Raw genomic sequence first — 288,358 nt, 5'->3', positions numbered from 1 at the left:
CTGAGTTGGGTGAGTGTGTGGATAGTAATGAGCAGTGGAGGTCCCTTTACCTGAGTGGGAAGGGGTTAAGTGTAAAAGGGAAGGAAGGAGTGAATTTAAGGCTTTTGGTTAATCTGATCTCCCGCCAGAACTCTAGTACAGAGGGAGACTCATGAAGTGCTGATTGCTTGTGGAGAAAAAGTCTACGGTACCAGATGTCTGGGTTTCCCCAGACATGTCCTCTTTTTGAGAGCTCTGTTGGAAGTCCAGGCAGCTCTTTCATTTTGCTATTTTTGTCCGGGGAAACCGGACATCTGGAAACTTTACAGCAGTTCTAAGCGTACGATGCAAGGCCCACGCATCTTTCCGGACTCCCCGCACCCCCCACCCCCAACGAGATCCAGTGCTTACCGTTTTCATTCCCAGCAGCACTTCTCTAACTCTTCAAGCCACAGGCAGCATAAGTGAAGTAAACAGGCTGCCTTCGGCGACCCGGAAGCTGTTCCTCTACTACTGTTTCCTTTCCCCGCATAGGCGGAAAGCAGCAGCAGAGAGAAAGCTTCTGGGTAGCTGGAGGCAGTGTGTTTACTTCACTCACGCTGCCTGTGACCCAAAGAGTTAGAGCAGTGCCGCTGGGAAGAATGATGAGCAAGCACCAGATCCCACAGGGATTGGAAGTAGCATGGGGAAGGTACATGATGTTGGATCACGGGAATGGGAAGGAAAGATGCCAGTCTTCCAGAGAAAGAAAGGGAAAGAGCAGCTAGAGATGCCAGACCATGGAAGTGGGAGAAGGGAAGGAAAGAGATGGTAAGACTACTGGATGGGGAAGGGGTGGGGGTGAAGAAGAGAGAAATGCCAGACCAAGGAAGGAAGAAGGAGGGAGAGATTCCAGACTAAGGCAAGGGGAGGGGAAGGAAAAGACAGAGAAATGCCAGACTCAAAAGAGGGAGGAGGGAAAGGAAGGAGGGGAGAGAGACTGGGAAGAAGATGATAAAGATCCCAGACCATAGGAAGGTGAAAGGGGGAAGACAGATGTCAGACCATAGGAGAGGGAGGAGATGGTACACAGGAATGGAGGGGAAGGGGAAAGAGAGGGACGACATGGTGCATAGGGTTGTGAGGAGAGAATACCTCAGAAATGGTGTTTGGACACCCCAGATCTACAGTGCTAAGAGGACTAAGTGAATATATAAATTACTTTTGTACAGGTTATGCAAGCTGTTTCTCATTCCTCCGTTTGGCCCAACTGCTGTTACTTTGCCCTTTCTTTGGACCAATTTATTTTGTAAGCTGACTTTTGTTATTATTAAACATACATATATTTTATAGCAATTGGGTTGTCGGTATGAGGTCATTTATATACACTGGAAGATTGAAGCCTCTTCCAGTTGGGAGGGATGGGGTAAGGAAGAGAGATAGAAGATATGCTGTTTATGGATAGATGGGAATAGGGGAAAAGAAAGATGGATTAGATGACATATGTGGATGGTGGGGACGGGCAGAGAGCGGGAGGAGATAGTGCCCATGGATAGATGGGAAGGGAAGACGTGGAAAAATAGATAGATTTGAGGAGGAAGCAGAATAATGGAATACAGTTGAATGTTAAAAGTTAATGCCTAATAGTCTAATACAGGAAATAAACATATACTGCCTAAATGTATATACAGATTTGAATGCTAAACCAGCCATATAAAAAATAGGAGTCAAGATACGAGAAGTGAGTCTACGGGAGACAAAGAATCTTGCGCTTACTCTCATGCTTCTTCTTTTGAAGCATTGCTTTTGTATATCATATTTCTTATATTTTCTGAAAATCCAATAAAAATTGTCGAACTAAAAAAAAAAAGTTAATGCCAAAGATGGATGTAGATGTCAAAATTATCTCAAAATTTTTGCTGCGCTGAGATGCATCTAGGACCAAAAATGAAGGAAAGAAAAACAGCAAATGGATAAGAAGGCCCTGGAAGCAGAGTTAAGAGCTTATACAGAAGGAAATGCAGCCAGAGACTGGGAAAAGATGAGTAGAAAAATAAAATCACCAGACAACAAAGGTAGGAAAAGTGATTTTATTTTCATTTTAGTGATTGAAATGTGTCGGTTTTCAGAATTTATATCTGCTGTCTATATTTTGCACTGTTCAGGAAGAAACGTATTTCTTTCTATTTCACAGAACCCGGCATTTTAGGGTTTCATTTGTGTATATTAGGACTTTTAGCTTGTGGTTCTGCATTTGCATAGGGTTCATTTGTGTTCCGTATGTGTGACCAATGAATGTCGTGAAATGTCGTGAATTGAAGAGCTTTCCTTTGAGTGGGATCACAGCACTTTGTTTAATATTTTATGTATCCTCAAAAGACCTGGCATTCCTTTATGAATGTTGTTCATTATCTGGTTTGTTACTCACAAGGACTCTTGATGCAGGCATTTTAGCCGGAACATGGCCCATGTCGAGTCTATAAGGCTCTAATAAGAAACCCTAACTGGATCGTAGCCAATAAAATCCAAAAAGTAATTAGGGTACAAAGAAATTGGCTAACTCACCTGATCCTTGGGGTGAAAAAGTCTAAGGAGATGGGGCGAATCTACAGATTAGTAAATAAATAATGGACATCAGTATGAGCCCTTCGTACATAAACGAACGTAAACCTCTGGCTCGGGCAGTATCTCAAGAGGTGACCAGCACCAGACCGCAGTCTAATTGAGAATAGCCTCATACATCATATAGTCCATATGTGTCTGAAAATGCAAACTGCATTACACCACCTCCCAAAACTAAATAGACTTTTTTACACCAAGGAAAAGGGGTTTAGATGGGCAACACATACATACTGTCCCTGAATACACACCTAGTGAGAGAACATATACACACAACAATAAATATGATAAATACTATAAATATACGTATAAAAGAATATATGAGAGATGTAACAGTGTCTGAGTGTAAAGTGCGAATGAGAAAGATAAATACGTAAATGCTCAATAAATAATTAATAAATAATGATACAAAATGCAAGGTGCTTCATAAAGTGCAAAGTGTGTGACTAGAATCAGACATAAAGTGCAAATGCAACCTATAGCACCATAATAAAAAATACCTGGTCAATAGATGTCACAAAAATATATATAAAGTGCAAAAAATATGGCAAAAATAGAACATAAAGTGCAAATACAGTCTATAGCACCAAATAAACACTTATACATACGAAGAGGAATCTAAATATAAAGTACAAATACAGATCCCACCGTTTAGAATGCAAGTGCAGTTTCTCGCTAACTATAAGTTATAAGCACCACAAACACACACACAGACGCACCAAGCAGAAGTAATAAATGATGGATACTTAACTGGCAAAATGCTAAACATTCACACATGTGCCACACAAATACACACCGGCTCAGATAGAGCCCAATCAAACAAATGTATCACTACTTAAGAAATCACTCATGAATATCACCACTCGACAGAGCTCCGTTTCGCCACTTCGTCAGGAGCGGAGACAGGTTTAAATAAGTATATCTATGTAAAGTAGATGAAGAGCCCGACATAAACTATTTCGTTTGTCGGTGGAAAAAATCATGCGGTTCCCAAGCGTGTTACAATCAAAAACGCTGGGACCAGGATCAGGTGAGTTAGCCAATTTCTTTGTACCCTGAGTCTATAAGGCGCCAGATGATTTTATGTATGTTTATTTAAACAAGTTTACAAGTTTATTTAAATTTTGTTATCCCGTCTTTTCATAGTTTCAAAGTGGCTAACATTCATAATACATTTGAGTAGGGTAAAGACAATTAAGACAAAATAACAAAATGACATCAAATATTAAAATAACATCAAAGTTTTAAAAAGCAACAACAAAAAAACTGAACTTTAAAACAGACGAATATACTGGCACAAAAAGGAAAGGGAAGAACTACAATATTTTTGAAAGGAAAAAACAAAAGGTAGGGTGGACGCTGCAGTTTTTTCTTGAGCAGAAAGGCTGGTCAGAAGAAAATTCTACTATTTGGTTAAAAGAGAACATCCTTAAAAGGGCGGTTGCACTGCAAAAGCATCTTCAAAAAGCGTGAGTTTTTAGGCTGGATTTAAATTTGTCTAATGAATTAATTTCTCGAATATAAGCTGGCGCTGAGTTCCATAGTATGGGAGCAGTGACAGAGAAAATCCATATGCTATTGGTTGCTATTAAAGTGTGATTTGTTTGAAGACCAGGCTCTCTCTGCTCTTTTCTATTGGATTTATTTCCAAGACTCCATCATGTTTGGCTGCCTATATGTGGTTGGCATTGTAGAGACTTGCCAACCCATGTTTAAGCATGGGCACATAAAAAGTAGCAGATGTGGCTGTAGCCACCTTGTTGGGCAGACTGGATGGACGGTGAAGATCTGCTGTCATTTACTGTGTTATTATATATGGGGGTGGTTTGAAAAGTTTGGTAAAAAGCAAGTTAAACAACATAGTCTCCATTGAGGGCTATACACTTAGTCCAGCGAGTTTTCAGTTTTTTCGTATTGTAGGAAAAACAGCTTTCGAAATAAATCGGAAACTCACTGGACTAAGGGCTCCTTTTACTAAGCTGGGCTAGTGGTTTTAGCGCGCGCTGAATTGCCACACACACTAGACACTAACACACCATTGTGCTGGCGTTAGTTCCTGGTGCGTAGCGTGGGGGGGCAGCATGCGCTAATCTGCAGTGCACGCTAAAAACGCTACCGCAGCTTAGTAAAAGAGGGAGTAAGTGTATAGCCCTCAATGGAGACTATGGGGTGGGGTCCTTTTACAAAGGCGCAGTAGCAGTTTAACACGTGGAATACCGCGCATTAAACCGCCTGCCGCGCTAGTACCTAACGCCTCCATTGATGAGGCGTTAGGATTTTAGGCTGCCATGGGGGTTAGCGTGTGATGAAATGTCCGACGCAGTAACCCCCGTAGCGCGCCTTGATAAAAGGAGCCCTATGTTGTTTAACTTGGATTTACCAAACTTTTCAAACCACCCTCATGGCATTCATGTTAATTAGGTTTCAGGTTTATTTAAAATTTCTTATACCGCCTAATCAAACCTTCTAGGCGGTGTACAAAAATGTAATGGAAACCAGTGGAAAAATAGATTCTAATGAATTTTCCAAGGCTATTGTTTCTAAATATTAGTATCTTTCAGGACATCTAAATAAATCCCAAAGAAAATGGACTTTTGCCTGGTGGAAAAAAAGCTGTAAGACTTAGGGCTGGTGAAGTAAATGCTCTGACGCACATAGGGGTTCTATGAGCGTTGGAGCATTTATCTCACTGGCTTATAAAAGACAGCGTTAATAACACACATATTTCAAATCTGCACTGCAGGACAAAAAAAGTAAGATAAACTTTTCTTATTGCAGGCCGGTATAAGGATACATTATAAACTAAGAACATAAGAACATAAGCAGTGCCTCCGCTGGGTCAGACCATAGGTCCATCCTGCCCGGCAGTCCGCTCCCGCGGCGGCCCAAACAGGTCAAGACCTGTCTGAATCACCAGAAGGGGCTCCCTTGCCACCTTGGTTTCTCATTGAAGTCCTATCTTCCCATCGTAGTCCTAACCCTCCGGTCTTGCACATGCACGACCTGTTGGGTTTCTATACTTATTACCTGGTTAGCTTTCTATACCAGTGTTACATCCCAGCACCTCTCTCAGTATCCCACGATCCCTTTATCCCTCAGGAATCCGTCCAATCCCTGTTTGAATCCCTGTACCGTACTCTGCCTGATCACTTCCTCCAGTAGCGCATTCCAAGTGTCCACGACCCTTTGGGTGAAAAAAAACTTCCTTGCATTTGTTTTGAACCTATCTCCCTTCAGTTTCTCCGAATGCCCCCTCGTACTTGTTGTCCCCTTCAGTCTGAAGAATCTGTCCCTATCCACTCTCTCTATGCCCCTCATGATCTTGAAGGTCTCTATCATATCTCCCCTGAGCCTCCTTTTTTCCAGAGAGAAGAGCCCCAGCCTATCCAACCTCTCGGCGTATGGGCAGTGTTCCAGCCCTTTTACCAGTTTCGTTGCTCTCCTTTGAACTCTCTCAAGTACCGCCATGTCCTTCTTGAGGTGTGGTGACCAATACTGAACGCAGTATTCCAGATGTGGACGCACCATCGCTCGATACAATGGCATGATGACTTCCCGCGTCCTGGTTGTTATGCCCCTCTTTATGATGCCCAGCATCCTGTTGGCTTTTTTCGAGGCTGCTGCGCACTGTGCAGATGGCTTCAGTGATGCATCCACCAGCACACCCAAGTCTCTCTCAAGTCTGCTGTCTCCCAACAATGCCCCCCCCCCCAATTTGTAGTTGAACAACGGGTTCTTTTTCCCTATATGCATGACCTTGCATTTTTCCACGTTAAAGCGCATTTGCCATTTGTTTGCCCAGTCTTCCAGCTTGTCCAGGTCCCTTTGCAGGTCCTCACACTCCTCCCTGGACCTAACTCTACCGCACAGTTTGGTATCGTCTGCAAATTTTATAACCTCGCACTTTGCCTCCTTTTCCAGGTCATTGATAAATATGTTGAAGAGTAACGGCCCCAGCACCGATCCCTGTGGCACACCGCTCGTGACTCCCCGCCAGTCAGAATATTGGCCCTTCACTCCGACCCTCTGCAGTCTACCCGACAACCAGTGCTTGATCCATCTGTGTACATCCCCTCCCACCCCGTGGTTCCACAGCTTCCTAAGCAGCCTTTCATGTGGCACCTTGTCGAAAGCCTTTTGAAAATCGAGGTAAATGATGTCTATGGGTTCCCCATTGTCCACCCGACTGCTTATTCCCTCAAAGAAGTACAGAAGGTTCGTTAGGCACGACCTTCCCTTACAGAATCCGTGCTGGCTTGTTCTCAGTAGGCCATTCCTCTCGATGTGCTCGCAAATGCCGTCCTTGATCATAGCTTCCACCATCTTCCCTATAATTGAAGTCAGGCTCACCGGCCTGTAGTTCCCGGGGTCACCCCTCGATCCCTTCTTGAAGATAGGTGTGACATTCGCCAATTTCCAGTCCTCTGGTACCTCACCAGTTTTCAAGGATAGGTTGCAAACATGCTGGGTTGTGCCCGCTATTTCTTGTCTTAGTTCCTTCAGAACCCTTGGGTGGATCCCGTCCGGGCCCAGTGATTTACCGCATTTTAACCTGTCTATCTGTTTGAGGACATCCTCCTTACTTACCTCTATGTGCTCCAATTTTTAGGCCTGTTCCCCACTCATGAGCTCCTCTGAGTCCGGTATATTAGATGTGTCTTCGCTCGTGAAAACCGATGAGAAGAACGTGTTCAACCTCTCAGCTACCTCTTTATCCTCCTTAATCACTCCCTTCCTATCCCCATCATCCAACGGCCCCACCTCCTCTCTCGCTGGTCGCTTCCCCCTTACGTAACTGAAGAATGCCTTGAAGTTTTTCGCCTCCCTGGCCAGCCCCTCTTCGTATTCCCCTTTCGCTTTTCTAACCTCTTGGTGGCATTCCTTTTGGCATTTCCTGTGCGCCTGGTGATTTTCCTCCGTTGGGTCCTTTTTCCATCTCCGGAAGGATACTTTTTTGTCATTTATTGCCCTCTTTACTTCAGTTGACATCCAAACTGGGTCCTTTGATCGCTTGTTCTTGCAGCCTTTCCTGAAACTGGGGACGTGCATTCTTTGTGCTTCCTGCAGGGTGTCCCTGAATAGGGTCCAGGCGCTTCCCACAGTCTCCATCCTAAAGATGTTTCTGAGCTTCCTCCCCACCATTTCCCTCATAGCAACATAGTTCCCTTTCTTGAAGTTGAGCGCAGTTGTTGAGGTCCTCCTTACTATGGGTGTCCCCCTTTCTAATGTGAATCTGATCGCGTTGTGATCACTGTTGCCTAGTGGTCCTCCCACTTCTACCCCTCTTGCAGGCCCCCCTAATCCGTTTAGGATGAGGTCAAGAGTAGCACCCCCTCGCGTCGGTTCTTTGACTAGTTGCTCCATGAAGCAGTCCCTCACAGCTTCTACAAATCCTGTTTCCCTAGTGCAGTTGGAGTGACCCGTACTCCAGTCTATTCCCGGGTAGTTGAAGTCCCCCATCACTGTTACACTTCCAGTCCTGCATTCCTGTCTCAATTCCGCTTCCAAGTTGTGTCCGACTCCTTCTGGCGTACCAGGTGTACAGGGCGTACCAGTACAGCCCCAGTTTTATGCCTGCACCCTTGTTTCCCGGCAATTTGACCCATAGCGATTCCAGCCCCTCTGCCTTCGTTGCCATATCCATCCCGACCGAGTGGATAGAGTCCTTTATATATAGTGCTATGCCTCCCCCCTTCTTGTGGGTCCTGTCCCTCCTGTAGAGCTTGTACCCCGGCAGCGCCACATCCCATTGATTTTCCTCTGTCCACCAGGTTTCTGCAATTCCAATTATATCTAGGTCCTCTCCCTTGGCCACGACTTCTAGTTCACCCATCTTGGCCATGAGGCTTCTTGCATTTGCGTATAAGCACCGCAGGTCCCGTAGGTCCCGTCGTTTTTCCTCCACCTCTGCATTTACCTGGGCCGCCTGCCCTTGGATTTCGGGCAGTTCTCCATGCCCCTTAGTCTTCTCCCAGCAAGCTCCCTTTACCTGATGTTTCCATCGCTGTCTGATCATAAGATCCTCCGGTCCCTCTGCTTCCTCCCTGCAGTCAGCCCGTTCAGCATCTGTTCTGGATACTGTTGTCCGAAGCGTCAACATCAGATCAGCTGTCGGCTTTCCCCCTCTCCTCAGTTTAAAGCCCTCTCGATCTCCTTCCTCACATTGGCTGCCAGTAGTCTAGTTCCCGCTGTGCTCAGGTGCAGGCCGTCCCGCCGGTAAAGCTTGCTCTTTCCCCAGAAGGACGTCCAGTTCCTCACAAAGTGGAAGCCCTCCTCCTGGCACCATCTCCTCAACCATGCATTCACAGCCTGGAGGTCTGCCTGCCTCTTTGCATCTGCTCTCGGTACAGGCAGGATCTCCGAGAATGCTATCCTCCGTGTGCTCCGCTTCAGCTTTCGTCCCAGGACCCTGAACTGGTCAGTCAGTGTGGCCATGCTGAAGTTCCTCCGGCTCACATCATTCGTTCCGACGTGGATTATTACCGCAGTCTCCTCTGTCTCTGCTCCGTCCAGGATCCTCTCGATCCTATCAGTGATGTCTCGTGTCTTGGCCCCTGGGAGACAAGTCACTAGCCGGTCCTCCCTTCCTCCAGCTACGTGACTGTCTACCTCTCTCAAGATCGAGTCTCCCACCACAATAGCAGACTTCCCTTTCCTCAGCAACCTCCTCTGCCTCAGGTCCGTGTCCTTGGTGTAGTGCGGTGTCTCTCCCTCGGGGTCCCGGTGAGTCGCGGTCTCCTCCTCTTGCGTGGTTCCTCCGCTAGGTCCTTCCCCGGTGTCGCCTTGTGGATCCTGGGTCTCATCTGCCGACATCCATCTGTGCAGCTGCTGGTCCCGTTCCTCCACCTTCCTGTAGGCCTCCTCGATGAATCTCTCGAGGTCTCTCACCTGGTCCACAATGGGGCCTGCTCCGTCTGTGTTCTGGGTTGACCAGCTCGTCTCCTCTGTGGTGCGCAGTCCCTCCAGTTCCTGGACCCTGACCCTCAATCTGCCGACCTCCATCCTCAGGCTTTCCAGTTCCTGACACCGACTGCATATGTACTCCCGCCTTCCCAAGGGGAGGTAGTCGTACATATTGCACTCTGTGCAGTATACCGGAAAGTACCTCTGGGATCCTGGGTCCTCCATCGCTCTCGTAAAGTGCTGGTGTGCTCCTGCTGATTGGAGCCTGTTATTTTGTTAGCTTCAGAATCCAACTGTCGTCACTGCAGGCGCTTCACAAAGGCGCGCCGAACGGCTGAGCGCCGTTGGCGCTGTGCTCTTTTAAATGTTCCCTTTCGGTCAGGGAGGGGGGCGGAGCAGGGCTCCCACGCTGCCTCTCTTCGGGAACAATCTGGATACGCTGTCTCCCGCTGGTGGCCTGAAAGGGGGCCCGGCTGGCTGCTGTGCTCTTTTAGATGTTCCCTTTCCTCACATATCTCACATATCCCTTTCCTCACATATCTATAGCGAGCATTAGCAGTAAATTTGAGAGGCTGAGAGATTATACTCCACATGCCCCGGCTTTGGAGTGAGGCTCATTCCTGTTATGGTATGTGCAAAAGTAATCCATTTGGAGAAACGGACCCCAATTTCAAATTATGGACGAGATGGTTCATAATTTTATAGAAATAAAAGTTATTCATCTCAGGGATGGCTGTGAAGAGCTGATGTGGAAAATATTTATACAGAAAGGCACAACAAGGAAAACTGGATATAGTGGTAAAAAAGAACTCTGCCCAGTATTGAGTAAGATACAAATAGCAAATCTAATGCCACCTTTTTTCAATTACCATGGTATCAATAAATGGTCTTTTTTATGCAGGTTATTGCCTTGTTAATTTTATTTATGTTTTGGGTTGGGTTGTTTTTTTTTTTTTTTGCTTCAAGTTCAACTTAACTTGTCTTTTTCACACCTGGAGCTCAGTATATATATATGTCAATTGCCAGTTCTTCCATCGTGTGGGATTTATCTTGCATTTCTTCATTTGGCTACCTGGTTTTATAGGGGTATCTCTGCATCACCTTTTGGAGGCCTGAGGCCTTGCTAGGCTATAAACCATCTTTTCTGAACAAATACATAATGGATTATGCCTGCTGCTTGTACACAAGCTGTCTGCTCATAGCCAAAGGTCAGCCACCTGTGCTTCAGACTAGCTCCTGAGAAACTGTGTAGGAGCGTGCTTTACAGGCATTACAATAAAGTCTGTCTTGTTTTCTTATCATCTTGGCAGGACATTCTGTACCAGCCCTGATAAAGGGGGTCCATCTAGAGGCCCATTCACCTTCCTTATGTGTAACCGGCCATGACCTGCTGGACGAGTCCTGATTGGCCCATGCTGTCACCTGGGTATGAATGGAGAGCCTCTGTAGCAAGCTGAACTTAGCTTGGGTTTGGTTTTGGGAGAAAAAAAGGAAAGGAGGTTTCCTGGTTGGCATGCACATCTCTGTGAAGAGAAGGACTAAATATCTGTGAAGCTTATAGACTGGATCTTTATGTGGTAAGACCTGCAGCAGGAAGAATTTCTGCAGCTGTGGCAGTGTAAGGACTTGAACCATATACCCTGAAGAGGAATTGTTTCTTCACCATCAGACGCTCATCAGCTGAAGAAAGGTAAGAATGTAATACTTCGTAGAGGTCTAAGGGATAGTTAGTCATCCCTAAGGGTTAGTTATCCTGGGACACTTGGTAATTAGCTTAATATAATTGCTGCTTTGTGATATCTTCTCAGGAAATCCCTTTAGTATAACAACATCTATATTTCTACATATATTTTTGTGTAATCAGTATATTTTTGTAACTGCTTGCCATATTTCTAAGATTTTTATTATCTAATAAATAATATATAATCCCACATTCTTGTACAATCCCATTTTATTCTGGGACCAATGTATTATTTCCGTCCACCCGCCAGGACTTTGTAGGAAGCCTCAAACTTCAGAGGCTTTAACCCCTCCCCCTCATACCTCATCCCGCCGCAGAGGATGTGTTTTCCCTGGAATTTGTGGATATGCTTTATCAGGCATACTTAGTTAAAAAGTCTCTGACTGTTTCCCTTTTGCCAGCCTCTGTACCAGTCACAGGGATCACTGCTCCGGTGGACCAGGATCTGTCCTCTTGCCCTCCTTTGGCAGTGCAGGTAGGTAAGCTGACTGTGCCCGCAGTTGCCTCTGCTTTCGCCGGGAGGTGCGGCCAAGCTTATTTTCACTAAAGGCAAGTTCGACCACATCTCCCCACTCCTGTCCAAACTTCACTGGCTCCCAGTTCACTCCAGAGTCCTCTTTAAATGTGCCTATTTAGCTTTCAAGATCCTACATGGCATCCTCCCTCCCGTTATCCCACTCTTCTGGAACTCCTCTAACCCTAATTCCACTAGATCCTCCCAAAAACTGAAACTATCATTCCCCTCTGCAAAAGGTATTTCCCGCGTAGGAAAACTAGGAACATCCCTCCCCTTTAGAACCACAGAACTCTGGAACAACCTCACATCCCCGCTCAGAATTTCAAGCTCCCTCCAATTCTTCCGCAAACACCTGAAAACTTGGCTCTTTTCAAAAATCTAACACCTCCTGCTCTTTGGTACCCTGTCCCTCTTTATCTTCCTAGCTCCTTTCCTATAACCCTTCATTGTAGCTCCTTTTCTACCTAACCCTGTAAACCGTGCCGAGCTCTACGCTTGTGGAGATGGTGCGGTATACAAACCTAAGGTTTAGTTTAGTTTAGTTTAGGTGCTGTGGCAGTTGCAGATGTGAATTTGGCAGATCTCCAGGATCTGGACCTGTGCGGAGCCCCTGATTTTGGGGAAGATCCCCCGGGTTGCAGATTTTTTCCCCAGCGTGCACACCATGTTGATTTGATCTCTGAACTTCTGCAGGAATTGCAGCTGCAGGCAGACTGTCACTGAAGAATGTTCCCTCATGAGTGACCAAAGGTCACAAAATGCCTCTCTTCCTGTTCATCCTGACCTTGTTCGAATTCTTACGGATCTCTGGGAGGCTCCTGAGGGTTCCTCGAAATGAGCTTGTGTCATGGCACGGCTTTCTCCCATGGTGGTTGCCTTTAACAGCACTTTACTTCCCTGAAGGTGGATTCTTTGGTGGCACAGGTCCCCAAGCGCACTTCCCTCCCCAATGATGGGGGAGTAGTCCTGAAGGATGCTCAGGACTGACATATGGATTTTGTCCTTAAGCATCTGATTCGGCCACTGATGGTGTTAAGGTGGCATCAGCCTCCTATTTTGTGGCTCAAGAGTGCCATTCCAAGCTGCACCATAATCCTGGCACTCTGGTGCTTAACGAATCAGATTTTCTCATCTCTGCAGTGGTTTATATGGCTGATTTCTTGTACAACATCTTGGCTCCCATTCTGTTTTGAGCCAGTTGCCCTTTAAGGGATAGCTCCTGTTCAGCCAGGGTCTGGATGACTTTATGGCCAGTGTGCAGAATTGCGACCCAAGGTGTTGCCTGGGTATAGATCCCTCCCTTTCAGGGGTTTTGGGCATTCTACTTTTCCTCCCTTAAGGCATTCTCATCTGTTCTCGGGCTCTTCCACGGGACAACGGTCCTCCTCGTCTGCCAGACTGCACTTTGGCGGGTCTCACCATCAACAGTCCACGGCAAGTCAGCCAGCGGTTTCCAAAAAGAAACAGTTCTGAAGCTAGGCCACTGTCTCCTCCCCCGCGCATCGGGGGATGGTTATCGGCTTTTCTGGCGGAATGGCAGGCCATTACCTCCGACCGCTGGATCCTGGAGGCTTTCAGGGATAACTGTTTAATGGAATTTCTCTTTCCTCAGACTGAGTGTTTTTTGGATTCCCCTGCTGGCCACCCCAAGAGGATGATTCGGATGCAGGTCACAGTTCACAGACTATTAGATATTGTGGCCATAGAATCCATTCCAGAGCAAGAAACGGACTCTGTGAGATACTCAACATACTTCATCGTTCCACAAAAAGGATCCGGTTCTTGGAGACCGATTCTGATCCTCAAGGCAGTCAATGCGGTGCTAAAAGTGGAGACTATGTGCTCAGTGGTAGCTTCAGTGGTGCTGGGGGAGTTCCTAGCCTCCCTGGATTTGACAGTGGTGTATCCTCATATTCCCATTTTTTCCAGACCACCAGAAAGTTCTGCGGTTTCATGCCTTGGGGCAACATTTCCAGTTTGTGGCAGTACCCAGGACTTTCTCCAAAGCGATGTTGGCGATGTTGGACCATTTTTGCACCCTGGGTGTCTTGGTCCTCCCATATCTGGATGACTGGTTAACCAGAGCTCCCTCACTATCCGAGGGGCATCAAAGCTGTCCAACAGGTGAAGCAGTTATTTCAGCGCCTGGTTTGGGTGATCAACTTCAGGATGTGTCACCTCTCGCCAGCCCAGGATTTGGAGTACCTAAGAGTTCGAGTTCACACGGGCCAGAGCACTGTGTTTCTTCATGTGTTCCATCAGGAGAAGTTATGATCAGATCAGTTCTCAAGGACCTTCTAACCACTCTGGTCTCATGGCATGGCAGTACCTCCATGTTCTGAGGACCATGGTGACAACAATGCTCTTATTTTGCTCTGGATTCCACAGCAGGACCCATTACATGCACCCCTGACCTGGATGACTGTGGCACGAAACAGTCTTGTACGTGGATTGTGACCTCTCTCGCTTTCCAGGGGCCTTCCCCTCCAGATCTCGGATTGGGTGATTCTGTCCACAGATGCAAATCTGAAAGGCTAGGGAACAGTGTGCATGACCATCCCTGTTCATGGCCAGTGGGTACCCTCAGAGCACAAGTGGTCGATCAAGTGCCTGGAACTTCGAGCGCTTCGGCTGGCTCTTCTTCGAGGGTCGTCTCTGTTATCGAGCCGTCCATGTATTCTCGGACAATGCCTGTTGGTGGCTTACTTCCATCAACAGGAGGGCATGAGGAGTCCCTCTCTGAGCATGGGGGCTCAGCTGCTCTTCTAGTGGGCAGAGAGAGACCTTATGGACAATGTTCAAGCAGACTTTCTCAGTCATCTTACGCTGTACCCTGGAGAGTAGATACTCTTTCAAAGGGTATTCGATTGCATAGTCGATCAGTGGGGGTGCCCCCGCGTTCATCCTCATTGCGACTGCAGTCTACAAGAAAGCCAATCGGTTCTTCAGTTATCGTCACAAGGTGGGCAGCAAAGGCCTGGATGCTCTGGTTCAGCCCTGGCCACGCTAAGGCCTCCGCTATGTCTTTCCTCTGTGGCCCATGATAGGGCATCTGTTGAGGCAGATAGCGGTTCACAAGGATCCAGTAGTTTTGGTGGCTCCCGATTGGTCAAGGCAGCTGTGGTATGCTAATTTGGTTCTGCTCCAGCAGGATTGGGGACTCCAGCTACCTTGTCATTCCCACCTTCTCTCACAGGGTCGGATTGTGATGCAGGATCCAGACTGCTCTGGTCTCGTGGCATGGCTCTTGAGTGCGTGGTCTTCACTAGCTGGGGCTATCCCTCATCCATAATTGCTACATTGTTTCACAACACAAGGAAGTCCACAATGAAGGTCTGTGCGAAGGCTTGGAGGTGTTTCCTGGCCTGGTGCACCCTGTGTTTGTTGGACCAGTTTCTCCCCTCTCGGGTCCTGGAATTTTTTTTCCAGGATGGCCGAAAGAAGGGTGTCAATTGCCAATTTTTCGTGTGTGGGCCCTCCTTTTTGAAGAGCTCCTTGGCAGCAAGAATTCATGAGAACAATTCAGGAAGCAGCTTAGAGCCGAGCAGCAGTGCCAAAGCGCGATCCTGCTCAGTACTTCACAGCTGCTAAAGCCGGAACTCATGGCAGCGACCAACCAGGTTAGCAGCAGGGCAGGAGTGTGGAAAGCTCACTCCTGCCCACTACACCTCTGGACCACCAGGGATTCCAGCCGGTGCAGAGCCTGGCGGCCCAGCGGAGGCCTGCAATAAGTCTTGGAGGGGGGGTACTGACCGCTGGCCCGAATATAAACTAGGACCCCCCATTTTGGGGCCAATTTTTTGGCCCCAAAATCCTGGTTTATATTCGAGTATATACAGTATATGCTTATATTTTTTACATGCTATCATCTTAATTATATGTGTATTATGAATTGTGTTTTTATTTATATTGTATGGATTTGTTTTAATTTCATATACAGTAAAACCTTGGTTTGCGAGCATATTTCATTCCAGAAGCATGCTTGTAATCCAAAGCACTCGTATATCAAAGCGAATTTCCCCATAAGAAATAATGGAAACTCAGACGATTCGTTCCACAACCCAAAAACTTTAATACAAAATACTATATGTACTTGTATTGAAAGACCTCGCTCATTTAGAACAGTCACTACACTCCTGCAGTGGCAGAGAGAGAAGAACCATCAATTCAATTCTGATGGGTGTATATTGTATGTACTTGTATTGCAAGACATTGCTTGTATATCAAGTTAAAATTTAATCAAATGTTTTGCTTGTCTTGCAAAACACTTGCAAACCAACTTACTTGCAATCCAAGGTTTTACTGTATATCTTTTTATAGTTCTTGACCTTTGAACCCCTGAGGAGCTGAAATAAGGACCGTGTTGGGTCAAATCAATTTGTATAAATAAAAGGTCATATCAATTTAAACAAATAAAGGCTCCTTTCAAGGAATTGTTACGACTTTGAGCTTTTTTTCAATTCCCCAGCCGGAATGTTTTTGTAACTCCACTGTTTTGTTTTTTTCTCTGCTCGGTCTTACAAAGTTTTGATTCCTTTTTTTATCAATTTAAAGAGCAACACTGTATGTCTGTTGACCAGATCCCACCATGGTAATGACCAGGAACATTGACTGACTTTAGTGAAGCAAGAATGCATTTTCCAATTGGACATGCAGCTTGAGGGGCTTAATTCAGAAGTGCAATTGCTTATGATCATTTAATTTAAAAGTTCTGCACGGATTTCTCTTGCCCAGGTGCATTATCTTACACTTTTCAATGCTAAAAAGTATAAGGTAATGCACCTGGGCAAGAGAAATCCGTGCAGAACTTATACACTAAATGGTGAAACCTTGGCTAGGACCACGGCGGAACGTGATTTAGGGGTGATCATTCGTGATGACATGAAAGCTGCTAATCAAGTGGAGAAAGCTTCCTCCAAGGCAAGGCAAATGATGGGTTGTATCCGTAGGGGTTTTGTCAGCAGGAGACCCGAAGTCATAATGCCGCTGTACAGGTCCATGGTAAGACCTCATTTGGAGTATTGTGTTCAATTCTGGAGACCACACTACCGGAAAGATGTGCTGCGAATTGAGTCGGTTCAGCGAATGGTCACCAGGATGGTCTTAGGGCTCAGGGATCTCATGTAAATTGCAACTGTATTCACTTGAGGAACGAAGAGAGAGGGGAGACATGATTGAGACGTTTAAGTATATCACGGGCCGTATCGAGGTGGAAGATGATATCTTCTTTCTTAGAGGACCCTCGATCACCAGAGGGCATCCACTGAAAATCATGGGAGGGAAGTTTCACGGTGATTCCAGGAAGTACTTCTTCACCGAAAGGGTGGTCGATCATTGGAACGACCTACCTCTGCAGGTGATTGAGGCCAACAGCGTGTCAGATTTTAAAAGAAAATGGGATACTCACGTGGGATCTCTAGGGGTGTAAAGTCAGGGGGGTGGGTCATTAGAGTGGGCAGACTTGATGGCCTGTGGCCCTTTTCTGCCATCATTTTCTATGTTTCTATGTTTCTAATTTAGGTTTGTTAATAAGCCCAGAAGTTTGCCTGGACTTTCAAGATGTTTGACGGAGAAGTTGGAGATGACCAGCATTCCCAGTATGATTATTATCAACGTGAAAACTTGAATTATCTTGTAACATTTCCAATAAAATAATTGAGAATTTTACTTGCATTATTCAGATATCTGTTGAATATGAGAATGGCAGAAAATCCAGTATCCATCGTTCACTTTGAAACACTGATGCCTAGGAATTTTCTTGATTCACAGAAAAAACCCACTACAGATCATCAGTGATTGCACAATACAGTCTGTCTGGCTAATCTTGTTTTTAGAAAGCCCAAACATTCATTTATTATGGGCAATATCCCAATTATTAAAGGGCTGTCCTGATGACTGATGGGTTTTGGCCAGATCTAGAAATATCCATATTTTAATGCTTTTTTTTCTTTCCTTGAGCTGACGTGATTTAAATGTTGGTCCTCCTGTCCTGGCTGGATGTGTAAATCAAATTCATGATGGTGTGGCGGAGCTTTAAGCCTGCTTTTATGAGCCAGATCCCAAGAGATGTATAAATGCAACATACAGATTACAAACCTCCAATGTGAAGTACAGTTAGGGAAATTATTAGGTTGTGTTCCTGGGCAATGAAATTGCAGACTCTGAGAGGCTAAAGTATTTTGAAAGTAATAGCATTGAAACCGTTTTGCTAGCATAACATCTCACTGTGCAGTCTGCGCCATCTTAAAGTCTATGGGGCAATTGTATAGCCTGGAACATCAAGTTGAGTGCTTTGATGCAGCATGCTGGGTGCCAATTCTATAATGGCATCTTGCCATTAAGATTTCATTATAGAACACTAGCATAAGTCAGCATCAACGTGCCAAAATTTTAGTGCACCCACTTATGCCAGGTCTACAGTTGTTAGTAAGTTAGCATACCTAAGTGTGTCATGCAGTGGACGCAACTTGTCATATCCTATAAGGTGCACATATAAGTAGCAGACACACATATGTTCCACTCTTGCGTTTCCCCCTTGCAGTTGTGTACTATAGCTCTTATGTGGTCACTATGGTCCTGAATCTATAAACAGTGGCTAAAATAAATGTGCCGAGAAGCTCATGTGTCAATCATAAACTAGGCACCAGTTATAGAATCATACCTAGCGGTCTTAGGTGGTAGGTGTTGAAACCTTAGGTGCACTCTATTTATATCAGAGTTTCTTGGCTTAAATGTATGTGCCTAAGATAGGTGCCTAAGTCAAAACACACCCAAGATCTGCATACAATCTGCCCCTAACCATGTCTACTTTTTGGTAGGCGCCTTGGAATAGACGCATACCTCGAAGTGGTAGGTGCCTACCATCTACTTTATCTCAGTTTAATTGCAATTTTCAGTTAACAGCACAATTAGAAGGGCTAAGTGCGTCAGTCTTGGTGCCTAACTTTAGGCATCCTTTATAGAATTAGGGTCTAATAGAATAGCACTTAAGATACTTGCATGCATAAATGCCAATTAAGATATGTCTAACTGCATACACCCACGTATAGAATAGCTTTCTGTAATTCTTCGAGAAAGAATCCTCTTTGTCCATGCTAGTTCTCATGACAAAACATTGCTTAGATGAACTATCTCTGTCCGTGTCCTGACTTAGGGATCCCTTTACCACACTGCAGTAAAAAGTGGCCTTAGCAAGCCATTACACAGATCTTTCCTATGCACTAAGGCCATTTTTACTGCTGCCAGAAAATATAGTAACTTAGTAGATGATGGCAGAAAAAGACCCGAATGGTCCATCCAGTCTGCCCAACCTGATTCAATTTAAATTAGTATCTCCCCTGTCCCTCCTTTCCTCTAGGGCAGGGGGTCTTCAAAGTCCCTCCTTGAGGGCCGCAATCCAGTTGGGTTTTCAGGATTTCCCCAATGAATATGCATGAGATCTATGTGCATGCACTGCTTTCAATGCATATTCACTGGGGAAATCCTGAAAACCTGACTGGATTGCAGCACTCAAGGAGGGACTTTGAAAACCCCCTGCTCTAAGGTATACATATTCAAGGCTTCCAGTCTCTCCTCATATGTCTTTTGGCACAAAATATGGTTTATTTTCCATTTTCTGAATTCAAGTCCATGCACTAATGTTGCCACAAGTGTATGACAATTACCAAAAATGAATGTGTGAGCCCTTATCATCACTTATTTTGTAGGCATCTAAATCGGCTGGCACCTTAAAGAAATGGTGCTGGCCACGTATCAGTCACACTTAGGTGCCATTTTCAGAATTGCAGCTACCGTTGCCTTAGTTTTTATAAAGGCCTGCATTACCAGTGCCTAAGGCTCTCTTTTACTAAGGTGCGCTAATCGAATTAGCGCGCGCTGAATGCTAATGCGTGCATGTTAGTCTATGGACTGTTTAGCGTGCGCTAATCGGTTAGAGCACCTTAGTAAAAGAGGGGGTAAGTGTTTTTGAGAATCGGGCCTAGCAGTGCCTAAGGTCCATTTCTAAGGTCATCTCCGCCCCTAATCACGCCTACTTTGATCTTAGGCGCCACTAGCCATCATGCTGTAGGCATGATTCAGATGCCTAGCCCAGTCTAGCGATGCCTATTTTTTTTAATAACGGGTTTTTAATTGGTTTTAAACAGTGGGGTCAATTACTGTGCCAATTAAATCCAATTAAAGCAATTAAATTAGGCACCTAACTTATGGCACCATTTATAGAATACGGGCCCTAAGGGTTCACATTCTAATTAAGCGCTAATCACTTTGTGTGAGACAATGTAGTTGTTCTCAGTGCATCGCAAACTGTGTGCCCCGGCAGATTCCAGGTGTGCCACGAGATGCCGGCGAGCAGAAGAGGTGCCGGCACTGGCTGACTGCTTACAGAACGTGCCTCTCACAGCGAGAGGCACGTCCTGCGGTCAGTCAGCTGGCACCTGCACCTCTTCTCCTCGCTGGCTCCTCTGCTTCTTCTCCTCACCTCTCCTTCTGCAGCACCCCCCTCCCCACCGGCAGTAATAGGAGGCTCAGGGCCGCAGCTGGAGGACATCCGCGCATGCATGACCATCGACATGATGATGTCACTCATCGGCATGATGTCATCACATCGACATCCGCACGTTTCCGGGTGCCCTCCAGCTTAAAAAGTTTGCGATACTCTGTTTTAACTGATTCACATCATCATGTCCACATTCTACACCAGACACACTCCCTCCAAGAAAAATTTCAAAACATTATTTAGTTCATGGTTTGCACATGCACAATTTGAATTTACCACAGGATGCCTCAGTATGACCCATGATAAAGCTCTTTTAAGCTGTAGATCAGGGGTGTCCAACCTGCGGCCCCATGAAGTATTTTGTGTGGCCCCGGTCGAGGGCGATGCAGTGTTTTCCTCTGCTGCCCCTGGGTGTTTACCGTTTTGCTGGCTCCCTCCTCTGTCTTGCTGCAGTGTTTGCGCGGCCCCGGCAAGCCAAAAGGTTGGACACCCCTGCTGTAGATTAAGCATGTGCTAGTACTTACCACCTCTTAGTAAAAGGATCCCTTACTGGGATATGACTGGATGTCATGCTTCTCTGTGAAACGGGCATGAAGTTATCGCACACTACCAGCGGATGAATCTTATGGGTAGTTGAAAGCTTATAGCTCAGTCCTCAAACTGAGTGTCTCTTTCAAATACCCTTTGTACTAGAAGTATGTTTATTAAAATCTTTATATACCGCATATATAGCCAAAAAGGATCAAAGCGGTTTACAATAGCTGCTAATAGCTTACAGAGGCATACTAATAAATGCTTCTCCCGGTTGTATTATGAGTGATTCTTTTCTGCAACATTTTACAATCAGCGTATATTATTTATTGCAAGCTTTGGCACACTAAGAGCTCAAGGTATGTCCTAAGAATACACTGCCCTGGGATCAATGCATTCCTGACAAGTAATAGGTTCCTTCATAAGCATATTTATGAGGCTGACTTCTGCAGAAGAGAAGAATGATTGCTTGTACTGCGCCAGAATGATTCATCTCTGTAGCAGCATAAAGCAAATAGTAACATTCACATGCCAGTTATACACGTAAATGTTTAAAACACTAGCAGATGTATGCACATATACATGTATATGCTTGATATGCATCTAAACACTATTCTATAATGATGCACATATTTCTGACAGTGCAAAGATTGCAGGTAGGCATAGACATGGGTGAAGTATGGGCAGGATGCAAAGTTCCATGTTTAATATAGAATGCACTGAGTTATATGCATATCTCTGATAGTTAGGTGCATATATTTACACCAGTCTATGGCTGGTGTAAGTGTTCATGCCTACATAAATTTATTCAGGTACTTAAGCATTTTTTCCTGTCTGTCCTAGTGGGCTCACAATGTAATGTAATGTAATTTATTTCTTATATACCGCTACATCCACAATCTATCTAAAAGGTGACTTGCCCAGGGTCACAAGGAGCAGTGTGGGTTTGAACCACTGCACCACTCTAGAAATCATAATGTAGTAAAAGTGAGCCAAGTACAGGACAATCAAACCATTGTGACATCACTGATGAGGTTGGCTCTTAGGCATTGGTGGAATGAGGCATTATGATGTCACAATACCAGCTCTGGTTATCAGAGGCTGAAACTTTTCACACTATTTATTCAATTTTCTATACCGTTCTCCCCAGGGAGCTCAGAACAGTTTTACATGGATTTATTCAGGTACTCAAGCATTTTTCCCTGTCTGTTCCGGTGGGCTCACAATCTATCTAATGTACTTGGGCAATGGGGGATTAAGTGACTTGCCCAGGGTCACAAGGAGCAGTGTAGGTTTGAATTCACAACCTCAGCGTGCTAAGGCTGTAGCTTTAACCACTGCCCCACACTATCTCATAAAGTGAGTTTTTAAAATATATCCTTGAAGTGTTGTAGAATCAATATTAGTATTAATTTTTAATGTTTAATATCCAGTCTGAAGAAGCAGGTTAGGCTTTAAGCCTTTTGGTGGCCCTCAGAAATTTCTCGTATTCGCACTGCAGCCCTTTACATGAAAAAGATTGGAGCCCACTGCAAAGAAAAGCATAATTTGCTTTGCAAATTACCCTGTCCATACACAGGCCCTTTAGTGTAGAGTATATCATCCCTGCCCCAGGCTGATATATGAATTTAGGGAAAAGGACATTTGGGGGGGGGTTGTCTATCCCTGTGATGGATATTCTATATAGGAGCGTAGTCTTCAGCATAACCAGGTAGATGTGCTTTTGGATTACCAATAGTAGCAAATTCCATACATAAGATACCTGAGTAACACACACAAGAGATTGTTTACAGTTACTATATAAATTGTGCAAGATTGAAATTAACACATTTACAGGATTGGAGGAGCATTTCAGACAACTGGAGCACTTTGGGGGGCTGCATGTGACCCCGAGGCCACGTATTGAAGACCACTGATCTATAACTTTTAGCATTTAGCACATGCTAATTTCTGTAATGTCTGTGTTAGTACATGCTAATCAGAACATGGCAGATGGAGAATGGAAAATGCTTCCCTGCCCATTCCCCACCCATAGTATGCCCCTCTCAAAAAAGTTGGTCTCTAGGGACTGGTGGAATCTTTGGGTACAGCAATGATAACCTTTACTTATATCTTCGCCACTTCTTTTGGATAATTTGTAAATTCACATTCTCTTTTCTTTCTCTTTCCTTCTATTATATGAATTGTAATAACTACAGGCAGTCCCCAAGTTACAGATGCCTGACTTAAGTACGACTTGTACTTAAGAACATGGTTGCAGCTTCATTTGATTTCACTGAGCAGTATTTCCAGTGGCATAGACTCCTACGCCTCTCCTGTAGCAAATTCAGGAATGATGCATGGCCACATTAAAAACAGTGTGTGGTTGTGCATGCTGTACTGTAGAAGGATCAATATACTAGCTCAGTAGATAACAAAAGTAGAGCAGTTCTGATGTAGCATATACGGGATAGCAGATTGACCTTTAGAGTGGTCTAACTCATCGGGTCTGTCAATTCCTCATTCATCCCTTGTTGTCTTATTTCATTGTATGCTTCATATTAAATACTTTAAATAACTTAGCTTTTAAATAGTATTGTTTCATAATTCAGGTGTATTTCTCCAGCATTTCAATAATGCTCCCCTTTGCCAATGCGTTTTGCTACTCTTTGTCAAGGCTGGGGGCACTTAATGAAATTCCATCACTGACTACTATGCCGCCGAGATGCATAGTAGTCAGTGATTGTGATTTATATCAAAAAACATCCCGTTAAATATAATCTTCAAACATTCATAAATGAATACTCATAAGGAAATACTTTGATACTCGATCCTCAGAGGGTTAATCTCCCGTTGGTTCTAGTGGGCAGAGCCCACCGAACCCGATCTTCATAGGATCTCATTGGGTCAAAATATAACGTTTGCATAGTAGTCAGTGATGGCATTTCGTTAAGTGCCCCCAGCCTTGACAAAGAGTAGCGAAACGCGTTGGCAAAGGGGGGCATTATTGAAATGCTGGAGAAATACACCTGAATTATGAAACAATACTATTTAAAAGCTAAGTTATTTAAAGTTATTTAATATGAAGCATACAATGAAATAAGACAACAAGCGATGATTGAGGAATTGAAAGACCCGATGAGTTAGACCACTCAAAAGGTCAAGCTGATATCCCATATATGCTACATCAGAACTGCTCTACTTTTGTTATCCACTGAGCTAGTATATTGATCTTTTTGGACTTTTAAAAAAAAATTATTTTGTGTACTGTAGAAGGAACACTGGGAGAGACAGTTGGCCTTTTTGTCAGCTAGGAGCAGAGGTTAGCAGCAAGAATCTTAAAATCTGCAAGTTCTGAGTTATAACTTATCCAGAATACGACAGCTAAACTGATATAGGGTAAACCTAAATATAATCATGTCACACCTTTACTGAGACCCCTTCACTGGCTTCAGGATCCAATTTAAATGTGCAACTATAATTTTCAAAATGCTATATGGTATTTTTTTCTCCTTTGGTTCCTGTCTCATTTAATTCACAAGAAATCTCTAATTCTAGGAGCTCTCAGAAATATAAACTTGGCTTTCCCACTGTTAAAGGAATAAAAACTATGGCCAATTTTTGTCGATCATTTTCTTTTTTATTCGTAAAAGTTTGGAATGATCTTCCTTCTATAATTAGAGTTCTCTCTCATCTACCCACTTTTTGTAAAGTACTGAAGACACATTTATTTCAGAAATTTACTAATGTTCCTTCTTTCTCAAATAATCAATCATAAAAGATAAAATTCTGGCCTAAAAGATGGTTTCTGTTCTAATCTCCTGTATAATTTTATTAATATTTTGTTAACCGAGTCGAGCCCTCCTGTTGGGATGAGTAGGTATAAAAAAATCAAAGATTACATTACATTACATTTAAGAACAGCTTTAAAAACATAACTCTGACTGCCTATATTTAAAAGTCTAACAGTAGGCAGTGTATCAAATGTTTGCTAAACTTGAAACTTGAAGTGAAATTGGTAATCAATAAAGTTGGATCAGTATAGGGAACAGTACTTCTCAACCCACCTAGCTAGTCAGTTTTCAGGACTACCAAAATGAATGTGGATGAGATACATGTCCATGTAGCAGAAAGCTATTATTATGCAAATCTCTCTCATGCATATTCAGTATGCAGATCCTGAAAATCTAATTGCAAGATGTGCATCCTGTAGAGGGTTGAGAGGCACTGGTATCAGGGAAGCCTTGTCCCATCTGTTAGCTTTCTTATTATTGTATTACCAATGTTTTGCAGCTAGCTAAAAACTACCTGGGCAATCTGTAGCATTTCTTTTTTTAAACACTGACCAATGCAGGCTGAATTAGACCTAGGTATTCCATTCCCAGCCATATCCGGCTACCAGCATTGAATAGCTAGGAATTCAGTGTGCCCTAGGAGTTATCTGGGTATTGCTGAAATTCAGTGCCAGTATCCAGGTAATTAGTTAAGACTGCTTTTTGCATGATCCTACTTGCCTAGTTATCTGGGCACTGGCATATCAGTGATGCCCGACTCCCATACTGCCCTGATACAGCTTGTAACTGAATAACACCATAGAAGTCAGACATACTGAGTCAATGGCCTGAGCTAGTTAAGTGCTGAGTATCATCTCCTTAAATCAGTGTGTCTCAACCCAGTGCTCAGTCGGCTTCTCTGGTATCCATAATGAATATGCGAGATTTCAGTGTGATAGTATGTGATGATCTTAAGGTGGCCAAACAGGTTGAAAAGGTGATGGCGAAAGCTGTAAGGATGCTAGGGTGCATAGGGAGAGGAATGGCCAGTAGGAAAAAGGAGGTAGAACTAGTCTTTAAGCCCGTTATATTAACGGGTGCTAGAGTAGATGTGTCTGTCTGTCTTTCTTTCTTTCTCTCTCCTTGGCCGCTGTCTGTCTGTCTCTCTGGCCCCCTGCCTGTCTGTCATTCTGTTTGTATCTCTCCCTGGCCCCCTGTCTGTCTGTCTTTCTTTCTTTCTTTCTCTCTCTCTCTGGCCGCTGTCTATCTGTCTTTCTTTCTGTCTGTCTCTCTGGCCCCCTGTCTGTCTGTCATTCTGATGTGGCCCTTTGAACCTGGGCATGGCAGCCTATTAAAAATGGACAGATATGTGGCGGAATGGGCAAACATGAAAAATAAAATAGCCATTATATTTTCCTCCCATTGCTCTGGATTTACTAGTCCTGGTTTGATTTATAAGATAAGGACCCCCAAGGGCAGAAGAGAAGGGTTTATGAATGGCTATATAAAATTACAATTGGATAAGCCAGAACACAAACCAGATAAGACAAATATGGGATAATATATTGATCTAAATATGTGTTTTGTGCTGAGGTCACTGGAAACAGGAATAGGCCTTCTCTCAGGTCACTAGAATTAATATATAAGCTCTGTTGAAGACCAGAGAAGATAAACCCAGGCTGTAGCTTAGTTTTATTAAGTTCCATTGTTTTAATGTGTGCCCAGTCTGGTCTCCAAAGACCTGTGGAAGATAAGGTTTGGCTTTTGACCTGGTTGCTATAGAGATGGACTTTTCTTCTTACTAGAGAGATTACATTCCAGGGGAGGGGGTTCCCTCTCCTTTTTTGCAGGGTAAAGTTAGAAATTCTAATCGGATATATAAAATGCATACACTTCCCCCTCCCCATTCGCGGTTTCGACACTCGTGGTTTCACATATTCGCAATTTTTTTTTTTTTTTTTTTGGGGGGGGGGGGTAAAAAAACAACCCATAGTTTAGCACATTCGCATCTCTCTCCAGCCTTCCTCCCGGCATCTTGAGAGACTACGGGAACTTCAGAGCCCTGGGTGAGAGGCTGAGGCATGTGGGAGCTCAGGTGGTCTTCTCCTCGATCCTCCCAGTTAGAGGCAAAGGAAGAACCAGGGACGAGCATATCCAGAGGACCAACGAGTGGCTACGTGGCTGGTGCAGGGAGATGAACTTTGGATTCCTAGACCACGGAGAGGCACTTCAGGGATCAGATGGACTCCATCTAACCAGCAGAGGTAAGAACGTCTTCGGACACCGATTGGCCCGTCTGCTTCACAGGGCTTTAAACTAGGTAAGTTGGGGGAGGGTACCGGTACAGTAAGCAACTATCCAGAGGAGGAGAGTCGCTACTCCACTTCATTGTCCAAGGTATGTACTCACCTTGCAAACAATTCTTTAGGTGCCATGTCAGTTCAGATGAAAAACTCCCCTCGGGAGCCTAGCAGTCGCAGGGTATGGAGGGCTATGTATATTAATGCACACAGTCTGGGCAATAAAATTCTGGAATTAGAGACCGAAATAACGACTGCTGACCTAGATGTATTAGCAATTTCTGAGACTTGGTTCACGGACTCTCATGGGTGGGATATGGCTATACCGGGTTACAACTTGCTTTGCCAAGACAGAGAGGGCAAGGTAGGGGGAGGGGTGGCACTATACACCAGAGAGGGCATCAAAACTATGAGAATAACAGATGTCAAGTACACCGGGGAATCCCTCTGGGTTAACCTGGCCAGAGGCAACAAAAAATGCCTGTACCTTGGTGTAATATACAGACCTCCAAGACAGCAGGAAGACAAGGACACTGAATTAATCAATGTCATTGAGAATATCACCTTATGGGGGGATACAGTACTGCTAGGGGATTTCAATATGCCAGATGCAGATTGGAACGCACTTTCAGCATCTACCAGCGGCAGCAGAAGGCTGCTCTCCTCCATAAGGGGAGCACGACTCAAGCAATTGGTGCTGGAGCCTACTAGGGCCCAAGTGATAATGGATCTGGTGCTCACCAACGGAGAAAGCGTCTCGGAGGTCTCGGTAGGCGATAAGCTAGCCACCAGCGATCACAATATGATATGGTTCAACCTCAAAAAGGGTTTCTCTAGATCAAGCACGATAACAAAAGTACTCAACTTTCGAGGCACGGACTTTAAACGCATGGGAGATTTTGTCCATCAAGCACTGCAACACCAAGCGATGACCGATGATGTGGAGGCTATGTGGTCAACCTTGAAATCTACACTATACGCAGCAACAAACCACTACAAAAGATCAGTAAGTAAATAGAGAAGAAACAACAGACCTCAGAGATATCAGAACTAGTCAAAGACAAGACGCATGCATTCATATCCTACAAACGCTCGGGGGAAAAAGAGGCTAGAACAAAATATACGGCCAAGTCAGCAGCTGTCAAACTGGCAGTCAAAGAGGCCAAGCTTCGAATAGAAGAAAACTTAGCAAAGAAAATCAAAAAGGGGGACAAATCTTCCTTCAGGATATTAGTGACAGATAAAGAAACACGGATGGGATAGTACGCCTCAGAAAATCTGATGGGAGTTATACAGAATCAGACATAGATAAAGCCGAACTACTAAATGAGTACTTCTGCTCTGTCTTCACCTGCAAGGGGCCAGGGTCCGGCCCACAGTTGCAGGAGAAGCACAACTCGGGAGACCTGTTTCTGAACCACAAGTTTACACCCAGTGACGTCTACAGCGAGCTATCAAAACTCAAGGTGAACAAAGCTATGGGACCGGACAATCTGCACCCCAGGGTGCTCAGAGAGCTGTGTGACGTCCTAGCGGAACCATTAGCCGTACTCTTCAACCTCTCCCTGAGTACGGGAAAAGTCCCTTTGGACTGGAAAACAACTAACATCGTTCCTCTGCACAAAAAAGGTTGCAGGGCAGAGGCTGCGAATTACAGACCGGTGAGTCTCACTTCGATTGTGAGTAAGCTCATGGAAACGCTAATCAAAAGTGAATTAGACACTATCTTGAACGAGGAGAATCTACGCAACCCCCACCAACATGGTTTCACCAAGGGTAGGTCATGCCAATCCAATCTTATCAGCTTCTTTGACTGGGTAACTAGAAAGTTGGACCAGGGAGTGTCCCTGGACGTCGTGTACTTGGACTTCAGTAAAGCTTTTGACAGCGTCCCCCACCGTAGATTATTGAACAAAATGAAATCGATGGGATTAGGTGCAACACTAACTCAATGTGTCAATGACTGGCTAAGTGGTAGACTTCAGAGAGTGTTGGTTAACGGTGCCCTCTCCAAAACGTCGAGGGTGACCAGTGGAGTGCCGCAGGGTTCGGTCCTGGGACCGATCCTTTTCAATATATTCATAGGAGACCTGACCCAGGGGCTTCAAGGTAAGATAGCATTGTTTGCCGACGACGCCAAACTATGTAACACTGTAAGTAAAAATGATTTGTCTGACAGCATGAAGCAAGACCTGCTTCTACTGGAACATTGGTCCACGACCTGGCAGCTGGGCTTCAACGCGAAAAAATGCAACATCATGCACCTTGGCAACAATAATCCGTGCAGAACATACACACTGAACGGCGAGACCTTGGCTAGGACGGCAGCAGAGCGGGACTTAGGGGTGATCATTAGTAGAGACATGAAAACAGCCATCCAAGTGGAAAAGGCTACATCCAAGGCTAGACAAATGCTGGGTTGTATCCATAGAAGCTTTGTTAGCAGGAAGCCGGAGGTCATAATGCCATTGTACAGAACCATGGTGAGACCTCATCTGGAGTACTGTGTGCAATTCTGGAGGTCACACTACCGTAAGGAGGTACTGAGAGTTGAGTTGGTTCAGCGCATGGCCACTAGGATGATCTTGGGGCTTAAGGATTTCTCATACGAGGACAGGCTGCACAGATTGCGGCTATACTCTCTCGAAGAGCGTAGGGAGAGGGGAGACATGATTGAGACATTTAAGCACATCACTGGTCGCATAGAGGTGGAAGACAACATTTTCTCTTTCAAGGGTCCATCGGCCACAAGAGGACATCCGCTAAGAATCAGGGGCGGGAAATTTCATGGGGATACCAGGAAGTACTTCTTCACAGAAAGAGTGGTAGACCATTGGAACAAACTCCCAGAGCAAGTGATCGCGGCCAGCAGCATACAAGATTTTAAGAATAAATGGGATGCCCACGTCGGATCTTTACAAGGGCAGTGTAGAGGTGATGCCACCTGTGAGCGACCCCTTAGGGGGTTGTTTGGGGAGGATTAATGGAGTGGGAAGACTTGATGGGCTATGGCCCTTTTCTGCCGTCATCTTTCTATGTTTCTATGAACTCATGGCAGTCATTTCCTATTGGCGATCTGCACAGGGCAGGAGCATAGGAAGATCGCTCCTGCCCCGAAAGCCTGCTAGACCACCAGGTAAGGCTGGGATACCGGGGGAAGGCAGAAGGGAGGCGGGGGTGGGTCAGAGCCAGACGAGAAGTTATTCACGTTTTTTCTCAATTCGCGGTCCAGCTCTGCCCCTATCCCCCGTGAATACCGAGGGAGAAGTGTATATGAAGAATTAAATTTTAGTAAACTATTAATGTAGGAACTTTCATATTCAAGGGTTTAGATTGAAATATAATTACCTCTAAAAATTGTACTGAAGAATTCATATAGGAAAATGTAGGTTTTGTGGGAGTGGATTGGCCACTCCCCTTCTCTTTCATTGAGACACAGGATTTTCAGTGCATGCTCTCAAGTGACTCAGTAACATGGGAGCAGCAGTTTGACTGCTAAGGAGAAATGATTTAAAGCTGTGTGTATGCATATTTTTTCTTCTAAGTATATTATAATACCTGTTCTTGGTTTCTTCTGTATCTTTCTTTATTAGATAAGCTAGTATTAAAATGTAACATTTAAGAATTCTTGTGTGAGGGGGACAGACACTACCCCAATATGCATGCAAGCGCCGTATATGGTATCAAGTATTCTTGACCAATTATATGCAGGCAGTAAAATGTGGTCATGTATTAGGTATATTTAAGTGAACCTAGCAGAACAGAATTTTGAGGGCGTTAAGTCAGGGAAGTTTCATTTACACTCTCTGACATGTAATGTCCCTCCATTGTACAAATAATTGCCTTATGAAACAGGATGTCTGTTAAATTTTAATAAACAATATTTTATCGGAAATATTTGTACAATTATTATCATTTCAGTGCACCTATGAGCAGTGTAGAACCAAAATTCTGCTCTGTCCCCTAGCCCCTTGTCTGTCTGTCTTTCTTTCTTTCTTTCTTTCTTTCTTTCTTTCTCTCTCTCTCCTTGGCCGCTGTCTGTCTGGGGTTTTTTTTTCCTTTGTCTCTCTCTCTTTTGCTCCTGGCCACCTGTCTGTCTGTCATTCTTTCTGTCTGTGTCTCTCTCTGGCCCCCTGTCTGTCTGTCTTTCTTTCTTTTTCTGTCTCTCCTTGGCCGCTATCTTCCTGTCTGGTTTTTTTCTTTGACTCTCTCTCTTTTGTCGCTGTCTGTCTGTCTCTCTGGCCCCCTGTCTGTTTGTCATTCTTTCTGTCTGTCTCTCTCCCTGGCCCCCTGCCTACCTGTCTCTCTCTCTCTCTCTCTCTCTCTCTCTCTCTCTCTCTCTCTCTCTCTCTGTTGCGCCATGCCTGCCTGTCTCTCCATGGCTTCTTTCTGTTTCCCCCTAGAGCAAACCAAGATTGCTGTCTGCCCTCCAGCACACCCCTCTCCCCCAAAGCAGCCCCTTTAACTCTCCCCCTCAACTTTCCTGTGCAGCAGTAGCAGCATTTTTCAGCTTCCTTTACACTGGACGTCTCACAGCTCCTGCAGGAGACAAACCACCGCGTGCACCTTGCACCACAAACAGCCACACGCGCTGCAAATGGGACACGGCCACAGAGGCACAAATCTCAGTGGTAGGGATCATGCCATTTCATGCGCATGCGCAGGTAAGGGTTTTATTATAGAGGATATTGTGTACAATTCTGGAGGCCGCACCTTCAAAAAGATATAAACATGATGGAGTTGGCACAGAGGAAAGCAACTAAAATGATTGATATTCTACATCATAAGGCATACGGGGACAGACTTACAGATCTCAATATGTATACTTTGAAGGAAAGGCAGGAGAGGAGAGATATGATTGAGACATTTAAATACCTATGTGGCAAAAGGCACATGAAGCAAATCTCTTTCATTTGAAAGGAAGTTCCAAAATGAGAGGGCATAGGATGACATTAAGAGGTGACAGGCTCAGGAGTAATCTAAGGAAATACTTTTTACTGAAAGCATGGTAGATGCATTGAATAATCTTCCTGTAAAGGTGTGGAGTCAAAGACTGTGTCTGAATTCAAGAAAGCATGGGACAGGTAAGTGGGATCTCTTAGGGAGATAAGATAGTGGCAGCTGCGGATGGGCAGACTGGATGGGCCATTTGGCCTTTGCCCTCATGTTTCTATGACATAGATGTGTATACATAACGTGACCATTTATTTTTTTCATCAAAACGAGACATCTATTAATATTCAGTCCTGCCCCCAATCCCGCCCTAGCCCCACCCCCAATTTCTTCCATTCATTTTTCATGTACACACAATATCTTATTATTTCATAATGGTAACCATAAAATTTAAAAAAACACAAAGCACCCTATAAGCAGAGAAAATATTAATTATCATTTATATTTGGGGGGTTTTCAATGATATCACCTCAGTAACTATAGAAAAATAGACAAATATAGTGCAAAATATAGACAGCAGATATAAATTCTCAAAACTGAAACATTTTTATCACTAAATTGAAAATAAAATCATTTTTCCTACCTTTGCTGTCTGGTGATTTCATGAGTCTCTGGTTGCGTTTACTTCTGACTGTGCATCCTATCTTTCATTTCTTTCTGCACTCAGGCCCAACAATTGTCCCTTTCTATTCCCTCCCTCCTTCCTTCTTATGTCCTTAGTGTCCCCAGCGCCTCCTTCCTATGTCCTTAGTGCCCCTTTCTATGTCCTTAGTGCCCCCAGTGCCTCCTTCCTATGTCCTTAATGTCCCCAGCGCTCCCTTCCTATGTCCTTAGTGCCCCCAGTGCCTCCTTCTTATGTCCTTAGTGTCCCCAGTGCCCCCTTCCTATGTCCTTAGTGCCCCCAGATCCAGTGTCGGTTCTCCTTTGTACCTTTGTTCCAGGTCTCTCTCTCTCTCTCTCCCTCCTCTGTTATGATCTTGCCTCTCTCTGCTCTTCCTCAGGGGCTCTCCCCCTCTGTCTGCACCTCCCAAAGTCCTGCTTCTGCCTCCTGTCTTTACCCTTTGGTCCAAGCCTTTATCTCTCTAGTTTTTCTTCTACTTACAACCCCCCCCCCTTCTCTGCCGTTTTCTCTCCTTCCTTCATCCCTCCTTCCTATGTCTCCTCACTGTCTTCCAGCCTTTGTCCCACTCCCTCCTAAAAAGCCTGCCGGCCTACCTCCCCCAAAGCCAGCCTGCCTGTCTCCACCAAAGTCAGCAAGCCTGCCTGCCTACCTCCCCCAAAGCCTGCCTACCTACCTCCCTCCTCCAGAGCCAGCCAGCCTGCCAGCCTGCCTGCCTACCTCTTTCCCCCCCTACCGCGGAAAACAAAAGCCTCCCTCCAGGTCCGATTTAAACTTCCCCGGTCCACCGCTACTGCTCCTCTGCTTACCTCCCTGACACTAATCGTGCCCAGAAGCCTTCTTCCCGACGTCAATTCTGACGTCGGAGAGGACGTTCTGGGCCAGCCAGGCAGCGTTCCTGAAAACGGGACATTTTGGCGTCCCGAAGCTGTGTGTAGGGATAACGGGACAGGGAATCCGAAAACAGGACTGTCCCGTTCAAAACGGGATGCGGAGGTACAAACGACACTGCCAGAAGTACCACGGAGAACATTCCCGACGACTTTGGAGCCCTGGGAAAGAAGCTGAAGCAGATAGGAGCGCAGGTGGTTTTCTCATCGATCCTCCCAGTAAGAAACAAAGGCAGAGCTAGAGAAGAGCATATCCGACGGACTAACGAATGGCTCCGCATGTGGTGCACAGAGATGAACTTTGGATTCCTAGACCACGGTGAGACACTCCAGGGACTGCAGGGACCCGACGGACTACACCTAACCAGGAGAGGTAAGAACGTATTCGGACATCGCCTGGCCCGCCTACTCCGCAGGGCTTTAAACTAGGTAAGTTGGGGGAGGGCACTTATTTATATCCCAGAGCAGTAAGTAACCACCCTGAGGAGGCGAGTCACACCCACACTTCTAAGTCTAAGGTAAGTACCCATGCTATCCACGATAATTTAAAGGGAATTATCAATAAAAATTTAGGAGTCACTCTAACCCAAAAGGGAATCTCTTCACAGATATGGAGGGCTATGTACGTCAATGCACACAGCTTGGGCAATAAAATTCTAGAATTAGAGACTGAGATAATAAACGCTGACCTAGACGTGGTAGCAATATCAGAAACCTGGTTCACGGACTCACATGGGTGGGATATGGTTATACCAGGCTACAACCTACTACGTCGCGACAGAGAGGGCAAGTTAGGGGGAGGGGTAGCACTATACACTAAGGATAACATCAAAACTACCAGAATTACGGATATTAGATACACTGGGGAATCCCTCTGGGTGAATCTGGCCAGAGGAAATGAAAAATGCCTATATCTTGGTGTGATATACAGACCTCCGAAACAACAAGAAGACAAAGACTTAGAACTGATAGAGGACATAGAGAACATCACTCTACGGGGAGACACAGTGTTGTTAGGGGACTTCAACATGCCCGATGCAGATTGGAACACACTCTCCGCGACTACGAGTGGCAGTAAAAGAATTCTGAACTCCATAAAGGGTGCACGACTCAAGCAAATGGTGTTGGAGCCCACCAGGGACCAAACGATACTGGACCTGGTACTCACCAACGGAGATAGCGTCTCAGATGTCTCAGTTGGAGACACACTGGCCTCCAGCGACCATAATATGGTATGGCTTAACCTTAAGAAAGGTTTCTCAAGGTCAAACACAGCAACGAGGGTTCTCAACTTTAGAGGCACAGACTTCGACCGCATGGGAATTTTTGTCGATCAGGAGATGCAAAAACAAGCACAACCTAACAATGTAGAGGATATGTGGTTGACTCTGAAGTCCACCCTACACGAAGCAACAAACCGCTACATAAGAACAGTAAGTAAGCGCAGGAGGAACAAAAGACCCCAATGGTTCAGCGCAGAAATTTCGGACCTCGTTAAAAAGAAAAAAGAAGCATTTATCACCTACAAACATTTAGGAAAACAAGAGGCGGAAAAAGACTATCTGGACAGGTCAAAAGCTGTCAAAATAGCAGTCAGGGAGGCCAAACTCAAAATGGAAGAAGATCTAGCACGGAACATTAAGAAAGGGGATAAATCCTTCTTCAGCTATATTAGTCACAGGAAAAGAAACAAAGATGGGATAGAACGCCTGAAGAAATCGGACGGTAACCTTGTAGAATCAGATTCTGCCAAGGCAGAATTACTAAACGAATACTTCTGCTCAGTCTTCACCTGTGAAGCGCCGGGAGCTGGTCCACAGCTTCAGATGGGAGACAGCCAGAATGACCCGTTTCTGGACTTCGAGTTTACGCCCAGTAGCGTCTACTACGAACTATCAAGACTCAAGGTGAACAAAGCCATGGGACCGGACAACCTACATCCCAGAGTGCTCAGGGAATTGAGAGAAGTCCTGGCAGAACCACTATCTGTTCTTTTCAATCTTTCCCTACGCACAGGAAGAGTCCCCTTGGACTGGAAAACCGCCAACGTTATCCCACTCCACAAAAAGGGCTGCAGAACAGAGACGGCAAACTACAGACCGGTGAGTCTCACATCTATAGTGTGCAAGCTCATGGAAACACTGATTAAACAAAATATTGATACAATCCTAGACGAGGAAAACCTACGTGATCCCCACCAGCACGGATTCACCCAGGGCAGATCCTGCCAATCTAACCTAATCAGCTTTTTCGACTGGGTTACTAGACAATTGGATGCCGGAGAGTCATTGGATGTGGTATATCTAGACTTCAGTAAAGCTTTTGATAGCGTCCCACACAGAAGGTTATTGAACAAGCTGAAGTCGATAGGATTAGGGGACACTCTAACTACATGGGTTGAGGATTGGCTGAGTGGTAGACTTCAGAGGGTGGTGGTAAACGGTACCCCGTCCAAAATGTCAGGCGTGATCAGTGGAGTGCCGCAGGGGTCGGTCTTGGGCCCGATTCTATTCAACCTATTCATAAGAGATATGACCCAAGGACTTAGAGGAAGGGTATCACTGTTCGCCGACGACGCCAAACTTTGCAACATAGTAGGTAAAAACACCATGCCTGATAATATGACACAGGATCTACTGCTGCTGGAACGGTGGTCAGCAACATGGCAGCTAGGCTTCAATGCTAAAAAGTGTAAGGTAATGCACCTGGGAAAGAAAAACCCGCACAGAACTTACATACTAAATGGTGAGACCTTGGCCAGGACCACGACGGAACGAGATCTAGGGGTGATCATTAGTGATAACATGAAGGTTGCAAATCAAGTGGAGAAAGCTACCTCCAAGGCAAGGCAAATGATGGGTTGTATTCGTAGAGGTTTTGTCAGCAGGAGACCTGAAGTTATGATGCCGCTGTACAGGACCATGGTGAGGCCTCACTTGGAGTACTGCGTTCAATTCTGGAGACCTCACTACCGGAAGGATGTGCAGAGAATCGAGTCGGTTCAGCGAATGGCCACAAAGATGGTCTGGGGGCTCAAAGATCTCACGTATGAAGAAAGACTGAATAAACTGAGGCTGTACTCACTTGAGGAACGAAGAGAGAGGGGTGATATGATTGAAACGTTTAAGTACATCACGGGCCGTATCGAGTCGGAAGAAGATATCTTCTACCTCATGGGACCCTCGAACACCAGGGGGCATCCACTAAAAATCAGGGGAGGGAAGTTCCATAGCGACTCCAGAAAATACTTCTTCACTGAAAGAGTGGTGGATCATTGGAACAAACTCCCACTGCAGGTGATTGAGGCCAACAGCGTGTCGGACTTTAAGAGAAGGTGGGATATTCACAGGGGATCCCTAGGGGAGTGAAATCAGAGGGCGGGTATTTGGAGTGGGCAGACTTGGTGGGCTATAGCCCTTTTCTGCCGTCTTTTTCTATGTTTCTATGTTTCATTATGCAAATCTCTCACATGCATATTCATTGTGGATATTCTGAAAGCCTAACTGGTTAGACCAGGGCAGGATTAATTTTTCAGTGGGCCCTAAGCACACAAGTACATTGGGCTCTCTTGCTCTCCCCTGACCTTGCCCCACCCCTTGCCCTTCCCTTCCCTACGCCTCCATTTATTTATTTACCAGCATGCTTGCTAATTTACTTCTTATTCCATTTGATTTCTTAATTTTCCTCTTTATTTTAAAATGTTAGGATTTTTTTTTTTCTTCATACAAAATTTAGATCTGGAAGTGTCTTCCTAATCCTATCTTGGCCTACCTCTGAACAGTCCCAGGCAGACTGATTCTTAACAAAGTTGGATCCAGAGAACTTCAGAGCCAACGTTACTGTGAAGAAAAGACATCCCTACCTTCCGAGGCAAGGCAGCAAAGTAGAAGATCTGGCCAATGCAGAGAATAACAGAGGAAAGGATTCAAGGACATGGCTGTCTAGTTAAAAGCCAGATCCTCTAGATTTCATGACTTTTACTTATTCCCCTCAACTTCCCTCCATCTTAATATCCCCCTTGAGATAATTCTTGCCCCTCCAAAAGCTTAGTATATCCCCTCCATATCATGTTGCCCCACCCCAGGCTTAGTACCCCCTCAGATCACTCTCTAGCCAGCACCTCCCCAACTCAAATCTTTTCTCCTTCCAAGATTAAAAGTCACAGAACCCCATACCCAGACTCAACTATTCTCCAGCTCACTTTTGTTTGTTCCACGTTAGTCCCTTTGTCCATTTCATATCTGATACCTCTTAGCTCCTACAGCAAGCAACTCTTTGCTTGGGTCATCATTCTCCTGTGGCTCAGCCACATTTGTAGGCCCAAGAAGTAATGACTTCTGTTACTCCTCCTCTCTCCTGAGACCAGACATGGGCCTAACCTGCAGAATGCATCCCTCCATTCTGACGTGGCACCAGCATTGTACAGCAGAAGACTCAGAAATACAGAGTCCTCCTCTTCCTTTCAAGGGCAACCGCCAGCCAGGCTTCTTTGCTATGTTGCAAGTCTCGAGAAAACAACGGATGCCGACAACATTCAATCCCAACACATCTCTGCAAGTGTGGAACTTCGGCATAGCTGCACATGATGGCGTCATCAGATCAGCACACCTATCCTTCAATCCTGCCCTGGCTGGGACTGAGGACTGGTTTGAGTCACACTGCTTTAGATAATATTCCCAAGTACACAAGGTTACAGCAATCAATTTTGGATAATATAACCATCTGCACTATCATAGAAACATAGAATATGACAGCAGAAAAGGGCCACAGCCCATCAAGTCTGCCCACTCTAATGACCCTCCCCCCTAAGTTCTTCCTTGAAGTGATCCCACATGCTTATCCCATTTTTTTCTTAAAATCTAGCACGCTGCTGGCCTCAATTACCTGCAGTGGAAGATCATTCCAATGATCAACCAGCATTGAGGGGGGTCATTGGGGCTGCTTTTAACTTCTAACCCCCACTCGCTTGTATATTACCCATGCCTGAGAAATTCCTTAACCCACTAGTCCTGTTTGTCTGTTTAATTAGATTATAAGCTCTACTGAGCAGGGACAGTCTCTTGAATGTTTTAATGTACAGCGCTGCATAAGTCTAGCAGCACTATAGAAATGATTACCGCAATAGTAGTAGGTAAGAGACATAGATAAAATGGGCATTGGTTTTAGTATGGGAATTCATATGATCATGTATTCCAAATAGTAGAAAACCAGAGAGGAAGACAACTGGTAGACTGGTTCGGACACTTCCCATCCCCCCCTCTCCTCTTCTCCCATTTCTTTTTCTCCATCTGTCACCCCTTTTTTTATGTATTTGGTTTCATATCCCATCCTCCTATGTCGGAGAACTCAGAACGGGTTACAAGTTTACATACATAACAAAGCATGGTAAAATGTAACATGACAAACATGGCACGGTGTGACGCAGCAAGACAAGCATTGCACAGCAAAACATAGGATAGCAGCCTTAGCATGGCAAACATAGTCATATATCTTATAAAAGCTAAGCATAGCCTGGTTTTTGGGATGCATAGGTGATAGATAATTTCCAGCAGGACTTGTCCCGCGCCCATTGTCTATTTTACTGTGCTGCTACATTAAGAAAAGCCTCATGCATTTAAGGGGGCTAGCGAGTCTGCTCAACCAAACTCCATATTAGAAATGCCAGTCCTGGTTTTCCAGCTGCCTTTCCATTGCATTTTGATGGACCATAAGCTCCGGCCTGACTAATAGCTGATGATGCCATGGAGGAACGGTAGCAACACCCACGTCACACACAGAACAAAAGTTAAGTGGTATTGAGAAAATACTGCTAACAGGTAAAAGTCCTTTGCTGTATGTGAAAAGGTTGTTTGTGAAACTATCTATTATGGTTTGACTCACAAGCTGCATTAGCCGTTTGACATCTTAGACCAGTGTTCTTCAACCACCGGTCCATGGACCAGTGCCGGTCCACAGAAATTTCCTGCCGGTCCACAGGGCCAGCATTTGCATCAGGCCCAAAACAGTGTTCTTCAACCGCCGGTCCACAGTGCAATCGATGCGGCTTTATCTTCGAGCCAGCTCCCTCTTCCTAACTGATTCAGTGCATAAAGCCACGGGCAGTGGCTCCTAAGGGCATCCTGCGACTGAAACGGAAGCCTTCTCTCTGACGTTGCAATGTCAGAGGGAAGGCTTCCAGATGAGGCACAGGACGTGCAAGGTGCAATTAGTACTATTATGGGGGCGGGGTCTGGGGTGGAGATTGGGTAGAGATGGGCGGGTCTGGCCCATGACTTAGCCCAGTGTTCTTCAACCGCCGGTCCACAGACCGATGCCGATCCACAGAATAATTATTTTATTTCTGCCGGTCCATAGGTGTATAAAGGTTGAAAAACACTGTCTTAGACCCTCCTCATTGTAGGCAAGCCATGAACGTTAGTCAGTAGTTCCTATTCTTGAACACTAGACTGGTTTCTATACTGTATAAAAATCCCCCCCCCCCCCCAAGCTTCAGACATTATATTTTACTCCAATAAGACATGTATTGGAATAAATGTTCAGAATTTGTCACATCATATGCAGTCCCACCAGCTGCTGCACGGTTGTCAGTACTGTGTTATGCCATTTCTACAACCATATGTGATGCCTGAGCTTGGGACGTGTCCTTAGATGCACTTTTCCAAAATGTGTGATTGTTAAAAAAAAAAAAAAAAATCCTGGGGTTAGAAACAGCAAGAGAGTTTTGATCTCTCTCTCTCATCATAGCCACCCTATCATGGAGATAACAAATAATAAGCTGACAAAACTGCGTTGTTTACTCAGATTTTCAATGGGTAGTACAATTTGAAACTTCCTGAGATGCAGACTCATGTAGGACAGACGTGAGATTGCATTTCTGTCAGCTGGACTACACAGAACTTGCTGGACTACATGAAGTTTCTACTGAGATGATAGTAAGAAGTATCGTTCCTATGACTTTGCTTGGGTAAATAAGGTAACTCATGCAATTTTTGAATTTGTCAGTGAATAGAATGTACATTGTATCCATGGACCTGCATGCATATTTTCAAAGGGAACAGTACTTCAAAGGGCGGTTACAGTTCAAACCTCCCTTGTACTCCTCCTATTTCTATGTGATTTTAACAGAAAGTTTCCCAGGCCCTCAGCGGTGCCACCATAAGTTCAATAAACTTTCATAACCAATGGATTTATGCCCCTAATCGTCATCGGGTACCTGGTTTTGCAATATTTTGTGTATGTTTTTCAATTTTTCAATAAGTTAAATAATTAAATAATTTAAATGCTTTAAATAGCAAAAGTGCTTAAATGGTAAATGCTGTGCACTTAGCTTGAGTGGTTAGCCTAGAGGGACAGAGTCGCCAACATGTTTCACCCTGTTAAGGTTTCTTCAGGGCAATATCCCTCATAACTATACACTCAACATGACGCGGCCACCCGTACTGTGATCAAAAGTACGGGTGGCCGCGTCGTGTTGAGTGTATAGTTATGAGGGATATTGCCCTGAGGAAACCTTAACAGGGTGAAACATGTTGGCGACTCTGTCCCTCTAGGCCAGGGGTCTGCAACCTTTAAGACATAAAGAGCCACTTGGACCCGTTTTCGAAAAGAAAAAAAAACTTGGAGCCGCAAAACCATTATAAAACAAATCTAACACCGCATATATTGTTTCTTATCTTAATGCTATATACAGGATCATGCAGTTAGCTGCTCTCAATGCTCATAGGCTCCCTGCACTAAAAAACGATATTGCGGTTTAGTAAAAGGGAGCCATAGTGCAAAATATAGACAGCAGATATAAATTCTCAAAACAGACACATTTTGATCACTAAATTGAAAATAAAATCATTTTTCCTACCTTTGCTGTTTGGTGATTTCATGAGTCTCTGGTTGCACTTTCTTCTTCTGACTGTGCATCCAATCTTTCTTCCTTTCTTTCAGCCTACTGTATGTTTCGTCTCCTCCAGACCTCATTCTCTCCCCCAACTTTTTCTTTCTGTCTCTCTGTTCCCCCTTCTTTCTGTCTCTGTCTGCCTCCTTTCTTTCTTTCTCCGTGCCCTCCCCCAAGCCACTCGGTTTGCTGCCACCGCCATCGGGGAATAGCCCCCAAGCCACCGCCGTCCCAAGCTTTCCCTGCAGAAGCGTCGCGCTGACCAGCATTCCGCTTCCTGACGTCAATTCTGACGTAGGAGAGGAAGTTCCGGGCCAACAAGGCATTTCTCCTCATTCCATCCAGCCTGAGCCCCATCTCTCCTTGATCCAGCATTTCCCTTCTGTGTTTGTCAGAATTACCATTCCACCTATTTTCCAGCATCACCCTTCTTTGTGTCCATCGCACTATATCTTCCTTTCTTTCAGCCTCCTGTATGTTTCCTCTCCTCCAGACCTCATTCTCTCCCCCAACTTTTTCTTTCTGTCTCCCTGTTCCCCCTGGCCCATGGGACTCCCACGGGGACGCCCCCTGGCCCACAGGACTCCCACGGGGATGAAAACAGCCTACCTAAATTCTGGCGATGCAGGCATGCAGCTTACAAGTCCGGCATTGCGGCGGGAAATAGCCATGCTGAGCAGTGAGCTCAGCACGTACACAGATGAAAGCCTTGCTTGCTGATTGGTCCGGCGGCACGGCGGGGCGGGGCCGCCGGACCAATCAGCAAGCAAGGCTTTCATCTGTGTACGTGTTGAGCTCACTGCTCAGCATGGCTATTTCCCGCCGCGACGCCGGACTTGTAAGCTACATGCCTGCGTGACACACTACCGGAGCCGCGGCAAAGGTGGAAAAGAGCCGCATGCGGCTCTGGAGCCGCGGGTTGCCGACCCCCGCTCTAGGCTAACCACCCAAGCTAAGTGCACAGCATTTACCATTTAAGCACTTTTGCTATTTAAAGCATTTAAATTATTTAATTATTTAACTCATTGAAAAATTGAAAAACATACACAAAATATTGCAAAACCAGGTACCCGATGACGATTAGGGGCATAAATCCATTGGTTATGAAAGTTTATTGAACCTATGGTGGCACCGCTGAGGGCCTGGGAAACTTTCTGTTAAAATCACATAGAAATAGGAGGAGTACAAGGGAGGTTTGAACTGTAACCACCCTTTGAAGTACTGTATACGATTCACCCTTCTATAAAGACTTTATTATTTTGAAGCCTTCTACTCATATTTTCAAATGGAAAGCATATATGGGACCTCCCTTTAAAAATCTGATGAGCAAAAGGACAGCAGGTCAAATATACCTAGACACATTTACATCCACTAGGGTTGTCCAGAAAAACTTAAAGCTGGGAAAACTGTATGAATTGAAGTTTTTCCCATGAATCTTATTGTACTTGATTAAAATATATATATATATATATATATATATATTTAAAATGTTTTAAAGCCCATCCTGGGGTCACTTAAAGCCACTTATTATATTAAGGTCCATTGTTCTTATAACTTGCTTTTATTTTTGCTTAATGGAGCAAATTTGTTGGTATTATAGTTTTTATGTTTTCACACTCAGCAATGATAAATTGATAAAAAGACATTTTATGCAAAATATTTAGCAGTATTTTATTAAATGAACCTTCAATATCTGTACTTTATTGTTGAAAATAATAGAAACTTGACATACTTCGCTAATAGCTAAACACGTACACTTTGGTGTGGTCATCTACCAATGGCGTTCCAAACACTCAAGTATTCAATGTCTTCCTGAGATAGTCAGGATAACGTCTGCAATGTAGGAAGGAATTCTTGGCATTACGGCCAAGAGTCCTAGCCTTGGGAGCAAATTTTATGTTGAAATTTCCTGTAAAATGTTTTGTTTCACATCAGAATAAGAATTACTTATTTTTTGAGCCTAAACAATTGATAGGATTTATAGAATCTAAAGAGCATGTAGTGCCTGTAACTGGAAATGAGTAACCTGCCATGAATGCAGAAAAATGCCGCTTTCTAAGATGGATAAGATTTGTCTTATTTCTGATTTTTATTTTTTCTTAAGTCTCTCTCCAAAAGTTGTGGACTAAATAATTTGAATTATTATTGAGTAACCCAAACACTGTGTTAAGTGGATTTGGGGTTATAGATTTTTCTTATAATATTCTTTGTAATCTGTGTACAAGTATGTTTATTGCTTGTTTGTATTAATTAAATTGAATAAATACATAAAATAAAATAAAATAAAAAAAATAGTGTCAACTCCTTGCAACAAGACCCCACACTGCACTGGGTTTGTGGTAATGCTAGTGGCAAAGTTATTGGCTGTGTCGTTAACTACCTTCATGTTCACGCCCCCCCTCCCCCAAAAAATGAATAAAAGAGTACATATGTGTCTGTAGAACAGCAGCATCTGTTATGGGACAAGTTAGTAGAGCATCACACAGGTGTCTTAAGTAGCCTAGTGGATGGGCTAATGAGCCATAGAGAGGAGGACATAGGTCCATGAGACACTCTAACCACTACATTTATGGTGGAAAGTGTGAGGCCACCAAACCCTACCAAAATCCTGCTATATTGCCATATAAGTGCCACCTGCAGCCATAAGGGCTATTGGCGTGGTAGACAGGTGGGTATAATAGATTTTGGGGGAGTTTTAGAGAGATCACCATAAATTATAAGGGGATTATGGTGAGATGTATATCTGGCACCCTTTAAGTGAAGTTCACAGCAGTGCTCTCTAAGGTCCCCACTGCTCTATTGGGATGTTTATGTGGCCAGTTCATTACAATGCTGGCCCCTCCCACATCCAAATAAAGTAACATAGTAAATGATGGCAGATAATGACCTGAATGGTCCATCCAGGCAGCCCATTAGTTATTCTCATTAAAAATACATGATTAAATTAACTTGTCTCTTCTTTGATATTTCTCGACCATAGACTAAATTCCACCTAGTATTGTCCTAGGTTCCAACTGCTGAAGTTGCCATCTAAGCTCACTCCAGCCTATCCAACCATCCCGTTGTTTGCGAGATATCAACTGTAAAGTCTGGCCAGTAAAGTCCTCATGTTCCAAGTTAGTGGAGTTCCCATTGATGCCCTACCCAACCCATTCTACACCAAATCAACATATATGGGGCACAAACTGTACAAGTCTGTTCAATACCAGCCTTAGTTCTTTAATTTATATCATTTGTTTTCTAATTAGAGATCCTCTGTGTTTATCCCACGCTTTTTTAAATTCCAGATTTGGATGTTTTCAACTTAAATGTTCCTGTGGCCTCACACTTTCCACTATAAATGTAGTGGTTATAGGGCCTGAATCCTCATCTCTTTGGCTCATTAGCCCACCCACCAGGCTACTCAAGACATCAGTGTGATGCTCTACTAACCTTTCCCATACCAGATGTTGCTGTTCTAGAGACAGATTTGTACTGTTTTAATCATATTTTGGGGTGTGGGAGGGAGTTAGTGACCACTGGGAGAGTGTGTGTGTGGGGTCATTACTTAATCCCTCCATTGGTCATCTGGTCATTTTTGGTATCTTTTTGATACTTAGACACGTCTAAAATAGGTCTAGCTCAGAATATCAAAGTTTTGTCTAGGTCGGACGTCCTGCAAAAGGTTCAATTATCACCACAAAACATCCAAATCTAAGCTCACAGCCCGCCCAAAACACGCCTCTAACATGTCCCTTTCTGAGTTTGATGTTTTGAAGGGTGAACATCCCACAAAACATCTAAGTTCTTTGTTTTGATTATCAGCACTTGGATGTTCTGCAGAGAAAAACGTCCAAGTGCCGATTTTTGGACATTTTTGTGTTTTGAAAATACCCCTAATAGAAACCTTCTTGCCTTTTTGCACCCCCTCTCTATTTGTGCAAGATTTGTAATATTGTAATATTTCACTGCTTCATTCATTGTTATGTACACACTTTGCATGAATATCTTTAAGATAATAAAGAAAAAGTTTTTTTAAAAAAAATATCAGTTCAGGCCAAAGCTACAGCCATCTAAGTTGTCTTGTTTTTAAAGCTGAAAGGCTCTTAGCTAGACCAGAGTAGGCGGCAATAAACTGTCAGACAGGGTACATAGAGTTGTCCTTATCAGCTGCTACATGATGGCGTTACATATGCTGCACACTAGAACAGCTTGCAAACTTTGGCAGAAGTTAAGAGCAGAAAGCCTCCAGCAGAATCCTAATACTAAAAGTAGGTTTTCAGGATGCTGAATGTGCACTCAGTAATGGGCATTGTGGACTAACAGGCAGCATTTGTTGGCAGATTTAAAAGGCAGGACATGAGAGTGAATTCATTCTCCCCTATCTACACATAGCAGGAGGAACTCAGCATTAATTGCAATTCGTGCTTCATCTAATTCACAATACCACACGTAATTCTGGGGCTTATGCACGAAGTAAATACTTTTACAGCAGGGCATACATGTGAAATATTCACAAAAGTGCATTTTTATGTCCCTAAACACATAAGAATTCTATAATAGCACATGACTTACACTTCACCAAGGGTATTCAGTCAAGATAAACCAACTCAAAGGGTGAAAAGACCTTAGCCACCCCTTTAGTGCCCTTAAGTGCATATAGATTTTACCACGATCCTAAGCGGCACCACTTGGAGCTCAAAAAAATCTCATTGATCCAAGCTTTACGTGTCAACTCGTCATCGGATCAATATTTTATATTATATATTTTTTCATACTTTCATTTTTTCATAGGTTTTTCTTAACTTTTATATCTGTAGATATAGTGGTCACAGAGCTTGGCGGTACATTATACTGAGGGGGTTATCCTTGATAAAGCTTGTATAGCGAAACATGTCGGTGTTATAATCCCCTGCCAGAGACCACATGATTAAGCTAAGTGATATGCTTAAAACTACTAAGTTAAGTGTTAACATTGAAGTTTTATTAATGTGAAATACACAAAAGTTAAGAAAAACAAAAAGTATGAAAAAATATATAATATAAAATATTGATCCGATGACGAGTTGACACGTAAAGCTTGGAGCAATGAGATTTTTTTGAGCTCCAAGTGGTGCCGCTGAGGATCGTGGTAAAATCTATTCGCACTTAAGGGCACTAAAGGGGTGGCTAGGGTCTTTTCACCCTTTGAGTTGGTTTACCTAAACACATAAGAGCACAAACTACCCGTTGCCTCACTTCTAGCTACAGGTTATTCATAAAATTAATGTTCTCAAATTTTTCACAAGACTATGTTCTCAAAGAACTGAATAAATAAATACCATTATAACATTTATAAGTGCTCAGTCACCAACCAAACAGTTTGGTGACTGAGCACTTATAAATGTTATAATGGTGTTTATTTATTCAGTTCTTTGAGAACATAGACTTGTGAAAAATTTCAGAACATTGATATTTAACACAAGCAATTTATATATTAGCTCCTAATTTTGAGGTATTCATAAAATTAACCAAAAATTATTTTTAAAAAATGATTTTTTAATGTGTTGGATTGTTACTACAGCACAATTGAACATGAGGTCAGAGAATGAATTTGAGAAAAAGAGATGCAAAAATATGAATATAAGAAAAACTAGCGGGCTGATATTCAAAGTGATTTAGCCGGCCGCTGACCGGTTAAATCACTCGGTCAGGGCTATCTGCTAATATTCAGTGGATCAAGTGCCACTGAATATCGCACTTTGTGCCTAAATCAAAGCTGGTTATGTTGGGGGTGGGTCAGGGGCGGAGTCTGCACTTGGTCGCTGTTATTCAGCCCTTATGTGGCCAGGTTTAATGCGCAAATGGGAACCTAGAAAAGTCTGTCCTATATGTATGCGATAACTCATGGCTGCTATGTGTTTGCCAGCTTAAAAAGAACCAGATATTCAAAGCCAGAGCCCGCACAGGTCTCAACTATGAATAACGTTGTTGGAGGTGAGCAAAATGCTCACCATCTGACAGTTGAATATTGACCTCTAGGTTTATATTAAGAAAAAAGATTCTAGTTATTGGGATAGATTAAAGCAGTTTTTAAAGGAAAGCCATGTAGTTTCCTATGGGAAAAATGTATTAGCTCTCTGAAAGTAGCTTTTGCATGGAAAAAAGGGACAAATAAAAATATTTAAGAAGTTGTGGAGTAGTATAGAAAATAAAGTGCTACAGCTAGCTTTCTTTTTTTCATAAGTGTTAAATTGTTTGTGTCAAAAGAGATGTTGCTTGGCTAGATTTCTGTCAATTTAAGTGGAGGCGTAGCCCTAGTGGTTAGAGTAGCAGACTGAAGACCAAGGAAGAAAGGGTTGAAATCCCACCATTCCTCCTTGTGAGCTCGGGCAAGTTATTGAACCCTTCATTGCCTCAGGTATAAACTCAGATCGTAAGTCTTCTGGGGACAGGGAAATATTTACTGTACTTCAGCATAATTTGAGCTACTTCTGAAAAGGTGCAAGCTAAAACCAAAATAAATATGTGATGATTCTAGGAGGCAGAAAAACATCTGTTTTTGGTAACTATAAATGATATATTTGCGATTTGGCAAAACTTCACTATTATCTATTGTTCAGTATCCAGAAACTACTGTAATATAAATTTGGGTGAATCAGACTCAGATTAAAAAGGTTAAGACAATACACATTTGGGTCAGTATTTAAACCCTACAGCAGAGTTTCCCAAACTGTGGGTCGTGGCCCAAATAGGATCACAAGCCCACATTGGGTGGGTTGGGGGGGGTCACTATTTAGGATGGGCTGTCCGTTAGTGCATCATTATTCTGCACTTTTGGGGAATCACACAGTTTTGCTTTACTGCTATCATTACTCAAAACGATTGGCAAGCACAGCCCTATAACCAGGGTTTTTAAAACACTGACCACAGGTTTAAATCATTCATGTATATTCAGCACTGTTACAGTGAATGGTGTTGGATATATGTATAGGTGCTGAGCTGTAAGGTTATCAGCAATATTCAGCAGCTATCCATTGAGCTAAGTGATATGCTTTGGAATGGCACCTTTCCTGTGCTAAGCTAATCACCTTAGCTATACAAAGGACAATGCTATAAATGGCACACAGATCTGTGTGCAAAATTGCACACCGCTCTGAGACGTGTGCACAACTAAATTAGCTAAGGCGCCAGTTAAACACCAATAATTAGGTACTAACAATCTTGCTAGGCGCTACTCTATACAAATCTTATAGCATGAAACTCAAAAGGGGTGTGGTTATAGGAGGGGCATGGGCGGGTCAGGGCATTCACTAAAGATGCATGCGATATTATTGAATGCCGGATCCCTGCGCTGAACTTACATGTCAGGATTTCTACCTGGCTTCAGTTGGTATAAAACCACGTGCCCAAAGTTGAGTGGTTCCCAGTACTACATGCTATTCTGCAAAGGGCACCCACCCCTTTTCGAATGCTGTCAGGGGGTTCATTATTAAACAACAAAAAGGTTTCGTGCAGCTGCAGCTCCTTCCCTAGGAGGCTGCTCTTTTCGCATTTCTACCCTGCTCTCCTAAGTGGTGAGCGTTGCGTCTCTAGTAATCAGCATCTTTATCTTCTGTACATGCCACCTTCGCGGATATTTTCTTTCTGTACTCAAGTGGTTGATTCTTCTGTTCTCCTCCATGGACAGTTTGCTCTGTTATAGCCTATTTTGTGAGATGGCTTTTGTTTTCCTGTTATGCTGTTGATTGCACTAACAATACACATTATTACAAAAAAAAAAAAAAAAGAATACCATTCAGCACCAATTTTTTTTTTTTTATGATGAATTTTGAATAACATTTATTGAATCTAGTGGTTAAATTATTACCGATATCCTGCTAGCTGATATTCCGTATGCGTTAACCAGCCAGGAACAGCCACCAACTGGTTAACTTGTTTCTCGGTGACTAACTGGTCATTTTCAGCAGATTTAGTTTGTTATTGCCACTGAAAATGCCCGGTTAGTGCTGAAAAAAAGCCGGTGATGTTGGGGACATTATGGGAACATGACTGCTTAAGACCTGACATTCAGAACTTAAGCAGCTGGGCTTAGCGGTTAAATAAGGACACATAAAAAATAGGCCTATCTTTGCCCACTAGGCCATAGCCGGTTAGCTCTGAATATCGCCTTAACCAGCCTTGAGCTAGCTGTCGCCAACAGACCCCCCTATGTTTGAGGTATGAACACTGATACCAGCTGTAAAGCTGGTATACACACTCAGGCCTAGATTGCAGTAGTATACTAAAGGTGCCGGTGGAAGTGGTCCACCACAGGTGCAGAGATTTGGGGGTGCTGGAGGGGGATTGCTCCAGCCAGAGGTATGCTACTGTATGATTGCCCTAGATCTTGCATAGATTATAAGATTTTATACTGTATGTGCTTAAATATGTGCTCCACTCAAACTCTGCTCAAGTAAATGTCCAACTGCAAAGTGCATGCCATCATACCTAGGTGCATACTTGTAGAATACTGCTTAACTAGGAACTGCTCACTTATGTTTATAAATAAATTGAATGCTGGCATTTATGTGCATTCTGATGCCTAGAGCTAGGTGGCAAGCAAAATGGATCAGATCATATATCAAGATGGAGTAAGATGTGTATTCGGTCCAAGTTATCTCATACACTAAAAATGCATGACGTGGGCCATGTTTTTCCCCAGCAAAGGGTCTGAGTCAGGGAAAAAGTTCCCTCAGTCACACAAAAAAACATCAGGGAAACGTAAGAAACCAGCAGTACTTCAAAGGAACATGCAGATGTTTTCTTTTACATTTCCCTGATGTTTTTTATGTGACTGAGGGAACATCTTTGCCCCTGCAACAGCAAAACGTGGTCCACATCAGGATATTTTTACTGTATGAATTCTCTTGTACTGAATAAACAACTGCCTCCATCCTGCCTTGTGATCTGTTCCTTTTTGCTCACTGCTTGCTGGCTGCAGACCACCTTTCCTCTGATGTATTACACCAGCTAAACTAGGTAGTTCCATATAGCATTACCCCTATGTAGATAATGCCAGAGCTCTCAGTAAGAATTATTACTGGCAGGTTCCATATATAGAGTAATTTTATTTAGAGCCCCCAACAGAAATTAGCAGTATTTAAGTCCCCCAAATGGGAGGAAACCACAACTATATGTTATGCGGGTGTACTTAGGTGACTTAGACACTATTCTATATCTGGATGAGTAAATATTCTATTATGTAACTGCAAAGGGGGTAAACACGTGGGAGGGACATGGGTATTCCAACTATTCTTGCACACACTTTAGAGAATAGTCGCAATTATGCACCCAACTGCCTCCTTTAGGTACCTCCATTTATACCAGTCATAGACATGGCATCACATGAAAAATGGTGCATTTTTCTACTTAGGGCTCCTTTTACTAAGGTGCGCTAGGGCTTTAACACGTGGAATAGCATGTGCTACATTGCCACGCCCGCTAGACCTTAACGCCAGCATTGAGATGGCGTTAGTTCTAGAAGCGTAGCGTGTGGTAATTTCCTGCGTGCGCTAAAAATGCTAGCGCATCTTAGTAAAAGGAGCCCTAAGTTCCAATATTGTGGAAAAATTTACCAGTAGAGTTAAGGAAGGAAGAATCATTTCAAAATTTAAGAGACATCTAAAAGCACATTTTTTTTTTTCAAATTGCTCTCCCGAATTGAATAATGGAATGGGGACTGCAATCTGCCTTAATTTGTACTGATTCGTGCTGATTTGGATTTATTTATTTCATATAACAGTTTTAGTGGATATGTTTTAGAAGTGTTAATTTCTTTGATGCTCTCAAGCTCTGCCAGTGACGGATCTGTGAAGTGAGCTGTGCCGGGAGTTGTATTAAGACCTGCATTAAATATGACTGTTTGCTATCAGGCCGCTACAGAGACTTTTCTATCTCTTAAATTTGTTTTATTTTATTTTTTATCTTCTTTCATTATTTCTATTTCTTTGATTTTTGATCTTGGAAATGTATTATATGTTGTTATTACATATTTTTAGTTTATCAGGTACTTTAGCTAGATTGTGAGCCTTCGGGACAGATAGGGGTAGTTTTTCTCAAGTACCTAATTTCATTTTAATTTGATACTTTGTAAACCACTTAGGTCAGTAAAATTCAGGAGTGGTATATCAAATCTTAAATAAACATAAACATATATACTACAATACCTTGCAGATCATTGCAGTTAACAAAATAAAAGAGGACTGCGTAATTCACAACAAAATACAAATCATCAGTTTTCCAAAAATTTAACACATAAATAGATAAGCTTTCAATAATTTCCTACAATGCAAATAAGAATTTGAATTATCTAATAATCGGCAAAAGTCAGCTGCTTAAAATGAAAGTAACAGGTGGAAATATCGTTTATATGAGCAGCCTTTTACAGAAGGAATTGCAAATAAAGTTTCATATGCAATGAATATCTAGATCTTTTATTTATTTATTTATTTTGATTTCTATCCCGTCCTCCTGGGAGCTCAGAACGGGTTACAAGTGAACATTCACAGTAGGTTACATTAGACCAGTGGTTCCCAACCCTGTCCTGGAGGAACACCAGGCCAATTGGGTTTTCAGGCTAGCCCTAATGAATATGCATGAAGCAAATTTGCATGCCTATCACTTCCATCATATGCAAATCTCTCTCATGCATATTCATTAGGGCTAGCCTGAAAACCCGATTGGCCTGGTGTTCCTCCAGGACAGGGTTGGGAATCACTGCATTAGACATTACGTTGTGACAATACAGTAATTTGAGGACAAGCCTGGGGTAGGGACATTTATAGAAAATTCCTGGGGAGGTATTACAGTAAATTGGAACTGGGTAGTCACCAGCTAGTGGTCGTTGGCAGTAGAAAGTTCAGCAAGGTATTGGTCAGTAAGGTAATTAGGTGTCAAACCATGCGAGACCTTATAATACAGATATCCAAGCTTAAAAAATACTCTGGCTTCAATAGGAAGCCAGGGTAACTTGCAATAATAAAGGTGTCACATGGTCTGACCTTTTTAAGATTAAAAATTAAACAAATTGCATTTTGTTTTGTGCGTAACTGCAAACTTGTGCTAGCATTCTACAACATGTTTGGGACGCAACTCTGTCATTACAGAATACCAACTTACACCCAGCTTTTTTTGCACCTAAGTGCCTCTGAAAATTCACAGATAAGTCAACCACTAAATATTTAAGTATACCGCCTTTCTGTAGTTATATAGCCATACTCAAAGCAGTTTACATACAGGTACTTCAAGCATTTTCCCTACCTGTCCGAGTGGACTCACAATCTGTCTAACGTACCTGGGGCAGTGGAGGATTAAGTGACTTGCTCAGGGTCAGAGGAAGAAGTGTGGGGTTTGAACCCACAACCTCAGGGTGCTGAGGCTGTTACTCTAACCACAACGCCACACTCTCCTCTTATGTATCTTTGACTATCCAGTCCATTCATTGTGAGAGTCCTCACCATTTCGGTGTCTATCGAAGACAGACTTGGTAAAGTTCTTAAATTGTCTGTATCAGAAATGTAAATAATGGTTTTATCCAGTCAAAATAATAGTGCCACTACCATCTAGTGGCTAAAGCAGAGCAATATATTATGGAAGTATAAAGCAACTAGGAAGACAGTATTCAAACTGACTAAGCAAGGAATTAGCTGGTCAGATCAAGGCCTTTCACTAGGCAGCTAAATTTAGGTAGTCAAATCCTGAGTGGACCTGGAAGCAGCTTGAGAGAAAAGGGAAAAGTTAGGAAGCTATTGCAGACTTGCAGCACAAGGGCCTAATTTGATGGGCAAAATCCAGACACTGCAAGATCAGGCCTAGACCTCACCAGCTAACTGCAGTCTAGCTAAAAAAAAGCTATCTTTTGTTCCTTTCCCCCTTCCCTACTATATATTTCGGTTTTACAAAAAAAAATTGTATTTGGAATCCATGTATATGCGTATCCATCCAGTCTGCCCAACAAGATAAACTCCTAGGGGCCGATATTCAGAGCAATTTAAGCTGGCAGAAAGCTCTCCTGTCCGCTTAAATTGTTTGCTGCTGCCTAAGTGAGGATATTCCCTCAGACCACCAAAGTAAAATGTGGGGAGGTCAGAGGTGGTGTTGGGAAGGAGCCCCAGGTTATGCAGGTGCCAGCACCCACATAGCGAAGCAACCAGATTTAGGACAGCTCAAAACCTATCTTAAATCTGACTGCTTTGTTATGCAGATGTCGACTCTGAATATCAGGCCTGCACCTGCATAACATATATTTCTTTAAAAAACAAAACCTCCAACCCCCCAAACATGCCACCCTGCCCATGACAACCCCCTACCCCCCAACTCACCACTCTAATAGTACTGGCCATAACATCTGAAGCTATCATACAGGCTGGTATGTACTGTTTCATTTACATCTATAGGGGGGTATCAGTGACCACTGGGAGAGTATGGAGGGATCATATCTTAATCCTTCTAATGGCCATCTGGTCAGGTTTGGCACTTATTCATCACTGAAACAGGTCTAGACTCAAGCGTCCAAATTTTGCCCTGGACATTTTTGTTCCATTATTGCAGAAAAATGTCCAGCTCATAAGACCGCCCTACTCCCGCCCAAACCATGCTTCTAACGTGTCTCCTTGAGACTTAGACACACATCAGACATTCATTGGTAATACCGAGGGTTACCAGATTTTACATGCGTAAAATCCGGACTTGTGGCCCCGCCCCTCAGTCTGCCCAGTTCCTCCCAAACCGCCCTGTTCTGCCCCAGCACCACCCCCAAATCTTTTTTCGAGCTGGGAGCCACGTTGGGAGGGCCTCTGAGCACGCATGGGTGTGAAAAAATGACATTACACGCATGTACACATGTGTGATCTCACCGTGTTGCATCCGCGCATGCGCAGACACTCTCCAGACATGGCCCTGAGCTCAAAGCTTTTCAAAACCCCAAGTGCCAGGTTTTGAAAGCCGTTCGGACACCTGGACAGTCCTCTAAAAAGAGGACATGTCCGGGTAAATCTGAGCATATGGTAACCCTAGTAATACCACGAGTGTGAATCAGGAAATGTGATTCAGGTCCAACCAGCCAGTGGACAGGTAATCCGAAGATCCAAACTTCTATACTGCTGAATAGTTTGTCAATACAGTGAAGGCGGTTAACAACACAGCTGAGTGCAATGGTGGTTTTTTTTTGTTTGTTTTTTTAAAACATTTTTATTGAAAGTGGAAAGGGTACAAAAATCGCAAGTTGCACAAAACATGACAAGGAGAAATACAAGATATGGCTTTACAACAAAAGCTAGCAAGAGCAAATGCAGTGGAAGCAATCAAAATCAACAAGTCCCCTCTCGGAAAAGAATTCCCCAGAGGAGCAGCCAGCGGAGGTGATGTTAAACTGATAACTGACTTTGCCACTGGCATCACCTCAGACCCAGTGCAGCGTGAGGCATGGTTGCAAGGAGATGAACAGTATTGCAGGCTTTACTCTTATCTCAAGAAAACACCGATTGCTTGAGTGTTTGGAATGTCATTGGTAGATATTTAGCTATTGGTGAAGTAAGTTAAATTTCTGTTATTTTCCAAAATAAAGTGCAGATACTGAAGGTTCATTTCATAAAATACTGCTAGATTTATTTGCATAAAATGTCTTTTTATCAATGTATCATTGCTGAATGTGAAAACATAAAAGTTATAGCTATAATACCAAAACATTTGCTCCATTAACCAAAAATAATAGCAAATTATTTTCTGATCAAACACAAAATAATGGGAAAAACTTCAATTTATACAGTTCTTCCAACTTTAGGTTTTTCTGGTCAACCCTAATGTGCCATCTGAGCAGAGCCAGATTAAGGCATAGGCAAAGTAGGCATGTGCCTCGGGCCTAAAAGTTTAGGGAGGGCCCTGGCAGATGTGCTCAGGATTCAGACAGCTAGGATTGCCAACTGTCTTAATTTTTTTCCACGATTCTAAAAAGTTATATAGTACCTATCTCAAAGCCAGGAGGATGGCTAAGTGTATGGATATTTTCAGGTTTAGCTCAATATAGCTCTCCAGGCTCCCCTTTTCCACTGCAGAGGCTGTGGTAGGCTCCAGCTAATGGGAAAGCTGCTCTAGTCACAAGAAGGATGAAATGAGCTGTGGGGGTCTTTGAAGAGAATCAGTGGAACTGGTGAGTGTTATGGGGGTGGTGATCATTGAAAAAGTTCAGGACTAAAGAATGAGGGAAAATGTGATGGATTTGCTGTCATTTGAGGGAAAGAACTGGCAGGAAATGCCAGAATTTACATGATGGTGGGCATACCTTGTAGGGGGTGGGAGCACTCTCTGAAGGAGCATATGTAGGGTTACCTCTTTTTAGAGGACTGTCCAGGTGCCTGGATGGACTTTACAAAACCTGGCAGTTTGTCCAGATTTTGGAAAACTCAGACAAGCTCCAGCCGCATCTGGAGGGCCTCTGAGCATGCATGGATGACATCACACACACCCGTGCCTGCTCCAGGCCCTCCAGACGTGGCCGGAGCTCGTTGGGGAAGAAGAGGCGAGATTTTGTGGGAACGGGGCTTGGGGTGGAACTGGTGGGACTAGGTAGGGCTGGGGCAGAACAGGACGGGGGCCATTTGTCCAGGGTTTTGCGGCCCAAAATATGGTAACCCTAAGTATAAATAAGTATTGGGGAGTCGGTAGATGACTGCTACTCGAAGAGGTAGAGGAGTGAATAGATGGATGGAATGTACTTCAAAGGAGGGGGAGTGTTGAGGTTGTGGTGGAAGGGGTTGAAATCTGCAACAGGGTGAGAGCAACAGACCAACTGTGCGAGGCATGTGGGAGAAAAGGTAGCCTCCATGACACAGGGCAGCAGCTGAAACAGAGTCATCAGGGCAGATCCAGGTCTCTGTTAGTGGAACCAGGTGGAGCGATCAAGAGATGAAGAGGTCGTGGATGTAGGCAAGCTTGTTGGGAACTGAGTAGGCATTCCAGAGAGCACAAGAGAAGGGCAGGGAGGAGAGGAATAGAAATAAGGTTGGTAATATTGCGGTTTGTCCGTAGGAGAAAGGTGGATCATTACAGTGGGGTGGGAGTTGGTTGGGAGGACCAGGATTGGGGTTGATATTCCCAGCAGAAAGCAAGAGGAGGAGATAGGTGGTACGGGTGAGGGTAGGAGAGGTGAAAGGGCACCTGCTGCTGTGACGTGAGTGAGGTGCAAGCGGGGAGAGTAGATGATCAAATGAGAGGGAGAAAATGTTGGATCTTTAGAGTGGAGGAGAGGTGAAATAATGATGTGTAAGGGGGCTCTTGGTAGTGGGGGATGGGGGGCTACAAATATATGTTTTCCTAGGGTCCAGTATAGTGTTAATCCGTCCTTGCAGCTGAGATCTATGTTCAAAGCAGGCTGAAGTTTCAAGAGCTGTTTTTAAGTTTTTTACCACAACTGCTCCTACACATTCCAAGTTTTACCTTATCTCTCTCAGCTCAGAGTCTTTGTTTCCCAAGGTCAAAAAACTAGTTAATATTTGGTAATGCAATGCTTTCTTTTTTTTCTTCGAACAGAAAACTTAAAAATCTGTCACTGATTGCAGTTCAATAATAGAGCTTTCCTTGGAAAAAGTAATATACGTATATATAACTATTCTGAGATAATTAACATCTGAATTCTGGCTAAAAATAAATGTTTCCGTACTACAGTTTTTTGTTAAGCCGACTGGTAGAAACACTGTTTTATAATCTGAAAGTATGCAGTCTTATCTTGTTAAAGCTAGTGCACTATTTTGATAGTTTGCAGGCTGTGTAAAAAATAAATACATTTTTTTAGTATTAAACACCAGTTTCCAAGGCTTCTGGTGATCAGCCACCACAGTACAACAGTACATGAGTGAATCATGCTGTACAATGTTAGAACGATACTAGGAATGTTACAAAATTTATGAACCCACTACCCTTTGTTCTCTTTGCTTGAATCATATATTTTATTGTGTCAAAAGATCCTATTGCCCTAACTCCAGTTTTAATTTGATGGAATAGAGAATTGCTTTGGATTTGAAAGCGATGTCCCAAGCTATTTGCTAGAGGTTCCATCTATGCCAAATATTCTTTGGCCAAACTGTTTCCAGTTTTTCATGTCCTACAGAAATGATAACACATCAGTCTCAATCATCCCTAAACCAGTTTTGCCAAGTTTCAATTCCTACTACTTCCTGTTTTAAGTTTGCCTACTTCAGAGATTTCCCTCTTCCATGGGTGTTGGAAAGTAATCTGAATGGGTTAGAGACTATTTCTTTATTTATTAACTGGTCTTTAAGCCCGTTACATTAATGGGTGCTTAGAATAGATGTGCCTGTCTGTCTTTCTTTCTGTCTCTGCTCCTTAGCTGCTGTCTGTCTGTCTTTCTTTCTTTCTGTCTCTCTCTCTCTCCTTGGCTGCTTTCTGTCTGTCTTTCTTTCTGTCTCTCTCTCTCCTTGGCTGCTTTCTGTCTGTCCTTTTTTCTTTGTGTCTCTCTCTTTGGCCGCTGGCTGTCTGTCTCTCTGGCCCTCTGTCTGTCATTCTGTCTGTCTCTCCCTGGCCCCTTGTCTGTCTGTCTTTCTTGCTCCTTGGCCGCTGACTGTCTGTCTGGCCCCCTGTCTGTTTGTCATTCTTTCTGTCTGTCTCTCTCCCTGGCCCCCTGCCTATCTCTCTCTGGCCCCCCGAGCAAACCAAGATTGCTGCCTGCCCCCCAACAAACCTCTGCCCCCCAAAGCTGCCCCTTTTCCCTCTCCCTCTCCACTTTTTTCTGTCTGTCTCTTTGTCTCTCTCCCTGGCCCCCTATCTATCTCTCTCTGGCCCACAAGCAAACCAAGATTGCTGCCTGCCCCCAAAGCAGCCCCTTTTCCCTCTCCCCCTCCACTTACCTGTGCAGCAGTAGCAGCCGGACGCCTCGCAGCACCTTGAAGGACACCTTCCTGCCGTTGCTCTCACCGTCGCCGTGCACCACAAATGGAACATGGCACAGAATCAGAAATCACAGCGGCAGGGATCACGCCATGTCAACTGTGCATGCGCAGGTAAGGGTTTTATTATAGAGGATTCATTCAGTTTTTCCATACTGTTCTCCCAGGGGAGCTCAGAATGATTTACATGAATTTATTCAGGACTAGTTCTAAATATCCCAGGAATCTGGCACAAAATTTGCATCTTTCACCATGGATCTTTGACCATAGTTACATATCCTCTATATCCCATAGCAATTGATTAAGCCAGGAAGTTAGCAGGAAGTATGTATCTGGAATACAATCGGCCTGATATTCAGACTGTAGGAGCAGCCTGGGTACCTCCCACGGTTGGTGATGATCCCAGATATTCAATGTCAGGGCAGTATCTGGCACTGAATTTCTAGGATAAAGTTAGCCGCTGTGGACTTAGCCAGCCAAGCCAATATTCATCGGCTGGCCAGTTAGGGCCTAGCCAACAGACAGACCTGCTTTTTAGGTGGGTCTAGTTTAGGATTACCATATTTGTTAAGCTAAAAAAGAGGACACATGGGAGGGACTTTATACAACCTGGGCCAATCAGAGCCTCAGGCCCCTCCCCGGATGCACCGGGAAGGGTCCTAAGGCTCTTATTGGCCTGAACGCCCCATAGGATGGACCTTAGATGTCCGGACCATAAGAGCCTTAGGACTCTTCCCAGTGCATCTGGGGAAGGTCTGAGGCTCTGATTGGCCCAAGTTGTATAAAGCCCCTCCCATGGTAGGGGCCTTAAACAATTTGGGCCATCCCAAGATGCACTGGGGAGGAGAAGGCCTATGTTAGACGATGCAGCAGCTGGGAAGAGGGTGTCCACGTCGCTCCCGGTCATTTATTTTAAGGTAAGGGGGAAGGGAGTTACTTGAAAGCGGGGGAGAGTTGATATTTCTCCCGCTGTGGGGGGGCAGTCGGGTTGGGTCACAGCGGGCTGGTCATGCCGGGTATTTTAGGGCAGCAGGCGAGAGTGGGCATCTCTCCTGCTATAAGAGGGTGTCGCGGCCGTTCTGGGGGTGTTGTGTTTGCCACCGCTGCAGGGTAGGGGTGTTGTGATGCAGCGGAGAGAATGGGCATCTCTCCTGCTGCATCTCAACACCGGGGTTTTCTAGCAGTCTCTGACACTAACCAGCACCCCTGGACCAGTCACTTATTTTTGTTGCCAAAAGCCAACGTCGCTTTCTGAAAATGACTCGGCATTTTTTAAGAATCCACTGGAGGGCTCATTTCAGTGTTGAATAGCCCATTTGCATGTCAGTGTCAGAGACAGCTAGAAACCTCACTAAAGACAGAGATATTCCCTTTTGATAATCCGCCGCTAAACTGCGTTCAGTACAGAAAACAGTATGCCAGAAAACATTTTAGCAATGATTTTAAAGTTTTGAGAATCTGGGCCTAAGTTTGGAGAAATCCCCCGGTAATTCTATAAAAGCCTAAAGTTAGGCACTAAAATGCAGCACACAGTGTTCCCTCTAAACTGAGCAAAAGACTTCCAACTGCATTGCTGCCAGTGGGGGGTGATGCTTCAATATTGCGTTTTCAGTCACTAGGAGCAGGCACGTTCCTTGGAGTCCTGTAGAACTAGCCTGTCCTTCACTATTGAAAATATGATAATTAAATAGCATCCCCCCACTGGCAAGAACGTATGTGGAGGACTCCTGCTCAGTTTAGAGGGAACAGTGCCGTTGTTTATTTTAACCGATTAGCGCTGGGCATGCCTACTTTCATCCCCAAACATGCCCCCAGCGCTAAAAAAATATAAATATTTTTTAAGCATGTGGGAAATGCACACATTCCAAAACTACTTTAGAATGCCTGGGCACACCTTGCAACTACTGCACCCTCTCAATCCAGAAAACACAGAAGAAATAATAACTATCACTGACAAACTAGAAAAAATAAAAACCTGGTTAAATAATAACAAATTGGCTTTAAATACCCAAAAAACAAAAACCATGCTTTTCAATTGGAAAGGAGACATATTTCAAAAAACACCATTCATACTTGATAACATCCCATTAGAATCAGTATCTAAGTTGAAAATCCTCGGCGTAATAATCGATGTTGATCTATCTTTTCATGACCATATCAGCGCAATAGTTAAATCCTGTTTTTACAGATTACGTCTCTTACGTTCAATTTCTACTTTTTTGGAAGCAAAATCACTCAATATTTTAATTCACTCTCTTATTATTTCCAAACTGGACTATTGCAATGCTCTCTTTATTAACATAACTCAAAAAGAAAATAGACGTCTCCAAATCATCCAAAACACAGCAGTAAAATTAATATTCAATGCAAAGAAATTTGATCATGTTACCCCCTTACTAATTAAATCACACTGGCTTCCTATAACCCACCGAATTACCTTTAAAATATTATTTTTGGTTTTCAAAACATTAAGCTTCAATGAACCCCAATTTATTGCAAAAATGATTGTCCCACACAAATCTGCTCGTTCCTTAAGATCCTCTTCATTAAATTTGCTATCAGTCCCTTCATTAAGAATCATAGGCACAAGACGCAATGATATATTCTCTGTAAAAGCGCCCACACTGTGGAACTCCCTTCCAAATTTTATCAAAAACGAAAAAGACCTTGTTGCGTTTAAGAAAATTTTAAAAACATATTTATTCCAGGACGCATTTGACCTATAAAACATAGTCTTTTTTAGGTTTCCATACCCTTCTTTTTCATCTTAACCCATCTTTACCCAATGTGCTTTTACCCTTGGATGTTAAACTTTAACAGATAACAAAATTGTAACTTCTTCCCTTGCTTCCCACCCCTTCATGTTCGTCAATCTTTGTCAGTTTCTTAAGTGATTTTTTGTCAACTAAATGTATGTCTGTCTCTTAATTGATTTTTATTAACTAAATGTATTGCCACACTCTGATGGTTTTTAATTGTACATCGCTTAGGTATTGTGATAAGCGATTCATCAAATAAAGGTAAACTTGAAACTTGAAACTTGTTTGTAACCTGCAGTAAGCACACATTAGTGCTTATCGCAACTTGGGCCATAAAGTCCATCTTGGAATTTCAGTGGGGACCACAAAAATATTTTCCATCCTGTTATAGCAGCAATCAGAAAGCAGATTCACAATCAAGACTACAATATATAGACTCCTGCATCAGCTTTCCTTTGCTGTTCTCTAGACCCTGTGTGCAGACTGAAAAAAAGAGAAAAGAATGAAAAGCGGGTTTATTTTTCTTAAACTAATCCCTATTGCAAATAAAAAAAGGGTGAACCTCCAATTTCTTTCCTAAATGAGCATTTTAATTTAAGACATCAGTGGAAGAGAAATAAATGCAGGATGTTGAAGTTGGCTACCAAGGTTGTAGAAAAAACTCTAAACAAAGTGAGGAAGAAAGTAGCCCTATTAAAATGTATGTTAATGCATTACACTCAGTCTGCAATAAATTGGAATAAATGTGTCTGCTGAACTAATTGTTTTTCTTTTCTTGCCTCCACTATGCTCTGGCTGATTTGTGAGACTGCAAAACAGTTTCCCGAGTAAGATTTTCTAGCTTTTCCGATTAAGACATGGCTTCTGCTTCTAGAAAACAACAGGACAGATGATCTGCAAAATCCAAAGTGGTAGTTAAAACAGCTGGTCAGCCAAAGTATAGTAACCAAGGATGATTTATTGTAGTACAGACATAAAAAAATATTGCTTCCGTGCACTTAAGCTGGCAACACTGTACAAACAATTCGGTAAGGCTCCATAACCTTGGTATATCAGTGTCTCACAGCTGTGTTCGTGTAGATGTGTGGCAATGTCGTGCTGAGTGGCATTCATTATTGTTGTTGTATGCTTTTGTGTGCTGTCGCGAGAATGTCAGAGCTTGAATTAGAGCAACAAACATTAAATTTCTTGTTAAGGTTGACAAGAGTGGAAGTGAAATCAGGGACATGCTAGTCCAAGTTTATGGGGATAATACCAAGAAGAAAATGGCAGTGTACAAATGGATTAACGTTTTTCTGAGGGGAGAGAAAAGTCAGGGTGGCCAGTAACGAGCAGAACTGATGAAAACATTGCAAAAATCCATCACTTCCTTTGCAGGTCCCCTTAACCCATTTAGGATTAGATCCAGAGTGGCATATCCTCTCGTCGGTTCTCTAACAAGCTGCTCCATGAAGCAATCTTGTGTAGCCTCCAGGAATTCTGTCTCCCTAGCGCATTTTGAGCTTCCAAGACTCCAGTCTATCCCGGGATAGTTAAAGTCTCCCATAATAGCTGTGTTACCGCTATTGCATTCTCGCTTTATTTCGGCTTCCATTTCTTCATCGATATCTCTGGTTTGCCCGGGTGGACAATAGTAGAGGCCCATCTTTATTTCAGGCCCTTTCCTTCCCGGTATTTTAACCCATAGCGATTCCAGATTGTTGATCGTCTCTGCTGTATCCACTCTTGTCGATTGTATGCTTTCTTTTATGTATAGGGCTATTCCACCTCCTTTCTGTCCTGACCTGTCCTGGCGATAGAGCTTGTACCCTGGCAGTGCTGAATCCTATTTGTTTTCTTCATTCCATCATGTTTCAGAGACTCCAATGATATCTATGTCCTTTGCATTGGCCATGGCTTCTAATTCCCACATTTTGTTTCTTAGACTCCTTGCATTGGTATATATGCAATTTAGATCCTGGTATTTTCTTGTCTTCATTTCCTTTCCCTGTGCTTTGATCTTTAGTTTCTTCTCCTGTGCTATAACCCTTCTAACCTCCTCTTCTGGGTTAGTCAACTCCTGTAATTTGCCTGTTGTTTCTTCCCAGCCTTTTTCCCCCTTAGTATTTTCAAGGGATACCTTCTTCCGAATCATCGACGCTTTGTGGACTGTTGTCTTTCCCCTTCTTCTTAGTTTAAAGCCTGTTTTATTCCTCTCCTGACGCTGTTTGCTAGAAGTCTAGTTCCCGCTGCACTCAGGAGCAGTCCATCTCTCCTGTAGAGCTTGCTCTTGCCCCAGAACGTTGTCCAGTTCCTCATGAAGTGAAACCCTCTTCCTCACACCATCTCCTCATCCATGCATTTATTGATTGTAGTTCCTCCTGCCTTTTCACATCTGCCCTCGGTACCGGTAGGATCTCTGAGAGCGCTATCCTCTGAGTCCTCATCTTCAACTTCCTTCCCAGAATCTTGAACTGTTCTATCAGCATGCTTCTTCTGTAGTCTCTCCTGCTGACATCATTTGTCCCGATGTGGATCATTACTGTAGTCTCTTCCGTCTCCGCTCCTTCCAGGATCTTTCCAATTTTGTCCACAATATCCTTGGTTTTTGCTCCTGGGAGGCAGGTAACTAGTCGATCCTCTCTCCCTCCTTCTATGTGGCTGTCCACATGCCTCAGGATTGAGTCTCCCACTAGGATTGCTGATTTTCCCTTCTTCAATTTTCGCTTCGGTCTCAGGTCAATGTCCTTGGAGTGTTTTGCTGCTTCTTCTTCTATGTCCTCGGTGTGCTTTGCTGTTTCTTCTTCTGGGCATCGACTAGCCATTTTCTCCCCCTCGTGCGGTGTTCCTCTGTGGGCGTCTTCTTTGAGGTCATCTGTTTCTTGTTCTTCCTTCCATGTTATTGTTGGTGTATCTTCACCTTTCATCTGAAGTTCGTTCTCTTCCACCCTCCTCCTGTAGGCATCCTCAATGAATTTCTCGAGTTCCCTTACTTCCTCCTCAATGTGTCTCTCATTCATGAAGTCTTCAGCTGTCCTGATTGGGTCCTCCGTAGTGTAAAGTCCTTATAGCTCCTGTATCTTGCTCTCTAGTCACTTTACTTCCTTCTTCAAGCTTTTCAGCTCCTGACACCGAGTCCATACATATGACTGTCTCCCCGAGGGGAGGAAGTCATACATATGACAGTCTGTGCAGAACACTGGAAAGCTCATCTTCTGGTTTCCCTCTGCATCCATTGTCGTTCACATTTTTCCGGAGTACTCTCTTTTAGTTCACTGGTTCTTTTATACATGTGTGAGTGTGTGTGTTCTTCTGTGTCTGCTGCTTGCTGATTCTTTACTCCTTTTGTTGTGTTTTGCCTTGTATTCACTCCTTATGTGTCATGTCTGTCTAGTGTTGAGTATTGTTGTGTGTTCTGTGATGGCTGACGCTCCTACTTTAAGATTAACGGTTAACAGCTTACGTGTGACCTGCAGATGTTACGTGTGTAAGTGCCCTCTGTGACTGCTTTGTTTTGCTTATATGTTCTAATAGATTTTCTTCTGTGTTAGTTATTGGTTTTCTTACCTTGTCGCCCTTCCTTGATGTACTGACTCTGCCCTTGAGGCCCTTTGCAAAGACGCTCTCGCTAAGGCGAGCGCCTTTGCTGCTCGCCTTTGCCGCGCGGCAAATGGCTGCGCGTCGTTGGCCCCTCCCCTTTTAAGGGGGGAGCTTCGGTGACTGACGTCAGGGGTGGGCGGAGCTAACTCTCGCCGATCCCCTTAGTCTCCTACTTCTCTTCCCTTCTCAGCTTCGGTTTGCCTCCCTTCCTTCTGTTTTGTCTTTCTAAATCCTCTGCTTTCTCCTGCTTGCCTGTGATAGCGGTTTTAGCGCGAGCTTAGCATGCACTGAATTGCCGCGTGCACTAGGCCTTAATGCCAGCATTGAGCTAGCATTAGTTCTAGCCACATAGCGCGGGTTTAGCATGTGCTAAAATCCTAAATGCGCTAAAAACGCTATCGGAGCTTAGTAAAGGGAGCCCTATGTGTTAATAAGAATATACTGTGTGTGTATATATGAAAAATGAATAAGAAAAATTGTGTTATAATTAGTACTATTATGGGGTCTGGGGCGGAGATGGGTGGGGTCTGACCCACGACTTAGCCCAGTGTTCTTCAACCGCTGGTCTGCAGACTGGTTCCGGTCCACAAAATAATTCTTTAATTTCTGACGGTCCATAGGTGTAAAAAGGTTGAAGAAAACTGGCATAGCAGACCAAGTAAATATTGATAGAGAAACAGGAAAAATTTAACTGAAAATCTTGGCACGAGAAAGGTGTGTGCAAAAATAGTCTCAAAGGAGCTCACCAATGAACAAAAGCAAAGGAGAGTCAAAGTTTTCCAAGACCTTTTGGAGAGGCAAGATGATTATTTTGGCTGTGTTATCACTGGTGATGAAACATTGGTGTACCAATACCCTGAAACAAAGCATCAAAGTGCACAATGTAAGTCAGCCAATTCTCCACGACCAAAAAAGTTCCGCCAGTCCAAATCAATAGTCAAAGCAATGTTGCTAACCCCTTTTGCTATCAGAGGGATTGTTCATTATGAATTTATACCAACTGACGGTAGCACACTCCTATCGCTATCCTTTTCCCCTTTGCACATGGAATTTCTACCCATAAGGATTCCAAGGTGTGTTTCTGCTCCTGTAGAATTTTCAGTCTTCGATTCAAGGCCCTCCTTAACATATAACGCTATGCCTCCACCAATTAGATCCACCCTATCATGATGATATAGTTTGTACCCCAGTATGACAGTGTCCCATTGATTATCTTCTTTCCACCAGGTCTCATAGCTAACTATTTTGTGTATCTTTTCATTTAGTGCAATATAGTCTAACTCTCCCATCTTATTTTTTTTAGGCTTCTGGCATTTGCATAAAAATATTTCAAACAATGCTTATCATATCTATTTACAATTTGATCAGCAATTGGCATGGATAATGTGCAATCTTTAAAATCAGTTGCTCTGTATTTAAGGAAATGTGGTCCACCGTGGTCTGTATTGTAATCTCACTATTGGGATGTTCTGTCTTCCCTTTTATGATGATATATTTTAAAGATGATATATTTATATTGTTCCGAACCATGTTCTTTTGAGCGACTGTCAGCCTTTTCTCAGTTTCTAGTTTAAAAGCTCTCTATCTCCTTTTTAAATGTTGATACCAGCAGCCTAGTTAAGGTGGAGCCCACCTTTGTATAATAGGTCCCCTCCCCCTTCCCCAGTATGTCACTCAGTTCCTAACAAATCTAAAACCCTCTTCCCTGCACCATCGCCTCATCTGCAGATTGAGACTCCAGAGCTCTACCTGTCTCTTGGGTCCTGTGCATGGAACAGTGAACATGTCTGAAAATGCTATCCTGGAAATTCTGGATTTTAACTTCCTACCTAAGAACTTAAATTTGGCTTCAAGAGCCTCCCTACCACATTTCCCTATGTTACCGATACCCACATGTGCCAATACAGGAGACTCCTCCCCAGCACTGTCTAAAATCTTATCTGGGAGACGCGTGAGATCCATCACCTTCGCACCAGGCATGTAAGTGACCAAGCGATCCACTCGTCCACCAGCCACCCAGCTATCTACAAGCCTAATGATCGAATCTCCCAGTATAACAGCCGTCCTAACCTGGAGGTACATGCTCAGCATGAGAGGACATTGCACCCCCAGGTGGGCATGTCTTGGTTACAGGATTGCTTCCTACTGCACCACGGTGATGTTCTCCTTTAAGAAGGCCTCCCTTTTCCGAGGCAGCATAGAGGCTGCCAGACTGAAGGTGAGACTTTTCTACAACTCCTCTGTAGGTCTCCTCTATGTACCTCTCTGTCTCCCTCAGCTGCTCCGCTACTCTAGATCAGACCTGTTCCCCGAGTGCTAGGAGCTCTTTGCACTGTGCACACAGATAAGACACCTCATCAACTGGGTAATAAATATACACTCTCAGTCTGAACCAATACATATTGACCAATACATATTTCATATACATCTTTGAAATTAAATGGGTTAGACTACCCAATCAACCCTACTATCAAAATTGTTGGAGTCATTCTGGACTGATGCCTGACCTTCGAAGATCATACTAGCGCTCAGGTTAAAAAATGCTTTTGTACCCTCTGGAAACTTCGCACCATTAAACACTACTTCGACTTCCTCTCCTTTCGACTGCTGGTCCAATCACTAATCTTAAGCAACTTAGACTATTGCAACATTATATACCTGGGATCCTTTAAGAAAACCATCAACTGCTTGAGAATCGTACAGAATGCTGCCGTTCGCCTCATTTACGATCTCAAAAAATCAGATCATGTAAGCCCTTATTACAAAAAACTGCACTGGCTGCCGATGGAGGCAAGAATCATCTTCAAATTTGCTTGCCTAGAGCTGCTTCAAAACCTTAACAGGCTCTTCCCCAATCTAACTGTCAGAACACTTTGAATTTTCAGGCCCCATTCGCACAAGTAATGCCTACCTGTTTGCCTTCCCATCCCTAAAGGGCTGTATTTACAAGAGATTCCTTGATAGATCTCTGGCATTCCAAGCAGGCAAATGGAATAAATGCCTATCCACTCTCGTTTCTAATTCACCCTCCTACCAAACTTTCAGGAAATCAATCAAAACCTATCTCTTTGATAAATTTCTCTGACTCCCTCCCAACCTTGTTATCCCTGCCTTGTTCTCTGATATACCTCTGGATATTCCTGACCACTCCCGACTTGCTAAGTTAATCTGAATGTCTAAGTTAAACTGAACGCAAAGTTAAACTGAATGTCTTGTATGTAACATCGCTGTCTTATATGTACAGTCTCTTCCTCTGTTAACCGCTCTGAACTGTCATGGTACTGCAGTATACAAAAATAAAGTTATTATTATTAATTGTTCAAAATAATATTTCTGACATTCTTTTGGTACTTGTAGAGTTAATTCATTTAATATTTCATATAACTCATTCATTCATGTTTTGGATGCTAGGTGGCTGTGACGATCTTCGCTGCCTAATTGAGAGTGTAGGCAGAGTCCCGCATTGTCACTCTGATTGCTTCTGATCAGTCTAGTCATTCACTGCATACCCAAAAGTGTAGGCCGAGTACCCTGGTCCCTCTTGGACTCTGCAGTTACTCCAGTTACTCTGGTCAATTTGCTTTCAATGGAAGTAAAGCCTGGACATCTCAATCCTTCCTCCTTTTTCTGGAATCTTATGGTAACCATAATCATGGGGAATATATGCACTACTCCTTACCTCCAGTGCATAATGGATAATATATCATGCTGGGTGCATAGAAATAAGTTGGTACTGAATTTGAAAAAACTGACGTGATGTTCATAGGGAATGATGAAGTGCTCTTAGGCATGGGAGAGTTGAAAGTGCAAGATGTGATGTTCCCTATTTTTCCTCATGTCAGAATGTTAGGGGTACAACTAGATGCACAACTTACGAAGTAGATGCATATTATGCATGTTATTAAAGGAGCTTTTTTCAATTAAGATTTTCTAGAATGAGAACTATGTTGTCCGTTACTGATTTCCGGACTGTGGTTCAAGGTATTGTTGTGACAAAAAACTTTTCTAATTCACTGATGGGCACTGTGAAAGTTAAAATTAAAGCGCTGCAGGTCATTCAGAATGTCGCAGCAAGAATGATTATGGGAACGGCCTGGAATGAGCACATCAGTCCAGTACTGAAACGATTGCATTGGTTGCCGATTGAAATGAGGATTTATAAGGTCTTGACGACTGTGTACCAGGTGATCTACGGGGTAGCTCCCTGGTATTTAACTCAAATATTGAAAGATTACACACCTTAGATCCTTGAGATCTCAGTCTGCAATGTGACTATAACTTGAAGTACTTGGAGGGACACACTATACGAAGAAATCTCAGTTTGTGGAATGCTCTGCCAGGATACGAGATTATGTAGGGACAAAATGTCTTTTAAAAAGCAACTAAAAACTTTTTCCCCCTTCTTTACTAACATGTAGCATGGGCTTTAGCGCCGGCAACATCAATAGTAACTGCTCCGTTGGAGCGAAACGGATGGGGCCTCCGTCGGGTTATTAAGATAAGTGCCTGACATTATAAAGCTGCATTTAACATTATTGGATAGTATCAGCATTTATAAGCTGGTTTTTTTGATGCTCATTTGTTATTATATGAGAGATTTTGATAATTATTATCTCAAACTTATTATTACACATATAGAATTATGAAAAATTTATTCACATAAAAACTATAAAATATTATCTAAATAATTTATACACAGGGGTTTTTGATCAGTGATGAAAACCAACCCCAATTGGTTATGATCTGTTAGATTATAGTCCAGGGGTTTTTTGAGGTCTTTTCTCCTCTGTTTTAAACATACATTATACGTAACATTCAGTGTTCCATATCATTTGTTAATCTTAGGATTTATTTTTTTGGACACTTGATTACGTTTCCACTTTTTTCTTCTGTTTTACTTATCAGACTTCTCTCATTTCATTCTGCCTGAGCTACAAGCTATGTGCAGTAACCACATCCTGTGTAAGCTGAAAAACACGACTTTGCCCTCCTGGACAGGTAATGATGAAACTGCAAGTTGCTCCCTATAGGTCAGGACTATAAGGTTACCCCCTGAACCAATAGTAAATGTGGGCTTAGGACCAATGTATATCAAAAATTTGTAGTAAAAGTAGCAAATGAAAAGTTTGTAGTTAGCATCCACTTGGCTTAGACAGGAAATGTTTAAGAGTCACTGAACATCCTGTTTCTCAGCACTTCTGAAGCTGCCAGATTGGTGTTTGGAGGTCTATTCTGCATATGCCGAATAAAGCCTGTTTCTTTCTTCACAGCTCTGAGTTTTTGTGGCTGGCCAAAAGTGACCTTTCACCCCCAGCTCAATGCTGGTGTTAAAGCCCTAGCGCACCTTCGTAAAAGGAGCCCAAAGTTGAAGAGCCCTGATAAATTTAAGAAAAAAAAAAGTCATGCAATTCCTCCAGAGTTAGAAAAGCGCGCAGGTGCTGCGGATTTTTCTGCCTTAACAGTTTTCACCTGCTGAGAGGTAAACCAGTCCAAACCGCAGCGAGCCGGTCCAATGAACTTAAGGGGCGGAAAAAGCCGCAACGAAAGTGTTTCGCGAGCCGCCCTTAATAGTTTGAAAACTGCGGGGGGGAGGAAAAAAAAAAAAGCCGCAACAAAAGTGTTTCGTGACCCGCCGTTAAATAGCTGAGAGACTGCGGTCAGCGGAAGATGCCGTCGCCCTACTTGACGCGTCGCACACGGTAGCCCGCTGTGGTCGTTGCTGGGAGAGCAGCGAGGACCATGGGTTCGAACTGACGCGACCCAATCAGGAGCGTCCCTCGCCTCACTTCCGTGCCTAGTCGCGAGCTGCCCAGCAGCAAAGTTTCCTAAAGGCCGCGAGGGAGGTGGGGGCAGGGAGTCCGTGCCCGAGGCCCATAGGGCGGCCGTGTTTGGCGGAGTGGCGGTCGGGCGTTGCTCCAGTGGGCCAAATCATAACATCTCAATCTCCATAGACCGGCGTCTAAAACACGTGGCCTCCCCCTACCCTCAGGCTAAGGACAGGGCTTTTTTTTTTTCCTGTTGTAAGTACGGCTTCTTGTAACTGGTGACCAGAAAATCAATGAGAGAGAGAGATAACATAAAAAGTTCCTGCGTAGCTTTTCGTTAACGAGGAAAGCGCTTTGCCCGGTGATGCGCATTTTGAGCTCGGAAAGGATGTTGTCGCCTTTTATTGTAATCCAGTAAAAGGCCAGCCCAAAATGTTCGCGTTTCGTGGAGTCTTTTAAGCACTGCTGTGTGGGATGAGATGGGGAGAACAGGATGTCTTTTTCTTGTTCACATGTAGCTTCTTTAGAATTTGTAGAGGATTGATTCCTCTCCCCCCCCCCTCTAATTGGGATTTCTAGGCACTGCACTGGCTAGTAGTTTTCTGCTTGGGCTTTAGTAAAAACTAGCGTTAAAACGTTTTTAGACTTTTATCTGACCATAGGCATACTCTTCTTGTTTTGTACTTTGCCTAGCCAAATGGGGCCCTGTTTTGAAAGCATCTTTTTCATGGACGAACCAGGGCCAGCTCAAGGGACTGTGGCGCCCTAAGTCAACTCTTGTATCGGTGCCCCCCCCCCCTAATCTGGTATCTCTCTCCTCCTTCCCTCCCACCCCTGTGATCCATCATCTCTTCCTCGCCTTCTGGTCCAGGTAGGTGAGACACTGGCTCAGGACACGGATGATAAAGGTTGCCAAAATCCCAGTCCAAAATCTATTACTCTATATGTCTGAAGGTAGACCAGTTTGGGATTTTGGTGCCCTTCATCACCAGCACCCTGGGCCAAGATTTCGCCAGGTTGGTAGATTGAGCTGGCCCTGGATCCAACCTTTTTTAACGTTTTATATACCTGTGGGGATTTGGTTTTGGTACTGCTCAGCCTCATGGAGGTCATAGCTACTTAAAATGTTTGTAAAGATTATTATAACAGTTATTTAGGTATGATTTTCATTGACCTTGTAAAATTTTAATTTTCATGGCAATATTTTGTACTGTAATTAAACTGCCATTTTTGAGAGCTGTTATTTAACAATGTTCATTAGGAAGTCTAAAGTGGTCTTAATCTCTTTCAGGTTGCCACTTAGTCACCTTCAGTTATGTAATTAGAATTTATTGTAAGAGATTACTCTCACTGTGAAATTTGTTTTTTGTAAAGTAGGTACATATTTATTAAAGTAGTTTTAGTATAAAAATAAAGATTTATATTTTTTAATCAACCTGAATTTATTTTCTGTAGAAATATTACCCATATAGAGATGTGGGCGATTAAGCCATTGATGAATTGTTGTCCAATACACCCCTGTACACATAAGCTCTGATCTATAAACAAATCTGTAAATTAGGTAGTGGTAGACACCCTGCCACCTAACTTAATTGTTGTAATTGAATTTTATTGTCACATTAATTGACCACACAGTTTGAAAAACAATTAAAACTCGTTAAAAAAAAAGTAGGCATCGTAATGGTGTTTATGATCAAAGTAGGTGTGGTTAAGGATGGAGATGACCTTAGGCATCATTAGATGTGATTCTTGAAAGAACTTAGGCCTACATTGCATGCAATTGCTTAAGTTTTGTGGTTGGCACCTAAGCATGATTGACACAAGATCAGTACCATTTTTGTAGGCGGCTACTGATTTAGCCACCGTTTATTGAATCTGGCCCACACTGCCCAGTGTTCAAAGTGATTTAAATGGACCACAGAGGCTTTTGGACATCTAAATTGCTTATGTGACTAACTGTGAATATTGCTGTTAAATATTTGCAGTTCTTTAGCTGAAGCTGTCTAACTGGGGCAGAGTTGGCACTTAGGCAATTAAGTGCCATTCTTGTGCAACCCCACTCTATTCATGAATCCTTGGGTAGTCAATCCTTCTCGAGAGATCTCTTGTAGGAAGTTTCATTTGCATATTTTTGCTCCTCTTACCTCGGAACTGCTCTCCAATTCCTTAGTTGTCTTCCTTACAAGTGAGACAGTAAGAGCTTGTCTGATCTGCTCGTGTTTATTTTCTATAAATTCAGTTTTTTCTGCTTTTCATACTGCAGAGGATCCCTTTTGGGGACAGCTGTGCCTGCGGGAGACTGCAGATTTTGAAGCAGAGTCTGCTTCCAAGGGGTTGGCTGCTTTGCAGTGCACCTCTTGGACAATCTGCATTTACAGATTTGGAGCTCAGGGACTGTTCCCTTGGGAGCATAGCTTGCTCCAGGTTCGTCCACTAGTGGGTTTGAGCACATGCTGTGTGACTCTGTGGCGGTAAATCCAGGATCGGGGCCGACTGCGTTCCTGCCCCCCCATTTGCTCTGGAGAAGGTTGAGGTCTCCAGCCGGGACATCAGGCCAGAGAGAGGCAGTCCACTTTCCAGATCTGTTGAGGCAGAGGGTCTCTCTGTAAGCAGTTTCAGCTTCCATTTTGCAGCACACAGCATGGTACAGTGAAGTAACCTAGGCTGACAGCCTGAAAGAAAGATTTTAAGGGGGGGCTTCAAAATTGAGTTGGGGGGGGGGGTCTGAGTTAGTCCTGGGTCCCTCCAAACTGAAAAATCCTAAAATCGCTATTTTTTGTTGTAGTTTTCTCAGGCTGTTATAGTTCAGAAATTTGAGCTCACAAGCAGCTCCAGTGTGTCTCTGGTAAAGTGCAGCCGTGATTTTGGCAGTAAAAGTGTTAACCAGGGACCGCAGGGGCCCCTCCCTGAATTTATTAATATGTTCCAGGCCTATCTGATTAATCAAGGCTCCATAAACCCATCTGGTATTGCCACCCTGATAGTGCCGGGGGTTTCAGCCCCCCCCCCCCCCGCCAAAGAGTGCTGGTTACATTACTGACTTCTATTCCGCCTGTACCTTGCAGTTCTAAGCGGATTACATCGAAAGATAACTGGACATTTCCAGGAAGAGGATTACAATTAATGGCGCTGGTAATTAATTCAATTTTGAGGTGAGGTTACAAAGGGGGAAAATGAGGGAAGCGTCAGGAGGAGCTGGAAATATACGAGAAGGTTGCAGAGTGGATGCTGGTTACATTGTTGAGTCTTAGAGGGATATTACAGGTAGGGAGAGGGAGAGGGGGGAATAGCATGGGGGAAAGGAAGGGGGGGTTAGGACGTCTGGATGAATTTTTTGAATAGTAGGGTTTTGGGGACAGTCTGCCTGCAGACGACTCAGATGATTCAGATTCCATTTTTATGCCCTTACTTTCCCTCACAGGAACTTCTATTGTGGGTGACCGTGATCTGGGAGATGCTCCAGATCTTGGGGAGGACCCCACTGTGCGGAGACTGTTCAAGCCATTAGCACTAATAGTGTTTATTTCAAAATCCCTTCAGCAGTTGAAGCACAGTTCTCTCTTATGAGTATCTCTAAGCCGCAGTCCTGTTTTCCAGAGCATCTAGATATTACGAGGATGCTTACCAATCACTGGGAAATGCCAGAAGGGACTCTGAGGGTGACGAAGATTATGACTAAGCTCTATCCGATGGCTGCTAAGCTGAATCAGCTTTTTGTTTCCCCAAAGGTGGATTCTTTGTTGGCACAGGTTACCAGGCTACTGGGCTAGAAGGATCATTGGTTTGACCCAGTAAGGCTGCTGTTACGTTCTTTAGCCTCCAGTCCTGTGGATTGACCTTTAGTTTATCCCAGGACAAGCAGGCAGGTATTCTCACGTATGGGTGACGTCATCCGACGGAGCCCCGATGTGGATGCCTCATAAGCAGACTTGCTTGAAGAAACTAGAAGTTTCGAGTCGCCCGCACCGCGCATGCGCGAGTGCCTTCCTGCCCAGTGCAAAGGGCGCGTCTCCTCAGTTCTTAGTTTTCCGCGGAGCCGAGAAGTCCGTCTTTGACTCTCTGCGTTCAACTTAGTTCACTTTTGCCTTCTTTCTTCACGAATCGCTGTTTTCTTTTATTTGTTTTAGAAAAAAAAAAAAAATTTTCGTTTTCCTTCCGAGCGGGACAGGCCGCTCGGCCGCAGTCCACGAGCTTTGACCTTGCAGCGGCTGTTTTTAGGCCTATGTCCCGACCTGCTACAGGCTTTAAGAAGTGTAGCAAGTGTCAGCGCGCGATCTCTTTCACGGACCCTCATAGACGCTGCCTCAAGTGTCTGAGGCCTAAACATCATCCCACGTCGTGCCTGCCTTGCCAAACACTTCAGCCTCGGCTTTTAAGCGTCATTGCATTCAAATAGACAAACTCTTCGAGATGGAGTCTTCAACTGATCCCTCGACTTCGAAGGCGTCTCCGGCTTCGACTTCCATCGAGCCTCCTTCCGCGTCTCCGGCTTCTACCTCGAGCCTCATCAAGCCTTACTCGTTTGCAGTGGCTCTTGCTTCGACGTCACTTGCTGTATCTTCCCCTGTTTCCTCAGGTCAGATAGCTCAGCAGTCAGTTCCGCCGGTGGTGATTAAAGTGGCTAAGACTCCTAAGTCGAAGCACACTCACACTACCTCGAAGGAACCTCCGGCCAAGGCAGGTGGACCGGTTTCAGACGCGGATCCCACCTTGCCGGCTTCTTTCCAGACCATTTTAGAGAAGCAGTTTCTTCAGTACCTTACCATTATGGGTCCTAAACTGCTTCCTATTATCCTGCCTAGGCATCTAGCAACCCCCTGTGACGTCGAGCCATCTCCGATGCCCCGGTTGGAGTCGCACTCTTTGCAGGGAGGAGAGTCTCTGCGAGTGTTTGGTCTGCCACCTAAGCACGAAAGGCAAGGAGTAGATTCTTTGCGAGTGCATCAACAGGATTCCTCATACTCTCAGCAAGGAGCAGAGTCTTTGCGAGTGCATCGAGGTTCCTCCTCCAAGCCTCTGGAGCTTCGATCTACAGCCTCTAGTCCTATTCATACATTGGCATCGGCTGCTTCTGTCTCCAAGGCAAAATCTCCTTTGCGAGTGCATCAACAGGATTCCTCATACTCTCAGCAAGGAGCAGAGTCTTTGCGAGTGCATCGAGGTTCCTCCTCCAAGTCTCTGGAGCTTCGATCTACAGCCTCTAGTCCTATTCATACATTGGCATCGGCTGCTTCTGTCTCCGAGGCAAAATCTCCTCGATCATCGAAGTCTGGTTCTAGACACAGTTCTCACCATCGTTCGAGACCTTCATCGAGGCATTCTTCACGACATCGTTCCTCGCAGGATATTACATCTTTCTCGAAACCTCGTTCTACTCCGACCTCGACCAGACCACCAACTCCTCGTTCCAGATCTCCAATGCCGGACCTCAAGGATATCCCGGCTTCGATTGCGTCGACCAAGTCACCTGGTTCCTATGGGACTTTTTTCCATACCGAAGCTTCTTCTTCGACACATGCTGCCTTGACGTCCTCAAGTCCTTCTCGAGACAGGGTATTACCAAACCAGTTGTCTTTTTCATCTTTCTTGCGACAGATGGCTGTAGACTTGGATGTTAATTTGGATACTGGCTCCAAAAAGTCATGCATCTCCCTCAGCCTCCGGCAGAAAGTCTCAAACTTCCACTTCACAAGCTTTTGGACCAGACTTTTACTCGATGCCTGGAGACTCCATTTTCTATACCAGCAGTACCTGGAAAATTGGACTCGAGGTATAAAACGGTGCATCATAAGGGATTTGACAGCTCACAGTTATCTCATCAATCCCTTCTAGTTGAATCTTCCTTGAAAAGATCCCATCCTTCCAAGGTCTATGCTACAGTCCCCCCTGGCAGGGAGGGGAAAACTATGGACAAATTTGGACGTCGCATCTGCCAGAATGCTATGATGTCCTCTTAAAGTCCTCAATTATAATTTTTATTTCATTACTTATTTTGAATTTCTTCTTTCTCTACTACTGAAATTCATGACTTACATGGATAATCATATGCATTTTGAATTTCAAGAAGTCATTGCTTCTTTTTCTCAGTTGCGTCTCCATCTCCAGCAATCATCTTACGATGCCTTTGAGTTATGTGCCCGAGTGGTTGCTTGCTCTGTGGCTAGGCATCTGTCTTGCCTGGCTTCGTACCATTGACATGGACCCTAATCTTCAAGACTGCCTGGCTAACATCCCTTGTCAAGGCAATGACCTCTTTGACGAGTCCATTGAGGCAGCCACTAAAAAATTATCTGACCATGAAAAGTCATTTGCTTCCATTGTCAGACCTAAACCAATGGCCAAACTGTCCATCATCTGTTAAAGATACTAGGACCACCTGGGAACCTCTTATCTTTCTTTGGTCTGTTACATATCCCACCCTACTGAGGACTGCTTTGATAGGTCCCACTCATCTCTGGATTCATCTGCTTCTGATGACAAGGAAGGAAAAGTTATGTTCTTACCTGATAATTTTCGTTCCTTTAGTAAAAGCAGATGAATCCAGAGTCCCACCCTCTTTACTAATTTCAATTTTGCCTTTGTTCCTTAGGGATTGTCCATGTGGCCGGCCTCAGTGTGGAGTCTACAGTTGTGAGGAGGGAGTTCTCTGCCGTTCAATCTGTTCTATTCATCCTACTGCTTTGTTAAGAGAAATACTGAAGTATCAGTGAGCAGACCATCATATATGGCAGAGCTCAGCTTTGTATTCTCTATCTCTGCCTGCGAGTAGGTGAACTTAAACTACTGCTTGCTCTCTGGATTCATCTGCTGTGACTAAAGGAATGAACATTTTATCAGATAAGAGCATACTTTTTCAGTTCCCTTGATTCAGTCTTTTTTTGTGTGTAAAGTAAACAGATTGAGTCATGTAAAGTAAACTGAGTCATGTAGTCATATACTGTAAAGGCATTTAGTCTACCTGTTTTCCGGCTCTACTACATTTTTACAAACCTTGTTAATTTACCATGCACTTGTGAAGTTCAACATAACTGCAGGTATGTTACATAAACATAATTGTTTGACATGAAATATATTTTGAGTCATTAATTTGGTACACCTACCTTTTTAAGATGCTTCCTGTTAAGAATATCCCATTTCCACCTTGGTCCTACATCTATCTGGGGACATTTCTGCTGAGATTCTAGTTCTCCTAATAAGTGTTATCTAAATCCATCAACAGAATACCCCAACTTTCTGGGGAAAAAACCCCCAAAACAAAACTGGATGAGTGACAGCATTGGGGATGGATGTAGCCAGACTCTGGTTGTGTGTTCTTTCATCTCACCTGCTTTCTGATCTTTTTGTTGTTCTGCACTATATAGACTTCTGTCTGGTGTGAAAGAGCCTACACTTGCATAGTCTCAGCCCCCACACAAGTCTGCCGCTGTAGCAGAAGGAATCGTAGGGTTTGAGGGTAACAGTGATAAAGGGGTTTGAATAAAGGGTCAAGTAGAGAAGCTAGAGAGAGAATGGAAAAGGAAGCATGGGGTCAAGTAGAGGCAACAGAGGAATGGCATTCTCTTTGTGTCATGCTGTAAGTGTAGACTGATCCAGCATTTCGTTTTTTACTTGAGTATAATTGATAGCTTAAAATCAAAAGCTTATGAATAATAAATGTGATCAAATAAGATGTCTATAACAGGTCACATCTGAAATGCCAGGTATGTTGATGGCAAATTTCAAAGATTAATTTGTTAGTCTGACAGTGATAGGAATTTACTGGATCAATATAATGTCATTTCAGGTGTAAGTGGGCTGTGCTGTACCAGACAGGAATAATTTGATCAAGAACAAGAAAATGGGGTATATTATCTTGTGACTCTTAACTTCCTAAATGTAAAGAAGTCTGTCTTCACTGTTGTTGAGTTTGTGCATACTATTGTACAGTGAGTGTATGCACAATATTTGATGTGATTTAGAGGTTTGGACACATGGGGTAAGAGGTAGCAGAGTTTCTGAAATGTTGTGTGTGTTGGGAGGGGTTCCTCTATCAAGTAACTTTTCTTGAGATGCATGGAAAAATTGACTTTAGAGACACAAAGGTGAATGTGACTAGAAATATTTTATACAATTGAAATTTTGTAATCCATTTTAGTTTTATGTGTACACTAGGAGCATATTTGCTATTGTTTTCATGCTAAAATACATTTTTTTTTTATTTAGGACCTGAAAGATGGAGATCTCTAGAGGCACTGCTAAAAAGATATTACGAGCAAGAAAGACTATGAATCAAAGTTGTCGGCAACAAGTAGAAACGCTGAATAAAATAAAGGAGAGATGGGAAAAAGAAAAGACTTTGAAAGAAACATATGATGATGCTGAGTCTGTTCAGTTTAAGAAATCTGTTGATATAATTTGCAAGAACAATTATTCTGCACAAGAAAATTCAGTGTCTGAATTGAGCAACATGTCACTCCCTTCTAAAGAGAAGGAAGTCTGCTCTAATAATCTTAATGTATTAAAAGTAGTAGCTATTGATTCTGGAGACAATGGCTGCTGTTTAAATAAAGAGAGAATTTGCTTTGATCACCAGTGTAAAGCACAGGATCCTTTGAAAGAAAAGTCAACACAGATAAAGGAAAATTCTGCTAGCTCAATATCCTTCAAAGATCCTTTACCACAGAATATTGTGGTTAATACATCTGTAAATAAAACAGAACTATTTGTGTCTGAACACCCTCCACAGCAAAATACATTTCTACCTGTGTTTGCAAACAAAAACTCTGAACTTGCTGCTGCTCACAACTGTGAAGATGAAGCAATAGACAGAATGATTCCTGTTTTAGAAAAAGTGACTCCAAGGTTAGATCCAAATACAGAAAATGAAGATCTAACCATTCCTATTTTGGAAAAGTTTACCATGGTAGAAAACAGCAGACCTGCACAATTAACTAGTGATGCAGTGACAGACAAATATGATATAAAGCACATGGACACTTCAGTTAATTCAGTCACAAGAACCCTTCATAGTGAAGAAGTTTCTCCTCAAGACTTATCAACTGAATGTAATATTGGTATGTATACTATTTGTAACTTTCAATAGGTCTGAAAAACTAGTTGTCTTGAGTTATCCACCCTATTAAAAATACAAAGGGACTGACTGAAACTGATTTTCAGCTAGTGGGACTTAAGCATTTATTTAATGCTACTGTGCATTGTAATTTACAAACATGAGAATCAAATCTGTTAACAGGTGATACTTAATAAGAATGAATGTCATGTGTGCTTTTGTTAAATAGGTTTGTTTGGTTTTTTTAACCACAAACTGGGGCAGAGAACTCTGAATTTTAGTGATATTACCAGTTATATCAGAGATCTCAAAGTCCCTCCTTGAGGGCCGCAATCCAGTTGGGTTTTCAGGATTTTCCCAATGAATATGCATTGAAAGTAGTGCATGCACATAGATCTCATGCATATTCATTGGGGAAATCCTGAAAACCCGACTGGATTGCGGCCCTCAAGGAGGGACTTTGAGACCCCTGAGTTATATGAAATGGTGAACCCCTGGAATTTGCCAGTACTCTATTCTTCCAGCACTTAGTTGCATTTTGGATGTGCAGCAGGGTAATTCTTGGCCTAGCTAGTTTTTGGTGGTGTTTTTTCCCAATAGTCTTTTAGGGGTGGATCTGCAGACCTTCTTCCTAATTGAGACTAAGGGAAGCCTGGTGCCAGGACTCCGACTCCTGGATTGGTGAATTGTTGGCCTTGAGGGCATGGAGGCCCTGTGGAGACTTCTTCTAGGGTTAGTAAATACAGGCTCCTGTAACTCTGACCTCCCACCAAATTGTGATTTACAATAATAAATACTAAACTGGTTCTGTTTCCAGCATGGCTACCTTATGGGTTGTTTTCTTGCTATATCATACTTAAGTTATCTGCATCTTGTTTTCTCATCGCTTTACTCTGTTTTCTACTCTTAAGGGAGTGGAGTTTGGGCAATTTCCAATGCTGCATTTCTTTTTTGTCCTAACCATATGAGTCCAGAATGCATGGGTGATGGGACATGCCCATCTTATTGCTTAATGTCTTGCCATCTAAAGCAATTGCCAAATGCCTTAATGGTAGTTTGCTCTGTGCAGGCTACAGACAGTCCATGTGAGGGGGTGCTGAAAAGTTCCCAGCCTACCATTGCCACTCACTGTAGCTGAAAAGAATGTTGTATTTTTTATTTTGGAAAATGCCAATTTGCGGAATCGTAATGTTATGTTTTGACATTGTTTCAGATCATTGATTGAACCATGTAAACGAAAAGTGTGGAATTTTCAAGTGTGGAACTCCAAGCCAACGTGAAGTTCCTTTTCCTGCAGAAGAAAACTCCAAAGGAAGTCCATGAATGTATGATGCCCATCATACTCCACCGTGAAGAAGTAGTGTGCAAACTTTCAGCTTGGAGATTTCAAGATTGAAGATGCAACAAGGTCTAGGAGGCTTCAAATGGTGTTGACCATGTCAATGATCCGATTTTGGCAGATCAGCGAATTATCGGCTGAAACAATTGCTGAGACACTACAGATATCTAGGGAATATGGGCGTATAATCCATCAGCAGCTGGGTATGCAGAAGCTGTCGGCCAAGTGTGTGCCCAAATGTTTGAAAGCTAATGAGAAACAATGTTGAGTGGACACGTCTAAGTTGATTTTGCAGCATTTTCAATGAGCTGGTGCCAACTTCTTAGAACGACTAGTTACTGTTGATGAAACATGGTTACACCACTATGATTCTAAGACAAAACAGTCCATGCAATGGCAGCACTCGGTTTCTCCAAGGCTAAGGAAATTCCAAGGCCAAAACGTCAGCAGGAAAAGTCATGGCCACAGTGAAGGTGTTATAATGACTATCTTCCAAACAGTTAATACAGAATATTACTGTACCTTGCTGTGCCAATTTAAAGGAGGCATTGAAAGGGAAGATGCGGAAAGGAGTTCTCTTTTTGCAAGACAATGCACTTGCTCACGGGGCTGGCAAAATTATGAATGTTTTGACGCAGTTGGGGTTTCAGTGCTTAGACTCGCCAGATTTTGCTCCATCTGATTATTTTCTGTTTCCAAATCCTTAAGAGTTTGAAAGGGTGACAGTTTTCAAGTAATTCAGAGGTGATTACAGCAGTGTTAGTGACCAGACATCAGAGTATATTTTGGAAGGGTTACAGAAATGTCAGACATGATGTACCAAGTATGTTGAGCTTGGGGGTGAATATGTAGAATTACTTGTAAGTTTCATGGCTCCACGTCATTCCCTTCTTGGTTAGGCTGAGAACATTTCAACACCCCTTCATACAACATAAGAAACGCCTTCACCGGATCAGACCTTGGTCCATCTAGTCCGGCGACCTGCACACGCGGAGGCCCAGTTAGGTGCTCCCTATTGGAGACTCGGATTTCCCGTATCCCTCGATATGATTTGCACGGAGGTGTGCATCCAACATGCGCTTAAAACCCAAAACAGTAGTCTCTGTCACAACCTCCTCCGGAAGAGCATTCCAAGCGTCCACCACTCTCTGTGCGAAACAGAACTTCCTGACATTTGTCCTGAACCTGCTGCCACTCAGTTTCAGGCTATGACCTCTTGTCCGTGTCACATCTGAAAAAGTCAGTAGTTCTGCTTCCTGGCCTATTTTGTCAAATCCTTTTAATATTTTAAAAGTTTCAATCATATCCCCTCGCAGTCTTCTCTTTTTGAGAGTGAACAGTCCCAGTTTTCCGAGGCGTTCTTTGTAGCTCAAATTCTCCATACCTTTGACTAGTTTCGTGGCTCGCCTCTGCACCCTCTCCAGTAGGGTTATATCTTTCTTGAGGTATGGAGACCAAAATCCTGTTTGCTTTCTTAGCTGCCGCCGCGCATTGAGCCGATGGCTTTAGGGTCTTGTCTATCAGTACCCCCAAGTCCCTTTCTTGTTCGCATTTTCCTAATGTCACACCCAATATCCTATATTCATGTTCCTTGTTTTTCTTACCCAAATGCATCACCTTGCATTTGTCTATGTTAAAGTTCATCTGCCATTTTTTCGCCCACTTCTCCAGCTGGTTCAGATCCCTCTGAAGATCCTCGCAGTCCCTTTGAGAGCCAACCGCCCGACATAGTTTTGTATCATCTGCAAACTTGATTATATTGCTTGTTGTTTGCTCTTCCATGTCATTTATAAAAACATTGAACAAGATGGGCCCAAGAACTGAACCCTGAGGCACGCCGCTAGTCACTTTCTCCCAGTCCGAGAATTTCCCATTTATGCTCCCCCTCTGCATTCTATTGTCAAGCCAATTGCCGATCCATATGTGTACGTCACCTCCTATTCCATGACTTAGTAGTTTCCTCATAAGCCTTGTGTGCGGGACCTTGTCAAACGCTTTCTGAAAGTCCAAGTAAATTATGTCCACTGGATCTCCATTGTCAATTTGTTTATTCACCTTCTCAAAGAACTGAAGTAAATTTGTCAAACATGATTTCCCTTTCCTGAAGCCGTGTTGACTAGCTCTTATTAGGTTGTGATTTTCCAGGTGTTTCACAATGGTATCTTTAATTAGTGCTTCAACCATCTTCCCAGGAACTGATGTGAGACTCACAGGTCTGTAGTTACCTGGTTCTCCTCTTGATCCTTTTTTGAAAATTGGGATGACATTTGCTATCTTCCAGTCATCTGGTATTTGCCCGGTTCTAATTGACATGTTGGCTAAGGTTTGTAATAGTTCTCCAATTTCTACCTTAAGCTCCTTTAATTCTCTTGGGTGAATTCCATCCGGTCCAGGGGATTTGTCACTTTTTAGTTTGTCAATCTGAAAGTATATCATATCCAACTCCACATTTACTGTTGCGAGACTTTCCTCTATGTCCCCGTTGAATATCCTCCCTGTTTCTGGCATTGTTGTAGTGTCCTCAATTGTGAAGACAGAGGCAAAGAACAAATTTAACCTATCAGCAATCTGTTTATCTTCTTTAATGCACCCTTTTCTTTCTTGGTCATCGAGAGAGCCCACTGCCTCTCTTGCTGGTTTTTTTCCTTTTATATATCTAAAAAAGGGCTTGAAATTTTTGGCTTCCTGCGCTATCTTTTCCTCATAGACTTTTTTGGCGTCTCTTACTGCTTTGTGACACTTTTTCTGGTCAATTTTGTGACAGTTCCAGGCCTCTGTTGTGTTTTCCCGTTTCCATTTTTTAAACGAGTTCCTCTTTTCCCTAACTGCATCCTTCACCTCTATAGATAACCAAGCTGGTTCTCCTTTGATCTTTTTTCGCCTTGCTTTGGATATCTGTGGTATATAAAGATTTTGTGCTTCCGTGATGGTGTTTTTCAGTAGGGACCATACTTGATCAACCGTTTGAATTTCTGCTTTCCCCTTCTTGAGCCGTTTACTAACCATGGTTCTCATGCTGTCATAATTACCTTTTTTGAAGTTAAAGGTTGTTGCTTGAGTCTTGATTGGTTTCCCCTTTCCGATGCCAATGGTAAAATTGATCGTATTGTGATCACTTGTCCCCAGCGAAGCCCTAACTTCTACATCGGCTGTCCTTCCAGTTATGCCATTTATGACCAAGTCCAGGATTGCGGTTCCTCTTGTTGGTTCTCCCACCATTTGTTCAAGGAAGCAATCTCCAATCATTTCCAGGAATTTTATCTCCCTGCCGCAGTTTGACGTTCCCAGTTTATCCCTGGAAAGTTGAAGTCCCCCATGATCGTTACATTTCCTGATTTACATCCACGGCTAATTTCTTCCATCATTTCTTTGTCTGTTTCCTCAATCTGTCCCGGTGGTCGATAATAGAGACCAATTTTTATGTCTGCCTCTTTTTGTCTAGGAATCTTTATCCAGAGGGACTCTAATTTTTCTTTTCCTTCTGTCCCCCCATCTTTAATAGACTCTATTTCTTCATGGACATACAGTGCAATACCTCCCCCTTTTTGCCCAATTCTATCTCTTCTGTATAGTTTGTATCCTTGCAAAGCCGTGTCCATTCATTTTCTACATTCCACCATGTTTCCGTTATTCCTATGATATCCAGTTTTTTTCTTTTTGCTAGTTCTTCCAGTTCTCCCATTTTGTTTCCTAAGCTTCTGGCATTCATGTACATACATTTAAGTTCTCTTTGTGCTAATTTCCTGGATTTGGTAGTCCTCATCATTTTTTGTATCCATTTGATCTTGTTCATTTCCTCTTGTAGTTTCATCGTGTTCTTCCCATATATCTGTGCGGTTGCTTGTAGTTTCCTCCTCAGGATTTCCTGATGTCCGGGCCATCGACTGGTTGTCGACTGTCAGCTCTCCCCTGCTCTTTAGTTTAAAGCCTTCTCAATGGTCTTCTTCATGTTTTCAGCCAAGACTCTTGCTCCCTGTTTGGTGAGGTGTAGGCTGTCCTTTCTATAGTACCTGCTTCTTCCCCAGAATGTTCAGTTTCGCACAAAGTCAAAACCCTCTTCTTCGCACCATCGCCTCATCCAGGCGTTGACTGCTCTCAGTTCATCCTGTCTCATTATATCTGCTCTTGATACCGGGAGGATCTCCGAGAAAGCCACTTTCACCTCCCTGACCTTCAATTTTCTACCGAGTGCGTGTAGTTGGTCCTTCATTTCCTCCCTGTTGTATTTCCGTCCGCTGACATCGTTGATTCCCACGTGGATAAGCACAACAGTGTCCTCACCTCCTGCGCCGTCTATGATCCTGGTGATCCTGCTGGCCACGTCCTTTATTCTTGCTCCAGGCAGGCAGGTGACCAGTCTATCCTCTCTTCCTCCTGCAGTGTGGCTGTCCACATTTCTTATGATTGAATCTCCCAACTATGATCCCTATCTTCTTTAATTGGAGGCTCCTCGGGGGTCTTAAGTCTGTATCCATGGCATAAGTCCTGTCTTCCTTCTTCTGTGGTGCAACCCCAGATGGACAATCATCTCCGCTGAGTGTGTGGACATCTTCATCCTCCGTTTCTACCTTCCTGTCAATTGGATTGGTGCCTCTTTCCATATTGATTATTCCATCCTCCTGGGTTGATCAGGTGCTGATCTCAAGCCTTGGGATCTCCACAAGCTGTTGGTGGGCATCTTCGATAAATCTCTCCAATTCCTCAATCACTTCACTGGTGCTGATTTCCACAAGCAACCTCTCCTGCGTGCTCTTTTCCTCTTTAATGATGAGAAGTTCTTCTAATTCATTAGATGCAATTGGAATCTCGGGTAATGTTTACAACTGGTTCCAAGGCTTCCTCAAAACACGAACATACAGAGTCAAGTCAAAAGAGCATCTATCCGACCCATGGTCAAACCCATGCGGAGTACCACAAGGATCACCATTATCTCCTATATTATTCAACCTCTTCATAGCATCCCTCGGCAACACCCTAGATGCCCTAAACACAATATCATTTAGCTATGCGGATGATATAACAATCCTCATCCCCTTCAACATACAAGACCCCCTATCCACAAACCACCTGAATATAATAATGGAAACGGTAGAAAAATGGATGTCAAGTCATAAACTGAAACTGAACTCGGAAAAAACTAAATTCCTACTATTAGAGAAGGAAAAAAAAACCATCATGCACAGAACTGGAATTAAACACAATCAAGTACCCAATGCAAAGCACACTCAAGATCCTAGGAATTCAACTAGACAGAAATTGCACAATGCAGTCCCAAATCCACAAAATCATCCAAAGAGCATTTTTCACAATGCGTAACCTAAGAAAAATAAGAAAATTCTTCATCAAAGATCAATACAAGATAGTAGTACAATCCCTAGTACTAAGCATAGTAGACTACTGCAACAGCCTATACCTATCATGCCCAAACTACATGATAAAACAATTACAAACTGTTCAGAACACGGCCCTCAGACTCATCTACTCCCTCAGCAAATTTGACCACATCACCAACGCTTACCTTGAATCACACTGGCTATCAATAAAAGCAAGATCCCAGTTCAAATTCTACTGTCTACTATACAAAGTAACACACAGAACAGCACCCAGCTACCTAAACAAAAGTCTACACCGTAATCTCTCACACAGAATAAGGAGAACTCAAAAACTATTCGCTTACCCTCCTCTCAAAGGTATAAGACGCAAGAAAATATATGACAGCCTTTTAGCTACACAGGCAGCAAAAATTGACACAACCATCTCCAATCTACTGATCAATTCAATAGACATAAAGGAATTCCGAAAAGAAATCAAAACTCATCTCTTCAAAAAATACTTTCCTTCATCTTAACCTCTACATAGCACTAGAAAATACACACACGAACACCACCACCATAACTATACCTAAACATTGTACAACTCACTTCAACAACCTACTATCTATCTACTATATGCTCTAAATGCTTCCTGGAAACGTCCAGACTAATCAATTGTAACTTGATACTTTCCTGATTCTATATACTGTATTATTCCAGAAATCATACAGTCTCTTAATTTGTAATCCGCTTAGAACCGCAAGGCACAAGCGGAATAGAAATCTGTAATGTAATGTAATGTAATTCTTTCACAGTTCCCTCCAGCAACCGGACTTGCTGTTTCAGGCTTTCCAGCTCCTTGCACCGACTGCAAATGTATGACGTAGTCCATAAGGGGAGGTAGTCATACATATTGCAGCAGGTGCAGAAGACTGGAAAGCTCATCGTCAGGCTTCCGTGGGTGCTCATAACCTGTTCCTCTTCCGAGCTGCCTGTGTTTTATGTGTGAACCCTCTGTATCGGTAAGTTGTATGAGTCCTCCTACCTGTTAGTTGTCCTCCTTTTGAACCAATGTCTGGGTGCGTATGAACAGATTTCAACTTACGTTTTGGGATTATCAATTTGTCGGCCTTGCTTCCTGGCTCTTTCTTAAGGCGTCTTCGCAAAGGCGCTCTCGCTAAGGCGAGCGCCTTTGCCGCTCGCCTTCACCGTGCGCCGAACGGCTGCATGCCATTGGCCCCCCCCTTTTAAGGGGGGAGCCGAGTTGCGCTGTTGGTGACGCGCTGGGGGTGGGCGGAGCTACCTCTCGCCTACCCCACGCTGCCTGCGATCTCTGATTAGCCTTCCCTGCTTGTAAGTAGTTAAAATATCTCCTCTAATCTCACAGTGCTCGCAGCTTTGGTGACTACTGCCTCCTTCACCGGCTGGTCTTTTCTCCATGGCTCTTCATTTTAAGAGGGGAGCCGAGTCGCGCTGTTGGTGGCGCGCTGGGGGGTGGGCTGAGCTACCTCTCGCCTACCCCACGCTGCCTGCGATCTCTGATTAGCCTTCCCTGCTTGTAAGTAGTTAAAATATCTCCTCTAATCTCACAGTGCTCGCAGCTCCGGTGACTACTGCCTCCTTCACCGGCTTCTTTGTAACTTCTCTTCCAACCTAAAGCATTGCTCCTCCCTCCTAACCAGTGTTTACAAGGATCACCTTTAATTGCTTGAAGAGTTTTTGTCTACTCCTTCTTACTCTCGGCCATGCAACCAAATTATCAGCAATTATTTCTGCGTGAGTCTTCTCTTTAGTTGCTTTTCCAGTAACAAAATGCTACAGATCTGCCTCCTTACAAACTGTAAAGTTCCTCATTCACCATTTCTGGATACATTTTGCCATTCTCTTCTGCCTTTAACATGACTTTGGTATCATCACAGTGACCATCAAAGACAAGGCAACTATGCCATTCTGCTGCATTTCTACCTCAAAATGTACATCCAATTTTTTTCATGATTCTCACACGAGTCCTCTTCATAAGAACATAAGAATTGTCATACTGGGACAGACCAATGATGCATGAAGCCCAGTATCCTGTTTTCAACAGTGGCCAACCCAGGACCCAAATACCTAGGTAAATCCCAACTAGTAAAACAGGTTTATTCTGCTTGTCCTAGGAATAATCAGTGGATTTCCCCCAAGTCATCTCAATAATGGCTTATAGACTTCTCTTTTAGGAATTTATCCAAGCTTTTTTTTAAAACTGCGCTTAAATAACTGATTCCAGCAATGAATTCCAGAGTTTAATTACACTTTGTGTGATGAAAAATTTTCTCTGGTTTGTTTTAAATCTACTACTTTGTTTCCTCGAGCATAAGAATAGCCTTATTAGGTCAGACTAATTGTCCATCAAGCCCAGTAACCTTTTCTCATTGTGGCCAATACAGGTCACTAGTACCTGGCCAAAATCCAAGGAGTAGCAACATTCTATGCTACTGATCCAGGGCAAGCAGTGACTTCCCCCATGTCTTTCTTAATAACAGACTATGGACTTTTCCTCCAGGAAATTGTCCAAACCTTTCTTAAAACCAGCTAAGCTATCAGCTCTTACCACAACCTCTGGCAATGCGTTCCAGAGCTTAACTATTCTCTGAGTGAAAAAAATTTCATCCTATTGGTTTTAAAAGTATTTCCCTGTAACTTCGAGTGTCCCCTAGTCTTTAATTTTTGACGGAGTGAAAAATTGATTCATTTGTACCCGTTCTACTCAACTCAAGATTTTGTAGAATTCAATCATATCTCCCCTCAGCTGTCTCTTTTCCAAGCTGAAGAACCTTATCCTTTTTAGTCCTTCCTCATATGAGAGGAGTTCCGTTCCCTATATCATCTTGATTGCTCTTCTTTGAACTTTTTCTAGCGCCTCTATATCCTTCTTGAGATAAGGAGACCAGAATTGAATGCAATACTCCAGATGAGGCCACATCATGGAGCGATACAGAGCAGTATAACATTCTTAGTCTTGTTAACCATCCCTTTTTAAAAAATGATTCCTAGCATCCTGTTTGCATTTTTTGGCCGCCGCCACACATTGGGCGGAAGGTTGCATTGTATTATCCAGTCGGTCCAGCGGAAGGCTACTAAAATGGTATGTGGCCTTCATCATAAGGCATACGGGGACAGACTTAAAGACTCAATCTGTATACTTTGGAGGAAAGGCAGGAGAGGGGAGATATGATAGAGACATTTAAATACCTATGCAATGTAAATGCACTTGATTTGAGTCTTTCATTTGAAAGGAAACTCTGCAATGAAAGGGCATAGGATGAAGTTAAGAGGTGATAGGCTTCAGAGTAATCTAAGGAAATACAGTAGAGCCTTGGTTTACGAGCATAATTCGTTCCAGAAGCGTGCTTGTAATCCAAAGCACTTGTATATCAAAGCAAATTTCCCCATAGAAATAATGGGAACTCGGGACGATTCGTTCCACAACCCAAAAACTTTAATACAAAATACTATGCGTACTTGTATTGCAAGACCTCGCTCATTTAGAACAGTCACTACACTCCTGCAGCGTCAGAGAGTGAAGAACCATTGGCTCAGTTGTGATGATGCGATGCGTGTATACTGTATGTACTCATATTGCAAGACTTGGCTTGTTTAGAACAGTCACTACACTCTTGAGGTGTCGGAGAGAGAAAATCATCGGCTCAGTTGTAATGTGTGTATACTGTATGTACTTGTATTGCAAGACATTGCTTGTATATCAAAATTTAGTAAAATGTTTTGTTTGTCTTGCAAAACACTTGCAAACCAAGTTACTTGCAATCCAAGGTTTTACTGTACTTTTTTTTTTTTTTTACAGAAAAGGTGGTAGATGCATGGAACAGTCTCCCAGAAGAGGTGGTGGGCTTGGGATAGGCACGTGGGATCTCTGAGAGAGAAAGAGATAATGGCTATTGCGGATGGACAGACTAGATGGGCTATTTGGCCTTTATCTACCATCATGTTTCTACGTTTCAAATACAACCTATATCTAATAAGATACCTTTGGTAGTTCAGTTACAGATAGTTCTCTGCCTAATCCACCAAGTGATGTAAATGAGTTAAAACTTGGCAAGCTTGTTTTTCTTTTGGACATTTTCAGTAATCTCAATATGATGATGCTATATTTGAAAACCTATGAATGAAAATGAAACTAATTTATAAGTGTCAATATGGGTAAATAATTTGATAATTGAGGCACTAAAGGCATTAATAGCTTTTATGTGTTTGCACTGCATGTTATCAGAACACTTAAATATATTTTGGTAATTTGTGTAGTTTTGCATAATTTCCTAGAAATTCCAGGCAGGTAGATAAATATATTACACAAAATTTTAAGCTAATTGTTGGGTTTATTCCATATGAAATTGTACCATTTGTTTTCACTAGCTTTTATGACATCTCCAAAACTGACCCACACTAGTATGAAGAGAGGTGTAGCCTTAATCTTCCAGAAGATACAAGCGGCAACACTGGGCTTTTACTGGGAATTTTTGAAAGAATCATCTGTAAATGGGACTCTGTGTTGGTGCTTTCTTAAAGGGGTAACACATTTGTGTGTCTGTTACATCCTGACAGATCTACCTTTTTGAGTTTTGAAGAATCTTACCTTGAAGCTAGTGTTTTTTTACTAGTGATTTGCTAATCTAGAAGAATTTCAGAATTAAAGGCCTTGTCCTGTTGATCTCCTTTCTTGCATTTCATAGAAGTGAGTGTTTTTTTGTTTTTGCAACCATTCCCTATTTCCTTCCTGGGTAGTGCCCATTTTTCTTATGAATTAGGTGGTCACATTGGTCTCCTTTTTGCAATGAAGAGGGCAGAGCTAAAGACGTCAGGTGTTCAGATGTTCAAAGGGTTTCATGGCATTATGTAGAAGTTACTAATGACTTCATAAATTTGATTGTGTATTATTTGGTGTAACCAAGAAAGAGGAAGTCACAAAAGCGACTATTTCTTGACAGCTGAAGAAAACAATCACTTTGGCCTATTTTTGCAAAGGCTGAGTAGTTTTCTATGGTCTCGGTAATCATTTAACCGTGGGAATGGGGCTTCTTGGGCTAAGTTGCTGTCTTCCAGGAGACATTTTTAGTTTCATTACGTGGTAGTCTTTGCATTTCTTTGCTGTATTTTACAGTGGCTTTTGAGGTTTTAGTGACAGGATTTCTTTCCTACATCCCATACACTCTGAACTAGTTTGGTTGGACTCAAGGAAAGAAAATTAGCAAGTAAGGCCAAATTTTTCCATCTCTCTACTGGTTCTGTAATCACTAATGATTTTCACTCTACTGGTAGTAAAAGTGTTTTCTCATTTTTCTTATGTCATCCTCCCTTTAACATCATATCATAAATCCTTTGTTCTTTGAAATTTTTTAAAGTAAATTCTCATTTTTGTAACTTATGGGAATCTTCTAAAGCGTTTATTTGAATGTTTAACCATATTCCCTGGTTTTCTTTCTATCTACAGGTGCATTTAGGGAGGGCAATTTATAAAGCCATTTATTTGAATAAGTTGGTTGTCTGAAAATTGTCCTTCCTTGTTGCATCTATAAGTTTATGCATGGTTCCATATTATGCAACTTTTATCAGGTTGAAAGGAGGCATTGTAAAGTGTCTATTTTGGATGGGATTTGAAAATGTGTAATTATTTGAAAATATGAGTGTTTTGAACAGAAATTTTATTCAGAAGAGCAGGCATAAAATTGTTGTAACTGGCAGTTTTCAAACAAAGTACATGGATGGTTTAAAATTTGAAAATTGCATACATGGTCACTTTGTACCTAGTTCAGAAGTTGCCTCCTGAAAGGATTCTGACACTGATCCATAGAAAAGCCTGGCAAACAAGTTGAATGGCATGGGGGAATTTCCATATTGCTTGCCAGGCTTCTCTGTGGGTTAGTGTAACAAGTCCAGGTAAGCAACCTCTTTGTGATGCATTAGTTTTGTCACTTGTGTTCAAAATGCATCCTCCTTTTATGAGGCTATGCAATCCTGTTCTGTAATCTATTTGTTTCAAGGTTCTGCGCTATCCTATTGCTATAATAATATTTCTATAGCTTTGTCCACTACTGAAATCAAACTAACAAGTTTGTATCTGCCTGCCTCCTACCTTCTTTTTTTTTTTTTTTTTTTTTTGTTGCAGGGCTATATTTGCTTTTCTTCAATCCTTTGAAACCTCTGCCATTTTCAAGGCCAAGTTGAATAGTTGTACATATCACTGTATAAATGATGGGAATGTTTTTTTTTGTGTGTTTTTTTTAAAAGTGCTGCTAGTAATAGCATAGAGTCTTGGTCTTCAGTCTCAGTTCTCAAGGGTTGTCAACAGGTCAGGTTTTCAGCATACCCTAATGAATATGCATGTACAGTCAAACCTCGGTTTGCGAGTAATGTGGTTTGAGTGTTTGCAAGATGAGCAAAACACTCCCGCAAACCTTAACTCACAAAATGAGCGGCTTCTGATAATCGAGCATGTACACGCACGTCATGTGTAAGCACGCACAACATCAATGAGTGCTCTGCTGCGCTCGACTTGCGTGTTTATACGTAATGCATGCGTACATGATTGTTTATTGGAACAGCGCTCGTCTCAAATTGCCCACTCTTCAAACACCTGAACCGGCTGGCTTACTTCAGGAGCTGAGAGCTTGGCAGTGGGACCTGAGCCTGAGCTGGCGGACGGCAGAGGCATTGCCCTGAAGTGGAAGGGCATCATCGGAAAGGTAGCTGTGTGGGGACCCTGATGGTTGCCAGTGCCTAGCCACCTGAAGAAAGTCACCCTGCTGAAGGGGCTGCGTCACTCGGGCATCATCCAGGCAGGTACCCAACCTTGGGCCACCCCTCGCCACTTCCTCCCAGTTCCTTATCGCAAAGCCTTTTTGTTGTGGAACAAATTGTCCGGGTTTCCTTTATTGTCTATGGGGAAATTTGCTTTGATATATGAGTGCTTTGGATTACGAACATGCTTCTGGAACGAATTAGGCTCGTAAACCAAGGTACCACTGTATTGGATTTGCTTACAGTAAAGGTAGGGGCATGAAAATCTCTTACAGGATCATTAGGGATATCCTAAACTGTAATTGTGGTATACAAAAATAAAGTTGTAATTATTATTAAAAGATAATGGAATTAAATAAAATAATGATATTAACAAAAGTCCCAGAATTATGATGGGCTGTTATGCAGTTACCAGCTGGAGGAAGAATAAAAGGAAAAAAGTGTTAGTTGCAGTTTTGAGAAAAACAAATTTTTTGTACTAGACTGAATTGTTGATGGGAAGAATTTCATAATCAAGTTTCAAGTTTATTAGGATTTTATATACCGCCTATCAAGGTTATCTAAGCGGTTTTTTACAATCAGGTATTCAAGCATTTTCCCTATAATAGATGGTAAGGGTAGTGTATCAAAAAGGAAAGGAAAGCTCAGATGTTTCCCTAAAAATAAACCAACTGTGGTAAACAATGGATTATTTTACTTAAGTTCATAAGGGCAGGGAGAATCAAAGTTTTGTAATGCTATTGGAAGTATTAAGCTACAGTAATAGCCAAGGTAAGATGATATGCTTGATAATATAATTAAAAGCTTATGTTAGCATGCTTGTAATTTGAAGAGGAAGTATTGTAGGTGTTAAGAACAAAAGAATTGCCATACTGGGACGTACCAAACCTGGTCCCAAGTAGTAAAGCAGATTTTATGCTGCTTTTCCTAGGAATAAACAGTGGATTTCCCAAAGCCATCTTAATAATGGCCTGTGGATTTTTCTTTTAGGAAATTATCCAAACCTTTTTAAACCTTGCTAAGCTAACTGATTTCACCACATTCTCCAGCAACGAATTTTTGGAAAGAGTAAACAAGCGATTCACATCTACTCTTTCCACTTCACTCTGTATTTTATAGACCTTTATCATATCACTTCTGAGCTGTCTCTTCTCCAAGCTGAAGAGCCCTAATCTCGTTAGCCTCTATACATAGGGAAGACATCGCATCCCTTTTATCATTTTCATTGCCTTTCTCTGTACTTTTCTAATTCCGCTACTATAACTCTGTTATCTGGCACTCATGGGGATTGGTAGATGCTGGAAAACTAGTTTCTGGTTACTGGAGAGTTACTATAAAACAGTTTTTGTCTCCTTTCCCACCTCATCCCCCCACCCCCACTTGTAGGTCCAGCATATGTTTCTCCCTTCCCATTCTCCTTTCTGGTCTGAATCACCTTCTCTCCCTTCCGTCCTCACCCTGCTGGACCTTCCTTCCCCCTCCCCCAACACACATTTCTGTTATACCTCCCTCTGCACTGATCTGTCCTCTTGGATCCCCTCACTTACCTGAAGCAGTCCTGACTCGCCAACCCCCTCTCCCTCACTCCCTTACCCAAAGCACCAGTGGCAGGCGGTCAACAGAGACAGCTCTGTAAACAGGCTGCTCGTGGCCAGCCCCGGTAGGGCCTTTCCTCTGCTGCGTAGGAAGTGATGGGTCAGGACTGCTGCCTCAGAATCTGTAAGGGGGAGGGGTTGTTTCAGCAGGACCGCTGCCACAGCTACTTTAGGGTCTTATAGGGAGGACACTTTTTTTTTTTTTTTTTGTCAGTTGGGTGAGCGTGCCAGTTGCTTGAGTCCCAGATAATCAGATTCTACAGTGGAACCTCGGTTTGCGAGTAACCTGGTTTGCGAGTGTTTTGCAAGACGAGCAAAACACTCAGCAAACTTTTGTCTCGCAAACCGAGCACTGCCCCAATAAACGAGCACTCAGCAATGGTGGCCCAGGGGTGAGTACCTGCCTGCGGGTGCTGCAGCGCTTTCAAAGTGGTGGCTTCCTTCCCTTGGGGTCCCCGTGCGGCTGCCCTCCTGCTTCGGCTGATGCCTCTGCCGGCCGCCATCCTGTGCGAGCATGCGCACGACCTCACCTCTCCTCTCCTCTGTCAGCCGCTGCCCCGACAACACACTCGCCACTTACAAGCACGCAGGACGTTCTACGTGCTTGTACGTGGTGAGCATGTTGTCGGGGCAGCGGCTGACAGAGGAGAGGTGATCTCGTGCGCATGCTTGCACAGGATGCCGGCCGGCTTGGATCGGGAGCCGGGAGGCACTGACGGATGGCAGAGGCATTGGCCGAAGCAGGAGGGTAGCCGCATGGGGACCCCGAGGGAAGGAAGCCACCACTTTGAAAGTGCTGCAGCATCCGCAGGCAGGTACTCACCCCTGGGCCACCATTGCAAACTTTGGTTGTGGAACAAATCTTCTGAGTTTGCATTAAGGCCTATGGGGAACTTTGTTTTGATAAACGAGCGTTCTGGATTACGAGCATGCTCCTAGAACGGGTTATGCTCGTAAACCAAGGTACCACTGTATATCTTTTTTGAGATACATGATAGAATTGCACCCAGTAATTGAGCTGCGGCCATACCATAGAGTGATACAAGGGCATTCTAACATTTTCATCTTTGTTTTCTGTTCCTTTCCTGATAATTCCTAACATTCTATTTGCTTTCTTAGCCGCCACCATATATTGAGCTAAGAGTTTCAACATATCCTTAACAATAACTAGATCCTTTTCCTGGTCAGTGACTCCTAATGTGGACCCCTGCATTATGTAGCTATAATTCGGGTTCTTCTTTTCCATGTGCATCACATGTCATCAGCAAATTTAGTTATCTCACTAGTTATTCCCATCTCTAGATTATTGATAAATATGTTAAAAAGCAGTTGTCCCACACAGCCCCTAGAAAACCCCACTATTTATCAAAAATATATACAGGTATGAAAGAGAAAAAAATTATTCATAATTTCATAATCCCTCATTCACTTTTCCCTTTCTTTCCTGATTTGGATAGAGAGACGGAGTAGCAGGAAAAAAGACAATGCAGGCTGCCCCAGAAGTCTTTGGAGGGCGCTATTAGTTCCCAGGCTTTGCATTGAACATTGGCATAGAGGAATCTTTGGCATCACAGTATTTCTCATCTTTGCAGCATATTTATTTTAACAGCAGGCATGACTGCATGATTCTAGCAAGAGGGTTTATTTGTAGAGGATTTGATTATACATGCTTAGGTCACTCATTTTGATACAGTAAAGTATGCTAAAATTATTACTGATGTTAGATTTTGGAGATAGCTAACCTTATAGCCAATTTGTTAAAATTATTCCTTTACTAAGCATGCAGAAAATACCAGCTGTTTGTAGTAGTTCTAAGGTACAGAATTTTTTTTTTTCCTTTTTCTAAGGTGCTCTTCAACGAAAGAGGATACATTCGGGAAATGACGAAAATACTAAGAGAAAGCATCAGAAAATGGGGGATGAAAAGCAAGTCAATTCTCATGAGGAATCGGAAGCAACAAAAATGTGTTTGGAGAAGGTAAATTTTCTGTGGTGCACTTATGTTTTGACTTTACTAAAACATAGGGAGCAAACTGTATGAAAATTATACACCCTTTATGTAAATAAAGATACAGATGGGATGAGCAATATGTGTACATCAGGGATCTCAAAGTCCCTCCTTGAGGGCTGAAATCCAGTTGGGTTTTCAGGATTTTCCCAATGAATATGCATTGAAAGCAGTACATGCACATAGATCTCATACATATTCATTGGGGAAATCCTGAAAACCCGCCTGGATTGCGGCCCTCAAGGAAGGATTTTGAGACCCCTGGTGTATATCTACCCATTGGAAAAGTAGGTGTGGTCAGCTCAGGGGAACCAACCATTTTCAAAACTATGCACTTTGTTTTGCAGGGGGGAAGAATTGATGGGAAAAGTAGCTGCAAATCTCTGTGGGTACTATATTTTTTTTTTCTCTAGGAAATTTTCAAAAGGAAAATATGTACATACTCTACTTTGGAAAGCTGGTACAGTCTTGCAGGTAAAGTACTTGTGGTCTTTTGCAAGTGCTGCAAAGTTTTGAAAATTGCCTCTTAGTTCTTTTTGCATTAAATTAAGACGTGCATGCACCTTTTTTGAAAGTATGTTCTGTGGTTAGTGGGTTTAGTACTGAATATGGGCAAAGCATATAAAAAGGATGATATGTACATATTAAAATACAAAGTACTCTTGAAATGAGTTGTCACTTGGTAGGGAAAGCTGAAAAACTCCAAATATCTAGATAGTGATACTTGGGTAACTTTCATAAGAGTACTTGCTTTCAAAAAAAAGGCATTTAGGTGCTACTTTATAAAGACAACATATAGGTGCCTGTATGTCTTTAAAATACTAGCATAATTGACTGAAATTGTAGCTATTTTGCAGGTGCAGACACCTATACCTGCTGTTGAGCAAGCTTAAAAGTCATGTCTAAATAATTCAAGTAAGCATGTAGATATAAACATATGCAAATCTTGTGCTTATTTGTAAACTCTGCCTTGTGCACACCTGTTAGGCAAAGTACAATACCACCAGATCATCCCCCTATCCATTTTTCATTCCTCCTCCCTTCTGCACATTGAAGGGCAGCTGTCGGTGTTCTGGAGGGCATGGGACCAAATTTCCTCAGACCAATGGATTGTAGATCTTATTTGGGAAGGTCATAAGATTGAGTTCTATCACCTTCCGCCAGATATGTTTGAGGATTCTCCAGTCGGCTGAACAAGGAAACCAGGGTCCAAGTGACAGTGAAAAGGCTGCTAAATATTCACACCATAGATCCAGTTCCTGATGAAGAATCAGACTCTGGCGGATACTCCATATACTTCATAGTGCTCTAAAAAAGGCACTGGTGGAGACCGATTTCTGGACATCAAGTCTATAAATGCGGCTCTCAAAATACTGTGCTTCTGCATGGAGGGTATGGTCAGTAATTGTGGCTGTGGCACCAGAGGAATTTCTAGCCTCCCTAGATCTGATGGAGATGTACCTTCATATTCCCATTTTCCTGGCCCACAGGAAATACTTGAGATTTCATGTCCTGCAAAGGCATTTCCAATTTACAGCCCTAATCTTCAGGTTGACAACAGTTCCACTCACCTTTACCAAGGTAATGGTGGTGGTTGCAGCCCACCTTCGCAGGATGGGAGTTACAGGTACCCCATACCTGGATGAATGACAGTCAGAGGGTGAGCTAGCTGTGCAGCAAGTGGTAAATCTCCTACAAGATTTGGACTGGATAGTCAACTTCAAGAAGAATCATCTAGAACTGACCCAAAGCTTGGAGTATTTGGTAGTCTTCGACATGGCGAAGGGCCATATCTTTCTTCCCAAGCCATGAAAACAGAAGCTCAGCATATCTACTAGTGATACAAGATCCCACTACCTGGCATTACCTTCAGGTTCTGGGCTCGATTGGCATCCACCCTAGAAGTGGTTCCTTGGGCAAGGGCATACAAACATCCCCTACAGGATTCTCTTCTCTCCCAATGGTTTCTGCAGCATCACTTCTTCCACAGGTGACTTCCCCCAGACAGTGGAAGCGAGGAATAGCTTTCACCGGTTGCTCCAGGTAGACTCCTTGTCAAGGGGTGTTCCTTTCTGTATCACTGCAAAGATGATCCTCACATCATATGCTGGGAGACCCATTACAGCGGGCATCCACTGAAGGGCTGATGGGCTCTCCATCAGAGAAAATGGTCCATAAATTGTTTGGAACTGTGGGCCATTCAGCTAGCATTAAAGGCACTGGAAAAAAGATCTAGAAGACAATGCCACCACAGTAGTGTATGTGAACAGACAAGGGGGCCCCAAGAGTGTTACATAACGTCTGGAGGCTCAGATCTTCAGGTAATCAGAGATTCATCATCAGGCGCTCTCCGCAGTCCACATAGCAGGAGTGAAAAACGTGCAAACTGACTTTCTCGGTCAGTACACTCTTAGACCTGGGAGAATGGCCCCTGTCCCAAGGGTGTTCAACCTCTGTGCGACACTGGGGAAGTCTGGCGATGGACTTAATGGCTTCAGCCAAAAATAAGAAGGCAAATCACTTCTACAGCTGAAAAAACCAGGAAGTGTAGGGTTGGACGCATTGGTTCAGCCCTGGCCAGAAGAGAAGCTGCTTTATGTTTCTACTGTGGCCCATATGGTGAGCCAGGCCATTCGCAACTCGCCCAGGATTTGTGATCCTAGTAGCCTCAGATTGGCTTCGTCGGCCATGGTATGCGGATCTAGTAAGGCTCCTTAAAAATTGCCATACTGAGATAGACCAAAGGTCAATCAAGCCCAGTATCCTGTTTCCAACAGCGGCCACCCCAGGTCACAGGTACCTGGCAAGATCCCAAGGAATAAAACAGGTTTTATGTTGCTTATCCTAGGAATAAGCTGTGGATTTTCCCTAGCCATCTCAATAATGTCCTATTATGGATTAAGAACTGGTTGAAAGACAGAAAACAGAATATGTTTCAATGGTCAGTATTCTCAATGAAGAAGAGTCAATAGTGGGGTTCCCCAGGTGTCTGTGTTGGGACAGCTGCCTTTTTTAGCGTATTTATCAATGATCTAGATATGGGAATGAGTGAGAGAATTATATTTGCTGATGACACAGCGTTGTTAAATTGCAAGAAGATTGTGAAAAATTGCAAAAGGACCTTGTAAGACTGGGCATCAAAATGGTGGATGATGTTTAATGTGAGCAAGTGCAAAGTGATGCATGTGGAAAAAAGGAACCCGAATTATGACTACGTGATACAGGGTTCCATGTTAGGAGTCACTGCCCAGGAAAAGGATCTAGGTGTCATCGTTGAGGATGCATGGAAACTCTCAGTTTAATGTGCGGCGGCGACTAAGAAAGAAAATGTTACCAGGAAACAAAGATGAAAACTTGTTATACCCTTGTATTGCTCTATGTTACAGATACACCACGAATACAGTATACAATTCTGGTCACTGTACAAACTGAAGGGGACAGCAGGGCCCTCTGATGAAGGAGAAATCAAAGCCTGGAGTGAATTCCTTCTGCATGGCTCACAAGTATGGGAAGAATACCATATGGTTAAAGTAAGGGGTGGAATTGTCCTAAACAGATTGATGGCCACAAATTATTGAAAAAATGTCCTTTTACTCATCCAATGGTTCAAATGACTTAATTTGAGTTTGGATTTGTTTTCCCTGTTTTATTCCAAGAATACCATGTGGTCCAGAATGACACACCTATCTACTAGAAAAGATATTAGCAAAGTAAGAACCTAATCTCTTTACCATGCATTGAAGCTAGTCTTCTTAACTAGTTCTTGTTACATTAGAGAAACTAGTACAATGGCCTAAGCAATTGGATGGGGAGACCTGTGAGTTCACACTAAACAATTCAAGGTGAATCAAACAGCTTTTAGACACACAAGTAATAAGGAAACTGAGAAAAATATGATCCTTTGTAGGGATATTGCAGAAACACAGCATTAAGAACCTTACTGATTATGTCCAGTACCTGAAAAAAAAACAAAACCTGTTTTAATGTGTGCTTTTTGTCCTCTGTCATTTATATTTCCTTCCTGAGAAGGAGATATAAAAACTGGAACATTTTATTTTTAGGAGTTGGCTAAATTTTTAGAAACCAGAAAAATATTTTACTCTTTCTTGTGCACCTTCTCTCCCCATATGTTTTTTTGCTTATTTGGTGTTTCAGGCAGGGCTGTGGAGTCGGAGACAATTTTGGATACTGGAGTCAGTCATGGGTACCAGAAACTGAGGACTCGAAGGATTTATCTACCAACTCCACAGCCCTGGTTTCAGGAGGGGGGGCGGCTGTTTTGCTCACTTCTTTCTCACTTCTTCTCTCTAGTCTTTTGCCAGCTTCATCTCCTTTGTGACTGGAGGCTGCTCTGGAAACCAGGTGCCACATTTTAGATGCTGTGGTGCCAATTGTTGCCTCCTAACCTGATTTGAGGGAGGGAGCAGCTTACTTAACTCTTTCATCTGCTACCAACAGCAGATATTTTTTTAGTATGACAGCCAATTCTATTGTATAAAGGCAATTTTCCACTGGATTGGAGCAAAATTTCATCCCAGCACTGAAGGCTAGAGTGTTAAGTATACCAACTACTGAATATTTATAAACCTTTTATTGACTTAATAAAAAGGATAGGATATTACTATCAGATACAGATGCTTCTCAGCCAGATTGATATCCTCTACATTTTCAATATAGGTTCTGTTCATGTATTCTAGTATGAATTGCAGAAAAGAAAGAAGGGAGCCAAGAAGGCAGGATTAGAGAATTGACACGTGGACAGATTTTTTTCCCCATCCCTGCGGGAACTCATTGTCCCATCCCATCGAAATTCTTTTTTCTTCACTGCCCCATTTCTGCAAGATCTGTCCTCATCTTCACAAGCCTTAAAACATTTTAAGATCATAAGTGTTTGAGGCTTGTGCAGTTAAGGCAGAGCTAAATTTGCTGGGATGGGACGGGGAAATTGAGTTCCTGCAGGGATGTTGTGAATCCACTGAGAATCCAACACAAAGAAGAAAGTGAAGGCTTTAGCCAACATAAGGGGGCCTTTTTACTAAAGGGTGTTAAGCCCTAATGCACATTTAGCATGTGAAAAAGCTTATTGCAAAATACATTAAAAAACATTTTACAGTAACTTACTGGTTTGTGCATCGTGAGCGTTAAACACATTATAATTGTATAGTGTGTCATAGGTGTGGAAGTGTTATCCATCTAGCAGAACTTACTATGGGGCAACTCGGTGCATCCTTCAGTAAGCCCTTTTAAGCTGCAGTAAGCACATGCTAGTTCTTCCCACAGCTTAGTAAAAGGAGCCCTTATATATTTCACATGATAAATTAAAAAATATCTGATTAATTTCCTTTGGTTAACAACATTTTGCATTTAATAACCTTTTAAAAGTTATTTCTGTAAGCTAGTATATATGGAATATGCTCTTAATCTTCAAGACTTTCTCTTTTTTGGCAAGATGAATTGGTATTTGCATTTTAAAAAATAATTATTTTTCTTATAACTTTAGGTGAGATGTTTGATAGAACAGCAAATTTGTATTTTCTTCAGACGTGCTTTTGACCAAAGACTGGAAGAGCTTATTGAACGAGTCAAACAAATACAATGCAGGAAAAAACATGAAGAAATAGCTGCTAAGTGCTTAGTAAGTTAATTTAAAAATTGCATATTAAAGAAAGAACTCTACTCTAGAAAATCTGGTTTGCAGTTTGATTCAATGTTTGTCTCCCATGAAAACTGTTTACCAAAGTACATATAGTACCCAGGTTACAAACATCTGACTTAAGTTGGGAATCATAGCTACGAATTTGGGTTTGGCTTCTCCATTCCTCCCCTCTCCATGGCCCTCCCAAAGAGGTGATAGGTGGTCGGCAGGAGCAGCGATGTAAACAGGACACCCAAAGTTGGCCCTATTGAGGCCTTTCCTCTGCCACGTCGGCCTAAAGGAAGTCACATCATAGAAGACAGATGTAGCGGAGGAAAGGCCTCGGTGGGGGCCTACCTCAAGTGTCCTGTTTACATCGCTGCTCCTGTTGGCTAGCCGTTGCCTCTTTGGGAAGGCCTCGGAGAGGAGAGGAATGGAGAGTGGCCTCTCCAAATACTCCAGATTATACTACTTTCATTGAGAGAGACTTGGGAGGGGAAAAAAGTATTTAACAGCATCCTTTTCTCTCTTTCCAAGTTTCTTCTCTGTTCAGCACCAGCATTCTACACACTCCATTTTGTCCTTACCCCGGCAAGCTTCCCCTTCTATACCCAGCAGTATCCTACTTCTCATCCCAAGGAGGCTGATCCATTTCACAGAATCTCCCTTCTGTCATCCTTACTGAGAATGGCTGTGGCACTTATTTTGAATCTCTCCTTTGGAAAAGGAGCAGTGGATGAGGTGTTATATAAATGAATGTGGAGCCTGTGGTCCTGCTTGGGCCTCACTGATGTGGAGAATGTGGGAAAAATACTGAGATAAGACTTTGGGAGGGAAATAAAGTTTTCCACAACTCTTTGCTAGTCCAAAGAGATTTGAACTCTCCCTATCCCTTCAAATCTGATATCCCTATCCACTGCTCTTTCAAACTAACTAGGCCAAATTGTGTCCTTGACTTTTCTTCCTTCTATGTACTGTATATATATTCATACAGATTCTCATATGTTCCGAGTTACTTTCAAATCTGACGTAAAAACAGCTTTAAAAACATAACTTGTTCTTAACCTGGAGATTGCCTGTAATAAAAACTATAGCAATTTTTCTTGAAATTGAAATTACATATTTAAGATACATCTTATACAGAAAGGCACATCAGAATTAAGAAAATACAGCAGTATGTATAGAACCCAAAATTGACTTTAACTCAAGCCCACAAATAAAAAGGTAGAACAAAAGAATAGAACCAAGCATAAGGACAGTGTTTTAAAGTAAAGATAAATGGTGACCTCTGAATGTAACTTTAGGGTTCTATCACAGTTATGAGCCCTGCTTCGCAGTGGAGGTTCCACTGAAAGTAGTCCCAATTTCCGCTTTCTAATAATGAAAAGAACTGGTTGATTAGGCTCAAACACACAATTTAGCAGGTTTTTTTTAAATGCCCCCTCCAAGTGTATTTCCAATTATCTTATAGGCCATACAAAATTCAGTGGTGGGTGGCTGGTTGCCCACCCCTTCTTTAAATGTTCAATTTTACTCCAAAGAGTTAACAATATCCTTAAATATAGTTTGAATTTATTACCTCACATGCTACAGTTTTTTCTTCTGTGAGTCTCTTTTTTTTTTCTCCATCTTTTGCATATTTCCTTAAATCTGTTAATCTCCTTGTGCAGAAATTTTCATATTTAAAACCTGGATCTGAAGATTCAGAGCTTGAAGTTCCTCCTATATAATCTCAAGGAAAGTTCTTGTACAACCCCACTCTATTCCTAAACTTTCAGGTGGTCGGAATCCCATCTCGTGAGATTTCTTGTAGGAAGCTTCATTTGCATAGTTTTTTTTCTCTTCCTCTTACCTATGGACTGCCCTCCAACTTCAGTCATAATGCCGTTGTACAGGGCCATGGTGAGACCTCATCTGGAGTACTGTGTGCAATTCTGGAGGCCACATTACAGTAAAGATGTGTGCAGAATTGAATCGGTTCAGCGGACGGCCACCAGGATGATCTCGGGGCTCAAGGGTCTCTCGTACGAAGAGAGACTGAACAAATTGCAGCTCTACACTCTCAAGGAACGTAGAGAGAGGGGAGACATGATCGAAACATTTAAGTACCTCACGGGACGTGTTGAAGTGGAAGATGATATTTTCTTTCTCAAGGGACCCTCGGCCACAAGAGGGCACCCGCTCAAACTCAGGGGCGGAAAATTTCATGGCGACACCAGAAAGTATTTCTTCACAGAGAGAGTGGTTGATCATTGGAACAAGCTTCCAGCGCAGGTGATCGAGGCAGACAACGTGCCAGACTTTAAGAATAAATGGGATACCCATGTGGGATCCCTACGAGGGTCAAGATAAGGAAATTGGGTCATTAGGGCATAGACAGGGGGTGGGTAAGCAGAGTGGGCAGACTTGATGGGCTGTAGCCCTTTTCTGTCATCATCTTCTATGTTTCTATAAGTTAGACAGAAGAAACTCGTCGAACCACAGCAGCGCAATGCTCCCTTAAGAATAGCACTAAGTCACAATCTTCCTGTTTTCTGGATATCATGAAGATGCTCACGGATCACTGGGTGGGGAGTGCTAGAAGAACCTCTACAAGTGGCAAAGGCTATGAAACAGGGAAAAACGGCCAATACTCCAGTAGGGTAGGTGGGTCCATTTCCATCCTTTGTAGAGCTACTTCTAATTGCACATATTATTCAAGGTGTGGTCATACCATGGAGCGACACAAAGACATAATAACATTCTCATTTTTAGAAACCTAGAAATATGATGGCACATAAAGGCCAAATAGCCTATCCAGTCTGCCCATTCGCGGTAACCATTATCGGTCAAATTCGAAAATGTAGAGACATTTAGGGAAATATTAAAAACACAACTATTTGTAGATGCATTTCTTTGAGCAATTGATCTTATGTAAAGATTGAATCTGTCTGTTTTTTGTTCCTATCCTGTTCTGATTTTTTTATATTTTATGTATGTAACTTTTTGTAAACCGTTTTAGAAAAAATGGTATAGCAATTTTAAAAATAAATAAATTCTCTTCCTCTCTCTCAATTCCTTTCCTGGTAATTGCAGGAAAATGTATTAGCAGAATAACCCTAATAACACTGCCCCCACCCTCCACCCCCCAAAAAAACAAAAAAAATCAGAAACAGCTATAGGGTTATGGGATGCAGGATACTCTTATACTCTTTCCCCTGTCACATATATACTCTGTTCTTTAAACCAGTAAGAGCAAAAGAGGGACACCAGAGTTATATGAATGATACTTTTCATATCCAGAGAGCTGTATAAACAAGAGGTATTCAAAGCAGCTGTCTTGCAATAATTTTTGCAAAAGAAAGCAGGATGATGCATATTATTACTGTGTGCTTTTATTTTTAGTTTTCGTGTTTTATGTGCTTAGACAGATCCCTTGATTGTCTGAGACCTTAAAATACAACATTTCACAAAAGTGGAGGCTAGCCAAGTTTAATCTTTTATTTTTTTTTTTTTAGAAATAAGGAATCTGGTCATTTTGGGCAAGTTTTCCACTTTTTTTGTGAAAAACGTTTTGCACCGCCCCTCCCCCCTGTAAAGTCTTATGGCTCATTTTTACCCAGTTTGTAAGAACCACCTTTCTTATTCTGTATGTAGTTAACCTGTTATGTATGTTGCCAAGTTAGCTGTTTAATAATAAAATGTCATGTAAGTTTGAAAATCTCTGCTGATAAGAGCTCAAATTCATTTGAACTTAGGAGTACATGGTTTGAAGTTGAGAAACATTGCAAATTTGTCAGACTATACTGAAGTAATTTTTTTCTTCTTTTAGCATAAATTACATAAAATTGAGAATCGTGTTAATGTATTAGCAACTCGGAAGGAAGATTTACAGTCCCAAAAATTGTTGCTTTCCAGAAGCGATTCTTGCAAGGTATTGTATAACAATGTAGTGGTTCTTTTTACTTAGCTAAAGTATAGAATAATGGACACTAATCTTATTGACATTCATTGATTCTCCCTCTTCTATTATTGTTTATCAATGTTCTTAAGATTACGTTTTGTTAACCAGTTCGAGTCCCTCTGGGAATGACCCGGTATATAAGACTAAAGATTAGATTAGATAACTCAATTAGTAAAATATACTTTGAGATGGAAAACTGAAATGATAATATTTATAGTATCTTTATTTCAAAAATGTATGGTGCCCAAAAGATTTCTGACATTTTAGCTGCCTTTTTTTTCCCCAACTAATTTACGCTTTTTAATGGTCTCCAGAGTACATTTTTGGGCCCTTTTTACCAAGCTGGTTTTAGCAAATGGTAGATTTTAGCACCGACATCTACTACACATTAACAATAAGCCAATTCAGGAAAACCTCACACAAGCTGCTTAATGTGGATGGGGGCAAGAGCTGATCAAAAGAATGGCTAGCAGTGACAGCGCATGGAGATGTACCACATACTAGCTTCACAGCTGCTGATAGCACAGCTGCGCTTAACGCCAGCTCAAGGGGTGGCAGTAAGTGCAGCTGTTCTACGGGTAATGCAGCCAGGGCCCTAGCATAAAGCGGCACCACAGATACTCTTTACTCTTCTAATCTACCCTCCTAATCTTTCTCTGACACAAAGCCCTCCCCACAGTTTTCAAAGCCAAACCACTCCCTGACGATCTCAGATTTACCAGGGGCCATTCTTAAGGGGAAGTCGCCCTCTGTTCCCACATCTGGCTCCAGGTTACAAAATGACACATGATCTCTGGCAGTACTACTGTTAGAAGTAGGGTTCCATATAAGTTTCAAGGCGGCTTAACGTTCAAAATACATTAAGTAAGGGTAAATAACAAATTAACTGTGGGCCTCATCTGGGGCAGCCTCCTTGGAGCGGCTGGGGCACGGGCAGTGTGTCTGGGAGGGAATGCATGGATGGGAGAACATCTCAGGGGAGGAGACATAGGCATCCTGGGACTGTCGGCCAAGTCTCTTCCCTGAAGAAGCCCTTTCTGGAAACGTCAATCGCTCCTCCTAAACTTACTTGCTCCACTTCATCACTTCATCATGCTTCTATTCCTTTCTCTCCTCTCTTCTACCTTCCAAAGTATTTAGATCAATGCTGTCTTGTTAAAATGTTTATTTTATTTTTATTTTTCCTCTAACTCTACTTTTCACTTCTCTATTACCCTCCAGGTACTTTAGTTAGATTGTGAGCCTTCGGGACAGTAAGGGAATTTTTCAAGTACCTTTCTTATTTCTAATCTTAATGTATATTTTCTGTAAACCGCTTAGAACCTAACGGATGTAGCGGTATATAAGAAATAAATTACATTACATTACATAACATCAAAAATTAAAAACAAAAACGAAACAACAGTAGTCAGATTGATGGGGCTGGGATTCATATTTGGGGATCAGAAAAGTGATGGATTCTGATCAGAGGGGGCTAGAGATGGGGTGGGGGGGTGCATCACCACAGCAGTTGTTTCATTGATTGAATACAAGAAGTAGAAGTTAGTGTTGCACTTGTCTGCCACTGCATTTAGTGCAGTACCATGCGGTAAAGGCCATAGTCTATAAATGGGCGTCAATTTTTTTATTTATTTTTTTTTTTTTTAAAGGTGCCTAAGCTAAATTTTTAAAAACACTGTTTAAACAACTTTTTAAACTGATTTTCAAGGCGCTCACTGGCGCCTTAAACAGTGCTGGAATCACACCTCCTTAGGTACTTTACAGCACCTAATGCCACTGTAGGCGAGGCTAATGCTGAAAGTGGCATTAGGCACCGTAAAGCACCCAAGGAAGTGCGATTCACATCAAAAGTACCAGAAATGTAGGCCTTGAAAACCCTGGTTACATTGCCAGCGGCGGCTTTGCTGGAAGCGTGATTCTCTAAATAGCGCTCAGTGTTCTCCCCAGGGCCTTTCAGCCGGGCGCTCCGCCCAGCTAATTTAGATGAGCGCCCGGCTGTAATCTCGATGGCAATCCTGCTGCTGCTGCTGCCTTCTGCTCAACATTTTTAAAAAAAAAACCTTCTCACTGGTTTGGAGATTTACCGGGCTGACTCGGCACAGCTTGAATCGCAGGAGCCTGACTTTTTATTTTATTTTATTTTTTTTTTAGTTTTTAACGCCAGCAAGCGACTTGAACCCATGCTCCGGGGCTCTAACATGTGAATGCCGCTTCTCTCCGAAACCGGAAGTCACGTCCCGAGAAGGGAAGTCGGCATGCACACGCCCCGGAGCATGGGTTCGCTATAGGAGACAGGTCAGCTTACAACTTGCTCTTGATTGCTTCGGGCTTTCCTCACTGCCGGGTCCTGCCCAGTGTTCCCTCTAAGGTGAGCGCATGAGCGATCGCTCACTATTTTCAGTGGCGTCGCTCATGCTTCTTCTGGTGTCGCTCACTCGAGCGGAGGTGAGAGGAAGCGGCGGCGGTCTGCCCTGCTCGCCTAAGATGCAGCAGCGGCGACTCCTTTCATGATCCCAGCAATCAGTGGCGTATTAAGTGGGGGGCGGTCCGCCCCTTGGTCTCATTGGTGTAACGCCGGCCCTGCAGCTCCGGACTTCCCCACACCTGCCCCCCTTCGGATCGCTATTATTTTAAATGTTATAGCCGCGGAGCTGTATCCATCAGTGGAGACGTCTAACCTCGGCCTGCCCCGGAACTCTTACTGCAACAGTGACTTCCTGTTCCTGCCTAGACGGGCGGCTGCTGCAGTAAGAGTTCCGGGGCAGGCCGAGGTTAGATGTCTCCACTGATGGATACAGCTCCGCGGCTATAACATTTAAAATAATAGCAATCCGAAGGGGGGGGGGGGAGAAGGTGCAGGGAAGTCCGGAGCTGCAGGGCCGACGTTAGAGGGAGTAAGAGTTGATGGTGCCGCAGGGTCCCGCGGGGGGGGGGGGGGAGGGAGGGAGGAAGGAAGAAGAGGAACCGAAGCATGGCAATTGTGGGGAAGTCCAGAGCTGCAGGGAAGAGTGTTGCGGTACCCAGCTGGAGGGAGAAGGAAGATGAGGGAGGGAATGAAAGGAGATGCCAGGGCTTGGAGGGTAGGAGGAAGGTATGCCAGACTAAGGGAAAAGGAAGGGGGAGATGTGAGAGCATCGAGGGGGAGCGAAAGATGGAAGGAAAGGAGAGAGATGCCAGAGAATCAGGGAAGGGGAGATACCAGACTATGGGGTGCAAAGGAAAGAAAGGAGAAGAGAGAGATGCCAGAGCATAGGGGATGCGGTGGTGACAGAAAAAAATGGAGAGGTGGCAGAGCTGACTGGCTTTCGGGGTGGGCAAAATCTGGAAGGCAGTGGGGGGACATAAGAAGGAGGCACTGGGGGCACAAAGGACATGGGAAGGAGGCACTGGGGGCACTATGGACACGGGAAGGAGGCACTAAGGACATGGGAAGGAAGGAGGGAGGGAATAGAAAGGGACAATTGTTGGGCCTGAGTGCAGAAAAAAAGAAAGGATACACAGTCAATTAATAGATGTCCCCTTTTGATGAAAAAAATAAATGGTCACGTTACCACTGACTTACTTTCTCTTCAGCAGAGTCAGCATCCGCGCTAAGGTGCAGGAAGGTCCCGCGATGACTCGTCTGCTGGCTCTGCTCTGGAAGAAGTAAGTTACGTCGGAGGGGGTGGACCCGGCAGACTCAGTCATTGCGGGACTTTGCCGCAACTCCCTGCGTCCACCCCCTCCAACGTAACTTACTTCTTCCAGAGCAGAGCCAGCATACGAGTCATCACGGGCCCTTCCAGCATGCGGCTGCTGAGTCCGCTCTAGAGCAAGTACATCAGAGTGGGGTGGATTGGCAGCAGGCAGCTACAATCATCGCGGGACCTTGCTGCATGAAGGGAGAGAAAGGAGCAGGACTGCTGGAATGGAAGAATGGTGGAGGGAAAGAAAGGGGGCAGGGTGGTATGGAAGGGTGGTGCTGATGGAATTGATCTACAGAGAAAGGGGAGAGACATAAGGGGGAAGGATATTGGAGGGAAAGAAAGGGGGAAGATGCTGATTGAAGAGGGGTGGATGGAGGGAGAAAGGGCAGACATTGGATGGTAGTGGGGAGCCTATGCTGGATGGAAGTGCAGATGGGAGAGATAAGGGAGCAAATGCCAGAAGGAAATGGGAGGAGAGAAAGAGGGGAGCAGATGCTGGATGATAAGTGGACAGAGAGAGGAGAAGGTACTAGATGGAAGGGTTGGAGAAAGAGGGTACATGATGGAAGGAGGGGATAAATAAAAGGAGGACACATGATGGGGAGAAAAGGATTGAGTTAGGGAAACACTGGAGGGGTGAGGGAAAGAGGTGGCAAGCTTTAGGTAGACAGTAAAAAAGGACATTGATGAGAGGGTAGTAAGAACATAATCTAGTCTAGACAGATGCAGAAAATAAATTGAAAAGGGAAATGAGGGAAAAAATGGAAAGTGATTGCAGAGGAGAGGTGTGGGAGAGGGAAGGCGAGGAGAGATTTGCCAGACCAATGGGGGTGAAAGGAGAGATGGAAGGGGGAGGCATACAGTTTCTGGAAGGGGCATAGAAGGAGAGAAGATGCCATATAGGGGAAGAGAGACGGCAGACAGTGGATGGAAGGAAGAGAGTTACAAGAAGATGAGGAAAGCAGAAACCACAGAAGACAAAGGTAGGAAAAAATTTCTATTTATTTATTGCTTTAGGAGACATGTGTCACTGTTTCTGTGAAGCATTGTATGCAGAGTCCAGCTTCTTGCTGGTTCAATTTATGTATTTTTATTTTAATCCCCCCTTTTACAAAACTGTGAAGCGTTTTTTAGCACCAGCCATGGTAGTAGCAGCTCTGATGCTCAGAATTTTATGAGCATCAGAGCTGTTACCTCCGTAGCTAAAATCCACACTACAGTTTTGTAAAAGAGGGAGGGGTTAGTTTGTGATTACATATTCCATACTAGGCGAAGGTGTGTTCTGTGTGTTCGAAAGACATAGTTTTCTGTTAGGATTGACGGTGTAGGATTGATCTGTGCTGGTCTGGCTTGTTTAGTTTTACAATGGGTGTTTTGATGTACTGTTCACTGCAATATGTAAGATGCTGCCTTTTCCTAGGTACTCATGTGTGACGTGTGGCTTGTTACTAAAAATCATGTTTTTCGTACAGATGGGGGGGGGTGCCAAAAAATGATGGGCCCCGGGTGTTACATATGCTAGGTACACCACTGCATTATGTAAAGATACCAGAAAGCTGGCGAAGCAAAAACTTTTAAGTAAATTGTTATTCTTCTAAGTTTTGAGTATTTAACCCTCCCACAATCTCATGGGCTCTCGTTTCAAGTTTATTGAGATTTTGATTTAAACGCAATATCAAATATTTTCAATGTGTATAACAAAATAAAAAATTTTGGGAAATAAATAAAACCATTTGAACAATAAACATACAAACATATCCATAGATGATTAAAAATACATAAGGAGTACAAGGATAAACTATATTTGTTTAAAAATGCGTCCTCCGTGCCTGCTCATAAATTTGTGGAATATGTAACTTGTCGCTCATGCATATTTTTTTTTGCACACACCTCATCAATCCTTAGAGGGAACATTGGTCCTGCCTACTTTCTGTTTCCGTGAAGGCAGGACCCGGCAATGAGGAAGGCCCGAAGCAAGCGAGAGCAGCGAGTTGTAAGCTTCCCTCCGTTGCTGACTTATGGAAGTTAGGTCAGCGATAGAAGGAAGCTTACAACTTGCCTTAGTCTAGCCCTGCACAACATGCGGCCCAAAACGGATCTCGCTGCCGATATGGCTCTCACTCCGCTCTCCTTTGAAGATCAGCTCAGGAGGCAAGATTTAGCCCGAGATCAGATGAACATTAAAGGGCATCTGAGCAGATTGAGGAGAACATGTCCTGTTTTTCCATGCCTAAAAATACTACCTTGTCTAATGTAATCTCTGATCAGATCCTTAAGAGCGATGCAACTATGTATGCTGGACAGTCTCCTCCAGTAAACAGAGCTTTAAAGCCTGCAGCCATACAGAACCAGATGGTCAAAGGGCTCCAAAGTGTAGTATTGCCAAGGGATCTGTCTCACAAGTTTCTGCTGCTGGCAGATGTAAACACAGCACAAGAAATAGAGACTTGTGGCATTCTGTGTGGAAAGCTGATGCATAATGAATTTACTATTACCCATGTAATAGTGCCAAAGCAGTCTGCTGGATCAGACTACAGTACAGTGATATGGAGAATGTGGAAGAATTATTCAGTGTTCAAGATCAATATGATCTCCTCACAGAAGAAAGACGGAGAGAAAGAGAGAAGCCTGGACCAAAGGGGAAAGACAGGAGGCAGATACTGGAGAGGGGGGAGAGAAGGGAAGGAGATAGAGATGTCAGACCATGGGGTGGAGTGGGAAGGAAGGAAAGGAGAAGAGAGAGATGCCAGAGCATAGTGGAAGGGTGGAGACAAAAAATGGAGAGGGGTTGAAGCTGAAATAAATCATGTACAAAGGAGAGAAAGGACACAGGATATAGAGTTTATTGAAGGGACATAGAAAGAGGGAAGATACCATATGGAACAGAGAGAGGGCAGACACTGGATGGAAAAGGTAGAAAGGGTGGACAGTGGATGCAAGGGGCAGAGATAGGGTGGACAGTAGATGGAAGGGGTAGAGAGAGAGGGCAGAGGCAGGGTGGAAGAGGCAAAGAGAGAGGACAGATGTTGCATGGAAGGGAGCGAGGACAAATGCTAAATAGAAAGAAACAAGGAATTAATTTGCAAATGCCTTTTACTCTTAACAATGTCTCTATAGAGATTGTATCCTCGTTAAAAATACTTGGTATCATTATTGATAACAATTTTTCATATCATGAACATTTAAATAACATCGTTAAATCATGCTTTTATAGACTTCGATTGATTCGTTCAGTCTCAAAATTTTTAGAACCTAAATCGCTAAACATTCTACTTCATTCTTTGATCATTTCTAAACTTGACTATTGTAACTCTCTTTTCTTAAACATTACCCAAAAAGAAAAAAAACGCTTACAAATCATACAAAATACCGCCATTAAACTCATTTATAAAGGAAAAAAATATGACCATGTGACTCCTTTCTTAATTAAATCACACTGGCTCCCTATTAATCATCGGATTACCTATAAAATTCTATTGTTAACTTTCAAAACCTTAGACACCAATGAACCCCAATTCATAAATAAATTACTTATCCCCTATACTTCTTCACGTTCTTTGCGATCAAATAACCACAAACTTCTAACTATTCCTTCGTTAAAAATCATTGGAACCCGTCGTCAGGATATGTTTTCTGTAGTAGCACCTCAACTCTGGAACTCTTTACCTTTATACTTAAGAGAAATAAATAACCTAAACGATTTTAAAAAGAATTTAAAATGCTTTTTATTTAAAGATGCTTTTAATATTTAAAATTATCCATGTGCTCTTTTTATATCTCAAGATCCGTTATATTGCTGAATTCTTATTTTATTATATAATTTTTAAGCTAAAATTTCTGTAATTTTTATGATCTTTGTATCTTCTAACATTTAATTTGTAATTTTATATTTTACTAATATGATTTTATCTTAAAACTTAATGTATAAATTGTTAAATTTTTAATATTTTATGTTATTTACTGTTTCAATATTGTGTTTACTTACAAACTGTAATTCGCTTAGAAATAATCTAATTAAGCGTTTAATCAAATATAAATAAAACTTGAAACTTGAAACTTGAAGAGAGTGAAGAGAAGATGACTAAAGCAGAAACGACAAAAGGTAGAAAAAAAATATTTTTGTTGCTTTACGTAGAATCAAGTAGTATTGTAACTGTATTGATTAAAATTTATCAATAGGAAATGGAAATAAGGCAATTTTTGGGGGGAATAAACCCCTTTCCTCAGGTCAGGACAGGATACCATAACAGCTGTATACTGTACTGTCTTGAAGAAAGATTTGGCCTCTGAAAGCTAATTGAAAAATGGATTAGTCCAATAAAATGGTATTTTCATATTTCTCATTATTTTATTTCTATTTGTTAATTTGTAAAGTGGTGACTTGTTATGTAGAAGTTTTTTCAAATTTACATCTACTGTCTTTATATTTTGCACAGTATTAGGGGACATGTGCCACTGTTTCTATGGTGTTGCATTGTATGCAGAGTCTGGTTTCTTTGTTCAGTTTAACTTTTGTCTACATATTTCTATTTTTAGTTTGTGATTATTCCATATTGGGCGAGGGTGTATCTGTGTTCTGTGTGTATGAAAAGGACATGGTTTTCTGTTAGCATCGACTACGGGATCAATTGACTGTGTAGGATCTGGTTTGTTTAGTTTTACAATGCGTGTGTTGGTGCTATCGTGCTCACTGCAGTGTTTAAGATGCTGCCTTTTCCTAGATGCACCCTTATTGTGTGACTCATGGATTATTACTAAAAAATATATTTTTTTATATAGAGGAGGGTTTTTAAAAAAAATGATTAGCACTGGCTGTCATATATACTAGGTACACCACTGGATTTAATGACCCTATTCTAACTTTACTGTTGACATAGGTGTTGTCCCCCCAACACACAGACACACCCATTATAAAGAATTAAATTAAAGTTGTATTATCATCAAGCAGCTTTCAAATGACATAAGCAAATAAAAATAAAATATTTTATCCCAGGACAAGCAGGCAGCATATTCTCACATGTGAATGTGGGTGACGTCATCTACGGAGCCCCAGCGCGGACAGCTTTTCAAGCAAACTTGATTGAAGTTTCAAGTTTGCTACACTGCACCACGCATGTGCATGCCTTCTCGCCCACTAGAGGGCGCATCCCACCTCGTGGTCCTCAGTTCAGTTTTTTCCGCGGAGCCAGAAGCCCTGTGGAATTTGAGCTCTGCTATTTTTGCCTTCTGTTGCCGCGTCCGGTGGTTTTTCTTCGGTCGTGGTACTTGCTTTTTCTTTCTTTTAGTTTTCTACATCTTTACGTCAAAAAAAAAAAAAAAAAAGTTTTTTCGTCGGCTCCGGGGGCTCCCGTGAGCCGCGACCCGGCCTCCTTGTCGGTCGGTTTGGTTTTCATGTCCCGTCCCTTGACGGGTTTCAAAAAGTGCACCCGGTGTGAGCGGTTACTATCCATCACTGACCCACACCGGTGGTGCTTGCTATGCCTTAGACCCGAGCATCTGACTGACTCCTGCGATCGGTGCTCCACTTTTCAGGCCAGAGCGCTCCGCCGACGCCGCATCAGAATGGCGGAGCTTTTCGCAGTTGACTCCGCGCCCGGGAAGGCCTCGACCTCGGCACCCTCGGCTTCGCCGCGTCCCTCGACCTCGAAGCCGATGCCTGCTACCAAACCTGCCTCGGGTAAGTCTTCTTTTCCATCCCCGACTCCAGGGTCATCGAAGAAGCCATCCTTGAGCTCCTCTGCGGCGGGTGGGTCCTCCTCGGCCCCGCCCAGGACTCCGGCCACTAATGCCCCGAGGGAATACTTGAGACCGAGGTCGCCCTCCAGGGAGCATCCCCCGGCCTCAGACCTCCCTACCATGGTCGGGATTCCGGCGTTCCAGGACCTGCTCCGAGCATTGATTTCCTCGGAGCTGTCTGGCGCCCTCGAACAACTGCAGCGGGCTGTGACCTCGACTGCTTTGACCTCGGGGGCTCCGACCTCGGCGACCTCGGTCTCGGGTATCGGGGCACCACCGACCTCGGCCTCGACCTTGCCCTCGACCTCGGCCTCGGGGGCCCCGCCTGAGCGCAGCGTACGGCCCCGGGACAAGGTCCGCAGAGTGAGACGGATTTCCTCCTCCTCCTCCTCGAGGTCCTCCCGGGGTTCCTCGCCCTCGGGCCGGCCTCGGGCGAGGCGTCGCCCGAGGAAGCCTAAGCGCTCGCGAGGCTCTCCTCGGTGACGTGGTCGCTCCTCGCCGCTCGGGGGCGAGGCCTTGAGGGTCTCGGAGCTTCGCCTCGATAACCCGAGGCTTCTCCGTTCCCCTGCGAGATGGGGTTCTCGTGACTCCTCGCCGAGGAAAAGGGGGCGTACCTCGGTCCCCCGGACGCCTGGGACTTCTCCCAGGGGTTCTTCGAGGCGGAGACGTTCCCCGACCCCCTCGAGGCCATTGGATCTGGCCTCATGGGGCTCGGGGTCTGGTAGGGAACCACGGTATGCTCATGAGGTTTCCCCCCTTCTGTTCGGCGGAGAGGTCGAGAACTCCCTCCCCACCTGCCAGACCGTCCTCTTTCTCCAGCTTTGTGCAGGACATGGCTTGTGCCTTGGGTCTGGACCTCATGGCTGGTTCTCAATACACAAAGGAGTTCCTCGAGGAGCAGGACCTTCCCACTCCCCCTAGGGAAACCCCTCGGCTACCTTTGAATAAGGTCCTTCATCAGACCTGGCTTAGGAACCTGACTTCCCCTCTTACAGTCAGGCGGTTCCGTCTAAGATGGAGTCCAAGTACAGGACGATACCAACCAAGGGATTCGAGAAGGCTCAGCTCTCCCACCAGTCTTTGCTGGTCGAGTCTGCCCTCAAAAAGACACAACCCTCCCGAGTTTCTGCGGCGGTCCCGCCCGGCAGGGAAGGTCGGACCCTGGGCAAGTTTGGTCGTCGCCTCTATGCGAACTCCCTCATGGCTACCAGGGTTTTGAATTATGCCTTTACCTTCTCCTCCTATCTGCGTGGCATAGTGAAGGATTTGCCCCTGTACCGCGAATCCTTACCGGACTCCGGCAAGGAAGGGTTTGATAAGTTTATGTCCAACCTGTCTCAATTGCGTTTGTACCTTTTTCACGCTGTGTACGATACGTTTGAGCTGGTATCGAGGGTGTCGGCATTTGCGGTGGCTATGCGCCGTTTGGCGTTGCTACACACCCTCGATATGGACCCGAACCTGCAGGAACGCCTTACAGATTTACCTTGCGTGGGGTCCGAGTTGTTTGATGAGTCCCTAGAGGCGGCGACCAAGCGGTTGTCGGAGCAGGAGCGCTCATTGGCCTCCTTGGTCCGTCCGAAGCCTCGGGCACCGCCGCAGAAACCCTTCCGGCCTCCCCCGAGGCGTTACCCTCAAAAGTCGACCCCGGCTTTTTCTAGGCCGCCGCCTCGGCGCCCACCCCAGCAGGGGAAAGGGGGACAGGCGAAAGCTCCGGCGCAGGGCCCGTCCAAACCAGCGCCGTCCTTTTGACGGGCTATGCGGATGGGGCCGGCCCTCCTCCGCGATAGCGCCGGACCCCCTTCCCATAGGGGGTCGACTTTGGTTCTTTTATACGGCTTGGACCGAGATAACATCCGACGCTTGGGTGCTCCGGACCGTCTCCGAGGGCTACTCTCTCAACTTTTGGTCTGCGCCGCCGGAACAGCCACCGGGGGCTTGCCCATGCAATCGGACCCAGCTACCCATCCTCATGGCCGAGGCCAGGGCCTTGTTGAAGCTTCGGGCGGTGGAACCAGTTCCCCCCGATCAGCGGGGGCGGGGGTTTTACTCCCGTTACTTTTTGGTCCCAAAAAAGACCGGGGACTTACGCCCCATCCTAGACCTCAGAAAGCTCAACAAGTTCCTGGTCCGGGAGAAGTTCCGGATGTTGTCACTTCCGGTATTGTATCCACTCTTGGAGGAAGGGGACTGGATGTGCTCCCTGGACCTGAAGGAAGCGTACACCCATGTTCCGGTGCATCCCACCTTCCGCAAATTCTTACGGTTCCAGGTGGGCGAGCTACACCTGCAGTACAGGGTCCTCCCCTTCGGCCTGGCCTCGTCCCCTCGAGTCTTTACGAAGTGTATGGTGGTGGTCGCTGCAGCCCTGAGATCCCGGGGGCTTCAGGTCTTCCCGTATCTGGACGATTGGCTGATCAAGGCCCCGACCAGAGAGGGGGTTATCTCAGCGACCCGACAGTCTATCATCTTCCTTCAGCGACTGGGGTTCGAAGTAAATTTTCCCAAGTCACAGTTGGGCCCGGCCCAATCACTTCAGTTCATAGGCGCAGTGCTGGACACTGTTCGCCTCCGTTCATTCCTCCCTCCTCGTTTGGAGGCTTTGGTTCGGTTGGGCCGTCTGATCTCTCAGCTTCCGGTGGTGTCGGCTCAGCGCATGATGATGCTTCTGGGCCACATGGCGTCTACGGTCCACGTCACTCCATTCGCCAGACTGCACTTGAGGATTCCTCAATGGACTCTGGCCTCTCAGTGGCGCCAGGAGTGCGATCCGGTCTCTCGTCGCATAGCAGTAACTCCTTCTTTGAGACGCTGCATCCCAATCTTCAGTCCTTACACCTGACCGCTTGGTTCCTTTCCCCTTGACTTCGGTCCAGGTTTCTCAGTCGGTGAGGGATGTTTTGGAAGCCTTGCGCAAGGTCTCGACCAGGCTTTGTTATTCCCAGAAATGGACCAGGTTTTCCTCCTGGTGCTCCTCGCGTCATCTGGATCCGGATTCGGTCCCGGTGTCTTCGGTGCTGGACTACTTGTTACATCTGTCTAATTCCGGCCTGAAGACGACATCTGTTCGGGTGCATCTCAGTGCCATTTCTGCTTTCCATCGTCACTTGGACGGACGTTCTCTTTCGCTTCATCCTCTGGTGACACGTTTCATGAAGGGTCTAATCAATGTTTGTCCCCCTCTGAAGCCTCCTCCCGTCGTTTGGGATTTGAATGTTGTCTTAGCTCAACTGATGAAACCTCCCTTTGAGCCTATCGACAGCTCTCTCCTGAAATTTCTTACTTGGAAAGTGGTGTTTCTGATTGCCCTCACATCTGCTCGACGAATTAGTGAGCTGCAAGCTTTGGTTGCGGACCCGCCTTTCACTGTGTTTCATCATGACAAAGTGGTTCTCCGCACCCATCCTAAATTTTTACCTAAGGTTGTGTCTGATTTCCACCTCAATCAGTCCATTGTCCTTCCTGTGTTCTTTCCTAAGCCCCACTCCCATCCTGGCGAGACGGCGCTCCACACGCTTGACTGTAAGAGGGCGTTGGCATTTTATCTCCAACGTATCAGGTCTCATCGGAAGGTTCCTCAATTGTTTTTGTCCTTTGATCCTAATCGTTTAGGACACCCTGTTTCCAAGCGCACCTTGTCCAACTGGTTGGCTGCTTGTATTTCTTTTTGCTACGCTCAGGCTGGTCTTACGCTCCCGGGTCGAGTCACGGGGCATAAGGTCCGGGCGATGGCAGCTTCAGTTGCTTTCCTCCGATCTACTCCTGTGGAGGACATATGTAAAGCTGCCACTTGGTCTTCGGTTCATACGCTCACCTCCCACTACTGTCTGGATGCTTTGTCCAGAAGCGACGGCCATTTTGGCCAGTCGGTGTTACGTAATCTGTTTTCCTAAATTGCCATCCTCCCACCTACCCTTTTTTGGTTGGCTTGGAGGTCACCCACATGTGAGAATATGCTGCCTGCTTGTCCTGGGATAAAGCACAGTTACTTACCGTAACAGGTGTTATCCAGGGACAGCAGGCAGATATTCTCACAACCCGCCCGCCTCCCCGTGGATGGCTTCTTTGCTGGTTATGGAACTGAGGACCACGAGGTGGGATGCGCCCTCTAGTGGGCGAGAAGGCATGCACACGCGTGGTGCAGTGTAGCAAACTTGAAACTTCAATCAAGTTTGCTTGAAAAGCTGTCCGCGCTGGGGCTCCGTAGATGACGTCACCCACATCCACATGTGAGAATATCTGCCTGCTATCCCTGGATAACACCTGTTACGGTAAGTAACTGTGCTTTTTATACATTGCTAATTATTACCTGCATCTTTACCTATACTGTTTTGCCCTAGCTCTTACTTTGCAGTATAGCAAAATAAAAAAGAAGCAGATAAAGATCAATCACACAGGTGCCCTTCAAGGCTCAGTAACACATCTGCATAAATTATGTGGAAGAGGTCTGGAAGTGGGGATAGCATCTATTTCATATCCTCAGTGAGACCTCAGGAAGGAACCTAGTGATCAAAACATTATTAGAGGTGTTGTACAGCCATTTCTTGTATGACTGGATGAGCTATATTTATCTTTTTTTTTTTTAGTTGTTTAAATTCATGCAGAAATAAATGGTTAGATTGAACCCAATGACTTCATTAACGCATTTCCCTTTTTTAAACCTCTATACTATTTGAAAGAGGGTGAATATCTAATTATTCACTTCTAGAATTGGATACTTCTTAAATTTAGTAAAGTGTCAAACCTTAAAAAAGGAAGTCATATCGAGCATTGGAAAATAATAATAATTAACTAATAAAAATAGTATACATTTAATTTTCCCCACTACCAAATTTCCCCACCCCGCCCACCCGGCTACTTTTTCATGCCACCTGGCTGGAAAAAATTTCTGGGGAGAACACTGGCGCTGTTGCGTGATACACATGATCAACGGCTGCCAACCATGGCGCCGTTTAGAGAATCCGGGTCTGTGTGACTGTCCTGTGCAGTAAATGCAAGGTAGTTACTGGGCATTCCCTTTGCACTTACCACAGTCTTTGCACTTAATAGCACAGTAAACTTACAGTTTATTACAATTTAATATAAATTTGATAAACCATATAGTCTGCAAGGGTTCAGGCAGTGTACAATAAAATATTAGAAAAGAACACTGGCATTATATTCTCGCATGTGGGTGATGTCATCCATAGTATCCAGTAGAGACACTACCAAGTGCACTGTCACTTTAATTTTTTTTTAAGGCAGTGCCTTTCTGCCAAGTGTTGACTCGCAGCACCTGCAGTTCTTTGGGGGGGGGGGGGGGCGGTTTCGGAGCTGTGATGCTATTCTTTCAGTGTTCAGTTCGTTAAACTTTTTAGTTTCCCTTCCCGTCTTTATTTTTTGTGTTGTTTTTTTTCAGACATGATTCATTGTTTTTTAATCCAACTTTGGTTTAATTTGGTCAACTTTTTTGTAAGTGGCCTTAGGGCAGGGATCTCAAAGTCCCTCCTTGAGGGCCGCAATCCAGTCGGGTTTTCAGGATTTCCCTAATGAATATGCATGAATCTATGTGCATGTACTGCTTTCAATGCATATTCATTGAGGAAATCCTGAAAACCCGACTGGATTGCGGCCCTCAAGGAGGGACTTTGAGATTCCTGCCTTAGGGCCACTTCATGCCCTTTTTTTCTTACTGGGAGCATCGATTTGTTTTCAGGATATCTTTTACTTGAGCTCCCTGGGCCATTGAGTCCTGTTGGCTCTTTTCTCTTCCATGTCAAAGATGGTACCAAGCAGCTTTAAAAAAAATGCTTTTGATGTAATCAGATCTTCCAATACAATAGGGATGAGGACGCTTTGTGAATCAGCCCCCCATCCACAGATCTGATCGGATACGATCCGTGGGCTTAGTGAATCTAGCCTTTGGTCAGGAGCTTGAGTAAAGGCTGTTAGGCATCAATAACAGTCCTTCAGGGTGCCGGCTGCAAGTTCGCTTCCCCCTCTTTTCCACATTGTCCATCGTGGTCTTGGAAGATCAGTCTGACTGGTAGCCTGAAGATCTTGGCGTGGGAAGTGACTGATGGCTTGAACCAAAGAATCTCTCCAAATCCAGCTATACCTTAAGGAAGCTGAAGCAGGCTACAGCATCATTCCCCAGCACATGGTCTATGAGTACAGGCTGTGACAGCCTATGGGGAAAATCGGGTGAGGGAAGGTCTTAAACTGTGTTTTGACTGTTTCTGCAATTAGGCCTTAGGATTTAGGGGAGGTGGGGTCACCTGGAGTAGGATGGCTTCCTCATCCATCGGGGGAAACAAATTCCTCTTATGCATTTCCTTGAAACCTTTTATTGACAAAATTTAAGTAGTCACCATGATCCTCATAGCAGCTCATAAGCAACGTCAACTTTGATACCCCTCTTTCTAGAACTCTCAACCAAAGACCTGTGCTGATTGCAGCTATTCCCTATCCTCTAAACACAGAACAATGAATCTCTTCTACATCCCAATTCTCGATCATTAGCACTCGCTGCTTTTTTTTCTTTCATTGAACAATAGGATAGGCACATGGGATCTCTTAGAGAGAAGTAATGGTTACTGCGGATGGGCAGACTAAATGGGCCATTTGGCCTTTATCTGCCATCATGTTGCTATGTAACTAAATGCCTTCTCCCCCTCTGCTGCATTTTCTGCTGTCATTGAAGCATCCAGAAACCTTCCACTCAACACTGTTACTGCTTCAGATGGACCAAATTTTCTGCCTGGTATACACTACATTCCCTTGAACCTGACACATGTCCACTCCCATCCATCCTGGACTTCCACCTTTACCTCTCTAATTCTGGACTAAAGACCAACTCAATTCGAGTACATCTTAATGCTATCAGTGCATTTCACATTTCCTTGGACAAGAGACCTCTATCCATCCATCCCTTAATAGCCAGGTTCAGGAAGGGACTTTACTACCTATCATGTATCCACCTGTTGCCTGGGACTTTAACATGGTTCTCCCTTTGAGCCACTTACATCTTGCTTTCTCAAACTTTTCACTTGGAAAGTCTTCTTGCTTGTAGTCCTCACATCTGCATGCTGTGTGAGTGAACTTCTACCATGACATAGTAGTCCTCCAAATTCCTTCCCAAAGTTGTCTCAAAATTCCACCTCAACCAGTTCATAGTTCTTTCTGTCTGCGTTCTTTCCAAAGCCACATTCCCATCCAAGAGAAGCAGCTCTCCATACCTTAAGACTAAATGTGCTATGACATACTACCTGGACCGGACTAAACCTCATAGAAAATTATCCAAGTTCTTTGTGGCTTTTTGACCCTTACAGACTTGGAGTTCTGTTACCAAGAGAGCCATCTCTACTTAACTTGGATACTGTATCTCCTTCATGTATACTCGGGCTGGGCTGATGCTGCAGGACCATGTCGCAGTCCACAGTGAGCTTTGGCTGTCTCAGTAGCTCATTTCCACTCTGGATCTGTTGAGGATGTCTGTAAAGCAGCTACTTGGTCCTCAATCCATACCTTTACCTCTCACTACTATTTATAACGAAACTCTAGAAAACAGTTGGTTTGGATGAGCAGTTTTGCAGAATCTTTTACTTCCTGAGTGCTACTGTGATTTTCCCTTCATCCCACTTGGGTTTCGCCAGGCTCATATTTATATATCCATTATCCTCATCCAAAGACATGATCCTGGAAGCTTGGGAGTCCCACATGTGAGAATATAATGCCTGTTGTCCTCAGAGAAAGTAAAGAGACTTACGTGTAGTAGGTGTTCTCAAAGGACGGCAGCCATATTCTCACAACCCGCCCACCTCCCCTAGTTGGCTTCTTAACTTTGTAACTGAACTGATGGTCCCATGAACTGATGTTGGGCAGAAAGGCACCAGTGTGTGTCCGTGTGTTACAAGCACTGCCTTAAATTTAAAGTAACAGTGCACTTGGTAGTGTCCATACCGGGTTCCCAGGATGACATCACCCACATGTGAGAAAATATGCTTGCTGTCCTTGGAACACCTGCTACAGATAAGTATCTTTGCTTTTCGGAGGAAGCCCATAGTTGTTCCAGACTGATCATCACACCCAGTCCATAGGAGATATGTAAAAATGACAAGTGAAATGACTGATCATGGGCTTCCTTTTCAAAAATGAATTCCTGAAGAAAAAAGGAATAGAAGGGTATAGATAGAGATCAGGTATAGATAGGGGAGAGTGTGGCATAGTGGTTAAAGCTACAGCCTCAGCATCCTGAGGTTGTGGGTTCAAACCCACGCTGCTCCTTGTGGCCCTGGGCAAATCACTTAATCCCCCATTGTCCCAGGTAAGATAGATAGATTTTGAGCCCACCGGGACAGAGAGGGAAAACTGCTTGGGTACCTGAATAAATGCATGTAAACCGTTCTGAGCTCCCCTGGTAGAACGGTATAGAAAATTGAATTAAAAAAAAAAAAAAATCACTATACAGGTCCTGATGGGCCGCTGCGTGAGCAGACTGCTGGGCAGGATGGATCCATGGTCTGACCCAGCAAAGGCACTGCTTATGTTCTTATGTCCAAAAAGTGGCATAAAGGGGTATATGAATGTTTTCTCACCAAACCCTTCCAATTTTCTTTTTCAAAACTATTTTCTAGATGGATTTCTATGCTGTTCATCCTCTGTCTAAATCTCAAGGGTGCATTTTAGAGGTATGGTTTGTGCTGGACTAGGGTGGGTTATGACATGGATGTTTTTCTGCTATAATCAGACATTTCAGAATATGTCCAAGGCACAATTTGGATGTTTGAGACTAGACCTGTTTTAACAATAAGTGCCAAAAAGGTGCCCAAAATGACCACTGGAGGGATGCAATCAATGACCCCCAAAGATGTAAATAAAATAGTACATAACTGCTTGTATGACCAGGCTAGCTTCCATAGGGATTGCAGAAACAATTTTAGACTGGTTTACATCCTTTCTTCAAAATAGAAGTTACTCTCGCATCTTGTTCAGATAAAAGCTAAAAGAAAATAATTAAGTGTTAAAAAAATAAAACCAGAGAATTATTTAATATAAAACATGATGAAAGGAAAGTAAATAGAAGTCCTCCTTACCAATATGCATTCAGAAGATGGCAGCACTCAGTATCTCTGCAGCAACCAGCGAACTGACAAGACTCAAGGTGAACAAAGCCATGGGACTGGGCAATCTGCATCCCAGAGTGCTCAGAGAGTTGTGTGATGTCCTGGTGGAACCATTATCCGTGCTCTCTAATTTCTCCCTAAGTAAGGGGAAAGTCCCCTTGGACTGGAAAACAGCTAACGTTGTTCCACTGCACAAAAAGGGCTGCAGGGCTGAGGCTGCGAATTACAGACCAGCGAGTCTCACATCAATAGTGTGTAAACTCATGGAAACACTAATCAAATGTAAATTATACACGATCCTGGACAAGGAGAATCAACGGGACCCCAGTCAACATGGATTCACCAAGGGTAGGTCCTGCAAATCCAATCTCATCAGCTTCTTTGACTGGGTAACAAGAAGGCTGGACTTGGGAGAATCCCTGGACGTCGTGTACCTAGACTTCAGTAAAGCTTTTGATAGCGTCCCACATCGCAGACTGTTGAGCAAGATGAAATCGATGGGGTTAGGAGAAATACTAACTGCATGGGTCACTGATTGGCTGAGTGGTAGACTTCAGAGGGTGGTGGTTAACGGTACCATCTCTAAAACATCAGAGGTGACCAGTGAAGTACTGCAGAGCTCAGTCTTGGGTCCGCTCCTTTTCAACATATTCATAGGGGACCTGACTCAGGGGCTTCAAGGTAAAATAACATTATTTGCTGATGATGCCAAACTATGTAATATAGTAAGCAATTGCAATTTGCCCGATAATATGACGCAGGACCTGCTTTTGTTGGAACATTGGTCCTCGACCTGGCAGCTGGGCTTCAATGCTAAGAAATGTAAGGTCATGCACCTCGGCATCTAGAAATCCGTGCAGAGCATACACCTTGAATGGCGAGACCTTAGCTAAATCTTCAACAGAACGAGATTTAGGAGTGATCATTAGTGCAGACATGAAAACTGCCAATCAAGTGGAGAAGGTTTCATCTAAGGCAAGACAGATGTTGGGTTGTATCCGTAGAAGTTTCGTCAGCCGGAAGCCTGAAGTCATAATGCCATTGTACAGAACCATGGTGAGACCTCATCTGGAATACTGTGTGCATTTCTGGAGGCCACATTACCGTAACGATGTGCTGAGAGTCGAGTCAGTTCAACGGATGGCCACCAGGATGGTCTCAGGGCTCAAGAATCTCTCGTACAAAGAGAGGCTGAACAAATTGCGGCTCTACTCTCTCGAAGAACGTAGGGAGAGGGGAGACATGATTGAGACGTTTAAATATATCACCGGACGTATCGAAGTGGAAGATGATATTTTCTGTCTTAAAGGACCCACGACCACAAGAGGGCATCTGCTCAAAATCAGGGGCGGGAAATTTCATGGCGACACCAGGAAGTATTTCTTCACCGAAAGAGTGGTTGATTATTGGAACGAGCTTCCGATACAGGTAATCAAGGCCAACAGCGTGCCAGATTTTAAGAGTAAATGGGATGCCCATGTGGGATCCCTAAGAGGGTAGAGTTAAGGAGTTGGGTCGTTAGGAGTGGGATCTCTAGGAAAGTAAACCTAGGGGGATGGGTCAGTTGGGTGGGCAGACTTGATGGGCTATGGCCCTTTTCTGCCGTCATTTTCTATGTTTCTATAAATTCCTGACCACAGCTGCAAGCTCTTTTAAGATGACTAATAGAAGTCAAGGATTAGAGCAACTAAAATAAAACCTTTTACAAATTGACAAACACCACAACGAGCCTTAATTAATGAATAAGATTGACTTAAAATGCCTTAAGGTTCTATAAAGTGCAAAAAAGATCAATGGGAACTCAAACATATATCATGAAAAATGCAATAAAAATCAGGCTCAAAACCAAATAAAAACCTTATCCATTAAGAGTATGATCTGGGGATTCTTAAAACCCACTTGTATCCCATGTACTGACAAAATGAATCTTTAATGTAAACCACTTGCATCCCATGTACTGACTAAACGTATCTTTATTGTAAACCGCTTCGAACTTCACGGTATAGCGGTATATAAGAAATAAATTATTATTATTATTATTATTCTAATAGATAGGTGTCATTGTGGAGCCCCTCCCTGTCAGTTATCTTCTGCGCCTGCCTACTGTCTCAATCAGAAAGTTTGAGTCCAAACTGAAAGAGTATGAAGAATCATTGCTATAACACATTGGCGTATTATTTGAGCTCCATAAATGTTTGTTTTCAATGTTTGTTTCACTGATTGTTCAGTGGCAATGTTTAACATGTTTGTTATATTTTCAGAGCAAAACAGTTTCCCCATACTACTCCTTCACATGTGTTTCTATATGGGGCTATCGCCTGCTTTGGTACAAACTGAAGGGGGCAGCAGAGCCCTCTAGTGAAAGAGGAAGGAATCAAAAGCTAGAGTGGATTCCTTCAGCATGGCTCACTAGCATGGGGATATTACCCATCCGTTCAGAATGACACACCTTTCTATTAGAAAAGATGTTAGCAAGGTCAGAACCTAATCTCTTTTTTTGAGTGTTTCTCTGTATGAATGATTTTAAGATTATCCTTTATTTTTATGTAGCTTCTTTTTTCCTATTTTGTTTATTTTTTTAATTGTGCAATTGTAAACAGCTTGGAACTGTTGGAAGCTGAAGTGGTATATCAAATTTTAATAAAACTTATGGCAGGTCTCCGTAGCAACCGGGTGGTCAATGCAGTGCACTGCAGAGAAGGGGGCTCAGGCCCATATCCCATGCTAACCACTACACTTGTGAGTCTACCAAAACCCACCCCAGATCTACTTGGACCATCATATAGGTTAGTGTTCTTCAACCTTTTGACACCTATGGACCAGCGGAAATAAAATTATTATTTTGTGGACCGGCAGTTGAAGAACACTGGGCTAAGTCGTGGGCCAGACCCCACCCCCCATAATAGTACTAATTGTAACACCATTTTTTCCATTCATTTTTCATATATACACACACACAATATAATTGTATTAACCACAAAATTAAACTACACAAAGCACACTGTATGCTTCTCAATATTCATTCCTACCAGAACACAGATAAACCCATGAAAATATGGGACCAAAAACTAAAAGTACTTATATATACAAACAAATCCTAAGATGCAAGACTCTGCATATAGTACAACCCCAGAGGAAAAGAAACAAATGCATTTCTTCCTGAACAGTGCAAATCAATCACTAAATTCAAAAATAAAAGCATTCCCCCTACCGTTGTTGTCTCCCTCCCTCCATGCTGTGCCTTGCCTTCTGGCCTGCTCCCGCCTGATCGTTATATGCCACCCCCCGGTGTTATCTTCGGACCGGCTCCCTCTTCCTCAGTGCTGTAGTGCACAAAGCGTGGGCAGCATTTTCTCGCGCCTCACATCTGGAAGCCTTCCATCTGATGTTGCAATGTCAGAGAGAAGGCTTCCGGTTCAGGTGCAGGACGCGCGTAAGAGCCTCTGTCCACGGCTTTGTGCACTGCAGCATTGAGGAAGAGGGAGCCGGCCCAAAGACAATGCCGCATCGATCGCACCGTAGACTGGCGGCTGACGAACACTATCTCGGGCCCAATGCACCGGTCCGTGGACCAGAGGTTGAAGAACACTGATATAGGTGACACCTGCAGGCAAAAGGGCTATTGGTGTGGTGTACACTGGGGTTCAGTAAGTTTTGGAGGGCTCATCACACAGTATATAACAGTGGTCTCAAACTTGCGGCCCGGGGACCACATGCTGCCCGCCAGGTACTATTCTGAGGCCCTCGGTATGTTTATCATAATCACAAAAGAAAAATAAAACAGTTTCTTGATCATATTTCTCTTTAGCTATAAATGACTATTATTATTAAGAGTTAGCCAAAAAGAAAGATTTATAAACTAAAGAGTTTTACCTCTTGCAAAATTGTCATTTCTTAAAGACATTAACTATTTTTTCCTGAGGCCCTCTAAGTACCTACAAATCCAAAATGTGGCCCTGCAAAGGGTTTGAGTTTGAGACCACTGGTATATAAGGAGGTTATGGGTGAGATGTGTACATGGAATGGGACTTTGTTTTCACTTCAATGCCATCTGAGGTGCCCCACTGATCTGTTGGCCAGCCTACTACAACTGCTGATCTCTCCTATATCCCTATGGTTTGTTTAGTTTGTGTTTCTTTTGGACATGGTTCTTGTTTTTGGTTTTGAAAATGGTTTAAAAAGAGATGCACTTAGGACAAGCACATCTAAGAAATGGTCTTTTTTGAAATAAAAAGACATTTTTCTGTTTAAAAAATGGTCATGTTCACTACTGGATTTTTGTACATGTTCCATATCAAAAATGTCCCTCTTGTGTACAATCAAGAGAAGAGGGGACATTATTAGGGGACAGAGGGTCAGTAGGGAGGGAGCTCATGAGCAAAAACAGAAGCAAACAAGATATGGCCTCTTTGTTGGAATTTTGCTAAATTACATTAAAGTAACTTCATAAATTACATTTTAAAGACAGTTATGTCGCTACAGATGTATTTCAGACTATGTTCAAATAAATATTACATGTACTTAATTTTTACGTATTTCAAATGTAATTTAACTCATTTTAAGCAGTTTCTGAAGATTGCTTTAGATTCAGCATGCAACACTGCATAAAAGTTTGAAAAAATAAAAATCTACTTGTAAAATTGACATGCCCCACTGCTGAATTCTGAAGAAGTACAGTGATACCTCGGTTTACGAGTGCACCGGTTTGCGAGTGTTTTGCAAGACGAGCAAAACATTAGCAAAATCGGCACCTCGGAAACCGAGCGCGCTTCGATTTGCGAGCTCCCCCCCCCCTGCCACCATCGGGCACCCCCCTGCCGTGACCTGAGGTCCCCCCAACCCACTCGATCCCTCTTCTTACTTTGCTGTAGCCTCCGCAGCGGCACCGGCACCAGCATGTCCTGTGCGTGGTGCCGGTGCCTGAAGATCTGCACACGTGAACTCTCACGTCAAACGTGAACTCTCAAGGCCCAGCACTGGAAGCAGATCTTCAGGCACCGGCACCACGCACAGGACATGCTGGTGCCGGTGCCGCTGCGGAGGCTACAGCAAAGTAAGAAGAGGGTTCGGGTGGGTTGGGGGGACCTCAGGTCGCGGCAGGGGGGTGCCCAATGGCAGCGGGGGGGTGCGGATTGCGGGGGGGGAGGGTGCCAGTTCGCGGGGGGGGGGGCCTTCAGGGGGAGCAATGCCGGTTCTCGGGGGGGGGGGGAGCAGCGCTGCTGGCCTCGGGGGGGGAACCTATCAAAGCGAGTTTCCATTATTTCCTATGGGGAAACTCGCTTTGATAAATGAGCATTTTGGATTACGAGCATGCTCCTGGAACGGATTATGCTCGTAATCCAAGGTACCACTGTATAGGGAAAAGCCCTCTGCTAGTAAAACCTTATAGTGAAGATGTGTATTTGAATAGTTATGTCCAAATGAAGACAAAGCATTAAAGGATGAGGTGTGGATTTTGTTTACATAATAAAGCTGGGTACTAAACAAAGAAGAATGGTTTTGCCAAGTTAAAAAGAAAGAAAAAAATGGGAGCAGAGTGGGATTTCAGTATGCCCATCCCTTTCCCACAAGTTTCTGCTCCTGTTCCATTTCTTGCAAGCTGTGCCTTAACCACACAATCCTCAAACACATGATTTTAAAGTGTATCTGCAGAGCAGCAATATGAGCACCTAGGCAAGAAAATCGAGGGCCCAAATTACAAAGGTAGGGAGGGAAAAGAAATGAATCTGTACTGAACCTTCCAGGAAATAACTGTTTAATTTGCTTATCTCGTAGATTTATGCAAAAGTTGTTAATGGATTTTTTTTTCCTATGTAGGTTGCCGTCACAGCTTCAAATTCAAATAGGAATTTCCACTTAAGTAACCAACCTGCCAAACAATCATCTGGAACGTCAATCCCTTCCAACATAACCACAAAACAAACTTCTACTGTGAAACCACATAAAGAATTTCCTAATATTGTGCCATCTTCACAAATCAGAGATAGCAGTAAAGATCCAATCATTCTTTGTGATAGTGATTCAGATTCCTATAAAAGGTCAGTGCCCAAGTAGAACAGGTACAGGGTCCAAATCTATGTCCATGCTCTTAGCTTCTAGTACTTTTCATGTTAAACTGTGAATGTTTCAACTTGTTAGGATGATGAAAGTGCTGTGCAAAACTGGCCTGAGTCAGTAGGTAGTAGAAAGAATGAGAACTCGAACCTTTTGTAATGTAAAAAGGTCTGTAGATTTGTATTTAAAACTTAAAATGTCAAGCAGTGTTTTTTTATGGGGTTTTTTTTTTTAATAGCAAAATCTGGTACATTTCAGTATACAGTACTCCCCCCTGAAATTCACGAAGGATCCTTTCCAGAAACACCCATGAATTTTGGAAAACCGCAAATGTGGTTTTGCGTCTGTTGAGAGGCAGGAGAGGGCAGCTGGGGTGTTGGGTGCAGAAAATCATTTGCGGTATGCTCCGACCGCCTCTTCCTGTTACTAAAGTCAGGCTACACCAATCAGGAGCTGCTTTGACACGCAGCTCCTGATTGGTGTAGCCTGACTTTAGTACAGGAAGAGGTGGTTGGAGCATACCTTGAATTACTGAGTCCACGAATTCACGGGGAACACTGTATACTGATTCAGTCATAAAGGGCCTGGTTAGAGGCCAACCAAATTTCAGTTACACTACTAAAACTGGCCCCAATACTTTCTGCCCAGTTTTGGCTGAATGGTTATGCCTGTGGTTCTGTTTCAGCCAAAACTCACTGTTTTCAATGGAAGCTGAGAATTTGTGCTTTTTTATCTTGTCTTCCTCCCAAACAGGGCTTGCCTCTTTACCTTCCCACCAGGGTCTGTTTTAGTCCCTGGTGGTCTAGGGCACCTGGTGGTTTCTCAACTCATTCCTGAAGTACCCTTTGCCAGTCAGGTTTTTAAGATATCCACAGTGAATATGCATGAAAGACATGTGCATATAATAGAGGCAGTGTATGCAAATCAAGTTTATGCAAATTCAATGTGGATATCCTGAAAACCTGACTGGCAAGGGGGTACTCCAGGACCAAGTTGAGAAACACTGGTCTAGGGGTATAGTCGGCGCAGTAATTATCTCCATCTACTCCTGCCCATGCTGATTCTGCTCAAAATGGCTGCCATGTCCTCATGAGGCTGCCACAAGAGGTAATGGCAGCTATTTTGAGAGTAGGGCTGACGGGCAAGAGCGACTGGGGAATACTCCTGTCCTGAATATACCACTAGACCATTAGGGATTGTAGGTAGTCTTGTGGGGGGTGGAGGTGATACTCTTTGCATTCTTTTTTTTTCCGGTAATGCAATTGCAAGTATTGCAGTTATGATCTTGCATAGTAGTTTATATGGCAGAGTATAAATGCTTTTGATACAAAACTTAGCAATAATTTGTCTGTAAATTTGGGATAAATTCCCTAATGATTAGCCTCTTTGGAGATGTGATATCAACTGTGTCACTCCAAATATGGTACAAAGTCAGCCAGTTCATAAGTGGGGATCTAGATGAAAAGCTGGAGAGAATAGAAGTAAGCCATGAGGACGTCCTACGACAGATAGATAGATTCAAAAGCGACAAATCACCGGGCCCAGATGGAATCCACCCAAGGGTACTAAAAGAACTGAGAAAGGAAATAGCGGAAACACTCCGGCAAATATGTAATCTATCATTGAAAACTGGGGAGATCCCGGAGGACTGGAAAATAGCAAATGTCACGCCTATCTTTAAGAAAGGATCGAGAGGAGACCCGGGAAACTACAGGCCGGTGAGCTTGACTTCGGTTCCGGGTAAGATGATGGAGGCACTGATTAAGGACAGCATCTGCGAGCACATGGAAAAAAATGGGCAGCTGAGGGAGAGCCAACATGGCTTCTGCAAGGGAAGGTCTTGCCTCACAAACTTACTACATTTCTTTGAGGGAATAAACAGCCAGATAGACAAAGGGGAACCCGTAGACATCATCTACCTCGACTTCCAAAAAGCTTTCGACAAGGTACCCCACAAACGGCTGCTTAAGAAGCTGTGGAACCATGGAGTAGAGGGGGATGTATACCGATGGATTAAACACTGGTTGGCGGGCAGAAAACAGAGGGTTGGAGTGAAGGGCAAATACTCAGACTGGCAACGGGTCACGAGCGGAGTTCCGCAGGGGTCGGTGTTGGGACCGCTCCTGTTCAATATATTTATAAACAATCTGGAGACAGGGACGAAATGTGAGGTTATCAAATTTGCAGATGACACCAAACTCTGCAGCAGGGTTAGAACCACGGAAGACTGTGAAAACCCGATGTTCAGCTATACAATGGGGGGAACATTGCTATATGTAAGTACCCTTGAAAGAGACCTGGGTGTGCTGGTGGATACAACAATGAAAGCATCAGCACAATGCTCAACAGCCTCAAAGAAAGCAAACGGAATGCTGGGTATCATCAAGAAGGGTATCACGACCAGGACAAAGGAAGTCATCATGCCACTGTACTGTGCAATGGTGCGCCCGCATCTGGAGTACTGTGTTTAGTATTGGTCGCCGTACCTCAAGAAGGACATAGCATTGCTTGAAGGGGTCCAGAGAAGAGCGACGAAAATGGTAAGAGGTATGGAAAACCTTTCGTATGCTGACAGGCTAGAACAGCTGGGGCTGTTCTCCCTGGAAAAGAGGAGACTTAGAGGAGACATGATACAAACTTTCAAGATCCTGAAAGGCATAGATAAGGTAGACAGGGACAGATTCTTCAGACTGTGGGGAACATCAAGTACAAGGGGGCACTCGGAGAAACTGAAAGGGGATAGGTTTAGAACCATTGCCAGGAAGTTCTTTTTCACCCAAAGAGTGGTGGACACATGGAACGCACTCCCGGAGGTTGTGGTGGGGTAGAAGACACTACAGGGATTCAAAGAAGGTTTGGATAAATTCCTGAAGGAAAAGGGGATCGAGGGATACGGATAGAGGTAAGGATAGGTTTTTTAGGGCAGGGAACACTTGACAGGTCATGGACCTGATGGGCCGCCGCGGGTGCGGACCGCTGGGCGCGATGGACCTCTGGTCTGATCCCGGTGGAGGCAACTTCTTATGTTCTTAGTTGTAAAAGCACTAACTTTTTTAGTTTCAGTTTTCATTACCTGAGGTCCATGTGTGCAGAAGTTATTTTGCTTGAGGTAAATTAGGGTCTCTTTAAATTATAAATCTTTCTGGCTTGGATACTATTTGGATGATTTCTAAAGACTTTCCAGGCTTTTGACTTTGATTAAAATGCTGCATCTTCATCAAACGTAGCATGCAGAAGCTAGTTTCTTTGAGAGAGGAACATGCAGTGATTGTTTCAAGCACAAGTACTGGTCAGCCTATGTTAGTAGGAGAAAGCACAAGTACTGGTCAGCCTATATTAGTAGGAGAATTATATTACAACTAGTCTTGAAGCCCGTTACATTAACGGGTGCTAGAATAGATGTGTGTGTCTGTCTGTCTCTTTTTATTTGTCTCTCTTTCCTTGGATGCTTGGCTGGCTGTCTTCCTTTCTGTATATCTCTCTGGCCCCTTGTCTGTCTGTCTCATTCTTTCAGTTTGTGTCTCTCCCTAGCCCCCCTGTCGGTCTGTCATTCCCCTTTCCCTCTCTCCCTGGTCCCCTGTTGTGCCATGCCTGCCTGCTCCATGGCCCCCTTCTGTCCCTCCCTCCCAGAGCAAAGCATGATTGCTCTCTGCTCCAGCATACCCCTCCCCCCAAAGCAGCCCTCTCCTCCTGGCCCCCTGTTGTGCCATGCTGGCCTGCTCTGTGGCCCCCTTCCCCCCCCCCCTCCCAGAGCAAAGCATGATTGCTGTCTGCCCCAGCACACCCCCCCCCCCCCCCCCAAAGCAGCCCCTTTCCCTCTTGCCCTGGCCCCTTGCCTGCCTGTATTGTTCCCGTTCTTACCCTCCCTCCATCCCGGCTTCCTGATGTCTTCTTGGCCTGCTCCTCTTCAAAGCAGCATGAGGATCGCAGCCGGCTGTAACGAACCTCGCAGGCCGCTCTCTACCTCGGTAGCACGTTCCCTCATTTGGCACGGAAGCAGAGAACACGGTGGCAGGGAATACGAAACCCTAAGTGTGCACTGCTTTTTCTGTGGCAAAAATGCGACGTCTGGCTTGGCTACAGATTGTGGATATGGATCCTAACCTTCAAGATCGTCTAGCCAATATACCATGTCAAAGTAATGAGCTGTTCGACTCCATTGAGGCTGCCACCAAGCGTCTGTCAGAATATGAGCGATCCTTTGCCTCTTTGATTTGACCTTAACCTAAGCCTCTAGCTTCTAAGCGTTATAGGCCACCTCCACATCATTATCCACAGAAATCTACTCCGGCTTACTCCAGGCCTCCACCCAGAAAACAACCACAGCAGCAGCGTCAACAAAAACCCCAGACTCCTGCTGTAGCTTAGCCTGCACAGTCTTTTTGACAGTCTAAATCTGAGTATAACGTCCCATCTTCATCCATAAGTCTTCTGTCCTCCCCATAGGAGGTGGCCTCCATCATTTTTACCAACAGTGGGAGCAGATTACATCAGACCTCTGGGTTCTCACCATCATCAGAGAGGGTTATTCGCTCCAATTTCTTCAAATTCCACCAGATCTCCCTCCAAAAGAGTTTCCTTCCAATATGTCGCAACTTCCCCTTCTTCACCTCTGTGCCGTCAAAGAGATTCCCTTGAACCAATGGGACACGGGGTTTTATTCCTGTTATTTTCTGGCCCCAAAGAAGATGGGGGATTTGTGACCTATCCTGGACCTCAGAGCTCTCAACAAATTTCTTGTCAAAGAAAAGTTCCGAATGCTCTCTCTTCCAACCCTGTATATTTATTTATTTTTTTATTTTTTTTTACTTTAGGATAAAGTAGGTTATTGTGTTTATAAAAATTTATAAACAAAGCCCTGCCAGCTGAACATCTTTCTCTAGTTCAGCAGCCAGAACTTTGATTTATAAGGAAGGACTAAGCTAAATATTGCAGTACTGAGGCTTGTATGGATGCTAAAGGGATGGGGCAGGGACAAGGGTCGCGGGGACAGGGATGGTAGTCGCAGGGACGGAGCGGTGACAGGGACAAATTTATTCCCCGTGTCATTCTCTACTTTAAGTCTTGGGGATTAAGGTGGCAACTGCACCTTCCTTTGTGGCATGTGCTTGCCACTCTTGACTAGCTGGGGTGAATTATATAGCGGATGCGCTCTGTTTGATCTCATCAGAGTTATGAGCAAGGCATCGGCCGATGGATACTCTGGATCAGACAGTGGGCAGGAGATTCTGCCTCTAAAGCCAGACTGAACAGGCTCCCCTTTAAGGCTCAGCCTTCTGGTTGGTCTGGGCTCAGATTGGTGCAGACCGTTGAGTCTTGGAAGTTTGGGGCAGTTACAAAATCGAGTTTGGTACCCCCCCTTCCAGACTACTTTGTAGATTCTCCGGCCAGCTGACCAGAGAGAGCCCTCAGAGTCAAGACAACGGCGCAAAGGCTACTGGACCCTCATGCCATGGAGCCAGTCCTGGACACCGAATCGGGCTTAAACAAATACTCCATTTGCTGTATCGTGCCAAAGAAAGACTCAAAAACTGGAGACCAATTCTAGACCTCAAGTCTGTGTCAGTGCAGCTCTGAAGGTGCCACACTTCTGTACGGTGACTGTTCAGTCGGTCAGTCATAGTGGCAGTGGCACCAGGGGAATTGATGGAAGCCTATCTCTACGTTCTCATTTTTCCAGCCCACAGGAGGTACTTGCATTTCCATGTTCTGGACCAGCATTCCCAGTTCTCAGCATTCCCCTATAATCTAACAATGGAGCTTTGCACCTTTAACAACGTGATGGTGGTGGTGGCGGCAGCGCATTTCCACAAGGCTGGGTGGGATCCAAGTGCATCTGTACTTGGACCATTGACTCATCAGAGCTTCATCCAAGGAGGAAGGTGAATGAGTAGTTTTGAGAATGGTCCAACTCCTCCAAGACTTGTGATGGATCGTCAACTTCAAGAAAAGCCAGCAGGAGCCGATTCAGCATCTGAGGTACCTGGAAGTCTTTGTTCAAGACAGCTTTGGGCCAGGTCTTTCTTCCAGAGCCATGCAGACTGATGCTCCAGGAGCAGACTTCAGATCTGCTCCAGAGGTCTTCTCCCATGACGTGGCACAACATGCAAGTTTTAAGGTTCATGGCTGCAGCCACAGAGGTGGTCCCTTGGGCAAGAGTGCACATGAGACCTCTCCAAGGCTCTCCTCCCTTGCTAGTTTTCTCAGAATGACTTTGCTTCAGCAACTGCTTCCATGATTGTCAGTAGCAAAGAGCATTATGCAGCAGTGACTGCAGCCTGTGCTCTCCAGAGGCGTGCCTCTCCTTTCAGACGTTGACAACCGATGCCAGCCTTTACGACTAGAGGATCATTGCAATGGTCAACCAGTTCAGGGTCATTACACTGGCACAACAAAAGTGATCCATAAATAGACTAGAAATCAGAGCCATTCAACTAATGCTTTAGGCACTGAAGAAGTTTCTGGAGAGCAAGGCAGTAAGTTGTCTTGGACAATGTGATAGCGTTGGCCTATGTCAACAGAGGAAAAGAAACCAGGAGCGTCCTGTTGTGCCTAGAAGCTCAACTCCTCTTCAGGTGGGCGGTAGCTCATCTGCAGGCTCTCTCGGCTGCCCACATAGTGGAAGTAGGAAACGTGCAGGCTGACCTTTCTCAGTCAGCAGACACTTGCCTGGGGGGGGAGTGGGATGATCTCTGTCCTCCCAGGCATTCAATTCCATAGTTCAATGGGGGGATCTTCACAGATGAATCTGATGGCCTCAGTAGTAAGCACAAAGACGATTTGCTTCTACAGCTGGAGACAATTCCAGAAGTGAAGGGTTTGACGCATTGGTCTAACCATGGCCAGACAAAGAGCTCTTATACATATTTCCTCCATGGCCCATGCTCAGGCAACTCATTTGCAGGATTGCGAGGCATCCAGGGTGGTAGTCTCGGTGGCGCCCAATTGCCGCTGTCCTAGTCCATCTCCAGAGAGATGAAGGCTTCAGGCTGCCAGTTCAAGCTAACCACCTCATTCAGAGTCTGGTCTCTGTCGTGAGTCTGGAATACTTGGGCTTATGACATGGCTTTTGAGCGAGCAGCCCTGATGAGCAAGAAATATTCAGATGTGGTGGTCACCACTTTGCTCAGAACTAAGAGACCGTAAACAGTAGCTTCCTATTCCTATGCTAAGACCTTGAAGTCCTTTCAGCGCTGGTGTGCTGTGGAAATTGCAGAATCTGTCTGAGCTCTAATTTTTAGCAGCAGGGACTTCAGAAAAGACCGGTCAGTTCACTGAAAGTGAAGATAGCAGGCTTTCCTGTTTCCAAGTGCAGGGAGACTGAGACTCCGTAGTCTCTCACCCAGATGTCTCCCAGTTCATTAAAGGGGCTCTTTGGTTGCACCCTCTGGTGCCCCCCCCTTCCTTTCCTGGAATTTTGACACTGTATTGCAGGGTCTCGGTGATATAAATGTGTACATATACGTAGGATGATTGATTGATATAAATGTGTCTGTATTGAAAGCCATCTCAAAAAAACACTATCTCTTGATTTCTGTTACATCTCTTCTGGATTCAGTATGCTAGATGTTCAATCCCTTTCTGCAATCCAGGAGTTGCAGAAATCCAGACACTTTTCTGAACATGTGTTCCTCCTACCTTAGAGAGAGAGTTAGAGCTCCCTACAGTTTCAATTTCTGCAATCTATGCAGATTCAGGCTCTGGATGGGTTCCTCGTGGCCTGCCCCGCTGGGGCCTTCCTTCTGCCACATCACTGATGATGCGGCAGAGGAAAGCTCTGACAACAGGCCACGAACTACCTGTTCAGAGCCTGCCTCTGCTGGCTATCCACTGCTGCTGCTGCTGCTTTAGGAGACCTGACCATATGTTGGATCTCAAGTGGGAGTGAGGGTTGATCAGGAAGTGCTGCACAGGGGGATGGGAGGAATGGAATGCTGTCACCCGGGGATGGGAGGAAGGAGCTGAAAGATGCCACACGGGGGTTAGGAGGGAAGGAGCTGAAAGCTGCCACACTGGGGGTTAGGAGGGAAGGATGGAAAGCTGCCACACGGGGCTAGGAGGGAAGGATGGCAAGCTGCTCCACAAGGAGTTAGGAGGGAAAGATGGAAAGCTGCTGAACATGTGGGGAGAGAGGAAGGATTGTTGGATATGGGGTGGAAGAGAGGAAGGGAGTGCAACAAAGAGGTTGCAAGGGGTGAGAGGGAGAAATCCTGCATATGGTGGAGGGGAGGGAAACATGCATGGAGAAGAGGGAGAAATTTTGGGATATAGGGTGGAGGGCAGGGAGAGATGGTACATGGGGAGAGAAAAAGAAAAAATTCATATAATGGAGGGGAGGAAGGGAGAGATGCTGCATGGAGGGGAATAGAACTGAGAGGGCAGGAGAAGCAACCTGGGAAGGAGGTGAAGTTGAAAACATGATTATGATTCGATAGTTTTCTACATGCAACGTGGGTTCAGATACAAGACCCTACGGTTCATGACCACTAGTCACATCTACAAAAAAGATTATCGAGGTAAGAACCTAATCTTTCTTTGTAAAATGATTTGTTTTCTCTCTTATAGTGATTCAGAAGATGCTCAGTTGAGTTCTACAAGAACTATACTTTCAGAAATTCCCAAAAATTCAGGTACAAAATCTAATTTAAAACCATTCCTATCTAAGCCATTTCATTCTAGTCTACTTAGGTTTTTTTTTTTGTTTATTTTTTTTTTTAACTTTTTTCCTACCTAGCATTTTAGCCATCTTTAGTTTATGAAACCTATTGGTCCTTAAAGAAATGATGAGTTGCCAAGGAAGGCCTATTAAATTCATTGGGACTCTCAATTCTGTTTTCCCATATGTAATATACAAACATACCTACACTTTATAATGAACTGTAGTGTAAGACCAAGGTGAAGGGAGTCATGACACTGGAGCCATTAAATAAAAATGGTCATTCATTGCTCATACCATCGTCTCCAACGGTATTGGTGGTTGGTAAGGAGACAACTTGATAAGAGGTACTGAAGTAGGCCGCTGTCTAGGCCTACCTCAAAGGAGACCTCACACGCTATATACTGATTTCAATAAGTATGTATTTATTTAGCCAGTCAATAACACTTACAGAAATAAAGCATTCAGCATATAGAGTAACAGAAAGTGATCTTCAGGCCTGAGGATCCTCTGATGTCTGTTCTGCTTACTTCCTCCTAAAGGCCTGATTTTATACATTTCTTGGTGGCCAACACCACGTTGGCCTGAATCACATGATACATCTTTATTGGCTATTCTCTTATACATCACTACCTAACTAGATTCATTTATTGGCCTGTTTATTTGTGTCATATTATACGTTTGCTCTGTTTACCGTAAGACCTAACCTTTTCCCGTAAATGCCCCTTCCCTATACCATATAAGCAATTCCGAGCATCAAACCCCCCCCCTGCTGTGGTGTCCTAACACATTTCTGGCATATGTTATTAGATGATAATTCTTGAGAATTCTATCTTCTGACCATGGGCTGTGTTCTTCTTTGCATGATATCCGGTTGGGTGCGGCCCTGGTGCCAAACCTCAGCATTAGGACATGTTGTTTCTCTCAAGTTTCACTGACACAGTAGCTAACTTAAAAACAGGGTATTTCCCCATCCTTGTATGCCTTCTGGTAAGTGGTGTGAAATATCTTTTCACAGTTAATCTACTGTTTTTATCAGTTGCAGAAATAGATATCAGTTGCAGAGAGAGAGGGGGGGGGTGTTTCTGTGAGCTCTGGTTTCTTCTTATCCTACTTCACCTGTTTTATACCAGGACTTACAAGGATTTTCATACCAGAACTTTCCATGATCCTTCTTCTTTCCATCTTCCTCCTCCTCTCAGTACCAGTGAGGATTCTGAAATATTTTAAGATATTAAAACCAAACTGAGCCATTTTGTAATTAATAGCTTGTAAATGTTGGATTTAACTCATGCTGCTTTATTGGTGGCTCAAGGAGAGTTATATTCATTTCCAGTGTAACAGTGGAGACATTCTAGACAAGTGGGTAGTATGCCAGTGGCCACATGCCATATGCAGAAGGAATCCAATCTGGATTTTTTTCTCTGTAACTCTTTCTACTTCATTATGCTCTCTAGCTACAGCTACTGTTTTTCCCTTCTGCACGTGTGCCAGCAGGAGTAGTTCATACGACAGTAGTTCTACTCTCTCCTTTTTATTATTTCGTTCAGTGCTTTTTGACAGAGTGCTTATTCAGCTCTGCCTGCATGGAAAACGCACAGACTTTGGTCTGCGGCTGACAGGCCAATCTGAGTGGGTACCTGTCAGCCAGCCTGCATCTGTTTCTCAGGAGTTCAGGCCATCCCTGTTTCTCCTACAGCCGGGCGAAGTTTGGCGCAGGTTGTTGGACATACCTAGAAGACTCATCGGTGTCTCGCAAGGTACCAGCTGCGTTCCACACCTCCACCCCATTCCTGATTGTGTCCATCAGTCCACAGGTGTGGAGATTCAGTCAGGCATGGAGTCTGACTGGCAGCCCAAATTAGTATCATGGAGGTATTCCAAGCATGAGGCAGTGCTTCTCTGATTCCACCTACTGTAAGAATTGTTGCAGGCTGCAGCACATTTCCAGCATTTCAGCACAGGTGATAGTGAGTAAGGCCTGTGAGGTAAATCGGAGGAGAGGGGAGATGTCTGAATTTTGCAGTATTGAAGATTTCTGCATGTCCCCCTGTGTTCCTCAACCTGGAAAATCCTAAAATTGCCATTTTTTAATGTTTGCTATCTATGAAAAATATAGCAATTTTGGTGTGAATTTCTTAGCAGCATCCATCTTGGATTTTTAGCAATCTTTTTTTTCAAAAGCTCCCTGTTTCTCCAAAACTGCAATTTTTGGCTCCAAACTTGTTGGGTTGGAGTTCTTGGGCTCCCCCTAATGTGGATTCTTGCTAAGATTGTGCAAATTGGATGCTTTTGGAGCATTTTTGCGCCACGTATCTTGTGGCGCAGCCAGTTGTGGCTGCATCACAATGCTTAGCCGCTTCCTTGATTCAGCAGGTGACTAAATGCTCAGCTAACACAGCAGGGCGGCTTATTTTGTTTTCAGGGCTCGGCACGACTAATGGTTCCATAGGGCTGTGGACCCTCTGCAGTCTTAGAACCACATAAACACACACAAGGAATTGGTTGCAAAATGGCAAATGAGGTTCAACTTGGATAAGTGCAAGGTGATGCATGTCGGTAACAAAAATCATATGCACGAATACAGAATGTCCGGTGCTATACTCAGAGAGCCCCCAGGAAAGAGACTTGGGAGTACTTGTAGACAAGTCAATGAAACCGTCCACGCAATATACTGTATCTTCAAAAAGATAGAATGGAGTAGGTTCAGAGGGCTGCTACAAAGTTGATTAGTGGGCTTTGTCATAAATCGTATGAGAACAGACTTGGAGAACTTAATATTTATTCTCTAGAGGAAAGACAGGAGAGAGGAGATATAAGAGATGTTTAAATATCTCCATGGCGTTAATGCACAGGAGGTGAGTCTTTTTCAAATGAAGGAAAATTTCGGAAGGAGTGGACATTGGATTAAGTAAGAGGTGATAGGCTCAGAGTAATATAAGAAAATACTTCTTTACAGAAAGAGTGGTCGATGCATGGAATGGCCTCCCAGTGTAGGTGGTTGATTGTATCTGAATTCAAGATAGCATTGGACAGGCGTGTGGGATCTCTTAGGGAAAATATATTGGATGGTGGGGAAAGGCAGACTGGATGGGCCATTAGGCCTTTATCTGCCGTCATGTTTGTGTTTCTATCTCAGAAGGCATTCAGCAGCATTGTGAGTCATTGGGGGCATCAGATTTGATGGCAGCGGTGGCCAACAAGAAAGTGGTACAGGAGCCAGGAACCAACGGCTTGGGCACCATGGTGCAACCATGGCCAAAGGCAGGGTTCATTTATGTCTTCCCTCTATGGCTCATGATAGGCAGAGTCCTGCAAAGAATGATGTCTCATTCAGGGTTGGTAGTTTTAGTCACACCAGACTGGCTGAGGCGTCCGTGGTATGCAGATCTTGTCAGTCTACATTTCTCTTTTCTTAACATTTATTCAGGAGGAACTTGAGAGAGGTCTGGCAGTGGGCTCCCTCAAGGTTCAAGTATCAAGTTTTTCATGTTTCAGATTAAGTGCATCCAGATGTGGCCAAGTTTCTGAAGGGGGCTTTGCTCCTTCATCCTCCAGTATGACACCTCTTTCTATTGTGTAATCTTAATCTCCGAATGAGCCATTGGAGCAGGCTCCATTATTGGGCCTCACGGGGGTTTTTTTGTTGTTTTTTATTGTATTTATATATTTATTGATTTTTCAATTATAATCGGGCATAACTTGTACAGAAAGGAAATTCAGCAAGAAATAAAGAAAATAAGGTAAAAATTAACATTATGACAAGGAATCAAATATACGCTTGAATTTCAACTCAAGTCCTCAAAAGAGGAGGAACCAAAATGGTTATAGGCGAATATTAAAGAAAACTACATTTACAAAGGCAATAAACCAGCTGGGTGAGACTAAGGCACCCTTTCTTTAAACTGAGCACTCATGTTCCTTCTTTCTCCAGACGTGATGTTGAGAGAAACGTTGTCAATTGGGATGGCTCAAAGAAAACAAATTTATGAGATCGATAATTAATTACACATTTACATGGGTGTCGCAAGTAAAAGAGCTATAACACCAGGTTTCATTAGTAGGAATTCACATCTCTTCTGTGTATCTTTAGCCAAATCTGGGAACATCTGTATTTTTAAGACCTAGAAATTCTGTTTTTTTATTTTTAAAGAAAAGTCTCAACAACCAGTTTTTATCTGGTGCGAGAGCTACTGTCAGAAGTAAAGTTGTTGGGGTCACTAATTCTTTATCAGTTAGTTCCAACAGATTTGATATATTCATAGAATCATGTCCCATTTCGTGTTGCTGTTGTCGATCCTGCGTCTTATTTGGAAGGTAATAAACCTGTGTAAATGGAGGAACTGACTCCTCGGGAATCTCCAATACTTCCAACATATAACGTTTCAGCATTTCCCTAGGGGCTACCATTGGAGCCCTAGGGAAATTAATCAGTCTAAGATTATTATTTCGAGAAAAGTTTTCCAATGTCTCCATCTTCCTTCTTAAATTAGTATTATCTTTAATTAATGTCTCAGTAATTTGCTTTTAGACTTAATTCTTGATGGACAGTCTGTACTATAGTTTTGGAGTCCTCTATTTCAGTCTTTAAGCTTTTAATCTCAGTTTCATGGTTATTAAATTTCCTTTCCAACTGTTGTAGCTGTGGGTTTATAGAACTTACCAAATTAGCCACAAGATCCCATAAAGAATCTAGTGTTACTTCTCGAGGCTTCTCAATTTGAAAGAAATGTGACTTTAATTGGCTCACCCTCTGGCAGCATGTCTTGTCGAACAGCTTGCTGGACTTGTTCCTCTCCAACCGCTTCCTCCTGAGTTTCCCCTGCACCAGCAAAGAAACCGGCAACACAGTCCCCTTCTCGGTTTCCTTAGCCTCCAGGAGGAGGTAAACTCCGACTTCCGGTAGTGTCTCCTCTCGCGGGGAACTGGTGGACTGAGGGCATGGGGAGGTGCTCTAACATCGGGGCTTAACGATGTCTCTAGTCCCATAGAGATCGCCACAGACTTGCCTCCACTGTGTGTGTCTTGCTGGGAATTCCCCGATGGCAACGGCGTACCTTGCATTCTCCTCACCAGCTCCTCAATATTGCCGAAGGCGGTCGTCCTGGAGCGCTGCGAGGCTCCAGCAGCGCTTCGTCCCCTCCTCTTCGGCATTGCCCAAAAGCAGGTAAAATTGTAACAATGGAGGTTAATTAAAGGGAGCTTCAGGGGGAGTGCTGCTCAAAACCAGCTAGCATGTGGCCATCTTGGTTCCCCCCCTGGGCCTCACGGTTTTTTAATGGCGATCACCGAAGCTCGACAGGTGTTGGAACTGCAGGCTGTCTCATGCAGAGAGCCCTTTCTCAGAATTTCTAAGTTGAAAATGATTCTGCATATTGTACCTTCTTTCTTACCAAAAGTGGTCTCTCATTTTCATGTTAAGTATGGTTGCCTGCCTTCACTTCCTCAGGATTCAAGGCAAGGGATAAAGTCCTGAAATTGCTGGATGTTCACTGAGTGCTTCGTCATTATTTGGAAGTGTCGTATGAGTTTTGACACTTCCATTATTCGTATGGCCATTTCGTCAGCCTTCATCAGGAATGGGAAGCCCCTCCCCAATAACCTTAAAGTTGCATTCCACTAGGGGAGTAGCATCCTCTTGGGCGGGAAGCTATGGCAGTCTCATACTTTCACAAAATTTTACAGAGTGGATGTAGTGGTCAAATTAGATGCTGCCTTCAGATCCTCCATTCTTTCAGCAGGTTCATCTGTCCCACCCTAAATTCCGGAGAATGCTTTGATACGCCCCAAGAATTAAGAATGAGGTGTCTATTGCACTAGAAGGGAAGATTAGATACTTAACTGTAGTAATTTTTCTAGTAAATAGGCACCTCATTCCTGAAATCCACTCTTTCAGATGTTCATTAGCCTTCTTTTTTTCTCAAACAATCCGTGAAATCCATTTTTCTTGTTTCTTTCCTTTATCAAATAAGGACAAGGATAGAGGAACACACTATTTCATTGCATTCGGGGAGTATTCTTAAGAACCCTAAAACTGTTAGTGCAGGTGGCACTCAGATAGGTGGATAGTTAGTTCCACTTCATTATATACTTAAATGTTTATATGTTCAATGGTTCATGTATTCAATATTATGTTATATACTGTGTTTCACCAAAAATAAGACTTACCCCGAAAATAAGCCCTAGCATGATTTTTGGGGTAGGACTTAATATAAGCCCCTCCCCAAATACATCCTTGGATTCGCTGGCAGCAGCACTCCCCTGCCACCCATGCAACTGAACCTACTGACCCTCCCACCTATTCCCCTGTGCAGAATCTTTCCATCTCTACCTCCCATCTGAACCCTGCCCACCTTCCCACAGCGAGAGTGATATACCTCCTTGCAAACAGCAGCATCGGCAGTTAAATAGGCTGCTTTGTGGCCTTCTCCCTCGGAGGCCTTCCCTATGCCTCAAGGTTCTTCTTTTTAATATTTTTAAAAATGATATTGCTGAAAGGTTGTCGGGTAAGATTTAAACTAAACTAAAACTTAAGTGGAACTCGACGTGGTTTACAATAAAATTAATAAAGCATAAGGGGAGGAAAAATGTTCAGTGAAATTTGTAGAGAATAGAGAAAAAAAGAGGTTTACAATTTGCCAATGAAGGCGATGCTTTGCAGTGAGGGAAAAGATCATTTGAGTTTTTGTATAGTTCTGGTTGTGCCAGATCTTTTAGAGTTCCATGACATAGGGATTAGTGAAGGAAAAATGCCATACAAGATCTTAAATGTTAAACAGGCACATTTAAAGTGTACCCTGGAAATTATTGGAAGCTAGTGAAGTTTTAACAAAAGTGGAGATACATGCTCAAATTTACTTGGCAAAAATTAAATTGGCTGCAGTATTTTGGATCAACTGAAGTCTTTGAAGACCTTTTTTGGGTCAGACTTAGGTAAATCGAATTACAGTAGTCTAACCGAGAAAGAATGATCGATTTGTACAAGAACAGCAAAATGATGAGCAAAATGTTGTTGATGGAAACAAGATCTAACTTTTCTCAGCATGTGAAGCTAAAAAAGCATTTATTTATTTTTTTATTTTTTTACCAGGGAATTGATATATTCATTGAATGAGAGTGAAGAATCTATAATAAAGCCCAAAATATTACTTGAAAACTAAATCTGCAAATATGTCCCTGACAGCAATACAATAGATGAAGGTAGATGATCTAACTTTGGACCAAGCCATAACAATTTTGTTTTGATCTCATTTAACTTCATTTGCACAGAGAGGGCCCAAGATTGAAATTTCATTATGCATTCTATTATATTTGCAGAAAGGTTGGAAATATTCAAATCAACTTCAAGGAGAACAAAGATGTCATCAGAGATTTGAGAAGAGATAATTTGTAAAGTTTCAGGGTTGTCATATAAATGTTGAAAAGAATGGGAGACGAAGGTGATCCCTGCGGTATTCTGAATAACAGCTTCCAGGGCAGAGAGTGCCATTCATGTTGACAAGATATGAGCGAGATCGTAGAAATTTAGAAAACCATTCAAGAACTGTAAAAAGATTGCCTCTTTGCAGATGATACCAAAATCTTGCAATAGAGTAGACACTGTGAATAACATGAAGAAAGACCTGGTGAAGCTTGAAGAATGGTCTGAAATTTAGCAGCTAAAATTTAATGCTAAGAAATGCAAGGTTTTGCATTTGGGCTGCAAAAACCAGAGGGAACAGTACAGTTTAGGGGGTGAAGAACTTAATGTGCACGATGGAAGAGTGGTACTTTACAATCATACCAAAGTGGCCAAACAGGTTGAAAAGATGACAACGAAAGCTAGAAGGTTGCTAGTTTGCATAGGGAGAGGTATGGCAAGGAGGTATTGATGCCTCTGTATAGAACTCTGGTGAGACCTCATTTAGAATATTGTGTACAATCCAGGAGGCCGCACCTTCAAAAAGATATAAAAAGGATGGCGTCGGTACAGAGGAAGGCTACTAAAATGGTGTGTGGTCTTCGTGATAAGGTGCACGTGAACAGACTTAAAGATCTGTATACTTTGGAGGAAAGGCGGGAGAGGGGAGATATGATAGAGACGTTTAAATATCTGCGTAATATAAATATGCATGAGTCGAGTCTTTCATTTGAAAAGAAACTCTGCAACGCAAGGACATAGGATGAAGTTAAGAGGTGATAGGCTCCAGAGTACCGTATTTTCGCGGATATAACGCGCACCCGTGTAAAACGCGCACAGGGGTATAGCGCGCAGAAATCACGATGATATGTACAAAAACTTTTGTATACCGCGCTCAGGCATATAACGCGCATGATGCCCGACGCTCCTTTCGCCCGCCCTGACTTTCCGTGCGCTGTCCCGACTCTCCGTTCACCCCCCCCCCTGACTTCCGTGCACTGCCCTGACTTTCCGTGCGCTGTCCCGACTCTCCGTTCACCCCCCCTGACTTCCGTGCACTGCCCTGACTTTCCGTGCGCTGTCCCGACTCTCCGTTCACCCCCCCTGACTTTCGTGCACTGCCCTGACTTTCCGTGCGCTGTCCCGACTCTCCGTTCACCCCCCCTGACTTTCCGTGCACTGTCCCCCCTTGAAGTCCTGTCCCCCCTTGAAGGTCTGTCCCCATCCTGAAAGCCTGATGCCCCCCCCCCCCCGACGTCCGATACATCCCCCCCCCCCCCGGCAGGACCACTCGCACCCTCACCCCGAAGGACCGCCGACTCCCCAACAATATCGGGCCAGGAGGGAGCCCAAACCCTCCTGGCCACGGCGACCCCCTAACCCCACCCCGCACTACATTACGGGCAGGAGGGATCCCAGGCCCTCCTGCCCTCGACGCAAACCCCCTCCCCCCAACGACCGCCCCCCCCCAAGAACCTCCGACCGCCCCCCCAGCCGACCCGCGACCCCCCCCACCCCCCTTCCCCGTACCTTTGGTAGTTGGCCGGACAGACGGGAGCCAAACCCGCCTGTCCGGCAGGCAGCCAACGAAGGAATGAGGCCGGATTGGCCCATCCGTCCTAAAGCTCCGCCTACTGGTGGGGCCTAAGGCGCGTGGGCCAATCAGAATAGGCCCTGGAGCCTTAGGTCCCACCTGGGGGCGCGGCCTGAGGCACATGGGCCAAACCCGACCATGTGTCTCAGGCCGCGCCCCCAGGTGGGACCTAAGGCTCCAGGGCCTATTCTGATTGGCCCACGCGCCTTAGGCCCCACCAGTAGGCGGAGCTTTAGGACGGATGGGCCAATCCGGCCTCATTCCTTCGTTGGCTGCCTGCCGGACAGGCGGGTTTGGCTCCCGTCTGTCCGGCCAACTTCCAAAGGTATGGGGAAGGGGGGTGGGGGGGTCGTGGGGGTCGGCCAGGGGGGTTGCGGGTCGGCTGGGGGGGCGGTCGGAGGTTCTTGGGGGGGGCGGTCGTTGGAGGGAGGGGGGTTTGCGTCGAGGGCAGGAGGGCCTGGGATCCCTCCTGCCCGTAATGTAGTGCGGGGTGGGGGTAGGGGGTCGCCGTGGCCAGGAGGGTTTGGGCTCCCTCCTGGCCCGATATTGTCGGGAAGTCGGCGGTCCTTCGGGGTGGGGGTGCGAGTGGTCCTGCCGGGGGGGGATGTATCGGACGTCGGGGAGTCGGCCGGGCAAGAGGGCTTGGGCTCCCTCTTGCTCCGATCGTGGATTCGGGTGCGGGTGGGAGCGCGTGCGAGCGGTCGTTCGGGGTGGGGGTGCGAGCGGTCCTGCTGGGGGGGTGAATCGGGCGTCGGGCGGGGTGGGAACTATGTTTAAAAACTTTTGTATACCGCGCTCAGGCATATAACGCGCGAGGGGTATGCGCGGTAGGTAAAAACGCGTATAACGCGCGCGTTATATCCGCGAAAATACGGTAATCTGGGGAAATAACTTTTTTACAGAGAGGGTGGTAGATGCATGGAACAGTCTCCCAGAAGAGATGGTGAATTCAAGAGGGCCTGGGATAGGCACATAAGATCTCTCAGAGAGAGAAAGAGTTAATGGTTACTGAGGATGGGCAGACTAGATGGGTCATTTGGCTTTTATCTGTTGTGATGTTTATATGTTTATATCACAATATATTACTATTTAGGGTTACCTATATCCAATTAACTGCTTCAAGCAATTTTATACACACACACACACAAAAAAGAAGCTATTATCACTATTTAATATTACTCCCGGAAGTCAGAGGAGTGAATTTTTAACTGGAAAGTAATGGTGGCTGATCAAGAAGGGATTATTTGTGAGTTGGAAGATGTGATTTATTGACTATTAAGTTCAACTTGAGATATGATTGGGAAAAACTAGTGACAATTGCAAATGGATACTGGATATCTAATATGAATGTTGGGTTATAACTTGTGGAGTTGACCTATTAGTATGTGTGTTAGTGGTATTAACTTATGATGGGTATTTGCACATTGTTTTAAAAATAATAAATATAGTGTATTGCTCTATTGCAAGGAATTTTTTAAATTTATCAGCCTAGAAGGTGTTTGAGATCAGAAAATAGTATGAAACTAAGTTTAGAGGGTTAGATGTAAATCTCTCACATTTGCATTGGTGCAGCGATGCTGTCTGTGGCAGGTGCTAAACTTTGGAATGCGTTGCCTGGAATTTTGCGATATTGTGATGGGAGGATGAATTTTAAGAAAATGCTGAAAACTCAGTTGTTTGTTAGCAGCGCTTTCCTGTGGAAGTTTTTTCATTTTCATTTTTTATGAATACTGTTCTCCAATTGTGTTTTACGATTGTAAGCTTTATAAACCGTATAGTTAACATACGGTATATAAATTTTTAAAATAAATAGCTTCTTTTTGTGTGTATGTATATGTGTGTATATATACATACACACTAGCTTTTATATCGGAGAAAAATGTGTAAATTAAGCCAATAATTATCCAATGTAGCCTAATATACTTTTTTACTGCCAAAATTGTCTCGAGCATATATAAATACAGCAGTATATATACACCTCAAAATTACATTTCAAGAACTATTTATTGCTGATTTCTCAGAAATGCCACCAACCAGTCAATCACTATTTCAACGGCTGTATAATAAACATTTTTGTGACATGTATCATCATCAAATCTGCTTTTTATACTTTTTTTTTTTTTTTTAAATGCTTAGTGCTCATACTGTGCTTTATAAAAACTTTCATACCAAAAAATATAACTATTTTAAATAACTTAGCTTTGCCGCCATTTCAGTGTCAGCTTGTTTTTGTTCTTCAAGTTTGTTTATCTGCATTGGGAAGAGACCCATTCAACATGTTTTGCCACTCGGCTTTCTCAAGAACAGTTCCCTCTTCACTCTTGTCACGCACCATCCCAACTTAATTTTCTGTCCAAAGTGTAAAAAAAAAAAAAAAAGCAAATTTGATGATGAAATATATATATGTCATAAAAATGTTTATTATACAGCCGTTGAAATAGTGATTGGCTGGTTGGTGGCATTTCTGAGGAATCTGCAATAAATAGTTCTTGAAATATAATTTTGAGGTACAGTATATATACTGCCGTATTTATATAGAATTAAGCCAATAAGGCATAGAACAGTACATGTATTAAGGACTCATTCCTGCATCCTTGGCTAATTTAATGATGCAATGTCACTATAAATGAATTTGACCACAGATTATATTAATATTTTAAGTCCTTCTTTCTTTTTCTTTCTTTAGGTGAGCAGGTTTCAAAAGTTTCATCTACAAGTGGAGAACCTAAAATTCAGTCAGAAAATATGGTATGTTGTAACCTGTTAGTTCCTTTATCATTTGTATAATATCTCTCTCGCTCGCTCTCTCTCTCTCTCGGTTATTTTCTATAAAGAGACACAACTGGTTTGGCACATACATGCCAATGGGTGGAACATGGGGTTAAACCAGCATAAGTTTGAAACTTGAACAGTATAACACCAGTCAACAAGGTTTCAACATTAACAACTATCCTTTCTTGCAAGTACTGTATATACTCGAATATAAGCCCATTTGAATATACTACTACTAATCATTTCTGTAGTGCTACTAGCCATACGCAGCACTGTACATCAAAACATAGAAGAAGACAGTCCCTTTTCAAAAGAGCTTACAATCTAATCAAGACGGACAAACTTGGCAAGAAGGCGCATCAGTACACAGTGCTCAAGTGGAGGAATTAGAGACAGATTTTTGTGCTTAGCAGGTAAGGAATTACAGAGGGAATGATGAGACAGATATTGGTGCTTAGAAGGTGGATTGGAGTTTGGAATTGAAAGCATCTTCAAAGAAGTGGGCTTTGAGTGTGGATTTTGAATACTGCCAGACATGGAGCTTGATGTACCGAGTCAGGCAGTTTGTTCCAGGCATACAGTGCAGCAAAGTAGAAGGGACAGAGTCTGGAGTTGGCCATAGAGGAGAAGGGTTTAGATAAGAGAGACTTACCTGATGAGCGGAGTGCCCAGGGGGGGAGTGTAGGGAGAGGAGAAAGTTGCTAAGGAGCTGCAGAGCGAATACACTTGTAGGTCAGTAAGGAGTTTTGAACTGTATGTGGAAATGGATAGGGAGTCAATTAAGTGACTTGAAGAGAGAGGTAATGTGGACATAGCAACATTGGCGGAATATGAGGCATGTAGCAGAGTTCTGAATAGATTGAAAGGGAGAGAGATGATTTAACGGAAGGCCAGTGAGAAGTAGGTTGCAGTAGTCTAGGCGAGAGGTGATAAGGGTCTTGGCAGTGCGCTTAGAAAGCAAGGGTCTGATTTTTGGCAGTATTGTAGAAAAAGAAACAACAGGTTTTGGCAGTCTTGGATATGTGAAGAGAAGGAAACAGATGAGTCATTGGTTCGCATTCTTGGGGTAATCTTTGAGACAGGAAGGATGAGGGAGTGCTCACAGAAATAGATATTGGGGGAAGAGGAGAGACAGGTTTAGGAGCTCAGTCTTGGCCATGTTTAATTTTAGATGGCAGCAAAACATCTAGGTAGCAATATCAGTCAAGCAGGTTAAAATCCGAACTGAATGTCTTGTCAAGCTTTCAGGTGTAGAGAGAGAGATCTTGGAGGTGATACTGAAAGCAATGAGAGGAGATTAAGAGCACCAAGGAAAAAAGTGTAGATGGAAAAAAGTGGTCCCAGAACAGAGCCCTGAGGTACACCAACCGACAGCAGGATGGCTGTGGAGAATGATCTACCACAGTATACGTTAAAAGTGTGATGGGAAAGATAGGAAGAATGCTATGCGATAACAGAGCCCTTAAATCCAAACAAGGACAGCATATCAATGAGTAGGTGGTGATTTACTGTGTCAAAGCTGTGGCTAGATCAAGAAGGATGAGGACAGAGTAGAGGCCTTTGAATTTGGCCAGGAGAAGGTCATTGGAAACTTCTTTTTTTTTTTTTTTTTGTAAGGCCAGTTTCTGTAGAATGAAGAGGGTAAAAACCTGATTGAAGCGGGTCAAAGATAGCTTGAGATGAAAGAAAGTCAAGACAACAGCAATGAACAGCATGTTCTAGTAGCTTGGATAAGAAGGGGAAGAGAGAGACAGTTGAAAGGGCAGGTAGCGTCCTGCAGTTTTCTGAGAACTCTGATTAGGCAGTATAGGAAATTTAAATAAACTTGAAACTTGATAACAATGACATTGAGTCAGACACAATTGCAGTGGAGAGTGATAGGTTGAGGATATAGCAGATGGAGGGGATGACAATAGGAGAGATAGTGGTAAGTAGATGGGTGGGGATGGGATAAAAGGGGATGACAATAGGAGAGATAATAGTAAGTAGATGGGTGGGGATGGGATCAGAGGAACAGGTAGTGAGTTTGGAGGAGGAAAGAAAATGTGCAGTTTCCTCAGTAATTTCAGGAAAGGAAGATAAGGTGGCAAAGGTTGGGGGGTAGAGCAGGGGAGGCGATTCAGTTGAGGACTCAAGGTTAATTTTGTGAACCTTGTCATAGCAGTACTCAGCCATAGTCGGGGAGGGGGAGTGGTGGGGTTGGAGATGGGGGGGACCTTAAGTAAGTAGTTCAGTGTGGTAAAGAGGGTTGGAACTGAGAGAGTCAGGCAGGTGTAGTAATCTTGTTTGGCAAGTGAGAGAGCGGATTGGCAGGGGGTCAAGAGGAATTTTGAAATGAATGAAGTCAGCATGAGTACAGCATTGAGCCACAGCCATTCAGCAAACCTGGCACAGGAGCATAAGTAGCGTATTTTAGAGTTTAGTCGGGAAGCAAAGATATTTAGAACAGAGGAGAGAGTTGTGTTATAGTAGGAGGCGGCCTCGTTTATATATTTGTGTGGCATAGTGGTAGAGAAGAGAGACAAAACAGCAGCGGAGAGAGTGCCAAGGTTGAAGGCCTGAAGTTTCCTAAATGTACAGGTGGAGATCGGCCGGGGCTAGGGTGTTAGATTGTGAAAATTATCAGATGTCAAAAATGACTTCTCTGTTTCCCATGACAGTGTGTTCTCAGTACTAAGGTCAATGATCCCTTGAGCATGGGCCCCTCCCTCCTCCATTGATCTGTCCTTCTGTTTCAGCTTGATTGTAGTTATCAGCAGTTTCAGGGTGCTATATGCTTCACCAACGCCCTGCAGTACATGTTATTGTGTCTCTATCTTGTGTCCCATGTACTTCATGGAAATTCCTGCATCATCAGATAATTGTCAAGCTTCTAAGGCAAATGCTAATCTTAACATACTAATGTAATTTGAAAGTCTTTTTTGTAACATCGCTGTCTCTTCTGTAAACTGCTCTGAACTGCTTGTGGTATTGCGGTATATAAAAATAAAGTTATTATTATTATTATTCCTTCTGTAGAAGTGTTATTTTTTGCAGAAAATACTTGTATGCTCTGCACTGTTCAAAGGTCTCATTGTAGGTCTTTTCTCGTTAGCACAATGTCTCTCATGAGGGACCTTGCAGCAGAGGAGGAGTCCCAGGTAGTGTCACTCGAGGAAATCTGTAGGGCGGCTACATGGGTCACTCTTCATACTTTCACAAACTTTTAGAGTAGAAGTGTCAGCACGAGCAGAAGCTGCTTTGGGTCCTCTGTGCTCATAGCAGGCTCTTCTGTCCCACCCTAGACTCAGGGGACTGCTTTAGTACATCCAGCTGATTCAAGACTCGTATACCTTTTGTACTAGAAGGGAAGATTAGGTTCTTAATCTTTCTAGTAGAAAGGCACATGAGTTTTGAAGGCCCATCCTGTCAGATTTCAATTAGCCTGCTTGCTGACACAGACATGTATGTATTTCCAAACATTATTGTCTGTTAGCAGACAGATTCAAAGAGTATCGTTTTATCTATTTGATTTGATAAGAAAAGCAAAAGACTTGAGAGCTACATAAGTGTTAGAGAATGACACGAGGACAAATTTGTTCCCATCCCCGTGGGATCTCAATACCCCCATCATGTCCCGCAAGTTCTATCCCTGTCCCATTCCTGTAAGCTCTGCCTTAACCACACAAGCCTTGAACACTTTATGATTTTAAAGTGTTCAAGGCTTGTGCAGAGGACAGATTTCAGGAATGGGACAGGGACAGCTAGAGAGATCACAAGGGACGGGGAAAATTTGTCCCTGTGCCATTCTCTAGGACTCAGATAGGTGGCTTGTTCATTTCCATCTTTTCAGTTGTTGTTTGTTGCCTTTGACTTGTTGCAGATCAGAACAGAAATGGCTTGTTCGGGGTGTACCCTGTATCTCGCATCCTTATAGGAATTGTCAATTGCTTTGATATGAATTGAGAAGATAGGGCACAGCCCAGAGATGCTGAAGGCAGAGCTGAGAGAAAAAGGTAGATGATGCTTTGTACAAACTTATGAGTAAAGGAGAATAACCCACTGGTTCAAGACTCCTATGTGTTTCTACTAGAAAGATTATTATCAGGGTAAGAATCTAGTCTTCCCTTAAATTGTGCATGCAAATTAGCTTGTAGGCCTTTTCAACTTTCTTTGTTTTGTGAAACCTGGCCTTAATGCTTGAAGCACTAGTTTCAAATTAGGTTTGTTTTTACAGGTTCCAAAAGCAGATGTCCTCAAACAAACCCTACTGTTGGTTGATCTAACTGAAGATGAGAATCAGCAAAAATCTGAAAAAGGTAACTCAGCTGTACAGAATAATCCAAATTTCAAATTAATGCTATATATCCAAATCAAACATATTTCTCCTATTTCAAGAATTCAGTTTGCCATCTCAAAGTTTACCTCATTGATTGTGTTTATGCTTATGTTTGATCATTTAATATTAACAACTTTTTTATGCCAAGTGGAACTGCCCTTTCCCCCCGTTCTACTACACACATGCACAGGAGCAGGACCACAGAAGACAAACACAAATAGGGATGGGTGGTATGCTAAAGGATTGTGTTCGTGATGAGCTGGCTAAACTAAAGGTGGACAAAGCGATGAGGCCGGGTGGTGTACATTCGAGGGTACTGAAGGAACTTAAGGATGTTATGACAGCTCTGCTGGCTGCCTTTTCAGTGCTTCTCTAGAGTCGGGAATGGTACCGGAGGACTGGAAAAGGGCAGATGTGGTCCTGCTCCACAAAGTGGAAGTAACTAAGAGGTGGGGAGCTACAGGTCAGCAAGTCTGACATCTCTGGTAAGTAAGAACATAATAGCCTTACTAGGTCAGACCAATGGTCCAACTAGCCCAGTAGCCCCTCTTCACGGTGGCCAATCTAGGTCACTAGTACCTGGCAAAAACCCAGATAGTAGCAACATTCCATGCTACCGATCCAGTGCAAGCACTGGATTCCTCCATGTCTGTATCAATAACAGACTATGGACTTTTCCTTTATGAAATTGTCCAAACCTTTCTTAAAACCACTTACGTTAACCACTGTTATATGTATATTTTTCCCTGTAACTTCATAGAATGTCTCCTAGCCTTTGTCATTTTTAACAGAGTAAAAAATCAATCCACTTGTACCCATTCGACACCACTCAGGATTTTGTAGACTTCAATCATATTCCCCTAGCCATCTCTTTTCCAAGCTGAAGAGCCCTAATCTCTTTACTCTTTCCTTATATGAGAGGAGTTCCATCCCCTTTATCATCTTGATCACTCTTTGAACCCAGTGGCATAGTAAGGGGGAGGGTGATCCGCCTCAAACACCATGTTTTTGGGAGCAGCAGCACCCCTCCTCCTCTCACCACACGTGCACCCCCCTCCCTTCCCCTTACCTCTAGTTATTCACTGCCACGAGCAGCAACTTCAGTGTGCTCCTTGCACCCGAGTCGGCTCTCCCACTTCTTGGTGCCACGCATAGGAAGTGATGTCAGAGGGAGAGGTGATAGGGTCGGGAGGAGCATATTGAAGTTATTGCTCATGGTGGTGAATAACTAGAGGTACGGGGGAAAGTAAGGGGGAGCGTGTGCACCAGGGGGATCGGGAAGGAGTGAGTGGGGGTCAGGGTGCCACCGCCCCAAACGCCTATCACCCTCGCTACGCCACTGTTTGGACCTTTACTAGTTCTGCTATATCCTTTTTGAGATACGGCGACCAGAATTGAATGCATTCAGTAGCAAAGATACTGTAGCTGTTGCTTCCCATTAGTCACAAATGTGCAGAAGGATGTTTTAAAACTCTGAACTCTTCCCCTTCTGCAGTGGAGAACAGCTCCCTCTTCAGTATTTCCTACAGCAAGTGAACTCAGGTGTGTTCTGATCTGCTCTGCTTCTTTTTGTTATTTTTGGGTATTTTTGCCATCAGTCTTCAAATTTTCTGCGTAGCTTTGGTGCTTGGAGGTCTCCTTCTCAGGCTAGCTTCACCGGGGAAAGGACGCAGTCCCACGTGGGTAGACTGTGCTCCCAGGCCAATATCTTGGAGTACCTGTGGAGCCAGCCTTTGTATCCCTTCAGGAGCTCAGGGTCAAATCTTTTGATGTAGACCTGAACAGCAACAATATCGTTCATTTTTACAGGTTGTTTCTCCTTCACACTCTGCACTCATCGAGGCACCCTCTCCAAGACAACCTGCTGCACCGAGGGGTACTGCCTGTTGAACCATCGGTACTGGTATATGTTACTGGGAGACACTCCATGAGTTCTTCTGGAGGGAGCTCGGTAGTATGCTTAATTTGTACAAAATGCCACTGCTAGCATCGACTCCCTCTGTATCGCCCATTTAAGCATAGTGCTATGAGGCTTCAAGGTACCGGTGTCAGCTGTCCATCAGAGCATTATGCTACTTCTCATGAATATTCTCTGAGATTGATGCTTTCCATCGAAAACACAATCCACTGCTTCAAAGCATAGATGCGCTTCTTCAGCAAGGCATTCCAAGCTGAGGTATCATCCTTTCTCATCGCGTTGATCTTATGCATCTGACCAAATAAGAGATACTCATTGATCTTCATCATCGTCTTCATTGAATCGGTACCAAGGACAGTGTAAGATTTTTTTGAAGACACAAACTTCTCTATAATTCAAATTTCCAATTGGAATAAAGATGGTGCACTTACTTTATATAGCCCTGAGTCTTATAGCAGTCCTTTAGAACTGTTACAGAAACTATCTTTCAGATGAAGACCTTCAGTGGATCTTTCTTTTCTTGGATATATTTAGCAGCTGTTAAATTGGAAGTTGCACTGTACCTACTGCTGAGTTCATACGTTCTTGGGCTATGCTGTGTCTCCCAAAGAGCTTATCAGGTTGCCTTTATATGGCAGGCTTACTGAGATACTTCTCAACAAATTGGGACATATCTTTAAGTATGATTGTTCCGAGAACACTGAACTCATTCTTGTCCAGGGTCTGATAGCTCATATCACTCATTACCTCTGGAATCAACCCTTAACAAATATTCCAGTACATTGATTTTTGCCTCAGTGCCTCTAGAGCGTCAAGGCTGTGTTTTGGTCAAATTCTCTGCTGGCAACCAGAATCCTTTCTTATACCATTTATCTAAAGCAACTGATAAGGAAATTGCCTGGCTTTCAGCAGCATATTCCTTCAGAGCACCTTCTAGAATATTATCAAATTCACAGGCTGGCAGATAAATAGCAAGTCCAGCCTATGATGCTTTTGAGAGGTTATCTAGACTTTCTGCAGTGTCGGGCACTATGAGACACCTAGTATTGCTAACAGCCTCTCGTACCGATGTGGTGGCCATGCACAATTTATCACAACATGAAAGGCCTTAGAATGCTTTGAATAACACAGTCTACTTGCTATTCATATCAGGGGTGATATACTTTTACATACCAGCTGCTGCTGCAAAACAGCAAAACTAACAGCAGCCTCAGCAACCTCACATGGCAGCTCCTTCTGAACATGCTCAGCCTTTTTTCATGTGCCTCTGAAGAGTATCGCTCTTTTCTCTCTTTGACACTTGCTCAATCAATCTGAAGTTGTCTACAATGTTGATTTCTGATGATACCTGTGGGTTCTTAAAGTTATCAACAACGTTTACTTCATTTCATCACTATACCTCATTTCAAAGTGAGGCCTTCTCAACCCCCAGCAGATATCTGCTTTCACAAATGCTGGCTCTGCTTCGACTACATGCCATAGGGACAGTTTCCCCTTCTCAGAATCATCAGGGTTTCTAGACGAACAGTCTACATCCACCTGACATGAGATCTACAGCTGCAGTTGCAGATAAACCTGCCATATTTTCAATAGAGTTTTGCCCTTCAGCCTGGCCTCTTTCCAAAGAGAGTTTATTATTTGCCAGGTAGTAGTGGCAGTATCTTTAACAGCTCACATCACTGCAGTCAACAGTCAGCTTTTCAAAATCCCTCTCAACCACTATACTTCATAGGGACCCTGCTTGATACGATTCAACTCAGGATGTTTGTACCTCGGCAGTCAGAAACATTTGTTCCTCTTTGCAATCAAGTCTATCATCTGCAATCCAGCTCAGTCAGTCCAGTGATTATCTTATTAGGTCACATGGTGTCTACAGTGCACGTTACCCCTTCGCATTCATCTCGGAACAACTCGGTGGTCCCTGCATATCAGTAGTCTCAAGCTCTCGATCCATTCTCTCAGAAGATTGAGGAAGCGATGATGTGACTGCAATCTCTTCAGTGGTGGATAAATTTGTCAAATATTTTCAAAGGGCTGCTCTTTCAAATGCCTCCACATCAGAAAGTTTTGACCTCAGACTCCTCCATATATGCTTGGGGAGCTCTCTTGGACGGTCTCAGAACACAGGGTCACTGATCTGCTCAAGAACAGAAGTTCCACATAACCCACTTGGAACTCAGAATGATTCGGCATGCTCTGAAGACTTTTCAATAGTATATCCAATCCTGCCTTCCTTGTTCACACCAACAATCAAGTCACAATGTGTTACATAGACAGTTAAGGAGGGACAGACTCTCTGTCAAGAAGCTGAGTAGATTTGAAATTAGGCAATTGCTCAAAACATTTTCCTCAAAGCTGTCTATGTTCAAGGAGCACTTTCAGACTGTCCGGGCTCCATGGATGACATCACCCATATGTGAGAATATCTTCCTGCTGCCCCGGATAACACCTGTTACGGTAAGTATTTGCATTCTTTATCATAAGTTATAGAGCAGAACAGAATATGGTTTGTTGCTGGGGAAGCTCCCTGCGCCCCTCCTTCTCTTTTCTTCTGTTTCAGTGGAGTTTGATTGCTTTAGTACCAACTGAAGAGGGAGCTGTTCTCCATTGCAGAAGGAGTTCAGAGTTTTAAAGAGACACCCTTCTACAGATTTGCGACTAATGGGAAGCAACAGCTACTGCAACAAGGTAAGAACCTAATCTTTCAATACTCAAAGTGGGGTTGCACCATGGAGTGATACAGAGGCATTATAATTTTCCCTTTTTTAATAATTCCTAGTATCCTGTTTGCTTTTTTTGGCTGCTGCTGCAAATTGGGCAAAAGGAGTCATCATATTGTCCACAATGACACCCAGATCTTTTTTTTGGGTGCCGACCCCCAAGGTAGACCTTAGCAACTGGTAACTATAAGTTGGATTATTCTTCCCAATGTGCACCACTTTGCATTTGTCCACATTAAATTTCATCTGCCATTTGGGTGGCCAGACTTCCAATTTCCTAAGATCTGCCTGCAATTTTCACAACAACTTTGAACAGTTTGTCATCTGCAAATTTAATCCTCATTTGTCATTCCAATTCGCAGATCATTTATAAATAAATTAAATAGCACTTGCTCCAATACAGATTCCTGTGCCACTCCACTATTTTTACCCTCCTCCATTGAGAAAAATGGCCATTTAACCCTACCCTCTATTTTCTATTGATAACCAATTCCTAAGCCGAGGAAAGTGTGGTGTAATGGTTAGTTACAGCCTTAGCACCCTGTTGTTGATTCCTTGTAGGCTTGAGAAGGGTTAGGCAAAACAAACCTATGGTTATTTACAGAGCAAAGGTCAGCATATAGGGGTGTAAGCAAATGTCATCTTGGTAAGTGATTATTTTAAATTGAATTCTGTAGTCCACCGCAAGCCAGTGTAGCTTTTGAAGGAGCGGTATGAGAGTCAAACATCAAGCAAAGCATAGAACGTGAGCTGCAGTATTTTGCAAGGTTTAAAATATTTTTGCTTTCTGATTTGGAAATATCAGTATAGATTTATTTATATAGGTGGTATATAAATGCCTCTCAAGGTTATCTAAGCAGTTTACAATTAGGTACTCAAGCATTTTTCTTATCTGTCTTGGTGGGCTCACAATTTAATGTACCTGGGGCAGTGGAGGATTGAGTGACTTGCCCAGGGTCACAAGGAGTAGTATGGGATTTGAACTCACAACCTCAAGGTGCTGAGGCTGTAGCTCTAGCTATTAGGCCACTCCTGTCTCCAGATGACATTACAATAGTCCAGTCATGACTCTACAAATGCATGGAACAAGGTATGTAATGAATTCAAGTCTAGAATGCTTTGCACAGATCTAATTTTACGAAGAGTAAGAAAGCCAGATATCAGATTGAGGTAATTTGGGAAGAGATGGGAAGCCTATCCTACAGGACTTCACATAACTGCTCTTCTTTAGGCTTTATTTTACAGTGAGAGAAGGTGCCTATGTATCTTTTGGAAATATGTTTGTTTATTTAAGATACTATAACGCTCCTGCATTTTACTGACCTAAGCAGTTTACAATGTATCAAACTAAAATGAAATTATGTATTTGAGGAAAAACTACCCTATCTGTCCTGAAGGCTTAAAATCTAGCTAAAGTACCTGATAAACTTAAAAATAAGTAATAGCAACATATAATACATTTCCAAGATCAAAAATCAAAGAAATAGAAAATACTAAGTAGGTGACTACTTGCCCTCTCAAACCAGGCACCCTCTTGTAAAATTACGCTGTAAAAGCAGGGACTGTTAAGTCTGTAAAACCATCCATATACCTGGTAGTGCTATAGAAATAATTTTCCCCATTTTATATCTCCTCCCAGTTTTGACCAATTATTGCTGCAACAGTGATTGGCTAGGGTCCAGGCAGCAGTGCTCTTCAGAACCCTGCAATGATGGGTCCAAACCCTCGCCATTTCCTTGACCTAATCCCACCCCACCCCTGGCAGCTGTGAATGCTATAGTTTTTCTCGTGTTAACCAAAAATGATACTATAATTTTTTATTATTATTATTTTAACAGTATAAACATTGATTCACCCCTCCCCCCATTGTTTATAAGATGAAAAAATAAATTGAGACATTTTCTCTAAAACCACTAATATCCTCAAACTGGAATAAAATGTACAAATGCACTATAAGTGGTCATTTTATGAGAAGTAAACTTGTCATGTTTCTGCCAGTTGTATAGTGTCTTAAAAAAAACTTTATTCCGTGCTGTTAGAAAATAGTGAGAATATTAATAAATCCAGTTTGCTTTGTATCTTTTTGCTTAAAGCGCACTATAGTTTATATAGAATCTACAAATTGCTTTTGTTTGTGTATGTTTAGACTTTCTGGCAAAGAAGCAAAACGTTGGTACAGGAAATGGTTCATTGACTATTCTGGGTACAGGCCATGAGTCTGCTGAGTCTAAAAACACCAGTTCTACTCCATTGAACATCAAATCAGATCTAGCTAAGGTAATGCCATAAATGTAATCCTAGGTACATTGAATGTGTATCTGAATAGGGCTATCGCCTGCTTTGGTACAAACTGAAGAGGGCAGCAGAGCCCTCAGTAGAATGAGGAGGGGTTGAAAACCTGGAGTGGATTCCTTCTACATGGCTCACAAGCATGGGGAGAATACCCTTCTGTCCAGAATGACACACCTATCTACTAGAAAAGATATTAATAAGATAAAAAACTAATTTCTTTTTATTCTGAAGTATGCATATGTTAAACTATGTAGATATTTAGGGGCTGATTCTCATCAGGCCACCACTGCCTAACTTGATTGTTTTAATTGTTGATAAATGGCATGGTAATTGACCGTCCTTTAAAACCAATTAAAAGGTGATTTTAAGAAAAAATAGCTACTGCTAAGCAGCCTCCCAGACCGGCACCTATCTCTCTGGCAGCTAGCAGTGCATAGTGATGCCGAAATCCAGAAGGGGACATGGTTAGAGATGGCGCCAGACTTTGGCATCATTATACTCACCTAGCCACAATTCTGACATGACCCTAGACCCTGAAAATGTAGGCCATTTCTAGCACCTAGAGTCCCATCAAGTCATGATTCTGGAAGCGGCGCCTGTCAATGATTAACATGTGGTAGTGTAAATGCCTACCGTGGCAGGCGCCACTTCCAGAATCAGCCCATTGGTGCTCTCTTCCTACATGGGCCCTTTGAATTTTATTTTCCCTAATTCTTGGTCAATGAACACTTTTTTTTTTTTTTTCTAATGCAGTAGCATTTGAATTTAAAGCATTAGGTCTTATTTTCGGGGATGTCTTATTTTTTTCATGTACAATGATCATTTCTCCCTTCCTCTCCTCCACCCCAATTCTTTCTATTTCCTTTCTCTCCCCACATCTTTCCTCCCCTCTCACCCATCCCAATGTGCAGTATCTTTCTATCCGCCACCACACACCTCCCATTCCCTCCCCCACCCGCCAACCCATCTCTCCCTCCCATCCAAACCATGAGACAGAAATAAATGTACCTTGTAACAAATCAACAGCAATCTAGACAGGCTGCTTTGCGGCCTGGGCCATTCCTCTGCCGCATCACTGTCTCACGGTTTGGGAAGGAGAGATTGGGTGGGGGGGAGCGCTGCTGTTGCCGGCGACTAGGGATTATTTTCAGAGGTAGGGCTTATATTAAGACCTACCCCAAAAATCATGCTAGGGCTTATTTTGGGGGAAACACTGTATTACTGTTTTTTCACTGATGTACCAAGTTTTGTTCCATGGTATGTAACAACTTTTCATATTTGTTACTCAAACCAGTTGTAGTTATAAGTTTGGCCTCTTACTATTCTGGATCTGGTAAAATGTGAAATGAATATCCTACTACAGAATTGTAAAAAAAAATATTTATTCTCTATCTGATATTCCTTATGTATTTTTGTAGGCTTCTCAAGATTGTATAGATTCCATTTCATTACAGAAGACTTCATCTCCAGATCCAGTGCCGCCTCTTGAGCTAAATACTCTACCACCTCAGAAATATGATCTACATCTAACTGAATTAATAAATCCTAAAGGCATTGCCCTTTCATGGAATGTTGCCACAATTAACCCCAGATGTGCTGCTATACAAAGTTATTTCCTATATATGTATCAGGAAACGCCCAAAACCAGTGCACCTAAATGGATAAAAGTAGGAGAAATAAAGGCTAGGCCTCTGCCAATGGCATGTACTCTGACACAATTTGTAAGTGGTAGCAAGTACCATTTTACTTTGAGAGCAAAGGATATTTATGGACATTTTGGACCATTTTGTGATGTACAATCAATTACATTATATCTCTCGGGCTCATCTGAAAATGTATAAATTAATTTGTGAACTATGTTAGATCACTGCTCAAACTGGAAAGTTTGCACTTTGGTCACATGTCTTGTTTGGGTTCAGCAAACATCTTTTACTGTAATGTAGGGAACTCTTTTTGTTGAAACTTTTCTCAGATTTTCCCTAATGGAAACCTGTGGGCTCCCTCTGCTTATCTAAGAGGAAGGATTCAGAAGCAAGAAAAAGAATGAAGCTAATGGGGTCATTCCTTGCCCAAAGCATAACACTGTAAATAATGAGAAGGTTCCTTGTTGACCACAGTACTGTATTATAAATTTGACCTTTTGACTATTTATTGCAAGAAAAGCTTTATTGTGTTCGAATTTTTATTTTTATTTTTTTTTAAATTATTGTGAACACGGCCCAGCAAATTCCACAACTTTTTTCATGTCAACCAGTTTGAAAATTCAAATTTTCTCCTTCATCTAGTCTGGGAACAATAGTGACACATTTTGTATATCTTACAATGTTGGTAAATGGGAGCCCTCCCAAAAATGGACTTCCTTTATAATGAATAAAAACTTTTCTAAAAATAGACATCTTGTAACAAGCCTGAATTTTTTTGTTTTCTGCCCACTTTTGTAATACATTTTTATATATATTATTAGGTCCCCAACTTTTACAGCTCACATAAAATACCCTATCAATGCTTAGTAACCATCTTCCTGTTTAATTGCAATCTTTTCTAAAGATTCTAACCTCTGTGACCTCTCTGATGACCCTGACTAAGTTGGTTTGCAAATGATATACATTTTTTGCTCTATTGAGTTTTGTATGATCTTTTTACCTTGTATTTCTGGTGCAAGCCTTGATAAATGGCATATGAAACAGCCTTTAAATTTCTTTTTTTTACTTGCATTCCGTTTTATATTTAGCATTTTGTTTCCTTACTAAAGCTTATATGACTTCATATTCAGGGCGTATATGATAAGCTAGGAAGACAACTCTTTTGAAACACTGATTTTGAGGCTTTTACTAAAGCTTAGCGCACACTAATGGAATTATTGTACACTAAGGGCCAGATTCTGTTAACAACATCCACATTTGTAGGCTCCTAATTGTATCAATCACACAGGTGTCACTAACAATCATGCCTATGTTGTAATTGTCTCTAATATAGGCCAAGGTTTAACTAATCTACATTGAGGCACCTAATGTAGGTGCCTAATAACGTCTAGCAATGCTTAACTTAACACCCCTGATTTGCTCCTAACCACATCTATATGGTGTTAGGTGCCTGGATGTGGTGTGGAGTAGGCACCTACCAACTTAGACAACTCCTACCCAATTAACCTTAATTTTTTTTTTTGTCATGAGCTTGTTAAAGCTCATTAATGATGCCATTGCCTCTGTTTTTGAAATTATTTGTTAATCGTCTCTCCAGACTGGCACAGCTCACTGATGGGTAATGACTCGCCATAACCAGCAGGTGGAGACAAACACAAACTTTTGGCGGAAGTACAAGTGGGCTATACTTTCCCCAAATACAATCGGTCTGCTCTCAGGCTCCAGCAGGTAGAGGTTTAGGGTAGGCCTATTGGATTTTATTTAGGCCTTCTTGTTGACATCTGTAGTGCCGGATTGAGCTTGGAGGACCTTTTCAGGGGTCCGTCAGACTTGAGAGGTTGAGTCCCTCCCCCTGTCCCCCCCCTAATTTTTTTCACTAGAGGTACCTCAACTGCAAGGCATATAGCTTTGAGAGCCAGTGGGGTCTGTTCAATTGTCCCTTACAATTATATTGAGAAAAAAAAATCCCAAGGCAGTGCCAGACTGAAGGGACACCTTCAGTTGAGATAAATTGCATTTAATTGCTAACCGGCACTTTTATTTTTCAGCTAGTAGCTCATTGTGTTCCCACCGTGAGATCGTTGCGGCCGGCCTGTATTCGCAGTGTTCCAGCTGCCACACAGGGGAATCCTCATCAGCTTCGGATGCCGGCGAGCAGGGGTCCCCTTCGTGAGTGATACATAAAATTAAGTTGATATGAGAGAGTTATTTGATGAGATTTTGTTCTCTCTTCATCCTGTATTGTTGGAAGCCTGGGCTTCCCCTAGCACCCACACAGGGATTTCCCCAGCTGGGGGGTGGGGTCGGCAGGTTTTGCACTGGTTTTGGCAGGAATCTCCTCCATTTTGCCTACAGCAGCAGGTGACCTCCCCCCTGCACTGGAGAGATGGGCAGGTTTCTACTGGGTCTCCTGCTTTGGCAGTGAGTCCTGCTATGCTTCTCAGATTTTATTTTATTTTTTATTTATTCAATTTTCTATACCGTTCTCCCAGAGGAGCTCAGAACGGTTTACAAGCATTTATTCAGGTACTCAAGCAGTTTTCCTTCATAGCAATTCTGTGAGCATCAGAACATTTACATCACTGGCTGGCCTGCGCTAAAACCTTCTTGTGCCGTTTAGTAAAAAGAGCCCATAGATCAGGGGTGTCAAAGTCCCTCCTCGAGGGCTGCAATCCAGTCGGGTTTTCAGGATTTCTCCAATGAATAGATCTCATGCATATTCATTGGGGAAATCCTGAAAACCCAACAGGACTGCAGCCCTTGAGGAGGAACTTTGATACCCCTGCCATAGATTGTAAATTACATTGGTCAGGAGCTTTTAAGCAGTATATTAAAATTTTTAACACATGAAAACAGACTGCATGGCTAACTGCAAAACCCTACCACAGTGTAGAGAAAAGGCCTGATGTAGACCTACAGTGGAATGAACAGGTTGATTAGGTACCATCCCTAATACAATATGAAAAAAAAAGATAAACCACACAAAGTGTACAAAAGCAACTGGTTTTACTTTTTGAAAGCATTTTTTGCAGTATTAGACTGGATGGTATTTACCATCTTTATGCTATTACAACATGCAAAGCGGGATAAAAATACTTCTAAGGGTCTTTCACATACACAACAGTTGGGACCTAGTGCTAGCTCTAAAAACCTGTTCAGTTATTTTTCCCTCCCACACATCCAGCTAATTCTCTTATCCACTAACCCTAAAATTACAAAAAAAAAAAAAAAACAACCAAAATAATTTCAAGTTGTAAAACAATATACAGAAAGTTGCCTGGGCCTCTTCTTCCTCTGACCCTAGTAGCATAAAATGTTCCAGTATAGTTGCCTTACCTCTCGCAGTTTCTACCAAAAACAGTACTTTTTTTCATGAAAAGTAATACTTTTCCTACAAAACCACATAAAATGGTTATATACAAAACGGTTACTACAATTCTGGTTCTGTTTGTAGCACTGAGAATGACGAGCTGCTGCTGGTATTTACTTGCGTTTCCTTAGTATTGCGTACATAATGCTACTAATTAAAGTGAAAGCGAAGGCAATCCAGGCTAGGATAAAGGAATATCCGTAATTGCCGTTCTTTATGATCTGCGGCTCCTTCGTATGGAATTCGTTATGCAGGGCTGAGTACACAGAAGCACCAATCATGACACACAAACCTGCAGAGAGAAAAAGAAAAATCAAAGCCTGATGAGTTCCAGTGTAGGTATTACCAAACAATTAAGAAATGTCTGCAGATGATTATTTCAATTAGAGAATGCTAAGTATGCAAAACTGCCTCATGAGTATTAGTGAGCCCAGTTGTAAGGCAAGAGCCAACTGGGTTCAAAATGTTAATAGTGTTGGAAATTGCAAAGCTCAGGGTGATTATTTCAGAAGCAGGCATCAGCCAGCCTGTGCCCATCACTCAGAGAAGGTCATCTAAGTACCATCCTGAAGGTCTTCCTTTGGTTTTGATGCAGATATAGAAGGTGAACCTGGAGCATTTTGACCAGAAAATTGAGCTATCATCACACCAGGGGCATAGCCATCCCTCAAATTGTAGGCATCTGGAGATGGATTGAGGGGAGACAAGTTCCTCCTCTCCACCCCCTACACTAAACATGCTGGTGAGCCCCCCACGCAGTTCCCCTTCCTCCTTGAGCATGCTCAGTTCTTGTACAGCAGCTGGAAGCAAGACACAAACTTCTGCATTAAATAAGCAGGACAAGGAGGAGGGAAACAGCTCAGGAACTGTATTTATTTGGGTGGCAGGGCTTTGGCATCCCTGTCAGCCATTTAAAGGAGTGCTGCAGTTCTGGGAGGGAGCCCAAGCCCAAAGCGGATGACCCAGGCCCTTCTGACCCTACTGTATCTCATGGGAACAAAAATAAGAGCTAGGCAAGTGGAATGACCATTTTAGTCTGTGCCCTGCAACATCCAACGGTACATTTTTTATCCCAGGACAAGCAGGCAGCATATTCTTGACTGACTGATGGGTGACGGCACCGACGGAGCCCCGGTACGGACAATTTTAGAGTGATTGCACTCTAAGAACTTAGAAAGTTCTAGTTAGGCCGCACTGCGCGTGCGCCTTCCCGCCCGACGAAGGCGCGCGGTCCCCAGTTTCTTAGTTTCCGCGGAGCTAAGAAGTCGCGTGTTTCCAACGGCTGTTGGACAAATTTTCCTTTTTTGTCGCCTTCCCGCTCGCGCGTTCTTTTTCTTCGTGAAATTCTTCACGTTATTATTTTCTTTTCTTTACCTTAAAAAAAAAGTCCATTTTTTTTTTTTTCGACTTTTTTCGGTCGGCCCCGGCGGGGCCTGTTGGCACCATCGAAGCCTCGGGCTTCGATTTTGCTACGGCCGTTTTTCCCTTCATGCCCCCTTCACCGGGTTTTAAGAAGTGTCAGCGGTGTGCACGCCCTATTTCTTTATCTGACCCACACAAGTGGTGCCTTCAGTGTTTGGGTTCAGACCATAGGGCAGAAACGTGCACCCGCTGTAGTTCTCTTCAAAAGAGAACTTTGAAGAATCGCCAAATTCAGCAGCGGATTCTTTTCGGTGCCGCCATGGAAGTTCCCCCGGCATCGACTCCAGCAACTTCCTCCAAGTTGACACCGGTGGTTTCGACACCGCAAGATCCATCGTCGGTGTCGCACCCTGTAGGTAAGCCGGCTAAGAAGCCATCCCCTACTGTCCTTGGTCCGCCAGTCGAACATGCAGTGAGCCAAGTCCTGCAGACTGCGCGCCGGCTCCGCTCCCATAGAAGTCAGTGCCTCTTCATCGGCATCGACTTCACCTGAGCGTCGAGCTGCACTGCAGGTACCGAGCAAGAAAAAAGCGGTACCGGTGCCATCGGGACCGTCTTTGGATGAGAATAGCATCCATCCTCCAGGTCCAGCTTAAGGAGCAATTACAACACCTACTCCCAGCTCTGCTAACTCCGAGCCTTCCGGTGTCGGTCCCCACTGAGCCTACGGTACCGATCGTCGACCAGCCTATATTGTCGGCATCGACGTTATCGACACCGCTTAAATCTGCCTCTTCCATGTCTATGCCTATTTTATCGGCAGAGCCGAAGTCTCTTCGACGTACTGCTCACTCGGCCTCTGATCCAGTACCACTCTGACACCCGTCCCGTTTTACAGTCACCGGGTACGGTGTCGATGCGTTCAGGCAAATCGGTACGCAAGACCAAGCATACCGAATCCTCTACTCCTATCTCTCAGGGCCGTCTTCCATCGGTACGAGACCCTGATTTATGGGATGATTCAGAGGATCCCCTCGGTACCGAGGAGGATTTTTCATCGGATGAGGCTGACCTATCGGTGCAGGATCCTGCTAGTAAGCCAGAGCACTCTTCCTTCACTAAATTCCTTCGGGAAATGTCAGACACCCTTTCTCTCCCTTTGGAATCTGATTCTAAGAAGTCAAAGGCATTCCTGGATGCTTTAGACTTTACCAACCTCCCAAAGAATTTTTAAAGTTACCCCTTCATGATATCTTAAAGGAAATTTTTTACAAAAACTTGGAAACTCCTCTCACTATTCCAGGAGCTCCAAGGAAATTGGAATCACTTTATAAAGTTATTCCTATTCCAGGGTTTGACAAACCTCAGCTTCCACACAAATCGTTGCTGGTGGAGTCAACCCTGAAAAAATCTGCAGGCTGTAGTGTGTATGCATCTGTCCCTCCTGGCAGGGAGGGCAAGACCATGGATAAATTCGGTAAACGGCTTTACCAAAATGCTATGTTGGCCAACCGTTCAGGTAACTATGCCTTCCATTTCTCCTTTTACCTGAAACATCTTATCCAGCAGATGGCCACTTTTCAAAAGTATATTCCTGACCGCAAGCTTTCTGCTTTTCAGCAATGCACTGCCAGTCTTTTGCAGCTCAGGAAGTTCATGGTCCGTTCCATCTATGACACGTTTGAACTGACATCCCGAGCTACTGCTATCTCTGTAGCAATGAGACGTTTGGCATGGCTCCGCGTCTCAGACCTTGATGTAAACCACCAGGACCGCCTTGCCAATGCTCCCTGCCTGGGTGATGAGCTGTTTGGAGAATCTATGGATACCACTACTCAGAAGCTTTCTGCTCATGAGACGAGGTGGGACACTTTATTGAAAAACAAAAAGAAACCTCCTCCTCCTCCTCGTCCTTTCAGGCAGCAGACGTCGTATCAGAGGTGTTTTTCTGCTCGACCGATTCAGCCTCATCCTCCTCAGCCTCGGAGGCAACGGCAGCAACAACAACAGGCTCGCCAACAACAGCTGCCTGCCATAAAGCCTGTCACTCAGCCTAAACCGACTCAGCCCTTTTGACTCGCTTCTTCAGGGCATCGCCAGTCTTCCTCCCTCCTGTCCTCTTCCACAGCCTATTGGAGGTCGACTAAACATTTTTCTGACTCGATGGGAAGTGATCACCACCGACCAGTGGGTGCTCTCTATCATAGCCCACGGCTACTCCCTCAATTTTAAGACTCCTCCGCCGTTAGGCCGGCCAAAAGAGTCTGCTTCCAACAAGTCTGTCCCTTCTTCTCGCTCAAGAGGTTCAGTCCCTCCTTCTCAATGCCATCGAAGAAGTTCCTCAAGATCAGCGAGGTCAGGGATTTTACTCCAGGTTCTTTCTAGTTCCCAAAAAGACCAGAGACTTGGACTGTAAACGTGCTTTGGCTTACTATCTTGAACACACTAAACCTCACAGATCATCTCCTCAACTGTTTTTGTCCTTTGATCCTAACAAGTTGGGTCATCCTGTCTCTAAACGCGCTCTATCCAATTGGCTTGCTGCTTGCGTTTCATTCTGTTATGCTCAGTCGGGCCTGACACTGGAAGATTCTGTCACGGGCCACAAAGTTAGAGCTATGGCAGCATCTGTAGCTTTCCTCCGTTCCACTTCCATTGAGGAAATCTGCAAGGCTGCTACTTGGTCCTCAGTTCATACTTTTACATCTCATTATTGTCTGGATGCATTCTCCAGACAGGATGGACACTTCGGCCAATCTGTTTTACAAAATTTATTTTCCTAATGGCCAACCATCCCTCCATCCCTCTTTTTGTTAGCTTGGAGGTCACCCATCAGTCAAGAATATGCTGCCTGCTTGTCCTGGGATAAAGCACAGTTACTTACCGTAACAGGTGTTATCCAGGGACAGCAGGCAGATATTCTTGCGTCCCTCCCACCTCCCCGGGTTGGCTTCTTAGCTGGCTTATACTAACTAGGGACCGCGCGCCTTCGGGCGGGAAGGCGCACGCGCGGTGCGGCCTAACTAGAACTTTCTAAGTTCTTAGAGTGCAATCACTCTAAAATTGTCCGTACCGGGGCTCCGTCGGTGCAGTCATCCATCAGTCAGTCAAGAATATCTGCCTCCTGTCCCTGGATAACACCTGTTATGGTAAGTAACTGTGCTTTATTGTTCTGTCAGAAGATACTGTGGAACAGAAATCCTGCATCATTGCTTTTTTTTTTAAAGAGCATATTGCATTTTTTTAGAATATCAAAATATGGGACCTCTTATTTACTCTTATTTAAGAACAGATTCACTATTTTTTTTTTTAATTAATTTACTTGCAGAAAGCAGTCTTTTCAGATTACTGCATGCTATAAAAGTACAGTGGTGCCTCACACAACGAACTTAATTGGTTCCAGGAGCAAGTTTGTTATGCGAAACGTTCGTTATGTGAAACGCGTTTTCCCATAAGAATACATGTAAAAAAAAATAATTCGTTCTGCAGCATAAAATATGCTAAGATGACATAAAAAAAGATAAATTTTTGGTTATTATTTTTATTTAGATACATCTAAAAACATAATTGTTTTTTAAAACAACACACATTTTTTAAATTTAAAGACAGACTAAGTAGAGTCTAATTTTACAGTGAGAGAGGGCAGAGTCTCAGCGGCAAAAACTGGGACTTAACTGTTCATTTTTTTTTTTTTTCTACCGTGTTTCCCCGATGATAAGGCAGGGCCATCAAATAAGACAGCCCCCCCTTTTTAGAAAAAAATGTAAAATAAGGCACCCCCCCCGCAAATAAGCCACCCACCGATACCTGCGCTTACCCGAATCGGGTGGTACGGTGGGTGACTCCGTGTGGTCCCTGGCACCCCCGACACGATCGGGGCAAGAGGGAGCTCAAGCCCTCTTGCCCCCCCGACTCCCCGACACGATCGGGGCAAGAGGGAGCCCAAGCCCTCTTGCCCCCCGACTCCCCGACACGATCGGGGCAAGAGGGAGCCCAAGCCCTCTTGCCCCCCCCCGACTCCCCGACACGATCGGGGCAAGAGGGAGCCCAAGCCCTCTTGCCCCCCGACTCCCCGACACGATCGGGGCAAGAGGGAGCCCAAGCCCTCTTGCCCCCCCCCCGACACGATCGGGGCAAGAGAGAGCCCAAGCCCTCTTGCCCCCCCGACTCCCCGACACGATCGGGGCAAGAGGGAGCCCAAGCCCTCTTGCCCCGCCGATTCCCCAACTCCCCGACAATATCGGGCCAGGAGGGAGCCCAAGTCCTCCTGGCCACGGCGACCCCCTAACCCCACCCTGCACTACATTACGGGCAGGAGGGATCCCAGGCCCTCCTGCCCTCGACGCAAACCCCCCCTCCCCCCAACGACCGCCCCCCCCCAAGAACCTCCGACCGCCCCCCCAGCCGACCCGCGACCCCCCTGGCCGACCCCCACGACACCCCCAACCCCCTTCCCCGTACCTTTCTGTAGTTGGCCGGACAGACGGGAGCCAAACCCGCCTGTCCGGCAGGCAGCCAACGACGGAATGAGGCCGGATTGGCCCATCCGTCCCAAAGCTCCGCCTACTGGTGGGGCCTAAGGCGCCTGGGCCAATCAGAATAGGCCCGGGAGCCTTAGGTCCCTCCTGGGGGCAGGGCCTGAGGCACATGGTCGGGTTGGGCCCATGTGCCTCAGGCCCCGCCCCCAGGAGGGACCTAAGGCTCCCGGGCCTATTCTGATTGGCCCAGGCGCCTTAGGCCCCACCAGTAGGCGGAGCTTTGGGACGGATGGGCCAATCCGGCCTCATTCCGTCGTTGGCTGCCTGCCGGACAGGCGGGTTTGGCTCCCGTCTGTCCGGCCAACTACAGAAAGGTACGGGGAAGGGGGTTGGGGTGTCGTGGGGGTCGGCCAGGGGGGTCGCGGGTCGGCTGGGGGGCGGTCGGAGGTTCTTGGGGGGGGGGCGGTCGTTGGGGGGAGGGGGGGTTTGCGTCGAGGGCAGGAGGGCCTGGGATCCCTCCTGCCCGTAATGTAGTGCAGGGTGGGGTTAGGGGGTCGCCGTGGCCAGGAGGACTTGGGCTCCCTCCTGGCCCGATCGTGTCGGGGAGTCGGGGGGGCAAGAGGGCTTGGGCTCCCTCTTGCCCCGATCGTGTCGGGGAGTCGGGGGGGCAAGGGGGCTTGGGCTCCCTCTTGCCCCGATCGTGTCGGGGAGTCGGGGGGGGCAAGAGGGCTTGAGCTCCCTCTTGCCCCGATCGTGTCGGGGAGTCGGGGGGGCAAGAGGGAACCAGGCGGAGAGAGGGCAGTTAAGCGCAGTGCCTGCGCGGAAGGATGCAGCTCGGGCGACTTCGTTGTGTGAAACGAAGTTCGTTGTACGGATCAAGACATAAAGTTCGTTGTGCGCAGCGTTCGCTGTGCGAGGCGTCCGTTATGCGAGGCACCACTGTATTTGTAAAGTCTACACAGCTACATTGCTTACCAACAGCAGCATGTTCTTCATTTCCTGCCAGCTCAACCAAGAATCACCCACTGGCTGAGAGGTCAAACTCTTTCCTTGGAGCTGAATCCATTCATTTGTCACTAAAGATCACTCTTGCAATTGGAAGGTGTATGAGCACAGGGACTGTCAGCTAGTATATACTGCAGCCTCTGGATTGGATGCTGAGGTTTCATCTTTAGTGAGCAACTATTAAAGTATAAGCGTTTAAGCCTGTTACATTAGGGTAGATGTGTCTGTCAGTCTCTTTCTTTCTCTATCTCTCTACTTTGCCACTTTCTACACTCAGGCCCAACAATTGTCCTTTTCTATTCCCTCCCTCCTTCCTTCTTCCTATGTCTTAAGTGCTCCCTTCCCATATCCCCCCTCACTGCCTTCCAGCCTTTATCCCAGGCCCCTCCCTCGAAGCTAGCCAGCCTACCTCCCGTCTGGCCTACTGCCACTTCAAACACCCCTGGTCCGCTGCTGCCGAAACTAAACCAAAATGAAAAGGGTTCACCGCACACAAACTGCTGAACGTGTCGAACACTGCCACAGAGCTACAGATCACAGAGGCAGAGATCATGAAGTTGTAAGTATGTGCTTAGGATTTTATTATGATAGATTCATGCCAGAGACGCGTCTGCAGCTGACAGATTGACTACAGGGAGGGGGACCTATAAGAATAGAGGGGCTCTCACAGGGCACTTCAGGCGTAATGCTTGTGTTTATTGTGATTATGCCATGGAATATGTGATCAAGTGATAGTATCCTTTTCTGGTAATCGATTTCAGTTGTGAGCCTACACTAATTGTAACACCCAATGGGTAGTAGTATATGGCATTAAATGCCCTTGTGGCAAGTGGTATGTGGTAGAAGGAAAATTAAACTCAGAATTGCTCAGCACTTGAGTAATCTAAGGCTTGATAAGGTTGATATGCCATTGGTTAGCCACTGGGTTGAGGCGGGTCATCATGTGAGTGATGTCGGGTTTGTAGTACTTATTCATGTGAATTTGAATAGAGGAGGGAATGTGACTGATATGTTATTACATAATGAACAGCGGCTGATCCATCAATGGAAAACTGTTGAACCAACAGGATTAAACAAGGTGAAGTGGCATGTGTTATGAGGCGGAAAGTGACAGATGGAGATAATTTAGATAAATGGAGGCGAATCTACACAAGGCAATGCAGGGGGGAAGGTGTAATCTGCCTTTAGTTTGGAGGAGGAGAGAGTTGCTACAGAGGTTTTGAACCGCATTGCTGCTGCTGTTATCCTCTATAATAAAACCCTAAGCGCACATGCACTTAGGGTTTTGTGATCCCTGCCACCGTGTTGTCTACCTCCGTGCTGAATTCCGAACACAAAGGTAAGGAGAACACGCCGGCAACTCCTCCCTCACTCACCAACCGCCGCCGCTGCTCCTCTTCAAAGCAATCTGCTGAGGATTGCCGGCCGGCTGTAGCGAACCTCGAAGGCCACTCTCCACCTCGGTAGCACGTTCCTTCTGATGCAATCCCGTGGTCAGAGGGAACATGCTACCGAACTGGAAAGTGGCCTGCAAGATTCACTATAGCCGGCCGGCGATCCTCAGCAGGCTGCTTTGAAGAGGAGCAGCAGTTTGTGCCAGTGGGCCAGAAGACACTAGGAAGCTGGGATGGAGAGAGGGTAAGAACGGGAGCAATACAGGCAGACAGGGGGAGGGGGCCATGGAGCAGGCATGGCACAACAGTTTGCAATACAGCAAGAGAACATGTGATAATTTAAAAAATGGGACAATGTGGTGTTGAAAGGAACTGAAACTGAAAAGGCTTTGCTCCAAGCCAGGTTTTCTGGGCCAATGGGGTATTCCGGTTGAGCTATTTTATAAAGAAAACAGTTGTGTAGTATGATTTGTTCACAGAGAGTGTGGTTTGGTAATATGTTATTTAAATAAGTGTGATATAAATATATTTATTATGTGGTAATAAAAAAACAAAACATAAGTGCAATATAAGGCTTCTTAAAGTTAGTAGATATTTATTGTTAAGTTGGCTGAAGCCATTTTTATGTGATTTAAAGCCCTGTTTGTACTAACTAAAATAAAACACAGCGACCTGCTGGAATCCAGAAAAGGTGCAGACCCCATCTGCTGCACTGGATTCTGAGTGGAAGAAGCAGGCGCAGCCTTTTTAACCAGGCCTGATGCATCATATTAATAAATTCGGGAGGGAAAAATTCACCAGTGGCAAAAGCCACTCTGCGTGCCTCAGTTTTAGAGTGCTTAGTAGATTTGTGAAACTTTACTCCGGAACTGCGCTTGCGTATCACGGAAGTGCCTTCCGTACCCTCTTTAGACACACCAGATGCTTCATTCGCATCTCCGGTTGAAGTGGCGGAATGTGGGGCCTCTCTAGAGGAGCTGAGCGTGAAATTTGCGCACGTTCGCCCCCCTCGTGAGCAGTGGCACACACGAAACACGGCTGCAAATCCAGCAACCATCCGCCGCAATTATGGCAAGAATCCATACCATCCTGTCCTGAGGCAGCCATCTGTGAAATTTGGAGCAAAAATGAAGCTCCTAAGGTCAAAAAATATACTTTAAAAGTTTTAAAGAAAATCCAAGATGGCCGCCACAGGTGCCAATTTTGCCCTAAAACAGCAATTTTACAGGTTGGGGGTAGGGCATGCAGGGAAACCATCCAAAAACCCCTTTTTAGGAACCCCCCCCCCAATCCAGCATGCACACAGACACTTACAGAAGCAGGAGCTGCATAGAACAGAATGGCAGGCAAGTCTGATACAGAGAATGCAAGGATTTCAGGTCTTCTGACTGCCACACCTTCCTTGCAATCTCAGTCGGTGATTACCAGGACCTCTCAGGGTAATTAGGGAAGACAAGCGGTCCTGATCCCAGCCGCGCCTCCACAGGACCGCACAGCCTGCACTCTAACCTCTTAGCTGACAAACGGGATCAATGGCTCCTGAACCTAGGGACCCAATCTGACTAGCAGGCTGGCCAGGGGGCTTACCACAGTTCTACCAACAGGTAACCCCCCAGACGCAGACTTTTTCATAAAGTATGATCTCCCACCTAAGGAATTCCCTGCCGGGTGAATCCGCAGCACCAGGACAAGACCAAAGCCAAGAATGAATCAGTTGATTAGAACTTTAGAAAATAAAAAAGCATGTGCAGAAAAGATAGTCCCTGCAGCTCAGACTATAGGAAATGAAACTGGATATCCAGGGGTAAGTGACAGGAGATGACCATAGAGGGAGGGGCTAGAAGTTTGTTTCAAGTTTCCTAGTTTCCAGACTGAAAAAGGTAAATTACCCTATCGTGCAGATTCCAGAGGTAATTGTACAAGAACTACCCATATTGAAGCATTTGGAAAATGACCTATCCTGTTAAACAGTTAATACCACTCCAACAGTGCTGCAGAGTTACTCACATGACAAAAGCTGGACAATGGCAGTGAAAACAAATCTCTCCCCCTGCTTCAGGCGAAATAGTTGAAGGACAAAGATGAAAAGCCCAATGCAACAAAGAATTGTAGCCAGGATCATGGTTGCTTGAACAGTCTGAATGGCCTGGTAGTCTGTGGAGACAAAAATAGCTCTGTTTCATATCTGTCATCATAGACCAACCAAACCAAAATTGTAGATAATTGCAGATAATCTGTTGTCAAATTTTCCAGTGGGACCAATTCAAACCTTTTGGACCAGCACCAATGAGACTTACACTTCTCATGGATTTTTGTGTCAAGGTAACAGCAAGGGTGACAGTGGCTTCCACATCATAAGAGAAGCCATATGTGGTCAGGCCAAAAGTCTACCAACTTTTATTCTATGTATAAAATAAAATCCTCTAACACAGCCCCTGTGTGGGCAAAACACAACTAGCGTCGGGCTTGCTTGGTTTATTTTACACTTCATAGAGAATAAAGGTTTTGAAGAAAATACTCCCGATCTGCTTCTTTGTACCACCATAGTGGATCTTATGGATTGCCCTGTTGTTGCAAAGGTCTACCATCCCAAAAGTCCAATTCACTCAAACACCCCACCCAGCCATTATCCATGAAGTCACACAGTTCTACCCACACCACCTCGGTGACACACATACACTTCCCACTACATGTCTAGACACGTTTCTACCTCCAACCTTCCCTCCAACTCATACCTACTCCCAAAATGCAAATTAAATAATCCTAAGTAAGGTTCCATATGGCTCCAGGAAAAAAAAGGACATTTAAATATCTGGGTTTTACTTCCATTGAAGGCAATGGAAGTAAAATCCATATGTCTCAATCCATCGTCCTTTTTCTGGAGCCATATGGTAACCCTACTAAGGGAGACTGGGACCTTGAGAGAATCATTAGTGGGGAAACTGCATAGTTTCCTATCCAGATGCCAGGTTACTTGGTAGTCTAGTACAGTGTTTCTCCACCTTTTCAAGCCAAATACCAACTGAGTACCCCCAGCCCAAGTTCTGCCCCATATCCACCCAACTCCACCCCCATAATAATAGTACTAATTGTAATGCCATTTCTTCTATTTATTTTTTATAAACAATCAATCTCGGCCAAGGTCTTGGGGAATGCTAATTAAACTTTCCATATATTAGATACATAAAAAGTACTTGTACTGATTAGTCACTATGGGCAAGTTCTCTCACACAAATCTCCTCCCCCTTCCAGTAGTCAGACATCCCCCTCCCTTCCTCCTTTCTGATTCCCCTCCCAGTCCAATATGTCTCCTTCTCTTATCCCCCGGATCATGTGCAGCATTTTTCACCACTGCCCCATGCCCATTCCTATCACCCCTCTCCAGCACCATTCCACATCTCTCCATCACTATGTCCAATATTCACCCACTTTGCATCCTCTTCAATCTGTTCCACTGTTCCCTCTCCACCATCATATCCAACTCAAGCAATCTGTGGAATTTCTTGTCAAATTATCCACCCATACTGCCCACCGCAAGGAGTGGTGTGTAGGGGGGGGCAGCAGATGGGCATAAATTGGCGGCCAGGCCGCATACCACCAACAGGCAGCCCACGTACCCCCCTACGATACATGTACCGTAGGTTGAGAAGCACTGGTCTAGTACAATATGGTAGGCTGTATTTCTATTTAAATAACTGCAATGATTAGTAATGCTGCATCCATATAAATCTATTTATGTATGCAAATTACATATACAAAAGTAATGCACATATTTTGCCTTCTAGTTATGTCATCCTTTGAGGGCAAGTGTCCTTTAGTTAGCCATCCTACCATAAAATAAGATTCAGAATAGAGATGACAGGGGGAGAAATTTGTCCCCACAGGAACTCGATTTCCCCATCCCGTCCCCACGAGTTTTGTTGCTGGGCCTGCCCCTGTCTCATTCCTGTAAGCTCTGCCTTAACTGCATAAGCCTTGAACACTTATGATTATAAAGTGTTTGAGGCTTGTGCAGATGAAGATGGAGTTTGCAGGAATGGGGCAAGGGCAGGGACAGGAAAAGAACTCGCTGGATCAGGATGGGAAAATGAGTTCCTGCGGGGATGGGGAAAAAAATTTGTCCCCTTGTCATTCTCTACTTGGGAGAACAGTATAGAAAACTGAATAAATAGTGTAAAAAGTTTCTCTCTGGTAACCAGTGATGTCATTCCACCAATGCCTAAGAGTCAACCTCATCAGTGATGTCACAATGACTTGATCGTTCTATATTTGGCTCACTTTTACCACATTATGATTTCTAGAGTGGTGCAGTGTTGAGAATGGCACGGAGACAAATTTATCTCCATCCCCGTGAGTTTTGTCATTGTCCTTGTCCTTGTCCCTGCCTTAACCACATAAGACTCAAACACTTATGATTTTAAAGTGTTTGAGGCTTGTGCAGATGAAGACGGAGTTTGCAGGAATGGGGCAGGGCCAGGAAAAGAACTCACGGGGACAGGAAAATGAGTTCCCGTGGGGATAGGGAAAAATTTGGGATCTTTTCCAGATAAGCCCTGCCACTAATGGAAAAAGTGGACGCGCCGAAAGTTAAGCCCCGCCACCTTTTGCCAGCGCACGCAACCTTAACCAGTGAAGTTCTCAGCACAACAACCCCACAACGCGGGGCACCCAAAAAAGATTATAAAAAAGAGGATATGAAACTTAACATTATAAAAAAATAGGATAAACTGTCGACCATTTTTTTAAGGGCTCCGACGGGGGGGGGGGGTGCGGGCCCCCCCCCCCCACACACACACACACACTTTACTTTCTACAGATCGCGCCTCTTTTTTATAATTTTTTTTTGGGTGGCGGGAGTTAACTTTTTGGCGGGGCTTATCTGGAAAAGATCCAAAATTTGTCCCTGTGTCATTCTCTAATTCAGAACTACAAGGTACTATAGATACTAGGTAAAAACAAAATATATCCTAAAATTCAAGGCCAGAAAAACAGAGGACATAATGGAATCAAAATACCCCAGCAATGAGAGCAGTCAAACCTGCAGTTTCAGTTATAGTTCAATTTTACCCACCCACCCACTGTGTTCTGTTGTTGCACTGGACTTGCATTATGAGCAAAGCGCCAAGTAAATGATGTCCATAGAAAAAGATCCATTTTCTTGGGCAAGTAAACACCATATCCATATGCAGTGGCATAGCGAGGATGCGTGACGCCTGGTGCAGTAGTGCTCCTCCCTCCCCCCACCCCGTTGTCCCTTTCCCTCACACCTTTCATTTTCCCTGTGCGAGCAGCATTACGTACTTGCTGCCTGCGTCATGTTGGCTATCCCTCCGATGTCACTTCCTAGGCATAGGACCTGGAAGTGACCTTAGAGAGAGGCGACACTGACGTGGGCAGCAAGCTCACGCAAGGAAAATTAGAGGTACGAGGGAAGGGAAAAGAAGGGGCGGAGAGAAGAATGGGTGCCTGCACCCTTTACAAAGACCGCACCTGAGGCAGACCTGGGACATATGCCACTGTCCATATGTTTCGACTTGCACATACATACAAAAGTGTGTGAGGTTGGCTCCGTGGCCCACTGAAAGCACAAACTCAAGTCAGTGTCTGCAACCATTTAGTAGTTATTGATACTCACAGTCATTATTATTGCTGATATCAGTACAATTAGCAACACTTCCTACGTAGTTACATGTTTTCCAAATATCAGTGGAAAATGTGTTTCCTGTCCACCATGCCTGTACAAAGAAAAAAAAAATTGAAGTACTAAAACAACATAGCAGAACACAAAACAGTATTTGACACTTTTGTACTGTCAAAGAACTATGATGTACCAACTAGGGGGCTTTTAGTGGAATAATACTTATCCTAAAGAAAGATGTAATTAACAATGGCCTCAGGCATATCAACTATAGGTCAACAATATGTAAATGAAGGGCAACATGCAGCTGCATAACATTGGGTTGTTCTTATTTCCTCAAACATGGTCAGGAAAGCCTTAGAAGTGACCAAAGATATCTCCAGGACTCTCGTCGTCAGTGTCACCAATTCATGTAGAGTGGATGTTATGCTTTTCCTCAGTCACCATTGCTAATAAAGGAAATTGCTGTCTCAAAATGCCCCCTGCTCCACCTGCAGAGACACTGTTGTGACCAGGCTGTAAGATTGGTCAGTTTTATAGGTCCTCTTTGGAACACTATCTTTCCACCTGCACCTTGCGAGATCCTTCAATAAGTTGAAGACCAGTTTGAAAACTTTTTTTTGTTCCAAAATGCTTTCAGCTAAGGTCATGAAGCTGGCACCTCTGTAGCCCTACTGTGGGTGGTCTTCAGGGTGCAACCCTCAAATCAGATCTATAGAATGATCACCATTTACCCTGTTCTATCAATTATGTATTTCCACTCCTTGAAATTGTATTCCTATTAGCCAGCTTCCTCGCAGATTATCTCTTTCCTTGAAGAGATGGAGAATTGAGCTACTAAAGCAGCAGAAAGTTTGGTCCATTAATGAATCTTACTGAAAAAAATCATTATCGCTAAAAGTTACATGTCAAAGTGTTCCCTGAATTCTGTGTACGTAAAAATAAGATGCAAAAAAAATGTTGGGTACTTATTCAATTTAAATACAACTTGTGCATGATTTTCTCTCTCTTATTTTCTGTAAGATTGAATTTTTTTTTTCACACTTAAGCCCTTTGTATGCATAGCTTGAATCAATTTTTACCATTTTAAGTATTTTTATTCTATTAAAAATAAAATAATTTTATTGCAATATTAGGGCCCCATTTATGAAGCCGCGTTAGGCTTTTTTTTTTTTTTTTTAAATCACCGGCTGTGGTAGTATTAGTTCCAACACTCATAGGAATTCTATGAGCATCAGAGCTCTTACCACCGCTGTCAGTGATAAAAATGCCTAATGTGGCTTTATAAAAGAGGGGGGGGAGGGTAAGATTTTGAAAACTGCCACTTTTAAATAAAATAATTAGGGGGCCCTTTTATTATGTTGGGCTAAAACGTAGCCAGCGCTATCCCCAGCACGGGGCTTTCCCACACATTGAGGCCACTTTTAGGGCTCCTTTTACTAAGCTGCGATAGCTGTTTTGCACGCACGCTCGACCTTAACACCAACATTGAGCTTGGCGTTAGTTCTAGCCGCGTAGCGCGGGTTTAGTGCGTGCTGAAATCCTGCGTGCGCTAAAACCGCTATCGCAGCTTAGTAAAAGGAGCCCTTAGTATGCTGGTAAAATGCCTACATTTTCAATTTCTCCTATTAATGGCCAGCACTAATTTCCCCATTAGAGTTTGATATCTCTTTTATAGGTGGTAAGGGTTCATGTTCTAATTGGTTATAATGCAGCAATATAGCTGTGCTGATGAGCACAGAACACACCTACTCTCCACCCCCAAATGTCCCCAGTGTTAAAAATAGCATGGTAAGGACATGCCAATCCTGAAACTACCATGGCGTGCCTAAGTGTGCCCCACAGTAATGGGTTTTAACCTGCTATAAGCACCTGTTAGTGTTAAGCAAATCTTTGTGAAAGGACCCTTATATGTGTGGATAGTTAATTATGCAATATTGATAATGTCTCCAGAAAAAAAAATCCCCACTCAGAGAGAATATGTATTTCTATTTAATTACTGAAGAAATAAAAGGTCTGTAACCTGTCGATAAAATCATCTGTAGTACCTGAAGATTGGAGGGTGGCCAGTGTTACACCAATTTTTAAAAAGGGTTCCAGGGGAAATTTGGGAAATTAGAGACCGGTAAGCCTGACTTAAGTGTCGGGCAAAATAGTGGAAACAATTATAAAAATTAAAATTGTGGAACATGTAGACAAACATGATTTAATAGGACAGAGTCAGCATGGGTTCAGCCAAGGTAAGTCCTGCCTCACCAATTTGCTTGACTTCTTTAATGGTGTGAATAAACATGTGGATAAAGGTGAACAGGTTGATGTAAAGTATCTAGATTTTCAGAAAGCTTTTGACAAAGTTCCTCATGAGAGGCTCCTGAGAAAAATAGAGTCATGGGAGAGGAGGCAATGTTCATTTGTGGATTAGGAATTGGTTATCGAACAGAAAACTGGAGGTAGGTGGAGTGCCACCGGGATCTGTACTAGGACTGGTGCTCTTTAACTTATGTAGAAATGATCTGGAAATTGGAATGACGAGCAAGTTGATAAAATTTGCAGATTACACTAAACTGTTCAAAGTTGTTTAAACACATGTAGACTGGGAAAAATTGTAGGCAGAGCTTAGGAAATTGGAAGACTGGGCATCCAAATAGCAGATGAAATTTAATGTGGGCAAATGCAAAGTGAGATCCAAGGCAAGCCAAAGAAAATGGATTGGTCATCGTGAGGATGGGATCCTGAGCTAGATGGACCATTTTTCAGACCCAGTAAGGATATTCTTATGTTCTTATAATCTGGTAACAGTTCAAGTACAGCTTACTTTTCCAACTAATATAAAAGTCAATCTAAATTAGAGTTCAGCAACATTTTTGGACAAAATGCCACATGCCTCCATCATCATCTTTCAGATGTTAGAATGCTGGATTGATATTATGAAAGTTGGAAAGTCAGTGAAAAGTGTGAACAAGAGAGTTGACTGCAGGGGGCAGAATACAGGGCACCAGTGCTCCATGAGCAGACACATCGTCACAAGATTTGGTGGGAGGATGGGACTTGTGTACTGCTTTTACTGTGTGGTTTATATATTTTTTTTTAAACAGGTACTTATTTTGTACCTAGGGCAATGAAGTATTAGGTGATTTGCTCAGAGTTACAAGGAGCTGCAGTGGGAATTGAACTCACAACCACAGGGTGGTGAGGCAATTGCTCTAAGCCAGGGGTGTCCAATGTCGGTCCTCGAGGGCCGCAGTCCAGTCGGATTTTCAGGATTTCCCCAATGAATATACATGAGGTCTATTTGCATGCACTGCTTTCATTGTATGCTAATAGATCTCATGCATATTCATTGGGGAAATCCTGAAAACCCAACTGGACTGCGGCCCTCGAGGACCGACATTGGACACCCCTGCTCTAACCATTAGCCCACTGCCCCACCAGAAGCTCTCCCTTATTTAGCCAACTGAAAGTAAACCCTTTCCCCTAGATGTGCCAGGGAAACCAGCTAATCTAAGGGTGGTCTTGGAAAGAAAGTGAATGAGTTAGGGTCTCCGGTCTTGCACCACTTGTTTCTACCTCTCCCAGTCCCAACTCTAATTCTGTCAGGTTGGAGATGTCCTCGTATAGCAGGACTTTCCAGATAACCCTAAAGAATATGCAAAAAGTTGGAAAAGGAAGATGAAAATCTTTTGTATCTAATATATACCGTAAGTATTTTTCTATATGTCAATGTATATAGTACCTGTGGTGTACTGGGTATTGCCGACTCCTGACTTAAGTCCTTTCCCACAATCTCTGATCTAGTGAAACTAGTTTGCCTAATTCAATAATAATTTATCATGATCAATTATATCACAACTTGGTGAATGCCAATTGAATGCTCAATGACCTCAAAACAGGCCAATTTATATAACTGACATCAGGCCTAAAAAGTGAGCTTCAGCACCAAAAAGGCCACAATCTATTCTAAAGCAAAACTGCCCATCAAGGGATGCAACTAGACTTTAACACAACAATGAAAAAGAAAATCCACATATGTCAAATATAAAATGACCTTCCAGATAGTAATTAATAAGAAGTGACCATTTTGAGGCTATTTTAACAGACACAGAGGGATGGATCTATGTGCCTTTTAAAATATTAGCAGGAAAACTGCTGAAATCACAGTTATGATGTGGTCGTACTTCTAAACCAGTTTGGGAGTAGGTGTATGTGCATAGGTGCATATCTGTAACTTATGCTGAAACTCTACCCAAACCCTTCCACAAACATCCTTCCATTTGATACTCATACAAGTACATGGTTATCAGCATCATATAATCTGTATTAGTCTTTTTTTTTCTTTTTTTTTTTAATAAATCTTTATTAAATTTTCAAAACTAATACGAAGTGCCAGGAATTATACAAACATTAATAAACAAATAAGCACTTAAATTTAATCAATAATAATGCAAAGGAAAAATATCCTTCCCCTCCCATCCAACACATTCAATCAAGAATAAACCAAAAAGATATCTCTCCCGCCCCTGTCCTGGATGTGTATAAAAAGAAAGAAAGAAAAATTAACAATATAAACTACATTGTTGAAGTAACAAAGGATGTCAAGGGCCCCAAATCAATTTAAATAGCTTGCTATGCCCCAACATATCAGCATTTATCTTTTCGTATCTGTATCCTAAACATAAACTGGCCTACCAAAAAGAAAAATTAAGGCGGTCGCAATTTTTCCAATTGTGAGTCACCATTTGCATGGCTATCCCCGCCATAATTAGGAAAAGCCTGCATTTTGTAGTGGTCCATAGGGGGCTTAATATGCAGCAATGTTCCACATACGTCAAAGGGATTGTTGATTCCAGTACGAGTACTGACTTCCAGAAGTTGAGTATCGAAGGACAATAGAACAACAGATGATCCAACAGATGTCCCTAGATCCAGATGACAGTGCCAGCATCTATTAGATTTAGAACTGTCTAACTTATGTAACCTAACAGGGGTCCAAAGATCTGTATTAGTAATCTTAACCCTTTCAGGACCAAGGGACATATTTGTCCCATAACTTTAAAATCCTATAAATTTTGATTGGGATAGTCTACAGTTCTAAATTTGATATGTACGGATTCCATATGATACTGCCTTTATGTAAACAAACTGGTTCCGACATTCATTCATTAGCGTCGTTGCCAGATTGACGAGAAGATTCACTTGCCACACTGTCCATAAGCCAGAAGTTTGATTTTAAAAAAAAAAAATAATGATATTTCACAAAAAAAAATCAATTTTTTGGCATCTGCAAGCCCTTTTTACCATAAAAATGTCGTCAAAACCACAAAAATTGGCCTACGATCCTTATGGTCCTGAAAGGGTTAAAGAGTGTAGTTTCATTTTGGATTGGAAGCAAGATTCTGCTGAATTATTGACCAATTTCTAATTTCCTGCTTATCCAAAATTTTTTGAGAAGATTCTTGTAACCTGACAACTCTTGTGTAATCCGCCTTGAACCGCAAGGTAATGGCGGAATAGAAATCACTAAAATGTAATGCAAGATTGTTGCCACGCAACTATTTTCCTATCTTGATCAAACTAACAGGTTGTACCCTTGACAAACAAGTTTTCTATCTCCAAAAGAGCACAGAGTACTCTCCTTGCTTTGGTTGACTATATTAGGATAGGTGTTGATAAGGGCAGAGAAGTTATGCTGTTCTCGATCTCCCCGATCTTACAGATGCGTTTGACCTTGCTCTTTAATTGTGGCAAATTGTAACCTGTCAACTAGAGAATGACATGGGTACAAATTTGTCCCCATCCCCACAGGAACTTAATGTCCCCGTCCCTGTCCCATTCCTGTAAGCTCTGGCTTAACCGCACAAGCCTCAGACACTTATGATTTTAAACTGTTTGAGGCTTGTGCAGATGAGGATGGCGCTTGCAGGATTGGGGCAGAGACAGGAAAATAACTCACGGGGACGGAAAAATGAGATCCTGCAGGGATGGGGAAAATTTGTCCCCGTGTCATTCTCTATTGTAAACTATATACTAGGGGGCTCATAATCGAAATGGAAATATGTCTAAAAACCGGCCTAAATCAGGACTTAGACAATCAGTTGGCCCATCTGCAGCAGCCACTATCTCCTCCTCGACCTAGGACAGGGGTAGGCAATTCCGGTCCTCGAGAGCCGGAGCCAGGTCAGGTTTTCAGGATATCTACAATAAATATGCACGAGATAGATTTGCATCTCAAGGAGGCAGTGCATGCAAATCCATCTCATACATATTCATGGTGGAGATCCTGAAAACCTGACCTGGCTCCGGCTCTCGAGAACCGGAATTGCCTACCCCTGCCCTAGGGGATCCCACGTTTTCTTGAATTCAGACAGAGTCTTTGTCTCTACAACCTCTACCAGGAGCCTATTCCACACATCTACCACCCTTTCTGTAAAATATTATTTCCTTAGATTACTCCTGAACCTATCACCTCAACTTCATCTTATATGATCTCATTCCAGAGCTTCCTTTCAAATGAAAGAGACTCACCTCATGCGCATTTATGCCATGTACAAAAGGTATTTGAATGTCTTCTTCAGCCTTTCCTCCAAAGTATACATATTGAGATCTTTAAGTCTGTCCCCATACGCCTTATGATGAAGACCACACACCATTTTAGTAGCCTTCCTTTGGACCAACTCCATGGTGTTTATTTCTTTTTGAAGGTTCGGCCTCCAGAATTGTACACAATATTCTAAATGAGGTCTCACCAGAGTTTTATACAGGGACATCAATAACTCCTTTTTTTCCTACTGGCCATCCTTCTAGCTTTTGCCATTGCCTTTTCAACCTTTTGGCCACCTTAAGATCATCACATACTATCACACCCAAGTTCCACATCTTTGCACTCTCTACTTCAGCTCACATAGTCTCAAATACAGAGACTACAGTTAATCCAAAACTGTTGGGAAAACTTATTCATAGTGTAAAAAGGTTTGGAAACAATGGCTGCCCATTTCTAATTGTATCTCTTTTAAAAGTTATGATCATCGACCATCAAGTTTTCTATTCTGGCCAGTCCCTGTTCCTTTTCAGCCATCTTATCCCTTCCCTTCTTCCATGGCTCCTTGCTCTTCCAATCGGAGCTTTATGGTAATCTCTTCACATCAACCAATGTGTTTAGATGTTAGTAGGAATTTTTTTTCTTTAGTGTAATGGCCCCCATGCTCTGGAACAATCTATCCTTGAATATACGTCTTGAGCAATACTTCCAGAAATTCAAAACATCACTCAAAACATACAACTTTAGTCAGACTTAATTTCCTTTTACTGCAGGGGTGAAATATCTACTACCACAGAAGACTTCCAGCAATGCTACCTAATGTGTCTTAGATATTAATTTTTAGCTAAGATAAATTTTGAATTTGATTTTCTAACATAGGCCTATCATGGTTGTCCTCATTTGGCATTTATATCCCTTTGTTATATTTTAGTTCCACATTGTACACCACTTGGATATTAACAGTATATCAAATAAAGAAGATACTTCATGCAAGTACTTATATGCAGGGCATAATTTTATAAGGGACATTTAACATGTTCACGTTGTCATATGCATGCAGAAAATCCTTTATAAAAATAATATTTAACAGCTGAACTGTTGATTAATGCATCAGTAAATAGCTTTTGTACAGCTTTTTCATTCTTTTAAGATTATTATTATTACTTTTAGCACCATGAACTTCATACAGGATACAAACTATGAATTATTTTAACTGGCCACAGGGGAGCAGTATTGCCACACAAATAAGCTCTTGTCAGTCAGCCATACATGTTGTGGCTTGTTTATTTATGACAGCCAAAGTGTACATTTCTTGTAAGAGCTCCTTTATACACCACCACACCACTATCCTCTGACCCTGTGCCAATGATTATCTGCAAAAGGCATGACATAGTGGTGGAGCTGCTGCTGCTGCCTCAGCACCCTAAGGTTGTGTGACTGAATCTCAACACTGCTCCTTATGACCCTGAGATACAAAATAAGTACCTGTGTATATATAAACCGCTTTAAATATGTAACCACAGAAAGGTGGTATACAAGTCCCATTCCCTCCTCCACCCTCTTAAATTCTGCCAAGACAATCATTTATATTTAACAAGGTTTGACTGTGCACTGTTCATTTTAACCAGCTTTATATCTAAACTAAAGATACTGTAGGATTTAAAAACAAACCCTCTGCCTACATTTCTTTTAAATTTTGAATACTCTTGGCAATTTTATTTATTTACTAGTATTTTAGCCCGTTACATTAACGGGTGCTAGAATATATGTCTGTCTGTCTTTCCTTATTTCTGTCTCTCTCCCTCCCACTGTCTCTAAGCAGAATCCTAAAAAAAGATGAAAGATGGTTCAAACAAACTAAAAAAAAATGTTAGGGGGATTATTTTTTTGGGGGGGAGTTAAGTAAAAGATAGCAACTGCTGGGATATTTTTATTTTGCATGAAAGTGTATAGCCTTGCAGCTCTGTATTTAACAATTCTTACATCAAAAAGGTGAAAGAGGTGAAGAATATCTTGACATGGAATGTGATGTACAGTCCTTGTACAGCTTTCCCTTGGATGAATTCGACAAATTACATTTCCAGTGTTTTTGAGGTTGCAGTGGAGGAGTGGCCTCATGGTTAGAACACCCTGAGGTTGCGAGCTTGATGCCCACCACAGCTCCTTGTGACTCTGGGCAAGTCACTTAACACATCATTGCTCCAGGTACAAAATAAGTACCTGTCTAAAACATGTAAACCGCTTTGATGATGACCACACAGAAAAAGCAGTATATCCCATCCCCTTTACCATATTGCAAACTGGTCTGAAGAAAAAATAATTAAATCAGCTGTAGCTTACAAGACTCTACCATGTTGCACAGTGCAATAAGCAGTGACTCTATCTGTCAGTCCATGACAAGCAAAAATCCCTTTTTATTTTTAAATTCCTTATAAATACAAATCAGCTCTGCTTGAATGTGGTCACCACAGTCTGGCTTCAGAGAACCAACCCAAAACAGAGTAACACCAGTGTTGGTGGTGCATATTAGGATCTGAACTCACATTGTCAATGGTGGAGATGAAGAGCAGAGCCGCAGAAGTTATGTGGAAGACGATGATGAATGCCAAGAGAACCAACATCTTGCTGTTGTGGATATCCTTCTAGGTCCAACTTCAACTGTTGAGAAAAACAAAAACAGAGCATTTGTAAATGAATAGAAATAAACCAATAAAACCAACCTCTCTTCTCGTTCTTGTAGCTCAAAGGGCTATAAGGGGAAGCCAGCTGAAGTTTAAGCCATACTGAACTACACCAATGCAGCGTTTCAACAGGAACAGATAGGTGAATAGGGGGCCACCAACTGCATATGAAATACTTTAAGCAGCTAATAATATGCACACACTCTTACAAAGAAAAAAAAAGCAAAGTCTATTAAAAATTCTCACATATTTGACAAACCATGACTTCAGAGGGAGAGACGAGGCTGCCACAAGCAGTAGGTTGGAGATGCTGCTTGCATCGGCGAAGAACCAAAGAAGTAGGAGGGGGGAGGAAGGGACAGAGAGGAAGAGAGGTGCCGGCGCCCCCACCAAGATGGCATCCGGGATGGACCGCCTCCCCCTTACTGTGCCACTGACCTACCCTTCGCTAATTTCTCTGGTCCTTTCCATTTTCACTCAGAGGAGTTCTGCAAAGACATTAAATATCCCCATGTAATCCCCCCATCCTATAAACCAGTGGTTCCCAACCCTGTCCTGGAGGAACACCAGGCCAATTGGGTTTTCAGGCTAGCCCTAATGAATATGCATGAAGCAAATTTGCATGCCTATCACTTCCATCATATGCAAATCTCTCTCATGCATATTCATTAGGGCTAGCCTGAAAACCCAATTGGCCTGGTGTTCCTCCAGGACAGGGTTGGGAATCACTGCTATAAACGATTGTAGTTCTATCTCTTTCTTTCATATTCATGTTCTTGTCTAATGTAAACATCCTAGGCCAGACATGGACAACTCCGGTTCTCGAGGGCCGGAATCCAATCAGGTTTTCAGGATTTCCCCAATGAATATGCATTGAAAGCAGTACACACAAATAGATCTCGTGCATATTCATTGGGGAAATCCTGAAAACCCGATTGGATTCCGGCGCTCACATTCTATTTAATGGGGGAGGGGTCTAGGACAGATATGGGCAACTCTGGTTCTCGAGGGCCGGAATCCAATCGGGTTTTCAGGATTTCTCCAATGAATGTGCACGAGATCTATTTGTGTGTACTGCTTTCAATGCATATTCATTGGGGAAATCTTGAAAACCCGATTGGATTCCGGCCCTCGAGAACCAGAGTTGCCCATGTCTGTCCTAGACCCCTCCCCCATTAAATAGAATGTGAGTGTAGAAAGTATAAGCCATAGTGCAGGATAGTAAAAACGAAATAAAACTTGAAAACATCAAGGGACACTAACCGATTTAGAATGAGCTAACGGGGCTTGCTAAATGCTAAGACGCCCCATTATATTCCTAGGAGTGGCTTAGCATTTAATGCATGATAAAACGATCAGCGTCCCCTTAATGAATTCCTCCCATAGTGGTCATAAAAAATAAACACAGGAGGAAAAAGCCTCAAACCCCACCCCACTGTCTCACATGAGAGAATCCATAATAATAAAAGGCTAAGCGCGCATGCGCTTTTCAAAGATCGTGATTCCTGGTGGCGGTGAGGTGTGCTTCTGTGTCACACCTCACGGCGCCTGCGCTAGCTGAAGGCGCGTGTTCCAGAGACTCCTCCCTCCCGCTGCCGCTGCTTTTCAAAGCGGCCTGCTGAGGTTCGCCAGCTGCTGTAGCGAACCTCGCAGGCCGCTCTCCACCTTCCCGATGCAGAAAAAAAAAAGCAAATCCAGGTAGGATGGAGGCTACGATCGGCAGCGACTGCTGCTACTTCTCCGGCCGCCTAGCTCCTCTCCGCCGGCCCGGCCGGCAGCCCCCCTCCACCCTGTCCTGATCACGAGGGAGACCGTGCAAAGGGAAATGCAAGTGGAAAGGGAAGAAGCGTCTCTAGCACCTGTTAATGTAACGGGCTTAAAGAGCTAGTGGAGTAATAAAATCATTGGCATATAAAATCTCCTAAAAGTGCACAATTACAAAACATATATATATTTTACATGCTCCGTGCAATGCAAATAAACAACGCAGTAACTTAAAACATATCTTGTTAAATAGTTACAAGCAGATGTTGATCAGTGGTGGCTAATGCTTTGCCAATAGCTTCCTCAGGGTTTTCACGTATGAGGCCATCGATTGAATGGCTCATTGAAGTTGATCAGATCCGGTGAAAAGCCTGAAGAAGTTATCGGCAAAATGCTGGCCCCTTAGGCCGGAATCCTGTACATTGCACCCAAATTTGGGCGCTGAAATAAATGAGCACCAGGCGTAATTTATAGACTAGCAAGTGGTCAACTTTGGGCAACTGAATCTTAGTGTAAATCCTTACGCGTAAATTAGGTGCAGATCCTCCAAATTCTATAATACTATGTGCTAACAAATTATACGAGGACGCACAACATATAATATGTTCATATAATGATTCAAAACGTTGTGTGGTCGTGGCACCAAGGTACCCCCCTCTTCAAACCCAGCTAAGTCCTTGAACATGCCTCCGGGAGACTTGGCCCTTTTCTAAACCTGAGCTGTTCTGTGAGGGAGTTTTTTTTGCCAGTGAAAGTATCAAAGGCAGTTTTGATTTGTACCCTCTTTTTGGGTGCATGCTGGGTTTGAAGAGAGGGGTACCTCGGTACCACGATTACACAACATTTTGAATCATTATATAATACTATGTGCATCATTAGTGAATGCTCCTAACCTGTGACACTCCTTCCATGGCTACACCCCCTTTTCAGCTGAATGGTAAAAGATTTATGTGTATATCTTTATAGAATTAATAGCAATATATAGATATGCCCTCAGTGGCGAAGTACGGGGGGGCGGTTCCCCCACCCCAGGCACCGTCTTGGTGGGGGAACCGGCATCCATCCTCCTCTCTACCCCTCCCCCCCCACTAACGTGCGTGCGCCCCCCCCCCCCCCCCTTCCCCATACCTCTAACATTTCTGGCACAAGAAACAAGCCCAACCTGCTGCTCATGCCAGCATTAGCTCTTCTTCTGATGTCACTTCCTGGACCCACACCTAGGAAGTGACATCAGAGGAAGAGCCAACACTGGTGCAAGCAGCAGGTTGGGGTTGCTGCTTGCACCGGGAATGTTAAGAAGGTATGGGGGAAGGGAAGGGGTACGTGGCAGGAGGGGGCGGAGAAGAGGGCGGGGAGAGGCGCCACTGCCCCAGGCACCCCTCGCTACGCCATTGTACGTTCTACATTTCTTCTAGGGTTTTACCTTGACTCTTCAGAAGTGGCCGTTCACTGAAAAAAAATTTTAAAGACAACTCTGGCCAAATAAAACCTCCTCATATGTCCAAAAAGCATTCCTACTGGTGTACACAGCTTTTTGTCGATGCCTTTTTTTTTTTTTTTTTTAGGTATTTCTGACATAGTTGATGAACTAACCATGACTTTTTTATCCACATTTTGGTATCTCTTGATGATTGTTTTATGTTTATTTCACGTTTTTTAACTCTCCGTTTGTTTTTACTATGGGCTCCTTTTACAAAGGCACGCTAAACCGCTGGACGCGCTAGCCTCTACCGCCTCCTCTTGAACAGGCGGTAGCTTTTGGCCAGCGCAGGGGTTAGCGATTGATGAAAAGTCACGCGCGTTAACCCCGCTAGCGCGGCTTTCTAAAAGGAGCCCTATGTGTTCATTTTTAAATACTGTGTATGTAAACCATTTAGTTTTAGATGGTATATAAAATTTTAAAGTAAATAAGTATATTTCCTAATAATTCTTTGTTTGTGCACTTCACACAATAGCTTAAGCCTTATAGAAAAACAATAACTTATTTCAGTGCAGGAGAGCCAGTTGCCGACAGCTATGTTTCGTACACTGCATCAGGGCATGTCAGCAACTGGCTTTCCTGCACTGAAATAAGTTATTGTTTTTCTATAAGGCTTAAGCTATTGTGTGAACTGCATAAACAAAGAATTATTATGAAATATGCACCAGTAGAAATGCATTATGGACGTACGAGGAGGTGTTAGTTAGCCAGAGTCGACTTTAACCTTTTCCTATCGTAATACATTTTATGTTACGCTGATTCCAATCGTAATTATTTTAGCAAAGTTTTGTATTATTCACCGTCATCATTTACGGCTATTGTAAACATAAAGTAAATAAGTCATAAGTCTGTAAATTCAAATATTTTGTGTCCCTGGCTCTTTATCAGTATGGGACATACGATGGCAACGACATTTTTGGAATGTCCCGTCATCCGGGACACACGATAGGAAAAGGTTAAAAAAATGTTTCAGACAACGGCCACTTCTGAAGAGTCCTGGTAAACGCATAGAAGAAATGTAGGACATATCTATAGAATGCTATTAATTTTAGTGATCCTACATCATAAGTATTTGTTTGACCTTTAAGTGGAATCTTTATAGACTAGCACTTAGTAAGGTGCATGCGTAAATCCAAGTTGCTGCCCATTAGCACCAATAATTGATTTTTAATTTCCAATTACTGGTACTAATTGGCTTGCTACTCAATTAAAAGGTGCATGCAAATTGGGCATACCCAAATTTGCATGCACAATTTTGAGCTCCGCATATAGAATCTGGGGGTAAGCAGCAATAGTCAATCCAATAATTGGATAAATGCTCAGATAACGTTAAGCCAGCAAAAAGGCCATCCTAACTTTATGCTTTACTTATCTGGGTACCAATCCGAATATCGCCAGTATGCAGATAAGCAGCAGTGTTCAAGTTATAACCAGAGATATTCAGTGGCAGATACTGGCACCGATAGCTGGATATTAAAAACTCACAAACCCTTTGATACTTAACTTTTGGAGATCTATATGGGAGCAAATCAACTTGATACTGGAATCCTCAATTCCATTGACCCAAGAGATGGTAATATGTGGGACAGTATTACAGACTAAACCTTTACCAGATAGGCAAGGAGTAGGCTCTTTATGATTATGACTGGGATAGCCATGCTGGTGATTACTAAAAACTGGAAAAATTGGGACAGGCTCCATTTTATCTTTTGGTGGGAGCTTTTATGTTTGTATTATAAATATGAGAAAATGAATTTAGAAATATTGGGCCATAATAAGCAGTTTAAATTAACATGTGGTCCCATTGACAAAATTTGTTCATAATCATTAATTGAATTATTCCTTTTATCTTCCCTTTGAGATTACATATCCAGGACGAGTGGGAGAGAGGGAGGGAGGGGGGTTATATACTTAAGTGTTGTCTGGGATTTTAATTTCATGTATAATTTAAAGCATTTCTTTTTGTTCTCAAACAAGGGTGGGAGGGAGGGGATAATTATTTTGTATTAATTTCTGATTGATTGTAAGTGCTATCTCTGGTGATAGAAACATAGAAAGATGACGGCAGAAAAGGGCTATAGCCCATCAAGTCTGCCCACTCTACTGACCCGCCCCATTAAGTCTGAGTGCTAGTGACCTAGTTCCTTAACTCGACCCTCGTAGGGATCCCACGTGGATGTCCCATTTATTCTTAAAGTCAAGCACGCTGGTGGCCTTTATCACCTGCACTGGAAGCTTGTTCCAGTGATCTACTACCCCTTTCTGTGAAGAAATACTTCCTGGTGTCACCATTAAATTTCCCTCCTCTGAGTTTGAGCAGGTGCCCCCTTGTGACCGAGGGTCCTTTGTATAATTTGAAAGCACTGTTCTAGATCTGAAAATCAATAAAGATTAAAAAAAGAATGCAAATATGAGAAAAACAACAACCCACAATTGCTTCTATTATCCCCATTATTTCACCTCTACTAATAAGGGAAACGAGGTACTGATTCTACATTGTTTATCCCTTTAAAGTGTAGATAAGGAAAAACAGAGCAACATGAAAAATCTTCCTTACAATCAGAACCTTTGCTGTATTTTGTATACTAAAGCATCGGTCAAGCCAGGTGCATGTTGTCCCTTCATTAAACTGTATCCGTAGCAACCACAATTAGTTCTGTCTGCACAGCTGGTATACTGCTGCTCTCACACCCCTTACCGTTGCGTGCCTCTTTCTGTAACCTTTCAGATTACCAGCTCTGAGTAGAAAGAAGCTGCTAGATTCTTGGCTAAGTCAATGAAGAGACATAGTAGGGGGCGGGTGGAGGGGGCGGTCCGCTCCAGGGGCCATCATGGTGGGGTGCCAGTGCCCCTCTTCCTCTCCGCCCATCTCTTCCCACTGCACACATCTCCGCCACACGCACCCATCCCCCGTACCTTTAGCTGCTCACCACCATGAGCAGCAGCATCAATGTGCTCCTCATGACCACGTCTGCTCCCGCGCACAGGAAGCGACATCAGAGGGAGAGCCAAAGCATTTGCGAGCAAGCACATTGAAGTTGTTGTTTTATCTGCATCCAACACAATGGTGTAAGCGAGGGCAAGATGCACCCAGGGCGGTGACACCCCACCCCCGCACCTCCCTGCCACACGCCATGCTCCTTCCCTTCCCCCATACCTCTTTAACTTTCCCAGCACGAGCAGCATCACCAACTTGCTGCCCACATAGGCTCTCCCTCTGATGTCACTTCCTAGGCGCAGGACCCGGAAGTGACATCAAAGGGAAAGCCGATGCTGGTGCAAGCAGCAGGCTGGAGTTGCTGCTCGCACCAGTGAAGAGCTATGGTACGGGGTGGGGAAGTGACGACAAGGCAAGCGGAGGGGACAGGAGAAGAGGAGGGGGCTGGCGCCCACACCAAGACTGCACTCGTGGCAGCCTGCCCCCCTCCTGCATCACTGATGCCACATTCATTTACTTGGCATTTCCCACTGTGTTGTGCTACTTTGGTTGTGTTTCACAAGGCTCTTGGTTTTCTGCCTTAATTTGTCAGTGTTCAGAAACCAACATAACAATTCAATCAACTTTAGTAAATATGGCACTGAAATATTGGCACTGATAAAAATTTCACACCAAGCACTACACTTCTCCCTTCGTATTCGCAGTTTCAGCAATCGCGGTTTTGATTATTCTCAGTTTTTTGGATGCTGGCTCCTCCCCCCAAATTGCATCAGAGAAATCACTGATTCCCACCGTTTACAGATAAAATCGCCGAGTCCCAGCACTGCACAGAGAAATTGCTGACTGTTATTCGCGGTTTCACCTTATTCACGATGGTTTTTAATAGAAAACCGCAAACATATGAAAAAGTCATTCACGTTTTTTCTGTATTCGCGGGTCTGTAAATCTCCTATCACCGCGAATACGGAGGGAGAAGTGTATTCGTAAACCATGCTCAGAACTGAGTACCGTTTATAGAATCATGTTTGGCACAGGGATCTGCACCCAATTTTAGGTGCAAGGATTTACACCAAATAAAACCTGGGCCAAATTCTCATGTCTAAGTTACGTACAGATCTTCCTTATTCTATACAACTGCGCCCCCAATCCGCCCATGCCCTTCCAATGGCCAAGCCCCCTTTTTGGAACCACACATAAAATTTATGCATGGATCCTGCTGCCTAAAGATGCACAAGCAAATTTCAATTAATCCCAAGTAGTACTGATAACTGATTAGCAGCCAACTATTGGTGCTAATTGGCTCGTTAATCAAACTGCATGTGCAAATTGGGTAGACACTCATTTATACAAGCAATTTTGAGTGCCATATAACGGATTAGGCCATAAACAGTATATGTACTTTGTGGGAAAAAAAGTGATTGAGTTCTGCCTTTAAGTGATTGCTGCTTATTTTTTATTTTTATTTTTTTTTAATCTTTATTCATTTCTAAACTTATAAGTGTGATAACATAGCCATACAAATAACCATAAATAAATCACTTAATAATCAACAATGATATATATAATATTTGGCAAACTTCAATAATCTTTCAAAAGAAGCTTTCACAGATCAGTCACTACCAACATGGCCTTCTTGTAAAGAGTGAATCTCAAACAATTTACAGTATCCACCCAATCAAGCCTCTGTCCCAATATTTTAATAGCATAATCACAAAGCCAAATGCAATCATGGGTATTCAGTTTGAAACAAACTCTTGAGTCATTTCTCATGAAATCAATGGGTGTGTATTCTATATTCCTCTTTTTACATCAGTGGGAAGAAGTTGAATGCACCCAGCCTTCATGTGAATGGGATAGTGAGTGGCAGAGCTTGAGTGGCTAGAAGATTTTCAACTCTTAAGATTTTCAACATTAAGATCATCAGACCACAAACTTCTCTATATTCCATCCCTAAAAGACTTCTATTATACTCGCAAAACAAATTTCGCTATAACCGCCCCTACATTATGGAACTCACTTCCACAATACCTCCGCGACGAACAACAATTAGCCAAATTCAAGATAAATCTAAAGACTTTCTTATTTCGGGACGCTTTTAATCAAACCTAAATTCTTTTTTTTTTTTTTTTCTCTCTCTCTTTTTATTTTTCTTTCTTTCATCAGGCAAGCATCCATCATCTACACGCCTCCCCTTCCCTTCGTTCAATCCCCCCCCCCCCACTTTTCCCATTTCTTCTATACAATGTAACTTTTTCCCTTTCCTCCCCTATTGCCCTCACACTCCAGTACGTCAAGTCTTTGTCATTTACGTTTAATTTTAGACTTCTTCATGCACATTCTACTACATTTAAACTCTTTATTAATTTTATTGTTAACCGGCCAGACAATTGTTTGATGGTCGGGATATTAAAAACTAATAAACTTGGAAACTTGGAAACTCTTCATCCAATTATAGCCTCTAATCCAATTCTTTACAATTTATTTTTCTAAACCGTTCTCCCAGGAAAGCTCAGAATGGTTTACATTAATTTATTCAGGTACTCAAGCATTTTTCCTTGTCTGTCCTGGCAGGCTCACAATCTCTCTAATGTACCTGGGGCAATGGGAGGATTAAGTGACTTGCCCGGGGTCACAAGGAGTAGCCTGGGTTTGAACCCACAACCTCAGGGTGCTGAGGCTGTAGCTTTAACCACTGCGCCACACACATATTTGTTGCTTTGCATTTCTGCAAAAATTAAAAGAAAATGTGTAGCTCTTCTTGCCCAGAACACCTGGTAAAACAAATACTGTTCAGTCCAAAAACAAATCTATGTTCTCAACTAAAGAGGCCAGAACAAGATCAGCAGCATTTTACCATTTGCATAGAGGGAAGGATTTACATCATGCAAGAAGTCAACACTACCAATCAAATTCTCCAACATTAAGGGCTCCTTTTATCAAGCGGTTTAACGCACATAATAGCGCGCGTTAAACTGCTGGCCACGCTAGCCGCTAACGCCTCCCTTGAGCAGGCGGTAGTTTTTAGGCCAGCGCGGGGGTTAACGTGTGATGAAACGTCATGCCTATTGGAGAAGGGTTATCGCATGCATGAGCACAGATCTACTGTAGAATTACAGGAATGATGGCAATCAGGAAAAAAGTCACATAGATACAGAGATGCCAAATTACCCAGCTCCAGGCTAGAGATTTTTAGCCAGTCCTGGCTTTGAACTTACATCCCAAAGCAGTGTGGGATTTGTAGTGCCTGCTCCTGGCTATTGAAATCAGTACTGTATGGGCCACAAAGCGCCAGGATGGGGGTCAGAAATCCAGGACAGTCCCAAAACATCCCAAAATGCTGCTCCTTATGACTAGGCAAGTCACATAATCCCCTCATTGCCCCAGGTACATTAGATTGTGAGCCCACTAGGACAGGGAAAAATGCTTGAGTGCCGGAAAAATTCATGCAAACCATTCTGAGCTCCCTTGGGAGCATGGTATAGAAAATTGAACAAATAAATACATTAAATTAAATCTCCAGCCTGGAACTGAGTAACTTGGCATCTCTGTAGCTACATTTAGGGGCCTTTATATACCTTGCTGACATAAGTTACCAGGTTTGGGATCCTTATATTCAGAATCTTTCACCAAGAATACGAAGTTTGGTTATCAATGATTTACTATGAAAACTAGGTTTAATAATTACATTCCGGTTATTTATTTTAATTCTTTATTTTTGTCAACTTTCATCCGGGGTAAAAGATTTCATTTGAGGGTAAAGGTAGGGGGGTAGGGGATGGAATTAAGGGGGGTGTAGATAAGATTGGATTAGTTCATATGGAAATTTAATTTGAAAGAATGATATGAATTTGTATGAAATATTATTATGATGATTCTTATTCTATCGAATGTATTTTTGTATTATCCTATTGTATTGATTATTTGATTCTTTCAATAAAAATTGTTATAAATATACAGTTACCATGCACCAATTGTGTACCCTGGCATGGGGTGGGAAACAGATAGGGAATGGGCATTTGTGATATTCAAAAATAGAGCACACGGGTAAGTTTTTTCTTCTACGAATCCCACGGACAGCTAGGATCACCAACAAAGATATTCTTGATCATATCAACACAGTTGATCCCTGGAAGGCAAGATTCCCAGACAGAAACTGACCTATTTTGGATGTGTGATGAGGAAGCAGGAGAGATCAGTGGCCCCACCCTCTTCTCTGCCTCCCCTTCCCTTCCTCCATACCGCCTAATTTTCCCAACGTGAGCAGCATCACGAACCCGCTGCCCGCATCGTGTCTGCTCTCTCCCCGACGTCACTTCCTTGGCGCGGGACCCGGAAGTGAAGTTAGAGAGAGCCGACACCGATGCAGGCAGCAAGTCCGTAACGCTGCTCACGCCGGGAAAATTAAAGAGGTACAAGGGAAGGGAAAAGGAGTGTGCATGCGGCGGAGTGGGGGCGGAGAGGAGGATGTTCCCCACCAAGACGGCACCTGGGGCGGACTGCCCCCCACTTACTATGCCACTGGGAGTCAAATGCCCATTGGCTGAATGACATGGGAATGAGCATCAAGCAATTGAAAGAAGTTGTGGAAAACAGGGAACCAAGGCGAGGACTGGCCTACAGAGTATCTAAGGGTCAGACACGACTGAATTGGTAGTAGTAGTAAGTTTTTTTTTTCTGTGTGATAATATGGGAAGATACTGGGAACATCTCCAACAGTTACAGTATGGAGTTTGTGCTTACTTAGGGTTACCATATGGCTCCAGAAAAAGAGGATGGATTGAGATATCCAGATTTTACTTCCATTGAAAGCACTGGAAGTAAAACCCGGATGTCTCAATCCATCCTCCTTTTTCTGGAGCCATATGGTAACTCTACGCTGACTGTATTTGGGCCCTTACTATGAAGCAAAGACAAAACTTTACCGTTCTTTAGTTGCATAAAAAAATAGCAAAAAACAAAAGGAATTGACTCCAAAATATCCACAAAGAAAAAAATCCAGAGAATACCAAAAAAACCTCTGTGGAGTGACGATGTTCCTAAATGGACTTTATTTGAAAGTGTCAAAGTTACAAAAGGTACACTGAAATCATCCACATAAAATAATTCCATCCACATAAAAATAAATCATCCACATAAGAGCCTTAAAGTACTTAGTCCTCTAAGGATACAGGACACAACACGGTCTGTGTTTCGACAAAAAGTCTTCTTCAGGGGTCCCTGGGATCCTATAAAGGTGAGTAGGTGGGAAACAATTGTGTGGTGAGCAGGAAATGAGACACTGCTTGCATTTGCAAATAGCACAGATCTCAGTCCAAGTGAAAGAAACCCCTTTTTATTCTGCTGCTGGGGGAATATCACCAAAAATTCAAAACACAGTCTCTGCTCTGTTTCTTGCAGGAATTACCTGAAGAGCTGTTTTACCTGTCAGGAGCATACTAGAAGCAAATCATCACATGGGAATGGGCCAAGAAGCCCCAGGTATCGTAGGTGTGCCTAGGAGCCTCCTATTGCGTCAGGATGAAACTTCTCAGCCCAGAAACTGATGTTTTTATATTTTGCAAAGATTTTCCCTAAAGGCTTTCCCAGCCACAGGACCCACCTGAAGAACAGGTAGAATAACGTTATCTAGGACAGAGTGATTCTTAGCCCATGATTGTAGATTTAAAATCCAAGCTTTTGTGCTCCATCTGAAGCCCGGTAAAACATATGATAATTCTAATCCACATTGTCTCCATATTTGGAGGTTTGCCTACAAACGTCATCTGTTGAGGATCCGATACAGATTTCCAACCATGTAAAGAGCATATTCAAGTTTCAAGTTTATTAAGTATTTGATTAATCGCTTACTCAAATATCTAAGCGATGAACAAATCATTCAATTTACAGATAATACAGGGGTTATAAAAGACAGATGGACACTGAACAAAACATATTAAATTAACGACTAACAGAATAAACAGAAAAGGAAAACAAAGGGAAAGGCAGGGTAATGAAATACAATAATAATGATAGAAAGAAGGACGATTATGGTAAAAAACAATAGGAAGGAAATAAAAGAAGTAGCCTTATGAAAATAAGCGAAAATAGGCTGGGACTCCTAAATATCATAAGCGTCTTTGAAAAGAAAGCTCTTAAGTTTACTTTTAAATTTATCTAAGTTCTTTTCTTCTTTGAGATAAATAGGGAGGGAATTCCAAGTTTGAGGAGCTGTAACAGAGAAGATAAAGTGCCGCCGTGTATTAATAATTTTAAGTGAGGGCGTAACTAATAGATGTTGGTCAATAGATCTCAGTGATCTGATTGGGGTATAAGGGATCAATAACTTGTAGATGAAAGCTGGGGTTTTATATAAAAGGGATTTGAAAGTAAGTAGATTTAATTTATATTGAATTCGATGCGCAACTGGAAGCCAGTGTGCTTTCTTAAGAAGAGGAGTGACGTGATCAAATTTCCTTGCTTTCATTATGAGTTTAATTGAGGTATTTTGAATGATCTGCAAACGTCTAATTTCTTTTTGAGCTACTCCCATAAGTAAAGCATTACAATAATCAATTTTCAAAATAACCAGGAAATGAATTAGTATATTAAGAGACTTTGGGCATAGAAATTTGGATAGTGAACGAATTTGGCGAAGTCTGTAAAAGGAAGATTTAACAATATTACTAATATGATTATGGTAAGTCAGTTTTTCATCAAAGACCACCCCTAAGATTTTGATATTACTTAAGAACATAAGCAATGTCTCCGCTGGGTCAGACCTGGGGTCCATCGTGCCCAGCAGCCCGCTCACGCGGCGGCCCAACAGGTCCAGGACCTGTGTAGTAATCCTCTATCTATACCCTTCTATCCCCAAATTTATCCGACTTCAAAAAAGACAGATGCTCTCTGCTGAAGAGACTGAACCAGATCATGCCTGCAGCCCAATAGCAAGTATAGAGCTTTGAAACTGGGAAATCTAGGTTTTCTGTTACCCAGATATCCACTGTGTGACCTTGGTTAATTACTTAACTTTCCACGCGTCCAGATTAGGACAAGGGATTTGGTAACCTTGTGATATACTCTCTACAGTACACACACAGATAGGCTGCCATAAAATAAGAGTATTTCATGCACCTCGATGTAGTTTTTATACATCTTGCAAAACAGCATTATATTTGAAAATACCAAGCCCCTTGTACCATACTGAATATGTATCACACCCTTATAAAAAAAAATAAAAAATAAAAGTTGTAAGGCGGTACCTTTAATCGAAATTGGAAAAGAAACTTTAGAACTATCTTTCCAAGGGAAAAACATGATGTTTGATTTATTAACATTTATTAACATTGGTTTAAAAACTTGGATGCCACGTCACCGCTGATGTCAGTGGTATCCCTAATTAGGTTGCAAGGGGTGGCAGCTGCCCCCCTTAAAAAAAAAAAAAAAGCTGTTTGTTCGCCTCTGCCGTCAGAGTGAGCGCAAACCATGAAGGAGTAACTTAATGAATGCAGCAGCCTAACTCAACCTTAGACAGGGTTACCAGATGTCTGGATTGATCCGAACATCTCCTCTTTTTAAGAGGACTGTCCAGGCGTCCGGATGGGTTTTCAAAACCTGAACCCGGCACTTTGTCCGGGTTTTGAAAACCACCGAGCTCGGGGGCCGGGTCTGGAAGGTATCCGCAGATGTGCAGATGTGACGCGATAATGTCACGCACATGCATGTGACATCATCGTATCCGCACCTGCGGATGTCCTCAAGCTGCAGCCCCCAAAGAGATGGAATTTGTGTGGGGCAGGGGTTGAGGGCGGGATGGGGCGAGGCCATGGATGGAACAGGGCGGGAATGAGGGCAGAACAGGGTAAACCCACACATCCTCTTTTTTTCGATTACAAAATTTGACAGCCCTAGCCTTGGCGATTCGTCGCGATCCTGTTGCTCTGCTTGCCCCTGTTCCGCCCTCTTAGAGGGTGCCAATATCAAGCACATTCAAAACCTGCAGGCCCGAACTCCCTGTTGCTGATCTCAAAGTGCCAATCCAAGAGGTCTGAATGTGTTCGCTTTACTGATAGTGGCGTAGCGAGGGTAAGCAGTGCCCGAGGTTATGGCGCCTCTCCTGTCCTCTTCCTTGCTCCCCTCCCCCCGCCGAGCATGCATGCCCCTTCCCTGTACCTTTTTAACTTTGGTGCAAGCAGCCACCAATTCGCTGCCTGCGTCAGCTTCAGTGCTCTCTGATGTCACTTCCTAGGCGCAAGTCCCGGAAGTGACATCAGAAAGCGCCGAAGCCGACGTGGGCAGCAAGCTGATGGCTGCTCGTGCCAAGTAAAGGGGCAGGGGACGGGGTGGGTGTGCACGCAGCAAGGGGGAGGAGGGGGAAAGGGGAACAGAGAGGAGGAAGAGGGCGCCCAAAGCAAGACTGCACCCAGGGCAGACCCTCCCCCCCACGCACGTCACTGAGTACTGGCATTTAATATAGAAGGCTGTCTGTACTAGAGGTCTGCACGGGAATGGGGATCGCGGGAATCCTGGGGGTCCTGCGGGAATCCCCCCTAACCCACGGGACTCCCACGGGGACCCCCCCTCTAGCCAATGGGACTCTCACAGGGATGGAAGGCTTTGGAAGCAGGGTTCGTCCATATAATATAATGGACATGTCAGCCTTAGTAAAAGAGTGGGTTTATAAGTTAATTACCTGAACAGAAAACAAAAAAAGGGTTCCACCAAAGAGATTCCATAAGGAAAACAGCAGCGCAAACACAAAAGAAACTGTGGAATTGATGGATCTTGTCAGAAGTAATTGCTGCTTTTTATGGGGACGGGCGGGGATGGAGGTAATTCCTTGCGGGGATGGGTGGGGACGGAGAGGATCCTGACGGGGACGGGTGAGGAGGGAGAGGATCCTGGCAGGGACAGGTGAGGACGGCGAGGATCCTGATGGGGATGGGTGGGATTTCTGTCCCTGCGCAACTCTCTAGTCTGTACCTCTAGCAATCAAAACACCGCTCCCAAAGATCCGTCTTCTCTTACATTCATTTCTAGGGTCCCATTTCAATTTTCTCTTCTAAAGTTCAGTCTTATTTTTCTTTTTTTGTTCTTAAAATACAGTACAGTATCTTTATGAGGAAATTTTCATACAAAGAACAAGAGACAAATGGAGTAACAGCATGTAGGAGCAATGACAGCTCCAAAAATAATCAATAATTTTCAGTCATTGTTAGTATCACAATATAGGTCAAGGGGAGCCCAGATTTTACCGAAGTGAGGATAAGAGTGAGTTTTTGAAGCTAGACTTTTTGTTTGTATTTTCTTATGGAACATAGATAGTTCCACCATTCCAAATAGTTAAGTTGGGTGTTGTCTTTCCAGTGACATACAATTAAGTGAGTAGCCAGAGCAATTAAAGAGTTTAGAGTGAGGTTCCATTAGATCAGTGGCCTCACACTCGCGGCCCGCCAGGTACTATTTTGAGGCTCTCGGTATGTTTATCATAATCACAAAAGTAAAATAAAACAGTTTCTTGATCATATGTCTCTTTAGCTATAAATTATAATATTATTATTAAGACTTAGCCAAAAGAAATGATTTATAAACTATAAAGAGTTTTACCTCATGCAAAATTGTAATTTCTTCAATAAGACATTAACTCTTTTTTCTGAGGCCCTCCAAGTATCTACAAATTCAAAATGTGGCCCTGCAAAGGGTCTGAGTTTGAGACCACTGCATTAGATGGAGCTCTGGGTCCACTTCAAAATCACTGAGCTCTGAAACAACCTTACCTCCCCTCTTCGGAACTTGAGCTCTCTCCAAGTTTTCCGCAAACATCTGAAAACCTGGCTTTTCTCAAAAAATGTAAGTCTCCCTCCAACTTAGGAATCAAGGAAACTCTTATATCTTGGCATCCCAAGTCCTCTAAATTTTCTTCACACTTCTACCTCTAACCCTCTGTTGTAGTTCCTTCCTATTTCTCCTACTGTAAACCGCGTCGAGCTCTACGAACATGGAGATGATGCGGTATACAAACCTAAGGATTAGATTAGATAATAGAGGATTGAGATATAGGTATATAAAACTTTCTTTAGCATGCATAAAGCATATTGGACTCCTCAGAAACTAGTCAGAATTTTTTTTAAAAAAGGATACCTTACTTAATTGTTGGTCTTGCACCACAACCCTGGCACTCGTCTCATATCTTATTCTACTGTCCTAATACACATATATATTGGTACTCTATATGGAACAGAATGTGTTCTGTTTTGAGTATTGATACTTCAGTCCCCATTACCTACAAAAGTCAGGGAGATAAATTATTGAATGTCCCTCGTATTAACAGGATCAAGTAACAGCTGCATTTAGGGACCTAAAAAAATGGGTTGTTTCCGTACATCTTTGTTCCCAAGACAATATATATGTAATAGACTAGTCCTTGGGAAACAAGTCAGGTTTTCAAGATACCTGTAATGAATATGCATAAGACATTTGCAAAGAATACCATGAAAACCTGACTGGCTAGGTGTGTCCCAAGCACTGGAGACGAAGTCATTCAATATAGACTAAAAGCATGATGCACCATAGAAAAAAGTAAAATACACGAAAGCATGTAATCTGAAATTTTTGTGTAAGATTTCATGCATACTCGAGAGAGTTATTTTCTTGTGTTTATTCTTCATTTATTTGGTTGTGAAATTTCTGCAGATCCCATAAAATAAGAGATTATAAAAAAAAGCCACCTGTTCACCTAAGCTCAAAGCAAAGTATTTCTAGCAAAGCAAACCAACAGTAACACAGTAAATAATGGCAGATAAAGGCCCACGCAGTTCATCCAGTCTGCCTAACAACATTGCCAGAGCCATGCCCCAGTCATCCATGTTAAAATGCTGGCTGTTAAGTCTCTACCATGTCAACCAGACATGGATTCTTCCTTATACATTGCTGACAGTATTTAACTTATTTATTTATTCAATTTTCTATACTGTTCTCCCAGGGGAGCTCAGAACGGTTTACATGAATTTATTCAGATACTCAAGCATTTTTCCCTGTCTTTCCAGTGGGTTCACAATCTATCTAATGTACTTGGGGCAATGGGAGGGATTAAGTGACTTGCCCAGGGTTACAAGGAGCAGCGTGGGTTTGAAGCTGTAGCTTTAACCACTGCATCACTCTAGAAATCATGATGCAGTAAAAGTGAGCCAAGTATAGGACAATCAAGCCATTGTGACATCATCACTGATGAGGTTGATTCTTGGCCACTGGTGGAATGAGGCATTGTGACATCACAATACCAGCACTGGTTATCAGAGGCTGAAACTTTTCACACTATTTATTCAATTTTCTATACTGTTCTCCCAAGGGAATTCAGAATGGTTTTACATGAATTTATTCAGGTACTCAAGCATTTTTCCCTGTCTGTCCTGGTGAGCTCACAATCTATCTAATGCACAAGTGGCAATGGGAGGGATTAAGTGATTTGCCCAGTGTCCCAAGGAGCAGTGTGGGTTTGAACCCACAACCTCAGGATGCTGAGGCTGTAGCTTTAACCACTGTGCCACTCTAAAAATCATAATGTAGTAAAAGTGAGCCAAGTATAGGACAATCAAGCCATTGTGACATCACTGATGAGGTTGGCTCTTAGACATTGGTGGAATGAGGCATTATGACATCACAATACCAGCTCTGGTTATCAGAGGCTGAAACTTTTCACACTATTTATTCAGTTTTCTATACTGTTCTCCCGAAGGAGCTCAGAATGCATTTTTCCCTGTCTGTCCCAGTGGGCTCACAATCTATCTAATGTACCTGGGGCAATGGGAGGGATTAAGTGACTTGACCAAGGTCACAAGGAGCAGTGTGGGTTTGAACCCACAACCTTAGGGTGCTGAAGCTGCAGCTTTAACCACTGCACCACTCCAGAAATCACTGATGAGGTTGATTCTTGGCCACTGGGGGAATGAGGCATTATGACATCACAATACCAGCTCTGGTAATAAGAGCCTGAAACTTTTCACACTATTTATTCAGTTTCTATACTGTTCTCCTGAGGGAGCTCAGAATGGTTTACATGAATTTATTCAGGTACTCAAACATTTTTCCCTGTCTGGCCCAGTGGGCTCACAATCAATCGAATGTACCTGGAGCAATGGAGCGATTAAGTGACCTGCATTGTGGATATCCTGAAAACCATACCTGCTTGCAACTCTTGAGGATCAAGGTTGGCCACCTCGAACTGTAACATGGCACGATAGTTTTGTGAGGGGTTAAATGGAGGAAATATGATCATATATATATGTTTTGTTTTCTGAGATTAGCAATATGTTTTGTGCTATTAACTTAGGGCTCCTTTTACTAAGGTGTGCTAGCGTTTTTAGCGCACACAGGATTTTAGCGCGCGCTACGCTTCTAGAACTAACGCCAGCTCAATGATGGCGTTAATAGTCTAGCGCGCGCGGCAATTCAGCGCACGCTATTCCACGCGTTAAAGCCCTAACGCACCTTTGTAAAAGGAGCCCTTAATTAGGGAGATTTCTCCGTTATGGTTACTTATTTGTACTGGAATATTCTCTTTCTTTCAATAAAAATTGACGGTTTAAAAATATATCATGGCACAATACAGCCTTGGCAGAGCAAGCTCATGTTAGGAATCTGACTTTGACCTCAGTTAGATGGATAAATAACTGGGTAAGCTTACCGGGTTAGTTTTATTCTATCAAGTATGTAATGGCATTCAAGCACTGCTGAATAGCCAGATACATTTTGAGTGTCTAGATTCTGACCCACCAGTCGAGGGAGCCACTGTTGTCAGAGTAAATGCAGGTGGTTAGCAGTAAATTTTGTACTGACAGGTGGAATTTTATAACTGTGCCTCAGGGCTGTATATTTTTACAATCCAGCAGAACAAATTTAAACCTCCTTTTACAAAACAGCGGTAAATCGCTCCAACGCCCATAGGGTGGTAATTGCACCGTAAGGACAACTATAGCAAATTGTAACCAATAAACTGTATATTATGCATATTAAAATTAGACCGACACCTTAGCGCGTGCTAAATCAGTTAGCGCACCTTAGTAAAAGGACCCCTAAATAAATAGGGATTTAATGGGCATCAGAGCGTTTGCCATGCAGCAGCCACTACAGCAGCTTTGTAAAAATGGGAGGTGGGGGGGTTAGGTTTTAAGATCTGGCCCCTCTGTACAGCTAACAATTAACAGGCAAATCTTTTAAATAAGGTCCCCTTCCTTGTGTTACATTATTTGGGACCTAGAGTGCACTACAAGAGAACAAACTATGGGTTGAAGAAGCACTAAACTGCGATAGCGGTTATTAGCGCAGTGAGCTGCGCTAAATGCTCCGAGCTGCTCCCCAACGCTCATCAGAACTTTTTATAAACCCAGCTCCTTAATGACCTGCTTCTGCATCCCTGACTGATGGAGCTCAAAAGCACCGCCCAATACAGTACTCCCTCGAAATTCACGGGGGTTACGTTTCAGGAGTGACCGCGAATTGTGAAAAACCACGAAAAATGGATGTGGTACAAAAATGCCTAATTTCTTTTAGGGCCCACCTCCCCCATTCCGTTTTTGGCTTCTCGTTGCCACAGTGACGATGCGTCGTTCTCAGCCGAGAAGCTGTGGTCACTGGTCGCCGTCAGCTGGAAGGTTCCATCGCATGTGCGCACTCTACCGCTGCAACTGTCACCGATCTCCTCTCTCTCCCCCTCTCCCCAATCTCCCTCGCAGCGGCCGCGCTAATAATAAAAATAGACAGGATGAGGAGATGGTGTGTGCGTGGATCGAAAGCAGCAGGAAGAATAAGAACCCCTCCTACCCTCCCCCACGAACGCTACCACAGATTTTTATAATCTCACTAAAACTCGTATGCCACCGCAAGTATAACTCGAACTACTACCAAACTTAGAAATCACTCCAAACAAAATCAAATGGTATTCTAAAAACCAACCTTATCTGCAACACCCACCAGATCAAAAACTGTCATACTTCAATGATGCACACACCTGCAAGCAAAGTTATTTTACCTCTATATTAGGTAGGCTATGTCTACATGGAAAATACTGCAATTTAATCCAACCTATTGTCTATAAGGAAAATGCTTCAATTTCAACCACTCTGTGTCCACTAAGTCTGTATTTTCAAGTCTGTATGTTATGACTATAGTGTAAAGCTGAAATTTAATCCCCCCATGTCCTCCAAGTCTATATTTTCCCACCAAAGTCTGTCCTGCTTATACTGTGAATGTACTCTTGTTACCCGTTCTGGGCTCCTTTGGGAGGATGGGCTAAATGAATAAATAAAGGGAGGGAGGATAAGTTCACTGTGTATCTTCCTGACATGAATGCAAAATTCAGTCCAGAAACAAAAATTTTTAAAAAATCACCGGGGCTAAATTTTCACTTTTTTTTTTTTTCCAAATATACCCCCTCTTTTACAAATGCATAGGGCTCCTTTTACAAAGGTGCGCTAGCGTTTTTAGCATTCGTGCGCTAGCCGAAAAATTACCGCCTGCTTAAAAGGAGGCGGTAGCGGTTAGCGCGTGCTAAAACCGCTAGCACACCTTTGTAAAAGGAACCCAAAGTGTGGGTTTTAGCACCGGCAGTGGTGGTAACTGATCTGAAGTTACTGCCGTTGCCAGCACTAAAACCCACGCTATGTGTTCATAAGAGGGGGATATTTATTAAATTTTCAAATACATAATGCACACAAACAAATGATCAAAGATAATCCGATATAAACTAAACATTGGTTGTGAGATGCTGTAATAAAAATCACAATCCCAAAATAGTTAATTACTATAATTAAGTAAACATAGTAACATAGTAGATGACGGCAGATAAGGACTCGAATGGTCCATCCAGTCGTCCCAACCTCCCAAATTCCAAGTTTATTATATGATTTGATTAATCGCCTATTCGAATTTCTAGGCGATGTTCAATTTCTTAAATAATCAAGTACGGGTAACAAATCAAACAAACAAAAGTCATGTCAAATTAAAATAACAAATACAAACATTCCTATACAAAGTTTAACCTATACATATAATATCAAAACAAAAGAGAAAATTATTAATGGATTACAATCAATATTTAATTTAAATATATTTAAGGAAAAAACAGTAGGAGGGGAAACAAATATAGTTTGTAATAAAATATGAGATAAAAAGAGACAAAATCTTTAAATATATTCACTAAAAGCATCTTTAAAAAGGAAACTCTTAAGTTTGGTCTTGAATTTGTCTAAATTTTTTTCCTCTCTAATAAATAATGGGAGGTCATTCCAGGACTGGGGAGCGGTTATTGAGAAAATAATGTGACGCCTCGTATTGATAACTTTTAATGAAGGAATGGCCAATAAGTGTTGGTCTTGTGATCTCAACTGTCTTGAGGTAAAATAAGGAATTAAGACTCTAAAAATAAAAGCAGGGGTTTAAAATAATAATGATTTGAAAGTAAGCAAGCATAGTTTAAATAAAATACGGTGTGCAACTGGGAGCCAATGTGCCTTTTTAAGTAATGGAGAGACGTGATCAAATTTTTTGGCTTTAAAGATAATTTTAATAGAGGCGTTCTGGATAATTTGAAGACGTCTGATTTCTTTTTGTGGCAGACCTTTAAACAATGCGTTACAATAATCGATTTTGGAGATTACTAAAGAATGAATTAAGATATTCAAAGATTTTGCACATAAAAATTTAGCCACTGAACGAATTTGGCGAAGTCTATAAAAAGTAGATTTGACCACATGGCTTATGTGATCATGGTAAGATAATTTGTTATCAAATATTACTCCAAGAATCCTAATATTGTGTGCCGTCTGCAATGGAATGCCTTTAATGGAAATGGGAGAAAGGAGTCTATAGGAGTCCTTCCACGGAAAGAGCATAATGTTAGTTTTATTAATATTCAAGGCTAGTCTATTAGTATCCAGCCAATTATGAATTTGATCCAGCTTTCCGTTTATTGCTGCTATTTCTTGTAAATTATTGGGATCAATTGGATGTATCAACTGTATATCGTCTGCGTATGCATATACCGAGAATCCGATAGACTGGCATAGAGTCATAAGGGGAGCAAGGAAAGTGTTAAATAGTAAAGGAGAAAGTATTGATCCTTGAGGGATGCCATAGGGAAATTAAAAACTTTCTGAAGTCGTATTATTGAAAAAGACATTGGAAGAACGGTTTTCGAAATAAGACTTAAACCAGAGCAAAACCTGATCAGTCACGCCGATGGATTGAAGCCTGTTTATTAAGAGGGTATGATCAATTGTGTCCTCAAATTGCCACACTTAACCACAAATATATATATTTTTTTCATATTTTGCATATAAACACATCAAATTCCACCAATTATTGTAATCCAGCTTAGAGGAGTCTTTCCATTGAAAAACAATCAATTTAATAGTTTGTATTTTCAGATTTTATAAGGAGTTCTACCCAAAATACCTTAAAAGAATAAGTCCTAGAAAACGGAACATGGAACTACAAAAAAAAAAAAAAAAAGGTATAAAATTTAATAAACAGAAAAGGTCATCAAACCCAAATCAAGGAATCCCAAGCATTAGGACAGACAAGCTAAAAAGAAGGAGGGTTTGTTTTTTTTTTAAGCTGAGACAGGAAAATAATAAAATTGGGTGTATTCTGAATGTCAGGAAGAGGTTTAGTGAATGATATGGAGCAGGATGAAAGAAAGCAAGGGGTGCAAAGGAGACTATGAAACTGGGAGCAGAAGCTAAACCAGTTCTGTGAAGAAGCAATTTGTATTGTGGTAATTGCGCTGGGTTGACTGAAGTGTCAGTATAAAGGGAGTGCTTAGTTTCCTCATAATCAACACACCCAAAAAGTTGTAATTCCTGCTACTGAGCTAAAAGAAGAAAAATGCTACAAGGGTGTTTCATTGCAGTTATCCCATGCGGTCAGCCATTTTCTGTTAGGAACTTGTTTTTTCCCTTGGCTTAGCTATCTACAGCTTCACCTAACCAAACTAGGTACCTGCTGTAGCTCATAGGACAGCCTGTGTCAGTACAACGCATCCACCCCATAAAACCCTTCCTCTGAAAGAGAAGCGAGACAACAGCAACTCACGGACCTGCCGTAATCTAAGCCAGGGGTCTCCAAAGTATGGCCCCGCAGGCCACATCCAGCCCGCGATATGATTTTATCCAGCCCGCGGAAGAATTGTGCAGAAATGTGCCAATTGGACTAATTTTCCAATGAGAATCCGCACAAAAAAAAAACCAAACAAACACGGGGGTGTTGATAGATTTCAAATGCAATAATTAAAATTTTGTTCAAAATATATTGTTATTCCTTATTATGTTAATATTAACATTACCGCAAAGTATACAATTAACGATTCAGTATTAAATAAAGTTGTGAGCATTTCTTCATACTAGCTCGGACTCTATTGACAGTGTCAATTTGCGGCGTTGTAGGTAGCTCTGGCGCTATGACTAATCTTTAAACTGAATCAGGTCGTTACGGTTAATTGTCCATAAGAATACTTGCAGTGGTGCAGTGTAATACTCAATTTGTAATTGCATAAATTTATATTTAAAGTTTATAAAATTTTCTGCTTTCAATAAAACTCATATAGCTAGAGTTATCCTTTTTATTACTACGGCCCGCTGAAAAAGTGCTGAAGTACCCAATGTGGCTCTCATGGCGGAAAAGTTTGGAGACCCCTGATCTAAGCCCATGTTGCCTCATCACAATCTTCCAAAACTTCAGCTTCTTCAACGGGTATAAAATTCTGCTGCACGACCTATAGTCTGCCGGTGTCGCAATGCTCACACTACCCCTCTCCTCAAGTCACTTCATTGGCTCCCTATCCATTTCCGCATACAGCTAAAACTCCTCTTATTGATGTACAAGTGAATTCACTTGTAAGCTCCTTTCTCATCTCCAGTGCTGCTCTGATGCTCGTAGGATTCCTATGAACTTCAAAGAAGCAAAGGAACATTTAGCGCTTCGGTAGAAACCTCTACCGCAGCTTAGTACAAGGCGGGGTTAATTTTAATTTTGTTCTGTATTTTTGCGAGCAACCATGTAACGACCCACTCTCTTCTTATTCTTTCGCTGTATGCACAATATCCCCTCAACCATCTTTTCCAAGCTGAAGAGCTCTAGCCTCTTACGTCTTTCTTCCAATCTTGAGTGAATACTTTCAAAAAGGCAATTAGGTCTTCCAGTCTCTTCTCATACTTTTTTTGGGTCAAACCTCTTACCATTTTTGGTCACCTTCCTCTGGACCGCTTCAAGTCTTTTTACATCCTTTACCAGGTCCTTCTGCAATTTCTCACAGTCCATATGTGATTTAACAACTTTAAATAGTTTTGTGTCGTCCGCAAATTTAATCATCTGACTTGTCATTCCCATTTCCAGATCACTTATAAATATGTCCCAGTCCAGATCCCTATAGCACTTCTATTCATCTTCTTCCACTGAAAGAAATTGCTATTTTTAACCTCCGTTTCTTTTTCTTTAAAATGGCTCCTAATCAAAGGAACATTGCCTCCTATCCATGGCTTTTTAGTGTTCTCAGGAGTTCTCATGAGGGCTTTTGTCAAAAGCTTTCTAAAAATCTAGATACACTACATCAACCGGCTCACCACATGTTTATTCACACCTTCAAAGAAATGTAGCAAATTGGCGAGGCCAGATTTCCCTTGGCTGACTCCATGTTGACTCTTTACCTGAAGGTAAAGAGGAGAGAGGCTGCTTCCTTGTAGTTTAAAAATCAATTTTTTTTTCTTGTGTGTATTTTTGAATCATCTTGTTTGCTAAGCTTTATATTAATACTAGTGTTTTAGCCCGTTACATTAATGGGTGCTAGAGTAGATATCTGTCTATCTGGTTTTGTTTTGTTTTTATTTGTCTCTCTCTCCTTGGACACTGTCATTCTTTCTGTCTGTGTCTCTCCCTGGCTCCCTGTCTGTCTATCTTTATTTCTAACTATCATCTTCCCTCAATCCTGCATGTGGCCTTTTTTCTTTCTCCTCCCATCTTCCTTCCAACGGCTGCTCCCCCCGTCCTCCACACTTCCATTCAGTGTCTGTCTCCCTCTCTCTACCCCTTCCATCTACTGTTCACCCTCTGTCTTGCCCCTTCCATTCACTGCCCTCTCTTCTCTTTCCATCCAGTGTCTGCCCTCTCTCTCTCTCTGTTCCATATGGAATCTCCTCCTTCCTTTTCCCTTGGTCTGGCATACCTTCCTCCTTCCATGCCCTGCCATCTCTTCTTCTTTCCAAGATGATTATTCTCTCCCCCTCTGCTCCCTTTCCTCCTTGAACTTCATTGGGCAGCAGCAGCAGCATTCACAATTCATTGCTGTTGCTGGCTTCAGGTCTTCCTCTCTGGCGGGTCCTGTCTTCATGAAAACAGGAAGTAGGCAGGAGGAAGGCCTGAAGCCGGCAACAGCAGCGAATTGTAAATGCTGCTGCTGCCCGAAGAAGCCAGGCCTTGAAGCACCCGAGGCAGACCGCTTCTCTCCCCTCCCAGCCCAACCCCCGCTAACTCTGCTATCTCTCCTTCCCATGCGACCCTCCCAGCGAGATGACCGTAACAAACCTCCCTCAGAGAGAGAAAGATAATGGTTACTGCAGATGGGCAGACTGGATGGGCCATTGGGCCTTTATCTGCCGTCATGTTTCTGTTTCTGTGCAGCCATGGTAAATGCACTCTTCTCTCTATCTCTTAATGCATTGCTGCTCAATTAAAAAAAAAAAAACAACTCCCTGGGATGTGCTTTTATTTGAAGCAAACAGAAAACGTAAGCAAAATTTAAAAATGTAAATGTCATTAGCTTTCATTTCCAAAATTTAGGGCTCCTTTTGCAAAGGCGCTGTAGAGGTTTCTACCACAGTCCGGCGAGGTAAATGCTATGATGCTCATAGGAACTTCTATGAGTGTCAGAGCATTTATCTCGCCAGCCTGCTGTAAAAACCTCTACCGCTGCTCAGTAAGCCAACGTTAGTCACCTCCAGTTCCTACAAAAAGAAAAAAAAGACCTCTTGCGCTTACTTTCCATCCCTTCTAGATCCATTCTCTAGGCCTCTTACTCTGTCTAGGGCCAGTGAAGACTTTCTACAACAGAGCCAGGACCCAACACATATCAGTTCACAAAAACTAAACAAATTAAAAAGTGAATATTTCACTGCACACCCCTATTAAAAATATATATATATATATCACTGGCTGGGCTGGAGTTAACTCAAGAATGTCTCTTTAACTCCTTTCCCAGTGCATTAGGATGGGAAGGAAACTATAGAGCAGGGGTGTCAAAGTCCCTCCTCGAGGGCCGGAATCCAGTCGGGTTTTCTGGATTTCCCCAATGAATATGCATTGAAAGCAGTGCATGCAAACAGATCTCATGCAGATTCATTGGGGAAATCCTGAAAACCCGACTGGATTCTGGCCCTCGAGGACCGACTTTGACACCTGTGCTATAGAGTCTAGTTGGAAATGCCCACGCTATACTCATGATACATTCAGACAGTAACTGGGGTGCTTTAATAGATTAATTTCTACTGTTGGACACCTTAGAATAATGGAGCCGCCTGGGAGGTGAATGTGTGATGTGGCACAGCAAATATTTGCGCAGGGCGACAAAAAAGCAGTTCACCACAAAATATGTTAAAGCAATTTTGCAGGAATTTGCAGTCAGCACGCTAATCGTGTGTTATTATTTTTTTATATTTTTTTTTCAGGAGGATGCATGCCATGGAATGGGCGTGGAAGCTTTATCCAGCTAGCGTGTGCTAACTGGTTAACGCAGAGTTAACATGAGAGACCTTAGCTCCTCCTAAGCAGGAAGCAGGAAGTATTCCCGTGTTAATTTTTTTTCAAGTAACCCACGCTACCACAAACATCATCTGAAAAATTTTTTTTGAAAAATATCTTAAACACAGCCCTGTTAGAAATGGGCTTAGCACAGTGGTTCCCAAACCTGGTCCTGGAAGCACGCAATCTCTCTCAATAATATTTATTGTGTATATCCTAAAAACCTGACTGACCACCACTACTACTACTACCTCTTATCATTTCTATAGCGCTGCCAGACATACGCAGCGCTGTACATTAAACATTTAAGAGTCAATCCCCTGCTCGATAGATTGGGGTGCCTCTAGAGCGGAACCCACTGGCTTAGCCCTCGTATGTGAGAAAGCCCCACATTAAAATGTGCTAAGCCCCATTTCCTAAAGCAATTTATTAAGAGACCCCGAGTTTTAAATATTTTACATCACATTTATTAGACCGCAAAACCTCGTAGATTGATGCGGTTCACAAAAGACAAAAAACTGGATATTTCCTGCGAACTACAGAATAATCGTACTTTTGAAAAATAATGCCCGACTGGTTTTTATAACATGTATAACTAACGTGACCATTTATTTTTTTTCCTCAAAACGGACTCCCCCCTCCCCGGAACCTCTTTTTCAATCCCGGCGGCTGCCTCCTGTCCTGATGTCTTCCAGCAGCGTGGCGCACAAGGCAAGCGTGAGCTTTTCGCACACCTGCCTGGACCCGCACCGCTCACTGAATGGCTGCTGTTAGTTCTCGCAGGACTTGCACGAACTGATGGCAGCCATTCGTATGCGGCACAGGACCAGACAGGAACGCTGTTCTGCTGCTGCTCAAAGACAGCAGGACTGGAGGCAGCCGCCAGGATTAAATAAAGGTACCGGGAGGGGTGGGGGCTGTATTCGCTATGGTACTTATTTCTTCAGTGAAAACAGGACATTTCAGCATCCCGAAGCTGTGCTTGGGGACAACGGGACAGGCTACCTAAAAACGGGATGGTCCCGTTCAAAATGGGACATATGGTCACGTTATGTATAACTAACACAGCTCAGACCTGTATAGTTACTTCCGGCTCACCACACAATTGTTTCCCACGTATTCACCTTTATAGGACCCCCAGGGACCCCTGAAGAAGACTTTTTGTCGAAACGCAGATCATGTTGGGTCCTGTATCCCTAGCGGATTATGTCCCTTTAAGGCTTTTATGTGGATAACCTGTTTTTATGTGGATGAATTTATTTTATGTGGATGATTTCCGTGTACCTTTGGAACTTTGACACTTTCAAATAAAGTCCATTTGGGAACATCGTCACTCCACAGAGTTTTTGTTTTGTTTTCTCTGGATTTTCTTCTTTGTGGATATTTTGGGGTCAATTCCTTTTCTTTTTTGGCTTCCCCCTTCCCCCTCAAAAAAAATTAAAAAAAAAAAACCCCCCATTTCTGGCTAGGCCACTGAACCACAGCAGAGTATAATGCTCATGAAGTAAGACAGTAGCTTAAATTACTTTAATAAGTAACATTTCATGATTGTGTAATGATGTCTATACGGGGAAAGGGATATCACAATTAACCTTCAAATGAAGTGGCTGCCACTGCTCTGTGGCCATATGATAAGCTGAGGTGAATCTCACACTCTTAAAAAAGGCTGCCAAGAGCAGATATTGAAAAGCAATTTGCACTCACGCCTACTACTTGCCTTAAGGTCTGCTTTCCTATCTCATTTTGAGATGAATGAATCTATTGTAAAAATAGACAAATAGACATGGGAAAGGTAAACATCATTTCTGAATTAATTGCATAATCTAGCTTCATCTCAAAACAAGAATATTATAGCCCTGCCTTCATAGAAAGCCTTTCCTGAACAGAGAAAACCCAGTTTCAAGCTGTCTGCTATGCTCTGGAATCTACCTTCTCGGTGTTTTTTAACATGGTCATGCAACTGGTACGAGGAACATTCAATAAATTATCTACCCCAGTAGGAAAGAAAAAGGAGTTTAAAAAAAAAAAAAAAGTTTGTTTTAACCCCTTTGAAAAGAATTCTTCTGTCTGACCTTCAAACTAGGACGTCACAGCTTCCTCGACGTCTTCATCACTTGAAAACCACTGTCCAAGGAGAGATTTCTTCAAAACTCAGAACAGGAAATAATCTGAGGGAGCCAGGTCAGGGTGCTGAAACTCATTCTTGAATGGCAGCCTGTGATTGTCATATGTGCACCGGCGCACTGTCATGAAGAAGCAACACACCTGCTGTGAGTTTTCCTCATCTTTTCTCCTTGATTGACTCCCGCAAAGCAATCATTGTGTTGGCAAAATTCTCCCCAGTTATGTTATCTTGTGTGGCATGAACTCCAGAAGCAAAAGTCCTTCATCATCCCAGAAGATAGTTGCTATGACTTTGCCTGCAGATTTTTCTGTCTTGAACTTTTTTGGGGTGAGGGATGACTTGTGCTTCCACTGCATTGACTCCATTTTGGACTCTTTGATAGACCCAAGTCTCATCTTCAGTCACCATCTCCAATCACCAAACAATGGAAAAAAAAAAAATAAAAATTCACTTGGTCTTCACGAAGCATCTCCAAGTTCTCCTGACAGCACTGGAGCCTCGTGGACTTCTGACATGGTGTCAGCATTCTTGGAACACATCTTGTACTAACCTTGGACATGCCCAACTTTTCATGAGTTATTTTCCAAAATGTATCTACTGAGATGCCCATTTCTTCAGCTATTCAGTAAATGTTAAATTCATCTGTCTGAAAAAAATAAATCCTTGACTTTCTTGTACATTTCTGTGGAAATTGCTTCCACTGGTCGTCCAGTGCGAGAATCATCTTTAATGGACTCCCTACCCCACTTAAACTGCTTTCTCCAACATTTTACTTTGTAGGATGATGGGGCATACTCACCATAAACTGCGGTCATATGTTCATGGATCTCCTTTGGCTTTTTCCCTTCTTTTGTGAGAAATTTTTATCACTGAACGGTACTCAAAATCTAGCAGCCACAACTGTGCATGAGTAACCTTGAGACATGCGACAACATGCACAGATTTGTTTCAACACACTTGCTACTTTCTTTCATACTCAGGTAGATAAATGATTGCAACTGTTCAGTTTTTGAGCCAGTAGTGCACATTTAAAATGGGAGAGCTACAAATATTGCATACATAAAATAACAAAGATGACCAGCAGTTTCATCCGAGACTCTAGTTTGCTTAGTATCTTTGAAGGGCTATATTAAAACTACTACATAAAACCTTGAGCAACAAATGGTTTACCTTGATGATCATAGTATGTTTACGGTTGCTATTCATAACCCACATGAGGTTGCCAACTTTGGTTCAGAACATGTTGTTTCTGACCAATTTGTACAGAGTAAACATTTGGTTCAGCCAAGCTTGCCAAGTCTCCTAGCCTACTAGACCCTCCCTCTTGCTACACCCCCGGAAGATAATAGCCAATCAGTGCTACTAGGAGGTGGAGGAAGAAGGTGCCCTGTCCACAGGAGAAGCTCAAGGGAAGGAATATTTAACCTATAGCACTGTAGCTCACCATTGCTGAAGGTAGAGGGAAGGCAGAAGTTGGAGAAGTCAGGGGGAAATGCTTGGACTTCAGCTGCATGAGCTATCCCCATGCCAGGTCTTTTTCATCTTCCAGCATGGTGTCAATTAGAGCTTCGCCTCTCTCTCTCGATGAGTCAAAGGAGTGGACTGAGACCCCGGTAAATCACATAACCCTCCTAGATTGCAAGCCTTCCAGGGACAGGAAAATGCCTACTGTACCAAAATGTGGTTCACCAAAATAGCACTGAAAAAAAAATATGAGCTAATCTGAACCCCATTCCTTTTTTGTGCTTCCTCATTATTAAGATCAAGGTGTACAGTGTGGGCAGAGAACACAGGGTCACTGACAGCACGTGCCAGGAGGGGGAGAGATGCTGGCGAGAGGACAGTGCATACAACTCTTTCGCTGGTCCCCCAACCACACACTACTATCAGAAAGCAGCGGGGCAAGGAAACCAACTAAGTGCTGAAAGGTAATGGGGAAGAGGATGGACAGCTGAAACAAGAAGGCAAGCCTGAAAGTGGCAACGTGAGTGATTAGCTGAGGTAATTATTTTCAAAAACTAATTTCTAGTGGTGTTTGCAATACTGTTTTGATGTCCTTCCAGTCAATATATAGTCCATAGCTGTAAACACCAACTGTTATGGACTCAACTAGTCAATGCCAGGACATATCTCAGCTAACTGTATGAAAACACTAACACTATAGTTAGTGCAAAATGTCAAGTGGTGTAAAGTCAGAACAGTACAGGCTTTATGACATTATGAAAAAGAAGGAAAAAGCCTGTGACAAGGGCCCTCCCACCTCCACAAATGTGGTTACAAAGGTGATTGAGCGGTCACCTCATTGGCAACAACAAAAAAAAACCCAAAAAATTTTGTCCAATTTGAAAAAACCTCTGTGCTGTGCTTATAGAGGACATAAAAAGATAGGAGAAAAATCTTTTCAACTTATCTTCAGCTGATCGGTACACAAACGGTGGCCAGCGTTTCACAAATCTGCTGCCTCAGGGTGTAACACGTCCGATCAGACTTTAAATGGAGCGCTAAAAGCGTCTCCTGCATATCTCAGCTAACTACACCAAATATTCAGGTCGCCGGCAATCACAGCAAGTTATCTGGGTATAGCCAATATTCAGTGCCAAAACCTAGAGAAATAAGCAGACAATTAGAACGGCTTCCTTATGGGGGTCTTATTTGCCCAGTTAATTATCCTGGCCCCAGCACTGTGCTTGGATAAAGTGGTGTAGTAAGAGGGGGTGGGGGTAGTCCACCCCGGACACCGTCATGGGAGGGGCGCGACACCCGTTCTCCCCTTCGCCTCCTGCTCCTTCCCCGTCCCCCACTGCGGTGCTCCATGCACCGCTTCCCTTCCCCGTATCTCTGTAACATTCCTGGCGTGAGCAGCACCCCCTCCAACCTGCTATTGCACCTGCGTGGGCTCTTCTTCCGACGTCACTTCCTGGACCCGCGCCTACGAAGCGACGTCAGAGGGAGAGCCCACCCAAGTGTGACAGCAGGTTGGGGGTTGCTGCTCGTGCCAGGGAAGGAGCATGTAGGGGTACTACCACCCTGGGTGCCTCTCACCTTCAGTATGCCACTGCCTGGATAACTTCTGGCTCTGCCTTACCACTAACCTGATTGCGCCACGGCAGTCAGATATAATATTCAGCAGCTTTATCCAGTTAAGGGGGGGATATCAAGACGGGCTACCGGTCAGATGGGTTATTTTACTACTACACTTCTCCCTCCCTATTTGCGGTGATTGGGGGAAAACTGACCCGCGAATACGGAAAAATCGCAAATAACTTTCTCCCATGTTATCTGTGGTTTTCTGTTAAAAACCCTCGAGAATATGATAAAACCGCGAACAACATACGAGAAAGCCTCTGGAACCCATGCAACAGAGTCCGAGTTTGCACTTATCCGCTCAGAAATGGGCCATGGAGGATGTAATTTGGGGGGGGGGGGGAGGAGCCAGCAAGCTAAAAACTGCGAATAATCAAAATCGCGAGTGCAGAAACCGCAAATACGGAGGGAGAAGTGGAGCTCGTGCTACATTAGCACAGGTTCTATTTTAGACAATGAGACTTACCCCCATCTTTTACTAAGGTGCACTACGCTTTTTAGCGCGCGATAAATATTAACGCGTGCTAATCACACGCTAAATGCCAATGCCTGCATGTTATCCTATGGATGCATTAGCGATTAGCTCGCACGTTGGTTTAGCGCACGTTAATACGCTTAGCACACGTTAGTAAAAGAGGGCCTAGTTTCTAAAATAACCAGTCTTAGCAGCCCATGCTGATAACTTCCCTCCCTGCCCCCAAGTGCTAATGAACAACATTCCCCCTCTTTAATAAGGTGCGCTAACCACCAATGCGTCCATAAACTAACATGCACGCGTTAGCGTATGCTAAATCGATTAGCGCACCCTAATCGGTTAGCGCACCTTAGTTAAAGAGGGCCTATGTCCTGACTGGTCAGTACTATCTTAACTTTTAGATTTATTTTTGTTTTATTTGTTTTGGACACCTGTTGCTTTTAATTGGTTTGGGGTTTTTTTCTTACAAATCCGTGTTAAATTGCGTTTTATTTGTTTGTTTATATCAGCTTTATTATTGATTTTATGTTGTAAGTCGCCTGGAGCTTGGTTGCACAGGTGAGCCATAAATCTAATAAATGAAACGTTGACGATGCAGAAGAACAAGACAGAAAAGAACGGCCAGCTGAACAGGATGTATGAGCAGGAGTAGGAATCAGACAGCAACTCCAGCAGTGAGGAAGTGAGGCCAATGCCAGACAAACTTCTACAGCAGGGGTGTCCAACCTTTTGGCTTCCCTGGGCCGCATTGGCCGAAAAAAATGTTTCTGGGGCCGCGCAAACGCGGCAGCAAGACAGAGGAGGGAGCCGGCAAGATGGTAAACACCAGGGGGCAGCAGAGGAAAACACTGCATCGCCCTCAACCGAGGCCGCACAAAATACTTTTTGGGCCGCAGGTTGGACACCCCTGTTCTACAGTCTGTGTTCTACAAACGAGGGGGGTGCTGAAAAGTTCTCAGCCTAACCGAGGATGACGTGGATGTGGTTCAATCAACGATCTGAAACAAAATGTCAAAAAACATAGCATTTTGTTTCTGCAAATTGGCACTTAACGAAATACAATACGCTTTTCAGCTACAGTGGTAAAATAATGCTCAGAATTTAGGAAGTTGGTCGGTTGGGCTGAGAACTTTTCAGCACCCCCTCATACTATTTGGGTTTCTGCCAGGTACTTGTAACCTAGATTGGTCACTTTTGGAGACAGGTTACTGGGCTAGATGGACCATTGGTATGACCCAGTATCCTTATATTCTTATGTGAGCCAAGTATAGGACAATCAAGCCATTGTGACATCACCGATGAGGTTGGCTCTTAGGCATTGGTGGAATGAGGCATTGTGACATCACAATCTCAACTCTGGAATGTTGCTATGAGGGGGTGCTGAAAAGTTCTTAGCCTAACCTAATCAACGATCTGAAACAAAATGTCAAAACATAGAATTTCATTTCTGCAAATTGTCACTTAAAATATAATATTCTTTTCAGCTACAGTGGCAAAACAACACCCAGAATTTAGGAAGTTGGTTTGACTGAGAACTTTTCAGCACCTCCTCGTATGACCAGGCAGGGCAGGATGGGTTGGAGTGGACTTTGAAGGCTACTCCAGTAGTTAAGAAGTAAAGCCAGTGCTGGGCAGACTTATACAGTTTGAGCCCTGAGAATGATAAAGGCAGATCAGCATCAATTATGCATATTTCATACCACATTTGTATCATAAGCTAGGAGTGCAGGTGCTGTATATTTCGGTGAAGGAAGGGAAGACATTTTAAAGTGGAACTAAGCGATGGATCTTGATCTTGTTCTGTCCTTGCCCTTTTCAGACCATAGAAGTCTGCCGGCACTGGACATATTCCCCAATTACTGGAACTGCCGAAGCTCACTCCAGCCCATCCAGATGTGTCTGGCCAGGGCACAGATGTAGAAACATGAAGGCAGATAAAGGCCAAATGGCCCATCCAGTCAGCCCATCCACTATCGCTTCCTCTCCCTAAGAGATCCCACGTGCCTGTTCCATGCTTTCTTGAACTCAAGATTCAATCTTTGTCTCCAGCACCTCTACCGGGAGACTATTCCACACATCTTCCACCCTTTCATAATGAATAGCTATTTGATGTGATCTAAAAAGAAAGGACAGTCTGTCCCCCTGTCCATGAAGAACGGTTTAGATAACAGAGATAATTCTGCATCTGGCATTTGCAGCCGATATGAAAACGTTATGTGATCAGATTTAAGTCAGCACATGCTAAATGCAGTTAATATCTATGCATGGGGGGGGGGAGTGTTTTTTTTTTACCCTTAAAAAGTTTTTCTCTATTTCATATAGGATTTGGCATCCTGTCATTTCCTCTGTCAATGAGAACAACAAAAACAAAATGTGACCCAAGTTTCCACAGTAGAAACAGTGAACCAACAAAACAAAAAATGTGGAAACCAACAATGTTAAAAAAAAAATTTTATTTCTTCAGAAAAGACCTAAAAACACTATCCACAATTTGCGTTCTACGGACCTCTGTTAAGAAACAAGCATACAAAATTTATGGAAAAAGTGAAGAGGGGGGCCAAATTTGTTTTTACCCCCAGCAGGTGCTGCTGGACCCCAATAAAAGGTTAGGGCTCTTCAGCTTGGAAAAGAGAGACAGCTGAGGGGAGATATGATCGAAGTCTACAAAATCCTGAGTGGCGTAGAACGGGTACAAGTGGATCAATTTTTTTTTTACTGCATCAAGACTTACAAAGACTAGGGGGACACTCGATGAAGTTACAGAGTAATACTTTTAAAACCAATAGGAGGAAATATTTTTTCACTCAGAGAATAGTTAAGCTCTGGAACATGTTGCCAGAAGATGTGGTAAGAGTGGTTAAGGATGCCGATTATAAAAAAAGGTTTGGACAAGTTCCTGGAGGAAAAGTCCATAAACTGCTGTTGAGACAGACATGGGAAAATGCTTATGTTTATTAAGATTTATAGACCGCACTTCGCTATAACATCAATGCGGTTAACAAAAAAAATGTATAGAAAGGAAAAGGACACCATTATAATAAGTAAAAAGATTAAAAACGAAAATAAAAACATTCAAAAAATAAAATTTACACATCATTTTGGTCTGCTTGCATCTTTTGCTGTTCTGGATCTTACAGATTTTGTGGCAGTAAGGTCTCCCGTGTTATCCGTGTGCTAACCATTCTGTCCCATTCCACCTCCAGCTCCACCCTCTAGCCAAGCCTTGTGTCTCTTTCCCCGAGGTCTATGCATGCGTGGACATCGACACGAAGACGTCACACGCATGCGCACACATATACGACATCATCGTGTCAATGTCTGCGCATACGCAGAGGGACTCCAGATGCGGCCCCGAGCTCAGGGACTTCCAAAACCCGGACAAACTGCTGGGTTATTGAAATCCCCCCCCCCCCCCAGGCACCCAGACAGTCCTCTAAAAAAAGGACATGTCCAGGTTTTCCTGGACGTCTGGTAACCCTGGTCCTTGGCCCGGAAGCTATGTTCCCTCTTAAGTGCAGCCTGTGAGCAATTGCCCATACATTTTATTTACATGGTCGCTCACACAAATACTTACAAATCTGAAAAACTGTTGCCTTTTTGAACTTGTCGCCCATATGAAAAAAAATATAATGTTTAGAACTTCTCGCTCACATGAAAAAAAAAAATTTGTATGCGCTCGGCCGATCCTTAGAGGGTTCATTGCCTGGAACCTTTCAAAACCCGTTTCCTTTTCCGAATTGCAGAAACCCATGTTGCCTCTAACCTACTAACAGAACCAAAAGGAAGAGGGGTCCAACCTTGTCTGCAGTAGGAAAACCAATCAGGAACAAACAAAACAAAAACTGCAGATGTGTACAACGAAGTAGGCAAAATTTATTGTGACAACCAAATTATATATTAAAACCTTTTTACCAAACAAGGGACCCAACACGGTCCGTGTTTCGGACAACCTTCATCAGGGGTCCATGGTAGAAAAAAGGAAAAAAACATGTGTCACAAAAAATGTTGAGATTTCTACTTTATTTAGTGACTCTCGGCGCTACACATTGTTTGTTTGGTTTTACTGTATTCCTCAACATTTTTTGTGACACATGTTTTTTCCTTTTTTCTACCATGGACCCCTGATGAAGGTTGTCCGAAACACGGACCGTGTTGGGTCCCTTGTTTGGTAAAAAGGTATAATTTGGTTGTCACAATAAATTTTGCCTACTTCATTGTACACATCTGCAGTTTTTGTTTTGTTTGCCTCTAACCTACTACCTTTTCTGTGGCCAATCAGGTTGGTTTGCTCACTTGCATTTATGTGCAATGCCCTCTATGTGGGAGATACATACCACCTGGCTATTGTCAGAGGGGTTTTTTTTTTACATGCAAACAAATGAACGACTTTAGTGAAAAGCTGCAAGCAATATCAGGTGGACATTTTGTTATCAATTTGAGATATTTTCAGGCAACCAAAAAAAAAAAAAGTTGGAAGAAGCGTACAGAGTTAAGAACTAAAATCTGGTTTCAATAAGAATGTGGATAGGATTGCCACACACTCTTCCAGATGAATGCAGCAGCGTCTGACAGTTTTCTGGTGAGCAGAAAAGAACTATAAATGGTGAAGAAAACAGGAAATACAATCTTTGTGGAATGTGCAGTGTTACAGCGCTTCTTAAAATAATGGCAAAAACAGCTGTTGTGTAAAAATCCTAAAAAAAAAAAAACTTAGAATTTTAAAATTCAGAAATTATATAACGACAACAGTGCTTTCTAGCTTCATTAGATGCAAAGTTTAAAGAGGTTTTGGATAAAATGGCAGGAGCTCTAATTAAAACCACAAGTATCTTTCCATGCAAGTATCTTCCGGTACTTTGTTCAGTTTAAAAGGAAAAAGAACCAAAACATAGGAATGCCAAGCCTCTGCTTCCTATGCCAAGGACAGCGAAAAATTTTCCCTCCATCACATGTCATCTATTCAGCTGTTGGACAGGATGTCCTGGAGGCACCTTAACTCCCAGCCCTATTCCTGCTGGCTACAAATGCAAAAATTTAGATCTGCCATCCTGGGAAATACTACATTTTAAATTAACAAACTGTAAAATCTACATGTTTGGAAACATGAAAGTCACCCTGATGTCTTGCTCAACATAACGTTACCCTTCTCCTCCACTGCCAATTCCAGACTTCGTTCCTTTCATCTAGCTGCCCCCCTACGCCTGGAATAAATTACCCAAATTTGTCCGTCAAGCCCCTTCCCTTGTTTAAAAGCAGACTGAAAACCCACCTTTTTGATATAGCTTTCAATCCTTAACCCTACTCCTCTGCCCTCCAACCCAGCCCGCTGATTAACCGTTCCCCTTAACTGTATCCATGACATCCTGTTTGTCTGTCTTGCCTGTTTAGATTGTAAGCTCTTTCGAGCAGGGACTGTCTTCTATGAGACACTGTACTGCGCTGTGTAGTAATATCCTGTAACCTGTTCTGGGCTCTCCGATGACAACAGGATAAAAAACAAATGAATGAAAGAATGAGATACAATAAGGACCAGAACAGAATGACCTCTTGTGCCAAACTGGCACAGAAGTTCAAATGATTTAAACTCTGAAAAATGCTATTCACGTGAATTCTCTGGCCACAACAGAGAGATTGTGGAAGAGAATGCATGGCCAACAGAGAATTGAAAATGAAAAGTACTGTATGTATATAATAGCCTTCTCAATTCTCAACAACTGAGAAACAAGACTGCATTTTAGGACTCTCTGGCATTCAGATGTTATAAACTGGAGCAGTGAGACGAGAGCGGATATTCTGCATCTCCTAACATACAGTGTATTTATTAATATGGCGTATGGTATTATCAGCACAGACGTGGATAATTTTACAAAGATTTTTCCACATGGAAAGCATGCTTCGCTCAAGAAAACAGGGTCTTGTAAAAATGAGCTGCAGGTTAGTGGCGTAGCTACGGAAGGCTGCCTTGCCGTCCCCGTCGCTCTCGCTCCTTTGTTGCCAGATCCAGCATCCGCCCCCCACCCCTGCAACTCTTCCTGCTGTATCCGAGAACCTCCAGCGGCAGCCGCGATTCACGTTCGCAGCCTGCGCCGGCCTGCAGGCTTCCCTCTACAGTGCTCCGCAAGAGATGACGTAGGAATTGATAGCGCAAGGGTAAGGATGCAGCGGAAGGAAATCTGTATTTTGTATTTTGCTAAGGAGCAGGAGGGATGGTCAGTCCCTCCTGCTCCTTAGGCCTCCAGCGACCTCTTCCAGAGCAGGAGGAACTGCAAAGCCCTCCTGCTCCTTCGCTTCCTCCTGCTCCCTGCAAATGTGGGCCTTAGGCCCCGCCGCGGTGCATCATGTGATGCATTGGGAGGAGCCTAAGGCCCTGATTGGCTGAGGTGCCACAGGCTCCTCCCAACAAGCTCCTCCCTGTACATCACATGATGCACCAAGGCAGGGCCTAATTGGCTGAGGCGCCTTAGAACTAAGTTTGAAACAAGATTTGCAGATTTTATATCTTTGGAAAACAAATTTTGTTTGTTTTCTTTGATTTTCTCAATAAATATAGAATCACTACTTAATCTTATGCAAATGGAAGTAATTGAGATCCAGTCCAATTCAGATTTGAAGACATAATACAAAATACGGGGCTAGCCTAGGCTACAAATGTGACTCACCGTTGCCGCTGGGAGTTCTCAGACAGAGCAAGGAGGGGAAGGTGGAGCGACTGTTCTAAATGAGTGAGGTCTTGCAGTACAAGTACGTATAATATTTTGAATTAAAGTTGTTGGGTTGTGGAACAAATCATCCGAGTTTCCATTATTTCTTATGGGGAAATTTGCTTTGATATACGAGTGTTTTGGATTACAAGCATGCTTCCGGAACGAATTATGCTCGTAAACCAAGGTTTTACTGTACTTGGCTCATGCAAAAACCCGTCTCTTGCCTCTAGAAAAACATATTTGAAAAAGTATGAACGCGCTCAGAACCTTGCTGGTGATAAGAGACCGCAAAGGGGGTCACGCTCTTAGCTGTATTATCTCTTGCGTTCAATCACAGCACTTTTAAATGACTTCAAAACGGTGATAAATTCAATATAACTGTATGCAATTGTTTATAGATTGATAAAATAGTACACTTATCTTGAAGAGTACGTCTACAAAATATTGCAGGTTCCGACTCCTCTTCAGAGAACTCACTTTTTCCAAAGTATATAACATCAAGGCGGTGTGTAAAAAAATCAAACATTTTTAGTCACACAAAACTTCCAATGTCATCTCTTGGCACAACTAGAGGGTACCTCATGCTCTCCACTATAATCCTCTTCATCGTAACCAAAACAGGAAAGGTGGGACGTTCAGGTTAAGATGAAGAGGATTATAGTGAAGAGCATGAGGTACCCTCTAGTTGTGTCAAGAGATGACATTGGAAGTTTTGTGCAACTTTAAAAATGTTCATTTTTGGTTTTTTACAGACCACCTCGATGTTATATACTTTGGAAAAAGTGGGTTCTCTGAAGAAGCATCAGAAACCACAATATCATCTGGAAGCAGGGAGGAGGTGGTGGAGACGGAGACTGTGTCTGAATTCAAGAGAGCATGGGACAGGCATGTGTAATCTCTTAGAGAAAGGAGGAGATGGTGGATGCTGTGGATGGGCAGACTGGATGGGCCATTTGGCCTTTATTTGCCATCGTGTTTCTATGTTTCTATAACTAGAATGCTCTATGACCTCACAATGCAGGTGTAAAGAGCCTTAGCCAATAGGGAGAGGAGGAGATAGTGGATGCTGTGGATGGGCAGACTGGATGGGCCATTTGGCCTTTATTTACTTGGACTTCCAGAAAGCGTTTGACAAGGTCCCACATGCAAGGCTTATGAAGAAACTACTAAGCCATGGAATAGGAGGAGAAGTGCACAGTTGGATCGGCAAATGGCTAGAAAACAGAAGGCAGAGGGTTAGCATAAATGGGAAATTCTCGGACTGGGAGGAAGTGACTAGCGGCGTGCCCCAGGGCTCGGTTCTTGGGCCTATCTTGTTCAATATTTTTATAAACGACCTAGAAGAGGAAACAACATGCAATATAATAAAGTTTGCAGATGATACAAAACTATGTCGGGCGGTTGGCTCTCAAAGGGACTGCGAGGACCTCCAGAAAGATTTGAACCAGCTGGGAACGTGGGCGACAAAGTGGCAGATGAACTTTAACATAAACAAATGCAAGATGATGCATCTAGGAAGGAAAAACAAAGAACATGAGTATAAGATGTTGGGGGTGACATTAGCAAAATGCGAACAAGAAAAGGATTTGGGGGTACTGATTGACAGTACCCTAAAGCCATTGGTACAATGTGCGGCGGCAGCGAAGAAGGCAAACAGGATGTTAGGCATAATTAAGAAGGGGATCACGAGTAGATCGGAAGATGTCATAATGCCACTTTATAGAACAATGGTCAGACCGCACTTAGAATATTGTGTCCAACACTGGTCTCCATACCTCAAGAGGGATATAACTCTGTTGGAGAAAGTGCAGAGACGAGCCACGAAACTTGTCAAAGGAATGGAGCATTTGAGCTACAAAGAACGACTCAGGAAACTGGGATTGTTTACCCTCGAAAAGAAAAGACTGAGAGGGGATTTGATAGAGACTTTTAAAATATTAAAAGGATTTGATATAATAGACCAAGAATCAGCATTGCTAATATTTTCTGATGTGACACGGACAAGAGGTCATAGCCTGAAACTGAGCGGCAGCAGGTTCAGGACAAATGTCAGGAAGTTCTGTTTCACACAGCGGGTGGTGGGTGCTTGGAATACACTCCCGGAGGAGGTCGTGGCGGAGACTACTGTACTGGGATTCAAGCGCAGGTTGGATGCACACCTTCTTGCATATCATATTGAAGGATACGGTAAAGTCGGGTCTCCAGAAAGAAATACCTAAATGGGCCGCCGCGTGTGCGGAGCACCGGACTAGATGGACCTCGGTCTGATCCGGTGAAGGCATTTCTTATGTTCTTATGTTCTTATTTGCCATCGTGTTTCTATGTTAGATCATTTATTATTCTATTGTCCATTTATTATGAATTTCTGGAAATCAATTTGGGACCAAATTAATTGTTTATTAGATAACCCAGTGGCATTATCATATGATACTGTGTTATTTGGTATGGCAATGAGAGCAAAAAGTCAGATTTCTACAAACAATAACAAATTATTACTTATGACGACTGGTGTTGCCATTCAATAAATTATGTATAATTGGAAAAACTGGAGTAGATTAAATTATAATTTTTGGTGGAATTCCTTATGTCATATATATAAAATGGAGAGATTTCTGGCAATACAGCGGGGTAGTTTCAAGAAATTTCAAGATGTTTGGGAGCCATTAACAAAGTATTGTACTGATTAGATGAAATTTTCTTTTCCCTTAAATTTACAAGTTCAATTGTGAGGGAAGGGAGGGAATTTTAAAGTTATGTATTGTATAAGTATTGATTATTTGATAGGCAAGGGGGGGAAGGGTGGGAGTTAAGTATTTATCACTGTTACCATTGATGATTATTAAGTGATATAGATATTGTTAATTTGTTTGGACATTTTATCACACTTATTGTAAGTTTGAAAATGAATAAAGAATTTAAAAGAAACCACAATATTTTGTGAGAAGTACTTTTCAAGATAAGCGTACTATTATCAATTTATAAACAATTGCATACAGGCAGTCCCCGGGCTAAGAACGAGTTACGTCAGTCGACGCAGATGACTCTCCTCCTGACCGGCGTCTCTCCTTTTCTCCCCACACCTGCCGGACCCCTCCACTGAAGCGGGTCGCGCCACGGGCAGATGGGCCTCCGTGCACTGGATTTAGTATGCCGCCGGACAGAAAGTTTGCGAGACACTGCTCTAAGGTATAATGCAAAGTTTAGAAGAGCATTATAGGTTGGGCAATAAGATTAAAATCAAGTAAAAATGCAAAGTAAAAGAAAATATAAATAATACACACAATTGGAGAAATCAGTGAGGAGTGCTGCCACGCAGTGTCAAAGTACCAGGCTGGCGTTCTGAGAATCCTCACGTGGTGAGCTCAGTGTGATTGGGTGATTAACAGGGAGGAATTGTGATATACACGCGATTGCCTGATATTTTGAGTGACCCTCTAAAGCAGTGTTCTTCAACCACCGGTCCATGGACCAGTGCCGGTCCACAGAAATTTCCTGCCGGTCCACAGGGCCAGCATGTGCATCAGGCCCAAAACAGTGTTCTTCAACCGCCGGTTCACGGTGCAATCAATGCGGCGTTATCTTCAAGCCAGCTCCCTCTTCCTAACTGATTCAATGCACAAAGCCACGGGCAGTGGCTCCTACGGGCATCCTGCGCCTGAACTGGAAGCCTTCTCTCTGACATTGCAATGGCAGAGGGAAGACTTCCAGATGAGGCAAGGTGCAATTAGTATTATTATGGGGGCGGGGTCTGGCCCACGACTTAGCCCCGTGTTCCTCAACTGCCGGTCCACGGACCGATGCCGGTCCACAGAATAATTCTTTTATTTCTGCCGGTCCATAGGTTTAAAAAGGTTGAAAAACAGTGCTCTAAAGTACAGCATGCATGACCTCACACTGATCTTAACACGACCATGCATCATTCCTCAATCTGCTACAGCAAAAGTGTCGGAGTCTATGCCATTGGAAATACTGCTCAGTGAAATCAAATGAAGCCGCAACCCCATTCTTAAGTACAAGTTGTGCTCTCTTATTACCACCAAGGTACCGAGCACGTTCATACTTTTTCAAATGTGTTTTTCTGGAGGCAAGGGATGGGTATTTCTATATTTGGTTTATTATTTCTACATTACCTGTAGCAGTACTACATAGCTATCCCAGCATTGTGTTTTGGGGATCAAGCTAAAAAGGTTTCATTTACTAAATGGAATCATTTACCAATTGCATTGAGATCAGTGCCGGATTACTGGTTTCTTTAGAAGAGTTTAAAAAAAAAAAAATCCTCCTTTCACAAAATACTTAGGACAAATATTCCTTCTAAGGAGTGGTCGTGTAGGTGCAAATTGTTTTTGTTTGAGCCAAAACAAGTTCTAAAAAAAAATTCTTCATGTGAGCAATTAGTTCTAAAAGCCAGATTTGCAAGCATTTTTATGAGCAACCTTGTAAAATCTGTGAGTGAAGCTCCCAGAAAGTATGAGCAACTGCTTATGTGCTCCACTCAGAGGGAGCATAGCTTAGGACTAGCTTGAAGATAATAGTTTAAAAAAACAAACCAAAAACCCAATAGCATAACTGTCATAAGAACATAAGAACAGCCTTACTGGGTCAGACCAATGGTCTATCAAGCCCAATAGCCCATTCTCACGGAAGCCAATCCAGGTCACGAGTACCTGACAAAAACCCAAAGAGTAGCAACATTCCATGCTACTAATCCATGGCAAGCAGAGTCTTCCCCCATGTCTTAATATGGGCTTTTCCTGCAGGAATTTGTCCAAACCTTTCTTAAAACCAGCTACGCTATCTGCTTTTATGACAACCTCTGGCAACACGTTCCAGAGCTTAACTATTCTCTGAGTGAAAAAATATTTCCTCCTACTGGTTTTAAAAAGTATTTCCCTGTAACTTCGAGTGTCCCCTAGTCTTTGTAATTTTTGACAGAGTGAAAAATCGATCCACTTGTACCCATTCTACCCCATTCAGGATTTTGTAGACTTCAATCCTATCTCCCCTCAGCCTTCTCTTTTTCCAAGCTGAAGAGCCCTAACCTTTTTAGTCTTTCCTCATACGAGAGGAGTTCCATCCCCTTTATCACCTTGGTCACTCTTCTTTGAACCTTTTCTAGCGCCATATCCTTCTTGAGATAAGGAGACCAGAACTGAACACAATACTCCAGGTGAGGTCGCACCATGGAGCGAAACAGAGGCATTATAATATCTTTAGTTTTGTTAACCATCCCTTTTTAAATAATTCCTAGCATCTTGTTTGCTTTTTTGGCCATCGCCGCACATTGGGCGGAAGGTTTCATCGTATTGTCTACAATGACACCCAGATCTCTTTCTTGGGCGCTAACCCCCAAGGTGTACCCTAGCATCTGGTAACTGATTTGGGTTATTTTTTCCAATATGCATCACTTTGTATTTGTCCACATTAGGGGCTCCTTTATCAAGCCGCGCTAGCGGGGTTAACGCGCGCAACTTTTCATCACGCGTTAACCCTTTCAGGACCATAAGGATCGTAGGCCAATTTTTGTGGTTTTGACGACATTTTTATGGTAAAAAGGGCTTGCAGATGCCAAAAAATTGATTTTTTTTGTGAAATATCATTATTTTTATTTAAAAAAATCACACTTCTGACTTATGGACAGTGTGGCAAGTGAATCTTCTCGTCAATCTAGCAACGACGCTAATGAATGAATGTCGGAACCAGTTTGTTTACATAAAGGCAGTATCATATGGAATCCGTACATATCAAATTTAGAACTGTAGACTATCCCAATCAAAATTTATAGGATTTTAAAGTTATGGGACAAATATGTCCCTTGGTCCTGAAAGGGTTAACCCCTGCGCTGGCCAAAAACTACCGCCTGCTCAAGAGGAGGCGGTAGCGACTAGCACGGCCGGCGGTTTAGCACATGCTATTACGGGCGTTAAACCGCTAGCACGGCTTGATAAAAGGAGCCCTAAATTTCATCTGCCACTTGGACGCCCAGTCTTCCAATTTCCTAAGGTCTGCTTGCAATGTTTCATAAACTGGTCAGTCCCAGATTTTATGAACAAACATCACTGGCCTTCTAATACATCCATAAATATAGGATGTGAAGCACTTGATTGCATTAAAAAGCTATTATAACATTTTAATTTTATACTATTACGTAGGGACATAAAGCACCAACTTTTGTAACATAAGTAATCATGGCATCCTTTTGCTGTCCCCTGCCTCACCATCAACCTACTTGGAACCAATTTGCATAGCACAGAATGACCCAACAGTTTCTTGGAAAAGTGGGGCTGTAACTTAATGAATCGGTGATTTAGGCACAATTTAATCATTTGCAATCATTATGGACTTCCCAGCTCATCGTGGGAACAGCTAGGTTTGTCCTCTTTGTGCCTACCATGGAACAAAATTGGACTTCTTTGGGCATGGCTCCCTTGTCTATTTCCTGCTCTCCATGTGCATGGGGATGGGGGGGGGGGATGTCAAGCCATTTCTCCATGAACAGCCACCTAATACAGTTAGTTGCGATGTGGTTCCCCACTGCTGCCTATTTCAGTTCCAAATGTTGTTAAGTATTCTGTAATTTTGCAGGTACCAGGTTATAAAATTCTTCACATCTCTGTGCACAGTTGTGTATTGTGGCCACATTTAAAAGGGAGCCCTTTAGCTTCTGATGAACGTAAGTGGAAAATCAGGTTCCCCCTTGAACTTCAGCCTGTTCAGACCGAGGTTCACTATCCACCTAATTTCTGGAGGAGTTGCCATACAGTGAAAGATTAGAGAAACTGGGCCTTTTCTCCCTCGAACAGAGGAGATTGAGAGGGGACATGATCGAAACATTCAAGGTACCGAAGGGAATAGACTTAGTAGATAAGGACAGGTTGTTCACCCTCTCCAAGGTAGGGAGAACGAGAGGGCACTCTCTAAAATTGAAAGAGGATAGATTCCGTATGAACGTAAGGAAGTTCTTCACTCAGAGAGTGGTAGAAAACTGGAACGCTCTTCCAGAGTCTGTCGTAGGGGAAAACACCCTCCAGGGATTCAAGACAAAGTTAGACAAGTTCCTGCTGAACCAGAACGTACGCAGGTAAGGCTAGTCTCAGTTAGGGTGCTGGTCTTTGACCAAGGGCCGCCGCGTGAGCAGACTGCTGGGCATGATGGACCACTGGTCTGACCCAACAGCAGCAATTCTTATGTTCTAAGAAGTTCTTAAAGATGACAGGCTTTTCCAGAACCTGCCTTTAATGGGGGGGGAGGAGTTTCACCCCAATGTGGCATTTGCATTATGGTGGACCCCTAGCTGGGGGTCTTGCTTACCCAGACTACATGATGTAGTGATGGGGTGGGGGAATTTGTCAAGTGCTCAGTTCAGGCAAGGGCTTGGGGGTTGTCCTAAACTTACCTGTAGTTAGGTGATTGGTGGGAAAGAAAGATGTTAAGTGTAGCGGAAAGGTTCTTTCAATAGGAGCCCATCCCTTGTTTGCGGAAAGATTCTTCCAATAGGAGCCCATCCCTTGTATGCGGAAAGATTCTTCCAATAGGAGCCCATCCCTTGTATGCGGAAAGATTCTTCCAATAGGAGCCCATCCCTTGTATGCGGAAAGATTCTTCCAATAGGAGCCTATCCCTTGTATGCGGAAAGATTCTTCCAATAGGAGCCTATCCCTTGTATGCGGAAAGATTCTTCCAATAGGAGCCTATCCCTTGTATGCGGAAAGATTCTTCCAATAGGAGCCTATCCCTTGTATGCGGAAAGATTCTTCCAATAGGAGCCTATCCCTTGTTTGCTAGGAGGGGCAAGGGCAGGGGGTTTTAAGCTTGGGCCTCCAAGATTCAGGAACTTTCCTTCCTGTTTCTCAGAGGCGTTTGTTTTGTTGGTTCCTGTTTTCCTTGATGTTTGTTTTCTGGCAGTTCTATTTGTTGCAGCTGGGGAGGGTACCCAAGCAAGGGTGTGTTCAAAGGAGGTCCTTTGAACAGGCCCAAAGCTTCACCAGGTGATGAAAGTTAGGCATAAGCACATAAGATCAGACCTGGAGATCCAGGATTGGACTTACTGCTGCTATGTTGTGTTGTTGTAAACGAGACCACTTGCTATTTATAGAGGTAGCCCTATTTCTTTGTTATAATAATAAAGATAATATTGCTCAGGTTAAATTATGGTTCCTCATCAATAAACGAGGCTGCAACCAGTTGTATAGCATATTTTTGTCTGTCCGATTATTAAGTTAAGAATTGTGTTACTAATTGGGTAGTGGCCAGAGGGAGTGTACAGACTCACATTCCCTGTTATGAACCTATTCATGTGAGCCAGGGGTAGGGAACTCCATTCCTCGAGAGTTGTATTCCAGTCGGGTTTTCAGGATTTCCCCAATGAATATGCATTGAAAGCAGTGCATGCAAATAGATGTCATGCATATTCATTGGGGAAATCCTGAAAACCTGACTGGAATAGGGCTCTCGAGGAACGGAGTTCCCTACCCACTGATGTGGGCCATGTGAAAATCCAAATACTATATGATTTTCATGCAAACTGGTCACACCTAAGTAAAATCCTATCAGTTGCACAATAATTGGTACTTTTATTCATAAATTTATCCCTCTCCTTTATAGAGCCGCTCTAGTTTTAGTGCCGGCCGTGGCGGTAACAACTCGGACGCTCAAAGAAATTCTATGAGCATGGGAGCTGTTACCGCCGCGGCCGGCACTATAAACGCTAGTGCAGCTTTGTAAAGGAGGGGGTATATGAGAGAGAGAAAAAAAGAGAGAGACTTCAGGACCACAACAAAGAGCCCTAAGGGGCCCTGAAGTCTCTTTTTCTCTCTCATATAAATTTTCAATTAGAAGTACCAATTTTTATGCAATCTGTGAGGAAATCCCCCTAAAACATGAAAACTTTTAGAGTCAAAAGAAAGGATGGACAATTTATAGTGGCATAATGACAGCTGGTTTGCAAGAAAATACACAATAGAAATCAGTACAGGTTGTGTTCATAAAACTTTGGGGAGGAAGGGGTCAGATTCCCCTGTACTCTCTTACTCCCCCTAAACAGCTCTTTAGAATTCTAATATTTATCATTACACTACATTAATGATTTCTATTCTGCCAATACTTTGCGGTTCAAGGCGGATTACATAAAAGTTTTCAGAAATTACAAAAAAGTTTACAGGAATAGCATAAGAGATGTCGTAAGAATTACATATGAATTACCAAAGAGTTGTCGAGATCTTAAGGTGGTAAGTGTTGGATAAATAGAGGCATTTAGCATTAGTTGGGGGCATAGGGTATAAGGGTATAGAGTGGGTAGGTGGGGTTGAGTAGGAATTGGTCGTGTTAGATAGGTTTTATGTATTTTTTGAAGAATAGGGTTTAAGTATCTTTCTTGAAGGTTTTGTAGTCTATATAAAGCATTCTAAAACAAAAGAGAAGAAATTAAAAATGTGGAAGAAGAGGGTGATGTCATACTGAGGCCCAAATACACATTCGTTTTAGAATCTGATAAACCTCTGTTCCATTAAACCAAGACTAAACATTAGTGCTCCACTTAAGCTAGCAATTTCCTTAAAAACTGATTTATGGTAGAAACTCTCTCAGTTTGGGGAAAATATTCATAGTTGTCCATTGACTTATCCGATTTGCTTCTTGTGATAGCTCAGAACAGAAGTTACCTCAAAAGAATGAGACAGACCCAAGATGGAAGTATGAAACAGGTGTGGCACAAGGTGTAAATCACCACAGACCAAAATAAAATGAAATAAATTACAAGTATATATAAATCAGAACTGTGGCACGCATGGCATTTGAGTGAACTGTCTGTTGTGTCACACGAATTTCTCCAATAGATCCCACATGGAAAACCTTCAGAAGTCACTGATCTAGGGTTTGAAGTCCAATACTCAAGGATCACGCGTTACGGTAGAAAATAAAGACGCTGCAGTTTATCTGAAAACAATTTTGCTCATTTTATCATGCTATGTGAATCACCCATGCCTAGCAGGCAAAGGCATAAAAATGTTTTTATTTTATTTTTTTTATTGATTTATAATATATCACAAGTAATGCACTTGTTACAGAAATACAGAACATAAAATTTTTTTCATAAGAACATAAGCAATGCCTCTGCTGGGTCAGACCTGAGGTCACGCGGCGGCCCAACAGGTCCAGGACCTGTGCAGTAATCCTCTATTTATACCCTTCTATCCTCTTTTCCAGCAGGAAACTGTCCAATCCTTTCTTAAATCCCAGTACCATACTCTGCCCTATTACATTCTCTGGAAGCGCATTCCAGGTGTCCACCACACGTTGGGTAAAGAAGAATTTCCTAGTATTTGTTTTGAATCTGTCCCCTTTCAACTTTTCCGGATGCCCTCTTGTTCTTTTATTATTTTGACAGTTTGAAGAACCTTTCCTTCTCTACTCTCTCTATGCCCTTCATGATCTTATAAGTCTCTATCATATAAAAGTAATTCCTTTCTTAGACCAAAATTAGACATGGTAATCCATTAAGTTCCATGGAGAGAATAAACAGGAAAATTAAATAATTAATTACAGGAAAGCTGACTATGCTTGAGAAACCCCAAAAAGTTAAAATCCAGCTGATTATCTGAATTAAATTACATTACTTCAGAGATCTTTTTAAGGTCTAGAAGGGCTCTTAATTGTGAAGGTAGAAAGAAAGTGTACTTAATCCCCAGGTAGTGAACCAAACATTTACAGGGGTATGCTAAAAAATAAGAAGCCCCCAATCTTTTTGTTTCATCACGCATAGAAAGAAACTTTCCTGCGATCTTGTGTTATCTTGGATACATCTGGATAGCTCCAAATTCTTTGTCCAGAAAAATCTCGATGTAAATTCCAAAAGTAAAGTTTATATGATTCAAATTTTGTTCAAAATCAAAGGAGATCGAAAGCGTCCCCCTTTCCTTGGCATCAAAATGTTTTCATTGATGCTTCCATATTGCAATGAGGATAATCGCATCACCATATAACCTACTAGAAAAGACCTGGGATAATTCTCCAACTTCCAGCATGGATAATAATAATAATAATTTTATTTCTTATATACCGCTATACCGTGAAGTTCGTCAAGATCTTAAGACAGTGTGCAGCAAATAAATACCACAGAAAGAGACCAGGAAGGAGCAGGCAATGCAATTCGACAACTTATCGTAACAAAGCACATTTTTGCTTTGGAAATTTTCTGGCTGGCATTAAGGCCCTGATTCTTTAAAGTCCGCCAAACGTTAAGCACCGATTCTATAAAAAACTTGGGCGCCCATTATAGAATCACTTAGGCGGTGCTCACTGTCTTAACATTAAGGCGTCCCCAATTTATGCCAGGGTTTTCTATGCCCGAAGTTAGGCGATGATATCAGAGCCTAATGGCACCCGATTCACAAAGAGGTGTCTAACTCAAGGGCACGCCCATGCTCCACCCCCTGACCACACCCACTTTTAGTGCAGGCACTTTGGGCTAGACTCCTACTTTTCACAGAATCAAGATTTTCAAGTTAGGCGCCTAACTTTTCAGTTAGGTCCGATTAAGGCCGATTGTGAGGTGTTGAGTGCCAATTAGAGAATGACATGGTGACAAAATTCACCACCATTCCCGTCCCCGCGGATAACCGCGGGAAACCATCTTCATGTCATTCTTTAAGGAGAGAGGGAAGAATCAGAGTATAATTGGGCACAACCACTGACCCGCAAGCTTTGCTCTGAAGAATGCTGGTGTAGAAGGACCGAGGTTGAAATAGACACTAGAAAATGACATGGGATTATTTCCCGCGGTTATCCACGGGGACAGGAACGGTGATGAATTTTGTCACCGTGTCATTCTCTAGTGCCAATATCAACACTGATTAAGCCTGTTGCGCGTAGGTGCCGATATAGATTCCTAACTTTAGGTGGCCTTTATAGAATCAAGGCCTAAGTGTTTTCCTACTGCAGCAACTAACAAGCGGTTGGGAGCTTTTCCCTCCTTTTCTACAAGCAGATGTGCTGAAAGTCAATACTATGACAGAATGTAAGAATGAGACAGGTATAGATGACACCGGTTGGCTGATAAAGACGTAGCAAGCAGAATATTTTCTTAAACAAAGAAGCTTGCGAGCTCAGTGGCATAGTGAGGGTGAGAGGTGCCTGGGGCAGTGGTGCCCCTCCTCGTCCTCTTCTCCGCCCCCCACCCTTATCTGCTCCTCCCCCACTCCCTCCCGCCATGCACACATTGCCCCTACCCCCATACCTCTTTTACGTTCCCGGCGCAAGCATCGGCTCTTCCTCCAACGTCACTTCCTAGGCACGAGTCCAGGAAGTGATGTCAGAGGACGATCCAACGCTGGCCCAAGCAGCAGGTTAGGGGTTGCTGCTCGCACAAGAAATGTTACAGAGAAATGGGGAAAGGGAAGGGGGCAGAGAGGATGACGGATGCTGGTCCCCCACCAAGATGGCGCCTGGTAGACTGCCCCCCCCCCTTACTATGCCACTGTGTGAGCTAACCTATTCAAAGTGGCACTAGCTCAATGAAGGAAGACAACAGATTAGATATCATAAGGAGTGATATATCCTCAAAGTACTCGAACTTGAAGAGCCAACATCTAAGAGATATAGAGGGTATCATTAGTTAGGCAAACTAACTGATTTTTATTTATCAGCATCTACTCTGCTGCTTTTAAATTTATTTATTTTTTACTCCCATATTCCCAACAAGAAATTTGAAGAAAATCCGAACCACTGTAAGCTAACTGAAAAATACCACCATCCCTTTACAGGCACCTGTGATTGTACAATTCGATTGCCACTTTTTTAAAGCACTGCAAATATTGCATCAGTCATAAGGGAAAGCACGAGGTACAGCTTGCAGGGAACCGAAGTCACAACCCTAAACACCAACGGTGTCACAGCTTCAGGCGTTTCAGAAGATTGATATGACCACAATGCAATACACGTATTTACATACCACAAATACTTCAACAAAAAGTTAATTGCGCTTTAACATTAATAAGAAGTGGAGACAATGTCCAGAATTGCAATCTTTTAAAAATCAACATTGAATTTACTGCTCATTAAACAAGTTTTCCAAGCCTTCTTCAAACTTTTATTGTTATTCTTTGAAGCCATATGGTCTGAAATTTTTTCCAAAGTTTTACAGCTTCATAAGCAACTGTAGACGTGAACAATCTGGTGTACTTTATTCCTCTAAGGGATCTCAAAGTCCCTCCTTGAGGGCCGCAATCCAGTGAATCAGTGAATATGCATTGAAAGCAGTGCATGCACACAGATCTTATGCATATTCATTGGGGAAATCCTGAAAACCCAACTGATTGCGGCCTAAGCCATGCAATCCCACTTCAGAATAGCATGGAAAGAGACATAAGATTGTACTTCTCCTTGATATATTTTAAACATCATACAAAAAATTTTAAACTGTATTCTGGCTTCTACAGGAAGTCAATGGAGCTTCATCAAATAGGGTGTAATTCTATCTCCTTTTTTCAAACAAAAAATCAGCCGAATTGCCGTATTTTGTAGAGTTTGTAATTTACGTAAAATAGGTTTTGGGCAATCCAAATAAATGATGTCACAATAATCAATCATTAACAAAAACAAAGACCGGACTAATAGTCGAAAATGATGTTGATCAAAGTACTTTCTAATTCTCAACTTCCAGAACAACCCAAAAGATCTTTTAATCAGTAAATTGACAGGAGGTTCCAATGATAAGACTATTGTCAAAAGATACACCCAAAATCTTAAATATTGCATTTACTGGCTAATCCATATTATCAACTGGCAAAAGATTATGTTGATGGGAGATCAGCTATTAACACTTTAGGTTTTTCTTTATTTAGTTTCAATTGAAAGTCAACCATCCGTTGATCTAATATATTAATGCAATGACTTGTATCTCTCCTTACTTGATCTGTAGCATATATGAATGAAGAATAATTGAACTTCTCTAATTCAAAACCTAAAAGATTCTAAAATACATTAAAGAGTGAAGGTGACAATGGGGTTCCTTGAGGGACCCCATATGCTGGCGGCCAACTTCCCAAAGGCATTGAGCGCATCCTAACTTTATATGATCTGGACAAAAAAAACCCTGAAACCATGTTACAACATCCGCCATCATTCCAATATAATCTAACAATCTTAATAGTAATACATGATTGACCAGATAAAGCGTGCTGGAAAGATCAAAGTGTAAGATCAAAATTCTATTCCCCCCTCGATACTTGAGCGGTGTAACAAGTTGTGAGCAGTGCCTGGGGCGATGGTGACCTTCCCCCACCCTCTTCTATGCCCCATGTGAGCACCCCTACCCCATACCATTTTTTTTTTTTTATTCTTTATTTATTTGATTATTCATTACAATATCTTTGTAACAAACATTACAATATCTTTGTAACAAACACCCCATACCATTTTAACACTAGTGCGAGCAGCCACCAACTTACTGCCCGCGTCGGCTTTGGTGCTCTCTCCGTCACTTCCTGGGCACGGGTCCCGGAAGCAACGTCAGAGAGAACGCCAACGCCAACATGAGCAACAAGTTGGTGGCTGATCGCACCGAGGGTATAAAGGTGTGGGGAAAGGTAGGGGCACGCATGTGGCAGGCGGTGGAGTGGGAAGGGGAGGTCAGAGAGAAGAAAGGGTGCCGGTGCCCTGAGGAAGATGGCGCCCGGGGTGGACTGCCTCCCTCACTACGCCACTGTACTTGAGATCTTATATTATCCATCATCGTTCCTAAGACCGTCTCTGTACTATAACTCGCTGAAAGCCCAGATTGTGAAGAATGCAAAATATTTAGGGCTCCTTTTACTAAAGTTGCGCTAGCGTTTTTAGCGCACGCACGAAATTACCGCACGCTACACTGTGCGGTACGCTTCTAGAATAATGCTGGCGTTAAGGTCTAGTGCGCAGCAATTTACCGTGCGCTATTCCGCGTGTTAAGGCCCTAACGCACCTTAGTAAAAGGAGCCCTAAATGTATCTAAATCCGATATTGATTATTAACAAGTCCTTCCATAATTTTTATTTAAAATGGTATAGATGACACTGGTCTATAGTTTGAAAGCAGAGATCATGGTTGAAACTGAAATTTCAACGCGCGCGGGGAGTAGGTGAGGCAGTGTTGAGAAGCTGGGTAATAATGTGGGAGCACGAGGGGCTTAGCGTTAGATTGCCTATGAGATAAGAATCGATAGGTACCCAAAGAGGAGGAATCTGAACTTGGCAAACTGGACGCACCATTTTGCTCTTTACACGTCTCCCTCTGTATTTGCGGTTTCGATTATTCACGTTTTCTAGCATGCTAGCTCCTCCCCTCAAATTACGACAGCTTGCATAGAGACATCGCCGATTCCAAGCGTTTACAGAGAAAATCGCCAATTCCCGGTACTTTCTTCACCGTGTTTTGCCTCTCCTTCAGGAACAGGCCAGGTCTCCCACCATGTTATTCGCGGTTTCGCCATATTCACGATGGTTTTTGACAGAAAACAGCGAACAACATATGAAAAAGTTATTTGTGGTTTTTCTGTATTTGCGGTTCCGTTAATCCCCTATCACAGCGAATACGGAGGGAGAAGTGTATTTGCCATCACTAAGTCACAAATCAAAAAACAAGGCTGGAACCCAATATTTTTGCGCAAGGCGATAATACTATTAAAAGAAAGAAAGGCAGAGGGCACATTTTAAAGTGTCTGCATTTATAGTGGGGTTTGTGCCAAAAATCTGTGCTGAATTACTCCGGAACATATTTCATTCCACTAGGTGGTACATTACCCAGAAATGCTACTGCAGAGCTCCTTTTGGTTCGGGACAAATCTAACACACACAGACCCACTTTCCCCAAATATGAAATACGTGAAGGAATTGTTTGAGTCATTTTGAAAATCGTTTCCAACTGTTCAACGAATACTGCCTTATCCCCCACCTCCCCCCCCCCCCCCACACACACACTCACAAATGGAATATTTTGGGACTACCGAGGCACAAAACATGCTTTTTACAGCGGGAAACGGGAAACCATCTACTTTGAAATCAGCCATGAGTTTTTAAACAAAATAAATGCATAAACATTTTTTTTCACCGTCAGCGTTGCGGAGTTTAAAAAAAAAAAAAAAGCAAAACCAATGAGCCCGATCTCTCCCTTGCAATTCTGAGACATCTCACAGGTGGGCAACTACTCCCCTTATGGCCCTAAATCAGTTTGTCAATGAGAACACGGTTAAACTCACAATAAATAATCCAAAGGCTTCGAACATTTGACGAACAGGGGAAAAAAAAATATGGTATTTTGATCGGGTTTAAATTTCTTTTCTACGCGTTTTTCATTCTCTCAAGAAAGACGGAAGAAATCCTGGAGATCGTTCTTCCCAGATCCCGACCTAAATTTACTCTCCTTTCTTCTTTTTTCCCCCAATTCCCTGAATCCAGACATCAGCTCAGCACCAAACACAACCCCCCCCCCCTCCCAGAGAGCCGATCTCCAAACTTTGCGGTACTCACCTGCGCCTTGGAGGGGGAGGGGCGGGGACGGGGGACGCGCGCAGATGTGGGTCGGGAGGGAGGTCAGACAGCTGGTCCCGCAGACGGCCCCTGTCCCGTTCGCCTCGCTGGGCTGTTGTTTTGAAGCTGAGCTCCCTCTCGCCGCTCCGGGTCCCGCCCTCCTCTCTCGGAGGGCGAGGTCACAGGCTGGGTGTGGGGAGCGAGCCTAAAATCGGATCTCTCCGCGCTCAGCGCAAAGCCCGAGACTAAAAGCTGCAGATCCGCGTTTTATCCCTTCCCGCAAAGCCATCCTCCATCACCTCCCCTGGAAGATTTAGGTCTTTTCCTACTTTGTCTGTGAACCGAGTCGAGCTTCTTTTGAAGAAGGAAGACCCGGTGTAAAACCCTATAGGATTGGATTGATTTGAATTTTTAAAAAATGCACCTTTCTGGGACAAGCTGAACCTATAAGATCGAGCTTCAGCACTTTGGGAGTTTATAGGATCTTAAGCTCCACCTCTCTAAGGATATTTGCAGTCTTCTACCACTGGGTTTTTGCGCTTTTATTATCACCCCCCCCCCCCCCCCCCCCCCACTGAAAGGTGATCGTCGGCCCTGGTTACAAAAAAAAGTGCACTAAAACTGTGAAGAGTGTTTGGAAATAAAAACACCAGCCAGCATTTGAAAAAAAAATAAAAAAAAATTCGTTCCAAATCAGCAGTTGAAGAAATGTTCAACTCAGCCTTCTTTCATAGGAGAAGTGACAAGTCACACACCGATCACAAACATATCACATGCAAACAGGGAGTCTTCCACTACCAAAACAAGGCAACACACCAAACCGCAAAAGATCCTTCTTAAGGATGGAATTTTTGTCTGTCTGTTTTCTTCCTTATAGACTCAGTGGCATGAATTAGAGACATATTCTGAGCCACCTGGAGTTTGAAACAGGGCTGTGGAGTCGGAGTCGAGGAGTTGGAGTCGGAGGAAATTTCGGGTACCTGGAGTCGGAGTCAGAAGTACAAAAAAACTGAGGAGTCAGAGTCGGAACATTTATCTACCGACTCCATTTTTGAACTTGGCATACCAATCACGAGCGATTCTTTCAGCTATAGCACCCACTATATACACAGCACAAATGTTGCGAGCAGCTTCTGCGGCCTTAGAACCTTGATTAAAAGCAAAAAGAAGGTGGTGTCGAAAATGCTCATTTCTCTCAACTTGACATTCCATTTTAACGATCTGAAAATTAACCAGTGCTGTGGAGTCGGAGTCGGAGGAAATTTTGGGTACCTGGAGTCGGAGTCTGAAGTACAAAAAACTGAGGAGTTGGAGTCGGAACATTTATCTACCGACTCCATTTTTGAACTTGGCATGCCAATCACAAGCGATTCTTTCAGTTATAGCACCCACTATATACACAGCACAAATGTTGCGAGCAGCTTCTGCAGCCTTAGAACCTTGATTAAAAGCAAAAAGAAGGTGGTGTCGAAAATGCTCATTTCTCTCAACTTGACATTCCATTTTAATGATCTGAAAATTAACCAGTGCTGTGGAGTCGGAGTCGAGAAGTCAGAGTCGGAGGAAATTTCGGGTACCTGGAGTCGGAGTCAGAGTCTGAAGTACAAAAAACTGAGGAGTCAGAGTCGGAACATTTATCTACAGACTCCACAGCCCTGGTTTGAAATCCAAAAGAATACGTCTATTCTTCAAGTTTACAGCTTCTAGTCCAGTGGTCCCCAACCCCGTCCTGGGGGACCACTAGCCAGTCAGGTTTTCGGGATAGCCCTAATGAATATGCATGAAGCAGATCTGCATGCCTATGGTCTTCATTGCATGCAAATCTCTTTCATGCATATTCATTAGGGCTATCTTGAAAACCTGACTGGCTGGTGGTCCTCCAGAACAGGGTTGGAAACCACTGTTCTAGTCTACAGTTGGATTTCCAGCGGTTTGATCTGCTCAAGACAAATTTTCCAGATAAAAGTTTCTGAATTCTAACTCCTCTTTCTCACTAAACAGTCTGTGGCATGCCATAGTATTCAGATTCCTCCATTGGGCTTTCCTAGGGAATTTTTTCCCCCCCCCATGAATAATGCAAAGTAAATAAAATTAGAATTGCAAAATGCCAAATGTTTGACTATCTCCAAATCTGACCTTCTCAGTTCTTGATTATAGAATGGCCAGCAACTTCCTTCTCCCCCTGTAATACCATTACCAAATGATTCAAAATCTGCAGGTTTTCTCTTTTCTTTTTTTAAGTCTGCAGCAACACATGGCATAGTACTCTATATTTGTATGTATGATCTATTAGCCCAGATGTAATGTTTGGATGGGCCAAAATTGCTTTGATCGATTAGGATGTATTTGCCTGTTGCTGAAGAAACTTAGCCAAGGTGCTGAATTGCAAGAATAATCTGCACTTAAGAATAAACAATTACAGCAGTAAACATATTTAAATAACAATACACAATACAATACACTGTATGCTATTTACAGTGACGGCGAATGCTAGAGGAATGCAAGGGTCATTAGAAGAGGTATGGCAAGTATGAAAAGGGAGGTATTGATGCCCCCGTATAAGACTGGTGAGGCCTCATTTTGAATATTGTACAGTACTCTCCCGAGATTCGCGGGGGTTCCATTCCAGGAACCCCCGCGAATCTTGAAAAACCGCAAATACGTTTTTTACCAGGGGGAGACAGGAGAGGGCAGCAGGAGAGAACAGCCGAAGTGCCAGCAAGTGAAGAAAATCACTTGCGGTATGCTCCGACCGCCTCTTCCTGCACTAAAGTCGGGCCTCACCAATCAGGAGCTGCATGTCGGAGCATATCGCGAGTGGTTTCCTTCACTCGCCAGCGCTCCAGCTGCTCTCTTCTGCCTCTCTGGCTGCCCTCTCCTGCCCGATCATTCGCGGTCGGAAAATGCCACGAATGACCGGGGGAGAACTGTATACAATTCAGAAGACCGCACCTTCAAAAAGATATAAAAAAGATGGAGTTGGTTCAGAAGAAAGCTACTAAAATGGTGTGTGGTCTTCATCATAAGGCATATGGGGACAGACTTAAAGATCTTAATATGTATACTTTGGAGGAAAGGCAGGAGAGGGGAGATATGATAGAGACATTAAAACACCTACGTGATGTAAATGCATGAGAGAAGGAGAAAGAAACAGGCCTGAACCACTGGAAACATTTAGACCCAACAAAGTGCATGAGAGGGCATAGGGTGAAGTTAAGAGGTGATAGGCTCAGGAGAAATCTAAGGAAATACTTTTTTATAGAAACAGTGGTAAATGCATGGAACAGTATCCCAGAAGAGGTGGTGGAGACAGATTCACAAAGCAAACGATCGTGTAGCGATCGGTTTGCGACCCCTGTACGACCATATTTCCCTCCGGCCTGATTCACTAACCTCTCCTGCGACCCGCTTCCAATCCGTGCATGCAAATTAGGGGAAACGGCATGCAAAGTAGGCAGGGTCGCGATTCACTAAACAGAAAAAGGAAGACCGATTGGGCCTTGCCGATCAGAAGTGAAGCGACTGCTGAAGGACCAGTCGCTTCACTTCTTATAGGCTCTCCTGCCTTTTAAAACCACGGGCTGGCAATTTTTATAAAATACATAAAAAAGGAATTCTTCCTTTTTTATATATTCTATAAAAATTGCCAGCCCATAGTTTTAACCCGCCCCCACCCCCCCTGCGCCGAGGCCCCCCGAACTGATCCCCCACATCGATGCCCCCGGTGCACTGATGCCCGCTCCCCCTCCCGCCGCACCTATGTGTCTATATGTTAATAGACAACAAAAGGTGTAAGAGAAAATACTGGCTGAAAAAACACAAAAGAAGGAATTAGATGGGTGGCTAACTTAAGGAAAAATTGTACATGCTACTTACGCTGTTAACACATGAAGTCAAGAAGGGTTCATAGACAATGGCGCGAAAGACAAAAGCATGCGCCGACAATTGAGTGCAGCGTGGAGGCGTGCACCGCACAAAATTACAGTTTTTAGGGGCTCCGACGGGGGGTTTTGTTGGGGAACCCCCCCCCCCAGTTTACTTAATAGACATCGCGCCGGCGTTATGGGGGGTTTGGGGGGTTGTAACCCTTCACATTTTACTGTAAACTGAACTTTTTCCCTAAAAACAGGGAAAAAGTTAAGTTTTCAGTAAAATGTGGGGGGTTACAACCCCCCCAACGCCCCCACAACGCGGCGCGATGTCTATTAAGTAAAGTGTGGGGGGGTTCTCCCCCACGCCCCCCCCCCCCCATCGGAGCCCTAAAAACAGTAATTTAGAGCAGCGTGCGCCTCCGCACTGCGCTCAATTGTCTGGGCGCGCCTTTGTCGCGGCGTGCTTTTGACCTGACACCGTCAAGAAGAGTGCAGGAAAATGATTTTGTGAATCTCTTATTGTGACCCATTCTGAGCTTTTGGGAGGTGGGATAAAAATCTAAATAAATAAAGATGTTCTGCTACAGCAGTGTCTTTCAAACTGTGTGCCCCGGTACATTGGTGTGCCCCAAAGAGGTTCCAGAGGTGCCATGAGAGATTCCAGAATTTTACTTTATTTTTAAAAAATCCCTTCATGAGTATACACTAGAATAGATGGCATGTACATCGTGTACGCAATGGTCTGTCAATGTTATGAGCGTCTGTGTTGCTAAGGATACAAGCATCATTCTTTGACGTGACTGGTCCTTGAAAACTAACGGCAAATCATTTTAGTTTTATTTTTTATATGCATTAGTTATCCTAATTCAAGTAAGGCTTTGTTACTATTTGGATCTTCTTATCTTTGCGAACTTGGATTTGCAGCTCTGTCAGAAATTAAATCGAAAAAAAAAAAAAGAACTGCAGATGGCAGATGATGAAATGCGTGTTTGCTTGTCAACTATCGAGCCAAGCACATCCATCGCATTGATTTTTTTGTTGGTTTTGCAATTTTATAATTTCAATTATAATGTGCCGTGAAAAACATTTGCTCTGTTTAGTGTGCCGGAGCTACAAAAGTTTGAGAGACACTTTGCTACAGTATTCACAGCAAGTGCTAGACTTTGTGTGTGAGTGAGAGACTAGCTAGTTAGTACTTCTGCCATTAAAGACTTTGGATAACATCCAAGCTTTCACCTGCTTCCTGAAATAGAGATAGGTTGTTCTTAATGCAAGACTTTCTGGGAGTGAATTCCAAAATATGGGGGCTATTCTGGAGAAGACTCATTGCTGAGTGTCACACCACATGATTTCCTTTGGGGAAGGTGTGGTTAGGGATGTTCCTTGGAAAGACCTTAGTTACATTTGAGGTGTGTAGAGGAAGATCTTGTTCTTCAAGTACCCTGGCCTGTTTCCTTAAAGGACTTTGAAGATCAGAGTTTTAAATTTAGCCCTGTATTGCACTGGTAGCCAGTGAAGATTTTTCACATCACTTACAAACCTCTACCAGTTGTGTTGCAGTATTTTGAATCAAAAGGAGCTGGTGCAAACCCTTTGTGGTCAGACCAGTCAGTGTGTAGAGTTCATTGCAGTAATCTAGTCTTGATGTCATCATGGCATAAACCCCAGTAACAAGACTTGCCTTCTTGATGTATGAAGAAAGACAGAAAAGTTGCAGATGATAGAAACAGCTCCAGAAAGTTGCTTGGATTTGAGGGATCAGCCTAGGTGTTGAATCCAGTACCCCACGGTTTCTGACTTCTGATTTAAGTGGGAATCCCTAGCTCCCAAAAGGGATTTAATGTCAGGTATATAACAACTCATGTTAGGGATCCAGAAGAGTGCAGTTTCTATTATTATTATTGAGTATCCTTCTAAAATTCCTAACGATGGATTAGAATATTCACAACATAGTTTTACCCTCTCAGAGATCCATCTTTAAAGGGATAGATTACTTCTACACTCCTTTCCTAAGTGGAGGTTATTATAACAGCAGTTATAACAGGGATGAGTTAGAGAGGAAAGAGAGGAGATCCTAATTCCTGCAGCCTCCTCACTCTCCTATCCCCTTCCCCTCTCCTATTTCAGTTGTAATATCATCTGCAGATAGAGACAGACAAAAGACCAAAAGGTTGCACTCGGTCACAGGACCAGAACATATGGAACAAACCAGTTGGTGTAGACTGGATGTAATATATTTTTTAATTGTAATTCATCCACTTTTCCTGCAATGACTTTAACCCCTTTGAAATGGATTCTGTTTGACCTTCAAACCAGCATGTCACAGCTTCATTGACATCTTCATCTTTTGAAAACTGCTGTCCACGGAGAGATTTCTTCAAAACTCGGAACAGGAAATAATGCGAGGGAGCCAGGTCAGGACTGTAGTGTGGATGGTTCAGCTGCTGAAACCCATATCTCAGATGGAAGCCTGTGATTCTTGTGACATGTGCACCAGCGCATTGCCATGAAGAAGCAGAACGCCTGCTGTGAGTTTTCCTCATCTTTTCTTCTTGATTGATTTCCGCAAAGCAATCATTGTGTCGGGGGTAACTCTCCCCAGTTATGGTTGTCTTGTGTGGCATGAACTCCAGAAACAAAAGTCCTTCATCATCCAAGAAGACAGTTGCATGACTTTGCCTGCAGATTTTTCTGTCTTGAACTTTTTTGGGATGGAGGACGACTTGTGCCGCCACTGCACCGATTCCATTTTGGATTCAGGATCTCTGTGATAGACCCATCTCCAGTCACCAATCAATAAAATAAATTCACTTGGTCTTCACGAAGCATCTCTAAGTTCTCCTGACAGCACGAGAGCCTCATGGCCTTCTGACAGGGCATCAGCATTCATGGAACACATCTTGTACTAACCTTGGACATGCCCAACTTTTCATTAATTATTTTCCAAACTGTACCTATCAAGATGCCCATTTCTTCAGCTATTCGGGAAACCCTTAATTTGTCTGACAAAATTAAATCCTCGACTTTCTTGCCCAATTCTGTGGCAGTTGCTTCCACAGACCGTCCAGCATGAGGGTCATGTTCAATGGACTCTCTACCCCCACATAAATAGCTTGCTCCAAAATTTTACTCTGTAGGATGATGGGGCAGACTTACCATAAACTGCAGTCATGCGTTCACGGATCTCCTTTGGCTTTTCCCTTCTTTTGTGAGAAATTTGATCACTGAACGGTGCTCCAAATCTAGCAGTTTCTTACTTGATTTGCATGAGGACTCTCCTGATATCCTGTCTCTTAGAATGTTAGACTCACACTGAGCCACAACATGTCATAACATGCAGAGACTTGTTTCAACATGCTACTTTCTTTCATATTCAGTTAGATAAATTATTGGACGCCCCTCATAGAAGTAGCGTCTATTGGCAATAGTGCCATAAACCTTAATTTATAACAGGGATCTCAAAGTCTCTCCTTGAGGGCCGGAATCCAGTCGGGTTTTCAGGATTTCCACAATGAATATGCATGAGATCTATTTGTATGCATTGCTTTCAATGGGGGAAATCCTGAAAACCCAACTGGATTCCAGCCCTCGAGGACCGGAGTTGCCCACCGCTGTTCTAGGCAGTAGGTGTCACTATTGAGCAATACCAGATTTCCTCCCCACTTGCCACCACTCCAGCAGGGGCTTTGAATTGTGCCTCCACAGCACTTCCAGACATTTGAGAGAGCAAAAGCCAGCCCGGGAGGTAAACCTGGGTCTTTCTCAAGGTAGCGCTGCTAAGGTACTGGACTGGCCCTTAGATTCCACCTCTTAGCTTTTACACCAGAACAATTTCAGAATGTTATTTCTCTGTATGTGCTAATCCAGGTCATTTGACATTATATTGACTGTTCTGCTGTTCTGAATGTAGGGTACGATTTAAGAAAAAAGTAGGTTCAGTTTGATCAGATCAAGATGTTTTGGATGCGTAAGAAAGCAATTGGTAGATACTAGAGACAGCAGGTTTTTAAAAAAAAAAACGATGTACTGTACAGATCCTAACTAAAACAAAGAAATGTCATGTTCCCCTGAAAATTCCAGTGGTACTGTATTCCTTATCAGCCTCCAAAAGAAAGCTGCAGTAGTGAATTATATTTAAATATAGACAATGGGCATAAGTGGAATTTTCAGTTTGCTCAGTCTAACTAGCCTCACCCTGGCTTAACATATTATTTTGCTACTCATAAAAATAGGTCTGTGTACACTGGGTTTTATTCTCAATATCTCTTGTGTGTAGCAGCAGCGGCCAATTGGGCGAACCTTGTGAGCGTTCTAGGTTCCCAGTTATTGCTTCATGGACTGGGGCTTTTCCGTTTCCTGAATATTCCATTTTTGGGGCGTCTTCGGAGCTGCCTGTTGCAAGAAGGGAAATCATATTGTTAGAAATGTCTCTGCCACAGATGTTCAGGAAATCACCTGGTGCTCTGAAAATATGATACTGTTTTCTTTTTCTTTTCCCTTCTTCCTTCCATGCCACTTCCAGAGTTCCTGGAGCTGGATGCATTTAAAAGTCATTGGGAGGAGGACAAATCTAAATCAGATGAACAAATTAACTGAAACTAGGTTTGTTTGTTCTCTCTTTTCAAGCTGAATGATATACAATATGTTTTCTTAGGCCATTCGCCTTTCCACATTCTCTATTGAACCAAGCACTTCAGTGAGACGGATATTGTGGTTTTGTTAAGGCAGAGTTGAAGTTCCAGGATTGTGAGGCTATGAAACCAGGTTATAGAGTTAAATAAAATGCTGAATGATCTGATAGATGTAGGGCAGCTTGACGGTCAGTGAGCTGTGCTGTAATATTTATTTATTTAAAACATTTATATCCCGCCTATCCAAAAATCTAAGGGGTCCTTTTACTAAGGCGCACTAGCCATTTTAGCCCGCGCTATATATTAGTGCATGCTAAATGCTTACACGTCCATTATATTCTATGGACGCATTAGCGTTTAGCGCATGCAAATATTTAGCACGCCCTAAGTCGGCTAGCACGCCTTAGTAAAAGAGGGGGTAAGTGGGTTACAAAAAATAAAACCACACATAAATATAGGTGAACAAACATTCCCCTCCCCCTTTTACAAAACCATAGTGCGTTTTTTTTGCACCGGCCGCAGCAATAACAGCTCCGAAGCTCATAGAAATTCTGTTTGTGTCCAGCTAAAATGTTTCCAATGATGTGTGGAGGCAAACCCAGTGAACAACAGCAGGCAGAGGATAAACAAATGAGAACTGATACAGATAAGAAGATTGCGCACTGAACACAGTGTTTTATTGGAAGGGATGAACTTTTCATGAATTTTAACTTATTGAATGTGTAGGGTAGATTGGGAGGGCTTCACTTTGTGGGAGTATGATTGTTTGTATGTATTGTATGAAATAATGGTCTGTTTTAAAGGTTTTGATGGTGCTAAATAATTACAATAAATGGTTAACTATTTATAAGCATAATAGGTCGTGTGAGGTATAGCTCTTGTTTGTATATTCTGTTAATGGAAAGGGTGGTATTTGCCTCCCAGTGGAGATGGTGGAGATGAGGTTGGAATCCAAATTCAAAAAGAATAGGACCAATAGAAAGGATAAGAACATAAGAATTGCCGCTACTGGATTAGACCAGTGGTCCATCGTGCCCAGCAGTCCACTCACGCGGCGGCCCTCTGGTCAAAGAACAGCACCCTAACTGAGACTAGTCCTACCAGCGTCCGTCCTTATTCATTATGAACTTGTCTAACTTTATCTTGAATCCCTGGAGGGTGTTTTCCCCTATGACAGACTCCGGAAGAGCGTTCCAGTTTTCCACCACTCTCTGGGTGAAGAAGAATTTCCTTACGTTCGTACGGAATCTATCCCCTTTCAATTTTAGAGGGTGCCCTCTCGTTCTCCCTACCTTGGAGAGGGTGAACAACCTGTCTTTATCTACCAAGTCTATTCCCTTCAGTACCTTGAATGTTTCAATTATGTCCCCTCTCAATCTCCTCTGTTCGAGGGAGAAAAGGCCCAGCTTCTCCAATCTCTCACTGTACGGCAACTGCAGCCCCTTAACCATTTTAGTTGCTCTTCTCTGGACCCTTTCGAGTAGTAACGTGTCCTTCTTCATGTACAGCGACCAGTGCTGGACGCAGTACTCCGGGTGAGGGCGCACCACGGCCTGGTACAGCGGCATGATAACCTTCTCCGATCTGTTTGTGATCCCCTTTTTTATCAATCTCTAAGCGAGAGGAAGTGATACAGAGCATGGTATTTAGTGTGAATGGCCAGATTGGATATTACCTGCAATCGTTTATGTGTTTCTCTGTTAGGACATTGCTTTCTACTGCCTCTTTTCGTGGCATTTTTGGACACATGAGATCTCTTAGCACTCCGATCACTGTTACTGAGAAACACTGACATAAACACCACAGTTGGGTCATTTCCAACAAGGCTATTTGCATTTTCTTTAAGATCAGTCTAGACTTGCTTCACATTCCTGACAACTTCAGGAAAACATATGTCTTGCTGGCAAAGATGCGTGCCCTTCTGAACTGCATCACACACACGGCTGAAATGCTCCAGTAACTCTAATTCCACCTATAGTATATAAAGAGAGAGTCGTCAGAGATTCAAAAGCATTTATCATAGATCAATGTATTTCTCTTACCATCTTAGAATTTCTTATTCTACAGTTTGGGACAGACTGTACATTCTGGATAAATAAAGGTCAGAAATACAGGTAAGGCTAGTTTTCAGTACAAAAAGGAAGCTGCCGCTGGGGGGGAGGGGCCTGTCTTCAGCCGCTTTGGGACACGGCCATTGTTTCCATATTCTCCAGAGAGTGTACATGGAAATCTGCCTCCAGCCAGCCCCTCATGCTTTCGGGGCATTTGGGGAGTTGTCTAGAGTGAAGCTTGGACCTTTTATTGACCAGACTTTATTCTAATAGTTTTACTTTTTTTTTTTTTTTTTTTTTTGTTAAGTTCTATTTAATTTTATACTGCATATGTACATACACATAGGGTTACTTTATGGCTCTAGAAAAAGGAGGACAGATTGAGACCTCTGGGCTTTACTTCTATTGAAACAAATGGAAGTAAAAGCCGAATGTCTCAATCCGTCCTTTTTCTGGAGCCATATGGTAACCCTACATAATATGCATAACACTTATTTTTTTTTCATTTTCTCTATTTTCCTAGGCACTTTAGCGTAGAATGTGAGCCCGTTTGGGACAGAGAGGGAAGTTTTCCAAATTGCCTTATGACAATGTAATTTACGTAATTGTAAGCCGCTTAGGTGATAAGCGGAATAGAAATGTTAAAATAAATAAACTGAGCTACATTAGAGATCTAGACATGATGTTCATCCGCCATGGAAATCCCAAGTGGCTCTACCTCATGGGGCCTATCTAATAGACTGCATTAAAACGCTCATTAACACGCTGTTTCAATGAATATACCGTATGTCATGGGATTTTCTAAAGTGTAGTATGTATTCCGCCCCTACAGTACTGTGCACATGCTTTGCACTCGTATTTTCTCTTTACATTATAGTTCTAAAGTGATTTTCAGTGCTGCTTTCTACTGTAGTATGTGAGAAGTACATTGTAATCTAGAATGTTACTGCAGCTACTCCTGCTTAGTGTGTAATCTTTACTTTAAGTGGTCATTTTTTTGCATGTGATCTCTTCCTCTCAACCAAACCTGTTTCATCTCCCCATTAGCTTTTCCTGATTGTCTTTACAATCTAGGTCAGCCCCTGACAGATGCTTGCGATCTTCTCCCTCCAACCAAGGGCTTCCTTCAGTGTCCTTTATTGTCTCAGGCGCTGACCCTATTGGTCCCCTTTCCTTGCCCTCTACCTCTGTGGTTGCTTCTTCTGGCTCCTCCCACACTTTGCAAGGCAGATGGAGAGTCTCAAGAAGAGTAGGGTGCTTTCTCTCTCCCTCTCCTCCTGAAGGTGAATTTTCGTTTCATCCTTGTGCACAAACTCAGCATCCTACTTTTCAGCCTCTTCAGTTCTTCTACTGAATATCTCTGTCTTTGCAATAAACCACTTCTTCAGAACTTCACTTTCGTTTCTCAGCAACAGTGATGGTTCAAAGGCTGTTGTGGATATTGATGCGTAGGATTTAAACTGTCTGGATATATCAGAGAATGTGTGTACCTCCAGAATCAGTATGAGTACTGTTGTTTAGAGTAAATCCCTAAAGTCATGACCAGAATGTGCTTTGGCTGACTGGGCCAGCCTGGGCAAATAACTATGCATCAATAACATCCATAAATCCACTCCCCTCCCCCAGTCCATACTGCATAATCTCCTGCTCTAGAGCTCTCCTCTCCCTGAAAAAGACAATTGTTATCTAAGCAAGTGATACAGTTCAGGCAACACCTAAAACTTCCTACTCTTCTCCAATTGTTATTCTGCTAAATTCAAATGAAACAGCAGAGAGAGCCAGGTCTTCAAATGAACCACACTTTAATGGCAACCAATACAGATGGTGAAAGCTAGAAGGATGCTAGGTTGCATAGGGAGAGGTATGGCCAGGAGATATTGATGCCTCGATATAAAACTAGTGAGACCTCATTTAGAATATTGTGTACAATTCTGGAGGCTGCACCTTCAAAAAGATATAAAAAGGATGGAGTCGGTCCAGAGGAAAGCTACTAAAATGGTGCATGGTCTTCGTCATGAGGCATATAGGGACAGACTTAAAATCTCAATCTGTATACTTTGGAGGAAAGGCGGGAGATATGATACAGACATTTAAATACCTACGTAATATAATAATAATAATAACAATTTATATACCGCAGGACCGTGAAGTTCTATGCGGTTTACAATGATTGGAAATGTTACAGATTGAATGGAATAGACAAAGTACAGACTTAGTGATTGACAATTCTAACGATTGTTTGTTGAGGGCTAAGATTGTACAGGTTGGTTTCCTAAGTATTTCAGGAACAGATATGTTTTTAAGCGTTTCCTGAATTCCCCATAGGTAGTAAGCACGAGCAATTGTTCAAGGTCTTTACCCCATGATGCTGCTTGATGTGCGAAAAGATGTTGGTGATGACTTTTAAATTTACAACCTCTAACCGGTGGAGAAACAAAGTTCGGGTGTGAGCTTCGCTTGTGTCAGTTGGTTGTGAAAGAGAAAAGGTCTGTTATGTATTTAGGGGCTAAGCCATAAAGTACCTTGAAGCAAAAACAACCAAACTTGAATTTCACACGTGCCTCCATCGGCAGCCAGTGTAAAAGTCGATAGGAAGGTGTCACGTGATCAAACTTCTTCAGTCCACAAAGTAGTCTAACCGCTGCATTTTGAACTAGTTGCAATCGCCGCATATACTTCTGGGGGAGTGCCAAGTAGGCAATGTTACAATAATCGAGTTGATTCAGTATAAGGGATTGTACCAGAATTCGAAATGATGAGACATCGAAGTAAGCTCTGATGGACTGAAGCTTCCAGAGGGTGAGAAAGATTTTTCTGATCAAGGAGTCTACCTGGTCTTTCATGGTCAAGTTCTGGTCCAGTGTTACTCCTAATATCTTCATAGTGGGTTGAATGGGATAACTAAGGTTATTGATGCACATTGGTGCTTTAGTGTCAAGTGGGTATGGCGATGTTATGAAGAATTTTGTTTTCTCTGAGTTTAGTTTTAGTCTGAATTCAGTCATCCATTGCTCCATCCGATTTAGTACTTCTGTTGCTTTGGTGGTGACTTCTGAGACAGAGTTGGTGAATGGGATAATTATCGTGAAGTCGTCAGCGTAGCTAAATAGTTTTATCCCCAGCTGGGACAGTTGTGTATCCAATGAGGACATGTAAACATTGAAGAGCAAAGGGGATAGTGGTGATCCTTGTGGCACGCCAGATGGATTGCTCCATGTGTCAGAGAGATCGTGATTAAAACGGACTTGGTAGGTGCGTGATGTAAGGAAACCTCAAAACCAGTTCAGTACCTCTCCTCTGATTCCGATTGCATCTAGGCATTGTAACAGTTTTCCATGGTCCACCAAGTCGAAGGCAGAACTCATGTCAAATTACATGATTAGGGCGTTAAGGCCCTTGCTGAACAGGTAACGCAAATTGTCCTGAATGGCCGCAATTACTGTCTCAGTGCTAAACAGAGGCCTAAAACCAGATTGAGTTTCGTGTAGAAGCGAGAATATAAATGTACATGAGTCAAGTCTCTTTCATTTGAAAGGAAACTCTGCAATGAGAGGGCATAGGATGAAGTTAAGAGGTGACAGGCTCCGGAGTAATCTAAGGAAATACTTTTTTACATAAAGGGTGGTAGATGCATGGAACAGTCTCCTAGAAGAGGTGGTGGAGACAGAGACTGTGTCTGGATTCAAGAGGGCCTGGGATAGGCACCTGGGATCTCTCAGAGAGAGAAAGAGATAATGGCTACTGCGGATGGGCAGACTAGATGGGCCATTTGGCTTTTATCTGCTGTCATGTTTCTATACTGGATATCATCTAAACAAATATAGCATTCTTTGGTATATTTTGTGATTTGGCATTGTTTTGTGCGCATTGACTAACTTCATGCTAACATCCTGGTCTCCTGATGCAGGTTCACTCACCAAAACACGGCCTGTGTCGAGTCCTACATTTGTTTTGATTCTATCCTGCATAGACTGTATTGGTTGCCATTAAAGTGTGGTTCGTTTGAAGACCTGGCCTTCTCTGCTGTTTCCTGTGGACTGTTTGGGTTTTGTGCAGAGTGGACTTTCCTCTGTTGTTTTTGTTCCAATGAATGCAGACAGATTAATTTTTCTGATTACACTATCTCCCATTTTGGAGCTAATTTATTAAGCATTTTACAAACAGACAGAATCCCTCTAGAACAGGGGTGCCCAAATGGTCGATCGCAAAGGCAACGCGAGTCGATCATGTTGCCTTCGCGATCTTTTTCTCCCTGTTGCTTCCCCAAGCCAGGCCTGGCGCATACAAGCACTGGATGTACAAAACATCATCTCCGACGTCATTGGAGAGGAAGTTCTGGGCCAGCCAATTGCTGCCTGACTGGCCTGGAACTTCCTCCCTGACGTTAGAATTGACGTCAGAAGTGAAGTCTTGTGGGCCCGGTGCTTGTACGCGCCAGGCCTGGCTCAGGGAAGCAGCAGGGAGAAATTGCATTGGTGGCTTGGGGATGGGGGTAGGGAAAGAATCAGGGAAGTGGAGAATCGGCACGATGACTTGGGGGCAGGGGGAGAGAGAAAGAAAGACAGAAATAAAGAGGGGGGCCAGGGGGAGAGAGAAAGAAAGGCAGAAAGAAAAAGGGGGGCAGTGGGAGAGAGAAAGAAAGGAAGAAAGAAATAAATATTGGCTTTACAGAAGAAGGAAGTGCAACCAGAGACTCATGAAATCACCAGACAAAAAGGTAGGAAAAATGATTTTATTTTCAATTTAGTGATCAAAATGTGTCCGTTTTAAGAATTTATATCTGCTGTCTATATTTTGCACTATGGCCCCCTTTTTCTAAAATGCGATAGTGTTTTTTAGCGCAGGGAGCCTATGAGCATAGAGAGCAGCGCAGGGTATTCAGCGCAGCTTCCTGCGCTAAAAACCGCTATTGCGATTTAGTAAGAGGGGAGGGGGTATATTTGTCTATTTTAGTATAGTTGTTATTGAGGTGACATTGTATATTTTAAAGTCATCTGCCTTGACCTCTGATAAAAAACCCCAAATACAAATGATAATTAACATTTTTTCTGCGTACAGTGTGCTTTGTGTTTTTTTAAATTTTGTTGTTGGTAGATCATTTTGATTTGGTCATTTTAAAAGTAGCTCGCAAGCCCAAAAAGTGTGGGCACCCCTGCTCTAGAACATCTTGCACCTTTCAGGGCTCCTTTTACGAAGGTGTGTTAGCGGTTTAACGTGTGTAATAGCGCGTGCTAAATTGCCGGCCATGCTAGCTGCTACTGCCTCCTCTTGAGCAGGGGTTAGCGCGTGATTAAAAGGCGCACGTGATAAAGCCGCTAACGCGGCTTCATAAAAGCAGCCCTCAGTTTCGTATGTATAGGTACGTGTTTGTTATTATAGTATAGATTTCTAGCTCGTCCTCCCCAGGAGCCCACAACGGGTGACAGCTATATATTCACAATGTTTAATTGCATAAAAATGTATATTTAAAAATCTAGTTCCATTCAAGTTAAAGGATAGGAAGGAGAAAGTCAGTGAAAAAATATTTCAGACACATAATTTTTGGCACCGTACTTTATTTTCCACAATCTGAAGTTTCCATTATTTATTCTGTAGATCATGTGGCACTAATTTCTCCTCAGGATAGACGGAGTTTAAAAATGCCAAGGATCCATTTATCCAGATTGAATTGTATTGTGCTCACACAAAAAAAAAAACCCAAAAACCCAACAAAATTGCTCTCTTAGCTTCTATGAGCATCAGTGATCAATGTCACAAGAAACATGTTTCTACTAGCAGCAAGAAGTAAAGCAATATCATAGTTTGTCATATCAGAGTCACACCAGCACCACCAGTTGGAGACTTTTGCTTTCGGTGCATTCCCTCACTCTGCTAGCTGGCATTTTCCAAGCTCATGGTTAATTCTTGGCCAGGACCACAAGAAAACTGGAGGAATTGATGGCCATTGCAAAAATGCTTAACGCATAATGCTTCTGATAAACACCCACAGCTTCCTACTCCTCCCCCAATTAAGTTATTCTGCTGAATATAGCCAGATCTGGTTAACCAAATAACTTTGATTAACTTTAACAGTTACTTAAGCATTCCAACTTAACGTGAAAAATTTAACCATACAACACTCAAGTTTAATCATGCACCCAACACCTCTCTCTTCCCACCCATATTTAACCAGTTAAATTTTGTTTGAACAAGCTGTCATGCTGTAATCCCTCCAGTTCACAGGGCCAGATTCTCAAAACTTAATGTTACATTCGGGGAGGAGCCTTAAGCAACCTGGGCCAATCGGAGACTTAGGCCCCTCTCCGGCACATCCCAGGATGCACCAGGAAGGGGAAGGCCTGCCATTTTGTATAAGGCGGGCCTGCCAACTGGAGGTAAGTGTCCTCCATCTGGACTTCCTGAATAAGGTAGGGAGGGGCGGGGGAGGGGTAATCAGGGGCATGGGGGGGAGTAGGGTTGGGCAACAGTGGGAGAGACTGGCCATCACTCCATTAAGTGGGGAGGGGTAGAGTCGGGGACTGTGCAAGTGGAGCGGAAAAGAGTGGGCATCTCTCCCGCTGCAGAGGGGTGGGGTGGGTGGTAGAGTGAGGGGATTGTGCGAGCGCAGTGGGAGAGAGTTTGTATGTCTCCCACTGCCAGGGGTGGGTGTCCGAAGGTTGTTCGAGTGCGGCGGGAGAGAGTGGGCATCTCTCTTGCCAATCTTCGATTTGGGTTGTTTTGGGGGGTTTTTTGGTTTTTTTTTAATATGCGGGTGTATTCTGCACATGTGCTGATCGCTACCACCAGCGACTCATCTCAAGTAAATTTAGTGCATCTACACTTCGCTCCGCGAACCTCACTTGCACGCACTGTTTATGGAGAATGACTCACCTTTTTAAAATCATTACAAGAATGGCTTCGACAGCGGCCCGTCAGTTTTTAATGCAAAGCTTTGAGAATCTTCTCCTCAGGGTACCTTTTTGTACCCAAGATGTGCCTTAAGCAGATCTACAATCATTCTCTTCCCCTTAAGTAATCACTCCAGATTTCAGCCCCTTCTTAATTGCACCCGAAACATGCCCACAAAATGCTACCTTGCTGTCTGGACATACTGCAGTGTTGGATATCCCTTTTCTGCCTTTGCAAAATTGGTACTTGGATGTTTCAAGCACATGGATGTCTATTTCGACCTTCTGAGACATCCCATATGCTTCAGAGATAAACACCTTAATATTTTTAGGCTCTGATAAATGGGCAATACATTTTCATTGTATAAACTATGGAATAAACAAGCAAATTTTCCATATAGAGAGACAGATCTGATTCCAGGAGGATTCTGATTGTATTTTCTCTGTGCTATTGGTCAGACAGAGCTCACACAATAAACAAACAGAAAGCAAGGTAGGGTCATACTTCGAAATATCTAGTTAAAATGATTTACTAGAGAAAGTAACCTTTACAGAAAACCTTAGACAGTTCTAAATCTAATAGATGCTGGCACTGTCATCTTGATGTAGGGACATTGGATCATTTGCTCTATCATTGTCCCTTGATACTCAAATTCTGGAAATCCATTTGGGGTCAAATTATCACAATATTGGACGTTCCACTAGCATTATCATATGATATAGTATTATTTGGAATGATTTTATTACCCAAAAAAACAATTAATGCAAATCAAAACAAATTGCTTCTCATCATGACAGGAATAGCCATGCACTTGATAATGAAAAATTGGAAAAGTTGGGATAACTTAAATTATAGTTTCTGGTGGGAATCCCTATGCCAGATTTATAAGTTTGAAAATATTAATTCTTTACAGTTGGGACATCATAGTAAATTTAAGGAAATTTGGGGTCCGTTAACAAAATATTGTAAGATATGAATATGAACTATTATCATTATTATTACTAATATTTCCCTTTGTTTCATGAATGAACATTATACATATCCAGGTGGGAGTGGGGGGGGGGGTTAGGATGGGAAGGGGGGATAAAACCGTTTTATATTTTATTGTTGGAATAGAGTGCAATATGGTACGTTACTTGAATGTTCATGTGTTTGCACTTTGTATTTGATATAAAAAATGAATAAAGAATTTAAAAAAAAAAAACAACAACCCAACAGAGAACTTTGTGCATGAGTTTTTCTTTTAGGAAGCAAGGCAAGCACTGAAGGCTAGATTCTCAAAACTTCGAGGTAAAAACTGATGGCCACTGTCGCAGGCGTTATTGTAGCGATTTCAAAAAGGCGAGTCATTCTCAAAAAAACCACGCATGCAAATGAGGTTGGCGGAGAGTAACAACGGTCCGCTAAATTTACACGAGATGAGTCGCTGGTGATAGTGATCGGCACATGCGCAGAATAAACCACGACAGAGGCGTAAATGTGGGCATGTGCAAGGAAATGCAACGCCTTAAGCGGTGTGTCAATCATAGGCATGCCAGAGCTACTGGATGAAGGGAAGGGAGGGGAAAAGCAATGTCAGCTTTCAACAAGCGTGCATATGACATGCTTTTTCTCTCCCCAAAACTGCTATAATTCATGTAAATCTTGTACTTTGTTATTAATGTCAAATTTTATCATGACCAAATATAATAAACCCAAGTGGTCAAAATATCATATACTCATATATAAACCATATACCACTTAGTATGGGAAATACACTACCTAAGCAGCATAATCCTATTCAGGCCTCAGATTCGGAGCATACGCGTAGTCCTATCATGGACTGAACGGTCAGCGTAATAGCTCCATACTCCAGTCATAGGCCAAACAACTTAGACTTAATTTTTTGAAACTTTTTCTTAAGTGAAACTTAAATAATGTGATTTAAAATAGCCAATCCTATAAAATTTAAACTTTTTTTGTTCAAAGTGTTTTGAACTTTAAACTTTAAACATATTCATAGTGCATTTCTCCCTTAATAGGCAGCTGAGTTACTTATCTCAAGCAGTTTTCATTGTAGCTTGAGCATCCCATTCATTGTTTAGTGTGATTAAGGGAGAAATGCACTATGAATATGTTTAAAGTTTAAAGTTCAAAAGTTTAAATTTTATAGGATTGGATATTTTAAATCACATTATTTAAGTTTCACTTAAGAAAAAGTTTCAAAAAATTAAGTCTAAGTTGTTTGGCCTATGACTGGAGTATGGAGCTATTACGCTGACCGTTCAGTCCATGATAGGACTACGCGTATGCTCCGAATCTGAGGCCTGAATAGGATTATGCTGCTTAGGTAGTGTATTTCCCATACTAAGTGGTATATGGTTTATATATGAGTATATGATATTTTATCATGAACCATAATCAGAAACACATAAGACACGGCTATAATACATGCACTTAAGAAGAATGCTTTTCTCCATCCCGCCCCTCCCCAAAAAAAAAGACTATGGGCTCCTTTTATGAAGGCGAGCTAGCGTTTTTAGCGCATGCACCGGATTAGCGCGCGCTATAGCACGCACTAGCCAAAAAACTACCACCTGCTCAAGAGGAGGCGGTAGTGGCTAGCTTGCGTGGCATTTTAGCGTGCGCTATTCCACGCGTTAAGGCCCTAACGCGCCGTCGTAAAAGGAGCCCTATAATTTATGTTCATCATATAGGTTGTTTGTTGGGTTTTTTTTCATGAGCCACAGTCAAAACACATGCCAGAGATGTGCTTTCCACAGTACCGGCACCCCCAGACCAGTCGCTGATTTTTTTTTGGTCTCCAAATCAGACGCCGCTCTCGGAGACTCACTCAGCGATGTTGAAGAATCCACCAGAGTGCTCGTTTAACTATCGATGAGACCATTTGCACGACAGAATCAGAGACTACTAGGAAGCTCGGAAAAGACCACGGGAAGTCGTTTTGATAACCCGCCGCTATAATATATGCACGCTAAACTGGCTGGAGCCAGTTTAGCAACCGTGTTAAAGACAACCTTAACCCCCCTCTTTTACAAAGGTACGCTATGCTTTGTAGCGCGTGCTAAATATTGAGCGCTAAACGCTAACACGTGCATGTTATCCTATGGACGTGTTAGCGGTTGATTCAGCGCGCTCTAAATCCACGTTAAAACGCTTAGCACGCTTTTGTAAAAGAGGGCCTAAGTTTTGAGAATCTGGCCCCATGTTCAGTTATTTGTCAATCAAACCACAGTGACTGATGAGAGAATAAAAATACAAAGGCCCTCCTGGCACATTGATTGATGTGTGATTCATCAAGGAAGCACAAGCATATAGGTCAGTGTTCTTCAACCACCGGTCCATGGACCGGTGCCGGTCCACAGAAATTTCCTGCCGGTCCACAGGGCCAGCATGTGCATCAGGCTCAAAACAGTGTTCTTCAACCGCTGGTCCACGGTGCAATCGATGCGGCGTTATCTTCGAGCCAGCTCCCTCTTCCTAACTGATTCAGTGCACAAAGTCACGGGCAGTGGCTCCTACGCGCGTCCTGCGCCTGAACTGGAAGCCTCTCTGACGTTGCAACGTCAGAGGGAAGGCTTCCAGATGAGGCACGGGACATGCAAGGTGCAATTAGTACTATTATGGGGGCGGGGTCTGGGATGGAGATGGGCGGGGTCTGGCCCACGACTTAGCCCAGTGTTCTTCAACCGCCGGTCCACAGAATAATTATTTTATTTCTGCCGGTCCATAGGTGTAAAAAGGTTGAAAAACACTGATATAGGTAAGCCAGGACTGAGTTCCCCTTAGTCCAGAAGAGGTGCTATGAGAGAACTTCATTGGTAAGAATTTGCTGAGTCATTGCTTTTAAACTTGCGAAAAGGTAGACTTAGAATTAAACAGATCTCAAGGACTTTATTTTAAGTTACTCTTCTTATTTAGCAAAGGAGTTTATGGAATAGGGTTTGTTTTTTTAGCATATAAAGTTTCTGTTAAGGTTCCATAGGCTAGCATTTAAAAGAGAGTTCTTCTTCACCCAAAGAGTGGTAGAAAACTGGAACACTCTTCCGGAGTCTGTCATAGGGGAAAACACCCTCCAGGGATTCAAGACAAAGTTAGACAGGTTCCTGCTGAACAAGGACGTATGCTAGTAAGGCTAGTCTCAGGGCGCTGGTCTTTGACCAAAGGGCCCCCGCGTGAGCGGACTGCTGAGCATGATGGACCACTGGTCTGAGCCAGCAGCGGCAATGCTTATGTTCTTAAGTTACCATAGTATTTGAATAAAGCACAACTAATAGCGCAAAGTGATGCATTTGGGAAAGAGGAATCCAAACTATAGCTATGTGATGCATGGTTCTAACCCCTTCCTTTACAAAGCCACGCTAGCGTTTTTAGTGCCAGCCGCGGTGGTAACATCTCGGACGCTCATAGGCATTCTATGAGTGTCGGAGCTGTTACCGTGGTGGCTGGCGCTAAAAAACGTTAGCGTAGCTTTGTAAAGGAGGGGGTAAATTAGGATCCACCATCCAGGAAAAAGATCTAGAAGTCATCGTTAAAGATACGTTGAATCCCTCTGCTTAGTGTGCAGCGACAGCTAAGAAAGCAAACAGAGTGTTGGGGAATATTAAGAAAGAAATGGAGACGAAAATGCATATACCGGTATTGCCTTTGAATCACTTCATGGTGTGACTACACCTAAAATACTGTGGGCAATTCTGGTCACTGCATCTCGAAAAAAGATATAGCAGAATTAGAACAAGTACAGAGAAGGGCAACAAGATAAAAGGGATAGGATGACCTATCTAAGAGGAAAGGCTAAAGTGGATAGGGCTCATCAGCTTAGAGAAGAAAAGGCTGAGGGAAGATACAATAGAGGTCTATAAAATACTGAGAGGAGTGAAAGGGTAAATGTGAATCACTTCTTTATCCTTTCCAAAAATACCAGGCCTAGGGGGCATGCAATGAAGCTATTACTAGGTAGTAAATTAAAAAAACCAAAATGGAGAAAATGTTTCTTAACATGTAATTAAACTCTGGAATTCGTTGTCAGAGAATATGGTAAAATCAGTTAGCTTAGCAGGGTTTTTAAAAGTTTGGAGAATTTCCTAAAAGTCCATAGACCATTATTAAGATGGACTTGGGAAAATGCACAGTTTCTAAGGCTAGAATATGAACCATCTGTAATTCCCCAAACTTTTATTTTTTTACTTTAATTTTTATTAATGTTTCCAAGATCTGAACAGAAAAAAGGGAAAAGGAAATTACATAGACAAAAAACTCCCCCGATATAAAAGATTTCAGTAAATGCCTCATATTTCCATCTCAGGGAGAGAATCAGAACTCAGAAGAAAAAGAAAAAAAATTTCCCAAACTCTTGATGACCGAAGTCTGGTATCTTGAAAAACAACACCAGACAAACAGCGGGACATGAATGGAAAAGAAGCAATATGAAAAGGATTACCTGTGCTTCAAAAGGAAATTGTGTGCTTAGGGCAGTATATTATCTTTATAATAATGTGAAGCCTGGAATTCTTTTTTTTCATTCCTCAAAAAGAAATGTTTTATATACAGACGCTGGGTTTTACTATACAGTGCTAGAGATTTTTAGCATAGGCCAGCGAGGTAAATGCTCTGACGCTCATAGGAATTCTATGAGGGTCTGAGCATTTACCTATCCGGCCTGCGCTATAAACCTCTAGCGTTGTTTAGTAAAAGGAGCCCAGAATGTTTCCAATTTTCTTAAATGGAAAGGACGAGACTTTTGAATATGTTATCGTATTCGAATTTTAAAAATTCATATTCATAAAAAAAGTATTTCTTGTAGCCTTTCTGGAATATTTTAAAGCAGCAAAGAAAAAGCAGTATCAAGTCAGAGGTATCAGTTCAGTTCTAGAGACACAGCTAGCCAGTCTGCTTTTCAGGATAATAAAGACGGTGCATCCATGTTTATCTCATGCATCGGGGAGAACTGATTTGGTTAATGCAGTGGTTCCAAACCTGTCCTGGGGGACCCCCAGCCAGTCAGGTTTTCAAGATATTCCTAATGAATATGCATGAGAGAGATTTGCATACCTGTCATTATATGCAAATCTCTCTCATGCATATTCATTAGGGATATCTTGAAAACCTGACTGGCTGGGGGTCCCCCAGGACAGGTTTGGAACCACTGCATTAACCAAATCAGTTCTCCCCGATGCATGAGATAAACATGGATGCACCGTCTTTATTATCCTGAAAAGCAGACTGGCTAGCTGTGTCTCTAGAACTGAACTGATACCTCTGACTTGATACTGCTTTTTCTTTGCTGCTTTAAAATATTCCAGAAAGGCTACAAGAAATACTTTTTTTATGAATATGAATTTTTAAAATTCGAATACGATAACATATTCAAAAGTCTCGTCCTTTCCATTTAAGAAAATTGGAAACATTCTGGTTTGGCTAGAAAATGTATATTACAATATTGGACAATCCCTGATCCTCCGAGATTCTGGCATTGGCGGAACCAATTACATCAGTTGGCCATTTGGGAAGCTAGAGATGCAGGAATTGTAAGAAAACGAAAGATGTTATTTATACAAATTTGGGATTCATATTTGCAAGATTTGCATCCTAAGGGTCGTAATGCGATTTTAAGTTGGATCTCTTAAATGGGCTTTTTATTAAGTTAAATGAAGAGAGTAACATTGGGTAGAGAGTACTATTGGATGTGAAGGGGTGGGTGTGGAGAGGGAAGGTAAAGGTTCAAACTCATATAGACAAGTGGGGTTTATTGATATTGGAATTTGTCTTTTATTATGTTTATTAATAATTGATGCATATTGATGGAGTTTTTTTGATGCTGTATTATTGTATTTGATGATATTTGTATCAATAAAAACTGTTTGAATCTAAAACTCATTGGTAGGATCTCTAGTTCCCAAATTTTGATAATATTCACGATCACTAAGCTGGCGCATAGCCTCTTTATGATAATCACTCCTGTTCAATAAGACCAAAGCGCCTCCTTTATCAGCTCTAGTTATTACCACCGTTTGATCTGCTTTAACTTGATTTTTAGTCAGATTATGAAATTTGGCTCTCAATCTGATCCAGGCTCTGAAGCACAATTTGCCGAAATGGTTCCACAAACCTGGCAGTTTGTCCGGGTTTTTGGAAAGCCCCGACGAGCTCCGGCCGTGTCTGGAGGGCCTCCGAGCATGCCCAGATGACATCACACGCATCCATGCTTGCTCGAGGCCCTACAGACACGGCCTGGAGGTCGGAGAGGAAGAGACCAGGGGAGGGGGAGCTGGGGGCAGAATGAGGCGGGGATGGAGGAGGAGCAAGGCAGGGCTGGGAGATGGAATGGGGTGGGGTCATGTGTCCAGGTTATTGCATTACTTAGGGGTTCTTTTACCAAGGCGTGCTAGACAGTTTAGCACGCACTAAATGCTAATGTGCTCATTATATTCTATGGACGCGTTAGCTTTTAGCACGCGCTAAATCGGTTAGCGCATCTTAGTAAAAGAATCCCTAAATATGATAACCCTACCCTTTCCTGTTTTATTTGCCAACCAAGTCACCTTTCCTTTATTCTTCTTGCTTGGCACTTCAGCATCCTGAAAATGGAAGTTGTGGATGGGGAGAGGCTGGTATTTTGCCCCCCAAAACATTGCTGACTTCTATCCTAGGCAATCTTCCCTTCGGCAGTTCTCTTCCCAACCTGACATCACAAAGGATCCCAGTTTTATAGTTCTGGTCGGTGACCTCTGTCCTGCATTTCCCAAGCTGCACGCCAGATGTGCATCTTTGCACATTTTCACACTGTTCTGCAGCAGCAGGGCCGAGGTTTCCACAGCACTCGGGCATCCTGGATCTATGTCCAAAAAGCTATATTTATGTGATCACGTGATGCTTTAAAATTCCCTCTGGCTGCCAAAACAATTGCAAAGAGGAAATGCTGCCCCTCCCCCCTCCTTTAGAAACCAGGGCTAGACGGTCATGAAGAGAATTTCTATTTGGGGCCTAGCAACTGAAGGTTTCTCCCATTTTCTGTCAATGTATAAATGTTTAATAGGACTCTATGTTTGGTTGTACTATGCTAGGATAGTATTCAGGGAAGGTCGTTTGCGGATATTTCAAAAACCTAAACTGGGCATTTAAAGAGGACTTGAGTTAAGCTCTGGGACGCGTTGCCAGAAGTTGTGATAAAGGCGGATAGCGTAGCTGGTTTTAAGAAAGGTTTGGACAAATTCCTGTAGGAAAAGTCCATAGTCTGTTATTAAGACATAGGGGTAGCTTGGAATGTTGCAACTCTTTGGGTTTTGGCCAGGTACTAGTGACCTGGATTGGCCACTGTGAGAGCAGGCTACTGGGCTTGATTGACCATTGGTCTGACCCAGTAAGGCTATTCTTATGTTCTTATGAGTTAAGTATAGGGATCAGCTGAGTAAGAAGAGTTGGTGGATTATGGTGAATCGCTACCATGCATCTGTGGTAAAAGCTAAGAAGGATTATTTTCCTCAATTTATTTAATACAATATAGACCCCCAAATAACGTTGATGTTGGGGGGTCCAAGATATTGGATCACATTATAAGTGAATCTGCATTATATGGGGGCCCAAAGAATAATAAATAATAGCAAAAAGAAAAAAAAGAAGGGTCCACCCCTTGACTGCGTTGTAAGCGGTACCACATTATATCGAACCACGTCATATAGGGTTTATGGTATACTGCTAACAATGGTCCAGAGGAGCTATTCGCTACAGTTAACTGCTTTATAGGCGTGGATGTGGCTATAGACAAACTACACATCTGCCTAGGGCCCAAAAAATTAGAGGGCCTTCCAGATGTGTTCAGGAGGCTAAGGATTGCCAACCAACTGAATTTTTTTAGGATTTAGATTTGGGAAATATTTGCCCCAAAGCCAGAAGTGGCTGGATATTTTTCAGAGTTTAACCCTCTATAGCTCTTTAATCCTCCTCAACCTCCCCCTTCCCCATCACCCCACCCCTACCCCACACCTTGCAGAGACTATGGTAGGATCCAGCTTTGGGAAAGCTAAGCTAGCACAAGGAAGAAGGGGTTGAGCTGCAAGTTCTGGAGGAAATTGAGTTTTGCACACAGCCTTGACAGTGTCCAGAGTTTCGGGAGGGGAGGGAAGAGGGCTTACTGAGAAGAGGAATGGGGGAAAATGTTGTGAGGGTGCTTGCACACTGAGAAAATTAGGTGGTAGCAAATGCAAGAACTTTACAGGATGGTAGGCAGAGTTGGTTGGAGGGAACGATCCTGTGATTGAGCGCATGAGCACCGGTAGAATGTATGTGTCTTTCTATCTCTCTGTCTGAAAAGCGATAGACTACATCTATGTACATGTATGTGCCTGGAGGTTGAGAGTGCATGCATGTGCATATATGTATGTTGAAGAATGGGAATGCAAACAAAAGGTTGACCCTTGGTGCTCCACAGAACCGGAAGTCTGACGGGAACAAAAACACTATGTAGAAGATGATGTTCAAGATACAGATTTTATTGAAAGTGCCGTCCATTTTGTTATTGAGATCTGGAGTAACCTCAGTAGGTGGAATCTTTTTTTAAGGTTTCCATGCAAGTGCATAGTAAGATACCAATCGGTTAAATATGTTTTTTTGGAGCCTTCTCAGTTATCTAGCTTTATATCTCTTAAGAGTCTTGGAAAGAAATTAATGTAGCCTCTAAAGAATAGAAAACTCTCTTCCATCTACAGACTACAGCTATTGTAATTAATTATTTCCTCAGTTTTTGTAATCACTCTGACTCACTCTTGGACCTTCTATTATTGAGTACTTGAGATGGATTGAGAAATGTATTTAATTTCTTTTATTATCTTTCAACTCATATTTTGGATATGGATGTGAATTTATATTATCTCAATCTGACTTTCTGTACAAGATGTTAATGCTTGATTGATTTATGTTTGAAAATATAAATAAAGAAAAAAAAAATAAATTAAAAAGAGAGTGCCGTCCAATAATCCACATGAAGAAATACCTAGGACCCAAATCATTGGGGACTAGGGACCCAACAAGGTCCGTGTTTCGACAAAACTGTTTTCCTCAGGGATCCCTGAAGATTCTGATATGAAAATTCATGGATCAAAGACTAAAAACAATCCCGGGCAAGACTCTGCGCAGTTGAGAATTCCTCATAGGCGGGAAAAAGGATTTCTCAACTGCATAGCATGTGGGAAAGCTCCATGTTAAAATGTGCGAAGCCCATATTTTAGCACTTTTTATCCTGGCTTTTGCAAAGTTGCAATAGAGGTTTCTACTGCGGGCCAGCAAAGAAAATGCTTGAACGCTCATAGTATTCTTATGCGGATCGGAACATTTACCTCGCTGGCCTGCAGTAGAAACCTCTGCCGCGGCTTTGTTAAAGGAGCTCTAAGTAAAATAGCCCTAAGAATTTTAGGGCCCCTTTTACAAAGCCGTGATCGTGATTCCCACCTAGTAAATGCGACACAGCTCATTCAACTCCTGTGGGTTGCGTCACATTTGCTGCAACGGGACTCTCTACTATGGCTTTGTAAAAGGGGCCCTTAATACTGTCTGAGCTTTTTAGACCCACAGAAAGAAAAGAGTTTCTCACTGCCTAAAAGAACACTGTCACATCTATGTCCTAAGAACCTGCAAAATTATTTCTTGCAAGTCCATCTAATAAAATTATGGAGACTTCTTTAGTGATAAATGGAATGAACTATATTATCAATCCCACAATAAAGTGTTACTTTAGACCAAGCTTTAAATTTGAAGCCCATACCAATATTTTGATCCTGGTTGTATGTTCCCTTTGCAATTGTTAATAAAGACAATTTAAAAAAAAAAAATGTTACTATACTCTTTGGAAATTACGTACATTAAAGTCACATTTTGATTTTTCATCTTTCAGATTGTTGGTTCAATCTCTAATACTGAGCACATTAGACTACTGTAACATCATCTACTTAGGATCGGACAAAACTATCAGGAGATTAAGAATTGTTCAAAATACTGCTGTGCGTTTGATATTTGGGTTGAAGAACTCAGATCATATTACCCCATATTACAGGAAATTACATTGGTTGCCAGTGGAGGCCAGAATTATATTTAAATTTGCATGTTTATGTTATAAAACGCTGGTAGGATTTGCTCCCGTTTTACCTTGTTAATCATTTTGTATTCTCTATAAATTCTCAACCCATGCGGAGAATGTCTTTGTTTTCTTTTCCTACGTTGAAAGGATGTATTTTAAAAAGGAATCTGGATAAAACTTTTATCTTACCAGGCTGGTGTTTGAAGCAAAACCTTAAGTGACTTATTTTTTTAATTCATTACCTTATTGAAAGTTTAGGAAATCTGTGAAGTCCTATTGGTATGATAAATTTGTTTAAGAAACTTCAGTCATGCGAGTTATATAATTCTGTATGTATTTTATCTGCATCTGGCAGATTCTCTTGATGTAAACCGCTCTGAATTGTTAAGGTATTGCGGGTTATAAATAAAACTAGTCTTTAAGCCCGTTACATTAACGGGTGCTAGAATCCCTCTCCCTAACTGTCTCTCCATGGCCCTCTTCTGTCTTCCCCCCACCTGAGCAAAGCTGTCTGTCCCCAGCACACCTCCCCCCCAAAGTAGCCCCCTTTCCCTCTCCCTATCTCTCCATGGCCCCTTCTGTCTCCTCCCAGAGCAAAGCTGTCCCCAGCACACCTCCCCCCCAAAGCAGCCCCCTTTCCCTCTCCCTATCCATGGCCCCTTCTGTCTCTCCCCAGCACACCCCTCCCCCCAAAGCAGCCCCCTTTCCCTTTCCCTCTCCCCCTGGCTCCCGGTATTGATCCCCTTCTTACCCTCCCCTCCATCCCAGCGTCTTCTGGCCTGCTCCTCTTCAAAGCAGCCTGCGATCGTGGTGGCCGGCTTTAGCGAACCTCGCAGGCTGCTCTCCAACTCGGTAGCACGTTCCCTCTGACGCAATCCTGTGCGTCAGAGGGAGCGTGCTACTGAGGTTGGAGAGCGGCCTGCGAGGTTCTTTAAAGCCGGCCATGATCGCAGGCTGCTCTGAAGAGGATCGGTGGCGGCGAGTGAGGTGACACAGCGAGGACGCAGGCAGGCAGCGAGTGAGAGGCAGCGGTGAGTGAGGGCGGGCGGTGACGCGCCGAGGCAGGGAGAGAGCACAGTCGCGCGCCTTCAGCCCCCGCATGCGCCGTGAGGTTAGAATGTTGCCACAGAAGCACACCTCACGGCGCCACACCGCACGAATTTTCGAGAGCGCATGTGTGCTCTAGCATTTTATTATATATGATTGTATTATTATTATATCATTCAAGCATGCTAATGTTGTATTTCTGTTTATTAACCGCCACAGTGGCTTCCCCATAATTTCCCAGCACCTACAGGATCAGAGAAGCCAGCGAATGAACATATTACAACCTTCCCTTTGCAGTCTGGGATGATAAACCACATTTTGTGATCCAGCGCGGTTAGGCTCACTTACACTTTTTGTATGGGCTGAAATCGATGCTTTCTCCACATGATTTTCACTCTGTGGTTCAGGCTTTGGTCTCGTCCCGTTTGGATTACTGTAATGTGTTGCATATTGCTTTGACTAAGACGAAGATTAAGGGCTCCTTTTACAAAGCCGCACTAGCGGCTTAATGCACGTAATAGCGCGCGCTAAACCGCCGGACGCGCTAGCCGCTACCGCCTTCTCTTGAACAGGCGGTAGTTTTTCGGCCAGCGCAGGGGTTAGCGCGTGATGAAAAGTCACGCGCGTTAACCCCGCTAGCGCGCCTTGGTAAAAGGAGCCCTAAATCCCTGCAGCTATTCATGAATTCTGCTACAAGATTAATAGCGGGTATCTCGAAAACAGATCATATTACTCCGATCTTGAAGTCTTTGCACTGGCTCCCGGTCCAACAGAGAATATTATACAAAGTGCTTTCCACTGTTCATCAAGGGGTCCTTTTATTAGGAGGAGTGTGTGGCGCAGTGGTTAGATCTACAGCCTCAGCACTCTGGGGTTGTGGGTTCAAACCCCGCACTGTTCCTTGTGACCCTGGGCAAGTCACTTAATCCTCAATAGCCCCAGGTACGTTAGATAGATTGTGAGCCCACCGGGACAGAGAGGGAAAAATGCTGGAGTACCTGATTGTAAAAACCGCTTAGATAACCTTGATAGGCGGTATATAAAATCCTAATAAACTTGAAACTTGAACTTGAAACTTAAGGTGCCATAAGCCAGTGATTCCCAACCCTGTCCTGGAGGACCACCAGCCAGTCAGGTTTTCAGAATAGCCCTAATGAATATGGCGTTACTCGAGAGGGTTCAGAAGAGAGCGACACGTCTGATAAAAGGTATGGAAAACCTTTCATACGCTGAGAGATTGGAGAAACTGGGTCTCTTTTCCCTGGAGAAGAGGAGACTCAGAGGAGATATGATAGAGACTTACAAGATCATGAAGGGCATAAAGAGAGTAGAAAGGGACAGATTCTTCAAACTTTCAAAAAAATAGGAGAACAAGAGGGCATTCGGAAAAGTTGAAAGGGGACAGATTCAAAATGAATACTAGGAAGTTCTTCTTTACCCAACGTGTGGTGGACACCTAGAAGGCGCTTCCAGAGGACGTAATAGGGCAGAGTACGGTACTGGGGTTTAAGAAAGGATTGGACAATTTCCTGCTGGAAAAGGGGATAGAGGGGTATAGCTAGAGGATTACTGCACAGGTCCTGGACCTGTTGGGCCACCGCGTGAGCGGACTGCTGGGCACGATGGACCTCAGGTCTGACCTAGCGGAGGCATTGCTTATGTTCTTATGTGTGTAATGAAGATGATAGGAGTGCCGATCTGCCCCCATGCATATTCATTAGGGCTATCCCGAAAACCCGACTGGCTAGTGGTCCTCCAGGACAGGGTTGGGGACCACTGCGCTAACCGATTTAGCGCGTGCTTAAGGCTAAGATACCCATAGGATATAATAGGCGCCTTAGCAATTAGTATGCGTTAATCTTTAGTGTGCGCACCTTAATGAAAAGACCCCCAAGTGTTATACTCATCTGCTCCAGTATGTTTCCCAAATCTTTGGGACATTTACCAACCACCCTGTCAACTGAGATCTGAGGAAGGGATGCGGCTGATTAATGTCCACGAAGACAGAATTCAATATGGGGGTTTAGCGTGCGTTAAATGCTAACGCACCCATTATATCCTATGGACGTGTTAGCATTTATCGAGCGCTAAATTGGCTAGCGCGCCTTAGTATAAGAACCCCCCCCCATGTGAAAACGAAGAATTCCATGTTTTCTATTGTTGGAGAAAAACACTGATGTTCCCTTCCTGGGGAAAAGTTAAGCTTTCTGTATAATGTGGGGGGTTACACCCCACACCCCAACATGGCAGCGTGAACAGTATTCAGTAAAACATCCCCCCCCCCCGTCGGAGCCCTTTAAAATAAGGTTTTTGTGCGGCGCGCTGATGTCTTGTGCTCAATTGTCTGCTCCAATTTGTCGGCGCCCATTTGTATGGCGCGCTTATGACCCGTCACCAAGATTGTGTGAGGATCGTATGAGGTATAAGAAACAGCTAAAGGCACATTTGTAGATGCCTTTATGTGATTTTTATAGGGTTGCTATTGCTTTTAATGATGTTCTGTTATGTTTTCTAGGGTTGAGAGATGCTGAGGTTGTCTAAAGTAGTCTGTGATTATAATGCTTTTAGCTTTAGTTGATGTTTGCTTTGTGAACAATTTAGTCCAAATCTTAGGCCACACTCGTGTAGCAATTACTTTCAATTATTCATAAATATACTTCTCCCTCCGGATTCGCGGGGGATAGGGGGCAGAGCCGGACTGCGAATGGCGAAAAACCGCGAATATTCAGCTCTGACCCACCCCCGCCTCCCCGGCCTTACCTGGTGGTCTAGCGGGCTTTCGGGGCAAGAGTGATCTTCCTATGCTCCTGCCCCGTGCAGATCGCCATTAGGAAATGGCTGCTGTGAGTTCCCGTAGTCTCTCGAGACTACGACGGGAACTCCCTATAGCTATTTCCTAATGGCGATCTGCACGGGGCAGGAGCGTAGGAAGATCGCTCCTGCCCCGAAAGCCCGCTAGACCACCAGGTAAGGCAGGGATGCCGGGGGGAAGATTTAACGATGGTCGTTTTTTCTTTTTTTCCCTCTCCCCCCAAAAATCGCAAATATGTGAAATCGCGATTACCGAAACTGCGAATGGGGAGGGGGAAGTGTAGATAGTTCAAATAAATTCTTCTTCTTTCAATAGCATTTCATTGCAAACTTCATTTACTCTTGCATATCTTTATATTCATACATTCTTTGGTAACTCATTTCATAATGACCTCAGCGGCTACCCTCGAACTGTCTTTTTCATGTATAGTTCGAGCTAATTGTAGCGAGCCTCCTCATCGGTCATAAATATTTCTTTTATATGAAAAAAAACTTTAGGCTAGCTTAATTCTCAATGATTTACATTGAAGCTAAGGTTGTCTAAATTACATTCCAGATCTTTATTTTATTTATTTATTTATTTTTATTTCTTTCCTCCGGGGAGGGGGAATTGATTATGGGATAGAGGGGAGGGAAATGGGATGGAAGGTGGGGGGGAATGAAAAGATTTGGAAGGAGGGGGTGGGGAAGGGGAGAGAGGGGGGATTATTGTTTATTATATAAAATGTTTGGAGGAATGATAGAATTTTATAGAATATATGGATTAGAATTTTAACATTTGTGAAATCATTTGTAAAGAATATCTTTATGTATAATATATATGTATTTTTACTTTATTCTTTCAATAAAATGTTTGAAGATAAAACTTTAGGCTAACTGTAAAAACAGTGCCCATAACAGACTTATCTTTAATCAGCAGGGAGGGACTCTGACCTGAATTCGTGTTTCGCTATTAGCTGTATCAAGGATAGTCCCCCTAAAACAAAAAAAAAAAAAACCCGCTATTAAAAGTAACCAAACCACTAACTATTCATAATAGCAGTCATAAATAGTCAAGTCTTATGCATTCTCACCATATAGATCAGATCACCATATTCTCCGTGCTGTTCGAATATGGCGGCCATGTCTTTGACCCTATCTTTAAATAACGATGTCAACACACTCTCAACCTATCACAGAACACCCACACAAAGCCCCGAAAATTCAAACTAAAGTTATCCATTCGAGTTCCGCATTCAGACCCGAAGGACTAACAGCTCTCAGTTCAAAGATCCACCTTTGTTCACAATAATTCAGAAACCATTCACAATCACCACTCTCCCACCCTACTTCAATCTGCTTAATAATATGCCCTCTGAGATCCTTTATAGCATGGTCCTTCTCCAACAAATGTGTCACAATCTGAGCTAATTCAGACTTAGTGACAATCCTGGATTTATGTTCATTAAGGCGGACCTTAATCTGCCTACAACTTCTCCCAACATAAATCATTTTACAGGTGCAAACTAGGACATAAATTACATAACTACTATTACAGTTAGTCATGGTTTTAGATACAATTTTCCTACCCATAGTAGGGTCACACCATTCAGATCCATGTATACTCTGCTCACACCACTGACAGGAGCCACAACAACCATGCATCCCTTGCATTCCACGTACTTTCTATCATCCAGATGTTTCACTTGCCGTAACAGTTCCCCCAAATTCTTAGATCATTTATAAGCAAATATAGGGGGTTCAGAGAACACAGGGTAAAGCTAAAATGCCTAGCGCGACTTGGTAAAAGGACCCCCAACTTCATCGAATGTCCCCTAGTCTTTGTAATTTTTGATGGAGTGAAAAATTGATCCACTTGTACCCGTTCTACTCCACTCAGGGTTTTGTAGACTTCAGTCATATTTCCCCTCAGCCATCTCTTTTCCAAGCTGAATAGCCCTAACCTTTTTAGTCTTTCCTCATATGAGAGGAGCTCCATCCCCTTTATCATCTTGGTCGCTCTTTTTGGAAGCTTTTCTAGTGCCGCTATATTTTTCTTGAGATAAGGAGACCAGAATTGAACGCAACACTCCAGATGAGGTTGCTCCATGGAGCGATACAGGGGCATTATAACATTCTTCGTCTTGTTAACCATCCCTTTTTTAATAATTCCTAGCATCTTGTATGCTTTTTTGGCCGCCGTCGCCATCACATATTGGGCGGAAGGTTTCATCATATTGTCTACCGTTAAATACTTTCCCTATCTGTCCTGGCAGGCTCACAATCTAACTATATTGTCTGAACTATTAATTTATCAGAGAGAGAGAGCAATGCCTATTCCAGAGAAACAAAAATAACCACTAACCGCTAGCCACAAATTATCAGCGAAACTGGAAGTAAGGGAAACCCACTTGTTCTGAACAAACAATTCTTATCATTATTATTTCTTTTTTCCATCAACCACTTTTTTGTCCAGTTTGGTGATGTGCGTTGTGGCACTTTTTTCTCTCTCTCTCTCTCTTTAAGTTGATGCTGCTTTGATTTATCATTGCAAATCACAGAAGCTTGTTACAGGGCTGTGTATCAGAACCAACAAGTTTTAAAGGCAGTGCATTTTTCTTGCTGTCTGCATTTAGCCTATTGCTGTGACCCGATGACAAGCCAAATTTTCCATGAGGTAAAGGACGAGAGGGAGAGGAAAGGGATCTGGGAATACTATGAATATCGCTGGCATGGTGTAGGAAAAATGAACAGTAGCTTATAACTGCAGAAAATGATCTCCCACCTTCCAGTATTCTTAGACAAATATCTTATTCCTCACACCTCTTCTAGGGTCCTTAGATCTATGAATCAAAACTTATTGACAGTACCCTCAATCAAGGACCTATTCTACACTAGAAATTCCATCTTTTCTGTAGTCGCACCCTCGCTCTGGAACTCAGTGCCTCTTTATCTCCATGACGACAACTCCCTAAATAAATTTAAGACGAATCTTAAAACATTTCTTTTTAAAGATGCCTATCAATAAGTGAAGAAAAAAAATAAATACAAATTTTATCTTTCTTTTCTTTTTTAAGAAATGCCACCCCTACCTTCTTCTTGTTATTCCCTACCCCTCTATCCTTCCTCTTATTTTTTTTATATATTGTAATTAAAACATCCCTATCCCCTAGTACCTTGCGTCTCTAATAAGTCCTAATAAGTCCTTGTGATCCTGGGCAAGTCACTTAATCCTCCGTAGCCCCAGGTACGTTAGACAGATTGTGAGCCCACCGGGACAGAGAGGGAAAATGCTTGAGTACCTGATTGTAAAAAAAAAAAAACCGCTTAGATAACCTTGATAGGCGGTATATAAAATCCTAATAAACTTGAAACTTGAAACTTGAAACTTAATTTGTCATAGTTTTAGTTTTACCCTATTTTTATTTCATATTAATTAGATTTTTAAAATTTAACAGGTTGTTTTGGGTTGGGTTTTTTTAAAATTCTTAACATTGTAAACCGTCCAGATACATGTGATGGTCGGTATATCAAGCCTTAAATAAACTTGAAACCAGAAAAAGGAAAGCAATGAACATGGAGAAAGATACCAGACTCAATCCGGCCAATATTCAGTGCTATTTAAGTGGCCAGAAATGGCACTGACCAGTTATATAGCGCTTAGCCGGCTAAATGTGGATATTCAGTGTGAGATAAACAGTTTTGTCTGCTGAATATTCGTGGCTAGCGGCTACAATTTAATCAGCTATATTGCATGATAACTGCTGATTATCAGTGCTGACATGCCAAGTTTAATAGCCAAACTGGGCTGCCAAATAGCAGTCCTTTCTTTGGCACAGTGGCACAGTGGTTAAGTGTACTTGTGTGCCTAGGGGCCCTCGACGAATTAATCCTGCCCTGTATAGGACAGCCTGCTCACTAAGATTTGAAGAGGTAGCAGGGAAGAAATGCTTTGTGTAAATTTCTTTGCCTTATTATTCTGATATCTTTTGTTGTGTGTGACACAGGAAGACATCAAAGTAAAAAACTAATATAACAAGGGACGGGTGTTTAGGCACATTGATTACATGTTAATGTTTTGTTTTTATAATATATATTCTGCATATCCTATAATTCTATGCAGATTACAAATTATTCATGTATTAACAAATTATATGAGAACGCACAACATATAATATATTCCTATAATGATTCAAAATGTTGTGTGATCGTGGCATCGAGGCACCCCCCTCTTCAAACCCAGCATGCACCCAAAAAGAGGGAGAAAAAGCCTCAGAATAATGTAGCAATATAGAACCAAAAGGTACAAATCAAGACTGCTTTTGATACTTTCACTGGCAAAAAACTGGTCTCAGCGTGGCTGCACTTTTCAAGGCTGTATTGTTTGTTCTCCTGATGAGCCAAACATTGGTGAAACAAGGTCACTTGTTGGGATGATTGGAGAAGATGTGACAGCGTTGGAGCTCAAGTTGTCTTTTGTCAGCTAAGTCCTTGAACGTGCCTCTGGGTGACTTGGCCCTTTTCTAAACCTGAGCTGTTCTGTGAGGGAGTTTTTTTGCCAGTGAAAGTATCAAAAGCAGTTTTGATTTGTACCTTTTGATTCTATACTGCTGCATTAGTCTGAGGCTTTTTCTCCCTCTTTTTAGGTGCATGCTGGGTTTGAAGAGGGGAGGAGGGGTACCTCGATCACACAACATTTTGAATCATTATATGAAATTATTCATGCACCCAAGCATTTTTCCCTAGCTGTCCTGGTGGGCTCCTGCTCTATCCAATGTACCTGGGGCAATGGGGATTAAATGACTTGCCCAGGGTCACAAGGAGCAGTGTGGGATTTGAACCCACAACCTCAGGGTGCTGAGGCTGTAGCTCTAACCACTCCACACACTCCCACATCAAAAGGTCTTTATAATTTGAATATATTTGAAGAGTGAATGGAAGTCTACCTGTGTAGGACATGTGCATGAAGTGGAGATTCACAATTAGGTAACTTTATAAAGATACATGAACTCAGAAGATATTTAACATAGTAACATAACATAGTAGATGACGGCAGATAAAGACCCGAATGGTCCATCCAGTCTGCCCAACCTGATTCAATTTAAATTTTTTCTTCTTAACTATGTCTGGGCAAGAATCCACTGTATTATAAATAGCTTATGCAGTGCTATGACAATAGGGTCTTGGTTTTTAATGTTGCAATGGGCCTGAAATTGCTGCAGTGACATTTACTACAATTCCATATATGGAGTCATATTCCTGCAGTAATATCAGAAGCTCTGTATTACTGGAACCTTCTGTAAGCACTGTGGGGACCTTAGCTAATACACTGTAGAATCAAGCTGGCTTAAGTAAATTGCTTCCCACGGGACTGATGAATGAACGCATTACAACCTTCTCATTACAGCTACCATTCCTAATGCTCCCTGGATTGTGTTGTGCTGGGGATGTTGCAGAGGCAGCAATCACAGCCCCTGGGAAGAGGAAATCGTGGTCATTGCGCAATGGTGACACCTAGTGGCTGGGATTAGGTCCCACATTTGCAGGACTCTGAAAGGAATCCCCAAATTGGCCACTTTAATAACTGGGCTAAAATAAAATGCAAAGGAGTATAAAGGGGGGGAGGGATTCCTAGGTAGTTGCGAATGAAGATTCATGGTGCCAGATGAGGTTCCAGTTCCAATTAAGAAGGGTAGTTACTAAGGTGTGTTAAGGGAATAATGCCTGTTAAATACAAAAACATGCGTTATTGATCCTTAACACATGCTTTGACAGTACAACATATGCAAAATAATAATGAGATGCCAAGCATGCAAATGTACGCAAAGCATCTCGTTCCTATACAAACTGAATAGCCCTAATGAATATGCATGGAGCAGATTTGCATGCCTGTCACCTCCATTATATGCAAATCTCTCTCATGCATATTCATTAAGGTTATCCCAAAAACCGGACTGGCTGGTGGTCCTCCAGGACAGGGTTGGGAACTACTGCCGTAGAGGAAAGGAGGGACAGGGGAGATATGATTCAGACATTCAAATACTTGAAAGGTATTAACTTAGAACATGATCTTTTCCAAAGAAAGGAAAATGGTAAAACCAGAGGACATAATTTGAGGTTGAGGGGTGGGAGACTCCAGAGCAATGTAAGGAAATTCTTTACGGAGAGGGTGATGGTTGCCTGGAATGCGCTCCCGACAGAGGTGGTGGAGATGAAAACAGTGACGGAGTTCAAAAAAGCGTTGGATGAACACAGAGGATCTAGAATCAGAAAATAATAAATAATAGTAAATATTGAAGAACTAAGGCCAGTACAGGGCAGACTTGCACAGTCTGTGTCTGTATATGGCCATTTGGTGGAGGATGGGATGGGGGAGGGCTTCAATGGCTGGGAGGGTGTAGATGGACTGGAGTGAGCTTTGACGGAAACTTCAGTAGTTGGAACCTAAGAACAGTACCAAGCAGAGCTTTGGATTCTTACCAAAAATAGCTAAGAAGAAGAAGAAAAAAATCCAACTAATTTTTAGATTGACTCAGGTTGGGCAGATTAGATGAAGCATTTGGGTCTTTATCTGCCGTTATCTACTATGTTACTATGAAGCTACTAAATCAAAATAAAAATATTTCTGGGATCCCTTCAATCATACAGGGAGAACCCCCCCCCTCCTTCTATAGCTCCTTCAAAGTCAGTCAGGCAGTCGTACGGTGTGCGTGATTATCAAACAGACCCAGGGTCCTGTACTTATTTATCTCATGAATATCCATGAAAGACATTTACATGTCCACTTCCTCCATTGTGTACAAATCTCCATGCATATTCAATAGGTATATCCTGAAAAATCTGACCTGTTGATGGCCTTCAAGGACTGAGAGTGAAGACCAAGTCCTTAAGCCATTCATATGCTATGAATACTTACAGGTCCATTGTATAGACTACTTAGAATATGACATGAATGTGACATGAATCCAGCAAGCAGGTCTCCATCTGACCATTTCCATTCTTTTCATGGGCTTTGTTTGGCTTGGTAAGCATTTCACAAGATCTTTGCTTCATGTTGCCCATCCTGCTTTTCAATGGTATACTGTCATCATTCATTTCTGAAGCCTGGGACTGGAACGGCAGCAACCCAAGCCTTCAAGCCCATCAAAAGAGCCTTGAGCTAATAGCTGGTTTCCCAGGTATCCTTCCACCTAACCTGTTTCCCAGGCCTCCGCCCTCTTTGCTCCACCCCTTTCTGCTGCTACTATTCTTGCTGTGAAGGTGGGATGAAAACAAGAGAGTGCAGGTAATATACACCCTGCTGTGCTTTTGTGTACAGGATCCACACCTGACAGGAGCCATGAGTCATATGCAGGAAGAATGTTTATTTTTATGTTTTACATGCTCTTAACAGTGCCAGGCTTCTGCGAGAAGAGCGATATTCTTTGCATTTGACATTAGTCTTTTTTGCTCCTTGGTCATCTGTGTGAATCTGGGCAAGTGCAATCTGTGAATAATAATAAGACATTTACATTAGCTGGTCAAGTTTTCAGGGAGGAACTAGCATACCTTGGTGGGGATGAGGTAAGACTGGAGAGGAAGAGAAGTTGGTGGGACATTCTGTAACTGGCCTGGATTCTGTAACCGGCACCCAAGTCAGTGGCTGCCTTAAAAGCGGCTTCCCATCACCTGTTAATCAGTCCAGGGTGCCGGTTACAGAATCGCTTCAAGATAGGCGGCTGAAAAGTAGGCCAGGGCTACATTTCAGCCACTTATCTTTGCCGCTAGACCGCAGCAGCCGATCGCGGCAGGGTGATTCCCCCTCCCCCATCAGCTGAGTGGCAGGAATTCCCCAAAGCTGCGATTCTGTAGCTGGTGCCCCAGAATCGCAGCTTTGTGGAATCCCTGCCTCTCTGCTGATAGGGGAGGGGGGAATTCTCCTGCCGCGATCGGCTGCTGCGGTCTAGGCAAAGATAGGCGGCTAAAATGTAGGCTAGGGTTACCCGGGCCTACATTTCAGCCCCCTATTTTGGTGTGATTCATGGTTGGGTAGGCGCTTTAGATTGCCTAATGCCACGACGGGCATTGGCCACGCCTACTTTAGCGTTAGGCGATCTAAAGCAGCTGCATAGCCGTGATTCCAGCGGCCATTTTAGCCGCCTTTTATGTAGGCGTCAGTAGGTGCTTCAACCCTGCCGCTTCTGACCATTGGCAAGGTGCCTACCGACGCCTACATTTAGGCGCTGGTTATAGAATCAGGGCCTCGGTGCTTCCCCAGTTCTTTTTAGCCACTAATCCTTTCAGTATGGTATAGATAGGCTGCGGGCGGGAATTCTTATGAGAATATGAGCATTTAGTACTCTGGGCTGCAGTACTTCTACCACGGCTTAGTAAAAGAGGGCTTAAATTAATGGAATCAATAGTCACTATACAACTTATGGAATTCTTAAATAAATTTTCAATACTGTATCCTTTTCAGCCTGGTTTTCAGAGCTGTTAAAGTATGGAGACTTTATTGCTCTCATTGATTTTGTAAGGGACTAGGACAAAGTCCAACACATGCAAAGGGGTCTTAGAGCCTTTTATCCCTCACAATTATCTCAGACTCACACACAGAACCCCAAAGAAATCCACTCATACCCCACCGTGCATGGTTACAATTCCTTTTGTTCCTTATCACTCTGGTTTCCCACACACCCAACAGTAGAAGACAGGTTATACGAAATAGAAATTCCTAGGCATGCATAGCTCAGGGCAAGCCACACATACTACTAGACAAACAAACCAAGACAAAACAGATTTGGGATTTGCCCTCCTACCCCAGAAGCATTGTGATGACAAGAAAACAGAGTTCCCTTCTGGGGAGGATCATCCCCCCTCCCCCCGACACAGAAGTGTCAAGAAGGCGAAACCCCCAACCAGCTGGAACTAAGAGCTCACCTTTAATAGGTTTTTGAGTCCAGTTTCTGAGTCATGTAGAAAATGCATATTCATTAGCTCTGACTCTTGCATGGGTAGAGCCAAATTCTGGATTGTGCAAGTTCTCATGTTGCTAATAATTTCTAAGATTCAAAATTTATTAAGTAGAAAGCACTGTGCTTTTTTGTTGCAATTCGATTTGTCAGCAGCATTCGGACATCATGGACCATAATATAGTAATATATCTTCTTTCACAATTGAGAATTGAATGGAAATGTATTGAATTGGTTACATGATTTCCTGGCCACTACCGATCATATGTAGTAAATTTTAATGGTAAAAATCATCTGCATGGTCCCCAGGCTGTGGTGTCCCTCAGGGGTCACTGTTGTCCCCAATATTATTTAATGTTTATATGACCATATTAACCCCCCTTTAATAAAACCATGCAAGATGTTTTAGCGCCAGCTGGTGCGCTGAAAGCTCTGGGTGGCTCCGTCGGTCATAGAGTCCCTATGAGCATCGGAGCAGCACAGAGCATTCAGCACGCCAGCTGGCGCTAAAAACCTCTTGCGCGGTTTTGTAAAAATAGGGGGGGGAGTCTGTTACCTTTGGGCCCAGGTGAATTTCATTTTACTTACACTGATGATATATATTGCAAGAGGTAAATTTGGACTTGAAATTTTCGTTTCTAATTTATGTTCCAGTATATCCAGACTTCAGAACTGTTCATTGAAATATCGTATGAAGCTAAACCCTTCTAAAACCAAATTATTATGGATTGGATCAGAATATTTAGATCCCTCAGAAGAAAAAACAATTTGAACTCTGGCGAGCCATTGCTTATAGAAAAATCTACTAGAGTATTAGGCATAATTGTGGACTCAAATCTTACTTTTCAACAGATAAACAATTTATTTAGAAAGTGTTTTTTTAATTTACATTGTCTCATCAGTCAGATTTCCTCTACCTCCCCCTCCTGCCTTCCGCCCTGCCGTCCCTCCATCAACCCATTGATCTATCTGTGGCGTTTGACACTGTAGATCACCACTTACTCATTGATACACTGTCCTCGCTTGGGTTTCAG

General features: G+C 43.2%; 2 protein-coding genes across 5 annotated transcripts; one reads left to right on the top strand and one right to left on the bottom strand.

The window, feature by feature from the left end:
• The first annotated feature begins 69,608 nt into the window (after positions 1–69,608).
• Positions 69,609–164,484, top strand: ATF7IP2 (activating transcription factor 7 interacting protein 2). 4 transcript variants are annotated; one of them, XM_033963726.1, is made up of 12 exons: positions 69,976–70,424; positions 77,953–78,011; positions 78,372–79,222; positions 96,104–96,234; positions 101,765–101,899; positions 105,711–105,812; positions 130,186–130,406; positions 138,988–139,052; positions 150,758–150,819; positions 155,060–155,141; positions 161,946–162,076; positions 163,510–164,484. In XM_033963726.1, the coding sequence occupies exons 3-12, from the start codon at positions 78,382–78,384 to the stop codon at positions 163,930–163,932; spliced, it is 2,193 nt and encodes a 730-aa protein (XP_033819617.1). In that variant the 5' UTR covers positions 69,976–70,424; positions 77,953–78,011; positions 78,372–78,381; the 3' UTR covers positions 163,933–164,484. The 4 variants fall into 4 exon arrangements, with proteins under 4 accessions (XP_033819619.1, XP_033819620.1, XP_033819617.1 ...); XM_033963728.1 differs by lacking the exons at positions 69,976–70,424; positions 77,953–78,011 and adding an exon at positions 69,609–69,883; XM_033963729.1 differs by lacking the exon at positions 161,946–162,076 and having other exon boundaries at positions 69,974–70,424; positions 163,510–163,732.
• Positions 164,485–166,721: 2,237 nt separating this feature from the next.
• Positions 166,722–246,420, bottom strand: EMP2 (epithelial membrane protein 2). The gene is made up of 5 exons (XM_033915140.1): positions 246,027–246,420; positions 190,060–190,174; positions 180,979–181,078; positions 177,351–177,497; positions 166,722–167,396 (listed from the first exon to the last, which is right to left on the bottom strand). Exons 2-5 carry the CDS (start codon positions 190,135–190,137, stop codon positions 167,218–167,220), a joined length of 504 nt encoding a protein of 167 aa, XP_033771031.1. The 5' UTR covers positions 190,138–190,174; positions 246,027–246,420; the 3' UTR covers positions 166,722–167,217.
• Positions 246,421–288,358: the final 41,938 nt, after the last annotated feature.

The sequence above is a fragment of the Geotrypetes seraphini genome, chromosome 11, assembly GCF_902459505.1.
Source record: "Geotrypetes seraphini chromosome 11, aGeoSer1.1, whole genome shotgun sequence".
Lineage (NCBI taxonomy): Eukaryota > Metazoa > Chordata > Amphibia > Gymnophiona > Dermophiidae > Geotrypetes > Geotrypetes seraphini.
Note: the sequence above shows the minus strand (reverse complement) of the source record. Positions and strands in the feature narration are given on the sequence as shown.

What these genes read in the sequence shown, in the direction of transcription:
- EMP2 (XM_033915140.1), bottom strand. Translation starts at nt 190,137, where the DNA reads ATGTTGGTTCTCTTGGCATTCATCATCGTCTTCCACATAACTTCTGCG. An exon ending in TCATCTCCACCATTGACAAT is followed by an intron (nt 181,079 to 190,059) that starts GTGAGTTCAGAT and finishes TTCTTTGTACAG; the next exon opens with GCATGGTGGACAGGAAACAC. An exon ending in CATTGTCCAGCTTTTGTCAT is followed by an intron (nt 167,397 to 177,350) that starts GTGAGTAACTCT and finishes TTCTCTCTGCAG; the next exon opens with GTTTGTGTGTCATGATTGGT.
- ATF7IP2 (XM_033963728.1), top strand. Translation starts at nt 78,382, where the DNA reads ATGGAGATCTCTAGAGGCACTGCTAAAAAGATATTACGAGCAAGAAAG. An exon ending in AAATAGCTGCTAAGTGCTTA is followed by an intron (nt 101,900 to 105,710) that starts GTAAGTTAATTT and finishes TTCTTCTTTTAG; the next exon opens with CATAAATTACATAAAATTGA. An exon ending in CCAGAAGCGATTCTTGCAAG is followed by an intron (nt 105,813 to 130,185) that starts GTATTGTATAAC and finishes TTTCCTATGTAG; the next exon opens with GTTGCCGTCACAGCTTCAAA.